Source organism: Zonotrichia leucophrys, chromosome 4 (genome assembly GCF_028769735.1).
Source record: "Zonotrichia leucophrys gambelii isolate GWCS_2022_RI chromosome 4, RI_Zleu_2.0, whole genome shotgun sequence".
Lineage (NCBI taxonomy): Eukaryota > Metazoa > Chordata > Aves > Passeriformes > Passerellidae > Zonotrichia > Zonotrichia leucophrys.
The window spans coordinates 2,134,883-2,357,923 of NC_088173.1; the positions used below are offsets into that span (position 1 = coordinate 2,134,883).

The 223,041-nt window shown below is 39.7% G+C and overlaps 4 protein-coding genes and 1 long non-coding RNA gene across 19 annotated transcripts; 3 read left to right on the forward strand and 2 right to left on the reverse strand.

The window, feature by feature from the left end:
- Positions 1-4,522: 4,522 nt before the first annotated feature.
- On the reverse strand, positions 4,523-28,854 carry NOP14 (NOP14 nucleolar protein). Of its 2 annotated transcripts, XM_064710235.1 has the most exons (19): positions 28,767-28,854; positions 28,312-28,584; positions 25,486-25,620; positions 24,559-24,700; positions 23,865-24,010; positions 23,303-23,440; positions 22,004-22,126; positions 20,763-20,894; positions 19,295-19,604; positions 17,895-18,025; positions 17,605-17,690; positions 15,854-15,989; positions 13,982-14,083; positions 13,046-13,199; positions 7,756-7,915; positions 7,275-7,422; positions 6,237-6,355; positions 5,159-5,314; positions 4,523-4,822 (listed from the first exon to the last, which is right to left on the reverse strand). In XM_064710235.1, the coding sequence occupies exons 2-19, from the start codon at positions 28,507-28,509 to the stop codon at positions 4,723-4,725; spliced, it is 2,616 nt and encodes an 871-aa protein (XP_064566305.1). In that variant the 5' UTR covers positions 28,510-28,584; positions 28,767-28,854; the 3' UTR covers positions 4,523-4,722. The 2 variants fall into 2 exon arrangements, with proteins under 2 accessions (XP_064566305.1, XP_064566304.1); XM_064710234.1 differs by lacking the exon at positions 28,767-28,854 and having other exon boundaries at positions 28,312-28,760.
- Positions 28,855-29,030: 176 nt separating this feature from the next.
- GRK4 (G protein-coupled receptor kinase 4) lies at positions 29,031-72,478 on the forward strand. Of its 2 annotated transcripts, XM_064710236.1 has the most exons (16): positions 29,031-29,320; positions 41,908-41,994; positions 42,667-42,779; positions 46,815-46,892; positions 47,924-48,024; positions 49,374-49,466; positions 51,976-52,039; positions 52,709-52,849; positions 55,133-55,323; positions 59,160-59,197; positions 62,058-62,147; positions 62,703-62,911; positions 63,712-63,849; positions 64,447-64,584; positions 67,317-67,439; positions 68,886-72,478. In XM_064710236.1, the coding sequence occupies exons 1-16, from the start codon at positions 29,269-29,271 to the stop codon at positions 68,937-68,939; spliced, it is 1,710 nt and encodes a 569-aa protein (XP_064566306.1). In that variant the 5' UTR covers positions 29,031-29,268; the 3' UTR covers positions 68,940-72,478. The 2 variants fall into 2 exon arrangements, 1 of the variants encoding a protein (XP_064566306.1); XR_010439817.1 differs by lacking the exon at positions 68,886-72,478 and having other exon boundaries at positions 63,712-63,857; positions 67,317-67,434.
- Positions 72,479-76,358: 3,880 nt separating this feature from the next.
- Positions 76,359-158,410, forward strand: HTT (huntingtin). Of its 4 annotated transcripts, none has more exons than XM_064710237.1 (67): positions 76,359-76,685; positions 82,316-82,399; positions 82,833-82,953; positions 86,455-86,514; positions 88,456-88,535; positions 88,949-89,087; positions 89,320-89,461; positions 90,844-91,022; positions 91,392-91,596; positions 92,425-92,472; positions 95,736-95,816; positions 96,173-96,537; positions 98,328-98,451; positions 98,729-98,847; positions 99,716-99,827; positions 100,350-100,490; positions 101,146-101,304; positions 101,396-101,493; positions 102,938-103,077; positions 103,887-103,950; positions 104,353-104,453; positions 106,010-106,156; positions 107,452-107,572; positions 107,802-107,878; positions 110,040-110,191; positions 110,584-110,786; positions 111,648-111,774; positions 113,069-113,196; positions 113,850-113,960; positions 114,520-114,597; positions 115,680-115,903; positions 116,411-116,489; positions 116,623-116,784; positions 117,689-117,744; positions 118,567-118,715; positions 119,364-119,500; positions 121,489-121,605; positions 122,995-123,117; positions 123,654-123,892; positions 125,197-125,339; positions 128,191-128,398; positions 129,894-130,035; positions 131,263-131,442; positions 132,880-133,056; positions 133,888-133,964; positions 135,192-135,330; positions 136,854-136,976; positions 137,829-138,042; positions 138,246-138,391; positions 138,936-139,113; positions 139,400-139,492; positions 139,914-140,101; positions 140,733-140,859; positions 141,716-141,816; positions 143,640-143,794; positions 144,162-144,301; positions 144,472-144,554; positions 144,829-144,959; positions 145,129-145,258; positions 146,035-146,190; positions 148,733-148,923; positions 149,364-149,478; positions 149,645-149,858; positions 150,002-150,107; positions 151,456-151,618; positions 152,256-152,416; positions 153,400-158,410. In XM_064710237.1, the coding sequence occupies exons 1-67, from the start codon at positions 76,585-76,587 to the stop codon at positions 153,611-153,613; spliced, it is 9,288 nt and encodes a 3,095-aa protein (XP_064566307.1). In that variant the 5' UTR covers positions 76,359-76,584; the 3' UTR covers positions 153,614-158,410. The 4 variants fall into 4 exon arrangements, with proteins under 4 accessions (XP_064566307.1, XP_064566310.1, XP_064566308.1 ...); XM_064710240.1 differs by having other exon boundaries at positions 138,327-138,391; XM_064710239.1 differs by lacking the exon at positions 76,359-76,685 and adding an exon at positions 82,103-82,168.
- A 9,913-nt stretch (positions 158,411-168,323) lies between these two features.
- On the reverse strand, positions 168,324-169,223 carry LOC135447236 (uncharacterized). Its single transcript, XR_010440028.1, has 3 exons — positions 169,082-169,223; positions 168,884-168,970; positions 168,324-168,518 (listed from the first exon to the last, which is right to left on the reverse strand). It is a non-coding gene; the product is annotated as an uncharacterized LOC135447236 (long non-coding RNA).
- Positions 169,224-170,568: 1,345 nt separating this feature from the next.
- On the forward strand, positions 170,569-215,818 carry MSANTD1 (Myb/SANT DNA binding domain containing 1). 10 transcript variants are annotated; one of them, XM_064712150.1, is made up of 5 exons: positions 170,569-170,621; positions 181,887-181,979; positions 196,204-196,468; positions 206,245-206,529; positions 214,526-215,818. In XM_064712150.1, the coding sequence occupies exons 1-5, from the start codon at positions 170,606-170,608 to the stop codon at positions 214,764-214,766; spliced, it is 900 nt and encodes a 299-aa protein (XP_064568220.1). In that variant the 5' UTR covers positions 170,569-170,605; the 3' UTR covers positions 214,767-215,818. The 10 variants fall into 10 exon arrangements, with proteins under 10 accessions (XP_064568220.1, XP_064568224.1, XP_064568223.1 ...); XM_064712154.1 differs by lacking the exon at positions 181,887-181,979 and adding an exon at positions 195,687-195,779 and having other exon boundaries at positions 170,594-170,621; positions 214,526-215,816; XM_064712160.1 differs by lacking the exon at positions 170,569-170,621 and adding an exon at positions 171,804-171,821.
- Positions 215,819-223,041: the final 7,223 nt, after the last annotated feature.

Below are 223,041 nucleotides of genomic sequence, written 5' to 3' on the forward strand. Positions count from 1 at the left end.
GTCTTTTAACTTAGACTGCACAGCCTATATATTTAGGACTGAAATATATACCTGTTTAGCTTAGGAGACACACCTGGAAGACCACAAGGAGCACATTCACAGAATGCTTTTGACCCCCTGAATACGTAACACCTCACAGTCTCAGTGTGATGACAAGCTGCCAAATGTTTTGTCAGAGCTTCTGTTTGACTATTCCAAATGCCCAGAAGGCCCATGAAGAGGGAAGAAGTCCCACAATTCCTGTAGCTGACACCAACTGTGCCCCTGTCAAGCTCCAGAGCAGCCTCAGTGCCCTGCTCAGCAGAAATCTGGTGGTCAGAGGGGAAGCCTCACACAGAGCAGGGACACACCATGGTAGATTGTGACTTCTGCAAGGCACAACTGAGAATATCAAACTGCTTACCAGCTTCCAGTTGACAACCAAAAGATCAAACTCCTGAGGAAGCTTTTCATGCTGTCATAAAAAAGGTAATTTATGCAGTTTCTAGCTGAACAGTTTTGTTCTCGCTCTATTCTTTACAACATTCATATTCAAGGTAGCTATTGTCTGGGACAGCTGATGTTGATAGATAAGCTACCTAAAACTAAAGGCAAAATGGTAATTTTCCTTTTTTATGTGTGATGACTTGATTCTAGTTACAGAACAGTTTCTTTTTTTGGCTAATTAAATACAGATTTACAATTGATAATCGATGTGTCAAAAGGCCTGTTATGACAATCCTGGGTTAAAAGAAACAGAGACAAGACAGTGCCTGCTAAGTGTGATGGTGTTCAAGAAGCTCTATGAGAAAGGATCTGCCAGCACTCAAACATGTTCAAGCCCTTGGTAGTCCAAATGACCAGAACCTTCTATCACATCAGAGCAGCAACACTGCTGTGGCACTGAGCAACGGCAAAACTGTCAGACCAGACTGACTGTTAAGCTGAGGCAGGATTACATAGTCTTGCTTTCCCACTGACGGAAAATACTGTGTGTTAAGCATCACAGTTAGTCCCAGGTTTGCAATATTAAATCTGGCTTTAAAAATTGACAGTATAATTTGTAAAAGTGCATACAGTGATTCTCATTCAACAAGATTTCAAACAGAATTACTTTCAGTCTGACATTCCAAACCAGTTGAGGAAATCTATCAGCTGAGGTTTCCTCATCCTTCATTTTTGTTTATTAGCATCACAAGACAATCCTGATCATTCTCTTGTTCCAGAACATGTGCTGTCCCAGGAACATTATCATTGTGTCTCTACCCTCTTTCTTCCCTTACTGAGGAATAAAAAGCAGCTGCAAGTGGTATCAAAAATCAGGATCACAGTGGCTCTGTCAGCTCCTCTGTGATTCTAATACCCTGCTGGACAAGTCCTCTGAAGCTACTGCTAAAGCCAGATAAATAAATAGTAGTACTTTTTAACAGTTTATTTGTGCTGTATACACTGTGACTAAAACTCCAAGCTGAAGGAACCAATTAATAGCATAAAATAGGAAATTAGCTCCTTCAGTACTTCACTCTCAAGTCCTTGACATAAAAATATTTTGTTTAAAAAAAAAAAATCCTACTGTGCCAAATAGAAATAAAACAGAAGGTATACTAATCTTCTGAGATTCCTTTGAAGTTTCAGAAGATAATTTTTCTAAAATCAGCAAAGCTAACTGAAAATGAATTTTTTAAGTGTGAGTGCATTTCAAGCATAGGAATCTTACAAATTTTTTGCATGAGACAAGTATCTTCCCCACAAGTACTTAGCATCTTGCCTATTTTAACACTTAATAGAAGTGCTTTTGCAAACCAAAAAAAGCTGATTATAATCACATATTACTTGCATTACTAGTTACACTGACAGTTTAAAAAAGCCTTCTCCTTCAATTAAGTGCTTTTCTCTTTTAAGGAACAAGACTTGCCTAACAAAAACAGTTTTGTCATTAGACACTAAATGTAAAGGCTGTGTTTCAACTCAGCCCTTCCTAGTTTTAGTCCTGCTTCCATTACAAGTTTAATTTGAAAACAACCCTCAAACCAACCGACCAACCACAAGAAAAAAACCCCAGCCCAAAAACCCACATCCCAAAAAAATGCCCCAAAAACATCAAACCAAAAGCCCCAGAGAACAGAACAAAGAAAACATTCAAAGCCAGTCCAAAACAACCAAGCCTAACTACTAAATCAAATTAACTGACAGCATGTAAGTTTTTCTTCATGAACAGTAGGTAGAGCATTACAATGTCTCAGGTACCCACTGGCCAAAACACAGATCAGATCTAGGAACAGCATTTGAAAATGGAGGGAACTTTGGGGGTTTGTTTTTGTAAAGAACCACAGCCCTTAGTTCATTCTTAATACAGGTCTTATTTTATTTGTCTTTCAGATTGAAATTGAAATGTTAATGTAAAAGGGAATTTTATTTTTCTAACAGTTTCCCATGGAAACATTACAAATTTGTTCGATGCATAACAACTATTACTGAATTTACCAAATATTAAGTGAATCCCTGACCAGTGAACCTAGTTCAGATTAGCACCCATTTGTCCCATTGCAATGGTTCTTTGCAAATACAGTATAAAAAGAAAGTGTTAGAAGTATTTACTGGCTCTCTTTCAAGAGCAGATGTTTTTCAAAGTCATGCTGGGCAGTTATCAGTGATTAGACATACATGATAAATTAAGTGGAAGAAAGTTAAGGATATCACTGTTCTCTTACGTCAGACAGTTCTGAATACAATGAGGAATTCTAATTAATCACCCTAGATTATTAAGAACTTCAGAGCTGTGCTCAATTCAAAACTTACCAAGAAGATGAATGTATGTACAGCTTTAACAAAGGACTTTTACTTAAGAATTGATGCCATTACTCAATACACAATTTAGTATGTCCTGGTACAGACTAATTAAAATGTTGCTGTTTAAATTATATTATCATTATGAGAGCTGCCTGCAACAATTCAACATTAAAAAAACATCATACAATGTCCTACCAGGACCAGCCCCAAGAGTCATACCATGTGCCCAAGAATTTCTTGAACTCTGTCAGGCTTGGTACTGCAGCCACTTCCTAGGGGAGATGTTTCAGATGAACCTTTTCCTATTATTCAAACTACCCCCGACAAAACTTCAGGCCATTCCCTGAGTCCTGTCACTGTCAACACAGAGAAAAGTGTCAGAAGTGCCTGCCCCTCCCTTCCCCTCACAAGGAAGGTGTAACTGCAGTGGGGTCTCTCCTTGTTCTCTTTTCCAGGCTAAACAGACCAAGTGCCCTCAGCCACTCCTCACATGGACTTCCCCTCAAGGCCCTCCATCTACCTTTGTTCACTCTCTTGTAGCTTTTATATCCAGCACTCGAGGTGAGGCTGCCCCAGCCCTGAGCAGAGCAGGACAATCCCTGCCTTGCCCAGCTGGCCGTGCTGTCCCTGATGTCCCCAGCACAGGGCTGTCCCTCCTGGCTGGTGGGCACTGCTGGCTCACGTTCCACTCTGCACTGCCCAGGAGCCCAGGTCCCTTTCCCTGGCACTGCTCTCCAGCCCCTCACTGCCCAGGCTGTCTGTACATCCAGGGCTGCTCCATCCCAGGTGCAGAATCCAGCACTTGCCCTTGTGAACTTCACATGGTTGGTGAATGTCAAATTCTCCCTGCAGGGTCTCTCTGCCTCTGAGGGGGTCAGCAGCTCCTCCCAGTTCAGCATTGTCGGGTTTTCGGCTGTTTGAAGGGCCTGGAAAGGCCCGGAGTGGCCTTGGGGCAGCCCGCGTATTGAAGGACGAGAAGAGGCTTCAGTTCTTCTTTCGGTCTTTATGTTTATTAATTGTTTATCTAAAAGATTTTCTTTCAGCCTGACAGAGATCTGCTCAGCAGCCAGCCATGAGCACACAGTCTGCCCTCCGGGCAGCCACCTATCTTTATACCCATTGTTACGTGTACAATATTTATCATTTTTCCCCAATACCATTTATTCTTATTGCCCGGTGCACTTTCAGTAAGACCAATCCAAAGTGCCACCATCATCACAGAAGATGGAGGAGAAGAAGGACAGGACAACACCCCCAATTCCTCCATCTTACTCCTCTAAATCCCCCTGTACAGAAATCCTAAACCCTGTGTCTCACTTCTAATTAACTCAAACCCTTCACCATTCACCCCGGTGAATCCTCCTTCCTCATACAGGTGTCGTCTCCTGTGTAGGATCAAAGTCCAGCCACCAGACACTTCTGGAACATTCCAGGACTCCCGAGCCCCCCAAGGTGGTCTCGGTGGCTCAGCACCTCAGGACTGAGATCCTGAGATCCAACACAGCATCTTCTGCAGAACTACTCAGTGTAGCTTCAAGTCCTGTGTCCAAGTCCTTGGTGAAGCTGTTGAAGAGAACTGACCCTGAAATGGAACCTCACTACTGACCTGTCACCAGCTTGAAGTAACAGAAGGTTTCTGACCTAGAATTTGTGTGTGTGTGTATAGTTCAAGTTGGGTGTGTGTGATCAGGTTTTAGGTTCAGAATTCTGATTATTTGTCCAAATGTTCTTGTTAAAATAAAACAGAAGCATGCCACATACAAAAGTGTTATTTTTATTTTCCTTATGAAAAGTTGTGGATTTTCCTAATAAGCAGGTTCATTTTTTCAAACAGATCCAATGATGTTTTCTCCTCAAAAGGAATGCATCCAAAAAATGCACTTAAAATCTGTTGAAAAGTCATGATTGGGGTGTTTTATATAGCAGTAAGCTTCCTGCTGTAGATAGTCCCAATTAATTATTCCATTTTTTCCTTTTCATTGCTTTCCATTCACCTTCCTGTGTAGCAAGGCTACCAAGAAGCTCTTTCACTTTTCTTTTCCTGGCTGCATCTCTGTAAAACAAACAACCAACATATAAAATATTTCAGAAATATTAGGGAAAATCAGTATACTTAGAGAATAATTATTAATTCATAAAAAGTCCCACAATTCTTTAATTTCACCAAAACACCATTTAAATAAAAACATTTTTCATCCTCTTAAACTAGAGAAATGAAACCACAAAGTTGAAAACACTTTAAATTATCTCAATTGAAAATGTTTGCTTTTCCTCAAATTGTCCCCTTTTATTTAAGTTTAGTATGGTTGATCATTTATGTCACACAGCAAAGAGATGAACACACAGCAGGACAAGCCCCAGAGTGGTGCTGAACCAAAGGCTACATTACCTCTCCATGATTTCTGACAGCTGCATCCTAGCCAGGTACTGGTTATCCTTCCGAATCTCACGGATGGCTCCTTTCAGTTCACGTTTGTGCCTCTGGATCAGCTGCTTCCTTTCTTGCTCCTTCTTGCTGCCTGCCTGCTTTCTTCCAAACTCTAAGCTGAAATAAGAATGTATGTATAAGCACAGGACACCTTAAACCCACAACATTTTCATATTTATAAGGAGAGGTTTGTACGAAAATTAACTCAGTATTTTAATTCCTGCATACTATATGGCTAAGTTGCAAAATAAGAAGCTGCCCAATGAACATACTGGAAAAACACTCACCAGACCTTCTAACTGCACTTCATCATCATGCCAGTGGCCACACTGCAATTCCCCATAGACTAAAAAATCTAGACTAGAAGAATGGAAGACATCTGGGAAAAGATGGGACCTCCCCATACATCTCACATTTTTGCAGACCTTCTCAGCAGATGCATTTTACAGAAGTCTGCATCAATTGCTTGGGGATAAGCGTGTATGGCAGAGCAAAGCTGTCCTCTTCAATTATTACAATGAATAAAAGTAGACACGTTGTGTCCATGTAGATAACCAATATGGGTAAATAAATCAGCAGTCAATATAAAGCAGATTTCCTAAATCAGAACACTGTTCTATTATCTACAAAACTAAATGAGTGTTTTTGACCATCCATCTTTGACCATCATATATTACATATACATTAGGAACTACTCACTCTTATTCTTCTGACTTGAGGGCCTGACAGAGCATTCAGTAAAGCACCTGACCAGATAATAACAATCTAATCATCTTGAAATTTGTTAATTTACAATTCATTAAATGGGCAAGAGTTGACTTAGTGCTATTTTTCCTACAAGATAATATTTGTTCTTAAAATTCCTTTTCTTTTTTTCTTTTCCTCCCTACCACACAAGTAGATGTCCCCTTGTGAATTATACACAAAATCTAGCAGAAAAACAGTTGTTTACTGTCCTGCTTTCCAAATCCATTCTAGCTTGCTAGAAATCTTAAGGTTTAAATGCACCTTTCCTTTGCATCCAGTCTTCTTTACTTACACTTTCACAATTTTAGGAGTATACTGTTTCAATGGCACTGGCTTCTTTTTCTCACATACCAGTGGGGTATAGTGTTTTACTTTGTTCTCCAGCTCTTTCAGAGCACTGTGATACCATTCCTGAAAATGCAGAACAAATTACAATTGTAAAAGCATATCAAAGCCACCATAAATCAAAAGCTATTGTAAACTGAATCAACAGTAATGCTCTCCCCATGTATTTTTTTCCTGGGTTAAGTCACAGCTACTCATTAGGACACTGCTAACACTGACATGCTGTAATCCAAGTTGGATGATTCTTAAAAGCCTTTGGAAATCTATTAAAGTGGTATAATGAACAATAAGAAAGGTCTGCCTGCTGGTAGTTTCACCTAACAGAGGAAGAAGCAAGACTAAAGGCAGTTTAACTCAGACTCTTCCTTTCATGGTAATTTTAACAATGACAGGTTTTTTTATTTTGATGGCAGAAAACATAGGCCATTTGGCTTCATCTAAGTAATAAAACTTTGTTCTCCAAAGTTTTATTTATCTCCATTTTACGATGCTTCTTTGAGGAAAAGATGATTTTGCTACATTCAGAAGAGACAGATTAAAATCTGAATCTCATTTCTAGAAAATCAGCAACTGTCCAAGGTTAAGGTACTGACCAGGCATATTTATGTTCATTTTACCTATATAGTTATAAGTTTTACCTCCCCAGTTTGGTACATGTATTTATTTTACCAAGGTCTTACAGATTCACTACAAAAGTACAAGAGCAACCAGATGTCCATATTACTCTTATAAATTATGTCACTCATGGAATGCTACATTATTACAAGCCAAGTGCTGTTCTCTTCATTTAGATAGGCAATACAATGGAAAAATACCTTTTCTAAATATTCTCTGTTCTTTTGTTTTTTCCACAGAATGCCTGAACTTCGAAAAAATTAATGCTTATACTTGTTTTTTGGGGTTTTTTGTTTATGCAGAGATGAAGATCACAGAATTTATTAATAAAAAAACCATATTGATTATTTAAATCCTGAGGAATACATACCTGCATTTTTTCAGGATATTCATTAACTGGCATATGTTTTGTAAGGAGTATTCTGACAGGATGCATTATTTCATGGAATGATGGTAAAGATTCATAGAGAGCTGCACATTTTTTAATAAGGTCAAAACATAGGGCTAGACATGATAACCTGTTAATGCACAAAAAATTAACAATTTCAGATGCAAAAACTGCAATGGATTTTCAAATAAAATCAACCGAATGAATTAAATTTGTACTGTTAGAAGAATCCATTAAGATTGCTTGGCAGAACCAGTTACAACTGGAAATAGTTGTTAATTAAGACTAAAAATTTCTCTCTCCTAAGCAAATACCAAAAGAATTCCATCAGCAACAAATCTTTATGTCAGTGCACTGAAGACAGAACTATCCTCTACTCTTGTTTTTACTTCTAAAGAGCACTGTCACTGACATGACACAACAGATGATTTGCTATTTTTTCTGTTCTGCACTTCTTACATACCTGGTATGATTTATCTCTGTTCTGCTGGCTTCCTTTAATCTAGTCACAATACTCAATGGCACACTTTGCTTCTCCCAGCTTTTCAGATCCTCCTTATCACACACCAACAGCAATTCTAGATTTTTCCCCACTGGTGTAAATGGATGCACTACAGTATAGCCTAAAAAACCAAGAACAGTCATTAAACAAGGTCACTTCCATGCATTCCTTCTGAAGAAAAACAGCCAACTCATTTTACATTTTACAACTCATTTTACATTTTTAATTGTACTACCTTTAAAAATATTTCTAAATTTTTCTAAAACAATGGAAAACACTGGAGCATGGGGACACAGGTCAGTGTGCAGTCACACTGCCAAGTCACAGAACCCAAAGGCAGGGACTGGGAGAACCAAGTACTGTCCACTGCAGAAGGCCAGGCTTGAGACTAAGGAACCTGAATGTGCTCAGCTCCCTGGGACCTTAGACATCTGAGGGTCCTGAGGGAACTGCAAGACAAAGCTCTTAAGCCACTTTGATATTTGAAAAGCTGTAGTTCCCAGTGGCTGGAAAAAGGGAGAAAAAAAATCCTCATTTTTAAAACAGGAAAGAGAAGAGATCCAGTGAACTACAAGTTGATCAGCCTCATCTCTGTGCCTAGCAAGGCTGTGGAGCAGATCCTCCAGGAAAGCACAGAGGTCCTCAGTGACAGTCACCATGCTTCAATGAGGGCAAGGTGTGCCTGACAGGTTTGGTGGCCTTCTATGACAGGATTACAGTGTTGATGGGTAAGGAAAGAGCAACTGACATCATACACCTGGATTTGTACAAAACATTTGAGACTGTCCTGAACAACATCCTTGTCTCTAAACTGGAGAGGCATGAATTTGACAGGTGTATGACTCAGTAATAAGCAATTATCTGGATGGTCTCAGCTACAATTGTGGCCAATGGCTCCATGTCTGGATGGAGATCAGTTATGAGGAGGGTCCATCAGGGGTCTGTCCTAGGACCAGTGTTACTGAACATCTTGGCTGGGGACACAGACAATGGGACTGAGTGCACCCTCAGCAAGCCTGCAGGGGACACCAGGGTGAGTGGTGAGCTTGATGTCCTTCCTGTCCCCCTCTACAGGAAGGGGATGCCACCCAGAGAGACCCTGGCTTCAGAGGTGGGGCCACGGGAGCCTCAGGCAGTTCAATAAGACAAACTGCGAGGTCCTGCATGTGAGCAGGGGCAATCCTACACATGGATACAGACTGGAGTGGACCAAGAGCAGCTTTGCAGAGGACTTGGGGTATTGGTGGATGGGAACCTGAATTCTGAGCTGACAATGTGCCCCTGCAGCCCAGAAAGCCAATGCATCCTCAGCAGGTCGAGGGAGGGGATTCTTCTCCTCTACTTCACTGCCATGAGATTCCACTTGAAGGAATGTGTTCAGCTCTGAGGTCCCCAGAGAAGGACACAGACCTGGCTCAAGAGCATCCAGAGGAAGGTCATGAAGATGACCAGAGCACTTGCCATTCGAGCTGGGGCTGTTCAGCCTAGAGAAGAGAAGGCCCTGATGAGACCTTACAGGAACCTTCCAGTATTTAAATGAGGCTTACAGGAAAGATATATCTTCTTTATCAGGAAGTGTAGTCATAAGATGAAGGGTAACAGTTTAAAACTGACAAAGGACAGATTTACACTAGATAAAAAGAAGAAACTCTTCACTATGAGAATGGTGAGACACTGGACTACAGGCCACCCAGAGAAGTTGTGGATGCCCCAGCCCTGGAATTGTTCAAGACCAGGTTGGATAAGGCTTTGAGCAACTTGGTCTAGTGAAAGGTATCCCTGCTCATGGCAGGAGGGGTAAGAATTAGATGATCTTTGAAGTCTCTTTCAACTCAAGTCATTCTGTGATTCTTTGACTCATTCAGTGGCTGGGGAAAGTTAGGACATGTAAGTTCACATCTGCCCTGTGGGAAAGAGGATGCACAGTTAAACTTCAGGTGTGATCCAGTGTGGGATCTCAGCACCTCAGGACTGAGGTGCCGAGCCACCGAGAGCACCCTTGGGGGGCTCGGGAGTCCTGGAATGTTCCAGAAGTGTCTGGTGGCTGGACTTTGACCCTACACAGGAGACGACACCTGTATGAGGACAGGAGGGTTTCACCGGGGTGAATGGTGAAGGGATCAGTTAATTAGAGGGTGAGACACAGGGTTTAGGATTTCTGTACAGGGGGGTTTAGAGAAGTAAGATGGAGGAATTGGGGCATGTCCTGTCCTTCTTCTTCTTCTTCTTCTCCTCCATCTTCTGTGGTGATGGTGGCACTTTCGGATGGGTCATTACTGAAAGTGCACCGGGCAATAAGAATAAATGGTATTGGGGAAAAATGATAAATATTGTACACGTAACAATGGGTATAAAGATAGGTGACTGTCCGGAGGGCAGCACAGTGTGCTCATGGCTGGCTGCTGAGCAGAGCTCTGTCGGGCCGAAAGAAAATCTTTTAGATAAACAATTAATAAACATAAAAACCGAAAGAAGAACTGAAGCCTCTTCTCGTCCTTCGATACGCGGGCTGTCCCAAGGCCACTCCGGGCCTTTCCAGGCCCTTCAAACAGCCGAAAACCGGACACTCCAGGATGGAGCACTGGATGTTTGTAAGAGGACTGGGCAGGTACAGGCTTTCCCATGGGGTCACAAGCAGAAGGCTTTGGCCAGAAGGTGGTCATGGGGCACAGAGAGCTGGAGCAGGGAGAGCTGCTCCACATCTGCCGCCACAGAGCCCCCCTCCCCTGAGAGCCCACAGCAGGGCCCTCAGACACACTGTGAGGGCCTCTCCACTCCAGCTGAGGGGTTTGAAACAGGAGCATGGAACACAGAATATACTGGAGCAGGGCACAGGGAAAACACTAAAGGTTCCCTATGCACACATCACAAGCTGATCTGTGAAACTACTTATACAGCAACATGAAAGAAGCATTTGAGGAATTTCTTGGCTAAGGGACAAAATAATTTGCATTCTCTGGGCTGGACCTTGGGGGTCTTTTTCCCCTGTTTGTTTTCCTTATGTCCTGCAAGCTTGCAGTGGAATTGACTTCAAAACTTTTTCAAACTTTAGGTTCAGATTATTTAAATGCTCTACAACCTGTACATGGCTCTTCATAGACAGGTCAGAAGACAGTATATTTAAAGAAAGATTTTTAAGGTTTGAGACCCAAAGTTGTAAGAGATCATGACACACACAGGCTTATGCAAGATCAGGAACTAAGAGATGTGAGCTTTATTATCTGCTTTACTTGTGAGAGGATAGCAGATCTCATTAACAATTCAATTAGCTAAAGCTATCAACCATGACAACTCCTTCCCACTCCCTCCACCTACAGCTTTTCTTTTTTAAGGTAATAGTTTTTACTCTAAATCAGACTGTATTTCAGTCTCTTATGAAGCTGCATTCCATATATCTTTCTCATGTGAGAAACTTATGGATGAAGAGAATAAAACTAAAACATTAAGAGTTTATTTGCTGACTCTACTCAATGTTAAAATTGAACCCTGAGAATTTTTTTGGTGTGACAGTGCATCAACATTCCAGAGCTCCATGTCTACTTATTTTAAAATATTCTCTGTTGATAGCTTAACCATCACAACTACCAGAAAAACTTCCACCATGAATATTTAAAACACAATTGGATACCTTGGGAACTTCAAAACATCAACACTGACTGGAAAGTTCTCAAAGAGAACACTGGACCTCTTATGTATCTTTTACTGAGGTTTTCCTCACTCCTAACAGAAATCAACACCATGCAAATTTAACCAGTGCAAAATCATGAACAGAAATACAAAGAAATATTTTAAACTAGGTAACAATTGATCAATGATTACCACTAAAAATTTTTTAAGTATCTTATCTAATTTTGCAGAGTCCTGTAATTTAACTTTACCAAAACTCTCTGCAGATCAAATATTCCTAATAGACACAAAGGAGAGAATACTTTCAGTACTATGTAACCCACCCACTCCATAACCTCTTCCCACCTCCTTCTAAGGGCTCAGCTGTTGGTGCTCTGAGAATCCAGGGCTCAGCTCTGATGCAGCCCAGCTGTGTAACCTTGGCTCACACTTCAGAGGAAACTGCTAAGCTGTGAGAAGCAGCTAGGGAAAGGTCTGTGGAGTACAGCCATGCCTGATAATAAAACTGCAGTGATAGGTTTGTTGAGAAAAGGCATCAGTAGTAGCTCAAAAATTCAAAATGGGGAAAAAAAAAAAAAAAGGCAGCATGAAAAGGCAAAAAAGTCCTGAAGGGAAAGGAAGGGAGCTGCCTACTAAAGCACTGGAATACTGAGAGAAGCTAAACCTTCCTCAGCAGACTGATGACTATTTAGAGAACAGACTCTTAAGGATCTTATCAAGAGGTATAAGCATACTAATAAATAGTGTGTAGTTCATTAATTCCCAGATATCTTGTGAGTTTATCAAATAATTCCAATTTTCACTTGCTAATATCCTGCCTGTGGAGTCTCCTCCTGCATGCTGTGCCCAGACAGAAATATTAACACATGAATTCGTTACTATGCTCTGACAAAACCCCTCAAAGTAAATTATTGTCACTGAACTGGTCAACAAAAAGAGCTCCAGAACCAGAACTTTAAAGATAGAAACTAATAAAAGAAAAAAAACTGAAGAGAGATTGGCAAAATAAAAGAAAAAAATTGCTGACATAGGGATCACACTGAAAACATAATTTTGTTATCCCTGTTGTCTGTGCAAATTGCCAAGTTTACACACTTATTTTACTAATCTTGCTTGTGGGGGCAGCTGCCCTCTATTACAGTACTGCAAATCCATGTTAAATAAGCAAAACCATGTTAGTTTTGTGATATACATCTCTCATTTAGGTGATATGGCTAGCAGCTGAAGATTCAGGGTATCTGCAGCATGAGGGGCTGCCTCACTGTGAGCTTACAGGGCACTCATCAGGAATCCATGAGGAACTCTGAATTTCAGAACACAGTCCAATCACAGAGTCTGTTTAGAATGACAACACTGCACAAATACTGCACGGTGGCCAACAGGAGTTCATCTCCTTTAATAACTTCAGTCCTTTCCTTCCTGCCAACAACACGAGAGGATCTAGTTCATAACAAGATGCCCAAGAATCAAGGTTGTGTTTGGCTGAATTTGCAGATTATTTTGGCCTTTTGTTCAAAACCAATGTAATCAGTGTGAAATATTTGTATTTAAAAAATTTAAAAGATGAACCCCAATACTAAAATGGACTCTAAATGAAATACTCATTTACTCTAAACAAACTCACCCTGGGCCTGGCTTTTGGGTAGAGAGATGTGAAGTACTCCAAGAAGGAAATTGATGAGTTCTGGTACAAATCTTCTGGAGAGAGATACATATTCCAGGAACAAGCAGCATATAAACAACCCTTTAATAACATCTTGCAATGTTGTAATGCGACACTAAAAGAAATAAAAAGAACAAAATATTCCTAATTAAAAGTTTACATATTGCAAATACAGAATCTCCCAAAAAGAGGAATTATTAACTACATTATAAGCATTTGAAATCTATAAAATTACAGCCTTTGATCTTTGATGGGAACCACACGGGCTTTCCCTGGTCCTTAACTGAAGAGTATCTGCAGAACTGAGTAACAGGTTTACCAGAACTCATTTAGCCACTAGAAGGTGCTAAACCACAACCAATAAATCCTTCAGAAATGAATCAGTGAAATAGAAGGCTCTGGGCAACTTGGCAGCTATTGAGCAATTAGCTCAAGACTTTTGAAACATAAACAGGATATGAGGATAGAAGAATAAGGATATATTTTAACTCAATGCACTGCATTAGGTACATTTTCAAGGAAAACAAATACTGCAAATTTTTAAGTAAAAAACCTCTCAAGTATGAAATGCAATATATGGAAAAGAAACCACTAATGAATGATTTCAGATTGTATTCAGTCTGTTCCATTAGCCCCATGTAATTTACCATAGAAGGAATTACTTTGTCACAGCTTGAAAAATTGAAGAGATATTGTTTTGTGAGTTGGACTATAGCCTGCAAGGGTGTTTTCCTCTTCAGCCCTTGTTCCAATTACTATCTGTGGCTATACCAAACACAAAGCTGCCTTTGCAATACACTTCCACTATATACATTAATACTAACACACATATTGGGAGTCTGAGGAAGAAATAATAGATGTATAATAGAATCCTGAGGTACAACATCACAGACATACCTTAGTAAGCAGCTGACTCATGTATATAAAAGCAGGTGTTACAACTGGGTGCCAGAAGTCAGAAGTTGGAAACAGCAGAGATACAATTTTCAAATAAATAAGCTGATTGCACATAAAACAGAATAAGGCAAAATATAGTTAAGACATGATTCCCAGGATCTTGACTTTATACATATGTAACTTTTGAATGAAGAACTACTACACTGTAGTAAAAAAAACTACTATAAACATAATTTTCAGAAATCTGGTATGATGTACATGACTCATTTATTGAGACAACTGTTGAAGCTAGATGAGAAAAATGAATATCCATTATGAGACATTCATTATAGGTCTAATATTGGATTGAGGCAGCTGAAAGAACAACTAAGAAGGAACTCTGCCTCCCAACCCCCTTTACTCCACGAGAACCCCATCTGATCCCCTACAGCTCACCACAGTCACCAACTCTCACACACAAACACTGCACCTGTGACACCTTTCAACCAGTCCTCAGGCACTGGCACATGCCAACCAACAGTTGCAGCCAAAAGAGCTAAGCAGTGATTAGGTGCACTTTTATTGAAGGGGATTTGAGTGACCTGTCAAGATCATATGGAAATTAAATATCAGCTGCAAGGTAATTATGAAAATTATTTAAGTGGATATTTACACAGTAAACCAGATGGAAGTAAAGTTTCATTGCTTCCTCTCTGTTGCTCCTCAGTTGTGAACAAATACTCTCCTGAAGTGTTTTGGTTACTAAATATTCTGAATTGCAGGCTAAAATAACAGCAGGCATATGAAAAGCCTACTAAGACAGCTGATCTATGGAATACTCATTCAAACAAGTGCTTTGGGAGTACAAAGTGATATAATTCCACTTTAAAAGATAATGATGGCCTGCAACCTGGCAAAGTCCAGTGAAGGGAATGAAAGCCAGAACTGTGACTGGTGCTCTAAGTGTGACAGTGACAAATTAAAAATAAAGTTAAAAGCTCTTGACAATACATTTCCTGCAAACCCCAAATATCCTGAACAAAGACTCTTCAAAACAACTCAATATATCTTCCAAGCTGTAAGAACCAAGGCTTCAGTCCATTTTCCTTCAATAGTCTAATTATTCCATTAGGCAGCAGCAATTCATCAACCTGATAGAAAACAAGTAGCTCCCTCTGAATTCGATTTATGGTTTGTCTTTGAAACTTTACTACAACTTAAAAATACTAATTTTCCTATGCTTGAATTCTCCAAGAGCCATTTACTTAGACACTGTAAAAGGAATCTGTTCACATTTAACATGGCAAGTGAAAATGGGCTACTACCAATACAATAAGGAAAGAAATTCTTTCCAAGTCACTAATTTGGCCATTATCATATATAAAGTACTAAAAAATGTTGCAACTTTATATCCATAATATTTTCTTAGATAGTTTATGTTTGGGGTTTGTTTGTTTTAGTTGGGTGTTTTTTTTTTAACCCAAGAGACATTGTACTTCTATGGAGCACATTTTTTAAACATTTGTACTCAACACAATTAAAGAAGTCACAATGTAACTGATATCATCACTTCTTTCTAAAACTACCAATTTAAGGTTCATCAGGAAAAGAAACAGTGTTCTGCTATGAAGGCTGGAGAGACAATTTTAATCCCCTTATTAATTCCACAGTCACACTTTTATTCTGATCAATACGTGTGTATTGTTTGTTTCTTGGGGGGGGGGGGGTTTTGGTGTTGTGGGGGCTTTTGTTACAACTTACCTCCAGAAAGGCAATTTAAAATAAAAGCCTAGAAAATCCCAGATGCTGATATTTCACTACATAATGTCATTCTGCACTTATTACCACTCTTACTAATGCAAAGAGATAATCCCAGCAATGTGGATTTGTTACCGTGTCTAAGGCTGGAAGTGTTGCACGGCCTTTGACTTCAATTATTTCTTCCAGATCGTGGGCAGCGTCTCGAAGGATAAACCTGACACTGTCACTGGCTGCCTCAGGAAACATCTGGCAAAGATTGTACAGTGGCCTATTAACAAGAAATTTAAGTCATAATCAAGTTATGCCACTGATGTTAATAAAAAATTGATTTTTAAGCACCCATAGGAAGATTTCTTGTGTTCCATCTGTATTGTAACAATGACAAATTGCCTGCAACAAATGTTCCTTTTTTAGAATATAAATTATTATTGTAATACTTTAGCTTACAGAGGCATGTATTTTTCATTTGGCCTTCTGAGAATCTCTGAGTTGTAGGTTTCTAAATCTTAGATGAAAAATAATTTTAAACTTTAAAAATACACTCTTAAATCATTTGCTATGGTTATGATGTATCCTTCTGAATCTCCTGACTTCAGATATTACTTCAGTGAAGTATGCTGGCTTACACTAGACAGCCCACTATTCTAAACACTCTTAGGCAATATTAAACAACATGTAAGGCAGCAATGTGGTTAGCAAAATTATTACTGCAAACAAGAAAAAAAAAAAAAACCCAAACACAAAGTTAGATCAGCTGCTGGCCTATGCTTAGTGCCTACAGGCATATGCAGTCTGGAGCCTGAATCTGTTTGGCCTCCCAGCATTTCTCAGAGAAATTGGTCTGCAGAGATATTAATGTATCCCAGCTCTAAAAAACAATCAAAACATATTTACTCTTTGGTACAAACCATGTGGGACAGTATCAATGGGTCAGAGCTCTTCCTGATGAATGCAACAGAGCAATGAATGCTAATATGGCATGGAACAGATTTTGAAAAACTTACTGACTTTAGCAGGAAATAAAAAAAATATGCCTAAAACTACATAAAAATAACTTGAAAGAAACCTGCCTATCCTGGAAAGTCAAGATAAGAACCACAGACCAATTTTGTTTGGAAGGGACCTTTGGAGATCATTTCTGATGCAGCCCCCTGGTCAAAGCATGGTTAACTTCAAAGCTGGATCAGGTTGCTCACAGCTTTGTTTTCTCCATCTTCACAGCTTCTCTGGGAAGCTTATTTTAATGTTCAGTACCTTTTCTGAGAAGATTTTTTTTCTTTCAATCTAATTGCCATTTCCCTTGCTGCAGCCCTTGCCCACTGACTCTGGTCCTTCGCTGTACACCTCAGACACACTTGGCTCTCTCCTCACAGCCTAACTGCCCGTCAGATACTTGAAGACAGCAATGCCAAACTGACAACTTCCTGCAAAGTGTTTAGCTGGAACTTCCATATGAGCTCACTGCAGCACTTTAATTCCATTTTCATCTAGCTCTCTCAGGGAATTCACAGAGCTAAAGCCCATGGAAAAGACACAGATTGCAACAGAAACTGCACAGCGTCTGCAAGGCTTAAAATCCTGTACCAGCTGTCTAAAGAGCCTCCTAGACAGGAGTTTCATGCATATGTGGTATCACTTATCCACTACCCACAAAAAGCACCTTGCAGATCAAAAAATACATTCTGAGGTTTTGAAAATCTCTTGGTACAATTAACAGATCAAGTAAGATGTGAAACAAAGTTAAAACATAAAGTCTAAGAGTTACCAGCTGCCAACAAGTTCTACAGGATATTTGAAACAAGCAACAAGCTAAATGCTTTACTCTAGGCAGCTTTTCTCTTTAAAACCTGAAGGAGCAAAAGTCCATAGGATTTAATACTCACAGGACCAGTTTGTCAATTGTTCTGAGCTCTGGTAAATCCAGAGTTGCCAACTCTCCAATATATTCCAAAAGGAAGCCAAACAATTTCTGCAAGAAATATGTTAAAATTATTAAGTTTCTCTTCATTGTACATATTCTTGAACAGTGATACAGACTTAGAAAATTAAGATTATCATGTTAATTCTACTGTTACTCACAACATAGAAGCATGTATATTTTATACTGCTCCCTAAATACTTACTAAAACTTACTCTGGAATTAGAAGTTATTTAAACATAAAACAAAACATACTTCCAACTTTGCTTTGTTTCCCACTGCAAGGCTTGGATGATTGCATTTCTGAATCCTCTCCAGTATAATAAGCTGTTGTTCTATTGTTCTTCCAGCCAATAAAGACTTAAATGTCTCGTAGGACTCAGGAACTAGAAAACAAAACCAGAAATTGACCACACAAAAATCTCAAACTTTACATCTTTAATTCAAGTGAATATGCAACAAATTTCCAATCTGAAAATTATATTGTTCAGAAAGAAAGACACCAGAAATGTTTTAAATAATTAACTTTTAAACACTAATACTCTATTAGCATATATGTAGAATTATTCCTATGAACACAAATCAGAAAATAACATGTTTTTCAATGCTTAAAACTCAAGTCATCTTCTACCATGTATGCTGAGCAACACAACTATGTTGACACAGAGCAGAATTAAACCTAAACACACATTCAACCAAAAATTTCCAATAATAGTTACCTTTATGATTAATTCACACCCAATTAGCTTTTGTGTGAAGAATATTAAGAAAAGTAAAAATATGGCCACAAATAGAAAATTATTTTAAAAAACCAAATACCCCAACAACCCTGGCATATAATTAGTTTTTTACAGAATTCAACATACTAGAAGACATCCTAACTAGCTGTGGTTTTTTGAGTTATTTTACTGTGACTTCTTTCTGGTTAAAGCAAATCCTGAATGCAATTCAAAGGCTTTGTGCAGCAAGTCATCTTCTTTGGATGGAAAAACACAAGCACTTAAGGAAGTTGTTTGAAAGGTTGTTTAATCTTGCAACAGATACTTTTGTTCAAGAAATCTACATAGGACAATAGTTAGATGAATTATGCACTTAATATGAATTAATGAATGTTTTGTGTACTACTTGAAACATGTCTCCTCCTTCCTGCTAGGCATGGACCCAAAGCCAGTCAAACTCTGAGTGTCTCCACAATAACTCAATGTCACATCACAGGGATTAAACTTCAGAATCTTGTCTCTCCAAGCATCTTCTGAGAAAAATGTCTGTCCTAACACCAGAGAAACTAAGTATAGATCACAGAATACTGTTCTGGCTTCTCTTAGGTAAAACAGTAGCACTGTGGATTGGATAAGCTGGCTGCCTTAAGAAAGGAACAGGTATTTTTATTTTACTGCCCTGTTTTTATCTTCTAATTCTGATGCTGCTCAGAGGCACAGAAAGTGCTCTGGGATGAAACAGATCTGGTTCCTACTTCTCCAAGCACAATTAGGTTTGCTCACTAAGAAGAGCAGTTACTGGCTGCTCTTTGAATAGTAGAAGACAACTAAGAAGCAAAATTTCATGAATGAAAGTAAGACCTACAGGGCTGACAAACTGACTGGTTGTTACAAACCCCTGACAACAAAGGATCCCTGCATCAGTCCTTTGCTTACCAGCAAATGTATAGGGAAGCTCTGATTTGGCAGCTTCTCTCTTTGGATCTAATTTCTCCACATTCTGTGATTCATTTCCATTTGCCTCATGTTTCTTCTCTTCTTTGCTCTCTGCAGCTTCTCCTTCACTCTCAAGATCAGATTCAAGATCAGAGTGGCCATCTGCAGCATCATCCTCCTCATCTTCACTTGCAGATTCTTCTTGACTTTCCTCTTCATCCTCATTATCTCCTTCCTCTCCTTCCTCCTCTTCTTCTTCCTCTCCCTCCTCCCCTTTCTCCTCCTCATTTTCAATATTAATTTTTCCATCCTGTCCATAGAGAAAACAAGCTAGTTAAAATAATGATAAAGGGGCAGCACCTCAACACAATCACCATGCAAAGTTATCTTAAATTTGCATCAAGAGAATTTGAGCCTTTCTACCCTGACCAGGCAGTGAATGCCAGCAGTGCCAGCCAATAAAGGACATTAGGGAGAGAACATACATACAGATATAAAAAAATGTAGGGTATTTCAAGGGGCTGGAAGAAATTGGAAGAAGAATAGAGAGTATATGAGGAATAAAAGAAACCACACAGAAGGAAAACTAGTAGATTATACAAACAAAGACTTCAACATCAATTACAGAAACATTCTTAGTATAAAAATATGTTCCTTCTATGTGTTAAAATAGCATATCAGATACATATTTGGTCTCATCCTGATTTTATTAATCATCAGTTTAAATTCACATTCCCAATGGGTATTGTCCCCTTCAGGGAGAACAGCAGTTCCCTTTTACTTGGGTATGAGAAGCCAGAATCAGCACACACGTGCACCACAGTCAGGGTGACTGGTGATATCAGCTTTAAGGTTATGTTGCTCTGCCATCTTAATCAAAGACATGTCAGAAATCTACTCATCTTCAGACTGAAATTCAATGGAAGCTCAATCCATACAGTGAAAATTAAAAAAAAAAAAACCAAAAACAAAACCAGAAATGCCATAGAGCCTCATCTTCAACCCAGCAGGACAGTGGCAGGGAGGCTACTCTAAACAGCAAGAATACAGTCAGGAGACTTGACACAGAGACTTGACACTTGCAATACCACACAGAACACAGCACTCAGTTTTGAGCCTTCAAATACAATAAAGGTTTTGATAAACTGCAGCAAATTCAGTAGAGTGCCACCAAGACTACAGGGAGGTGGGGTACCTGCTCTGTGAGGAGAGGCATACCTGGGGATATTTAGCCTGGATATTAAAAAATCCTCCTCACAGTAAGGGCAGTCAGTGCACATCTCTCTGAGCAGCCTCCATTCTTGGAGATTTTTCAAGAACAGACTGGATCTGAGCAAACTGGTGATTTCATAGTTGACCCTGCTCTGAGCAGGAGGTTAAATGAAATGTCTCCACAGAGTTCACTTGCCAACTGTTCTTCCTAATCTTCTTTACAGACCTCTGAAAATTCATACATTTTAAACCTTACCTTGTAAGACAATAAACGTCTGTCATCCTTGTCCAGGATGAAGCCATCAGCTAGATCATCAGCTGACATGTGGCTGGGTCTCTTCTGATTTGCCTCTTCATCGATGCCACGCATGCGACGTAATCGATCTGCCTGTGTTTCACAAGGAATACCACACCCAGATGTGAGACATTGACATCAATCAGGTAACCACATCAAAACAGAGCTCTCAAATACTACAGCTAGGAAAACACAAGGAAAAACCAGTTAATTTGGATTACTCAAAGAGTTGGTGTAAAGAAAAAACCCGGCACTTGAGAAATTATGGGCAAAAGCTGAGAATACCTTTTTTTTGCAGGGAGTAGAGTTTGAGAAGAGCACACAGTCAATTGCATTAGCTTATTTAAAAGGCTTTAAAACTGGATTAAGCAGAACCATTGTGTCCTCTTATTCTAAAATTTGTCTCTTTTGCTTATGAGAATCATTACTAGAAAATAAAAGCTTCTAAAGCATTTCAGGATTCTGCAGCGTTTACCTGTTTCATGTGTGTGTAACTAGCTTGTAGTGAACACAACCACATCCTAAGATTTTTGGGAAATGGACCAAACATCAGACTCTAAGATGTAAGAGTAGAAAATGAAGTATCTCTCTGTTCTACTATTAGATACTGAGCTGCTCTGATGTAATCTGCAGGTACTGAATGCCCTACAGTCATAAATGTGCTCCTAGTATACCAAAACAAAATGAAAGAGAAGAAGAGTGAAACATTTACCAAATTATTCCATCTTCCCGTAAGACTCAGCACTCCAGGTAACAGAAATAGCATGCAACATTTCCAAGACATTCACATCCCTCTGCAAAGCAAAGCTATGCTCATGCTACCACTGAAAGGCTCTGAGAGCAATAAATGACTTGCCCAGTGTACTAATTTAACTGCTGTGCAACATGATACTCCACTAACTTAGGAGCACCTCCCAACTCTGAATAATTTAAAACATTTAAAGGCAAATCAAAGGAACATTACATTTTTATTGAAGGAAGATTGACTCATTTCATAAACCTCTACAGTCACATACTGGGCCTATGGGGTTTTTTTGGTTGTTTTAATATCAGATTACAAACACAAACAGAAGATTTCCTGAATTCACCCTGTGACGAATTGCAGTTTAGTACAGCCACTTACAATCTAAGGTCAAGGAATGAATTTAAGCAGTCATTCCCAAAAGACAGGCCCCAAACAATCTCAGCCATAAATGGTATACCTCGAGCTTCTGGAGTCTGGCCTGCTCCTCTTTGGCCAATTCTTCTTCTGTCTTCAGCCTTTCTGAAGGTTTTGCTTTCATCTCAAATCCAAGTTCTCGAACAATCATATCGTATTCATCAGGCTAAAGAAATATTTATGCAATTGTTTATTATCTTAAGTTTCATTATTCTGCTTTGCAGCCATCCCTCTGCCAGACTAACAGCTAAGAAATCAGACTTTTAAGATAAAAGGAAAAGACTGCTTCCAAAGCAAGCTGCAAAAACACTCAGCTCAGAATTAAGATAAGGAATGGAAAGAATAGTTGAAGAGAAATTCTCCTGGAATTTCCCTTTTCCTTACTGAAGTTACTCACAACTGAAAAACCTAAAAAGAGTATCTTAAAAAATAAATAACTGGATTACTTTAAGAACCCTCAAAACACAGTCAGAATTAATAAATTAATAATTTACATTTCACTTTACACTGTCACATGAGATAAGCCTTTCCTAGTTCCACTACATAGAAGTCTAGCTTAAAGAAGATAAAAGGGATGCTGCTATTCAATGATCTTCAACATGTCATGGAGCAACTTAAACCCAAAAATCAATACACCAAAAAAGGAACTTTTGGCCCAGTATCTTCTGTTGTACTTTGAGATCAGTTTTAATGCAAGACTGTACTAGTTAACTGATGTTATAAAATCTGGATTCTACTGCAAAACAATAAATGGAAATTCATGATGTTCTGCAAGAAAATACACATCTCTAGAAGAAAAATAAAAAAGCCCAACAGAATGCCTATTCTTACACTTAAAAGTTTATTTCTCTTAGTACAGAATACAAATTATAGAAAAAGCATGACACCATATGATATCTATTCAAAGTAAATTATTTTCATTCCCTTTTTGAAAGAGACAGAGCCCAGTTTCAACAAGCAAATGTCTATTGTGAAGTACTAGTTGTTTCATCAAAGGAACACTCCAAAGGCACTCAAAATAAGTCAGGGTCCCCAACAATTTTAATTCTTCAAGAAAATTTATTTGTCCTACAAAGAAGCTGCAGTCAAGAGTATTGTCACAGCCTGCAATCTGTCTCTCACTTGATAATTAAAGAAAACCAAACTAATTAAAATCAGAGAAATCACACAAATCCCTATATTCCTCCAACTAATCAGATTGTTCTAGAACTGCTTCACTCCTTCAATGTGAATAGCAGCAAACATTTTGTTTTAAGTGATAACTTGGCCTTATAGTTCAGCCACTATAAGTCAAAACTCCAAGTTACTAGAGCCAAGGAAATCAGTGTAATTAAAACCTCACCTTGGGTTTTTCTACTTCCTTGTCCTTCCTCTCTGACTTTGGGGCTTTGCGGGCAATAAGGGTTTGGATTTCCTTCCAGTCTTTGTCAAGTTTTTCTGTCAGTTCTAAGGCACTTTCTCTCCGGGTTTGCCTCTCTTGCTAGAAAAATAAAACAAAAACAAATGCAGCAGTTATGTTCAGATGGACATGACATAGCATTTACGACTTAAAATCAAAACACATTTAACATTCATTTAACAAATGAATTATTTCAAATATTTAACATTTTGAAGCTGCAAACATTCTTTGTGGAGGAAGTATAGAGCCATGCTGGATGGTACAAGGGCTGCATTCAGAAAGCAGGTGTGAACACAAGGGGAGATTTGGGGAGATACCAAACACTGGCAGATACATAAGTTATATCTAAAATGCCTACAAAGTCAGACTTTATTCAAGGAGCTTGGACTGCTCTCAGACAGCTTCCTCATTTGTTTGCTATGCCACTATTCTTCTATTCTACAAATACAGGGATGGTGACAGCTTCTCAATCATGCTCATTTATACTTCAGGGCTAAAAACTCACCTTTTCTTGTTTAGATCTGGCTATCATCTCTTCAATGAGCTCTTTCCTAGACTTAGGCTTTTCCTCTTCTTCATCTTGCTGCTCACTTGATACTTTTTTACGAAGGAGGCCTCCACCCCCTCCAAAGTGAGCAGCAGTTAATTCAGCTAGGGGAAAAAAAAGCAGGATATGAATCATTTAAATCCACACATGACTGCAAAACTGCTGCTGGGACAGTATCTCCCTATTCTCTGAGAATGGGAGCAATTTTGACTATTGAACCAATCAATCATGCATTAGTCTCATCCCTATGAGAACGGCCATACCAAAAGAGATGATGTCAGACACATAATTTACACTGACAGACACTTGGGATGAGGTAGGATCATGGTTTTGCCCTGTATTTATCCAAAAGGGAGGTCTAAAGATGCAAGAAAGCACCCAGAAAACTCACACTTTAGATTCTGGCCAAAGGGCTCAAAATCCAGGTACCTGTTTATGCTGAAAAGCTCACAGAGTAAAGAAGCCTGCCAGTCCCACTTAACCCCTGCTAAAACCCAGAGAACTGGTCTGTGTGTGACTAAGAAGTAAACAAATCTGGTTTACACATTCCAACCAAGAACATTCTCTCTCACTGAGAGGCAGTACTGAACAAATGATGTACACATTTAGCAGTAATGAAATTACCAGTGGAACACCAGCTGGCACTTCTCACCTGAAAGTGTTCCTCTTTCTTCTGTGTCACTGTCACTATCAACAATATCATTCAGTTTTTCAATTTCTGCCAAAGATTGGCCATAGTGAGTCAATTCCTCATCTTCATTCAGATTATAGATATTCTTCTTTCCATAATTTTGCTAAGAACAGAAAAACAAACCAATGAAATATCAAAAGATCTTTAGTTCCCAAGCAACAAAATAACACAGCCTTTAGTTTCAGTGCTAGTTGAGGAGATTCTTATTCCAGTGTTTTGCTGGAATTTAACTGGAATAAGAGCACTGCCAGTATTTCCATTCAAATACATTTTAAGTGAGAGAGTGTCATGTCTCTCTCACACTAATGCACAAATGGACTAACCCAAAAAACCTAGAGAAGCTGAAGTTTTATCTGTGTATCAGTAACATCAATTTTTAGCTACTGCACTTCAGGCCTAATGAAGCAGATTTCAACCTATAAAAATGACACTGCTTAATTCTGGAGACTGAGTATGATGGGCCAGAGAGGACAGGACTGCACATTCAATTCACAGTACAGAATGACAGCAAGTCACAGAGTTCTGCCCAGCTACTGAATATACTTGATGGTGACCACCTTTTCCTAATCTAACTCCAAAAACAAAGCAGTCAAAAAAACCAACTAATCAATGAATCTGCTTATAACTAGCTTTTGTGCATGTCAGTGCTCAAAGAAACCTCTGCTTCAAACAGCTGTCTGGCAAAACCAAAAAGATTTAATTAAAAAATTTCTATTTCCACAAAAAATTCCTTTTTTGTAGGTTCTAAACCCATAAAATAAAAAATAAAGCATTACCCTGCAAAACCCTCTATTAAGGGGGCACTCCAAACCTAAAAATTCAAGTGTGCCTTGTGGCTTTGTGTTTGGCTTTCTTTTGTTTGTGTTTTCCTTCTTTAAAATCATTTACCTGTCTTTCCAGAGTGAATCGCCTGATCATCTTTTCCTCAGGAGTGATTTTGGTGTTATACTCACCAAAACGTTTATCTTTGAACACATTTGTCTTTTCTCTTTCTTTATATTCTTTCAGTAAGGTTTGATTGCGCTGGAAGGAAAAAGACAAAAGGAGATAAAATTCAAGGAACAGAGAGTAATTACTTCCAAAAGTAAAAGACTCCACAGTGAACATAATACTCTTTATATTGCCATCATATCATAAATAATCATTTACCAGAATGCAATGAAAGAGAAGGAAAAATTAACATGAAGATGGGAACCTCATGCAATACATTCAGATTAAGTTCTCTTATAAGCACCCAAGGGAAGATAAAATGTTACACCATATCTCACCTTTATTTTATCACATTCAAAACCTGTGCATTTACACTGCAGAATTCTGACATGTCTCAAGCTTAATAAACAAAGAATAACATATTAAAGAAAGCAAAAAAAGGCAGCAAAACTCAGCTGAACTTTTTTTGGTCATTTCATCTAAGACATAAAAGCCTCGAGTGGATCCACACATCTATCCCTGTGTCTCTGTTCAGTGTGGGGAAGTCAAGCATCAAGTCAGTAAAAATAAGCTTGTCACACACCTATACAAGGTACTTACTGTGTGCTCTAGTTTTGGGACAGGTAAGGAGACAGGTTTACTTTCCAATGCATAATTAATGAGAAATATCTGATTTATCTTATTATTAAATAAAACCCCAAATCCTAAAATGTTCATGCATTCATGAAGTTTTCTAAAATCTTGACTAATAGTAACAAAATCTGGAAGCTAATTTATAATTTCATGCTGAAGATATTAGACAGTTTCTAAAGAAAAAAAATGTTGGCTGTGTTTAGGCCAAGAAATATCCATTTTAATTTAAAACACATTAACTGATTCTTACAGAAAGATACCGTGCCATTCATATTACCAGAAGCTCACAAAGTGCTGCACTAAAGGAAAAGGCTGGGTTTCCTACTCCTGCTCCTTCCTACTCTGCAGCCTCATGAGCATTCACAATTTTCATATGCTGCTGTAAATGACACTAAAACTCAGATTCCATCTAATATTGTGCCAATTCTACCTTCTATTTACTTCTTACAGGGACCACTGTACATATTGTAATGTGTAATATGTACATATTTATAATGTATAATGTGTACATTATACATTAGTGTATAATGTTCATTTATCCTCTCTCTATAGCTGAGACACTGTATATGAGCATTAATATCTCTCAATAAGTTGGATATCAAAAAGCATTTCTGTGCTTTTTTTTTTTGTACTCAATTATTTGGTCTACATATCATATTTTGTACTCAATTATTTGGTCTATTTTGTACTCAATTATCCTGGTCTACATATCCAAAGGAGCTATGTGAGCTATTTGTAGGGTAGACAGTTTTTCTAATTATGTATTTCATTTGATTGAAGTCAAAGTCTCAGTGATTTGGTTTTTTTATGAAACTTTGTTCTTCAACAGCTTCATAGCATATTCCATTAACTTGTTAAATGGTTTTGGTTTCTGTGATTTTCAAGATCTGCTTATTTAATATTTTAGCAATGGGGAAGAAAACCATCAAAGCCAAAGTATTAAATGTAAATAAACTTAAGAAAAGAAGCCCTGAACTTCTTGTATTGGAAGAAATTCTATTTAAAATTTTAAGATTTCATAAGAATGAAGTAGTCTTCCTAACACTGATAAAATATGAAATCCTGAATTTGGCATTTCAGGACTTTGTGTTCTCTCATCTTTTTGTGATACTAAAAAATTTAAAAATTTAGTGACACTGTTTCAACTATTCATAGTTGAATAATCAATTATTTGATTACTTCTCCTATTGATAAAAAAGAAAACACTTAATGCATTACCTTTCACAGTACACATAACATGATAAAATATCTCTTTGTTTTCACTGCATTTGCCCTTCCAGTAAGTGCTTTAAATTCTGTTCAACAACAGCATGCATGTAACACGTCACAGAATCTCTGGGACATACTCTCAAACTGCCTCTTTTTCAGCTTTAACTTAACCTTCTCTGCCGGTTTGTGTGAGGTGACAGACCACTAAGAAGTCCTGTGTTTCACCCAAGAATAAGGCAGGCTGCTGGAATCCCAGATGCATTTTATGACACACTCTCCCTTATGCATCACAGATTTTGGTCAGGTAGCTACTGATGGCAATAGAGAAAGAAAAAGAGGCATTCTGAAAATGGTACAAGGGTTGAAGATAAAAAATTTACTCTTCTTATGTGGTATGGTCATTCTTATGACAGCAGGGAACAGATCATTACATCCCAACATAGTTCTACAACACGACTATTCAAGCTGTGCACAAAAAATGACATGCATTTATTTCCCCTATCAACAGTAGTTTCTTTGTAGCTACACATTTCTCACTGTATCCCGGCCTCAGTGCTCTTTCAATATTTCACTATGATACCACCATTACAACATTATCAAGAAGCTGAACATCCTAGAACGACCAGAACCGAGCAACGCCATGAACACTGACTCCGGTCCAGTACTTGCCGACAACACGTGCCACTGTACTGTGGACGTGGGTAACTTGAGAAGAGAACCATTCCCACCAAGCAATAAGGCAGAGCTGTACTCCTGAGCCCTGGGGTTTGCACTGGCCGGAGTCATCCCCGAGCTCGGCATCACCCCTGAGCACCGAGAAGGGACCGGCCACTCCTGCTGCGACAACAGCGCTGGGCGCTCATCCCACCTGGGAGGGCTGCAGCCTTATCATCTCCCACATCAATATACCATTCTTCCTCCGTGCTTTGCGTGTCCTCTTACCTTCTTGATGGCCTTGGACCGTGAGACACCCGGCAGCCCCACATCATTTTTGGTCTTCCTCCCCAGGATGTCAAACTTCTGCCTGTTGACTTTCACCTCAAAGGGGTTGCTCTTGACCACGGCCATGGCCGTCTTCACGGGGCCCTTTGCAGTGGAAGGCACTGACGCCTTTTTCTTCCGCTTCGTCGCCTTCCCCATCTCTGCTCCGGCTGCCCGTGGGGACGCGGGGGGAGGCAGCGGCTCTGCCCTCAGTATGCGGGGCCAAGACTGGAACTGCAGACAGGGAGAGCAAAATGGCGCCGAGGGGTCGCCGAACTCCCCGAATTTCCCCTTGGCCTGACCCCGGCCCTCAGCCACAGCTCCGTGAGAGCCGGAGGGGAGAGGAGCGGCGGAGAGGAAGGAGAAGGGAGAAGAGAGAGCAGCACGGCCCCAGCGCGGCCCTCACCCCGCCATACCCAGCACTACCACATGCGCACCGGCAGCTGCCCAACTCTCGCGAGAGCGCTGCCCTAGTACCGCGATATTTATCACCCTGCTCCCCGCCCGCTTTGGGCTGAGGCCGGGGAAGGTCTGACGCACTACATATCCCAGCAGGCCTATGAGGCATCGCGCGCGTGTGTCCCCAGCGCACACCGCGCTCTGCCCGCTGGGACTTGCAGTCCCGGTGGCTGTGAGGGGGTGGCAGGGCAGGGGCGGTGCTGCCTGCGGCGGGCGGAGGAGCCATGGCCGGGGCGGGAGGGCGCTGCCTGCTCTCCGTCTCCGCCCTCGGGGAGGGGGAGCGCGGTGCCGGGGCGAGCAGCGGGTGATGGGGAAGAGGCGAGCGCAGTGCTGAGGTCCTCTTGGGCCGGATGAGCCGAGGCTTGGCGCCGCGGCGGTGGCGGGGCTGGAGGAGGGGGCGAAGGAGGCTGTAGGGGCGGCCCCCGCTCCGGCTGCCCTGAGGGGAAGGAGCCCCCGACCATGGAAATCGAGAACATCGTGGCCAACACGGTGCTGCTGAAAGCCCGGGAGGGTGAGAGCCGCGGGGCGAGGCGAAGGAGGAGAAGCGGGAGTTCGAGGCGGGGCGGGCTGAGGACGTCTGGTGGGGGAGGAAAAGGGTCTGAGGTGAGGGGTAAAGGGGCCCGCGAGGAGGGGGAGAGGAAGTGATGGAGGAGAAGAGGCTGGGGGGGAGCAGAGGCTGCCGGGCAGGGGTCGGGGCGGGGCGGGGACCCCTCGGGGTGGCGGTGGGAGCCCTCCCGGGGCGGGCAGAGAGTCCCGGGCAGTGCCCCGAGGCACCTGCCCTGCTCCTCCCGCGGGATCTGCTCGGAGTTACCGGCTTGCGGCTTTGCTTCTGAAAAAACACCCCTTCCTCCTTCCCCCTTGGTTCTAATAGTGTTTTTACCGGATGTTTTAAAAAGGTCGTTAATCTGCATGTTCTCGGTTTGTTTATAAATATAAATGCTTATAGATATAAACGATAAAGTGACATAAATCTTCTCTGGAAAAACCTTGCGCTCCATCTTGCTGAAATTCCTGCCTGTGAAAAACGTAGCTCTTGAATGTGACCTGTACTCTGCAGTCGAATATTTTGTATTATCCTAATCCAAAAGTGTGCTGTTTCCCATTAGATTGACACTTACAGTTTGATTCCCCAGAACACCTTGAGCTGCAGATTCCTCCCCCCAGCTAACAAACGTTTTGGGTAGATAATTAGTTTTAGTATAGCACGTGGCTGCTGTTTGAAAAAACATCCTGACCTAAGATTGTCCTACTGCTTTTTCGTGTATATAACTGTCCATTAAATGGCCACTTGAATGTCTCCCTGGATTACCAATGTACTTTGTGCAGAGTATATTTTTTCAGCTTTGAAATGTGCATATTCTTTTTGGATTGGATCCTCCTTGTCTTAATTGTGTTGAGAAGTCCCATTAGTTAAGCTGGAGCTGTTTAAAGTGAGTAAGAGCAGCAGAATCTGCCTCTGTATGTTTTGCAAGTTCCTCCAACTCTAAATGGGTTTGGCACTTACGCCATATGTGTATCCAGTTAAATTTGCCTTAAGCAGCAAGAGAGGAAAATCAGCTTTTTGACTTTGAAGTGGGGTTTAAAAAGCAGAACAGTGATCACAATTTTGGGCCATTTTCCAGCCTTAGCTGAAGAGACCACCTCAAACTAGAGGACATGTTTTGGCTGGTTTCAGTGACGGTAACATGTCTGTGGTGGTGCTGCCTGAATTTGGAATTTGCATTGAAGTCATCTGAGAAATGAAGGGAAAGTGGAATCTGGCTCAAAAACTTCACTGTGCCCAAACCCTCACCACAAAGAGCGGAGTGGTAATCTGCAGAGGCTTTCAAGTGGATGCTTAATGTCAGGCTGCCTCTTTAGTTAAGGTTTCACTATGTTTAAAATAAATTATAGTGGTAGAACTGACCAAACAAGATATTTTAATGAACTAAATGAAAGTCTGAGAGCAGCTGATGTGAAGATCAGTTTTACCTGTCGTGAAACTTTAAAAAGTAATGGCAATAATCTGTTACTCTCTTTGTACCTTCAGTTGGCCTGGGCTCTGTTGTGTAAGCATGCACACAAAAAGTGAATTCTGGCTTTGAAACTCTAGAACTCCATTGATCAATTGGTAGAAAGTCTTTTACCTTTTCAGGTCTCAACCCCTGTGCATGGGGTACTTTTTATGTCACATTTTTCAAAACCCTCTTTGAAAAGGAAGTATTTTCTGTCTGTTGCATGCTCTGGCTGCTCTGGGAATGTCTGGTTTACTCCATTTCATAAAATCCCTGCCCCAGCTCTGTTCTTATGTGCCTTCCATTGCCAGGCAATGGGATTTGTGAAGTTAGTGTGTGAGATAGGTATTTTAATATATTCTTTGCTAAAAGGGCCTCACAACTGGGACAGAAGAGGAGACTTTCAGATTACTTTCCTTCCCACATTGCTATTATCACACTCTGTAGTGTATGGAGAGGTGGGATAGCATGGAAAAGGGCACAATTATTTCTTGTGGAAGAAAGTAAATTCTAAAGCTAATGTACAATAGCAGCTTCACTTATTTTCATGTGTAGGCTTTAGCCATGTCAGTAATCCTTCTCTGTGTAGGTGAGAGAAGGTGTTCACCTGGATAACAAATTAGTTGTACAAGCAAATAACATGTCAATGACTCTGCTCTTATTCTTTGTTTGTGGTGCATGTCTAAAGAAATCAGTGAGGCTTAGTTGTGGCATGGGTCAGTCCAACTTGAGACTCTTTGCTGATGAAGATGAGAGTACTAAAAGGTTGTACCCTTGAATACATCTTTCAAAGTCTTTTAACCCCAGAGAAATGTCATTTGCCTTTTGTAAATATAGAAACAATAAAAGATGTGTACCTGTCCACTTGTGGGTAAAGAGTATGACAGGTGCCTAATGGGAATGTAGAAATTCCCAATAAATAACCAAATCTTACCTGAGCACATAAACTGGATTTGTACACATCATTTTCCTCTAATTTTAGGTACTCTAATACTTCTGGATGTGACTGTCATTTGGGTTTTACATTTGTAGGTGTGCAGAATCAGCACACCTTGAACAGCGAGGTTCATGTCTACCATTGAAATCTGATTTGATACCCAGAAAGTAAATTTGTTGTCTCTATGTTATTAGAGAGCAAGGAACTCAGGTAAAATGAGTCTGTTCTTGTTCCTTTCTTCTCTTATACAATAAAAAAGAAAGTGCTCTTGCTTTGTGTTTCTAGACTATCTACCTGCTCACTCAGTCTTACTCTTGGCTTATTTCATTAGAGGTGTGAATCTTCTAATTCAATTTGTGTGAGGATAACATCTGTTTATAGGAGTTTACTAATTCCATTTCACAGGTCATACAAAAGCCCCAGCTTCCCCCCAGCTTCAAAAGTTTAAATTTTGTCTCTAAGAGGATGTTCAGAGCTTTTAATAACACCGTTTAATAGAAGAAGCCTATCTCTTTTCGTTAAAGATTTGTAATGTCTCTGTAGCAACTGCAGCATCTCTTTATGATAATAAGAGAAGCCATCAGGATTCCTTATCCTCTTTTCAAGCCACTTGGTAAATAATCAAATGCCAGTTCTTTGTACCTGTGGGTGTTAGTGATAACATAATGTATGATTCTTGAATGTGCCTACAACTAGAAGCTGCTATGATGGCACAAAGTACCCTTTGGCACTCCATGGATGAAAGATTTAGGAGTTGGGAGCTGTCCTGGGAGTTTTTCTTTCCTTGTTTGGTTTTTCAGTTGACCTGCTTCTGCCAAAACTGGCCTGTCCCTGGAGGGATTTGCCTTCAGACCAAAGCTGCAGTGCAAGGTGTTTTGGGATTCCCTGTCCCACTTGCCTGGGGGGTTGCCTGAGGGTTGTGGCCCTCTGTGTCAATCCTGCTCTTTCCTCTTGGGATACATTACTTTTTGAGGGAAACCTGGATGTGGGAAGGGAAAAGGGGAAAGCTTCCTCTGAAGGTGACCCCACTGGTGGAACAAGCACCTACTGCTGAGGTGACTCAGTAGGAAACCAAGAGATTCTAAAGCAAACTCAAACTCGATCTTATGAGTGCTGAAGTGCAGGGACTGAGGTACAAAACCACATAAGTATTTAGTGATAATGATGTATGAACTGAGATTGCAAGCTTTCACACCAGGCACTCCATGTTCTCCTTACTCAGGTTTGTGTGAGAGTAGTGTACAACAATATGTTTTCTAGTTGTGTATCAGAACAGAGAAATTAACACATTCGTTTTTTTCCCAGCAGAAAAATATTTGAAATTAGTTTCACTTGAAGGACATTGAAGAATTTGTCCCATAAATGGAGAGAAATAATAAATATAAACAAGGTTATTCTGAAAAACAACAGTTCCACCCCCAATTTTTATTTTATGTTCACTTTTCTCTTTATATTTATATCTTCTGTTTTTATTTCAATCACTCTCAGTGAATCCTTTGAGTAAGCCCTGAATTCATTTCAACATCCCACACATAGTCTGTGATGTTGGGAAGGAAAGAAATTAATCCCTGTATGTTTTAAACTCCTTAGGAGCCTTTCTTTTTTCATTGCCTAAAGTAATAGTCTCAAAAAAATACACCCAGAGGGTCGATGCATCGTTCCTTTGAAGTCAGTGGCAGCGTACTCCAGGTGAGGATCTCTGCCAAGAGTACATTTCAAACATACCTGCTCCATTTGCATCCCCTTTAAAATTCATGTGTATTACTGTGGCAGGAGCAGTTTGGGAGTGAGAATTGGGTCTGCTGTTAGGCACAGAAAACCTCTGATATTATCATTGATTTTGGCTAAATTAAGGTCATGCCTCAAATAAATTTCCCCCCAGCTCTTGGTTTGTATGGTTGTAGGCTGTGGTTGCAGAATGGCTGAGGCAGTTGCCAGCTGGATCCATGAACCAATCTAGGGTATGTGGGTTTTTCAGGTGGTTTTTTCCTTATGTCGCTGGGTTTTGGGTTTGGGGTTTTCTTCCCAAAGTTGGTTTTCAGATGAATCAGTAAGCTCCTGCAGATTTGATAATTGCTAGGTGCAGTCCAAGGATGGATTTAGAAGGAAGGAACTTTTCAGTAGCAGAATGTGGTCACAGTTTGTCTTATATGATTCCTGTAAGATGCTTGTTTCAGAATAATTATCTTAATGATGTAGTCTTCACAGAAAATGAGCAGTCCACTCAAATAGTGAGCTTTATCTGTCTGGGCTTGAAAGCAATTGAAATCATTCTGGAAGCAAAATAAATCCTAATTTTGCCTGCATTATAAGGCAATATTTCAGTACAGTGTTGATGATACAAGGAAGGTATCCTATTTTGTGTTTGTTTGTAACTAGGAAGGTAATTCTATGGAGATTGCTCAGATCAGTTTGGGTATTGAACTGAACTGAATTCTTTAATTATTTCAGGGGTAGGAGAAGTGGGAAAGCAAGGCACACTCATGCCCAGAAAGTCCACCAGCAGCAAATACAAATTTTAACATGAGAGTGCTGAGAGTTTTTGTAGTTGCCTTCAATTGTTGTCAGTTCTTCCCTCATTTGCCTCCTATGTTCTATTGCACTCTTATTGCATTGTGCTTTAAATTGCTGTAAACTCATTGTGGCAGGAAACATGTCTTCCTGTGTTTGTACAGAATTATGCACAATGCCTGCCTTTTTGTCCTTTATTTAATGAACTGTAAGGAGAATGCATGTGGGCAAGTTGGAATCTAAAATAATTACATTTGCTAAATAAACACAACACGAGATGTCTAGTAATTGATACACGCTGCTGCTTTGCTTATTTCAATTCACATTATTCAAACGTGGCAATTTGAAATAAGCAATAGAGGTTTCACAATCAGCTTAAAGGAATTTTATTTCTGCAATATCTGTTGCACTCTGAGTGTACTATCATGCTAAAAAATTCCTTGTTTGTTGACTGTAAAATTGCAGTGTTCTGGGTGGTTTTTCCCTGTGTAAGCCCTGTTCATTGGCTGGTTAGAGACATCTGGAGATGTATGCAGAGATGTTACAATGTCTCGCTGCAAGAACCTGTGGGGGCCTGAATACATGTTGTATTGTAAGATCTGTGTGTGTCTAGGTTACTCCAAACGAGCTGCAGCTGCAGGGTCCTTAGTTGGGCAACAGCTGTAGCTCGTGAGGGTAACTGAGATAAATAGGGGTGGGTCAAGAGCCCAAGAGGAACCCCTGAGAAGAGTGCTGCAGAGAAAGGAGAGGAGCTCCTGAGAGAGCTGGGACTGCAGCAAAAGATTACAACAATTGGTGACCCCGTGTGAAGACGAACATGCAGCCAAACATCGAGAGAGAGAAGGTATGGAATTCCCCCGGACAGCCGAGAGCTGTGGCAGCCTGAGAGCTGGGACTTTACGTGTATGGCAGCCAGAGAACTGGGACTATAAAAGATAGGACAGCCGAGAGCTGTGGCAGCCTGAGAGCTGGGACTGTAGAACATAATATGGCCTTTGAATTAAGGAGCTGTAGCAGCAGAAAGCTGCAAGAATATGGCCTTTAAGGAAAAGAGCCTTGGACCATCTAAGACAGCCGAGAGCTGTGGCAGCCTGAGAGCTGGAACTGTATGTGTAAAAGAGCCTTGGACCATCTAAGACAGCCGAGAGCTGTGGCAGCCTGAGAGCTGGAACTGTATGTGTATTGTAATTGCATAATTGTTAAAAGAAAAGGGGGAAATGTGGGGGCCTGAATACATGTTGTATTGTAAGATCTGTGTGTGTCTAGGTTACTCCAAACGAGCTGCAGCTGCAGGGTCCTTAGTTGGGCAACAGCTGTAGCTCGTGAGGGTAACTGAGATAAATAGGGGTGGGTCAAGAGCCCAAGAGGAACCCCTGAGAAGAGTGCTGCAGAGAAAGGAGAGGAGCTCCTGAGAGAGCTGGGACTGCAGCAAAAGATTACAGCAAGAACCGATTAATAAATGTTAAGCTCAGTTCCATTTACTCGGGCTGATCCAAGCTTTCCATTCCACCCCGAGCTGGTGAAGTGCAGAGGGTGTGCTCTGGCATTCCTACGTGTGCACATGATGGCTGGAGCTGCACGGAGAGCCCGTGTGAAGAACCAGTTGTTCGAGTGGTGTTAGCTTGGGAACAATAAATGATTGTGCGCGTAAACAAACGGCACAAATGTTCACGGGAGAGCTGGGTTTGACTGCCTGCTGGGTTACTGCCTTGGCAGTCAGATGGGCCACAGCACCCCAGTATTACCTTGCTGGAGCCCAGCTCCATGCACTTGAATCCAGGAATGTGAGGACTATCATCTTGTAAATGCCATAGAGATCTGTAATCTATAGATATCTTTTGTTTATTTATTGTACTACTTGCCTTTTTGCTTCTGTTTGCATGCAGAAGTACCTTGGCCTTTGTAATGCTGGTGAGTTAGGTGCTCAGGTTTCTGCCAAAACCTGAATTTTCAGCCAGGTGATTCTGAGAAGTTTACTGAGAACTGGCCAGATTGCATTTATCATATGTGGGGGGGAAAACAAAACCTGTGGGGGCCTGAATATATGCTGTATTGTAAGATCTGTGTGGGTCTGAGTTGCTCCAAACGAGCTGCAGCTGCAGGGTCCTTAGCTGGGCAGCAGCTGTAGCTCGTGAAGGTAACTGAGATAAATAGGGGTGGGTCAAGAGCCCAGGAGGAGCCCCTGAGAAGACAGGAAGGACTGTGCTGCAGAGAATGGAGAAGAGCCCCAGCAGAGAGGCGAGAACAACGCTGCAGCGAAGATTACAACAAAAACCAACAACAACAACAAAACAACAACAAAAAAACCCTTTCTCCATAAAAAAGCGTTGCCACTCTCCTTAACTTAGTTGTTAAGCTGTGACCAGGCTTGAGTTGATACAAGCTTGTATTTTGTCAAAATACAACTTGATACAAGTTGTATTTTGTAGAAAAGATACATCTGGCCTGCAGAATGGAGAAGGTTGTTGTGAACCCCCACAGCAGGGCCTGATGAGCTGTCTCCAGAAGCGTGACAGCCTTCCTCAAGTGATGGGATGTGTGAGCTGCTCTTCTAGTTTGAACTTGATGCTGTTCCAGTGTTATGGTTTGATCTGAGGAGCTGAGGTATTAATTCCACACTGGTTTGTGCCTTGAAGGTGGATCTTGCCCAATAAAGGCATAAAAGCAAAATTTGTTACTCAATGAGTAGTGTTTATAAATGCCTGTATAGCATAAGGTCATAGTTAAACAGGAATGGTTTGATTTTTTTTTTTTTTTTTTTTTGGTGAAAGGTTTTAATCCTTATTGTGAGTGGTTTGAAGAAAAATGTGTCTGGAACTAGGAGAAGATTTGAATTCATGTGAGTTTTAAATCTATTAGGAAACTTGCCTGGAACTGCCTTTGCTGTGGGAAAGACATATTTTAAGGCAGTGTCTGTACCCAGCTTATTTTCATGTGTCTCCGTGTAGATGATGTAGAGCTCCTGCATCAATTGTTTTGCATTTTCCCTTGAACCAATTGATTTGATTTATACACTAAAGGCCTGCTGTAGGTTGTCATCTTGTTGCAGTCTCAGGCTTTCTGAGTTTATCTGGGTGTGGTCTAGTATGAATTTCTCAGCTGGTATCTGCCAATCTGGTTTGTGGAATCAGTTTTGCAAGAATGCAGTTGTAGCAATGGTGCACCCCAGCGCTCCAGAGCTGTGTGCTGGCTCAGCCTCAGATTCAGGCACAAAAACTCCCTGCCACAATCTCAGTGCCAGTACAGAAGGATTCTGCATGACACAATCCAAAGTCATTGTCTCAAGGAAAACTGATTTAATGGTGTGCAGTGAACATGGTGCTCACTGAAATGGGAGTCAGTCTGCAAGGAGGATCTCTGTTCTGTGGCTCTCAGAAGTGCATCTGAGCACTTGAAACATATTCTTATTTCTTGACATAGGTTGTGGCCACAGCAGTTTCATTTTTTGAAACTAGTTGTGGTTTTACTGATGAGTAACCCAACTGCATTGCCTTACATACATTTTTCAAATATTTCTCTAGAGGTTAAAAAAAAAAAAAAAACAGAAATAAAATGTTTTGCCCATACCATATTCTAGTGCAGTGATCTAACTGAATTTAGTATGTATCTTTTAAAAAAGCAAAAATGGGAAAGAGTTAAATGTTGAAATTGTAACTCTAAGAAGTAATCTGGGGAGAAGCAAAAGGTTCTTGTGTACCTGAAAATGTAATTGAAGTTTCTCCTCACTCTAATGGTGTATTGCTGCACCCACCCTTCTCTTTCTGCAAGATGAGTTCACTTCAAGCAGGACATTGCTTTTAGCTATGATTCCTTCTGAAAGAGGCAAAAATCAGTAATTCATCTGAGCCACAGAGGTCACCCAGAAAGCACCTTAACCTAAGGGCTTTCTGGCTCTTCTGTTGGAAAGTGAGCTCCTGGTCTTTCTGGAAGAATTTTATCTGAAGTGTTTTAGAATGAGATTCAGAATAGAAGCTCTGAAATCAATATTAAGACACTTTCAAACCACAAGTGTTATAATTTGATTTGATACTTCTTTTAAACTGCCTCAGAAATGGAAAAGGATTTTGCAGTTAGGGAATAACGTGACAAACAAATTGGCCTCCTGCCATAACTTTTACCAGAAATGGCTCTTTACATTACTGGGACCTACAGACTTGTACAGTTGCATTTGCTGTAAATACAAGAACATTCAGTTCAGAGAGAAGTGAGAGCACATTGATTTAGTTGATACTGCTAAGCACTTGATTCTTGTGTATCATTAATAAATTATATGTAGCCTTTATAGACTTCTGTAGGATGGTGAATTCAGTTGCATTCTAGCATGTGTTCTCTTTTTGTAAAATGAAATTCATCATGGTCACATCGTAAGTAAGTGACCAAATATTTGGGCAAAATGCAGCCCTTTTTGTGTTGGACTGGAAGTAAAATACAATAGTCATCCTCTCCTTTTGGATGAGTTGGGTTTTTAATTTGACAGTGTCGGATCTCAAGATCTCAGTCCTGAGGTGCTGAGCCACCGAGACCACCTTGGGGGGCTCGGGAGTCCTGGAATGTTCCAGAAGTGTCTGGTGGCTGCACTTTGATCCTACACGGGAGACGACACCTGTATGAGGACAGGAGGGTTTCACCGGGGTGAATGGTGAAGGGATTGGTTAATTAGAGGGTGAGACACAGGGTTTAGGATTTCTGTACAGGGGGGTTTAGAGCAGTAAGATGGAGGAATTGGGGCGTGTCCTGTCCTTCTTCTTCTTCTTCTTCTCCTCCATCTTCTGTGGTGATGGTGGCACTCTTGGATTGGTTATTACTGAAAGTGCACCCAGCAATGAGAATAAATGGTATTGGGGAAAAATGATAAATATTGTACACGTAACCATGGGTATAAAGATAGGTGACCGCCCGGAGGGCAGCACAGTGTGCTCATGGCTGGCTGCTGAGCAGAGCTCTGTCGGGCCGAAAGGACATCTTTTAGATAAACAATTAATAAACATAAAGACCGAAAGAAGAACTGAAGCCTCTTCTCGTCCTTCGATACGCGGCTGCCCCAAGGCCACTCCGGGCCTTTTCAGGCCCCTCAAACAGCCGAGATAAACCGGACATGACAGTGCTTCAGAAAGTAGTACTCTTGATGTCCGGTTTTCGGCTGTTTGAAGGGCCTGGAAAGGCCCGGGGTGGCCTTGGGGCAGCCCGCGTATCGAAGGACGAGAAGAGGCTTCAGTTCTTCTTTCGGTTTTTATGTTTATTAATTGTTTATCTAAAAGATTTTCTTTCGGCCCGACAGAGCTCTGCTCAGCAGCCAGCCATGAGCACACTGTGCTGCCCTCCAGACACCTATCTTTATACCATGGTTATGTGTACAATATTTATCATTTTTCCCCAATACCATTTATTCTTATAACTCGGTGCACTCTCAGTAATGACCAATCCAAAGTGCCACCATCACCAAGAAGATGGAGGAGAAGAAGGAGGAGGCAGGACAGGACACGCCCCAATTCCTCCATCTTACTTCTCTAAACCCCCTGTACAGAAATCCTAAACCCTGTGTCTCACCCTCTAATTAACCAATCCCTTCACCATTCACCCCGGTGAAACCCTCCTGTCCTCATACAGGTGTCGTCTCCGTGTAGGATCAAAGTCCAGCCACCAGACACTTCTGGAACATTCCAGGACTCCCGAGCCCCCCAAGGGTGCTCTCGGTGACACCTCAGTCCTGAGGTGCTGAGATCCCACATCTTGATATAGATCCCATTTGACATTTTCCAAACAGCAGCGTGATATGAATTTGGGTTAGGTTTATCATCCTTGATCAGTGCTGATTGTTGGTGTCATGCACAATTGAGTTTTTCTGGGCTGTTTCTAACAGAAGCAGTTTAACCTCTGTGCCCCTTGCAGGTTAGTGGGACATGGCTGAACCTCTTCTAGCCATTGTTTTCATGATCACATCATCTATACCCAGGCCTTGTTATTCAATGTATGTGTATAGGCTACCTGGTAATATTCCTTGATTTTCTTTGTGTTCACTTCTGTTAGAAGGGGGTTATGTTTTGTTTTGATTTGATTTTCTTCAAGCATATATTCAACTTCTTTTTAAGTTCAAAAATATATTGTTGGAATAGTCACAGTTTGTTTTAATGATGCTGGTAAATACAGCCTCATTATTAGTTCTGGTACTGCTTGAAATATAGGATGAGAATAAATTCCATATTCTGTGTTTTAAGACTTTATGGAAGGCAAATGACCTGCAAAGTGATTATTAGAAAATGAAGTGCAGAAGAAGTTTGCATTTTTTTAGAGACTAGGTGTCAGTTCAAAGAATGTCCATAAGCCAACATTTATAGATGATTTATTCTTTATTTTTTTACCTTTCTAGGGATACTAGAGTTGAGAATGTTTTGTTGCAGCAGCACAGTAAGATGTCAATATTTCTGTTAGCAAGGATAAATTTGGTATGAACCAAAAAAATTTGGTGTGAATTTGGAATGAACCAAGGTCCACCAAGCTGGGACTGCTCTAACTGCATTGGTGGAATGGTTCAAGAAGCTGTATGTTTGAGTAAAGAGGGGCTTTAAAAAAATACATGTTTTGTTGTTCTGAAGATTTTAGTTCCTTTCACCCTAACAATTTACTTCTGAAAGAGTTGGGTACCCTTTGCTGCTTAGTTTCTATTCAGGTTACATTGGGTAACTCCCTTCCTTTTTCTCCTATTGTGGTTAGCAGTGTGTATTGCTTTGGTACAGTGAGAAAGCCTCTGTGCAGATTTGCTGCTGCTCTGTCATGTGGAAATGCATCTGATCATACAGCTTACTAAAATCTTCTAAGGTCTTTTGCAGCACTAAATTCCTCTTCCACAGAAATGTTTTGGGTCTGAAAGTGCTTTTTTGATAAGTATGCATATCTTCTGTAAAGGAAATTGGCCAGGGTAATGTGCTGAAACACAAATGTGTTTTTAATGTAACATGGCAAATGTAGCACAGATCTGTTTTTTTAGAAACTGAGAAAAACATTGTGGTAGTTTTAAAAAATCAATACTAATTCAACACCAGTGCTGTGAAATCTGAAGCATTGAAAATATCTAAATGTTACAACAGCTAAGTTCTTCCTGGTATCCTTGTATGGTCTAGAGTAAATAGTGTGTATTTGAGCTATGCCCTCACATTTATTACTGGGATCTACTCTTACTGCTATCACTGCCCTTAAACAGACAATATTTATGTACAACTTCATTATTGAAAAATGTGTTTAAGAACTTTGTTCTTGGTATTTTGTTACTCAACTTTATTTTCTTCTATTCTTTACCATGGTTGAGAGATAATTCTCAATGTTTTTTTTTGTTTCATCTTCGATGTTTCAGTTTTGTTTGTGATTTTCAAAATACCTAGCTATTTGTCTTTTCTCTGCAGAGATGTTCTACATAAACAGACAAAATGTGAAGGATTTGTCTTGGAAAAGACTTTGCATGAAACATGAAAAAAAGCATTAAAGTTCTTCTGTATCACATTTGTTATTGGTTTGGATATCCTTCTAGATGGATTTCTTTCTAGGCATGAAAAGTAGTCTGACACATCTGTGTAGAACTGACCTAATTTTATGCTGTTAATGGTATGTTCAATTTTACCCTGATTCTGTACTGTGTTTTATATTATTCATCTTTTCCTCTAGGCAAACGGAGTGGGCGTAGTAAAAAATGGAAAGAGATGCTGAAGTTGCCCCCTGTCAGTCACTGTGAGGGTATTCGGTGCTCCATTGGTGAGTGTCCTGCAAAATAAACCCTCTTCTGTGGGACAGAAGGATAAGAGTTTGCTGCTGGTAATGGAAAGGATTCTGGCTTGCTTCTAAATGCTAAATAGCAAAAAAAAAAAAAAAAAAAAAAAGCTATTAAACTTGTAATATGATGGAGAACTGAGGAAAAAATAAAATTTATGAGATGATAAAAAGTATATCACAGCTCCTTGTTTGTTAAAGGAAAATGTTCCTAAAGAATAGATTTTCAAAACCTTGAATTAGAAAAAGGAATCACATTATAAATTGATGGTAATATATTTTACCCTTTTCCTTAATGCCTTGTAATAGTTTTTTTAACCCTTGTGTTATAATCTTGTATTCCCTCTTTCCAAACAATCTTGTTTGCTTTGGTGTTGCTGTTTCACATTATGGTTGCTTTTTGCACCCTAATCTAAATGCACCTCAAGCATATAATTCAGTGTGCTTTTAGTAAATGGGGTATTCAGTAGAATGCAGATGTGACTGAAGAGTGTTTCACTATTCTTTGGAATAATTGCATATTTATGGTACCTTTGATCAACATGTTAATGTAAAATCTTCATGTTTGAGTGATGTTTTTCTGACCTCAAATGGGAGTAATGACTATTCTACTACAAAAATAAAAATAAATAAAGAGATTTATATTTTTTTTCCTAGAAAGAGACTATAACCAGCTTTGTGACAAGCAGCCAATAGGAAGACTTCTCTTCAGACAGTTCTGTGATTCTAGACCAGATTTGAAAAGATGCATTGAATTTCTGGATGCAGTGGTAAGTAGTGAGAAATGTATGATGGCTATCAGTAGGCAGAGTCTTATATATTCTTGTATGTAAATATTGGATTTTTGTGCTGGTTTTGCTGAGATAGAGTTAATTTTCTTCACTGTATCTCATTTAGTGCTCTATTTTGGATTTTAGACCAAGATAATAGCCCTGCCTTCCTGGGAATAGCCAATGGGAAGAAATAAATGAATTTCTTACTTTGCTTTGCTTGTACCTGCAGCTTTGCTTTATCAAACTGTCTTTATTTCAAGCTGCAAGATTTCTCACTTCTGCCCTTCTGGTTATGAGTGGGGGGAAGAGAGTGGGCACCTGTGGGGGGTTTAGCTGCCTGCCTCTTTAAGACACAACCATTTTGTTCATTTTCTCTATACACCTCTGTTTCCTTATGCTGTATACTTGAAAACATAGTCTTTGCTGACTGTAAAGCTGTAACTTCTGATGGATGTCAAAAAACCATCTCTGTTACTAAAGGAAAATGTTTGGTGTTTACTGTGGAGTCTCTGCCATCTTGATATGGCTCCAGCTACAGAAAAGGGCATGATGGGAAAGAGAGAAGCAATTTTAGGAAGATGTGCTGAAAGGGTGTCTGCATTATGAATATTGCTTGCTATACTCAGCCTTCAAAATGTTATTAACATAGACTTAAAAATGTTGCAACTTGCATGGAAGCCCTAGGCTACATAGCATGTGCTAATTAAAAACCATATAATGGAGATGAAAATTTAGAGAACCATCTAAGGAAGGAGAAAAAACAATTCTTTTGAGACTAAGGGAAAAGATTTTGATATATTTACATCTTGATACCTAATGCTGAAGAACAAGGGAGGAAGGAAGTGTGCCCACAGCTATATTTTGCAAAAAATCCTCAGCCCAAAACCCTCCTGGGGAGGGGGAAAGTAGTGAGGAGATTAGGCAGGCACAAAACAGCCCTTAAGAGAAGAACAGCTCAGAGCTTTTGATTCTTTGTCCCTCACAGTTAATCCCAGAGCAATAAGATACAGTCTCAAACTGAGATTGCTGACAAAAGAACAGGTTTTTTCAGTCCAGCCATTTTTGTTCTTACATGCAGAGAATAAATGACCAAAGAAGACAGAAGTAGGGTAATGCTGCTGCTTGCATGCATCCCAAACTACAGTACTGGAATGTGAGATGGCTCTGGAAGAGGCAGGGTGTAAGGAATGTCCATGGGATTGTTGCTGTGCCTCCTATTTCACTGTGTCTTCCTTCCCCTTTGGTAGTAAAAACTGAGGCACTAGATCAGCTAAAAAAGAGTTGAAGTGTCAAATAGGTGGAATTGTTTATATTTGTCAAAGAACCTGTGTGCAATTGGGCTTATTCCCCAGGTGTGTTTCACTTTTGTGACTCTCAGGAGCTGTTTGAGCACCAGATTGCAGAGACTGCATTGACAGTTGGAGACTGAATGGATTGAATGGAAATGCAGAACAGTGGAGCTTTCATTCCTGAAGTGAATATAAATATAAACCAGAGCCCTTAATGAGTGCCATGCACTGACAACTGTGGATTTACCCCTAATGGTTACAACTTCTGCACACATTTAAATCCTTGTATCTTAGATAAGGAGTAGCAAAATCTTTGGCAGCACAAAAGAGAATGAATCTTAGGCATGACTGTAAGGCAGGTGTGTCCTTGCTCTAGAGATGTAATTTTCAGGTAAAACTGTCTCTAAGAAGTAACTAACTGAAAAATCTGTACTGTTTTGAAATATGCAACCTATAATGTTTTGTGGATTGCAACATTTCTGTGAATGAACGAAGACTGGCATAGCTCAGATAATCTGATGTAAGGGATGGTTTCACAATTTACTTTTTTGTATTTGTTGTTTAACTTGCATTTGAAAAAAAAAATGTTTAACTTGCATTTGAAAAGGGGGAAGAATTATTCTTGGGAATCATTGAAACAAGATAGCCTTTGGTGACTCTCGTGATCTGAAACTAGCATCCCATCTGGATCAAGGATGTGAGATAAAATACCTGCTATCTCTTATAGATGGTTCCTGAGTCAGCCTGATTCCCTTTTGTGGACTTCAGCACCAGATTTCAGCAAGATTTGATCTTTTAGGGGTTGAGGGGTTTCTTTCATTGGTATTCTTTGTAAGGCAATACAGGAAGCAAAAGCTGAGGCTCTGTGCTTTTTACCTTGGCTTTTGCCAAGCTTAGCTTTTTGAGATGTTAAAAAAATTCTAGGCTTACTTTTTTGGGGAAAAAGAAATTCCCAAAAGGAAATATCATAGCCTTAAAAACCTTGCATCATAGTTAATGGAGTTTTCTGACTCTTTTACATGAAGCAATGTGATTTCAGCAATGTGATAATTTCTGGAGTCCAAAATCAACAATGCTGTGTTGTCTGCCTGTACTGAGTCTGGTAAGGTCCAGTTCTTGGGAAGGTGTGACCTAAAACTCTGGAGTCAGCTTGGCTTTACAGAAAGAAGAGTTGTGAAATCATTGAATGTAAGGGACAGAACTTCAAGTGAGGAGTGAGTTATCCAATCTAGTGACTCATTTCACCAGCTAGGGACAGGGTTACTCACATATGAAAAGGAATCAGTGACAGTTCAAACTTCCCTGTAAGTAACAGAAATATTTGGAAAGGCCACCTCTTAAACTTCCTTTTAAATTACACTCTCCACTTAAAACAGTATGCCTAATTAATTGTATTAAATTAGTGTTAAAGATGCTAAGCACACTGCTGAACTTTAGGTTGATAAACTTTTCTGATAAACTTGCTCAGGTTGCAGATGAATTCCTTACCATTTCCTTTCCACTTTTTGTTGTGGAATTGAACAGCAGAAATTATGGCTTGCATTTGGATTGGTGGATTTGGGTAGTGTGCTGAAGTGGGTGAAGTAGAAAAAGATGTTGAAGACTTGAGTCAGTGTTGATTAGTTGTCATTAATGGCAGAACTGGAAATCAGGAGTTCCATTATTTCCAGTGTTGTGTGTGTTTTGTTCTTGGACTGTCATTTTTTAGTGTTCTAGTTTTCTTTATAAAGGTAAATAACTTCTGATTACATCAATTACTTGTAATTTCCAATGAGGTTTCTAATGATTGTTGTCTCAATCAGCCCCACTGTTGTTTTGGTTGATACAGTTCTCCATCCTGGAAGTCTGCCTTGTATTCTTTGTTCCTAGGTGCATTTACATTCAGCATTTACATCCTGAAATATGAAATAAGCTTTGATTGAGTTGGCCCAGCTAACAAACCTAATACATCTTGCTGTTTGAGATTGCTCTTTTCTAATTTATCTTTCCCCAGATTTGGGGTTCTCTTGAAATCTTGTAACTTCTGATGTCTGCTTTTATTCTATAAAATTATTAATAGTAAGTAGTCCTTGGAGTTTTTCAGTAGTAGTATCTGTGTGGTGATTTGTTGGTTGTGGATTTTTTCCATAAGTAGCCACTCCTGGAGCTCTGTTCAGCTGCCAATTGTTTATCTGCAAAAAGCACTGTGTTACACAATTCTCTTTTTCTTCATCTCAGTACCAGATGTTACTAAGCTAAAAAACTTTCAAGATTTGTATCTAATCAATTTAATTTTTCAAAGAATGATGGAGGGTTTGGTTTAGATCTCATTTATAAGCTTGTAGAAAGTAGTTTTATCCTGGTTTTACCCAAAACTGAAGCAAAGAATAACACATGAAGGGAAAAAAGTACAGTGAAGAAAAAGCTGATTATTGTACTCCTGATTATTTTCCATCTGAGTCATTCTGTCCTACAACACTACATAAATACTATTTAATTGTAGTTGATCTAGTTTAACCTCTAGGATGCAGTTTCTGTAATTGCATTTAGATTAATTGTTAGATTTTGTATGTTTTCCAAAGATTAAATTCCATATGCTTTGTTTTTTTCCTTAGGACTGTTCTTCATACGTGTTTCACCTTATAGCCTTCTGTTTCTTTTATATGAGGAGTATTGTGTTATTCATGATAAAATTTACCTATCATCATGTAAAAGATGCCAAGTGACTGTAAACATAACAAAATTTTCAATTCCATTTCCCTAGGCAGAATATGAGGTATCTTCAGATGAAAAGCGCATAGACTGTGGCCTCAAAGTTTTGGAGACATACTTCACTAACGGGGTAAATATATTGCAAAAATGTCCTCAAGTGCTTTGCAAGTGTCAGATAAATAGAGAGATATAAGTGGTTGCATTGTGTTCAGTAAATTGACTTTCAAATTTCATTGATCCCATTTTTGTCTTTGTGAGAGGTGTGCTGCCTTCTAAAATTCTGCTCAATCAGCTTGAGTAGAAACCTTGACTGATCTCTGCTTTTAAATAACTACTACAATTACAATTTATTCTCCATTTAACACCTACAGAAAATTTAAAAACAACTTAACTCGGTGTATTGTCATCTGAAGTCTTTTAGACTCCTGTGTGGCCTTGGTTGTTTGCTGTAAATTTTCAGAATTGCTGCAGGTTTTCACAAAGTGAAATGCTGTTTTCTTCTGAAGCATTCTGTTACTTTGTTTTCCATGGTAATCATTAGTAGCTGATTTTTTAATTTATCAAATGTCTTTTCTTTGGTATCCAGTGGAAGCTTTTCTGTGGGTATATAATTCGGTATTTGCTTTTTATGAAGAGATGTTCCTTCTGCTTCTCTTGCTTTGGTCATCTTATACAAAAGGCCTTGAAGATGCCTCATAAGCAGATGGAATCTTAATTGGTACATATTTTTGAGAATTTCTTTGGGACTAACGTAATTCACATACATTTTTCAAAAAACTCCGGATTTCTTTGATCTGGTTTGAAATAGTTTCCCAGTCTGTGTTTGTGTTTCTTTCTCCTTTCCATCCTGCCAAGCCAAAGAGATGACTTGCTTTTTTGGTGGTAGACTTATGGAAAGAAAAAGAAATTTGACTTATTGCCAAGTTTATTCCCCCAGATACTGAAATAGTAAATAACTGAAATAACTTTCAGTGCATTGTTCTGTAACAGGAAAGAAATAAAAATTTTGCTCAAATACGACTTTCTTGATTTTCTCTTTAGTCAAACTGTTCCATTCCTTTAACTGTATTAAAAAATTTAATTTATCTTTGAATACAAAACTTTTAGTTTTTGTATTGATTTACGTGCTTTCATTGTTGCTTTCCTTTCTTTTTTATTAAGTCTGCAGCACACTTGCCAGAAATACCTCAGGAAACAGTAAATGAATGTAAAGCAAGACTGGAAAAGAACCCTTCTAAGGATCTTTTCATGGACTGTACTAGGTAAGTTCAAAATGCCTAGTGCTAAGTTTGGGAATTACAAGAGAAATTTCTGTGTTTCTAAGGAAAGTGAAATATGAAGTTGTTACACCCAGAAGTACTGAGTCCCTAAAATGAGTAAGTAAAGGAAGAAACTTGGAACAGATTTATTAGAGGATTGGGTTTCCTTCAGATGTGATTTCGATGTTTGACTTTTGCAGAGCTTTTTCTTTAATGCTGCTTTTGCATAAAATCACGCTGTTGTCTGACACCAAGAATTCTGTAAGACAAATGATATTCCTCTTTACTGTATTCTTACTTTTTGAGAGACTCTCTTCCATTATGGAGGTACTCAGAAAAATATGAAATGATAAGTTGAAGCTTGAAAGGTTTCTGAACAACTTTAGACATTTAAGGTTCTTGAAAACAGGTTTAACTGAGGCCAACACTTATGTGCCATTAAGATGGCTGATCAGAGGATCACTTGTAATAGTTAACCCAAAACAATAGAGCTTGGTTTTGTTCTGCAGTCATGCAGTGACATTTCACACAGTAGTAGCAGGGGAGGCTTGTCTTGGAGGGATGGTCCATGTTTATGAGTGTTACATGTCTTTCTAAAGCCTTTATGTTTCTGATATTTCTGGTTCTTCAAGGCATGCTTGATCATGTCTGAAGGATGACTGCAGGTTTTGTCACTGCTTGGGTCATCTCCCTGGCAACAGAAATAAGCATGCTTTGTAACAAGCTGAGATTATAAGATTGAAAGGGCTGTGTGAGAACAGCTCATAAAACATGTCTCAAATGGAGTGTCTCATGTGGATCATCCCCTTTCCCCTGGCCAATAAACACCTGACTACAGTTTGAATGACTTCTTTCCCTCCCCACCTCCATCTTGGTGTGGTTCTTTTAAGGTACTTGGTGTTCAAGGTTTGGAGATGGCTTTTAGAACTTCAATTTCAAATCCTAGAAAAAAAAAATGTGTTTACCAGTCTCCAAAGAATGCATGAAACCTTGCAGATACTTTCAGAGTTCATATTTGCAGGGTCATACATGCATAAAAAGCTGCTGAGAAGCTGATGTTTAAGAGGGTTTGAAGACAATGAAAATGCAGAGGTCAAAGTGTCTCGTTCTATAAGCAGCAGCAGTTTGGCCTTCACAAGTGTTTTGACAGGAACAATTCTCTGTTACAGTTTTCTGTCTCACTTTGTGAGACATTTAGGTCAAAACCATTGTAGAGCACAGTGGTGATGTTTTTCTGCCTACAGCTTCATTGATATGTTTAAATATATGTCTATAGATGGATAGCACCTCTTGCTTCAGCAGCCTTTTTCAGAATAAGATGGATTTTATTTTTCTGTTTATTTTCCTGCTAGAATTGTCCATGAATACCTAAGCAAAAGACCTTTTGAAGCTTACCAGGAGAGTGTGTATTTTTCCCGTTTCTTACAGTGGAAATGGCTGGAAAAGTAAGTTTATTTATAATGTTTGCATTATAATTTACCTTTGCTTTGTGGCAAATTTTGATTTTTATGCTGGAAATGCTATAGAGCTGAATGCTAAATGAGACTGCCTGTCTAAGAAATTATGATCTGAAAGACAAGATGTAAAGGATGGTGTTGATGGATAGCAGGAGAACCAATACTCCAATGGAACTGTGTCTGTAACCTTTAAGTGATAAATCTTAAGTCTTTAAGTTGTATTGGATGCAAATTCAGAAATATTTTGCTGTCAAGTGTGCAGTGGAATACCAATCATTCTTGGGAATACTCTCATCCTTTAGTTTCAAAATTGGTCTAATGAGTGGTTAATAAACAGATTAATCTAGTATTATAACCCACTGGGTAATTGGATTGGTACTAGGTTTTTTAGGGTGGTACAGATACAGATCTAGTAATTACAAGATAGCAAGATTTACATATTATATATGTATCAGAATGCAGTACATTCAAATCAATACTAGGTGAGTGTCCAGACTCTTTCAGAAGGCTGAAATTGTTACAAATTGACTCAAATTCAGCCCCCTGTGATCACACATTCAAACATTAAGGTGCTTGAGCACTGATTTTGTTGGAAATTCCAATTATCCAATGTCTTTATTTTACTGAATTGTTTGCAAAACCCAGTAAGAGAACTGGGGAAGTCACTCAAATTTTCTACTAAATGAACCTCCACTGTTGTCCTCAGAGCAAAGCTGCAGTAACAGTGAGTGCTCATTTAAAGCAAGCACAGGAAAAGCCAGTCCCTTGTGACAGCCCTGCTCTGACACATTCAGGAGTTTTAGCACAGAGGGATCAACAGCTCTCCTGCCTCCAGTTATCTGTTCCTCCTCCTCTGCATCAATACCCTAACAAATTGGCTCTTGAGCTGCTCTTGCATACCACAACTCTTTCTTTAGTAAAAAGCAAAGGGAAATCAGCGATGGTTTACCTTTGAGATGCCACATTGTCAGCATGACCACACTGAAATACAGTCTGCGTGTCTGTCGGATCTCAGGATCTCAGTCCTGAGGTGCTGAGCCACCGAGACCACCTTGGGGGGCTCGGGAGTCCTGGAATGTTCCAGAAGTGTCTGGTGGCTGGACTTTGGTCCTACACAGGAGACGACAAGGATGAGGGCTTCACCAGGGTGAATGGTGAAGGGATTGGTTAATTAGAGGGTGAGACACAGGGTTTAGGATTTCTGTACAGGGGGGTTTGGAGGAGTAAGATGGAGGAATTGGGGCGTGTCCTGTCCTTCTTCTTCTTCTTCTTCTCCTCCATCTTCTTTGGCCACGGTGGCACCTTTGGATTGGTTATTACTGAGAGTGCACCGAGTTATAAGAATAAATGGTATTGGGGAAAAATGATAAATATTGTACACGTAACAATGGGTATAAAGATAGGTGACTGTCCGGAGGGCAGCACAGTGTGCTCATGGCTGGCTGCTGAGCAGAGCTCTGTCGGGCCGAAAGAAAATCTTTTAGATAAACAATTAATAAACATAAAAACCGAAAGAAGAACTGAAGCCTCTTCTCGTCCTTCGATACGCGGGCTGCCCCAAGGCCACCCCGGGCCTTTCCAGGCCCCTCAAACAGCCGAGATAACCGGACACGTGTCAGCCGATAAGGAGGCGCAGGAGGTGCCAATGGCCTGTGCTCTGACTGAGGCAGCAAAGGGCCGACCTGGGCAGCTTCCCTTCCTGCTCTTGGCAGTGCCTGGTGACCTATTGGAATAAGAATCCCAATATAACCAGTTAGATTGTGCCTGGGTCAGTGTGACCCTCGCTGCTGAGCCAAAGGCAGCACTGTGGTGCTTTACCCCAGAGATACCTTGGCTGCTGGAGATTGCAGCAGGGCACTGGTGCAAGTCCAGGCTTGTCAGGACTCCGTTTACCTCAGGAGAGAGAGCTTCTGGTGATGGTGAAGAGAAAAAGGAGAGGATTCTGCTGGAGGGTTATATCCAGATGTTTATTCCATGGGTACAGAGGTCTGAACCGGGGCAACTGCTCCAACAGAATCCGGCCGCGTGGTCTGATTAACCTTTTAAGCTCCGGGCAGGGGAAGGGGAGGGGACAGGTGAGCCACCAACCAGGGTCTCAAGGGAGGATGACACTTAGACAGGCCAATGACCTCTGGGCATAGGGGCATCTTTTGAATTTGACCAACCACACGACGCCTTGCTGGAATCTTAAGCCTGATTGACAGGGCTCACTCAGCAAGGGGGCAGGGAGAGGGTATAGGCACACCTGGGAAGGGAGCCGGAAGTTTAAAACAGGACATTGCAACAGTGACCAGATGAGGGAGCCCACGTTTCTTAGCAGAGCACCCCTTCCGTTTGAAATTCAGCTCATTATAGTATTTCTACATGAGGTTAAGGCAGCATCTGTTCAGAAATATGTCAGAACACAAAGGAGAAAATGAAGACAGACCTCGGGGTGGGGAGGGATTGCTAACGTTTGTAATTCCTGTTGCAGTAATTGATTGTTTCTGTTAATCAGGCAGCCAGTAACCAAACACACGTTTAGGCATTACCGAGTACTGGGCAAAGGTGGATTTGGAGAGGTGAGTACAGAAGTATCTTTCTGCAAGGCACTTCTTAAGGAATCCGAGAAAAAGGGGAGTCTGTTTAACTCTTGTCTCTATCAATCTACATTTGACACATCACCTGGCAAGCTGTTGTCAATGCAAACTGTTTTAATGTGTTAAAGCATTGTAGGTCGTGCACAAAGCTGCAGAAAACTTGTAGTGACTGACAACAGTCGCTTCTATTTAGAAATTTCATTTGGAAATGAGAATTTAGTTGCAATTTGCTAATTATGTAGAATATTCATGAACCTAATTTAAAATCTATAGATTTTAATAATTCTGTTTATAATTTATTGAACTGCCTCTGTACATGGTTTATTGTGATGTGAATATTTGTCCTTGACACATCCTAGGACACTTTGCACTGTTACTGTAGTCACTTGTTTCACTAGCACAGGATCCACAGTTTTGCTAAACTATTCAACCCCCAAAGAAATGTACTTGCCTCTGTATAATCACTTTTTCTACTTCTGTTACAGTTTTTGTGAACCTTTAAAGTTTCATGAGTAAAGGCTCTGATACTTACAGACCATAATTTTCTGACAGCATTAAAGAGTTTAAAAAGAAAGTTAAATTTAATTTTCTTTAAAATAAAAATTCTAAAAAGCCTCAAGCATCTCTGACACACTATCCTTCTTTTTGTAGGTGTGTGCCTGTCAAGTACGGGCAACAGGAAAAATGTATGCTTGCAAAAAGCTAGAAAAAAAGAGAATAAAGAAGAGGAAAGGAGAATCAATGGCTCTAAATGAAAAAAGAATTCTAGAAAAAGTGAATAGTAGGTTTGTAGTAAGTATCTACTTTCTATTTTCAGAAATTTATCTTGTTTGCTTCATTTATCTCTTCCAGGAGCTTGTGGGCACAAAACTCTTTTTAAAATTGATTGAAGGAGTGCATGAGAGGAATGATTGATACAATGATAAATACATTTTGTATGTGATTGGGAATAGTTCAGTGCACAAGGATTATTTTTGGTCCACCTGCTTTATTTCTGACAGCCAGAACATTAAGGCAGTGTTTCAGCATGCTGATGCCACTGAATCTTTGTCCTTTTCTTAATTTTATATCCTGAGGTATTTTCATAGCATTTGTTACCCCGTTGCTGATATATTTTAAGACAAACATGACATTTTAATACTGTATTGATTCAGGTTATATTGCTTTGCTGTGTACCAAGGCTTAAAGCAGTATCTTGGATGTGAAACAATTAACTTTTTAATGGAATTTCCATGTAATGGAAATCTTAGTTTTAATACCTAAGCATTTGTAACTTGTGTAAATTATGCTCTGTTAGTAGCTCTAATTACTAAGCAGTATAAGAAGTTAAAATGTTCAAAGATACACCAAGTAAAACTTTCCCCAGGTAATGTTTACTTTTTAATTGTAATGTCATTTAAATGTTAATTTCAAATACACTTTGCTTTGGTTTGAAATCCATTTACTTATAAATTTTGTATTGCTGTTCAGAGGATTTTAAAGTACCTGTTTTAGAGGATAGTGAAAGTTATTTATAAATATATATGTATAAAATATGTATGTATGTATTTTCTGATAAGTTTTATGTATTAGAAAAACCACTGTAGAATACTGCCAGCTACAAGAAAAATTAAGAATTTGCTGGCCAGACACATTAATATTTTAAACTATTGTAAATTACAGTTTTGTATAAATATGCTAATGTTATTTTTGCACAAGGCTTCTGGGCTTAAATTGACTGAAACTGAATCCAGGGAGTACCTGGCTTGATCCATAAATTACTAAAACAGTGAAACTTCTATTTTTGAGTCACATTTTTTTCAGCATATGTAAACACTGTAAATCAATAATTGATCCAAGTTGAATTCGATTTTTGAATTTGATTTTTGAATTTGATTTTTTTGAAGTTGAATTGCTTTATAAAATTGAGGATGTTATTTTCTTCTTGCTATCCAATGGTGGTTTTTATGCAACAGTGAAGATGTAGGTTTAGCATTTGCAGTAATGCTGGTTTTGAAGTGGGCAGATAACTTGTCATGCCTCTCTCACAAGTACAGTCAGAAATAGCTGGACACAGCAGTTTAAACCACCAAATGGGAAGCTATGCCTTGAGTAGCTGATTTGAGTAGCTGATTTCTGTATTTATTTAGTTTTATCATTTAGTATTGTATTTATACTTCTGAAGGAAGAGTTTGGTTCTGTTACTGAATTAAAACAATTATTTACTTGTACACATTTAAAATAAATTCTTTGAGTTAAAAAAAAACCACACCTTACTTTTTTTTTTTTACCTAATGTAAGCTATGTTTGAATTCCATTGCTCTTAGTACAAGGTAGGTAATTTTGAAGATCCTACCAGATGATCATCTGCATAGCATAATTTAACTTTGTAACTTAAGCAGTTCAATTTTGTGGTATATGACGTTGTGTTAAGTGGGGAGGGTTTTGTTTTATTTCACAAGTTTCCTTTAAAACTTTAAATGCACTTTAAAATCTTTCATATAAAACCTGAAAAAAAAAAAGTGGTGCTTTGTCCTTGCCTATCAGCACCACATTTCAAGTACAGTGAGAAGAAAGATGGTAAGGAATTGTACTGAGTCTCTACTGTTGGCAATAGAGGGAAATATGCAGTTACCTGGGGGGAGGCAGGGGTAGGAATAGAAACTACACATTTGATTAAAAATAATTTGAGTTCCTCTAGGGCAGTTTTGAGTCTCGTAGTTCAGGAAGATGGTTTGGCAGTGCATAATTCATGAGATATGAATAAAATCAGGAATATGCTCATGCTGTCTGGACAAAGAGTGATACAGGTACCGTGCAGCTGAGGGGCATCATCAATAAATGTATTTTCTGGGTACCTGAACAGATCTGCCACTCAGCTTTTGTGTTGTGTGTCTGGTTTGTGTACACAGGCAAATTAGTCTGAATTCCTCTGTGTCTACCAGTACTCTGCAGGAATGATTTTCCACTTGTATGTTTTGTTCTTTTTGCCTTAAAAAAGGATTCATAAGTTGATTGTATTGGAAAAAAGATCTGTGAATTGTTTCAGGGTTTATGAATGATTAATGGTTGTGCTCTCACTCTGCCCATTTTTAGGTTAGTTTATCCTATACATATGAGACAAAAGATGCCCTGTGTTTAGTGTTAACCATAATGAATGGAGGGGATCTGAAGTTTCACATATATAACATGGGAAATCCTGGCTTTGATGAAGAAAGGGCTATTTTCTATGCTGCAGAACTGTGCTGTGGGCTGGAGGATTTGCAAAGGGAGAGAATTGTTTACAGGTGAGTGTCATCTACACTTACTTGTACTTTTTCACATCTCTTCAGTGTTGAACATATTCATTGTTTCCTACTAAAACAAGTTTGTGTTTTAATTTTGTAGGAAAAGAATAAAAAAAAACTTAGTTGTCCTTTTCATGGCATATCCCTAGGAATATATGTCTTATGTCTTCTTGCTGTTGATTTAGGTCTTGATGCTTGAAATATTTTAAAACAGTTAAACTGAAATTAAACTATGATTTACTAAGCAAATTAATTTATAATTTTAATGCATAAGTCCCTGGCTGCATTGCATCTTACACTCCCAAAGGTAACAGGATAGTCATAGCCCATGTGAAAAGCTCCTTCTTCTGTTTTAGTTTCAGATTCCTCCAATAAAATTATTATTGCCTTTGAATTAATGGAACTATCAGAAGCTTTATGCACTGCAGTTGAGATTGTATGATTTTAATGCTCTGTTTTGTCTCTGTACATACGTCATTTAACCCCTGGTATGCATTAATGTTACAGAACAAGCAAACAAACTTACATATTAACATATTAATTGTTTCCTACTAAAACAAGTTTGTGTTTTAATTTTGTAGGAAAAGAATAAAAAAAAACTTAGTTGTCCTTTTCATGGCATATCCCTAGGAATATATGTCTTATGTCTTGTTGCTGTTGATTTAGGTCTTGATGCTTGAAATATTTTAAAACAGTATAAACTGAAATTAAACTATGATTTACAAAGCAAATTAATTTATAATTTTAATGCATAAGTCCCTGGCTGCATTGCATCTTACACTCCCAAAGGTAACAGGATAGTCATAGCCCATGGGAAAAGCTCCTTCTTCTGTTTTAGTTTCAGATTCCTCCAATAAAATTATTATAGCCTTTGAATTAATGGAACTATCAGAAGCTTTATGCACTGCAATTGAGTGTAACAATCAATGCAATTGAGATTGTATGATTTTAATGCTCTGTTTTGTCTCTGTACATACGTCATTTAACCCCTGGTATGCATTAATGTTACAGAACAAGCAAACAAACTTACATATTAACATATTAATTGTTTCCTACTAAAACAAGTTTGTGTTTTAATTTTGTAGGAAAAGAATAAAAAAAAAAACTTAGTTGTCCTTTTCATGGCATATCCCTAGGAATATATGTCTTATGTCTTCTTGTTGTTGATTTAGGTCTTGATGCTTGAAATATTTTAAAACAGTATAAACTGAAATTAAACTATTATTTACAAAGCAAATTAATTTATAATTTTAATGCATAAGTCCCTGGCTGCATTGCATCTTACACTCCCAAAGGTAACAGGATAGTGAAAAGCTCCTTCTTCTGTTTTAGTTTCAGATTCCTCCAATAAAATTATTATAGCCTTTGAATTAATGGAACTATCAGAAGCTTTATGCACTGCAATTGAGTGTAACAATCAATGCAATTGAGATTGTATGATTTTAATGCTCTGTTTTGTCTCTGTACATACATCATTTAACCCTGGTATGCATTAATGTTACAGAACAAGCAAACAAACTTACATATTAACATATTAATTGTTTCCTACTAAAACAAGTTTGTGTTTTAATTTTGTAGGAAAAGAATAAAAAAAAAAAACTTAGTTGTCCTTTTCATGGCATATCCCTAGGAATATATGTCTTATGTCTTCTTGCTGTTGATTTAGGTCTTGATGCTTGAAATATTTTAAAACAGTATAAACTGAAATTGAACTATGATTTACAAAGCAAATTAATTTATAATTTTAATGCATAAGTCCCTGGCTGCATTGCATCTTACACTCCCAAAGGTAACAGGATAGTCATAGCCCATGTGAAAAGCTCCTTCTTCTGTTTTAGTTTCAGATTCCTCCAATAAAATTATTATTGCCTTTGAATTAATGGAACTATCAGAAGCTTTATGCACTGCAGTTGAGATTGTATGATTTTAATGCTCTGTTTTGTCTCTGTACATACATCATTTAACCCCTGGTATGCATTAATGTTACAGAACAAGCAAACAAACTTAGTGGTGGACCAAGAATGGTTTCTTTGTACTTGTGCTGTGTAACACCAAGTGTCACACACACAGACACACAGAGTGGCAAGTGGCAGAAGCAGAGGGAATCAGGTTTATGCTGGTGCTTGGATGTGGTTCCCTAGAGAATTTGGCCACTCTTGCAATATTACACACTGTGTTTTGGCATACACATAGGAGGGAAGCAGGGGTGAGACATTTCATCAGCTACAAGTAGGTCATTTTACATTCTTCAGATGAAAACAAAACTGATTGTTTAAAATACAAAATAACAAAAAAGCCTAAACAAAACAAAAGGGCCCAAACCACAGCCCCACCAACTTGTTAGCTGTTTCCCCACAAGGCAACCTTCAAACACTTCTGTCAAATCCCAGTGTTCTTCAGTGTTTTTACCTCTGATCTCTCCTGGTTTCTCTGCTATTGTAATCTTATATTTAATACCATTTATTAACATTATAAGGATTGTTGAGGCTTAAAACCATGAGAAGCAGAGCATCTTTATGACTTTTGTATATAGTTAATCTCATAAGATAATGAAACTTTACCATGAATACACTTAATACAGAACATGAATTAACCAATATGTGGGGGGAAAAGCCCTACTTAGATTTCTTGGTGAACAATTTTCTCTCATTTAGAATGGCAACTCTAGAGTTATTCTTCCTAAATTTTTTTCTTTTATGTTATTCAGATTCTTCTTCTTGTCACAACTGTATGTATATATGTATAGATACATATTGTTTTTAAGAATCTATTTCAATAGCTGATTCTTTAGCCAACTACTGGGTTTTATGTGTCTATTTCTGGCTTATATTTATGGTGGAAGAAATCTAAGAGACCATCTCAGTCCACATGCTTACTGATGCATACCACAAATACACACATATAAAAAATAACCATTAAAAATTAACAATATAGATTATAACAATCTATAGTGCACTATTATAAATAATAATGTACATTATACATTTTATACAAATTTTCATGCATATATATGTGTATGTGTATCCTCAGGAGAATCTGCTAGGGATAAATCCTAGCAAAACTTCTGATTCAGCTTGAATGACTCCCCAAATTTTCCTTGAGCAGGGAAAAATTCAAACATTCCATTCAATATTTTCCTTTGTTCTCAAAGTAAAAATGCACAAGATGCAAAATTGCAATGCTGAATTTATTGCCCTTTTAGTATTTCCTGAGTCTTGCTATCATTTAATAGTTAAAAAATGTTGTTTGGGAAACTTTGATGTTTACAGAAAAGTAATAGGAAACTTCTAGAAAGTTATTGCAAAGAATAACTTAACTAGGTGAATGTCTAGGAAGCTTGGAAGTTGCATGGCCAAATTAAAGAAATTGAGTTTGAATGAATGATATAAGCCTGTGCTTAGTCTTGGGATTATTACTCTTTGTTGATATTCTGATGCCCTGAGGTGAAATATAGCAAGGGGCCAGCATCAAACTGCAGCAAACACTTGTATTTTACCACTGTCAAGCTGATATTCCTCAGGAGAAATGCTTTTCACTAATGAACACAAATTTGGGTGTAAATACTGGTTCTTTATATCAGGACTTTGTTAATATAAATTAAATAGTTATGGTAATATCAATTAAAGAGGACTAAAGAGTTCAGGGACAGTGGATCTCGTTCTCTGGTTAAACTATTTGTATTATAGGTCATCAGCTTCACAGATTTTTTTTTTTAATAGGTGGAACTGGATAAATTGCTTCAGTCAGAACCAAGTTGTTTTCTGTTGAATCTGTTGCATTTCAGGGCTTATAGTTTTGTCTTTGCTTAATTCACATTTCTGTTGTTTAATTTGTAGAGACTTGAAGCCTGAGAATATACTTCTTGATGACTGTGGTAAGTAAAAATTAAAATTAATTTGAAATCAGGAATTATACCTCTAATACCAAGCCAGAAATGTAAGGGATTTCTTCATAATAAAAGAGACCTCATTGGTGAATCTTAATTTAGCAAAGGCAATACTGCCTTGCTTTTTAGAAAGGGGGGGAAAACTTTGGGAGTCAACCATTAATATTTATGAAGGGTCAATTTTCTACCTTCAAATGGCTAGTTTTTCCCTTTTGCTCCTCATTTTCCCCCTCATCTTGATTTAATATCACTAAAATTTTTACATGGATTTGTTTTGTTTGTCTTTTCTTCAATTATGGAAACATGATTTGTTAGATGAGGGGGGCAGACTTTTACTTAGTAAACCAGATTGTTTAGACAGCGGGAAGAAATCTGAAGTATTTCTGTTTTAAAATTTTGACTAAAAGAGGTCTGATGGTCTCTGATGCATATGAAGGAATCAAGGAAGTACAAACAACATGAACTGTTTGTAGTCCTTTGTCAAAAGCCAAATTAATTCTCTTTAATGTCTTTGTATGCAAGTCATTACCAGAATCTTTTGAATTGACTGTGGAACATGTGCAGGAATTCTCTTCTAAGCTGTGGATTAATATTACAAGTTTGTTCTTGTAACTGCTGAGCATTTTAGTTGAGGAAAAACTGTTTTTGAAGTCATTAGCACACTATTTTTTTAAAAGTCAGCATGTTCTGACTGATAATTTTCAAAAAAAGATGATGCTTGAGAGAAGTCACTTTCCAAGAGCTAAAGCTTTGCCAGACATCAAATGCATTCTTTAATTTTTCTCTCCAGCAATGTCTTAGAAAAGCTGAAGGGTTCTTTGAGGAAAAATGTGGCCTTGCAGGACTGCACTAGAATGCTTCCTCTCTGCCAGGGATATTTTGATCTAGTTCCAGAGAGCACAGGAGACTAATTAGAAAATCTCTTCAGGAGCTCAGATCTTGCACTTGAAAAGGAGTTCATCAGATGTCAGGAGCATCTGAATGTATTTAAAATAGCATTTGCTGCTCCAGAGCATTACCTTATTTCCAGCCAGTATATAAAATGGAACTTGACTTTCTCCTCCCTCTCTCTCCATCCCCTGATTATCTAACACATGTACATAAGAAGTTAATGTGCTGTTAACTAATATTGATGCTGTAGAGCTTTTTGAATGCCATAGCATATTACAGCGACTTTAGACGGTCACTGTGGTGAGAGAAGGACGAGAATCTTGTTTCTTGATCAGAAGGCTGATTTATTGACATAAGATATATAATACATTATAACTATACTAAAAGGAAGAAAAAGAGAGGTTGCAGAGAGCAGCTATGCTAAGAATAGAATAGAAAGAATGAATAACAAAGTTCTGTGTGCAGGGAATCCGTCCCTGAGCTGCTCCTGTGATTGGCCTTTAATGGTACACAAGGAAGATGAGCCAATCACAGGGACACCTGCTACATTTCACAGCAGCTGAGAACAATTGTTTACATTCTTCTTCTGGGGCCCTTTGCTTCTTAGAAGAAGGACAAATCTCAAAGAAAAGATTTCTATGAAGAAATGTCTGCGACAATAGCATATATGCACAAAGGTTAATGGGCATTGGAATGGGCTACCCAGAGAGGTGATGCAGTGTCCACTCTTGGAGGCTTTCTCATAAGTATTTTAAAAGCCTGGAACACTTTGGGCTGCCTGCTTACTCAGAAGGTTTTAGAGACCTTCTGAAATCCCTTCCAACCTGAATCATTCTGTGAGTCTGTGGTGTTTCTGTAAACAACACTATCCCTGTCCTTATAACCAGTATTAGAAATAAGTGTGAGTTTTGCTCTTTTTTTTTCGTTTTTGCCACAAATCTTTCTACAAAATTCTTTTAGAATTGAATTGGAAATGTAATTGTCCTTTCTTCTGTCTAGACTTTTACATTTTTATTGAGAAAGTACCTTATGTGTTTTTACATTAAAATGTCAGTACAGTTCATGCCTTGAAATGGCTTGAATGTGCTTGAAACAGTTCAGGAGTCTATCCAACAAAGAATGGGAATATCCATGGGAATGTGAGGGAGAGTGGGGTGGATTTATTCCCATTGCCCTGCTTGGACTGGTTCCCCACTGAGCAGTGCATGACAAACCAGTCCATTGCCAGATGATTTCTGTCAGAGGTACAGCTCTACAGGCCCTGTGTGATAGGGGAAGGTCAACTTGAGACATTTGGCTGATAAAGTGCAATAAAAGCTGTTTTCCACTTAGGAGTGATTCATGAGAAGAGGAAATCCCAGAATTGAACTGACATGTTACTATATAAATAATTCTGAGTGGATTATGGACTGGGCTGCTCTTGGTTTGGGGTGGGAGTGGGGATAGCAATTCCAAGTACTCATGTTTGGCATTATTGGGGTACTTCATTACATGAAAAAGAGCTCTCTCAGTACAGGCTACAGTTTTCTCACATTTGGAATAAATTAATTTTGAAGTTTTATTAAGAAGTCAGAAAGCTAAGGGCTTGTGGTGGGTATGCAGAAAACCACAAGTGTCTGATGCATAGATGCAGAATCTGAAATGAGCATTTCTCTTTGTCCAAGAACAGCAGCCTATGCCAAAGAGCTTTGCTTAAGAGCAAATTATTTTTGTCTGACCTTCAGAAAATCAGTTATATCTGTGCCTCTCTTTCTGCACATTTTTAAGGAGGGGCTGAATAAAACACTCTTTTCAAGTTAAGTTAAATAAACTTAGGGCTATATGAATCTTTTGATACTTTGCAGTGGGGTTTTTTATGAGATGTGCAATAGAAATTTTTTGTTTTAAAAGTGATAGTACTTCATTATTTTACTTCCTTAATTGGCTGACGATGTATAATTTATTTTAACATGAATAGGACATATCAGGATTTCAGATCTTGGATTAGCTGTGCAGATTCCAGAAGGTGAAACTGTCCGAGGACGTGTTGGGACTGTTGGTTACATGGGTATGTAAAGCATCCTTTGCTAGTTACATTTTACCAGAAAATTTGCTTCTGTGAATTTAAGAACTGTATTGGACCTGGATTAGTTACTAGACATGTTATGGGAAGAAGAAAGGTTATAATATGCATTTGTAGATGTTACTTAATTGTAAGCCTACTGATAAACTTGAAAACTTAACTGAAAATTCCAGCTTTAGGCAGAACTTGAACAAAGCACCTAATTTTTTTCTGGGATTCAAAGAGATTTATGGTCACAGGTAAAGAGAGAAATTACTGTGATACTACATTTCTTTCCATGCTTTGGAAAACTTCATTCTCAGGGTTTTTTTTTTTCATTCTCTAAAGAATACTGGTTTTAAGCATTCAAGAAATCAAGTTTTTCTCTTGAATATAAACAGAGTTCTCACTGTAGAAATTAAAGTTTTTTCAAAGTACAGAAGAGTCACACAAATATGTCTGCACAGGGCCCAGAGAGAGTACCTGAGAGTTTTTCCAATACACACAATTAGTCAATTTAAAGTGAAATGATGTGGGTGTGTGTTTGTTTTTGTTTTGCAGCTCCAGAAGTGCTCAAAAACGAGAAGTATACATTCAGTCCGGATTGGTGGGGCCTTGGCTGTTTGATTTATGAGATGATTGAAGGGCAGTCTCCGTTCAGGAAGCACAAGGAAAGAGTTAAACGCGATGAGATTGACCGCAGAGTAAAGGAAGACCAGGAAACATACTCAGACAAGTTTTCAGAGGAGGCAAAATCCATCTGCAGGATGGTGGGTGAAGAGACATAGAGGTTTGGAAATGAAATTTCTAATCCTTTTAAAGAGACCAACTACTTTATTTTAAAATCTTGAAAAAATTTCAGAATGGGATTTCCTAAACCTTCCTTTAGTTCATATGAAAATTTGTGATTGTTCATGAGCTGTTCAGTTATCAAACTTCAAGAATTCAGAACTTTTCTCAAGATGAAGGAAAGCTGCATAAATTGATTATTCATCACATGAATGAAATGGTCTAGTACTGCTTGGACCAGTTGTTATTGTAGATGGAGTGCAACAGCATGCTCACATAGGATACTGCATAGGAACAAGTGGCTGAGTAGTACACCAGTTTCTTCACATAAAGCATTATCTACAATTTTTTTTTCTATCTTGCCTCTTCTTAAATTTATACAGAAAGCTTCACAAGTTTTCTGTACTATTTAATGCAAGATATATGCATTACTTAAGCCCATAGGAAAAAATAGAAGTCTCTTTCCTGAAAGGAAAGCCTACTGCAAAGTCTGTACTGTCAAGTCTTCTTAATATGACATCAATTAAAATATTTTCATATAACTTTGGGCATAATCTTCAAATAATGTGCTTTCAGGGGTTCTTTTGTCTGTTGAAAATATATTTGTTCCCAGAATGTTGTTGTTTGGGTTTCCAGGTATAGTTCCAATTGATACATGATAAATTTACTTAATAGGAGCCCAAGTAGCAAAATAAACTGATTGAAAGACATTGTATGTAGATGATTTTTTTTTCAGTTGTGGGATTGTATCATGGATCAGCTTTTTTCCATGTATCTGCAGTTACTTGCTAAAAATCCAGGGGAACGACTGGGCTGCACTGAGGGAGGAGCTGCTGTTGTAAAGCAACATCCTATTTTCAAGAACATCAACTTCAAGAGGCTGGAAGCTAACATGTTAGAACCTCCATTCTTGCCAGATGTAAGTAGGTGAGACAGATTTGATTAGTATCTAAAAAGGGAAGAACTGTCATAATTCTGTTAGCAGTCATATGAACACCAGAGAAACCTTTAAAGTTAGTTACACTTCTAGGAGAATGCCACTGTGGCTATTGATGATAACTAATTGTTTTGTGGTGTTTCATCTGAGATCACAAAACAATTTACAATAGTGCTATTTCCCTAGGGAGCTTTGTAGCTGATTTCTTACCCCATAAAAGTCCCCTTCCATTGCTCAGATGCAGAAGAAATGAGGAATAGCTTTGAAGAAAATATTCCAGAGTTGAAAGAAAGGTGACAGAAGATGAGTGAATTATGATAATCACTGAGATCCAAACAAACTGTTTCTGGCTTTGATATTTCTTTTCTCTTACTTGCAGGATGGATAGAATTGCTCAGGTTACTTATGAAGAGCATCTTTGTATTTCTGTTCCATAGACTAATATAATTTGCTGATCAGCAGTGTGAAATGTAAAATTGCAGACATTTTGCTCTCTTTTGCTCATCTAGAGAAAATAAAACCAAACTAAAAGTCCCCAGATCCAAAACTTTAATGAAGTAATCTTGTCTTGTACTGCAGCCACGTGCAGTTTATTGTAAAGATGTCCTGGACATTGAGCAGTTCTCAACAGTGAAAGGAGTGAACCTGGATACCACAGATGATGACTTCTATTCCAAATTTGTGACGGGTTGTGTCTCAATCCCTTGGCAAAATGAGGTAATGCACATTTCATAAAAGATTATTTCTTTAGTACAGCAGTATAGAATATTTAATAAAATAAATAATTATAATTATTTTCTCTAGCAGATGTAAAGACATTTCTGCTTTAGACTTCTTTGCTGAGAGGCTTAAGAATTTTTTTTCCAAAAACATAAGAAACTTGCTAAAAACTGAGATTTATAGTAAATTTGCATAAACAAAGTCTGGCATCTTGTCATCATAGGCACAGCTTACAGAACAGTATTGGTATCTGTAAGACCACCCTTTCCTTGTTCTTCAGTCCCATGTTATTCAGTATTGCTGTTCACAGGAGAGGCATGGAATGCTATTCCAAGTGTTCAAAAGCAAAAAGTGCAGTGCAAGCTGTTTGTGTGATCAATAGAGTATCCAAGTGACAGCAATACAGAATTGCAGGCTCACCTTTTTCAAGGTTTCAAAACAAACAGTTCAATATCAGTTGAGTCAGACTTTCCCTTAAGAGTTTGTTTTGTGTGCCTAGTGAATGAATATTCTAGTAGCCTGCATAGAGTACTAGAATTCTGCTGCCTCTGCATGCAATTCAAATCTATTTACTGTTTCAGCAAGAGCACTCAGTAACAATTACTTCAAATTGTAGTTCTTGCTATCAATGCCTTGTCCCCATTCTAATTTATTCGTGACTTTCTGAAATTGCTATTGTCTTGAGTTCTCCCAATGTCATTTCTCTCCCCGTATATTGCATTTTATTTAAAGCTTGAACACAAAAGATGAGAAATTTCTGAATAATTTGGAGGAAAAAGTACATTCCCCTCTGTTTTCCTTTTGTTTTTTTGCATTACATTAAGGATGTTTGAAAAGGTGTAATTTGACATAGAGAGCTTTCACTGAGAAACAGTGAGTCTTGGAGAGAGAAATATTTCCTATACTATGTTGTAATTCTAAACTTCAGAATATGATCTAGACATTAAAAAATGCACTGCAGCTTAATAACTAACCCTGCAGAGAGGGTTAAAGTTGGAAGTAGTTGTAGAATTCTTGTGATGGCAATTCCTGTTCTTCAAGGCAGAACTGCAGATTTCATTGTACATTTGTGCTTATTTTTTCTTTTAATTCATGTTACTGAGCTTTCTCTCCAATTTTTGCCTCTCAAGACTTTCTCTCACCATTCCATAATTTACCCAATGTCCTGGTTTACAACAAAAGCAGGCTGCATTTCTTCTTATTCCTCTTTATGCCCTCTCTCCCTCTACAAGGTATATTCACAGTTTTAAGCTGCACCAAGGGAAATATAGGTTGGCTAATGTTGGATCTCAAGATCTCAGTCCTGAGATGCTGAGCCTCCGAGACCACCTTGGGGGGCTCGGGAGTCCTGGAATGTTCCAGAAGTGTCTGGTGGCTGCACTTTGGTCCTACACAGGAGACGACACTGTATGAGGACAGGAGGGCTTCACCAGGGTGAATGGTGAAGGGATTGGTTAATTAGAGGGTGAGACACAGGGTTTAGGATTTATGTACAGGGGGGTTTAGAGGAGTAAGATGGAGGAATTGGGGCGTGTCCTGTCCTTCTTCTTCTTCCTCTTCTCCTCCATCTTCTTTGGCCACGGTGGCACCTTTGGATTGGTTATTACTGAGAGTGCACCGAGTTATAAGAATAGATGGTATTGGGGAAAAATGATAAATATTGTACACGTAACCATGGGTATAAAGATAGGTGGCTGTCCGGAGGGCAGCACAGTGTGCTCATGGCTGGCTGCTGAGCAGAGCTCTGTTCGGCTGAAAGAAAATCTTTTAGATAAACAATTAATAAACATAAAAACCGAAAGAAGAACTGAAGCCTCTTCTCGTCCTTCGATACGCGGGCTGCCCCAAGGCCACCCCGGGCCTTTCCAGGCCCCTCAAACAGCCGAGATAAACCGGACAGGATAATAGGAAAAAGTTTTTTACAGAAAGAATGATAAATTACTGGAATGGTCTGCCCCAGGAGGTGGTGGAGTCACCATCCCTAAATGTGCTTAAAAAAGCCTGGATGTGACACTTGGTGCCAGGGTTAATTGAGGTGTTAGGGCTGGGTTGGACTCCATGATCTTGAAGGTCTCTTCCAACCCAGTGGCTCTGTGCCTGCTTTGGCTGCCAGCTGCTGTGACAGATGTGTACTGGTGCCACTTACTGGTAAATGCCAGCTGGGTTTGGCCATTAGCCACTCCCCCCCTTTCTGAGCCTGCCTGTTGGTTGTATTTTGGCATTCACTCTTCCTGCTGTCCTTTCTGTACCCACTAATTGTGGTTTTATTTCTTTTGTTTCTGTGCACACAGACAAAGATTATTTCAAAATCCCCATCTCTGTTATATCTTTTGTTTTCCTCCCATGTCATGTTTATTAATTAAGTTCAGTCCAGGGCATAGAGATATTTCTTTTTTTTTGGCTGGCCTGCTCTAAAATGAACAGAATACCTGAAAGGAAAATCTGTTTCTGGTTCTAAAAGCTTCTCTTTATTGCATCATGAGTATAAGAAAGGCAAGAATGCAAAAAAAGCAAGAGAGTACCTGACACCTGTGTGAGAGTGCTCTCATTGCTATTCTTTAGTTGGTTGAGTGCACAAGGTGAGTCAATGCCAGCTTTGTGCTTCCTTTTGGAGACAGTGGGATAGTTTGGCTGATGAATTTTTAAGTGTTAGGAGTACCCAACAACAACCTGGAACTTGTTTGAGAGGCTTTTATGGATATTTCATTTATATTTCATGTGTTTTCAAGATGATTGAAACGGGATGCTTTGAAGATATCAATGCATATGAAAGTGATGGTACTGTGTCACCAGACAGAGAGAAGTCTCCTAAGCCAAAGAGAGGCTTCTTTCACAGACTTTTTAGTGGAGAGGTAAGGGCATTTATTTTCTTCCATTAAATGAACTTCCATTCTTTTTTTATTTTTATTAATTTGTGATAGGAAAACCAAGTTGCTCACTGCATTGTGAAACTAATGAAATCTGGTTTGTTGTGGCTTTGCCTCTCCACCACATTTCAGAAATTATGGCAATCCCTATAACTACAGGAGGCTTTGCTGCCTCAGCATTCTGTCCTCCTCTGCTTACCTGGGTTCTGTTAAAAACTGTGCTTTAGACCTTTGCTAAAGAGGTTAATTTGCATCTTGCTTCTTATATATTTTGCCATTTTTAATGAAACCTGTGTACATGTCTTCAGAGATAATTGAGGCCCTGTGTAAAAACTAGTAATAAGTAAATTTATAAGCAAAAATAAATAAGTTTATAAGCAAAAATAAGTATCTATCCAATAAATAAGTAAATAAGTCAAAATATCCCCAAAATAAAATGAGAAGCACCATGAAACAAATGTTAAACTATCTTGGGCAGTTTAATGCTTTCACCAAAACAATGACATAATAGATCTTTACTTAGCTGATAATGCACAGCCTTTTCTTACACACAGACTTCTACTCTTTAGTAGAAGAATTTCCTGTTCAGAGAATTGAGTATTTACCACCTAGAAAACACATCATGTATTGTAATTATCTACAGGATATAAGAAATAGACTATTTGTAAAGGTTTGCAGTTGAAAATGTTATATAGAATTCTGCTTGCTCAGTGTGCCTGCACATAGAGAGGAAATATCTTGAGAAGCTTGAGTATATTCCAGTAGTGAAGAGGGTAGAAATTACTTTTGCTTTCAAGCAGAAATGGAATTTTTAAATTGCTAGGTGCATATTGTTAAGTAGCCGCAGCAAGGCCGTGTATTAAAATTGCATGAAGAAATTTTTTGTCTTCAGCTGGCAATTCACCTTTCTAAAATGGTACAATGCTAATGGAATGTATAATAGTACTGTCATTTTTAGTTCATCTTTTCAAAGACACTTTCCCCCCACTTTGACTAATGGAATAGAAGGGATGGTTGAGTGTACTAATATTCTCACATAGCTAAAGTTAAAGCTTGTGTCTTACTGTAGTCTTTTCCAACCAAAAATCAGCAGGATTTGTACTGTTCCAAGATAATGGTTCTATGTATTGAGAAGAAGTCCTAAAAAATGAATATGGTTTGACAGTTTTCAGTTGGTTTTGAACTAATAGGATTGCAGTTAATTGTCTTGTGAAGTTAGAAGAAGGAAAGAACTTTAATTCAGTTTTAACAATTTGAGATTTGGGCTTGAGATTATGGATTCCTTTGAGTTTCCCAAAGCATTTACTTCGCATGGAATAAAATGTGCTGGAAAAATACCCACCCCCCCAGCCTTTCTGTGTCCCATAAAACACACAAATGAGCAATAGTGTTAGTGCTGCAGCTGAGTTGTCTGTTTGTCTTCTCTTGCAGGTCTGCTTCAAGTCTGATTGCAGTGATGATGAGCAGGAGTCCTCCAGACTTTAAATCATTTTATGCTCATCAGAAAGGATGAGCAAGCATTAAATGTTTTATATCTCTGTAGCAAATTGTATTATATATATTTTTTATCTGAGTTTAAGGATTTTTGTACATTTGTACTTCATTTGTTTTAAGATGTATATTTTCACTAAAGCTTAATTGTACAAAAAGCAATGAGTGCCATTTGAGTGAGTGTGTTTCTGTATGTATTTGATTTATCTTGATTATTTTTTGCCCAGTGGAATGAATCTAGGAATACTAAAAGGATTTTAAAGCACAGAGATAGTATCTATGGCATCACTGTAACTTGACTCTGTATGCTCCTGGTAAAACTCTTCTTGATCATTAGGATCTTTATTAGCAATTTTCTTAACAGTAAAATTGATGTACTGATAAATTTAATAATTCTGGTATTATCCAGCAGCATGGCAGTGCTATTACCTAATGTATCTCTCAAGCAACTGCTAAGAGAAAAAAAGGAATTCAGTGCACTGTGGCCAGCTATTAGGAATTGCTCTTTATTATCAGGCTCTGTAGAATCTCTTTCTGTATTTCTGTATAAAGAGAACTTTGAACATTTAGCTTAGTCCTCAAACTGAAGTATCCCATCTTCTCTTTCCTACCCATCTTACACATCCTCTCCATAGAGTTTCTTGGCATGAACCATGCAAGTCAACCTATGCCAACATTTTATAACTATATTTTAAAAACTTTGTTGTCTTTACTGAAATTATTTCTTTTTACCTGTGGGGACACAGTTTTATTTTATTTTCTGTAAATGAAATTGTTTTTAACTCCATGTAGAATGTTATGTTTTTATAATGGGTTAAAAAACAAAGCCTGGCTCTTCTTACTAACATCCTCTCTGCTTATGTTGTGATATGCAATGTTCTAGGGTTGACAGTGATCACTGCCACTGGGGGAAGGGCAAGGTAGCATTGAGTATTGAATTTAATTATGTAAGTATTTTTTATAGCCTTTTAAAACAGAACCATTAAAATACGTTTTTAATGATTGCTTAATACAGATATGGAACTGGTATTGAAGTTTGTTATGTTTACCTGATGTCCATTAGTAAAACTGACAAAAGCTGCTTGAAAGCTAGGCAAACTTCCATTCTTCTGGACTCACTGTAGGTCAGACCCTTTGTTATGGAAACTTCTAGTAAAACTTCATCTGGGTATGAGAGTCAATTTAAAGAGCACATTTCATTAAGAGCCTCTTCTGTTTTCAAAATTGAGTTGGATACTTGAAATATAATGGAGTTGGAGACATGAGTTTAGTTTCGTATTTTGTTCTGTATTCTCAACTGTGCATGCATTCATTGGGGCACCAAGTGGGCCACACATGTATTGTACACACAGAGCAACTGAATAGCACCCCCACCTCACAAAGGTCCCTCTTGTGATCTGCAGACCCACTGGAAGAAACTTCAGCTGCTTCTGAGAAACTCACAAGATATATTTGATATTCAAGCCCATCATCAGATTTTAATTCATGGTATTTGGTCTATAAAGACAAAGTTTTAATGGATTAGAATTTGAAAAAATTGGAAAACCAGTGTGTTGCAGAACCCTACTGGGGCTCATCTGGTGTCTCTCTGAAATTGTTCCTCTTGGCTACTGTGCCACAGGAATGAGGAATGAGCCTATTTTCCTGTGTGTTCAGTGCATTTTTCCTCCAGTCTAAAACAGCACACAAGACAGCAAAATGACTCTTTTAGAGAGTACAAAGGGAGAAATTGGCAGAGGGAGAGAGAGTTTGAATGAATTACTGGAAGATGGTCTGATGTAATACTGAAGGGATGGGAGACTTGACAGAAATATCTGAAGTAAGGGTGTTGGCTAGAACCATTATGTGTGAGACAATGAGCTGGCAGTCTGACCTGACCCTCTTTATTTTGTACCACAGCAATAGAAGAACTCTAAAAAGAGGGGAATGGAAAAATGGAGAAGGAACAGAAGGCTTTTATAAATACCTACATGGTTGGAGAAGTCATTGTTTCCCTGATGAAGGGGTTTGAATTTTTAAGATCTTAGGTTTGCTGTTCTGAGGCAAAGGTGACTGTATAAACAGCAGACATGCAGGGTGACAGTCTGGATTTAATGTCTGTGTAGGGCAACTTGAAATTTGGGCAAGAATACCACGGACACAAGCTGAATATTTTTTATGAAGAAAAATTTTTGTGAAGTAAATTGGTTTTAACAGATTAAAAAATACATCTGAAAGTCTATTTATCATGTATTTCAAGTTTTCTTTCTGTATGGGATGGAGAGGAATCTTAAAAAAAACTAAAAATCACTTCTCTGTTTTGGAGTGTTGAGGGTTAACATATATTTTCCAGGAATCTGTGAAGAAAGAGGGTTAAAAGAAAAGGGAAATTGTTCCTAAGAAGTGGTTATTTACATGTCTGCTTCTTTGGAAAAAGGAATTCCTTGTAAAAAAGTGAGAATTTGTTTGTTTTTATAAAGTTTTACTTAAGAAAAAACTTTTGGAATTAAACTAAGTTCAGAATACTACTATTGAATTGTTTTGAGTGAGTACATGTTTGCAGGATTATGACCTAATTCCATTGGGTTTGGGGTTTGGTTTTTTTTTGGTTAGTTGATTGGTTCTTCCCCAATAGGCTCAAGATGGCATTATTGTGCTGTAAATTTGTCCCTTTTGGCTAGAAATACAAGCATGTAATAATGACTGCATCTTGTCTGATGTGAATCCCCTGGAAAATTAGCAAAAACAAGGAACTGGAAGGATCAGCAATCAGCATAAGTCTCCTTACACAGTACATGGAGGGGAAGATGTTATGCTGTTTAATCTAAGGTGACTCCATTGGTTAAAGGCCTTTTCTGTAGTATAAGGAGCTTGGAGGTGCATCTTGAAAGCAGGGAAAGGCTAAGGAGAGGGGAGAACACCTGAAAACAAAATATCACGGTGCAAGATATTTAATATGAACTTAGCTCTTGATTTTTTTAGTACAAAACTGGGACAACGAAGGGGGAAAATAGCAGGTTGTGCTGACAGATTATGTAGCCTTTTACTACATGAAACTGTTGGGGTGGGATGGGGGAAGCCAACATAACTTCTTGTAATTCAGCATTCTCTAGGCCCATATGTTAGAAGGCTCTAACAATCCAATGTTCTACTGGTGCAAGACTTGGAAAGACCTATGGAATTCCATGGAGTTATTTGCATGAGATCAACCCTCCTTTCCTGTGGTGTGTGTTTCCAAGCATTTGTGTATGTAAATCTTCATGTTTGCTTGTGAGTACCTCAAACCTCTCTATTTAGCTCAAAATTCAGAAACTGTGAAACAATGTACCAGTGTCTTATTGGTTTACTTAATGCTTTTCAATGTTGTGACCAGAAGAATAGAATCTTCATGCCTCAGGGTTGTTTTTTCTAGTAAGAAAGGTGTCAGCTTTTCCCTGCCCCCCGAGGTGTGTTCAAAATATAGAGATGGTGTTGTTTCTGGACTATAAAAACAACAAGACAGTCTCAGCTGAAAAAAGGAGCACTTAAAACTAATAGTAAATAGGGAAAAAACCCTGTGGTATGTCTGTAACAAGAGTGTTATTGACAAACCTTAGCCTTTAATATCTCATGTGTCTCTTTTTTTTTTCCCCAAATCATTCTTAAAACAGTAGTCCTGAATGGTTTTGAGTATGAAGGAGAATTCTCTCCAAATCAGAATAAAATCATCTGGTTTATAAATCAAATATATAAGCAAATATAATATAAATGCAATTAAAACCAACTAACAATCCATTCTTAGAATGCACTTCAATTATTTTTCAGACTACACTGATGTAAGAATTTCCTCATTGCCATTTGTATGAATGGAGAATACTTGTTTACAAGTTACTAAAATATGACAACAAAAGTTATATTTTCCTATGGTTTACACTTTATCATTATATGAATTTAACATTGGGATTATCATCTTCATTTTAGTGTAGGTTTTCAGAAAACACTTCTCTTTAGGAAGTGAAATTTGAATTATTGGAAAGCATCTTTAGGCTTTCCAAGTCGTATTTACTTTGATTTTAATTACTCACTTGGCTTATTCGGTGATGATGATGTATTTTCTGTTGAATGAAACATTCTTTTTTATTTCATAATTGTTCTTGTGGTGTAACTTAAATTTTGCACATGAGATGTAGGTAACTTTTTTCCATGATTCAGATATGTCCAAACCACCAGAATTCTTTCCAGGCATAGGAAGCTGACTGTTAAATGTGATGTGTTACTTCCAGCATCTCCAACCACTGACTGTTCTTGTGTGAGCTGTTTTCCTGGACGTTTTAGCATTGTAATTCCTGAAATAAAAGCAAAACACTGCCACATGTCTCAACCACATGTATTACTGTCTAATGTGATTTATTTACCATGTCTATTGTGGTAGCTGGGATAGAAAAAGAAAAAAAAATTGTAATGAAAATAAATTTCGAATTTATTGAAGCAGAAAATGTCTCCTGCATTGTAAGCTTTTTACCAATGTAAGATAGTTGAATCCAGGAAAAGATGCCCTAGTTCTGCTGCACTGGCTCAATTGATACCTTATCTCATGGTCTGGATCTAGATTTCTGCATAAATTTCCATGTGAAAAGACAGAATTATCGGCATGGGCTGTTTTTCATTTGCACATTTATTGTAATTTTATGACATGAGTTGAAGGACAAAGCCCCCAAATGCTCTCCAAAAGGGCTTGAAATTAAATGACCTTAAAAAGGCACAGCCAGGCTGTGGCATATTGCAGATTATCCGTGCATATGCCAAACCAGTGGGCCACTGAGACTCCTCCTGAAGTCTCATGGAGTAGGACCAAGTACCTGCTGAATTGTTCATGGAAATGCAGAAATGCTGGCCAAAGTGAGACCTCAGGATAAGGTGAAAAATACTCTTGACATGCTCATCTTAAAACATTAAATAAGGAGGTAATTTAAGAGACAAGGTAAGAGCATGTTTCTTTTTCTCCTGGAGGATGAGATTAATTAGTTATCATCCCTTAAATTTCCGATGATAATCTTTTAGCTATGCACTGTTAATTGGATCTTCATTTTTCTTGTGGCAACACCGACTTTACAAAAAATGCTTGTTCTCTAATCCTGCCTTGCTTTTTCTTGCCCCTTGCCTGGTTTACACCACTTTATTTTTGCCAGTGTGGGTGTTGTGGGGCAGATCAGTGACATGATCCAGGCAAAAACACCACGGATCAGTTTGGGCCAGGAGAACTTACCGATAAGGTATTGACCAAAGAAAAACCTGATACCCTGAGATAGCTCTCACTAATGAGCCACTCAGGCACGGAGAACAAAGAGCAGCGAGCTTGTGGGCAGGCACTGCCTGGGCTCCTGCCGTGAGTCAGCAGCCCACGGGGACTCGCACACTGACCAAAACTTCACAACAGCCTTGGCTGGTGCCTTGTTTAATCTTTGATAAGAGCTTGTGTGTCCGGTTATCTCGGCTGTTTGAGGGGCCTGGAAAGGCCCGGAGTGCCCTTGGGGCAGCCCGCGTATCGAAGGACGAGAAGAGGCTTCAGTTCTTCTTTCGGTTTTTATGTTTATTAATTGTTTATCTAAAAGATGTTCTTTCAGCCGAACAGAGCTCTGCTCAGCAGCCAGCCATGAGCACACTGTGCTGCCCTCCGGGCGGTCACCTATCTTTATACCCATTGTTACGTGTACAATATTTATCATTTTTCCCCAATACCATTTATTCTTATAACTCGGTGCACTCTCAGTAATAACCAATCCAAAGGTGCCACCATGGCCAAAGAAGATGGAGGAGAAGAGGAAGAAGAAGAAGGACAGGACACACCCCAATTCCTCCATCTTACTCCTCTAAACCCCCCTGTACAGAAATCCTAAACCCTGTGTCTCACCCTCTAATTAACTGATCCCTTCACCATTCACCCTGTGAAGCCCTCATCCTTGTCGTCTCCTGTGCAGGGTTAAAGTCCAGCCACCAGACACTTCTGGCAACATTCCAGGACTCCCGAGACCCCCAAGGTGGTCTCGGTGCCTCAGCACCTCAGGACTGAGATTTTGAGATCCGACACTTGTGCTCTTCTTACTGTGCTTCAATGTATTTCGAAGTGTGGAGTGGCACATGCACAGAGCGTTCCAACTCTGCTGTCATCTTTTATCATGTCTCGTTTGCTACATAAAAAATTCATGATTATCCACATGTTCCAGAGAAATGTTTCTGCAAGCTTTATCATAAAATAATCGGGAGAAATACAGGTTTTACCTTAAAAGTTCACATTTTGTAGCATTTCTATATTGAAATAAGGCTTTGCTTTAAGTTGAATTGCTTTCAGGACTAAGGATAGGTTTCTGTTCAAAGGACTTTTTCAAATGGTTTGTCTTTTATTAACACGCTAATAAAGTTAACTGGCAGAGAGAGCACTGGCCTAGTGAATATTTGGCAAGAAGGTTAGCTATGACTTCTGTGGCCTGAATATTCAGAGACATGAGCTTCATTCCTTCATGTTAATTCAACCAAGTTGAATTACTGGAAATTTATTTTCTTAGAATTTCTGAGAGCTGTTCTCCATTTTTATTGCTGGAACCAGTTTCATGTGTGTGAGATAAGTTGAATTGCCTGTTCTTATCAGCTGTCATTTAATGTCTGTATGAACAAGTAGATATATTAAAATCAGTGGTCGCAATTGAAAGCTTCACAGTACTGTTGATTTTTTCTAAGTGTTTACTAATGGAATCAATGATTTAAATATTCTATACTGTCTCTCTTGTATCCTGTATGTTTAATATGTGTGTGCAGAAATATTCTCTGATGAAGCAGGTCCCCGCTCAGGACAGGAGCGCTGAAAAGGCAGCACGTACGCTGCCAAGTTTCAAGTCCTGTTCCGGCAAGAGTCTCCGCAGCCTAAAATAAAACCGGAGCGCCGGCAGCGCCTTTGGCCGCCGCTTGTGCTGCGGGGGCTGCGGCGTTACCCGCTGTGCCCCGTGACGCGCGGCCCCGGAGCGGCTGCTCCCGCCTTGCCGGGAGGGGTCCGTGCGGTGCCTCTGAGAACGCGGCTCGCCGCGGGGCAGTGCCAGGGGCTCCCATGGGATCCCATGCGCTCCCAGGGCCGGCTTCCCACCCGCGGTTCTGCCCTGCCCTGCCCGGAGCCGCGCGCGGCCGCTGCCGACAGGGAGCGCCGCAGAGCAGCGCACGGCGGCTCGGGCACGCGGCGATGGGCGGAACCTCCTTCTGATTGGCCAAAATGCCTGTCGCTCTCGCCGCTGTCCCGCCCCCTTGGCTGCCCGCGTTCCCCTGTGTGTTCCTACGTAAAGGCGCACGTGACGCCAGGCCGGGGGTGCCGCGTGCGCATGCGCGCTCGAGCCCCGGGCCGCGGGGCAGCTCCAGGAGGGGCGGGGCAGCCCCGGGGGCGGGGCCCGCGCGCGGGGGCCGACGGGACGGATCAAGATGGCGGCGGGGCGGACGGGAAGCGCCCGCGGCCCCGAGCGGCGCCCGCCCCATTCATCGCGGCTGTGACGGGCCGGGGCTCACCAGAGCGCCGGCAGAGCGCCGGGAGCGAGCCCAGGGGCAGCGCCAGCGGTAGCGGGACAGCACTCGGACCCGCCAGGCGCCCGTGACAGGGCGGGTCGGAGCGCGGGCCGGTGCCGCCGGCGCGGGCGGAGCGGACATGGCCACCATGGAAAAGCTGACGAAGGCCTTCGAGTCGCTGCGCTCCTTCCAGCAGCAGCAGGGCCCCGCTGCCCTCCCCGAGGAGCCGCTCCAGAGACCGTGAGTGACCCGCGCCCGGAACTCGGGGGCTTCTCACACGCGCGTCCGGCACCCGCCCGGGCCGGTTCTGCTCCGGTTCTGCTCCCGCGCACCGCCCCGAGCCGGGCCCGGCGCTGCCCGGTCCCTGGCAGCTGGCGGCTCCCGCACACACACACCGCAGTGTCGCGGTGCTCTGCCTGCTCTCTGCCCAAGTTCACATCTGGAGTAACTTTTGGGGCGAGTGCGTTTGAAAAGTCCCCAGTGCGGGAGATGAGCGGGAGGCACAGCGATGCTGTGTGCGTTCACAGGCTGGTTCTAGGAAAGAAAACCTTTTTTTTCCCTAGTGCACTGCTGCAAAAAAGACAAAAACTTAGCATAATTTGAATGAAGCAGTACTTTCAGCATTTTCTCTTCTAATAACTGCTGAAGCGCTTTTTGTGAGACCTTGCTTTTCTGTGCTTGATGCTTTCTGCATGAGTGTCTTTTCTCTGAACTCTCCAGCTGACTGCAGCTTCCTTGAAATGAGAATTCAAGGCTGAGCAAGAGAAATTTCTTCCACTCTGTTATTCACTTTTCATATCTTTAAGTATTGGTTGTTTTTCAGTCGGATTTCTTCTTTCCTGTAAGAGCAGTGCTCTGAAAGTTCACGTTGAAGTTAAAAGCAAGTTTTGATATTTGTGAATCGAAAGTTTAGAGTAGAAGTCCGAGCTCTGATGCTTTCAGAAGGATGTCTGTTTGTGACAAAGTTCATTTCAAGTCTCGTGCTGAGATGTACTGCACAGACACCTAAGAGAAGTTCGTTTAAATATTCCTAATATCTTTTTTCTTTCTTAAATGTGAGGGATAAATGTGTTAGGTCCATGAGATAGCTTTCCCGTTGGGGGGCATGACTGGGTGGAGCAGGGCAAGGAGCTGTTCAGTGCCGCGGTGCTGCCCCTTGCGTTTGCACAAGCGCCTTTTACCGAGCCCGTGCGAGGGCAGGGAGCTTTTCAGGGATAAACACGCGAGTCGCACTAATACTTTTTCTCCTGCTGTTGGGAGAAGGGAGAAGCAGCAGGTAACTTCTCCCTTGGCACTTTGCTGTGGTGCTGGCAGAGGAGCAGAGCCGTGGCTCTGGGCTCTTGGCCACCTGCTCCCTCTGCACTTTCTGACACGGTTGCCAACTAAATTATCACGGTTGGTGCTGTTTGTCTCTGGAGAGTGTTGTCTCAAACAATCACGGTGCATTTCCACCTTTCTGATGCTTAATAGGTGAGAAAACGCATCTTCTTCATGAGCTAGTTGTTCTTAGGTGCCTTACTGGTCTACAGGGACTAATCGTTCTGTTTTGTGCTTTTTTTGCCTTTTTTTTTTTTTTTTTTTTTTGGATGAACATCTATTTCCAGTCTTTCCTAGGTGCTGTTCAAATTTCTGTCTTGAAAGTTACTGGTGAGAGAGGTCATGGTATTGCAAGAGAAAATCTTTAGAATAATTTGTGATGCTCATGATATTATGCTTGGTTTGGTGGTCTAAATTTAGGCATATTCTACTGTAAACATTAAAAAAAATATTGTTGGAGTTGTCCTCATTGACTTTGCTTTGGGTTTAAAAATAGGCTGTTTTCAGAAAGCTGATGGGACTGTATGCCCCCAGGAACTGGACAAACTCAGTGACAGCACTGAGCCTCAGAAAAGCCAGTGAAAAGCTGTTGTGGCAGCCTCTGCTGAGGCCTCCCAGACTTGTAGTGAAATAGCAGGTGACATATTGGATGTAATTCACAACATTATCTGCATTTATTTTTTCTTGTTTGTAGTAGAGTGGAAAGGAAAATTGTCTCTGTGTTTGGGGTGTTCATCTTTGTTGTGGTTCTCTGTAAATAAAGGGTAAATCTCTTGTAGTTCTGTGTAGTAAGTTCCTACCATCCTACTGAGGACTGTTCCTCCTATGAAATGTTTTAAGATCAGAGAGATTGGAGTTGAGAAGAATTAATTGTTTACCCAGCAGGTGTCTACGTCTTTCTTCACTTTATTGTAAGACAATGACTCCAGAACTTTTGATAATACTGATATCCTCTCCTTTTTAAATAAAATCGTAATTAAATCCAAGCTTTTACCAAGAAGATAGGACCTCTTTCTGTTTCAAGAGATTTTAATCAGCAATAATCATGTGGTTTGCTTACATTATGCCTTACAGTCAGATGTCAGTCTCTGGTCCCCTCTTTCTTATCTCTTGTTGGGATTTTTCCCTTCTATGTAAACTTAACTTGAGTTCTCTGTCATATTGCTTCTCTACACTTCTGCTGAGGCAACTAATTTTCTTCCTTAGATTTTTTCAGCTTTTTCAGACTCTGACATTTTGTTAGAAATTGGATGTTTTGTTTTGAATCACAAAGCTCCCATTAACTTAAAAGTTTACTAATATGGTGTAATTGATTTGTGAATCCAACAGTGGATTCTTTACATTTTCTCTTGTCAATTTATTCTGATAGTCACTTACTGTAATTGTTTTCAAATTTTTTTTTACATTTGATTCTAACCATTACCTTTACAGCAAAAGGTGCTGTAAAAGCCCAAGGAATATGCTTTTTTCTATACTTTTCAATTTTTCTGTGTCTTTTTTGTTTGACTGGAGCTGTGGTCGTGGATTGGTTTGGTCATTGCCATATGGAGGCTTAGCATGAATTTGTTGTTTTACTGAAGATCACATGAACTGCATGGGTATTACTTATTGCCCTGCTTGTCAGAAGTGGCTCCTTGATGGTTTTTTGGCATTACCATGTCTAGAGCAGTTCTGGTTAATTTGACAATCCATCACTATAATCCTGTATTACTGCACCTTGTTTCCAGTGTCTCCTATATTTGGACTGAGTTATTTCTTGAGCCACTCATATTTCTGTTTGTTATTGAAAAGCAGGTTTTAGTTTTTTTACTTTTGTCAAGATTAATGTCAAGCTATTTGGTTTGGCCCTTTTTTCTTATCACTGGCTATCACATACTCTTAATTTCAAGGTGTCATAAAAATGAGCATTGGAGCTGCAACTCCTTGTAGTCAGCTCATCTGAACTCAGGACAGAATTATCTGGGCTTGCTGGTTTTCTTACATTGTTTGCTGCTCTTTCTGGTGTGTAGAAGTGCACAGGAGATGAAACTCCTGTGTGAGATGGAGCTTTCCTGTAGATAACTGCTGCTTCCATATCTCCTGCCTTCTGTTACTCATCAGATGTGTGTGATTGATTCATCAAATGCGTGATGCTGTTGTTGGCCCCCTGGGTATGCTCATCAGCAGTTTGTCTGTGGACTTCATGATACTTCTGAATAGAACTTTATTTGTTTTTTTGAACTAAAAAATATCATGTGTTTTCTCTCTGGATACTGTTCTGTGCCTACAGAGGGAGAGGAGGTAATAGAAAATATGTGCACGTACATAATATGCATTAAGCATTTTCCTTCTGCCCTTCATTTCTTTAAATTGTCTTTTTGGAAGTTATATTTTCTCCAGCTGGGCCTTTTTAAGTTTTGAAGTTACTAATTTCAGCAAGATATCGATTTTGTGTTAGTGGTGCTCTCTGTTTACAGAAATTGGCCCAAGAGATTGATCTCTGCTGGTCTGAGCAGTACTGAACAGCACTGAGCTCAGACACTGCCTGCCTTGCTCAGGGCTGTGTTATGTGTAGATAATAGAGAACTTGATTTTGTCAGCAGGATTCTCAATGTGTCTTGTATCTGAAATACTGAGCTTATGGGCAAGTTCAGATGTGCCTGTTCTGGTTTTGGGTTGAATATGTACTGAAAATGGTGCTCATAAGAGATTGGGACTGCTGGGTAAAATTAGCATGAAAGTTGAAATTATTTAATCATTTTCTGAGGTGCCTGCTCACATCAGTGGTGCTGATGTTGCAAAATCAGTTGGACATCTTGGACAGTATTTGTTTTTTGTTAGAGATGATCTGAAATGCTCCTAAGGACTCTGACACTTTTTCAAGTTGGAGAGAAAGAAAGACATTGTGTATCTTGAGCAAATTCAGGTTCTGTGCTCATATTCTGCCAGTGTCTTAAGTCCAAGAAGAGATCCTCTTGGCTGTTTGGCTTGCCTAAATAAAATGCTGCCAAACTAAAACAGAACAAATGGCTTTGTTCAGAGCTATTCCTTAAACTTAAAAAAGTAGAAAGTATTTCTGGGATGAGATGAGATTTTCTTTGTGAGAAAAATTGAAATCTTGGGAACACAGACTTTTGAACCCCTCACTTCCAGCTTGGTGGAAGAAAAGGGACAGGGATACTGGTGTACTAATGAATTTTTTTGAAAACCTCTTCTATTATTTGAGCTGAAGTTCCTAAATAATGCAGTGTAGTTCTTTAAAAACACTTGTCTAACTCTGTATTTTGAGTTAGCTGAATTTAATGTGCTTATTGGCTACTTGCTGTTGGCCCTTGATGCTGTGTTACTGCTATTAATGTAACTCAAGGCTGTTCACATTGTTTTCCAACTTCTAGTTCAGCAACACTGTTTTGCTATTTCATGATTTTTGCTATTTTTACTGAGAGAATGAAATACTAAAAATTACCAGTTTTCATTTGGAAAGCAAAAGGGAGGATTCTCTGTGAATGTGAGTGAAAATCTGGTAATTCTTTATTGTGAAACACTCAGCAGAGGTATCTTTGGGTGGGTGGTTTTCTCCAGTATTGCTACTGGTTAATTATTTAAAAGTAACATCTGCTTTCCTAGAAGTGATTCTGTGTCAGTAAAGTCAGGAGTAGGAGAGACTGCAGACTTGAATAACATTTCCCAGTCAGAATTGGGAGTCTGTCTCACTCTCTTTTCAGTTCCTTCACTGGGGGTGGAGCAGGGAAGAGCTGCTATTCCAAGAGCTTGTATCATGTGGAAATGAATGTTAAACACATTTTGCAATGGAGAAATGTTTCATATTGTGCTCTCTATTGTTTGTAAATACACATTCTTTGTTTCTGTGCATTTTGTTCTCTTTATTGTGCACTCAGCTTGGCCTTTCCTGGGCTATACCAAGTGTTACTGGAGGGATTTTATTCTCAATGGGCAGATTGTGCCTTGAGCTTTGCTGGTTTTGTGGTTACCTTTGGAGGAATGCAGTGTGTGATGGCCTTCCTTTGTCATCCTTTGCACTTCAGATTCAAAGTGGTCCATTTAATACAACTTGAAGTTTCAAGACAGTGGCAGACAAAAAAGGCTAAGGTGATGCTATGTAGGAGGAGGGTCTTTTTAAAAGAGCTATTTTTTGTTATCATGGCTTATTTTCTCCAACCTTCTTCTATCAATTTCTTTTATTTTTGCTTTCTTCTAGGACTGCATCATTTTTTCTATCCTTTCCCTTTACTCTTCATTCTTCAATTTTCATTCCCAAGCATTTTCTCAGTGAAAGTTATGGAATTAGCGCGATATTCCCTGTTAAATGATTCATTCTTCATTTTTTTTCTAAGTTTATATTTCTCCTTTGCTTGTGTGCCCATGTGCTCTCAGCAGCAGCTGCAGATGAAGTCCTGGCTCTGCAGGTAATTGGTGCAGAGCAGTTTATGGAGTGACCAGAGAGTGCAAATGCAGCTTTTTCTTGAGCAATGATTAGACACTACTTTAGCAAGTGTTTGAATGGTCACTGTTGAACTCTTGTCTCACACACATTCATTGTGTTCTTCCTTTAGAAAGAAAGAGCTTGCAGCTACCAAGAAAGATCGGGTGAATCACTGTCTAACAATATGTGAAAACATAGTTGCTCAGTCATTAAGGTAAGGCAGTGTCTTTCATTTATTGATTATTTATTAATGTCTTTAATTCATTAGGATGAATAACAACTTTAGAGTGTTAGTTGTTGGGAGGATTCCTTGTAATTGCTTGGTTGAAATGGTGTGGGTTTTTTTTTAAACTAACTCAAAATCTAAGAAGGACTTTTGTTTACCTCTTGGTGGAGTGGGCACTTTCCTTCTACTGCAGACAGAAAAATTTAGGCACAGAGATCAAATACCTTACCAGGTTATGTAGGAAAGAGTTGGGAAATGATCTCCCAACTCATGATGAAGTGCTCTAGTACACTAAATGTCTTCTCCTCTTGCATATGTGTGTATAGTATATATGTAGTTGGATTATGAAACCCTTTCAAAAACATCATTGCTGTTCATTTTCATGGTGCACATTGTAATTTTCTAATGTTTGTTTATTTAGGAATTCCCCAGAATTTCAGAAGCTGCTGGGCATTGCTATGGAGCTCTTTCTGCTCTGCAGTGAGGATGCAGAATCTGATGTCCGGATGGTTGCAGATGAATGCCTTAATAAAGTTATTAAAGTAAGAGCTTTTACTGTCACATTTTGTCTCTTCTTGATGCAGTGTCCTGTATGAATTCCCACTGATGTTCCTTTAGTTGCCTTTCTTACTGTTGATAGCATCTCAATGTAAGAGGCTAAGTAAGTTTCTGTAGTAAATTTTGTGTGTGCTCTTTCTCTCTTAGCAGAGGTTTCTATGCCCGGATCAACATCTTGAACTTGTCTTATGTAATTCATTGTTCTGATCTATTCTTGTCTTCAGTTGTTCATTAACTTTGTTCTCTTCAAGTTAACCAAAACAGGAATGTGGGCTTTTCTAAAATCGTCCTGTCTGGGAGGAATACTCCTATTATTGTTCTGTAAACATAAAGACACTTAGCATGAGGAAAAGTAAAAATATTGTTTAAAAGCTGATTGAAAGGTAGTGTGGTTTGCTGAGACTTGGAGGAGATTTCAGGCAGAAATTAGAATAAATATAGTATTCTGGAGATTGTTTGTTCCCCTGCTGAGATCAAGAATGAAGAGCTTGTTGGAGAACAGCAGATGGGCGTTCGCAGGAGGTCATGCAAGGTCTAAATATTGATCCAAAGTATCTTAAAATGAACCTTATGAGTAATTTGTAGCTGCTGCTTCAAGGAGGGGCTCGTGTTCACTTCCCTTTTCTTGGGTTTGTTTTTTTTTCTGAAATACTTGAACTTTAAGACACTGTTATGTACCTACATAAATAATCTAGTTGATGCAAAGTGCTTTAGAAATATGCAAATAATAATTTTCTTTTATATGGAGAGGAGTGTAGAAGCAAGAAAACTGAACATTCATATCTGAATGAATGAAGTTTTGGGGATTGGAAGTTGTATGGAGAAGCTTACAGATTGTGTAGTGTGTTCCATAATGATGGGGAATGAGGAAGTGTGAGTTCCTTGCTTTTTTGTTCGGCCCACTTTGCTCTTTTCACTCTGATTTGACTGGTTTTCTGTTGGAGGGAGTGCACTCTATGAAATGCACGCATTATTATTTAACTCAATTTGCTTTAAAAGCTACTTTGAAACAGTCCCAAATAATATAAGCTTATTTCTTACTTTCCATGAAACACTTATGTAGACTTGTATAAAATTTACCTCATAAATTCTTTAATCTATTTAATATTTTTGCTTTCTGGCATGTTTCAGAGTAACTTGAAAAACCTACTTTTTTCCCAAATGTTTGTATGGTAGTTTGTTTTGTTTTCAAGATTAAAATGGTTTTAAATGCTGGCATTTTCTCGCAGCCATTAAGCTTGGCAGTTGGTCTCAGCTCTTAAGTGGTAACATTTGTGATATTCTAAACACATGGATGTATCAGGCTGTTATGGAGGCTGGGTATACTTTGTATTCTATTTCTGTGCTTTATCTTGTGTGGAAGCAATTTAAAAACTTGGGCAGACACTTGTGTATAAATGCAGAAACAAAAAGCTGTCCAGTTTTACTTTTTGGTTGTGCAAGTGCCAGTGATGCTTGTGGTAAGTAGAACAGAGCTGTTGGACTCCTAAGCTTGCATTTGAGTCAAAGTTCAGCCATTTTTTAGTATCTCAGGCATTTTTAGAGGCTAATTCTTTTGCTGGTTAGCAAAAGATACTTTGTAGCTTCTGTTAAAATGAAAGACTATAGATGCAAGCATTACTCGTGTAACCATGTGTCTGTCTGGAGTTTATGCTCATTACTGTAACTAGAAAATGAACTCTTCTGTGCAGACAAGGCTGAGCACATAACTTGAGATAAACACTGTAAGTCATCTTCAAGTATAACTACACCTACCTGTCAGTACCTCAAAGACAGAGTAAATGGCTCAAAATTTAAATAACTGTGGTGATACATTTAAAAGAAAAAACACCAAGTTGGGACTTTGTTGGTTTCTGTGGATAAGGTCAAGCTGCCTTGTTTCTAAAGCTGATGCATGATGTTGTAGTATTCTCTGTGCTAATGATACTGGTGGGACTGTTCACACAGATTGCAGTACAATTGGCCTCAGTAATTGGAGTTTATTCTTGTAGCAGTTTAGAGCTTACTATGCTTTTTTTTCTCCAGTGATGACATTATAGATTCTAGTCTGCTAAAAATACAGCTGTGCACTAACAAAAAGAGTTCCTGTAGTTGGGTGTGTTGTAAGGACAACTTAGCCTCAAGGCCAAATAATAGCTGGGGCCTTTTTGTGTTGCTTGATATCCTCATATATATGTATATATATATAGGCAGTGAACTTCTCATAAAAACAAAGTTTTGTGAAGTAAATCCTACCTGCTGTCATCCTGGCACCTTCCATCTATAGTTGGGGTGCTTATGTTAATGTAAAGATCCAACCCAGCCAAGATTTTTCTGGGGAAGGCAATGCCATTGTATTGTAACAGGTGTAATTGGGGTGAATGGAGTTTTGTAGCATACAAATTTAACTGGGGAGATCAGGCTCTGGAGGAGCCACAGGCACTGCACTCACTGTGGTGAAGCAGTTGTGGCTTCTAGCTCAGTGGGTACCATAAGATTTTGTAGTCATCATGAGTAATCCTGTGAAGATGGGAGTTTAATGGTGGTGGCCAGGCAGGCAGTTAGAAAATTAGAAATGGAGAAATTATTGGGCAAGGAATAAAAAATTAAATACTGCACAATATAGCATTGTATGAATTCACAGTGTAGGTACTTTCAGATTGTATGAGGGTCTCATCTCCTCAGAGGAAGAGCTGATGGAAATGTTCATAAATTGTAGTATGCACTAGGGAAAAAAGTGGAGGAAGGGTAACCATATATATACAAATTGTTCTCTATAAAAAGATTATATTTTCATATCTTCTTATTCTCTGATACTTTGAAGGTAGAGAATTGTTGGGGTGAACAGAAAATTTCTACTTCTATGTGCTTGCTTTCATGTCGTGTGCACTGGGTTTTAGCCAGGCTGCAGGTTTGAGCCCTGTTGCTGTATGCTTGATTGGATCCTGAGATGTGACACTCCTGGTGTGCAGAGCTCCTTGTGGTGTGTGTACTAACTGGATGCAGAAAATTGGCTGATTCATGAAACAAAGGGTTTTCAGGGGCTGTTAAAGGTAATGGTACAAATACAGCTTCAGTTTGAGAAATAGTAGAAGCCAGCTTGACAGTGGGGGCGTGTAGCAGGGAGTGCCTTTTTCCTGCTTGTGAATGCTGTTCTTGTGGTTTGATGTTCTGTTCATGAGTAGCTGTTTCTGGTGATTGCCAGAAAGCACAAGAGCTCAGCTCTGCTTGTAGGCTGATCCCATATGGCCTTTTGCAGGTAGAGTCAGTAAAACAGTCAATATTTACTGCAAATAACTGTTAGAGTTTGTGGAGTTTGTCCACATTTGTGTGAAGGATAAAGGTGTCTCCTCTCAATATTTATCGCTTCCTCAGTTATACATCGAATATAGGGACCATTAGATAGTTCTGTGCCTTGTTTGAAGCTGTTTCACTGCAAGTGTAACAGTTTTCCTCTAAAGCACCTCCCCTTTGATACAGTATGTTCTCAATGCATTTTATTGCAGGCTTTGATGGATTCCAATCTTCCCAGGTTACAGTTAGAACTCTATAAAGAGATTAAAAAGGTGAGTGATTTTTCCTTTGTGTTCTTTCTTCTAAAAATGTATTCAGTCTGTGTTCTAGTATATTGGAATGTAGTATTAGTGTAAATTAGTAGTTTGTCTTTTAAGATCAAGGTCAAATCTTCATTTTTAGAAGGATTTGTGACTGTTTTAAAGTATTATTCTACTGAATACCTCACTGCTGTCCCCATTGTTTGGATTTAACCACTCCTGAAAGTTTATCTGGCAGAAAATGTGAGCATTTGGTTTGAATGGCAGTTTGAGTTAGCCTTAGTGACTCCCCACCCAAAGGAATAATTCATGATGTTTGCTCCACTGACTAAGCTGGAAAGAATAACTCAAACCAAGAGGGTGATGGAAAGTAGACAGAGGACAGTGACATTCTTAATTGACACAACCTCATGGAGAACTAAGGCTTGAAGTAACCTGCTGCAAGTACTTTATGAATGTATAATTTGTACTTACAGTTTCTTACAGAGGCATAGGGAAAAATACTGAGGCATCTCTGTAGGTATCAAAAGCTACAATTCAGTTATGTCCACAGGAATGAATTTAGTAACAGCCTTTTTGAAGTTTGTGACTGCAGAAGAGAAATACCATGTTTAGAACAGTATCACTGAAATTGTGTCTCTTGCATCTGTAAACATGTGGTCAGGCTTGTACAGACTGAAAATAAAGGTGTTACTTGTCAGACTGTCATGATACTGGGTTTTTTTTTGTTTGTGGAGGGAATAGTAGAGCTCTAGAAGATAAGTCACAAAACCAATGTGCATGGCTTTTCTTGTGTTAGATGTAGGGCCATGTGTGGATATTTTACTGTATTGCTGTACCTTTGTGTCATGCAATATTTTTGAGAGTTTGGAAATGGACATTACTTAATTAACAGAAAGCAGCCAACATACAAATTGCTCCAAAGTTTCTGCATATTTTTAACTGGGTGTAGGAGGAAATATTTTGTTGTTCAGTTGGTGTGTACTTCTTGAAAGGTGCTCTTGGATTCATGACAGGTGAGAGAGAGGTAGCATATGCAACAGGAGCACCCAGCAGACTGAATTTTGTTTGTGCATCAGGATCACTTCAGAAACCATGCCAGAATCTGTTGTTTGGCTGTGAACCTGGGAAATGCTTGTCTTGTAATTCAGATGCAAGTATTTTTTACTTGTCATGCTAACAAGGCTGCAAGCCTTTGATATACCAGCTGAAGAAAGTAATAAAGAAATGACAGTTTTCAAACATCTCAGCTTTATCTTCAGGGGACTCAATTTGAGAAGCTTTTTGGTTGGGTTTGAAGTACATTAGGTAGACACCCTCCTAGGCATCCTGACTTCCACATTTCTCTGTATTTCCAACAACACTAAGGAATTGTGCTACATCCCTGGACACTAATGCAAGGGCATTCTGGTTCAAGTCAGGTGCACAATGGAAGATGTCAGTCCAGGTAAATAGATACTAAACTTCAGCAGTCAATCCATTATGAAGTGCTACAGATCAATATATTGATTTTTCCTTTGGTGCACTCAGAAAAGCTGAATGTTGTTTATTCGCATATCTTCTCTGCTGTCAATTTTGCGCTGTATTTATATCTCTGCAAGTGTTACAGTGATTTTCAGACTCTCATCAGTGTTTCTTTGTTGGCTGATGCCTTTCTCTGTGGTATTTTAAGTAGATTTCAGCAGAGCAGAGAACTCAGACACTTCCTTTTCTGTTGTGATGTTCCTTATTATTCCTTTTAGATTACTCAGAAAACTCCTAATGCGAGCTAGAAAAATGAAGGTAGTCATGGAACTGACTTGACTTCCTTTTGGCTAAAGGAAATTTATGATTTCCAGACACCTTATATTTTTATCTGTTTAAGTAAAATATACAGTATTGTATGTTGTAGGCAATTGTTTGTAGGAAATGGTTTTGCATGATGAAATGTGATAGTTTATATACTCTGTCTAGAATGGTGCTTCAAGAAGTCTGCGTGCTGCACTCTGGAGATTTGCTGAGCTTGCCCATCTAGTGCGGCCTCAGAAGTGCAGGTAAACACATTCTAATAATGAACTTTCCAAAGAACCTTTAAAGAAATGCAGATGTTAACAGAATGTTACTGTTTGGAAGTTTTAAGTATGTAATTAGGAGGTTGGAGGAATTGCTATTACCGTATTCTCTCTGAGTTTATTTCATCAGTGTGTTTATTTAATGGAGTTTTAGTTCTATGCTATACATTACTGTAGGGGGGGAAAACTTGTGAAGATAATGACTTGTATATTTTTTAAGTGTATTCTTCTCTTGCATTCAGAAGATTCTTCTTTTTTTCCTATGTTCTGTGTAGCTAACAGGTACATTTTTGTATGATTCAGTAGTACCACAGAACTGGAGTATGAATTAAAAATCCTTAGAAGGGTTCAGTAGTTCTGCTCTCAAATCAGTTTTTCTCCTGTGCCGTACTCAGGCCATACCTGGTGAACCTTTTGCCCTGTCTGACACGGATCAGTAAGAGACCCGAGGAATCGGTGCAGGAGACGCTGGCTGCAGCAATACCCAAAATCATGGCAGCCTTTGGCAATTTTGCAAATGACAATGAGATTAAGGTACCTTTCTTTACCCTATTAGTGCTCCCTGTTAAATCCCAAAGCATGGTGAGTTAGCAGCATTACCATCCCATGGTACAGAAAGCAGTGTTACAGCTGCACATCTGAATTAAGGCAGTAGTTGCCTTTGCTTGATGTGCATGAAGTAATGCTTTGAATAAATGAAAAATATATTTGCTGGCTTCTTAGTTCACTTCTGATTAAAAGTTAAGTAAGGTGTCTTTGTTTTTAGGTTTTGTTGAAGGCTTTCATAGCTAATCTTAAGTCCAGTTCCCCCACTATCCGTCGAACAGCAGCAGGATCAGCAGTGAGCATCTGCCAGCATTCACGAAGAACACAGTATTTTTATGCCTGGCTATTGAATGTGCTTTTAGGTAAGATTCAGGGCAAAAAAATTAATTGGCTTTTTGTGTAAGTAACATTACATGTAAGAATATGTAGCACTTTGAATATGTGAAAGGTTTTCAGGTAAAGGAAGGATACTTTGACTGAAAACTGCTGATACTTTATCTGGTGTTAAGTTAGAGGAAGATACTTCTAAAGCTATTTGTCTCTCTCTCTGTGCTGCAGTGCTAGTAAGTAATATTAAAAAGAAGTAGCTGAGGCTTGGGAAACAAGTAGCTTGCTGGAAAATGAGGTCTAAGGATTCTGGGTGAACTTTGGGAGTCTGAAGACTTGTGTGGTCCGTCAGCTTGTTGCTAGTGCAGCAGGTCTGAGGTGCAGAGTACCCTGCTGTGCTCTGGGCCACGATCACATACCCTGTGACATTTCTTAGAGGATCACTGCATAGATTCTGTTATAACTTAGAGCAGAAATTGAAGATTTTTTTATTTTAATTTAAAGTGCACAACTTTGTATCAGATATTGCTTCCTTATTTCTTCAGCTGGGAAGTTTGCATGATCTTCTGGTTGTTTTGCAAGTCATGGCAAGAGGCATCTCTGGCTTTCAGTGGAAACTTGCCTCAGTTTTGTCTTTGACAAGGGGTTCTTTACTATGTAGACTGTCTTGCAGAAGGAGAGATGAGGAAGACCAGCAGATACATAAAGTGTTATCATGTTAGCCTTGCTGCTTTCAAGAAGTGTGAAAAATTCAACAGTTACATTGTGACTTTCCTCCCTCTAAAGTGATATGTGATAATGTCCTTGGCAATGATGCAGAATTCAAACAGAAACATGAATGGGAACTCCAGGAATTGATTCTGAATTTTTTTCTCCTCCCTGGATAGAAGATTGTGTTTTCTTCCGTAACTTACATTAGTTTGTAATATGCTGTGGGATTGGTTGTGATTAGCAGGTAGGTATATGGAAGAAAGTTCCCAAAGCAGGGCAAAGTGCAAATATCTTCCATTAGGATAGCAGTGCATCTGTGAGCAAGGGAATTACACTTGGGTGCAAGCTGTCAGGTGGAGAGAGGAGCAAGAATCTCTAGATCATCTCACGACAGCATCAGCTATTACAAAAAAACCCCAAAACAACTTGTGCTGTTATGGAGTAAAAAGAGGTGGAAAACAGGGAAGGTGAGACAGGGCCCTCTGATCATTCTCCCATGCTGCTTAATTGATTGTTAGTGGTATAAAATACATATTTTCAAATGTTTCTACATTTGGAAAACACTCTTAAGTGGCTGCTAGGTTTCTGTTGTTGTTTTTTTTTTATTTTATTTTAAGAAACTATTATATGGACTACATGAAATAACATTTGTGTTGAAACTAGCCACTGTCATTAAGCTATTTGGCCACTTTGTTTCTCCCCTCAGGCTTGTTGGTTCCTGTAGAAGATGATCGTCCTACTCTTTTAATTCTGGGTGTTTTACTTACACTAAGGTATCTCATACCTTTGTTGCAACAACAAGTAAAAGATACCAGCCTGAAAGGCAGTTTTGGTGTAACAAGGAAAGAAACAGAGATTTCACCTTCACCAGAACAACTTGTACAGGTAAAATATGAATAATAACCCTTACCTGTAGAGTATTAATTGGGAGGGAGATAAATAAATACTGATCTAAATAAATATATTAGTTTGATACTGAACACTCTGACTTCTCAAATTCCTGTTTATCTTGAAGAATGATAGTTGGTCCAGTGAGTGGAATTATTGATAAGTAATGACCAGACTTCTACCAAAAAGGCATTTAAGTGGCTACAATTGATTGACATTTCCCCCTTGGAAGATTGTGGTGAAGATCATATATACCAAACATGTGTTATTCTTACTTCATTGCTGAAATTTGATGCTGTATAGGATAACACACGTAGTATGTTCTGTCTTCATAGAGACTTACTCCAGTACTCTGCTGGCTTTCAGGTTTATGAACTGACTCTGCACTATACCCAGCATCAGGACCACAATGTTGTGACTGGAGCTTTAGAATTGCTGCAGCAGCTGTTTAGAACTCCCCCCCCTGAACTGCTCCATGCCCTGACTGCCTGTGGGGGCATTGCTCAGGTCAGTGTATCCAAAGATGAACCTGCCAGCAGGAGCCGCAGCGGGAGCATTGTGGAACTTATAGGTGAGCTCTGCTCTTGGCAGTTGGAGTCCAGGGAAATGAGCATACATCATCAGCTCTAGTTCTCAATGTTAGTAAAGCAGGAGGGTTAAATGAAATTCCTTCCTTCCTTTTAAGTGGGTATACATTCATTGATTAATTACAAACTTCCGAGAGTTTTTTTACAGTTTGTGTTGATGATTTTTTTTTTGTTAGACAAAGCAAGTTTAATATGCTGACTTTTTTTAACCTCACAAAATGAATGTTCTTACCAATCATCTGACAACTGTGATTCATAAAAGCAGATCTAATCAGAGTTTGTATTAACTGAGAGCTCCTTGCTGAATACCAAAACCAGCATGAAATTAAAGCATGACTTAAGCTTATCCTTAACTATTAAAATCAGCTTTCTTGTCTGTGGAGTGCATGTTCTTGAAATTCTCTTTATCTGCTACATACCTGTTTCAAAAGAATCAGTCTCTGATTGGGTTTTTGTAAGGAGTCTGTATTGAACTAATGGGCCAGCCAATATTGCTGCTTCTGGAAGGTAAATTATTAGCTGGAAGCAATCATAGCATGGAAATTTAGAACACATTTTGAAAACAAACTACACACAAGTGGCACAGAATATTAAAAGTAATTTGGTGTCAAATGATCAAAAAACCTCAGACTTCAAAAGCAACAAGTTTGTTATTTCTTCCTGGCTTTGGTTTTTGTTTTTGTTTTGTGGGTTTTTTGTTTTGCTTTGTTGGGTTTTTTTTTGTTTTGTTTTCTACTTGTGGCTATTAGAATTCCTTCATGATTTCATTAGCTCTGTCTTTGCCCTGATGTGTTACTTTCTGTGATTTGCAGCTGGAGGGGGGTCTTCATGCAGCCCTGTTCTTGCAAGAAAGCATAAAGGTGATTATTTTTGAAAACCAATCTTTAATTGCATTCCTTCCTGATTTTTTTGGGGTTGTTTTTTTTCCCCCTCCCCACTTCATTGTCTTGCTGAACTTGGGTCTTCATTCACAATTGCCTGTGTTATCAGCTGAGCTTAATCATTATAAATAGTGAAAAGATTCCAGTGCAATATCTGATATTGCAATCAAGGTATTCTACAATAATTTAAAGCAGTATAATTTTATTTTTACTGTAGTTCACTGTCAAAGTTATGTTGATGATTATGATGCAGTTTTAACTTCTTAAGAGCACATGGAAAAATAATCTCTCTGAACAGGGCATTCTTCTTTTTCATGGTAATACTTAACCATTAATGTAACTTGCTAAACAGTTAACTTCCCTGGTTTTGTTAGGCCTGTTTTTTTCTCTGCAATTCACTAATGCATGTGTATGTTTGCATGCTTCAATATGATGGTTTTTTATTTCTTTTTCTGTTCTTGATTATACATTTTTGTCTTGCCTGTGTAGATTTTCTTTCTTCAATAGGTTGTTCATGTAGCAGGATTTTAAAGAATACACTTTGCTCTGAACTATTCTTTTCCCAGTTTGTGCATGACAGTACTTAATATTTAGTTGTGTGTTTTGATTTAAACCAGTCATATCACTATGACAGACTCAGTCTAGGTACAGCTGTGTAACACTGTCATCACCTGAGTTAGATGAGCAAAATGCTGCAGTGAAACTGCGTGAGTGTAGTGTAGTCACTGCAGGAATTCGTCAGCAAGAGATGTGCAATGCTGAAGAGAAAAACTGCAAGGAAAAGTAGATTAAAACTAAGTGAGATTATATAAACTGGAAGCACCACTACAGCTTATACTTTTTCCAAATATGTCCTGCAATGTTCGTGTGCAAGGAATCTCATTAACCACTCTTTAATCACTACTTTACATTTTGGTATACTCTTAAAGCATACAGATAAGATTATTTGAGCATTCCTAAATAACCTCATCTGTATGCTTTAAGAGTGTACAAAAATATAAATTAGTGGTTAAAGCTGAATGAAATAACTACATCTGTAAGCACCATCATTTCTAGTTTAGAAAGGTCATATTGAAAGAATGGGTATCTGAAGGTAGATATTGCTGCAGCATTCAAAGGTGAGACAGAATGCAACAAATCAGAATAACTACATATATCACATGTAAATAAAAAATAGTAAATTGTCCTTTAGGATCTTTGTCTTGTTGGTAGTCTTCAGTGTAATTTTGAAGTATTAATACTAGAGTAAATTCAATTAAAGTACTTATTAAAACACTAATCTTTCACTTGGTGAGAAAACATGTATGAGTCATCAGCTTTCATCCTTTTTCAAGATTATGGCATGAAGATTTTGAGGTCTAAACAATGGCATAAACAATTTGAAGAAATCCCTTCACAGTTTTGTGCTTTGTACAGGTTTATTTTCAAATTGTGAATTGTTCATTTCCTGTTGCTCTCCATTGTAGAAAAGAGGGAAAATCCAAGCCTATTCCCACTTCCTCCTTGAAGTCATTCTGCAGTCATACAGAGTAGTGGGCAATGGATGGGACTTCTCAAGCTGTAATGCTCCTTTGTGTGTAGAGGTGTGAAGTGAGGCTGATCTACAGAATTCTCTGTTTCACATCTTTGCAATCTTGCTGCATCAGAGCAGCTTCAGTTCTGAGCGGCTGGCCTGCATTGGTTCATTTTTGCTTCAACTTCAGAAGTTTATTTGCAAAAAAGGCTGAAAATTCCTTTTGAAATCAAAGCCTATGTTTTGAAAGCAACTTAACTGGATTTTTTTCTTGTCAAATAGAGGAAAAGTATCCTGCTGTGTGTGTTATATACTCATTAATACATTTAAGCATACAAAACCTAATGTGCCTAATGACTGTTTTTCAGTATTCTTATTCTTTCACTTACTTTTAGAGGTGGACAGCCATGGAAAGCAGAAGAACATCCTGGTTTGTTTCAGTGAAATGGATGTAAATGTGCAAAATAATAGAGAAGAATATATTATACTTTGTGCTTTTTGTTGGGAACTCCTAGCAGGATTTTACTCATTCATTCATAGGAGTGTGTAGTTCTCAATTACTGTCATTTTACATGGAAGGTATATGGAAATGCCATGTTTACTTTTCTGCCTTACTACAGTTTTGAGTGTCATAAATCATGCTTTTAGGAGAAAGGGAATTCTACAGTGGTACTGCTATGTGTGAAAGCAGTGGAGAAAAAGAAATTAATACAAAAAACCACAAAATACAAAAGTGTATTAATGCTTTTTTACCCCCAGGTGACTTGAATAAGGTACAAAGATATTCACCCAGAGTTTTCCAAACATTAGTATCTTGCATTATGAAACTTAGACTACCAGTGCAGCTTGGTAGTCTAAGCAAAATCCTTCTCAGAGCACTTGGTGTGAGTCCCTCCGTCTCAGCAAGGGACTTGCAACCTGGAGAAGGATGAGCTTAGCAGCTCCCTCTGCACTCCCTGTGTGTCCCAGGGACAGATTTGCAGTGCAGTTGTGTCCTTGGTTGCCTTCCAGGCACTGTGCATCTGCAGGTATCTTTCTCTTTCCACTGCCTGCAATATAAGTAGATAATGCTCTGTGAGTAAGAGAGCTCAGTGGTGGTTGGGGTTATGTTAGAAGTGGTTCTCAAGTTTCTTATGGCAAAAGCATCTCTGAAGATTTTTTGCCTTAGTAATCCTTAGCTCTCCATGGTTGTCCATGGTTCATCACCCTCTCCCACCTGTGTTGCCTTGTGCTTCTACTCTGCACTGCTCTTCCCCCTGGGCTTTTTCTGTACTGTCATCTTTGGGGTTCTGAGCAGCCTTTGATAATTTTTGTAGCCTTAGGGAGAAAGAGGTCATTTATTCTATTACTTGTGGTGCATTAATGCTCTTCAGAGTTGAGGGCAGACATCCAGATGCTAGATATCCAGTTCTTAGGAATAGCACATACTTGATGAAATTAGTGGGATCCTAAATGTTATCGACAAAAATAAGCTAGAAGTAATAAGATTGTAGGTTGTATCCTGAATGGTTGCACTGGTAAATAAAATTGCTTAACTCTGTTTTCTTGTCACTGCTGCCTCTTTCTTTCCTGATGAATTAGTGAGGGACTGGGTGTGCACTTTATTCATTCCTTTCATCAGTTACCCGTCATAGCTGTGAAAAATTATTTGGATAAACTTACTAAGAATAGGTTTCACAACTGACTGTAATTTTTGACAACTAAAGGTTTTTCTTGTATCACTTCTCAGGTAAAGTACTTCTTGGTGAAGAAGAGGGCTTGGATGATGATTCTGAAACCCGATCTGATGTCAGCTCTGCATCATTTGCAGGTACCTGCCTTTCTCTTTAGCAGTGCAGTCAGCAAATACATTCTGTTATTGCTCTGTGCAAAATGTCCAAGTGATGTGTTATGGTGGTAAGGAAGTTTTTGGGCATTCAAAAGACATGGTAAACAAAAACCATAAATACTGTGGAGTGTAAAACATAAGGAAATTGAGTGCAGTCTTTTTTTAAAGAGATGGGGTGGAATCTTTATAAGATGCCTGTTTTCCTACCTGTAGTTTAACTGTTCCATTACACACTTTCCTTAGCCTAGTTTAAGGTGTGCTTTAGCCTGCGTTTTCATGTCAAGAGTGAAACACAAATTCAAGCACTGGGCTGACTGATAAATGCCTGTGTTTTGCAGCTTCTGTGAAGGGTGAGATAACCAGTGAGCTGGCTTCTTCATCAGGAGTGTCGACAGCTGGCTCGGTGGGGAGCTCAGCTGCGGATGCCACGGGCCACGACATCATCACGGAGCAGCCGCGCTCGCAGCACACGCTGCAGTCGGAGCCCGTGGAGCTGCCCAGCTGTGAGCTGAGCAGTGCAGCTGCTGAAGGGGAGGAGGAGGAAATGCTCAGTCGAAGCTCCAGCCAGATCAGTGCTGTCCAGTCAGATGCCACTATGGATTTGAATGATGGCACGCAGGCTTCCTCACCTATTAGTGATAGCTCTCAGACCACTACAGAAGGTCCAGACTCTGCTGTAACCCCTTCAGACAGCTCTGAAATTGTAAGTGTGCAGCGGGCAGAGGGGGGATCTCCTTCTACTGAGGGGCCCGACATATCTCAGAGCTCTTCCATGGAGGGCCCAGACTTGGATTCGTCTCCTTACTCGTCTTCTACTTTTCAATCCTCAGCTAGTAACAGTGGAAAGGTCAGCAGCTCACACCTCTATTGGAGAGCTTGACCTCCTTTTAACACTTTCACTTCAGCAATAATGAAAAGCTACAGAGCTGGAATCAGTGTGTTCTCTGGGTAGGTCATGTGAAGGCATTACAGATGTCGCTCACTGGAAGAATGGCAATTGTCAAAGTCTTGCCATAAATATCTTCTCTTAGTAGTATATCCTTAATTTTGTATATATATATATTAATAATTGTTTTGGTGCAGGAGGGTTAATGGAAGTGTTAAAGGGTGAGCAGTTTTTTTGGAATGATAAAGAAATATTTTTGGAGCACAATGCTTCACACTGCCTTCTGCCTGTGCTTTTACACTTGGCGGCACAACTCGTTTGTTTTTTTGCCTTTTTATTCCATCTTAAGGATTTCTCCTATAATGGGCAAACGCTGCATGATTTACAAATGTAGCAGTTACATATCTAATAAACACCTGAAATGTGCATACACTATATCTATTTTAAGACATTTGTCTCTCTTGGGCAAGTGTATTGTGAGGTGATAATAAAAACACAAAAATACAATTACTGGGAACCAGAGCAGAAAATTCAAAAGGGCAAAAATTTAGAACAAGTTAAGAGCTTTTCAAACATATCAAACTTTTGGCTCTCATTTTCTGATAGTAATTTGGAAGACTAATAGTCTCTTAGCACTATAAAAAATAGTAAATTTATAATTATGCTAAGAAAATACTTCTGCAAGTGTGAGAATTCAAGAACCAAGGGAGTGATGATAATTGCTCTCTAAATTAAATGAAGGCAGTGCAGAGGCCAAAGTGAGCAGGCATTTATTGACAAGATGTGTTTATTGGCATGATGTGTTTATGCAAATTCTTGTCAGTTGGCATACTGTTTACAAGCAGTAATTATGTGTAAAATTATCCATTCATAATTGAGACTAAGTGATTGTCCAAATTACTGGCACACAAGCTTTTTAATGAACAATTTCCAGGTGCTTTTGAAGACAGGAAGTAACTGAAGAAGTGTACTGTTTTCTGATAAAATTAGTGAAATTGTTTATTTTACTTTACTGTAATTGATCATTATGATTAACTTTCATGGTTATTTTTTCATATACCTACTGCCTATATATTGCCTTGGTTCCAAGGGTCAAACTCTTTTCCAGATGAGTCCATTTTAGTAGTCTCTGGTTTTGAGTGAAGAAATTGAAATACTTTAAACTTCTTTGTCCTTTCTTGTCCTACACAGTGTGTTCTTAGTTTGATTTCACATATCCAGGACAAGTGAGGTTATGGGGGATTTTAACTGCAAGGGCTAACTTCAGTTTGTGGCAGTAAAGGTGTTGGTTGTGATTTGTAACTGCTGAGAGAGAAACATTTGTGATGAGGGAGCAAGGGGAGCAGTGGACTGAGTTTTACTTGGTTCCTGTTGGTAGCCAAGTTCATAGCTCAGCTGAGGGACTCTCAGAGGGAACTATGGCTCCAATAGCCCCAGAGCTGCAGGAGGAGGGGAAGTGCTGTGGGGCTTACATGCAGCTGGACACTAATATTTATCAGGCTCATGTTTGCTTTCAGGCTATTTGTAGATTACTAACACTGCATGTTTCAAATTTAATACTCTGTGTAAAGAGAAATTATTTTAAGCCCTGTCCTTGCGCTGTATAGGTTTTGGAGGGTGCTGAAGGACAGTATTCTGGAATGCATATTGGGCAGCTGCAGGATGAGGAAGATGAAGCTGCAAATATTCTCCAAGATGATTCGTCAGAGTCCTTCAGAAATTCTTCTCTTGGTATGTGGATAAATACAGGGGTGGGCCAGACTGGGGACACCATTGCCTCCAGGTGTTCAGGTGCATCTGCACTTCAGGGGAGTGAAGACTCATTTAATGGACATGAAAAACAAATAACTAGATGGATATGTGCAATAAGGAATATATTTCAACACTTGTGATCAATTACTTGTTTTGATCACTGCTAATTTGTTTTTCATGTTTGTATAATTAGTGTAATTAAAGTGCTTTTAGTTTGCATCTGAAATAGTATTTCATGAATTGCCTTTTTCTAAAGCTCTTCAACAGTCTCACCTGCTGAAAACCATGAGCCATAGCAGGCAGCCCTCTGATAGCAGCGTGGATCGATTTACATCCAAAGAGGATGCAGCAGATGCTGGTGAACACGAGAACAAGGTGAGAAGTCATCACAGTGGTCAGATTTAAAGTTCAAAACAATGAAATCCTAAAAAAACTAAATTACAGTTATGATGAAGTGGTAAATGTAGGAAACATGTATATATGATGTACCTTGTTATAGGTCAAAGTAACTCAGGTTGCATAGGGAATCTTGAGTTACAGCCTGAATTTCATTTAACATAAGGTGAATACATAAGAATTGATATCTTAAATGCAATCACCAGCAAAGCCATACTAGAACACCCTGCTGAGAACTCAAACCCTTTTTTTCTGTGCATTAGTAGGCTAGACTGATACTTTTACTTGAAATATCTTTGTGCTGATTGCTACCTGTGTAGGTAACTTCATGATCTCCTCAGAAGTTAGTCTTTGAGCCTGGTGCCATTCTAACTACAAGTTACTCATTTCCTCTTTACATTTTTTTGACTTTATCTTTGGACCTTGTTCTGAGCTGGGGTGAAAGTTTCATTTGTGGCAGGCAGAATTAGATCAGCTTGGACTGTTGGGGAATTCTAAATGTAAAACTGCAGAAAACAACTTAGAAATAATAAAGTTTCCAAAGTTTGATGGCAACAAATGCTTTAGCATGCTCTTCACATGCAAACAGTAAGTCTAGATAGTTTAGAAAAATCTACAATAAAATATTTCTGTAATAAAATTGAACCAGTTCTGATACAAGATGTAAGCTTCTCCAAAACATTGCACTTTGAGGCCTTTTTTTGAATATATATTAAACTACATATGAATGTTATATATTCATTTTATATTAAACCTTTAGTACAGTATTTCTAAATCTTGTGCTGATATTTTTTTCAAGTGAAGATAAATTTTTCTCTGTATAAACGCTGTGATTTGCCTTCAATAGCCCTCCAGGGTAAAGGGGGACATCGGGCACTACACTGACAGAGACTGTGCTCCTTTGGTGCACTGCGTCAGGCTGCTGTCGGCCTCCTTCCTGCTCACTGGGGACAAAGGAGGTATGCTTGTCTTTGAGCTCCATTGCTTCTCTGCACAGAGTTGGAAATGTGATCACTTTGCTCTGTCTTGGTTTTGATGTCGCTTTATTAGAAATATTGGATGTTTTTCTGTGGCGGTCCCTAAGCACCGCATTTCCGTTTTTTGAAAATACATCCAATACATACATTCCTGTCGTGGTATATGACTGATTTAAGGTGTTTGTTCATTTTTCCCTTTTGTAAACTCTTACTTGCCCACATGCCCATGTAATGTATTGTTTTTTGAAGGAGGTGAGCTGGAAGTATGTTATGGCTGGCTGTATTTGAGTATTTCAAGTATATTTCAAACACAGCTCATTTGAGAAAAGCAAACAGCTCATATATCACTGCTGCCGCTGACAAACTGCAACTGCTTGCTCTGCCTTCATATTTTTGTACAAGCTAAGCTATTTTATTTTATATAATGTTACTAATTAAATTTAAAATTAAATTCAGCAACCTTTAAATACCTTCCTTTTAATAATTTTTGTTTCTTCCCTGCAGCTTTAGTTCCTGATAGAGATGTGAGAGTCAGTGTCAAAGCCTTGGCAGTAAGTTGTGTTGGAGCAGCTGTTGCACTTCACCCTGAGTCTTTCTTTAGCAAACTGTATAAAACACCTCTGGAGGCAATGGGAGAAGAGTATGGTATGTTGCAGTTCACATATCCCATTTTAATAGTGTTGTTTGGGTTTTCAAATAAGTGAGGCAGCATCTACCCTGAAAACTCCAAACCCAACTTGGTATTTGTGGACAAATATTGCACAAATTGGATTGAATGTGCTGTGCATGTGATGAGGTGTATTTTTTGTAGCAAGATTTAAGTTTCAGTGGATGACCTTGTAGAGCTTCTGACAAGTTGAAGCTGTTTTGAAACAATGAGTATGTGGAAGGGGTTGTTTATTTTACAGATGTTTTCTTCTGATTTAATTTAGTCCATCTTACAGATTGTTTCTAAGTCATTAGGTTCACTTTTACAAATGAATCACAGGGACCTGGAGTGTGCTGCTGGTTTGATACATTGACCAAAATGCTTCTTCTTTTTCCCTGGAGCATTTTGTGTACAGTTGAAATAAATCACTAGTGTTTTTATATAGGTGATGATTGGTCTGAATGGTGTGATTGATCTGTAGATTGCATGCACAGAAAGGGATCTCAAGAGGGGAGAGCTATGGTGGGCATGTTTTGGATGTGCTGATGTTGATTGTCTAATAGTTGAGACCTCCACTGTAACATTTGTATGAATCAGTAAAGTCTAATACTAGTGTTTTTAAAATAAAGTAGTTGTAACTTATTTTCTTAGAGGAGCAATATGTGTCGGACGTTCTGAACTATATTGACCATGGGGATCCCCAGATCAGAGGAGCTACTGCCATTCTCTGTGGAACAATTGTCAACTCCATTCTAATTAAATCCCGCTTTGATGTGGAAAAATGGCTAATAAATGTCAGAAGCTCAACAGGTAACAATTTATTTTATGGGTATCTTTTTGTCTTTTAATCTAAGATTGCAATGTTTCATTGCTCAAAATTGGTTTTTTTCTTTTTTTTTAGGAAATCTCTTTTCCTTAATAGATTGCATACCTCTGTTACAGAAAACATTGAAAGATGAGTCCTCTGTTACATGCAAACTGGCTTGTACAGCTGTGAGGGTAAGCAGTAGGAATTTATTTGCACCACACAGATCACAAGGTTGTGACTCATTTCTGGGATGCTGCTATGTGCAGATGTCTAAACATCCAGCATAAACTGATTTCTTCCTGAAGAACTTTATTGGCACTGAAAATAATTATGTGGTTAGATCTTTGTAATCTAATAATTTTGTTTCTCATGAGAAATGTACTGATATGAGCTTTAATGTTGCATTAACCAAGAGTAGGATGAGTGCATTAAATAGAAAGGCTATCTAGGCTAAACAGGGGAGTGTGAACATATAACACCTGGCTGTAGCCTGTGTTTGGAGGATAAAAATTAAATGTGAGAAATGACAACTAAAATAGTGATTACTTTCTGAAACAGTAATTTTTAAAAGTGGAAAAGTGTCACGAAACAAGCAGTTAAAATTGGGTGAAAGATCCCTCAGGCAATTGTTAAAACAGAGATGACAGCTGAATTGGCGAGTGGAATTTAGAGGATATGAATTTTATTTCTTGAATAAAATCTGTGGAAAGTGTTTGATGAAAAAGCAGAGGGGTGAAGGAGTGAGCTTTCTTTGAGAGTTTTTCCAATAAAGTAGAACGCAGACAAGTCAGAGACTTAAGAACCTGTGAGGCAAAGCATAAATTTGAGTAAAACATGCATAGTTTGTGTATGGGAATTATGGTTTTATATGCAAAGAGGAGGGGCTTGTGATACAGCTGGGGGAAGGAAATCCAGGTAAATGCTGGCTTTTTTTTTTACCTTCTGTTCAGCAATCTTCATGTTTGTGTGTAGTGGTTTAATGTGTGACTACACTTGTCATAATGGCTTTTCAAAAGACCACTGGAATTGTTCAGTTCAGGCAACTTAGTACTACTTGTCAACTTTGTCTCTTGCTTTTTCTCAGTATACAGTATGGTCTGACATTTTGGCAGAAATGTTCTAAGCCTGTTTAGTTGTTAATCCTCAAACAAGAAGGTACATTTTGTGTAGTTAAATAAGACATGGAAATGTGGAGTTCTATAACTTTTTCTAAAGGTCACACATTATGCCTATAATTGAACATCCAGATATGGAGATATGACTTTATCCAAGACTTTGGAAACCAGAACCAGGTGTCTAAAAGTACCCTGTGGAAATTGGGAGACTGTTTTTGAACAGATGACAATATAGTGTTTGTGGTGTTTAAGCCTTGTGAGTCCTCCTTTAGAGGATTGCCCTCTGATCTGTGTGGCCTGGACTCCTCTCCAGAGGTTCATTTCATCAGCAGGTTTTAGCAGTTCACATGGAGATGGTTTTCTGGCCTTGTAGGGTACCTAGCTCTGGTGCTTGTCCTAGCTCTTATGAAATAATTTTTTCAAGTATTCTAAAGAAAACAGGGTTTTTTTTGATGACTTTCATTCTGCTTTTCAGAGAACCTCTTCTGTAATATAACTGAAAGTTGTTTTTTCTTCTCAGCATTGCATCATGAGCTTATGCAGTAGCAGTTACAGTGAGCTAGGTTTGCAATTGATTGTTGACCTCCTTGCTCTGAAGAACAGCTCATATTGGCTTGTAAGGACAGAACTTCTGGAAACACTTGCAGAGGTAGATTTTCGGTGAGTGTTCCTATTTTTCCTTGGGTGTGGTAGCTGAAGTGCAGGGAAGTACAGGAAACTGAAACTGTAATGGCACAATTTCTTCTGAAGCATTAATGAGTTTCATAAAACTAATTCAGGTCAGTCAATCCTGTATGAATTCCTTTGTAAAGTTACCACTGACTGCACAACCAAGCCCAATCCAAGTAACACTGTATTGGAGTTTATTGTTCATTAGTCTGTTGTATCAAGTCTTCTCTAAATGTGTGATCAGAGAGGGACCACATCATTTGGAATCCAACTTTAGTTTTTCTATCCAGTTTTGTGTGTTTTTTAAAGAGAAAATCCTGACATGTACTCTGTTATCAGCTCTCTGTAGTCACTCAGTTTCTTTTAATACTGAAATAAATGTGACTTGTTCTTTTTCTTGCATTCTCTCATCCTGTATTGATTCTTCCAAGCTGAAAGAAGATGTTTATATGAAAATTCTTAGTCGTACAAAAGTGGACTCCTTGCGAATAGTGATGTTTGGAATGTGTTACTGTCTGTTCAAACTAGTCTGATGATTCTGTGCATGGGAAAAAATACAATTAAAATAATGGTCTTTAAATAATGGGGTTTTTTAAATGGAAGGACTATTTTTCTTCAGTTACACTAGCCAGATAGTAGGCTAGCAAATAACTTACCTTTTCTAAAGCTTGCAAAAAGTGTTTACTATTTACATTTTCCCTATAGTGATTTAAAAAAAAAAAAAAAGAACCCTCAGAGCAGTGAAGGGAGGAATAACACACAATGTTCACTAATGTACTATAAATTCTATTTTGTCATAGGCTAGTCAACTTCTTGGAAGGAAAAACTGAGAGCTTGCACAGAGGTATTCATCATTATACTGGTGTAAGTAAATTATTTAATCAGTATATTGTGTTTCTGGATTAAGGTACCAGTGCAATGTCATCACTTTGTTTTTAAATTCTGTCAACACTGATGGCTGCTGTGTTTTTTGTGTAAATAATTCACATTCTAAAACTTAGCACAATTGGGAATACATTTACTATGGTGATTCAGATATCTTTGTTTTCTCTGCTATGTTTGTGTGCTTTGTAGCTTGTTCTCTTTTAACTTAAAAAAAATTGACATTTGTGTAGTCAGAGAATGTGGTTGACAATGTTAAGGTGAAGATGGTCTTGCAGGCTTGTATGACAGATGAAATCTCACTTGTGAACTCTCCTTTCACAATATGGTCAAATGATGAAAATGGTCAGTGAACTTTATTTACTGTGCTCATTTATTTTCTAGCTATTAAAGCTTCAGGAGAGAGTACTTGAAAATGTTGTAATAAGTCTGCTTGGAGATGAAGATCCAAGAGTGAGACATGTGGCTGCAGCTTCATTAACGAGGTACATGTAACATTTTCATTTATAGGAAAAGAAAAAGTAGTTTAGGAAGATACTTGCATGTTGATGTGTACCTATAACTAAAATAATCACTTGGGTATTTTTAAAATGCATGTATATATATCTATATGCATGTATATATATTTGTTCAAAAGAGAGATGGGAAACAAATGCATCTTTGTGGTACCTGGGACATGCATCATTCTGACTGATCAGGTATTGTACTTTGCTTTCTATTAGCAATCCATTTACATTAAATTACATTCTGAAGGTATTACATTGTATTGCATTCTGAGGGTCACTTTCAGTTTCAACTTCTTCAGAATATTTTTTTTTTCATGCTGAAGTGGTTTGTTCAGTATCCTGGCAGTGGCTGACTGACTTAAAGTGTTACAGTTCTACAGATTTGTCCCAGCTCCCAAGCACTGTAGTTTTCACATGGTCATACACAGTGTATCTTAAAACTTTTGTGCTCACTGATCACAGTGCAGCAGCTAATTTTGTTTGCAAAGCAGATGTTTGCTGTAACCTACTACAGTTATAGTTGCTGTACAGATAAATGCACCAAAGGGTAAGGAATAGTTGGTAGTTTATTTGCTGGAATTCTAAGACCTAAATTTTATATTTAAAGAAGTTGATAGCATGTAATACTGAATTCCTGGTATATTTTATTATCAGAGGAGTTTTCTTTCCTATTTTTTCATAGTGTTAATTGCCATCCATTCCTAATAACAAATAAAGGACAACTAAACTTTTAAAGTTCTGACATTTAAAAGTGTTTATATTGCCAAAGCAGCTCAGCAGAGGAGTCATGAACTGTTGCATCATAGAACTTATGGCTTTTATTAAGGGACTTGATTCTGAAATTGAGTTATTTTATTAACTGGGTGGTAACAAGTTGAAGTTTTTTCTGTCTTCATGCTGACATAGTGACAGGAGGTGTGTTAAGATTGGAAAAGACTTGACCTGCCCAAGAAAGCTACTACAGGCTGGTAGAAACCCCTTGAAACATCCAGGAAGGACATTCATTGGGAGTACCCTCACTGAGATTACAAAACATGTGTAAAATAGCTTTTCATTTTACATAGTTGAAAATATTGTTGTTCAAGAAGACTGGATTTGATTTTATATTTTGGTTTTGCTGCACAGAAATCAGATGGAAATTTTAATTTTTTTTTCAGTAAAAATGAGTTTTCAGTTGATACAGATGCTCATGGGGAAAATATCTGGGGAGATCAGGAAACGGCAAGAGAGAAGTAATCTTTGTGTTTGTTGTGGTATATATGGGGAGGTATCTCCAGAAAAGACTTTTTTTTTAAAATGACTGTATGTCTGGAGCAGTTGCTTTGTCCTGACTTGAGCTCCTTGATTGTAATGAAGAGAGTTTTTTTAATATAAAAATAAATTCAGCTTAATGAATTTAGGTAATAGCTGTTTACAATTTGATATGTGTAATTAACATATATAGCTTGCTGAACTGTATATTAAATGTATTTAAACTGGGTGTTAAATAATATCTGAATAATAACTTTTCTTTTTGACACTTTATTTTCTTTCAGGCTTGTTCCAAAGCTGTTTTATAACTGTGATCAAGGACAGGCTGACCCAGTGGTGGCAGTGGCACGAGACCAAAGCAGTGTCTACCTGAAACTCCTCATGCACGAAACACAGCCCCCATCTCACTTTGCAGTGAGCACTATCACCAGGTGTGTTTCCTGCCTGGCCTTGCTTCCAAAGGAATGGAGACCCAAATTTCACTTGGCAAGGTCTAGGACTGTAGTTAAATCCAAAGGAATGGAGACCCAAATTTCACTTGGCAAGGTCTAGGACTGTAGTTAAATCCAAAGGAATGGAGACCCAAATTTCACTTTGCAAGGTCTAGGACTGTAGTTAAATCCAAAGGAATGGAGACCCAAATTTCACTTTGCAAGGTCTAGGACTGTAGTTAAATCCAAAGGAATGGAGACCCAAATTTCACTTTGCAAGGTCTAGGACTGTAGTTAAATCCAAAGGAATGGAGACCCAAATTTCACTTTGCAAGGTCTAGGACTGTAGTTAAATCCTGCAAATCCATGTGCTTATGAATTCCTTGTCTAGTCTGTAGGAGCACCTGTAGTAGGTTTAAGCTCTACAGGAACTGACTCATGTTCAAAGAATATGTTGTGAGTGCTCACACACTGAGAGTCCTTGTTTTGAGGTAGTTTCTTCCCTCCATCCTGAAGTCACCCTACTTGCCCATTAAATTATAAAACCAGATCCAGCTTTTCAAGCTAATTGTATGTATGTTACTGTTCTTCGGGTGTGTTCATCCAGGTTTATAACTCTCCACATTCTGTTTAATGATTGTAGTTGCAGAAGGCTGTACTCCCTTTATAACTGAAAAATAAATTCTAGTTTTGATAGTGTGATGTTGTTGTATTTTTGCTGCCAGTTGTACTTTTTCAGTCTTAAGACAGTATGAGTTGTATATATTTGTAGGGGTTGTTGGATTCTATCAGTTTGTCATAAAAGTTTTTAATTATATATCTTTGGTATATGGTCTTGATCCTCTCACTTAAGATATATGCTATAGTATGGAAGCAATAGTACTTTGTGGATCTAGTGTTATTCTGCATAGAAAATGGAGTTTCTACAGCAATAATCCAAATTTTGTGAACGTGCAAAAATGTTGAATCCATTTGAGCTACAGCAAAGACCACAGCAAAGTTAATTGGGTGGTCATTTCTCAAGTATCTAGTTAGAAACTGACAGTTGATCTACTACTTCTGTTCGCTAACAAAGAGGATTTATTTATAAACCAAATAGCATTTAATACAACCCCAAAAATACAACAATATAAGGTGGTATTTAGACTGTTCTCTGATTTTGTGTGTTACAAGCAGTCTGTGAAATACATGCTAGTAATTTAAGCTAAAATATTAAGTTATAAAATTAATAATTTTTGATTGGGATGGGTTTTTTTAAGGACGTGTTTTAGTGGGTATAAATGTTTTTGTTTCAGAGCATACAGAGGTTACAATATGCTGCAAAGTCCAACAGATGTCACTATGGAAAACAACCTGTCAAGGGTTATTGCAGCAATTTCCCATGCACTGACAATATCCACTACAAGAGCACTTACAGTGAGTTTTTGTACATATGAGTTTCTTTGAGTTTTCTTGCTATGGTGGCTGACTTTTTCCTATTTCACATGCTTGTTTTTCTTTTGTGATCTCCTGACTGTATTTGTATTTGAGGCTTTTGTACTGTGACAATGGCAGTAGTGATAGATTTAATTCTCACTCTTAAGATACTGTGTTGCTAACTCTTCCTGTGGTGAAACCAATTTGATTCTTGGTGTCTGCTTTTCAGTTTGGCTGCTGTGAAGCTTTGTGTCTTCTCTCCACAACATTTCCAGTGTGCACTTGGAGTGTGGGATGGCACTGTGGGTATGTTCCCTCTTTTGTTAATCAAACTTCTGGAAGTCACATTTATGAAACAGAAGTGGACTTGCTTAGGTGTTGAAGTCCTGATTTATCTTAGCAGTTCTTTAAGAACTTTGTACAGAATACAGAAGATGGTAACTTCATGTTGTCAGGGTATTAAGTGCCAGCATTTGTCACCTCTGGAGCCAGGGATTCACAGGGATTAGCTGTAGCTGCTCTTACAGAAAGATAGATATGGTCAGCATCTATGAAATATTCCGTGCTTAAGAACTTTTGAAAGGATGTTTATCTTTGAGTTATTATATTTCGTAGTATCTCTCTAAAATTTGAACATTGAAATTTTCATCTTGATGTCATGTCTGTGTTGAAAAATGGTGGGTCAAGGAAGTTGGTTTATCTTAGCTGCTATAAAAGTGTCAGATGCATTTAAATTGTTCTGATTTGGCACACTGAGTGGGAACAGCAAATTTGGTATCTATAATACATCATTGTTAATATAGGTAATACATGACAGGCCCAAATTACTTACATTCTGAAGAGTTTCTTCAGATGAAAATGTACAGCTGGTGGCCTAAAAGTTCTGATTTTGCCTCTGATTATTAGTGCTGTGCCATGTGAGCAGCAAAAGTAGCTACTGGAGATATGCACCTGGAGACCTGTTGGGTTTTTAAATAGATTTAATATAATTTGTGTTGATTTTCTTTGTTGCTGACATTGTGTCTCTTACTCTGTTCAGTTGGAAAATTTTGTCTTATTTTAAAACCAAATCCCAAACACAAAAAATGAGCATCCCTCAGATGCTTTTTTTGTCAGCAGGCCCTTGCTTCCCTTGCTGGCCCTAACTGTGGTGTGCTCTGTATATGTAGAATAAAAAATGTGGTCCAGAGGTAACAAATGAAGTAATTTAGGATGTGAGCAGTACTTAGCTGAAAAATAAAATCAATATATCTTCTCTTCTACCTAGCTTAAAAGTGTTGTTTTAAAGATGCGTGTAATATTTATAAATGATCCAATGGCATAGACTTTGCCCTTTCCTCTCATTCCTTCTGCACAAATTTTTGGCCAGTGTTTATATGAATTTAGACTGTAATTTTATTTTTGTGGAATGATATGGACATTTCTTGTTCTGGATAATAAGAATATAATATCATGGATAGTAACATGAGAATTTTGCCAAAAATTCTTTCCTGTCTTAAGTGTTGTTGTTCTTATGATTAACAAGTTACTGGAACTGGTGCATTCCAACTCTGTACAGCTCAACATGGATTAAGTATTGGACTTCTGACTGGATGTGAAATAAATAACAGTTGCCTGTGAAAATACTTTACAGAAACCAAAGAAAGGCACTGTAATTACCTCTGAAGCTTTATCAAAATTATAGCTATACTTAGTGTCAGGTTAATTTTCTGAAATTCCTGTTGTGTGAGACTAGAGTAGCTGTATTAGAAGATTTGAATTATTTCAAATTTAAAAATATTTTGAACGATTTCCAGATTCCCTTTATTTGGAGATTATGTAAGATCTTCTCCTGAAAGAATCTGAAGTATTTAGGCCTTACAGCTTTGAAGTGATGTGTGTAATTCACAGAGTATCATCAAACATCTTACTGTGATCTCTGCCTGCCCTTTCTTAAACTTGACTTCCATGGGAAAATCTGATTTTATAATTATTGTCAAGGAAAATACAGAATGCAGCAGAAAACTACCATCTTGGATTGTGTTCACTCAAAAAATATAGAAGATTTGATGGAATGTAATTGTTTAATTAATTTCTTGTCACTTTAAAGCACTGTCTTGTTACATTAAAATACTACAGCTAATGTCTCCTGTCCTTACCTTGCATATGCACAAGACTTAACTGAAGATAGTTCAGGACTGTAGTGGGTAGCAAATAAATACAGAATTCTTCAGTTTATCAGTAGATGTCACTATAGCCTTGATATTTGCTACTAAAAGGAAGTTAATGGCTCTTCAAGAAACCAGAGTATTGTCAGGTCTCTGCTGCAAATTGCTTTTTCAAGTTGTATTTGAGTGTTAAATGTGTATTTCTGTAGCACAGATTTAATTTCATTAGATTAGCCATCTGCTTGACTTGGTTTTCTCAAGACTTCTAATTTGCCAAAAGGGAGATAAAAAGTCATGACATTCCAAAATTAAACTTGCAGTGTTTCCCAGCCAAGTTCTTCAGACGAAGCTCAGAAGGGCTGCACCATTGGTATGGCTGGCTTGGTCCTGTCTCTGCTTTCATCAGCTTGGTTCCCACTGGACCTCTCAGCACATCAGGATGCTTTGATTTTGACTGGAAACTTGCTTGCAGGTAAGGCAGGATAAGAAAAAGTAGGATTGTCCTAATATTTTTACCATTAGCATTAGAAGGTCCATATCTCACTCCATTCTGATTGTATGCCATGAAAAACTTCCAAGATTAAGCAGAAGAAATAAAGAAGGAACTTGCACCCAGGAGATTTGACAAGAAACTGCCTCTTTGTAGCTAAGTTGCAAATTTCCTCCAGTTGCCAAAGGGCATGCTTAGTACAAGCTGGGTACAAAGAGCTCAGATTTTGTTGGTTTTGTTTTAAACTGTGCAGCTACTCCTAGCTTTGAAATTCTGATTGAACTTCTGTTCATACAGAGATGATAACCATATCTGCCTTCAAAATTTTCTGGTGCTTAATTCCAACTTTTGTCTTTTCTTTCCTGAAATTGCAGCAAGTGCTCCCAAGTGCTTAAAGAATCCCTGGAGTGCTGAAGAAGATGCAAACCAAGGTGCTGCAAAGCAGGAGGAGCCCTGGCCAGCTCTGTCAGATCGAGCTCTGGTCACTTTAGTAGAACAGCTCTTTTCTCATCTGCTCAAGGTCATCAATATTTGTGCCCATGTGATGGATGATGTTGCTCCTGGCCCAGCAGTAAAGGTATATATTAAAAATAAAAAATAAAACGATGTGACTTAAATACTGTTGTGCTATAGACCTCTTCACATTTTAGACCTGATATAGGTAAGTATCTAATTCCTTGATGACTCCACTCTGTATAGTAAAACAAGTACCATGAAAAAAATGCATTTTTTTCTTCACATAAGAGGTTTTTCTTTAGTTCTGCAGTGTTTAAAATATTACCCTAAATTCTGAGTCTTTCATTCCTGCTGACTTCACTTTAAACATTAATTCACTGAGGAGTGTATAGAGTACATGATGTATTGGATGGCATACTCTGGGAAGTGTGTTGACTTTTGGGTTGGTTGGCTGGTTGTAATGCACTCAGCTCCTTTTGGGGCCAAAAATAACTTTTATCTTCTGAATATCCTGTACAATATTTTGACTTTTAAAGAGCTTATATCAGATACTTCCAGGCTCGGGGATTTTTGAGATTTTTTTGAGGCATATGCATTTAGAGACTGATTTAGAAACTGTAAGACAGTATTGTTAAGATCAGTAATTTCTTCATATTTTAAAAATGTTTGAATATAATTTTGACATTCCTTTATTTGGAATCAAAAGGAAGTGTAGTCATTGAGCTCTAATTTCATCTCATTGGCTTATGCTGAAGCTGAAAATTTAATCTCATTGGCCTATGCTGAAGTTGAAAATAAAGTGGAGAATATATTAAACTATTTCCTTTTCACACAGGAAATTCATGTCCTGAACCTGAAACATTTCAATTTAACTGACAGTCAAATGAAGGGGAGTTTAAACAAAAGAGGAAAATGCTTGCATTTTTATAGAAGAAAAAAAACTACTTGCTTACAAAACTAATCAAGGTTCTTTTAATTCTAGGCAGCATTACCGTCTCTCACAAACCCACCTTCTCTTAGTCCGATTCGGAGAAAGGGGAAGGAGAGGGAGTCTGTGGAGCAGGCATCTGTGCCCATGAGCCCTAAGAAGAGTGGTGAAGCAAGTCCAGGTAGGCACATCACTTCTGTTAACCCTTCCATCTGCCTGCCCCACACAATGTGGTTATGTGCGCGGGGGCAACCACGGCCCTGGAATCCGGCTATCTGGTGAGGGGCGAAGGCCAGGGCCCCTGCACATCCAAAGCCAGCCCCCCTCGGCGTCTTGGCCTTGGGCTGAGCTGGGGGATAGCTCGGAGCAGCGCGGTGAGAGACGAATTAGGAGGCGACCACTTGCTGGGGGTAAAACTGTCGGTTTATTACAGAAGGACCAACAAGGAGGGGAAACACCCAGCAAATGGCCCCGAACAGGGGGCAGGAGAGGGTTTTAAGGGAAAAGGGGGGAAGAAGGCAGGGAAACCCGGCTATCCAATAGAAATACATATTTGGAGGTACGAAACATAACTGATATACCAAAGTAACCAACTGTTATAAATCATAGGAGGGGCTCCGGGGCTACAGCCAACCATAACTCCCAGAGAAAAGAAAATTCTCGAAACCTGGGAGGAGAAAAGGGGTGATTGACTGACCCCAAGGAGGAAACAACTTTCACTTTATAAGAGAAACCAGGAGGAGCAGTTTCATTTCTATAGCAACCTGACTGACAGGGTCCTGGGAAAGGAAGAAACCATTTAATACAGAAAATGGGGGGAGCAAACTAACGAACTTAAGAACACACCACAGCAGTTATGGCAGAGAGAGAAGAGAGAAAACTGAGTAACTTTTCTGGAGTTTCAGTTCAAGAGGCTGGCAGGGTACTGCATTGATGGGAAGGCAGCTGTGGGTGGGGGCTTCTTTACTGTTTTGGTTTTTATTGACTGTAAGCTGAAAATTAATTGTACTTTTCAGAACCAAAGCAATGCTGAATGCTTTTTCTCACTTTTTATGAATCTCCTCAGCTATTGACTAAAATAATTTTTGCACATATGTGACTTAAAAGAAATTTGAAAGTTGCTTTCCAGCTTTTGGCAGGAGTGACTTATATTGCTTTTGGAAATGAGATTCTGAATCTTGAAACCTTTTCTTTCATTAGTAATGAATGAAGGAAACACATGTTAATTCTGTTTTGTTAATTGTACATGCACTTCAGTATTAAGCCCTCTGGGTTAATTTCTCTCTCCACAGCAGGCTGGATGGTTGGAGTGCTCATTTTCCAGTTGTGCACAGTTTGTGTCTGCAGTTTGGAATATACATATGGATTGAAAAACGCATGCTCTTTAATGATGCAGATGTAGGAAATTATATTGTGTACTTGTCATGAGCAGCCTAGAAAAGGCATATTGTGCTAATCTATGATATTCTTTTAAGCTTCTAGGCAAACTGATGCTACAGGACCTGTTCCAATAAGTAAATCATCTTCAGTAGGAAGCTTTTATCATCTTCCATCATACCTGAAGTTGTATGATGTCTTGAAAGCAACCCATGCTAATTATAAGGTACTGCATGATATTGTTTTATTGGACTGCAGTGGGGTTGGATAATCACTTTATTTCTTTCAAACAGGCTCTGTCTCTGTCAGCTCACTGGTTTACCTGTATAAACAGTTGGTATATACACACACACAAAAAAGTTATAGATCACAACTACCTCCAATAAAAACAAAGTGGCCAAATAACAACCCATGATAGGCACTGTCACCCTGTTGTTTCTCTGCTGTCATTATTGCTGGTACCAAATTATTCTTTGCTGGTTTGGCAGTCCCAAATAAATCCCCATGTCTGTTCTCTCTGCATTTTATTCCAAGATGGGGAAGCTTTTTTCTCATTAGTTCAGGTGACAGAAGATGCATTCCCTAGAGAGTTGGTCATCTGATATGTACACTTCAAGGACTGTGTTCTTATTACACCTGCTGTGTTTATCAGAAATGCATCATCCAGCTCCATGGCTTGTCAATGCCCTAGGCCATCCTCAAGCAAGAAGATCCCTTTTTTTTCCCTTAGTCAAAATGGAATCCTGCCTTTCCAGCAATGCATCAGCAAGTCTAAACTGTCAGTGAAATTTTATACAAAAGATCATTTTGTGTCAATACCCACTTCTTCCAGTAATTTGTCGCTTTCTCAAGTAATGTGGTTTTATTTTCTGGGAACAGGTTACTTTGGATCTCCAGAACACAAATGAGAAGTTTGGATGTTTCTTGCGGTCTGCCTTAGATGTTCTCTCTCAAATCTTGGAACTTGCTACTCTTCAGGACATTGGAAAGGTATAAGATTGGTTTGTTTTGTATTTTATAGTTAACTTGTCCAGTATCTATGGTCCTTACTGGGAGAAAACACGTATCACTGATTTCAAATTGCTGCTCTTCCAAGGGGCAGTAGTTTTGCAAATGTTGTGCTTCCACAAAGTTGAATAAAGGGCTGAAGCAGATTCTCCAGGTTAAATTGCTGCTGTTGAAAACTGGAATAATTTTTTGCTTTTTAAATTTTGCTTGGGGATTTTTCTTTCCAACCAAATCATTTGCCTTCAGTCATTCCCTGTATTCATATGTCTAAATATACAAAATGTCAGAAGACCTATTGCCCTCCTTCCTCTCCTGTGTTTTGCTATTTTTTTCTCCTTAACTGTGGTGTTAGACATTGTAGTATTTTAAGATTAGGAGGAAAATGTTGAATTCTTATTTCTTTCTGTAATTCCTTGATTTCCTTTAAATTAATGTAGTTTTACTTAGTACAAAAACCTATGCTACTGACAGTTTTTCACTGTAATGTTTTGTATAATGAAAAGAACATCAATTTAATGCACTTGTTTTTCTGATATTCTAGTGTGTAGAAGAAATTTTGGGATATCTAAAATCATGTTTCAACAGAGAGCCAACAATGGCAACAGTGTGTGTACAGCAGGTAAGGAGTTTTTTTATGTGTTGTGTGTGTTAATCATGATGTCCTTTTGTCAATTGGATGCTAAGGATGGCCGTGCTTGTAAGGGAAGTGGTATATAGAAACATTTGCCCAGGTGGAGCAAAGAGAGCATATTTTATTTCATTTTCACTGTTTGTTTGGTGACTTGATATTAGTTCCCTCTTGAACTGCTTCCAGTTCACAGAACTATTTTAGCTGATGTTCAGAAAACAAGCTTGTTTCCTACCTTACCAAAAGTGTTCTTCAGCCAGTTAACTGTATCAAAAAACCCTAGAAAGCAAAGCACTGACTGCCTTAGTGGTGGATTTTTTGCAGGCTTCCAATTAAATATTTAGGTTTAAGTCCTCCAAGGTTAATTACAGTGAGAGACAAGTCAAGGTTTTTTGTTCCTGGAATGTTACCTGTCGGAATTCAGGACATCCCTCTGGCTGTCCTGGATTGCAAGGACCCCTGCCAGCGGGCTCTGAGACCCTGGCACAGAGCCCAAGATGCCTGTGGTCTCGATTATGACCCATGGAGCAAGTTACCAACCTTATATGAAGATGTGCAAGCCACAAAAGTATAAGTAGAATAATAATCAGTTTGTCACGGGGTGAAAAATAGATATTTTTGGGGTTTTTAGAGTGGGGGTTCAGGGGGGCGAGATGGAGGGATCTGGGCGTGTCCAGCCTTTCTCCTTCTTCTTGGCCTCCATCTTCTGCTGTGATGGTGGCACTTTTAGATTGGTTTAGAGTAGAAGCTCACTGTCTAACATAGGTGATAGGTATTGAAATGTAATTGTAAATATTGTACATGTGGTTTTTAGTTTAAAAAGATAACACTGCCCCAGGGGCAGGCAGAGTGCCTGGAACTGTCCTGCTGAGCAGACCTCAGCTGGACAGGAGAAAGAATTTTATAGATAAGAAACAATAAACAACCTTGAGATTGAGAACTGAAGAGTTCTGACTCCTTCTTTGATTGTTGGGCTGGGAAAAGAGACTTTGTAATGCATCTCAGGGTCACTCTGAGCAGCTAAAGCCCCGAGAGTTAACCTTTCTTCTTTTCCTTCCAATTTTCTTCTCTAGTTATTGAAAACATTGTTTGGGACAAATCTGGCTTCTCAGTATGATGGCTCATCTTCAAACCCCAGCAAAGCTCAAGGCAAAGCTCAGCGCTTGGGTTCCTCCAACCTCAGGCCTGGCCTCTACCACTATTGCTTCATGGCACCCTACACACACTTCACACAGGCCCTTGCTGATGCCAGTCTGAGGAACATGGTGCAGGCTGAGCAGGAGCACGATGCTTCAGGGTAATTCCTTCCCTTACATCATAATGTTCACTTGAACTAGAGTCTGTTCTTAGTGCTTTTCATAAATGTATCATTGGGGTGCTGTGTAACTTGAAAATACAGAGTTAAGCAGAGGAATTTGTCTTGGTGAGCACATCCTGGATGCAGTTATCACTAAAGTGTTTTCCAAAGCAAAATTAAGTCATTAAAATGAATATCATTGAAGTTTTTAAAAGCATAATAATTTTAAATGCTTGTATTCAAAAGTATATTATTAATTTATAAACACAGCAAATAGTCAATGTGTTAAAGGAAAGGCAGAAGGATAACTAAGCAAAGACTAGAAAAATCTTTCTCTGATCAAAGTGTATTGTAGGTTGTCTCTGCCCTTTGTTTTTACTAAAATTCTTGAAGCAGTCAAGTAGATTAAGGGAAGTTGGCATTGGCGCAGTAAAATGCATCTAAGGACTGTGTATTTGTTGTATTTTTTTTAATGTGTGTGGGGTTTTTGTATTTTTTTTGTAACAGATGGTTTGATGTGCTGCAGAAAGTTTCTACACAGCTGAAAACTAGCATTTCCAGTGCAGCAAAACATCGTGCTGATAAGGTACTTGTATCTGTGTTCTCCTGAAAGAGCTGTACCTTAGATTTAAAACATTTTTCCTCCTTTCAAAACTAATTTGGCTTTGAATCAGAGACGTGTTCAGATGTTAGATTACTTTAAAATCTCTCTATTACAGAATGCTATTCACAATCACATTCGTTTATTTGAACCCCTTGTCATAAAAGCATTGAAACAATACACAACAACAACGTCGGTACAGCTGCAGAGACAAGTTCTAGACTTGCTTGCTCAACTGGTTCAGCTGCGAGTTAACTACTGTCTTCTGGATTCAGATCAGGTTGGTACCTCACCACGTTGGCAAATTGTCATACTCATCTCACCAGCAGGCTCAATTAACATCTGCAGCAAAAATATTTCCAGTGGTCCATTCATTGTACTAAAAGTGAAGACTTGCAGGAGGGTGAGACTCAATTTCCCAGCCCTCAGCCACAAATAGCTTCAGACCTCTGGGGTTTTTTTGCATGTAAATGACTTTTTGAGTTCTGCAACAACTGTTTAAGAACTGCTTGTGAGATGGACTTCAGGAATAAAATGATGTGGACAATACAGTCACTTTTATTAAATAAAACTTCATTTACAAATGGAAATACCTTCTTCCATACTAAGAGTATGGACTTCCTTATCACTGTAATGAGCATCGTGGCTGACAACTGTTGTTTGATGTTAATGGCAGTGAGGGGAGCTAGTGGCAAATACAGTAGTCTGTGTAGTTGTCCATAGAAGCAGGGAATTTCTAATATAAAATTTAAATGGTTTACTTAGAAGTGTTTTATTTAGTACAGTTGTTCATTTATAAACCTGAAAATGTGACTTGCAATACTTAAGTTTTCTGTAAATTCATGAAGAGATAATTCTTGTAAATGCATAAGTGGATTTTGGATTTTATCTCAGTTTAGATTTTTGGCTGATTCTTAATTTCTTGACTGTAATACCTCAAATATTGTATTTCATGAGTGAAAGATGAAGTTATACTTAAAAATATACAGACTACAGGTTAAATGTGGCTTAAGTTCGTGCAAGCTGTAATTAAGCTTCAACAGGTTTCTCCATCTTCTGTAACTGCAGAGGGAACATTTCATAACGTGGTGCAAATGATTTTCAGTGCCTGTCTATAACTGTCAAAATGGTTTCAAATGAAAATTAATGTCTCTGTTCTGATGCACACTTTTTTCTCTCTTTAGGTGTTTATTGGATTTGTGCTAAAGCAGTTTGAATACATTGAAGTAGGACAGTTCAGGTATGGAATTGGCAAAGAGTCTGTGAACAATGAGGGTTTGCAACTGTCTTGTTCTGAAAGACAGATCAGTGATGTGTTGCAAGTAGGGATTAGATCTGCTGGTTATTTCTGCCTTATGAGAAATGGGGGTTTTCTTCTGGGCGATGTGCTGGTTTATTCTCTGGCTCTAATGGTAACTCTTCCAGATATTTTAGGTTCCACGTGACTGAACAAGTCAGGAAGCAAAATGGAAAATAATAATAATAATAATAATAGTAGTAATAATCTACAACTGTGTTGTTTTGTTTCTCTGTTTTGGTATTGTAAACCCGTTCCTTTGGGCCCCCTTGCCAAAGCTATGCTTCCGAAATCAGCATTTCATTGCTAGCTGCAATTGCTTAAGGGAGAGCTGCTTTTTCCTATTGAGGATTCAGAGTGAATCCCTATGTTCTCTGGTCACCTGATACACATTGTATAGGATCTAATAGATCATAAAGAAATCAGTGAAATTTTTACGGTCAGTTATTTCTGTTTTTTCTCACACTTGAGTTTTAATGAAGAGAGAAGTTGTTCTTTTGCTCTGTGGATCTTCTACAGAAATAATCTAATGTGCATTAGACAGTATGTTATAATATTAGTAACTGTAATGGTCAAAGATTGAAAGAAATCCCTGGGGAAAAATCCTATTGTACAGAACAGGGCACAAAAATTACAGAAGTACTGTATGAAACCAGAGCAACATATTCTGCAAAGAAACCTGGACTGTAAAAAGATAGGTTTTCTTGAACAAAGCTGTGCAATTCAAACTTGACACTTGAATTTTTTGTTTTGTTTTGTTTTCAGGGAGTCTGAAGCAATTATTCCTAATATCTTCTTTTTCCTGGTGTTGCTGTCTTATGAGCGATATCATTCCAAACAAATAATTGGAATTCCCAAGATCATTCAGCTGTGTGATGGTATCATGGCCAGTGGGAGGAAAGCTGTTACACATGGTAATTCAAAAACAGAACAACAACAAAAAAAAGCTATCAGAAAAAAGGCATCAACACTTATTAGTTATAGTTCAGCAATAAATCCAATGCTGACTACTAGCTATAGAAAACTGTTATCATACTCAGTGTTCCAGAAGACACTAACTTTTAAGACATGCAATACTTTTCATTTAATTCCTTCAGGAAATTTATTATATCACATTAACACTGCTGCTGTATATTCTGCATTGTTCAAAATTGCAACAAAGCTTTTATTTGAAACTTTATTCAGTAATAAGTTCACAACTTAGCAGTATGTGCAAAGCTTTGATTTTAATTTTTTGTCCACTTCCCTTTCCTTCTACTTTCAGCCTTTAAGAAGAAGCCTCTCTCTCATACTTTCCAGTGATTCTGTAGAGGAATACTTTATAAAAATAACTTTTTTTTAGTTCTGTGAGAATGGACAAATGTGTCCATAATTTTTTAACAACAAGTAAAAAAACATCCATCATTATGCATGATAATTATAGGGTTTGTGGAGTTTTAGGTATGGGTAAAACCTTTAATGAACTAGAACCCAGCTTACTATTAGTAACTGACCTGTTAGTTCAAGAAATCACTGTTCAGGAGTGATTTGTCTCATACTAAACCAAATCCATCTCATTTCAGCAATACCAGCTCTGCAACCCATTGTTCATGATCTCTTTGTGTTAAGAGGAACAAATAAAGCTGATGCTGGAAAAGAGCTGGAAACTCAGAAGGAGGTTGTAGTGTCAATGCTGCTGAGACTTATCCAGTACCACCAGGTAGGGGAGGAGGATGAAGGGTCTCCCTTTGTGGTCTGTGAAAGGGTAACATTGCTGTGACTGCTAAAAGTGCTTCAGGCAGTATTAATCATTTTCTCTACAAAGCTGGAATAGCTGGACTCTGTGTGGTATCTTTCCTTATAGAGAGAATATGCAAAGATTTTTTAAGGGTATGGGAAAGGTTCTGCGCTACAAATTAGTATTTGAGGTCAAGTAACATACCTGTAGAATTTCCTAGTCAAGCCTAGAAAACAAAAAACTAAAAAGCTCCAGTTAGGATCATGATCTTGGCTGTCTTGCAGACAGAATAAACAGAAGGTTGGTGAAGAGAAGAAACTTAAAAGAATGGGAGTAAAATGGAGAAGGAGACAAGTTTAAAATTAGGAAAGATGCTGCATGGAGATGATTTAGGTATTGCTGTGCTATAACAGTATCTTGAATAACACTTACTTGAACAAGGTGATGACACTGGTAATTAGGTATTTATTATGACTTACTACTTTGACCCAGACTTGGAAAACATGTTTCTGCTTTGTAGGAGTGTAACAATGACTTTTGTCAATACACTTTGTTTTAAAGAAAAACATAAAAGTAATTTTGAGAGAAGTGTCATGATCAACATGGGATCTTACTGCTTATTCAGGTGCTTAACAAACCTAATGTGCCTTTCTTTCATAATGTGAAAATGCAGTTCTGGTGTATGCTAATGGAAGCACTGTATTTTCTGAAAAAAGTCAGTACATCTTGTCAAAATAATTTGTTAGAACTGCGTGTTCAGATTGGGGTAATTTTGTGTATCCACATTTTCTTTTGAATTTGTAGTTTTATAATCATAAAATGACTAATATAACTGGATGAAATGACACTCTGTAGACACATGATGTGAAATAGTGAATAACTTTGTTATATAAGGTACTGCAATTGCTGGCAGATCTCCTTCTGACACGCTTAACCTATTAAAGACCACCCATGCACTGCTCTTCCCACACCATCCCATTTGTAGTTCTTATTCTGCCCTGTTCTGCTGCTGCAATATGTCTAAACCAACCCTGGGCTATTTTGTTCCCTGCCTGTGGCTGGGATGGTCTGCACTGGTTTCCCTGGACATTTGAGAGGGTCCCAGAGCTGCAGCCTTCAGCTTTTTTCTGTTGCAACTGGAGCTGCCACCCATGGAGCTCCAGAGTTAAGTTTTGTAGCCTGGAATTGCTCCTGTCTCCTCTCCTGAGAAAATCTTTTGGGAAGAAAGTCACCTGGGAATCTCCCTCTCTCTAATCTGAACTACCTGAATTTGCTTTTACAAATGCTCTAACTTGTTTCCTGAAACAGATTCTTTTGTCCCCCTTGCCAGTGCATACATTGACATTCTTGCTTGCTGTGTCTGTTGTCTGTCTGTCCTTCAACGTGTGGTCTCTATTACCCCCAAACCTGTAACACATCCAGCTACCAGAAGTGCTCCTTGCTTGGTGTGCTCCATTTTGTTGTCTCTTAAAACTTTTTTATGAAACTGACCCGTCTCAGGTGAATGAGCCTCATAAAAATGTCTGTTTTGTTTCCTTGACCAAATTTAAATTTTATTGAAGCTGGAGTCAAGACAGAATATACACGTGTAAAATTGCTCTCTTTCTTCCTGCCCTTTTTGTTGAATAAGGGGTGTGGTATTTAGATTTATGATTTTTTTTTTTCCAGTTGTTTGAGTAGTCTTTGACAAATACCATTTTTAAAAGTACAAAGCAAACATTTTTCTAGTTTAAAAAAATAACTGGAAAATTCTTTAAAAACCACTACCAAGTCTGTTCTTGTTACTAAGAACTGACTTTTAATCTGAAAATGGGGTTTTAAAAATGTACAATTCTCTCATGTGGGGTTTTTTTTCCTCTTTTGTCTTTTTGGTAGGTGGTTGAAATGAATATTCTTTCCTACTATGATATTACTGGAATGTTTTCTGTTAGTATTGGTGTTTACTTACTTTTTTCTTTACTTTTCCTTAGGTGCTAGAAATGTTCATCTTGGTATTGCAGCAGTGTCATAAAGAAAATGAAGACAAATGGAAGAGATTGTCTCGGCAAATAGCTGACATCATTCTCCCAATGCTTGCAAAACAACAGGTGGTTCTATCATTGTTTTAATTCTACAAACACCTTAAATAATTGCTGTAATATATGTATCAATAGTGGCTTTGAGTATTTGATTTTTCCTTTTATTTTTGTATGAAGACAAATTTTATTGAAATTGTGGTTGCCATATATGGAAAAAACAACTGCTGCAAGGTAAACTTAAGTCTTTGGAGTGATGAAGTTCATATTGAAATGCATTAAGTATATGCAGTATGACTGTCTCTAGAGGAAGGTCATTCTGTTTCTCTTAGGTACACGATTATATCAGAACACTTACTAAGGGGTGGGAAGATGGTCCCATGTTCATACAATGTCAGAATGACTTTTTTTTATGGTTACAGTGGGTTCAACTGCAGACCAGATTACTCTAAGCCCCATCCAACCTGGCCTTGAGCACTTCCATGAACGGGAGAGCCATCCCTTCTCTGGGCAGCCTATTCCAGTCCCCCACCACCTTCACAGTAAAGAATTTCTTCCTGATATAAATCCACACGCTTTCAGTGTAAAGCCATTCCCCCTTGTCCTCTGTGCACCTTTGTCCACCTGCCTGTGCACAAAGTCCCTTTCCAGTTCTCTTGTAGCCCCTGTAGGTACTGGAAGAGCCTTCTCCAGACTGAACAACCCCAGCTCTCTCAGCTGCCTCCATAGCAGAGGTGCTCTAGCCCCAGATATTCTTTGCTCCATGATGGCAGTTCCCCAATCCTGGGAGATCTCATGTCTGGGGAGAGTGGGCAGGATGATCACACAACATTTTTAGAGCGAGCTGAAATGCTGACAAAGTGAAATTGCTGTTGTTTTGTGTGACTGCACATGATCATCTTCCAAATTATTTAAGCAAGGATAGGGTCATACAGATTCGTAGGCCAGTCCTTTGCTTTTTGCAGTTGATTACTTTATAATTTATCTAGAAAACTGTTCAAGTAAGCTGTCCTGCCACTGTAGCTGTTCACTTTTCTGATAATTAGGTTTCTTTTCTCCTAGTTGCCTGCCTAAGTTTAATCATGACCAGCATTGCAGTCTATAAATAAACCTGGTAGGATGTGCAGTGAGAGAAAAGTCTCTAAATTTTGTGACAAATCAGTCTTTTGGTCTCATTCTCTGAATAAGGCCTATTTCTCCAAATTAAATACATGTGGTATGCACACTGGATTTCATATGACAGATTTTTGTCCATGTTCTTAAAACTCATGTATAGGAAGGCCTGCAATGGAACTTAAATTTTATCTTTTATAGCTTTTGGTTGCTCTGAATTTTGTACTGTAAAGAACCGCTTTCTTACAGGTTGTTACAGAAATGTTTAAAACACAGAGTGTAAATTTTGTGTTGAAGTTACCTTTAGTGGATAGTTAGAAATGAGTTTTGTGTTTTTTTCTTTCACAGATGCATATAGACTCTCATGATGCTTTGGGAGTACTGAACACTTTGTTTGAAATTTTGGCCCCTTCATCCCTTCGCCCTGTGGACATGCTTTTAAGGAGCATGTTTGTTACTCCTAAAACAATGGTAAGCTACTGTTTTCAGAAAAGAGAAATCTTTTCTGATATCTTTCATGCAAAACTAAAGAGAATGTGTTTCTCTTTAATAATTTGCTAAGTGATGTTAAAGTACCAGCAGCAGAATTTGGGAACAAATTGGCCAGAACTAATGTGATATGCCAGCTGAGAGCACTTGATACTGAGGTGTTCTGCTTATGAATTACTTTCCTTCATTTTGTATGCTGAGGATCAGGAATGTAAAGGAAGGTACTGTTATAATAAAATAAAATGCAATTTTATAGGTAAATTACATTTTTCTTACACGAGTGTTAGTATTGCTTTTATAGCTGAGAGATTGTTTACCAGTGAATATGAGCTTGACCGTTACCACAGGAGTAGCATTTTGTAAGATCTGAACTTAAAATTTACTTCTGGTTTGCTCCATTCTTGAAAGGGTCTGATTTTTTACAAGTGAATGAAAATGCTAATTTTTTAATGCCTTTCTATGTTGTGTCATTTAACTTCAAAAGTATTCAGTCTTTTGTATTTCTGTGTTTGTGTTAGGCATCAGTGAGCACTGTCCAGCTGTGGATTTCTGGAATTTTAGCTATCCTTAGAGTTCTGATTTCACAGTCAACAGAAGACATTGTTCTGTCCCGCATACAAGAGCTTTCCTTCTCACCATACTTGATTTCATGTCAAGTAATCAACAGGCTGAGATGTGGAGAAAATAACATGTCCACACCAGAGGATCGCACTGAGGTCAAACAGGTGAAATACCCACCTGAAGAGACATTTTCCAGGTACGTTGTCTTCTGAGTAACTTGGGGAAATGTAAAGAGTTCTGAGAAATCACAACTACATTGGGCAATATTTAACATGTATAAAACTTCTGTGTAAATGGAATCAAGTTGACATGGGACAAGTGTGTGTGTAGGAAGGAATATTGAGATGGACAGAGATGGAGAAGTTGAGCAGATTTTAGTAGAACTTTGAATTGTTTTGGTACATCTTCTCAAGCCAAGTGAAAGACCTAATGGAGCTGATAAAATGAGTGAATCCTGGATTTAGGAAAACCAGGTCCAGAAACTTCGCTGCTTTCCTTCCTTTCTGTGTGGGGACTGAATGATGAAACATCCCTTTAAGTGGAAGCCCAGGTTCTGTATTAGAAACTTGGCCGCAGTGGGATTCAAATCTATTGAGTTAGTTCTGCTCTTTCTTTTTTAAGACCCAGCTTTGTCTAGTTGAGTCTTCCCATGTTGATGTCCTTGGACAGTGACAAACTTCAGGCAAAAGAAGTGTGGAGAGATGGCAGCAGTATTATGTTGACATAATATTTGTCATTAAGGCATTATGTTTTAATGCGGTGGGAAGCATTTGAAATAGCTGTTTGTTTAAGAAAACAATAACATTTTACTCAAGTAGGGAACTTCAGATAGGAATAGAATGCTGTTTTCATGTCATTCAGCTCACTCTGAGGGTTGTAGGTAGAGGGAAGAGGGTCTTCTGGACACCCATACTGTGACCTAATGTCCAACAGCAGTGATGTGAGTAATGGAGTCATGGTCATGGCCAGGAGCAAGGATGGCTTTCCTCAAATGTCCTCTTTTGGTGCTTCTTTTGACACCACATATTGTTCCAGCTGGAGGTTTGATAAAGAACCTGTGTAGTAGAATGTGGATGGGTGAGGTGAGGTAAACAGGAGAATTACTGTGCCTTGCTGAATTACCCCTGCTCAGCTGAGCTGTGGTCACTGTCACAGATTGGTTTCAGTTTGATTTAACTCAATCACTTTAAGCAAATCACTATAAAGACACCACAGCATTCTGAATATTTGCTTTGTAAGTGAATTGGGCCAATGCTACTGTGACTGTAGCTGATGAGAGATAATCTGGATTTAATATGTAATTATTGACATGTTTGTGATCATATAGCATGCTATTTGTTTTAGGTTAACCTGTTCTGTAGCATTTCATTTAGTATGTTATTCAGGATGGGTGGACAAGAGCTTTGTATTTTATTTTTCAATCCCAAGTTTCATTGGCTAACTTCATCTTTTTCTGAAAGATTGATAATTTTCCTATTGATTGTATGTGTTTCTTTCAAGATTCTTACTACAACTGGTTGGCATTCTACTGGAAGATATTGTCACCAAGCAATTAAAAGTGGACATGAATGAGCAGCAGCACACTTTCTACTGCCAGGAGCTGGGAACACTGCTTATGTGCTTAATACACATCTTCAAATCAGGTAATGTTGGAAATGTTGCCCAGGTCATAGCATGCAGTGGTTTTTAAGTTCCAAGACAACTCATAAATGCATTGAACTACTGAGAAGGAATATGTAAGTGCTGAAGAGGTTACATTTTACTCCATGTAGAGAACTGCACACAGGGCACATTTTGCACATTTCTTCTGTCTTTGTGGAACAAAATGTAAGTAGTGATTCTTCGTCTCTCCTTGTAACTGTCTAAAATTTTTCAGTCCAGAAAACACAAAGCAGTCCAAATTTGTAGCTGTAATTCTCATGTTTTATCTTAGTTTAGAGGTTGGTTGGTATATCTGGCTTAAAATACTGAGTCACTGACCATTAACTCAGGCTCATGACAAGGAAGGTTCCTGGCTTTTGCCATAATTAGTAAAAATATATAAAACAAACAAGCAAAAAAACCAACAAACCAAACAAAAAACTAACCAACCAAAACCAAAAAACCACCCCAGAAAACCAGGAAAGGTGGCACTTTTCTAGCTAGCCAGTCTTGAGTTCCTTGCTTCAGGTTTGGAAATTTTCCCTTAGGTTTCTTCTGCTGGATACCCAATGCCTTCCCCTTTGGTAATTCCTTAGTCCCTAGCTCGATTCCTTAGTCTTATTTTCTGAATAGTGAACTAGTGTGACTTTCTTTTTTCTTTATTCTTTCTTTGCTATGACTGCCCCTTTTGCTTCTGATTTTCAGCTTGCAGCTGAAATGCAGCCTTGGTTTACTCTTAGTTGTCTGCAATTTAAAAGGTCTTGGTACAAGTCCCTGCTTCTTCATAGGCTTCCTTGGCGACATGGGACAAGGAACTCTGTGTTCTGTTGCCTTGCATTGTGAAATGGGAGTCTTCCAAACTGAGGTTCTTGGTGCAAAGGCTCCAAGAGTGTGTGTGAAGAAACACAAAATTAATCTTCGTTTTAGGTGTGCTTTAGGGCCCAGAACTCTGGACGGAGTGACAGTTCTCTTCCCGTGTGTCTGTTACAGTAATAATTTTATTATGTTTTTATACTATTTTATTATATAAAATTATGTAATTATAATAGTGTATATTTTCATTATATATTAATTTATGTTTAGGAAAAATGTTTGAATCAAATATTTTACAAATAACTTACACCAGGGTGTTTTGGCATCGAGTGATTAAATGGTGTCAAGCCAGGAGCAATCAAGTCAGAAAGTGAAGCTGGTGATTGAAATTGGGGCAGTGGGTTCTTCCACAGTGGGAGCTGGGGATAATTGAAAGGAAGGTTCAGCTAGTTCTGCTGCTGTGACTGGCTGCCAGGCTGCTCTGGGAGTCTTGCCAGGAATTATGTAGAAATTTTCATGCAAAATTAAAATTAAATATTAAAATACTCATGCAGAACACTGGGATATGTGGATTAGATGATCTCTAGAAATTAATTTAATGTAAAACTACAAATAACTTCAGGTATATTACTACCACTAGTACCAGTATGGTGTAATAGGGTAAAAGAAAAGTTGTTCAGACATCTGGGCTGTATTTTCATGTCATAACATATTTATTTAGGTTGAGGATTAACTAACTGCCTGAATTTGTAATGCTTTTCTTTTGTTCAGTTAGAACCTCCACAATTATTTTCTCTTTAAGTTACATTCTCCCAACTATGGGTGTAGCTTACAGCAATTTGTGTGTGAAACACTGGCTGTATTCTGTAATTTCTAACCACTGTTCTACTTGGATGTTTTTTCTTCTCACCCATTGCAATTTTTTTTCAAAATGTGAGCATTGCTGACTCCTGTTTCCAGCTGTAGGAAGCTACTAGATAATAAATGAACGTTCTCAATCTGTTCCTCTGAAGTTAGAAATAAAAGGCATGAACAAAGTAAAAGGATGAGCATGCAATGTTTTTATGACTGTAGGAAGTCACTAGATGGTGTAGTTTCTGCAAATGCAGGGAGCTGGAATGGGGTTAGCACTGCTTTGCTAATAAGTGGAACCAGAGATTTGAGACTCAGCTATTTTTCCCATTCTTTGCTATTTACATTGTGTGTTTGTCACTCCTGGGGGCAGCTTAAATTGGTCCACATGGCTGTGGAATTTACAGCTTCATTCTTCTGTGTGTCTGGCAAAGAGAGCAACTAACACTGCAGATTTCCTTCATTATTCTCATTAGCTCTTGGTTCCTAACTGACTCTGAAGATTTTTTTTTCCCCCTGATCTTATCTTCTCATAGAAACTCAAAGTCCTATACCTTAGGACTACCTTGTAGCTTTTTAGACAACTTTCCTTGTTTTCCCACCATTTTCTAATTTCTTTTTTCCCAACTTTTGTTTTGGCATACAAATACAGAATCAGCCATTCAAAAAGCAAAATTCTGCTTTTTTGCAGAGTGTTCCGTTTTCAGGGTAATGGCAGAAATACCTAATTTTTGCACTTTAGAAATTGGATAATTGGATGAAAGAGAATAAATTTAGTTTCAGCTAAATATGTTTGGAAAACCATTCTCTGAAGGAGGATACTCATAGGTGTTCTTCCTTAACATGCAGAGTAGTAGTTACCTCATGGTTCTTAAGTAGAACATCTGTGTTTTAATTTACAAACAAACTAACCCTGGTCCACAGGTGACAGTTTTAAGTTTAATGAAGGTTTTCATGAATCAGATAAATGAGAATTGCCATGAAAGCTATGTAAACATGATTTATTGAGTCTGACAGCTGGTAATTACTGGTTTACACACTGCCCTTTGGCAAACTTCATCACTTACCTTAAATTTGTAAAACTGCTTAGAATTTGCCTTTCTTGCAGAAATTCTACCCTGAATAATTTTAAAACTTCAGAATTCAGACTACAGCTTTATTACTTTAACATGGTTTTATTGTTTTCAGGGATGTTTAGAAGAATCACAGCTGCAGCCACCAGACTTTTTACAGGAGATGGATCTGATGGTAGTTTCTACACACTCGAAAGTCTGAGTGACCTTGTTCAGTCCATGATTCCCACTCATCCTTCTTTAGTTCTCCTCTGGTGTCACATTTTGCTTCTTGTCAATTATACCAACTACAACTGGTGGTCAGAAGTGCATCAAACCCCAAAGTAAGTTTTGGTTTTGTTTTCTAGTAGTGTGTTTCATATAATTATATTTTCTAAAATGATATTAAAACAATCAAGCTGCTTTCTGCCGAGCCTGTCACCCCACTGAATGGTGCTGCTTGGATTATGAAATGTAGTTCTGCACTTACTTCATGTGTGTACATGTTGTCTGTTCTGATATTGGTGTGACTTCCAAACTCAGGAAATGTGTCCTGCACTCAGTTGCTCCTCAGAAGAACTGCCAGGTAATCTCTCCACTTCTACGGCAAGAAAACTTCATCTTTGTGCTACTTTTTATTGAAACTATGGAAATAACTATAGCAGAATACTCAGTGTTTCATGGGGAGCTGATATTTCACTTTCTAGGCAATAACCAGCCAGTGGAGATGATGGACACTGTTGTGTTTGTGATAATACACTCTGATCATATAACTGTAGCTACAGGATTATCTGTTCTCAGTGGGTCTCTTGCTAAATGCTGTCAAAACATGGTATTAGCACCCTGCTGGTTCATTAGCATTGAGACCTGTAACAACCTCACTTAACACTGGTTGTGTGAATTTTGGAGATTGGATCTAAAATGGGTATTCTCTTTGCCTGAAGTTAGTTTATTCCACCAGTCAGGCATTGGAATGATTTGTCCTCGGTGGATAAGGAAGGGACCTTCTGTGAGGGTGGGTGTTCCTCTGTGCTGATTGTAGAGGGAGGTGAACAAGTGACTTGAGGGACATTTCTGGTGCTTGTGCAGTGAGTGTTGGGCAGTCTCATCTTGCTCTACAACTGAAATGCATAAATACTTTCACAAATCTGAGATTCTTGCTTCAGTTCAACCTTATGTATTGAAAATATATTATTCTAATTTGTGGAAACATAGAATTACCAGGATTATGAGCAAAACAGGGCAGCTTCTCAGGCATTGGAAAAAGCTGTCTAGGGAAGGGTGGAATTACCATCCCTGGAAGTGTTGAAAAGGTGTGTGCATGTGGCACTTCAGTATATGGCTTGGTGGTGAGCCATGATGTGGTGCTAGGTTAAAGGTAGGATTTGATGATCTTACAGGCAACTTTGATGATTCTATGAGCTAAAAGAGTAGTACATTTTTTTTTTATTTACCAGTATCATCTCTTTTCTGGGTTGGGCATCAATTTTAATCTGACACTAGAATAAGTGCTTAAGAACACTAGTTTGGCTTGAGAAGAAAATACAGTGTTAGGTTCTGTTATCCTACCAGAGTTGCAAGAGCCTGTGTTTTTCTTTTAAATAGTTCATTTGGTTCTTTAGATTGTCTGAAAAAGTAATAAGCAATGCTGCAATTGTTGAAAAAATAAAAATATGATGGAAAGCAAAGTGTCTGCTTCAAGGACGTGTAATGTTTGAATGAAGTTTACAGGGAAAGACATGTCATGTAAGGGCATAGGTAGGATACTCCAAGCACTTTTTTCATGTTTCACTAGCCATACCAAGAAAATAATAACACCATATAATGTACTTTTTGCAGGAGACACAGCCTTTCTACTACAAAATTGCTGAGCCCTCATATATCTGGAGACAGTGATGAATCTGACCTGGAATCCAAGCGTGGCATGTGCAATCGTGAGATAGTGAGAAGAGGAGCACTCATTCTCTTCTGTGACTATGTTGTAAGTTTTGAATTATGACTTTTATAACTACAGTTTTGAGTTATTTCAGGATGCTGACAGTCCTTTATTACTGATATGTGTTAACTGAAGAGTGAAGTGTGTTAAGTGAAAAATGAAGATCTGTGAAACTAGTAATTTCATTTTCAGATGGTGCTTCTGTAAGCTTGGATATGACCTCATTTGGCATTGTCTTCTGTTCTGAGCTGAGAGTTCTCTTGCCTTGTAAAGTTTACCTGGTGGGCAATAGAATTACCTTCTGGGTATCACATCCCTTACCTGGGAGCTGCTTGGGGCACACTAAGTAGTTCAGACTTCCCAACATCAGTAGCAGTGCAGTGTCAGAGAGACAACAAATTTCCATCTCTACACCGTAAGAAAAGAGGTTTTACATTAACATTTTAACTTCCATTTTGGTTCTTCAGTAAAGCAAAAATTTCTGTGGCTTTGGCCTTTTGCTGCCTCAGTATTAGAGTTTTAGTTCACTGGGAACTTCTGAAGTGAATTTTCAGTAATAGGAGATATTGCACTCGGCTTTGCACCTCAGATCAGTTTTGAGGTAAGGAAACTGCATTCCTTCCAGGTTCAACTGAATAGAAAGCTTTGTTTAGGAAGCACTTCAAGTACTAATGGACAGTCCCTAGGGTCAGATTAGAGGTCATCCAATGTAAAATCCTCCAAAACCTCTTTACTGAGGTACTGTACAAGCTCTCAGCATTGCCTGGATAACTCTACAGATATTTTTGTGTTGCATTCCACTGCTTGTTGATATACACAAGCCTTTAGAGTTTTGACATTAATTATTGATAGATGTCTTTGGATTTACTTCCCAGAAATTCTTCATTTTGTGTTAAAGGCCAGTAGTGATAAGAAACTTTTAAGAAGCCTAAATGAAAATCACATTTTGCAAGACAGTTCTGTGTGTATGTTTATTTCAAACCCATTTCATCGAAAGCAGCATCTTTGAATCAGCCTTCTCAATTTACTTATTTCTAACCTGTTTTTTAGTGTTTTTAGAAAAATAAGCTGCATATTCATGGTAAATACCTTAATTTGCAACAAGAGCAAAACATATGGAAAATTTATCATGTAAAAATAATACCATCTTAATACCACTCTATTTCAAAGTAGCTACCAGAATCATATATGAGAAACTATGTTGTGTCATGTTTAGTAATTAAAATCTTAATTTTAATTTCTGCAATCAAATTTTAATTTTTTCCCCTTCAGTGTCAAAACCTACATGATTCAGAACACCTGACCTGGCTTATTGTGAATCATGTTCAAGACTTGATTCATCTGTCCCATGAGCCTCCAGTGCAAGATTTTATCAGTGCTGTTCACAGGAATTCAGCAGCCAGTGGTCTCTTCATCCAGGCCATTCAGTCACGCTGTGAGAATCTTGCAGCTGTAAGTTTCACTTTTTGACTTCTTGTAAAGAATAAAGTCACTTCATGTCAGCATAAGTTTAACTGATAAGTATGCAAAGTTTGACATTTCTGGGTCATTTATCAACTTGTAATTTTATTTTTAAAGTCACTTACTTAAAAATGCAAGCAGCAAACCTTATATTAGCAACTTCAGCATTAGATGTGTTCCAGTCCATCAAATCTATGAATTCAGGTGGAGATGGTTAAGCTGCTTTTCTTCCTTAATGGTTATTTTCCCACATAATCAATATTTGATGGGTAAATTAAAGCTGTAACTTTCAACTTTGACTTCAGTACCTTAGTAGTGTAAATAGCAAACTAACTATAGAGGCAGGAGTAGGAACCAGTTCATCTTCATAGGCCCTGGCAATATGAAAATGGTTTGTGAGCTCATGCCTTCCCCATTGATCTGTTCTGAAAGTTGTAGCCACTTGGTGAGGGAAAATCACCAAGAAATTCAGGCTATTATTTGTCTTGATTATTTTAGTTTACAAATTAAAAGGAGGAGATGATATTTTGTAGGGATATAAGGTTGTATGCATCTCTCTTAATCATGGGAAATTTCATTTGCTGGACTTTCTCTAGAGATAATTGTGATTAATGTGATAATAATCTAGAGATAATTGTGCCACCTGCACCCTGAGTAGCTTCAGTGCTGTTTCCTATCTCTTTCCATTGTCTCTGTGCAAATCTAGGGCAGCTTTAAAGTTATGTGATATTAGCCTGGGCTTCACTAGCTGGGAATCAGCAGAATGAATTAAACTGAATGTGTTTTAGTGGAAGAGGTAGTCACTATGTGAAATGTTTAGTGATTATCAGGAAAGACAGTAAAATTCAAATAGCTGGTATTAACACTGCTCTAAACCAAGATTGGTTTCATGAGTCAAACTGGTTTGTCTCTGTGTTTCTCCCTTTAGAATATTAATGCTGAATTGGTGTTTATATTTAACAAAAAAAGAAATTAAAAAAGTTATTTGCACGTCCTTTTGATCCTCAGTTGCTGCTGCAGGATCAAAACATATTCTTAACATAGGCTCAGAAAACCCCCCAAGGATTGTCTGGATTTCTGTGCTGTCACATGTCTTGACTATGCACATGTTCCTGCCTTCTTCCAGAAAGAGATGAATCTTTTCACTCTTATTTGAAGCTTTTTGCAGTTTCTTACTTAAATCTGTAACTTCTTTCCCCTAAAAGTTTTGCTCCCTATGTTTTGTTTACTTGTATAAGAGTGAGCTTTTACAGTTACACATCAAACAACTTACGGTTCATATTAATTAAATGGCCCAGTAACTCATTCACACAAAGACGATTATATTGATCAGGTAGTTTTTTCTGAGTGTCTTTCCCTCTAAGATCTTTGTATTCCGAACTGATTGTAATTTTTGGTGTGTTTCTCTGTTCCATGCTGAACATGAAGCCCACAACCCTGAAGAAGACCTTGCAGTGCTTGGAGGGAATCCACCTGAGCCAGTCGGGGGCGGTGCTGACGCTGTACGTGGACAAGCTGCTGTGCACGCCCTTCCGCGTGCTGGCGCGCATGGTGGACACCCTGGCCTGCCGCCGCGTGGAGATGCTGCTGGCAGCAACTCTGCAGGTACACTGCAATCCCTGCCTGACCAGGCTTGTCAGGAGCAATGGTTTAAAGGACATCAAAATATGGTTAAGTGATTTCATTTGAGCAAGTTCTTTATTTTCTATAGAGATGCATGAATTGTCGGAACCCAGGACATTCCTCTGACTGCCCTGGATGGCTTGAGACCCTGGCAAGGGGCTCAGAGACCTTGGCACAGAGTCAAAAACACCTGTGCCTTCGATTTTAGCCCATGGAAACAATTACCAACTTTGTGTGAAGAGTTACAAGGCACAAACAAGAGTTTGAGTAGAATAGTAGTTAATTTATCACAGACCGAAAAAGTAGAATTTTGGGGATTTAGAATGGGGCTTCAAGGGGCAAGGTGGAGGAATCTGGGCGTGTCCTGTCCTCCTTCTTCCTGTCCTCCATCTTTTGCTGTGATGGTGACACTTCTAGATTGGTTTAGAGTAGAGACAGACTGTTAGATGATAGGTATTGGAAAATTATTGTAAATGAAGTACATGTAATTCTTAGTATAAAAAGCTGCCACCACCCCAAGGGCGGTCAGTGTGCCACCAACTGACCTGCCAGACAGATCTCAGCAGGTCAGAGAAGGAATGTAGTAGATAAGAAAAAATAAACAACCTTGAAAAGCAGAACCGATGAATTTCGACTTCTTCAGTCATGGGGCTGGGAAAGAAGAGACTTTCTAATACCCTGGGAGCCATTTCAAGCACAGAAACCCGAGAATGAATATTTACTTTATTTCTCTTTATTGTTGATCTGGTAAAAGTATTTTTGGGGTTTTACCTCTATCTGTCCTGTGAAATTCTTGTGATTTTTTTCATATAGAATAGCATTGCTCAGTTACCAGTTGAAGAACTGGATAGGATTCAGGAGTACCTTCAAAACAGTGGATTAGCAGCAAGGTAAAAAATACCAACAATACCATTAAAATGTCAAACTAAGTAATGTTCTAATAGAAATTGTGTTAATTCTGTTTTCCCACATTTTGGCTTTTTTCCTAGAGGTCAGATAGTGGGTTGGTTTGGGGACTAAACTGGGATTAAAGCCTCTCATAAGATGCTGGCGTGTTCTGGCCCAAGGGGCAGTTGTGTGGCTGAGTTGAATTTGCAATAAGAACTACTTAAGAACTGAAGCAAGCTCTACAGGTTTGCTTCAAATTCTCTTTCCTGCATCCCACTCACTATTTAACTTTTGAGAGACAGCAGCTGCAAATTAATTTCTTGACAAAATGTGTTTTGCTAAAGCGAACTTTATTTTCCTCAAACTTGCAAAATATTGTCAGTTCAAGCTAAATGGGCTTGGGGTTTGTTTAGTTGTTTTTTTTTTCCTCCCAGAATACTGTGTTAAAAGTTTTAACTGTTTAGTCTTCTGGCTGTTTAAACTGCTTGTATAAAAAGGAGCAAATTACTAATTTTTTAAAAAACTTCTATTTGATGTTGGAAAGATTCTTATTTACTCTTCTTGTCATTGCTGTTTGAGGTTAATATCTGTTGACTGAAATAAGTAGGGGAAAGAAACTAAAATGCGAGACTGCAGTAGATCAATAGTAATGTGCCTACATAGGTAATATTCAATTTAATAAGAAAAAAAAATTTAAAAATTACTTTGTGCGAGTTCTTGATAGCAGTAGTGGAATTTGAAAAAAAACCCACAAAAAAAACCTGAACAAAAAAAAATTCTGACACTGATATAAATCCAGAAACTGGAGTTTTTAGTACAGTGAGGGATCATTTTTTAAAATAGAAGTATGGTTTTAGTGGGTTATTGGTTAGCATCTGTTAAAATGTATTTTCTTGTAGTCAAATAATCGGTACACTAACTTTGACTCTTCTTACTCATTAAAAGATGTGCTGGATAAAGAAAGCTGTATTTTAAGCTTAGGTATATCACTAATTTTTACACTAAATTAAATTTAAATCTTTATTTGTTGATAATGCTGAGTTAATTAATTTTGGCCTCTGATACCTGAAGAAAGTTTTCATCATGTGACTGCATGTATCTAAGAAAAAACTGAAGACCCTACTGCTTTTCTGTCCTAGGATTGGAATTGAGTCACTGAATGTCTTTCTATTTTTAAATTATTTACAAAGCTGAGGTAGCCCTGTGCTGATGTGTTCTTCTGTTTTCAGACACCAGAGACTCTACTCACTCCTGGATAGGTTTCGTCTCATGGTAGCTCCAGACACAACCAGTCCCTCACCTCTGGTCACCTCACACCCACTGGATGGAGAAGATCAACCACCTTTAGAGAATGTAGTTCTAGACAAAGTAAGATTATGTTTAGAAAGAGTCACTAGAACTGCCTTGGCTATAAAGAAGCTTTATTCTTTACAAAATATTTAAATGCAGCTTATTTTTACTGTGCAGTTAATGCTCTCAGGATTGTCCTATTGTATCTCAAATATAGATCAGTGATTAATTTCATGTGTATTGGCTGACTGTTGAACTTAGGATGGATGATTAGCACAAACATAGATGTTTGTTATATTGACAGTGCTGTGAAAAATTTACCAAGTTTAGTTTCTTTGTTCAACTTAAATAGAAAGATTTATATGCAGTTCAATAGAGACAGCTAAATCTTGTTTTCTTGATGTGTTTTACTACAGTTATTAGTTTTATTCATTTGCTGAAAGTTGTTGGCTGTCTCTTGGAAGTTAAACATTGCTTGTTCAGTTTGTCCTTCTCAGCTTTAAATTACTTTCAGAGAACAATCAAGAATACTGAAATGTTTCTGTCTTTCATGAACTTAGACATGTTTATTTCCAAGAGAATTGGAAGGCTAAGAGCAAGTCTTGGGGCCTTCTGTCTTCCTTTTCTCTAGTTTGTCCCATGGTACAAATAATTTCTCCTTTTCATCTCTCCATGTTCTATAGTGATACACAGTGATAGGAAACACGTGTAACTGAGATGGCAAAAATTATTTGATTAGCTGGAAGTTGGGATGAGTCTGAGCAGTCACTGGCTTAGGGGGGATGTTGAGACCTGCTTGGACAGCAGGAGAAAATGCTGTGCCCAGAAATCATTTACCCATAGCTTTGTCTTCAAATTACCCCAAAAATCTCCTTTGTCTGTCCCTGTAAATTCTAAACAAAAGTAGTTTTTGTGCTTCCCCTACAACTTGTGCATGTTTCACAGAATCATAGAATATCTTACATTGGAAGGGACTCATAAGGATCAATGAGTCCAACTCCCTACTTCTCACAGGGCTACATAAAAATAAATCCTATCACTAATAGCATTGTCCTGGTGCTCCTTGAACTCTGACAGGTTTAGTTGTGTTCTAATTAATTAGTGTCAGCAAATTGATTTGAATCTCTGAAAAAAAAATTACATTTATTATTTTTATTTATTATATGTATATATATATTTAATTTGAAGAGTTTTCTTCCTTCATTATAATATTGTTTTTTCTCTAATTAGTGTTATATTTGTGTGACTATTGAGTGTCCCATGCCTTTTTTCTAGATTGTGTGGTCAGGTTTAGGATCCTAATACAAGTACCTGCACTCTATATTAAGATCAGTTTTTCCTCATTTCCTGTCCAGACCTTATGGAAATAGACAGCTTGTCACTGAACATTCATTGGTCCAGTTTAAGATGTTCCATTTCCATTCACCACTTGTTTGTTTTGCCTTGCTTTTTAATTTAAGGGTTTTGGGTTTTTTTAAATAATGTAGCCTATGAATGTCTTAGACATGCGATGCTAATGAGCAGTTCTCCCTCTGCCCCCATGTCCTGTGTTATTTTCTGGAAACAAGTATGTAATAAATTTCCATTTTTGATCGTTGAAGGACTGGTATGTGTCCCTGGTGCGGTCACAGTGTTACATCAGGTCTGACTCAGCACTTCTGGAAGGAGCAGAGCTGGTAAATAGGATTCCTCAGCCTGACCTCAACTCCTTCATGACCAGCAAGGTAACTTGGTCAGAGGAAGATGATGAAATTAGTTCAAGTGTTCCTATTGGTAGTATTAATAGATTACATTCTGAAGTGTTTGGATTCTTAAATGTAAACATTTCAAATTTGTATAATGCTGATAATATATACTGATAATACTAATTCACTTAATTTTGGAAACTAAAATAGTATATATTTGTGTAAAACAGTGGATATCTGTCTAGCAATGTTGCTAATAGTAACTTACTAGTAGTACAGGTTGAGTAGATAGAGTGGAAGCAAAGGTTTATTTATGTATTGCAATCAGAAAAATCCGATTTTACAGTTTTACATAATCTTGATTTACCATACAGTCTCTTCCAAGGCCAGCTGTTTCTGTCACCTCTTCAATATCTGTGCTGGATGACTTGCAGTAAGCTAGTAACAGGCCACAGACAGTAAATCTGGCATAAAGGACAACTTGTATCTAAGGATGTCTTTTGTTCAAATTATCACCATGATATTTGCTGCTGGTATGCAGAAATAATAGTAAAAAGGCTGTTTCTAAAAAGATACTTGATTTGTTTGAAAAATTATTACTTGAAGATTCCTTCACATATGTCATCCTTAAGCTTCATTCACACATTGTTCTGAAAATTTGGAATAAGCATATTGATTATTCTTTCCAAAATGGTACTGGTTGGAATTGAAATTTGGAGCTAGTGTGGGCTAAACCATATTGTTACACCACAGCAGAGCAGAGGTGCTAATAATAAGTTAGTTAATCAATAAACTCTAAATTTACCTTCACATTAGTGTGTTAGAATAATACCACCAGTTACTTAGTTTCACTTTATAAGCAATTTTTAAAAATTTCCTCTTTGATTTCAGGAATTCAACCTAAGCTTGTTAGCACCTTGTTTAAGCCTTGGCATGAATGAGATCTCAAGGGAGCAGAAGAGCAGCCTCTTTGAAACAGCTCGGAGGGTAACTCTGGACCATGTGTCTTCTGCTGTACAAAACCTTCCAGCCAACCACCAGGTTTTTCAGCCACTATTGCCAACTGAGCCATCAGCCTACTGGAAAAAACTAAGCGACATCTTTGGTAATAGAAATAATGATCTTTTAAAGTTTGTTCTCTCCTCTGCAAAGATACTTTACAGATGTCTTGTGAATACATGAACTTACTATTAAAAAAAAAAAAATCAAGATACCTGGCATAAAAGTGCTTATGAAATAGTTCTGAAAAAGGTTTATTGAATGGAAAAAAATTCAAACTGCTAGATTTCATCCAGTCTTATTTTATAGGAGATGAGGTGATGTATCAGTCTATGATGACACTTTGTCGTGCACTGGCTCAGTATTTGTTGTTACTCTCAAAACTACCAGCTGGTCTCCGTGTTCCTCCTGACAAAGAGGGTGACATCCTGAAATTCGTAGTGATGTCAGTAGAGGTAAGAAACTACACCATAATTAAAGATGTGATGAAATGTTGGGAGAGGGAACAACTCTGATGTGACTGATGAGAAGGAAGGATGTGTTGCTGTTGCAGTCAGTGCTTTGTGTGCATTGTTTATGTCACATATATTTCAGGATGGGAAAAAGTCTTAAACTGATTGCCACTGAGTAATTTTGATTGGGGCAATTCTTTTGTCTTAACTGTAGAAATTTCTTCTTAGCATTTATGTCTGACTTTTGCTAGTAAATCAGGTTTGGGTTGTGGGACAAGGACAGCTTTATACAAGGAGAGGTTGATTGACTGATGGACTGCTGCTGGCATTTGGGAGAATGGGTCTTGCACTGATTTTTGGGACACTTAATGAACAGTGTATAGATAATTTTCTTGTACTTAAAATAAATAGTGTTTTCTCAGGGGAAAAAACCCAACATTATTTGCTACTAATACTTTACATTTTGCTGAGTTAAAAAAATTCACTCTTGGTTAGAAGTTCTGTTTTGAGAGTTTGCTGTTAAGGGGGAACTTCTCTTTTTGTACAGGCACTATCATGGCATTTAGCACATGACCAGATTCCATTAAGTGTAGATCTTCAAGCTGGTCTGGATTGTTGCTGTCTGACACTACAGCAGCCTAGTCTCTGGAATTTGCTGTCTTCTGCAGCTCATGTGACATATGCTTGCTCCTTAATTAACTGCATTAGATTCATCATAGAAGCAGGTGAGTGCCGTTTGATCAGCTAGGAGAAAAGTTTTGTTAATAGATTGCCAGTCATCATTGATCAAATGCTGTGTGTCTGGAATATTTCCTTGGAGTTCTTATTAATAATTAGTTTGACACATTTCGTTTTTACTACTTTAATTTTCTGTTTAAAATTTAGTGTTTACTTTTGAACTTGGCAAATGCCTTGGATGTGTCAAACGTTTGACTACTACGTGGTGTTGATTAAAAAATGGAATAAGAACTAGGTAATAGCTGTATCATTCAAATATGTTCTCCAATTCAGTTGCTGTGGAACCTGGTAATCAACTTCTGAGTCCTGAAAGAAAGAATACTTCAAAACCTTTAAGTGAGGGGGAAAGTGATTCAAATGTACAGAGTAAGTAAACACTGAATTTTGCTTCTACCCTGAACTTTCACTGAAGAAATATTTTTTGGTACCCTTTCCATTACTACTATTTTTAACAATGCAAGTTCATCTGAGACCTTATTTGTACTTGGTTAATGCCTATTAAATATAGGTTGCCATATTTTTACAGGTATAGTTGCTTTTTCTTGAAAGTGATACGTTAATGCAGATTTTTCTTTTGGGGGTTTCTGTTAACTGTGCAGTATGCTACAGACTGAGCTTTTTAAAGTGTGGGATTTTAAATTTTAAAAAATTGTTTGTGTCCTTATTGTGATTTTGTCCTTTTTAATTAACATACTCTTTTGTTAAGAATTTTTTGTGTTTCTGTCTTTTTAAATTATTTGTCTTTTGAGTGGTTTTGTAAAGCTGAATTTCTTTCTCTCCAACAAAGAAACAAAACACATAATTGCAGCATGTGAAATGATAGCTGAGATGGTGGAATGCTTGCAGACTGTCTTGTCACTGGGGCACAAAAGAAACAGCAGCATCCCTGCATTTCTCACTCCTGTCCTCAAGAACATCATCATCAGTTTAGCAAGGCTGCCTCTAGTGAACAGCTACACCAGAGTACCTCCCTTGGTATGTTTATTATGCTTTGCTTTCAGGATTTTAAAAGTTATGAAAAACTTTGAAAACCAAACATGGTGCTGCATCTGAAGTTCTACTACAGTAGGACTTCAACCTTCAGCTGGTTTGATCAATCTGTTTTCTTTTTGAACACTGAGTAACAAACATGTGCAAGGCCACTTCTCTGTTTCTCAGCACTCTGTTTCTGAAGGAATGTAAAAACATAAGTTTTTTGGTCGAAACTTTTTTGCCCCCTCTCTGATGTATCAGTGTGCTTTTTCAGGCATCAATGGTATGTGAACTGTCTTCCTTAAATTCCATTTCAGCATCATTTCTGCACAATTTCTAAACTGAAATACGTGACAGGAACTTACTTGCTTCTATATCTAAACTTGGACCATAAAACTGGATAATTAATTTACAGTGGGAAGTATGATGGAAAAAGCCCTAAAATAACAATTGTGGTGTCCACTGTATATAAGTTTTGTTAGATGTTCCATCTTCCTTTGAGTATTTTTCTGTTTGGAGAACTGCTTTTGTTTGCTGATGTCTTGTTGCCTTTGAAGGGTGCCTGTATATTTAGAGCTGTGCTATAAATACTAGATCTGGTTTGGGTAATTAAACTTTCATTATACTTCTTTAGGTCTGGAAATTAGGCTGGTCACCAAAGCCTTCAGGTGACTTTGGCACAGTTTTTCCTGAAATCCCAGTAGAATTTCTTCAAGAAAAGGAAATCTTTAAGGAGTTCATCTACCGCATTAATACACTTGGTATGTACAAAATTAAATGAATACACTTGGCTCTTATTGGGCATTTACCTGTGTTTTGAAATTACTGGATAACTGTATCTGAAACTGCTTGCTAACTTTTGTTGCTTATGTGGAAGACAGGTAATATTTCAGAGCAGGTTAGTAATTGTGTACATTTTGTTCAATGAAGAGAATAAAGTATAGAAATAAAGCCAAAAATTATTCCAGCTCATGGAGATTTCAGTGTGTTCTTGCAGAATGACCATTTGTTTTCTGGAGCATATGCTTGACAGTATGTTTGAGAATATTTTTCTCCCCCCCTGCTTTTTTCTATTAATGCACAGTATAAAGTCCTGGGATAAGATACCTCTGTAACCTACCTTCAGCTCAGACATCAAATATTTGGGTTGGACAAGAAGGTCCTGAAAAATACTTCCCACCCAAACCATTCTATGAGTGTCTTAGCACAGTGTTTCCAGTCCTCTCCATCATCTTGAGCTGAAGGAGAGAAACTGCAATGTTGTTCTCTGCCATTCCCATCCACACCTAGCAGATCACAGAATCACAGAATAAGCTGAATTTTAAGGGACCCACAAGGATCATTGAGTCCCAGCTCCTGGCCCTGCACAGCACCATCCCCAAGAGTCACACCATGGGCCTGAGAGTATTGTCCAAACATTTATTAAAATCCGTCAGGCTTGGTGCTGTGACCACTTCCCTGGGAAGCCTGTTCCATTACAAAAACCACCAAAATGAATAGGAAGTGGTATGAAACTAAACCTGTGGAAACAATGTACCTTTTTTTAGTGCTGTTCCCTGTTTAGCTTTGTATTGAGACATCAATGGCTATCTCTGAGATCTCTGAGTGTTTCCATAGGGTGGATCAGCCGTACTCAGTTTGAAGAGACTTGGGCTACTTTGCTTGGTGTGCTTGTAACTCAGCCCATTGTAATGGACCAGGAGGAAAACCAGCAAGAGGTAATGTATTCATTGTATTTTTAAAGGAAATTTTACTTAAACCAAGAAAAGTGTTTCTATTAATAAAACTGTAAAGCAGAAAAAAAAGTGATTAAGGAAATTTTTTTCTATTTTGTATTACCTTTTTCTCATATCCTGGTGAGATCAGACACATCCATCTTCTGGCTTAGAGCCTCTGCAAGCATGCAAATAGTGAGGAAAAAAATTGATGAAGCTGTTCCAACTCTTTATTAGTACATTACTCAACACAGTTTTTGGGGCTTTTTTGTAAGGTTCTTGACTAGAAATTAATTGACCTGAAGATGCATGTTCATGTGCCTTGCTCCCACTTTTAAATTGTGTTTTGGATATCTGGGCTTCTAGCTTAGGTAAATGTTCAAAATTCAGTGGAGAGCATTTGGGGATCACAGCTGAAGAAATTTAGAGCAGAATTTGTGTCTAATTTATATAACAAACTATATGCATTTATGTACCAATTCCTATACCAAATATTTCTGTCCAAAGAGCAGCAACAAAACTGAGGCTGGGGCTAAGGGAGCTGAAGGTGTTTAGTCTCAGGAAGGAGGCTCAGGGGGATCCTCATCACTCTCCACAACTACCTGAAAGGAGGGTGTAGCCAGGTGGGGATTGGGCTTGTCTGCCATCTCTCAAATGAACTCCTTAAGTTGCACCAGGGGAGGTTCAGATTGGATATTAGGAAAGGAATTTGCACTGAAAGAGGGGTTAGGCACTGGAATAAGTTTCCCAGGGAGGTGATGGAGTTACTGTCTTTGTAAGTGTTCAGTAGGGATGTGGCACTTAGAGACGTGGTCTAGGGGTGATTATGGTGGGAGTGGATTAATGATTGTACTGGATGGTCTCTGAAGGTCTCTTCCAACCTTGATGATTCTGTGAAAAGTCAAGATGAGAGTGAACTTGGCTATCATGAAAGAGAGTTTCCCTCTTCAGTTGTCTTAACCTACTAGCAAACTGATTTTAGTGGGTTCTAGTTCTTTGACCTGAAAGGTTCTTTCCATAGGCTTGTTCATGATCCTGATGGTAGGTGCAGAGCCTAAAGCAGTTTGAAGAATTTAGAGGACAAACTGTGGATCCTGAGTAGCAGACAGAGAGTTTTGCTTCTCTTGCTTCCTAGGTGTCAGACTGCCAAAAGGAATAGGAAATCATCATCCCTCTTCCCTGGGTTAGCATTTTCTGTTGGTTATACAGGCTTGGACACCTTGACTTAACTGCTTTCTGCTTAATGACCGTGTTGGGTTAGACTTAGGGTAATCTAGTCCTTGGTTTTTCTTTATTTGTCATGTAGAGAGTATTTGTTGAACAAGAATAATATTGCTCCCTTGCTTTCCAAGGCAGATCCATATGTTAAAAATTGCAGATATTTTAAGTGCTGTTGTAAATTTCAGTATGTTAATATTTTCTGAAATAAAAATAAAATTTTTTGGAAGTTGAACACTGGTTACCATCTTCTAAAGAACATCAGATGCATTTGTGATCTGATGCTTTGTTTCAACAAGTAACTAATGGGTAGCTGCAAAGAAAGAGGCTAAACACTTTAAAAAAAGTTCTGAAATGGACATCTTGAGGTTTTAATGCTGTTTGGACAAGAGAAGGGTGCATGCAGAGTGACTGATGAGAAGGAAGGATGTGCTGCTGCTGCAGTCAGTGCTTTGTGTGCATTTTTTATGTCACATATATTTCTGCATGGGAAAAAGAGCAGGTGTCAGGCTTATTAACGATAAGTTAGTGAAACCTGACAAACTGATATTCAGAGCTTTTGGGATTTTTTTTTTAACAATTCAAATTCCAGTGAGTTCATTTTACAGGAGGATACAGAGAGGACCCAGATCAATGTTCTGGCAGTGCAAGCCATAACCTCCCTGGTGCTGAGTGCCATGACCATCCCTGTTGCAGGCAATCCAGCTGTCAGCTGCTTGGAGCAGCAGCCCCGCAACAAAGCTTTAAAAGCTCTGGACACAAGGTATTTGTTTTCACTTGTTTTCAAATGCATTAAACTTGTGGTTAATACATAACAACAGCTGCTTAGTCTAGTTGTAGAAAAAAATATGTGTAGATTGTATTTTCTAAGTTAGAGTATGGATGGATGGATCTATTTACATACAAGTTGCATGGATTTAGCATTGTGAACCTGCTGACTTAAAAGATTATCTGAAAAAGATAACATCTTAATAAAATCTAGTAAACAGTGTGCAGAACATATTTTTCAACATTTTCATTTCCCTGATACTGAAAATAAGCATAGACACACAACATTACAGTGTGAGCCAGACTTGCAAAAAACTGTTAAAGGAAAAATCTGCTAAAATTGATTTCTCCTGGGCTTTTAGGTTTGGGAGGAAGCTAAGTGTTATCAGGGGAATTGTTGAACAGGAAATCCAGGCAATGGTGTCTAAGAGAGATAATATTGCTACTCATCACTTATACCAAGCTTGGGACCCTGTTCCATCACTTTCTCCTGCTACTACAGGTAAGTGCTTGTTTGTGGGGGGGAAGGGGAGACTGAATTTCTTTCACATTTAAAATGTGGGAAAGGTACTCTCAAAAGAATTTGAATTCCAGTTTGTGGAAAATTAAGCCATTTTCACATGTGCTTTATTATTCACTTTTAAAAAAAAATCATCCTGTGTTTCATTGCAGGTGCTCTTATCAGCCATGAAAAACTCTTACTGCAGATCAATACTGAACGAGAAATAGGAGATATGGATTATAAATTGGGACAGGTTTGTTAAAAGCTCAACTTTAAACTTGATTTTCATTACATTTCCTCCAGTTCTGAAAAATTAGTTAAGAAGCATTGCTTGACATCATATAGAAACTAAAAGCTCTGAATGATGCAGAGTAGGTCATAACTGGGTGTCTCCTCAGCTAGAGGCTGTGTTTTGCCTGTCATTTAAATGAAAATATGTTTGGCTTCTAAGATTCTTCTAGGCTGACTACTGGGGAGTTGAATGCACTTCTTTGCTATTTGTTTTTCTCTTTTGTGTATGTTGCAAGGTCTCTATACACTCTATATGGTTAGGAAATAATATCACTCCACTGAGAGAAGAAGAGTGGGGTGAGGATGAAGAAGATGAGAATGATGTACCTGCTCCTTCCTCACCACCTACCTCTCCTATCAACACTAGGTATCTTTTTTTTTTTTCCCTCACTTTTGAGTCAGGGATAAGGTTTTATTTCTTCATTGAGTTCAATAAGCTGGGTTTATAAATTGAGTGCTGTTAAATAACTGTATTATTTCAAATCAAGCATTTCAGCAGGGTTTAAGAATAGCTACTTGTTTATTGTTCCTTGCAGGAAACACCGAGCTGGTGTGGATATCCATTCTTGTTCTCAGTTCCTGCTTGAGCTGTACAGTCAGTGGATATTGCCATCCAACCCCAGCAAGAGAACACCAGTGATTCTCATCAGTGAAGTGGTGCGATCAGTAAGTCTCGGTTGTTATTCAGAGTCATAACTGAGCATCTGTTACAAGTGTTCAGAACTAAGTAGCATTTATAAAGCATCTTTTAATGTATGGAACACACAGAATTTTCTTGGCACTGCTATTCTGTGGGCAATACAGAAATACAGCTTGGGCAACTACAGCATTAGATTGATTGAAGCTCTATAAGCATCTGATTTTCATATTCTGCTGCTACATTGCAAATACTTTATTGCTACTTAATGGCAGTTTATATTTTACTTGACTACTTTCTAAAGCAAGACTTTCTTATCCTATCCTTTTGTAAGAAAATGAGGATGGAACAACAATATATTTGAGAATTAAGTTGATTATTAAGTGTAGAAGCAAAACTAAAGAACACAGGTGTGGCATGTGTCTTGACAGCCATTATTCACTATCATTCTTATGACTTAAAATGAAACTATCCCTGCAAGAGAAGTATGTGTTGTATATTTTGGGATGGTTTAGTACATTGTAAATAGCAATGTTCATGTCCCAGAGTTACTTCCTATAGTGGCTTTGATTTTGTAAACTTTTTGGTAAAAAGGACTTCTTGGAGGTCATTATTATCAGAGGTGAATGGTGGAATTAATTCTGGACAACAATAGTAATAGTTATTTCAGACCCTTGAGTAAATGTTTACACATTTAATAGATCAATTGAGGAATATTTTGCTCACAATTTTAACAGAAGGGAGAGTCAATTTTTGGCTGTCTCCTAATGGGAATTTTTTATATTCAATTTTAATTTCCTTACAGCTTCTGGCAGTGTCAGACTTATTTACAGAAAGGAATCAGTTTGAGATGATGTACACAACACTGACAGAGTTGAGAAAGGTGCATCCATCAGAAGATGAGATTCTTGTACAGTATTTGATACCAGCTACTTGTAAAGCTGCTGCTGTTCTTGGAATGGTAAGAAATTCTCAGAAAGTTTATTGCAAATTCATGAGTGTTGAGGTTAACCCAGCTTCTGCTGCAGAACTTGGTATACTTGTTAAGGGGGGTTTGTCTCTAAGAATATCCTTTAGCTGATCTGCATGGCTGTAAGAAGTAATAGGATATGTATTCTGGGCTTTCAGAGTTTGCAAACATTATCTCCAATTGCCCTGTATTCAAGCAGAAAGGTTGTTTGATTTGATTTTTTTTTTGAGGTTTGAGCATAATTTAATGTGCTTTTTGGTTTGTTGCATTGAGTTCAGAGTTGCCTTTGCCCTGGACTCCTCATTTGTTACACTTCAGGCCAGAAACAGCTTTTGCTAGATTTGTATTGCTGGGGAATGGCTGTACTCTCATGGGAGGCTGGGACAGTGCATGTGATGAAAATATAGTCCCAGATAGTCAGGTATCCCTTTTCTCTCCCTCACTCTTCCCTCCACTGCATCATTCTGTCTTGAGATGTGTAGACCAGAAGTACTTTCCAGTGAACATTTCAGAGTGTAGTTGTTTAGGAAAAAAATGACAAATAATTTTGGAAGGAGTTAGCACTTCTAGAAACTCTGAGACTAATATAAAGCTGTATGGGTAATAGTGGTAACAGAAATTCTGAAAGGCTTTTAGGGTGGGGCTTTCAGTAGCTATTGCAGCAGCAACTCTGCAAGGGAAGGCTGGGAATGTGATGGCAAACATACAGAAACAGTTTTAGAGATCAGCTTATTTTGACTAGGCTGTCATTTCCCACTCAGTGAGCTAATAACACCTTCTCACAAGCAAACAGCTGAATATAACAGCTTGGTGGGACTTAAAAAACAAGAAGCTGGTTCCATCAGGAGTTGCTTGTTGTTCTGTGCTCAGCTACATAGAAAATCTGCTTAAAAAGAGCAGCTAGAGAGCAGACACTGTCTCAAACTGGCCTGTATCTTAGATACTTCATGAGTAAGGGGACAAGATAAAGCAAGTAATTTCCACTAATTACTTAGATAGTAAGGAGAAGACTTTCCAAAACTAAAATTCAAAATAGATTTTGTACATTCCAGTAAGTTGTGGTATTTGGTAACTTTGGTAACAGGAAGTGAAGTATTTGATACCAGCTTGACCTTGAATACTGTACATAAAGTTGTGGAATGATTTAGGTTGGAAAAGACCCTTGATCATTGAGTTGAACCATTTCCCTAAGGATGGAGCCTAAGGAGGCTCAAGGGGGGATCTTATGACTCTTCAAGTTCCTGAAAGATTATAGCAAAGTAAGGGTCAGTCTCTTGTCTCAGGTGACAGGACAAGAGGAAATGGCTTCAGGTTGTGCCAGAGGAGGTTTGGGTTGGCTGTTAGGAAGAATTTCTTCACTAGAAGGGTGGTTAAGCACTGGAATGGACTGCCCAGGGAAGGGGTAGAGTCACCATCCCTGCAGGTGTTCCAGAAATGACTGGACGTGGCACTCAGTGCTGTGGTTGAGTTGATGGTGGTCAGCTTGGTCAAAGGCTGGACTCCATGATCTTGGAGGGCTTTTCCAACCTTAATGATTCTGTGAAGTACAGGGTGGCAGTCACTGCCCTCCCTGCTCCTGCTTGGCCACACCATTGCTGATCCAGCCCAGGTGCCATTGGCCTTCTTGGCCACCTGGGCACACCTGGTCATGTGCAGCCACTCTCTCCCAGCACCCCCAGGTCCCTTTCCAGGGCCCTTTCCAGCCACTCTGGCCCAGCTGTGGCCCTGGGGCAGGACCCAGCACTCGGCCTTGTTGAACCTCAGAGCCCTGGGCCCACTGATCCAGCCTGTCCAGATCCTTTTGCAGTCTCCCTCACTTCCAGCAGATCAACATTCCTGCCCAGCTGAAAGTACACTTAATTCCCTCATCCAGATCACAGAATTCGTGGAGGGAAAGATGTGCAGGTCTGAGTACCAGTGGTCTCAGAGAATAATAAATGAGTGATCTTCCCAGGGAGGTGGTAGAATCACCATCTCTGGATGTTTATAAAAGACTGGACATGGCACTTGGTGCTGTAGTCTAGTTGAGGTGTTAGGGCACAGGTTGGACTCGATCTTAGAGATCTCTTCCAGCCTCATTGTTCTGTGACTGTGAATGGAATGATGTGCTATGAGTTGAGTAGACATATAGTAGATGGCAGAGTATAGTTGTCTGGTGCCAGTCTGTTTCAGATGGAAGCATCCTTTGTGCAATTGAAGGCCACAAAATGTCAATCATTCAAGTCCTATATTCTTAACAGCACGTACTATTTACTGAGCTAATCCTTATCTTATTTGGGTTTTTTTAGATTTAAATCATGACATAACTTTGTACAAATAAAACAAAGTAGCATCAATTTCCTAGTTAATCTGCAACTCATCTCTTGTCTTATTGTGTTAGTCTTGTGACATCTATTCAAAGTAGTTTAAGCCAGGCTCTGGTTTGTTCCCTATTTTCTGCTCTTTAATTTGTTCCAGGTATTTCTGAATGACAGGACTTGCCAGTATTTAAACAGTGTTGATTTCTAATGAGTGCTCTTGTTGGGTGTATTAGGATAAAGCTGTGGCTGAACCAGTAAGTCGACTGCTGGAATCAACCCTGAGGAGCACCCACATGCCAAGTCGGATTGGAGCCCTGCATGGAATTCTTTATATCCTTGAGTGTGACTTGCTGGATGAGACAGCAAAGCAGCTCATTCCAATTATCAGCGAGTATCTGCTCTCCAATTTGAGAGGAGTAGCACAGTAAGACTCTTCTCCCTTTCCCCCTGGCTCCAAACTGTTGCATGTTTATGTCTGAACAAAAGGGCTCTCTGTTGTTGGCAGTTGCCAGTACATTTTAGAGCAGGCTGTTGTATCAAGCAGGTTTTGGCATTTTCATTGAAAATATCATCCAAACCAATTTTAGGTTTAATTTACAGAGTGAAATGGTATTTGAGAATGAGAAAACTGTTTGATAGTACAGGCTTTCGTGTCTTTGGTAAACTGTGTTACTTAAACCTCACTTTTCTGTCATTTTCATGATAATCAATGTTCTCTTATTGCACCTCAGCAATACTTTCAGTGATTTTAAAAAGGGCTTAGGTTTCATCTCAAAAATACTTAGAATTTCTAGAAATTGTTTATAGTGTCTCTGTGACCTAAACAACTTTGGTGTGACCACTAGTGTTTTTGCTCATTTGCAGTTGTGTGAATATCCATAACCAAGAGCACATTTTGGTCATGTGTGCAGCTGCTTTCTATTTGATTGAGAATTACCCACTTGATGTAGGGCCTGAATTCTCTGCAGGAATTATACAGGTATGTTGTGAGGGGTGGTTGTGTAACCTGAGACCACCACATGAGCTGTCTTTTTGTTAATATCTGATGCTGTTCACGCTGTTCTGGTGTGCTGCTAGAAGATGACCTAAATACACCTCAAAACCAAGTAGTTTTTGGTTTTTTTTTTTTTTTTGCTTTATTTCAGATGTGTGGAGTCATGGTGTCTGGAAGTGATGAATCAACACCATCCATTATTTATCACTGTGTCCTGAGAGGATTGGAACGACTCCTTCTTTCAGAGCAGCTTTCCAGGCTGGACAGTGAGTCCCTGGTTAAGCTGAGTGTTGACAGGGTGAATGTGCAGAGCCCCCACAGAGCAATGGCAGCCCTGGGATTGATGCTGACTTGCATGTACACAGGTATTCACTTTTTTATACTTCTGATGTGCTGGGAGACTGGCTTGCTAACAGTGCTAATTTTCTTAATTTATTTTTGTTACCAAGAGTAAAAGAAGTGTGTTTTAACATCCACGGTGAACTTGTAACAAATTATTTTGGTTTAGGAAAGGAAAAAATCAGCCCCAGCCGTATCCCAGATGCAAATCCTGGTGCTCCTGACAGTGAATCTGTGATTGTTGCTATGGAACGAGTATCTGTCCTTTTTGATAGGTAAGAGGACAAAGTGTGTAAATGGGGCTCTGAGAGGGAAAGGATTGTGTTTGCCACTGCTTGATCACTTCTCTATTTAACAGTTCTTACAGTTAATTAATGATGTTTCTCTGCTTATTGTTGCTTGAAAGTTACACTCCTGGTATACACAGTAACGCTGATGGAATTGCTGAAGGCAGCGCCAATGTGCAGGAATGTAAATGAAAACCAGACATGTCCAAACTGATACTGTGTGTTGCACAAACCATAATACTTCATAAATGTATTTCCAGCTCCCTTCAGGTCAAACTCTTAAGTGCTTTTCAGGATGTCTTCTACATAATCAAGGATATAAATCCAGTTTACAGGAAATAATCTTTCTAACCACCCTAAGAGTTGAAAACTTTTTCCCCCCTTCCCTCCTCACAAGAGTTGCTCTTTCTGAGGCTGTTAAGTAATTGCAGGCGAAGGATACAGTAAAACTTCTGTATTCACATGGAACTCATTAATGGGAACATTTCAAAACCCCTGTTTTGATCTGACAATCTCAAGCTGTCTTAAGTGAGTATAGCATGTTAGATTTTGTGTAGTAGTTTGTGGGTAATGGTTTACATTTTTTAAAGTGTTCAGTGGTTTTTCCATAAAACTGGAGGAGGGTTTCACTTCTGTACTTGGTGAGAACAGAACTAGAGCAGTGCTTGAGTGTTTTTGAATATATCACTCTGAAGAGCTAGCAAAACAAATGTGACTACTACAAGCAAAAAATAACTTTTGCAGGGAAGAATCACATGATGGTAACTTGATACATCAACAGATGCTGCCTTTATTAGCAAGACTTTCCAATTAGTGTTAAACAAGTTGTCTTTAGGTTGGAGTATCTTTTCCCCACTTTACACAGCAATACTGCTTGCTTTTCTCATTTGATATGTTGGTCATTCTGAACTTGAATAAAAAATGCCAAGATGTTATGAATGAAAACTAGTGTTCTGTTTATAAATGGTCTTTCCTCTGATAACTAGGAGTAGTGATCTCCCTGTCCTTTTTTGTTCTTGTTTAGTTTTTTCAGCATTCCTGTTGGTAAGTCTCATCTCTGATACAATTCCAGACCTTCAAAAAATATGATTATTCAAAACAGAAAAGGGGAGAGTGTGGGGTAAGGACACACCTGTAACAGCTTCTGACAGCTGTGATAGACCTCTCTGGGAAGTCTGTTATTAAGATTACATGAAGATTTGGATTCATCAGTGCTGAGAGCTTGCCTACCCAGAGATGAAAGGAAAATGTTCTTTCCATTGCCAATTAAATTGGAAAAGAACTAGATATGTGTTGACATTCAATCATAATGTATTTAATTTTTTATTATTTTCAGGATCAGGAAGGGATTTCCCTTTGAAGCTCGAGTAGTGGCTCGGATTCTTCCACAGTTCCTTGATGATTTTTTCCCCCCACAAGATGTAATGAACAAAGTCATTGGGGAATTTCTGTCCAATCAGCAGCCATACCCACAATTCATGGCAACAGTAGTTTATAAGGTAGTATTGATACATTTATTTTTCTTAAATGTTTCAGAAAATTTCTAAATAATTGACAGCTCAGCTGAAGGGCCATATACCACTTTTGTTAATTAGATCTAAAAACCTGCCATGATTGAGCTGTCCTGCTGTGAGCTTTGCCTTCCAGGCAGCATCAAGGGCTAGAATTGCCATGTCACCTAGAGGCCAAAGCTCACAGCAGGACAGTCCAGTCACTGATAATGAGAAATAAAGAGAAAGTTAGTGGTTGTGATCCTGGTGCTCAGATTCTAGATCTGAGAGAGCCATCACCTTGTGAGCCTAACAGGCAAGCCCCTGTGGCTTCAGCTGGGCCTCTGGGCTTTTGGCTCTTCAGCACCTGCTGGACTTATGCATCACTGGAGAGTGCATGTGCACAGCACATGTGATCTATAAAAAGCAAATACCCCACACAAGTTGTATATTTCTGTGTGATTACTTCAGCTTGGTACATTTGTCACAAGTCCAGTTCACTAATTCATTTGACTCAGAGTTGTCCCCAGGAATCCAGTTTGTGACCCTCAGAGCTTTGTAGCCAGAGAGAACCTTTACAAGAGAAACTGAACTTTTTCCCATATCCATGCCCCCTGTCTTTATTCCTGTGTACAATATTTTGCAGGTGTTCCAGACACTGCATAGCACTGGACAATCCTCCATGGTCCGTGACTGGGTGATGCTCTCTCTCTCCAATTTCACACAAAGAACACCTGTGGCAATGGCAATGTGGAGTCTTTCCTGTTTTTTTGTCAGTGCTTCCACCAGTCAATGGATTTCGGCAATGTATCCTAAAAAGATGGAATGTGTGGCATTTCTGGGTAATTATAGTGTAAAGCCTTGAAGGATAAGAGTACAAGTGTAAGACACAAAAAAAGCAGTTTTACTGCAGATAGTAATGGGTGTATATTGCTTTGTGCTGTTGGTACCTCAGGTTTGTAGGGAAAAAAGAGAACATCTAAACAGATTGTGAGAACAAAGTTATCTAAAACTACTGCTTTAAGATCAGTTCCTTTTGGCTATGCAAGATGATTGGGAAAGTCCTTACTTTGAAGGGCTTTTTAAAAGCTTCATCAAGATAGTATTGTTGTGACCTTTAAAAGCTTTGCTCTGTATTCCTTCTGCAAGATAAAATATATTGAAGAAAAATGTAAGAAGCCAACAAACTCAAAATCAAGAGAATTATCCTCTACATCCAAACTGTATTTTGCAGTTATCACCCTGGCTGTGCACTGCAGTAGCAGTGGGCTTTGGCAATGGAATTGTATTGGTCCAATAAATTGGAACAGACTTACTCCAATTTATCTATATATCTATCTTTATATATATATGTGTGTGAGGTATTGGTGCTGGGTTTATTTAAAAACAAATAAACAAACCCCTGAAACAAACAGAAAAATAACTAGTGCATCTTGTGTGCAGACACAAAAACGACCATTTGTCATGTTTGAGACATCCTAATGAGTCCCAACCTCAGCAGTGCTCTTTGGCCCTCAGCAGTTGCTGATTGCATCGTTCGCTCCAATGGATAAAGAAAACTACTGCTAGCTTGAAATTAATTTCTGAGGATAAGAAATTGTGGGATGTTAAGGAAGAAATAGGATTTATGTAGTAGCAGTTAATGGCCAGATGACAGCATTTGCACTTGAGCATTGTTGGTGAACTTAAGAATAAAGTGTTTTAATGGAGAACAGAGTTTAAACCAAACTCTTTGCTAAACCAAAAGAGAAACAATGTCTGTCGTTTTATAACCTTAACTTGTATTTCAGTCTTCCACATATTATCAGCAGAATGGGGAAATCAGAGCAGGTGGATGTTAACATCTTCTGTTTGGTGGCCATAGACTTCTACCGGCACCAGATCGATGAGGAGCTGGACCGGAGAGCCTTCCAGTCGGTGTTTGAGGTGGTGGCATCTCCTGGAACCCCATACCACCGCCTCCTGACCTGTTTGCAAAATGTCCACAAGGTCACAGCATGCTGAACATCCTGATGTGTAGTGGAACTGCATGACTAGTGTTGGAATATGAGTTATGAGGAATGCAAGATGAAGAAAATACCTGGGGTTGCATTTGTGATAAATACGGACCTGTCAGTTTTCCTTCCAGCATGCATGGACAAGTGCTCTGCAGCACTGGAAATCACCTGAGAAGTCAAGTGTAGTTGTTGTTGACACCAAACACCTCTTAAGTGGAATGAAGTAGGTCAGTGTTTTTCAAGTGATGGTGGGGACTAAAGAAGCCACACATCCAAGCTGTAAAATATGAGCTAGTACCACATGCAAGGTATTTGGTATTCCTCTTCTTCCCAATATGCAGCTGAAGCCACTGTGGTGCAGCAGTAAAGCACTGACAGACTGTTATTGCAACATGCAGTCATTAGCCAACTTCATAGTTTTATGTACCTGTATATACTGTTGTGTAGTACAGAATAGAATTTGTTTCCTAATGTCTCCCCAAACAAGGAAAAGAGAAAATGGCTTTTATGATTTACACTTCCAGCATGTAATTTCTCTCTCTGGATTTTCTGATATCCAGTGGTGTATGTGTTGGTGATACCAGAGATATAGTGCACATACGTAACCACACGTTTTTCTTTTTTCTTCTCAGGTTTTCAAATTTGAGTACAGTATATCAGTGAAAGAAATTTTAACTTAAATATTTCTATATTATGTACAGTATGTAAAATTGTAAGATGTGTGGTGCATGAGCTGTGCTGTAATTGGAGATGAACAAAAGCCATGCTACTGAATGTCTTGACATCTGTATTGTCCTCATTTTTTTTCCTCATTCTTGAATTCATGTTCCTTTTGGAAATCCATCTTAATGTACAGATTACATCTTGTTTTGCATCTCACTTTTTCTTAAAGTGCTTTAAAACTGGAATATGTTGATTAATTTGTCTTGAGAAACTGTACTAAGGAGGCATTCTTGTGATCCACTTTACTGTAGCTTCTTTGTAATTCCTTAATTTTGAGACATAATGGTAAGAAAGAGGACTAGTCACTCTGGATCAAACTTTAGATCCTTAAGAAACTGTTCTTATTTGCTGCACAGCATTTTAAGAGACAAAATGGTGCAAGCTCCCCAGTAGTCAACAACCATTTGACCTTTCCTAACTGAGACCATGGAGTCATCTGGACCACTCTCATGTGAACAAATGTGTGGTAGCAGTAAAGAATCGGAAGGCTGCTGTGGTCTACTTTGGGACTGGCTAAAGTGTTAGATTACACAACCTCTTTTATTACCTGTTGTATCCATAATGCTTTAGACACAAACACAAATATCCATGAATTTCAGGACACTACACAGGGCCAGATTTAGCTTTTACTCACCACCCAGGGAATGCCATTGATTCCTAAGCTTTACATGAGGAAATCTAGCACAGCATTTGTCTTTAGTTGTACTTAAGTCTTTCATTATAGAGAAATGATACCTTGGTTCTCAGTCAGATCCTACATTCAACCTCTCTTCATTTTCTTATCACACCTTTTGGTGACACTTGGAAAAATGAGATAGTGTTGTCAGGAGGAGCATGTACTGTATGTATTTCTGTATATAATGTATATGTTGAAATTATACACATGTGACAACATTTAATGTATACAGATGTGTATATTTGTATTTATTAAACCCATGTATTTAAACTAATTCCAATCTAGACCAAAAATTGTTACTTCTGCCCTTAAATTGATTACAAAGGATTTGTCCACTGCTGTCGCTTCCTTTTAGAAACTGGTAGGGGAAATTGATAGTATGGGCAGTAGAAACAACTGTAGATGTTGCTGTATTTAGCTCTCTACAGATCTTATTATCTAGAGCAATTATTTCAGTCCTAAGTTGGGTTACTCTTCTTCCTTGGGCCACAGCACTGTGGTGATTTTTAAAAGAAACTGAACAGGGTTTCAGAAAAAGGTTTAATAAAATAGATACTGTTTGAAAGTTTTTGTGTTATATTGGAAATTATCTTAATTCTGATAAAAGTCTAATTCCAGGCAGTGAAATATAATGCCCTGTGTTTGCATTAAGGGGTAGTATAGATCACTCTTCCCTTTTGTAATCACCAATAATCGTTTTGTACTGTAAACCCACACACCAGTCAGTTTTTGTATGATATATAGTTTAAGTGAAGATATTTTTGTAAGCTATTTTCCAGAATTTAAAAATAGATTTTAATATATTTTTTAAGCATCAGGTTAGTCAAATTCTCACCATATAACAGTATATGTTGTGTTATGAAACTGTTAAATTCTTCATAATTTTAAGCTCCTCATGATTAACACAGACCAGCTGATTACTTTACCTTGGGATCACGGGAGCTAGACCCTTTCTGAAACTTTCCAAACGAGCTTGGGACTTGCTATAGAATCTTTCAAGCCAGTGAAGAAATACATTGAATTAAGCAGTCAGCACGGCTGGGTTAAAACATTATAGATGTGACAGACTCCCATTTCTCAAATGCCTCTTGCCAGCCTTAGAGCAAGAATTTGCATTACCTCTTTCAAGACAAGCTCTAGAGCTGATGCACTCGGTTCTAACCTCACACAGATTCACTGGTAATGACTTCATCTGTTTTAACCTCTCCTGGAGGTTGTTGTAGTGTCTGTACCTCCTGTAATGTGTCCCAAGTGTCTAAAGAAGGGCACCTCCTCTTAGGAAATCCTCTGTGACCTGAAGGAGTTGGAGCTTAAGGCTCTTCCTAGTGTGGGAGCACACTGCAGTAGTGCTTCAGTTCAGACATTTCCCTGCAGCACACTTTCCTCTCTTCTTCCTGGACATTCTTTCCACACCCTCATTTCTTTGGGAATGAAATCATACTCAGAATCACTCCTGTCTGCTTTTAGTGACACAAGCCATGAGGTGTGCCATAGGGGTAGTAACAGCAGAACAGTGGCCATTAAGGGATTCTGATGTTCCATTTAAAGGAAATAAAAATACTGCTTGTCCTTTGAGACTGACTCTATGCAAGATTTTATTTCACAGAGTGTTTTTAACTTGCTGTAAACAGAAAGCTAATTCTGAAAACCAGGCTGTTCATATTTTCATTGAGATCAGGGTAGAAATATGTTTGGTCTTTAGACATACATTTGTTGTCCTGGCTAAACAAAGCAGAAGCATCTTTAATGTGCTTTGCAGTAAAAGTGGCTTCTTTGCAGCCTTACAAGATGAGAGGTGTGGCATGACAGGGAGCATACTTGAGACAGATTAATATTTAAAACTTCAGTTACAATTCAGTTGTCAAAGAAACTGCATTACCAAATCTATAATGTGGCCCTCCCCTGAGAACTCTGTATGCCAGCCAAGTTGTTATAAATGGATTTTGGACCAGCTACCCACTGACCTATTGAATAAAGTTTGCTTTGTGTTTCATTTCAGCCTGCCCCCTGCTTGTGCTGAGTGCAAGAATGAGGAGTTGCAAACAACAACTTATTGTAAACCTGTTCTTATTTGTGGGGTTCAAAGTATTTTCTTTACTCTTTATGTTGTTTTCCGGTTGCAATTGAATGTGAGCTTATTTAAATCTTCTCTGAAGTGTATACCCAGATGTCATTTCTTGCCTAAAGCACCTAGCAAATGACTGTGTGTTACTTTTGCTTTGGTAGGAATGCCTTCTTAGCACCAAGACATTGCTTGTTTTTTAACACCAGCAGCATTCCAAAAGCACTGAGTAATGACTGGACAAATTTTGGTCAAATGAAGGGAGGAACAAGTGGAACCTTTTGGGATAAAAGTCATTTGTTGATATCTAGTAGCTCGCCTTAAGAGCATTCTGTCTTGCCATTCTCCTTTTTTCAGTGGCTGTTAACTATATAGCAAATAAGGAGGTTGTGTCAAAAGCACTGCAAAGACAGTTCTCCAAGAGCAGCAGACCTGGTTTGTCTTAGCATTTTGTGGAGCTGTCAGGGCTGGGCATTTATGCTTCCATAATAAAAGAAATTTTAGGGTATAATGAGCAATAAATAATAGCAATAAGCAGTTTAATTAAATTCAGTCCTTCAGGATCTTACCCGGTCATTGAAAGGGATGGGAGAAGACGGGGAACTAAATGAGTACATTCATGGTGTAAATCAGATTTTTTCCAAGTACAATCTCAACTAAACTTTCTGCTAAAGGTAAAAATCAGCTGAGGGACAATGGTAGGTGCTTTGCTCTTAAAACAGTTTTGGTTATAAGGACACAATTGCTGAAAGTTACAAGAGGACAAAATACTTTGCTAGTTTTTAAGTAGTTCAAGTGTTTTAAAGTGAAAACAAGCTGCTGTAAAAACTAGAGTAAGCAATGTAGCAAAATTTGGGGGAAATTAATGATGTTAATTCAACCTAATACAGAGATTTTGGGTGAACTCATTGTGCGTGCTACCTAAGTATCCATTTAAAAATCTTGAGAATCCCACAGTCGTACCCAGGAGAGCTTCTACGGTATATCTTGATAAAGTTTTTAGCTGCATTCAGGTAACTGGGTATAAATGCTGCAGAGCATTTGTGAAGCATGTGCTGCTTTAGTCATGTGCATTTTGTGTGATTTTATCATTCCCATCAGTCCGTGTGTACACGCCATCCAGTTGGATAAACTTGACAAGGATAAGGTAACGCACCCTGTGGTGGGATAGAGTTTGAGGGCAATGATGAGCAAAAGCTTGGAGCCCCAACCTGAAAAGCAATTGTACTCAAGGGAAAAGAAAAGCATATAATTTTTAGATGTATGTTTAAGTTAAAAAAAAAATGCTGAAAATACTGCACATTGAAACAAAAAGAGAAAATAAAATGCAACTATTACTGTAAGTGATTTTTCTCTGGTTATTTAAAAAGAAGGGCTTGATGCGTTTTACTAGTTTTTCCCTAGTATCTCTTCTTTCCAGCAACTATCAAATACTGAGTATTATTAAGATATGCAAGAATACTTGAACTTTCTGCAAATGTAGCTATGCTGCACAATCACAGTGCTGTTTGCAATTAACCAAGAGCTATCACGGCTGAGCTTTTAATTGTATCTAACAGTCATGCTTGCCAAAACTTCTCTGGGATTCTAGATGAGATCAGAAAAGGCAAAATTCAAGTGTACAGCTGTATTTGTGAATGAGAGTGTATTTATCCACAGCAGTGCTGGGGAGGGATAATGTTACACAGGAGAAGAAATGGTTTAACTTGCTGAAGCTTGGTTTCCCAGCTGTTGGGCTTGCATCTTAAAAGAAATTTCTGGGTGGTCCTGCTGCTGAACACTGGAGGATCTCTCGCAGTACTCAACGGCTCAGAGACATCTTGTTTTGATTAACTTTGCAGCACTTGGCTGTTCCCTGGAAACTCTGGCATAAAGTTTGAAGTAGTAGCTTAATGTAGAAAGCACGTGCAGGTTTTGTCCTGAGTCAAAGTAACTTCTTGTACATTTGTTGTTCCCTGTCGGCGTTGGTGGCGGCTGATCGGCCGCTGTGCCACCTCTGAGTGCAGCCGTGGAGCTGGGGGACAGAGCTGGGCTCTGGTAAGTGCCTTTGTCTGCAGAGCTGGACACTCGCTGCAGTCATAAAGCCTTCATCGTTTTGTCACTCAGAGAAGAAAAAACATTTAATTTCTGGAGGTATTACCCCTAAAGATGAATTGCCAGGCACAGGCAGATGAAGCATTGCACTTAGCAGACTAGCGCTTTTTAATTTGCTAGAACTTTTTTGCTTTCCCCACTGCCTTTCCTGCCCTGTATAGGTATTGTGCTTTTTTTCCTGCTTTTTCACAGTGCAGCTGTAAAGAATATTGCAGCCATCATTTGGGAATTGGCAGGGCTCCACCCCAGTTACAAGACAAAAGGCTTTGATTGCCTGTAGAATTAAGCATAATTATACCATAAGTTTTGCATAACTGTTTGAAGAGATGAAAAGATTTGTAACTTGTAGGTTTGTTAAAAACTTGGAGTACGAACATGAAAAAGTTCATACAGTTTATATAGAATGTTATCTTCGGGGTGAGCCAAGCCTTCTGCTCTTCTATTGCAGCCATAATTCCACCTTAATTTTGTTTCTGATCTTTCCCATGCTGTACACATCCAAATATGGCAGAACAGTCCCTTACCCCAGGTGCTATTTTCTTACCCTTCAAGCTGCAAACGTCATGGGTAGATTTTGATCAAGTGCAACCTTATTGTTTTATCTCATTATTTACATTTTGGAGTTCTTACAGCCAGGCTGCAGTGTTTGGGCTCCAAGCTAAATGCATCCCTGAGGGCTGGCTTTGACCATGCACCAGATGCCCACAGAGCTGTGAGCCAGATTAAGTCAGACCATTTAAATACAAAAGTTTTGCTAATCTAGCTCGTCTTGAATTCTATGCACTGTAAAACTTCAAGTCAGTGTTGAAATAACATCTCCAAATTAGAATCTTAGTCTTTTCCACCCCCTTCTTCCCCTGAGGAAGAGGCACTGAATGTGTTTCCATCCCTGTCTTGCTGTTAAATGGCTCTAGGATTGAAGCATCTGTCTTGTCCAATGGAAAGGCAAGTGTAAAGCTTGCTCACTTAACTTTTCTTGGTGTGTCTTGTTAATGTTGACATTTCAAATATCATCTTTGGCATTTGATTTAACATCTATGAAAATAACACGATTCATTGTTTAACTTTTATTTCAGGCAAGTTTGGGCAGATACTCTTAATTACACTTTGTTCATAGTAATTTTTCTTTGCCTTCTTAACTGCCTCTGACTACCACTGTTTTAAATGAACACTGGATGCTGCAGATCTGGGAGGTATTTTTAAGTGCTTTCCAGGCTTCTGATCCTTCCATCTCTTGGTAATGTGGCTTAAGCTCATTCCTTCTCCTCCTGTCTTCTTTCCTCTGCCTTAGCTGCCAGAGTAAATATTTCACCTGTTGAATGCTTTAAAATAAAAGTTTGTATGTGATCAATAGATTGGTATGTGACTAACAGGATAAGGCTGAGTGATCCAAAGTACCTGGAGTTTATTAATTAATTGGAAGTCCCGAATAAGTGAACCTTTAGAAGGGGACCAAATAAACCTGCAAATTTTTACTACCTAATGTAGCAATCTAAGAATATTGTTCAGATGTTTACATTCATCAGTACCAAAATCAAATGCTTCCACAAATGTTTCAATCTATTCTTTTGCTGCTTTGCTGTTTTTGTGGTTGTCTTGGGGATGGCTCTATCTTGTGCTTACTGAAGCAACATATTTATATACTGCAGTTATTTAAATGTGAGCTTGTGGATAATACCTGTTCCCATTGCTGTGTGATCTGATAATATTAACAAAAAAAGTGAGAAACATGATCTGGCAGCTGGGACACTTGCAGGCAGCACTAACAGTAATGGTGAAAGGACCTGCTGCTTCAGAAAACATTATCTGGGACCAAGTCACATTCTCAGTGGTAAACAGAGGCTTGTGTTATGCTGACAGGTTAATTTTCCAGCTCTCCCACTGTGGGCTTGGAGAGTATCCCTGCATGGGAAACATACAGCAGACCTGGTCTGATTCCAGTTGAGTTGTCTCAGATGACAGGATGAAGCAAATCTATTTCTCTTAGATCCATAAAAATCCAAAGTGCACATTATACCTGTGAAAATAATGATGAGTCCGGGGTGATGCTGGAGCATTGCAAGAAGTCACGTTGAGTTATCGTGTTACACTTGAAAAGATTGCTGCCCCATGGGCACTGGGGAAAGCATGAGGTGCTCAGTTTGTTACAGTGAGACTTGGAGTGCCCAAAGTTCTTTTGTGTTTTTGCTGATGGGTTAAATATCATCAAAAGTGGTTATTAATTATTAACTTGGTGAGGTCTGCCTCTCCTTTGTCTGTGCTGCTTTTGTTCTCAGTTTGACTGCATTAACTCTGGATGAAATATAAATGCCAGTCCCAAACTAACAATGATTAAACTGTATTATTCTCTGTAGCTTAATTGCATGAAAAAAAATCAGGACAGGAGATCAAATTTATTATTTCATGTGTACTCAGTCATGTTTTATTGGCTATAAAATCTCATGTAGACAGGATAACTTTAGAAGTTGAGTAGCATAAACAAGAATTTAGCTCTAAATTACATATTTTGAAGAGATTTTCAAAGCCTGTCATGAGATGGGCATCCATTCAAAAGAAAATAATTAAAAGTTAACTTTTTAGCAGAGCCCAAAAAGGGGTAGTGATGAGGGTTGTCTGACATATGTTTATTCCCTTGTGCTTTTCTGCTCTAAAGCTCCAGGATGTGATGCAGGAAGAAAGGATAGGATTAGTGCAGCAGCCTGGTGTGTGCTTTTTGTGAGTAAAGGACCTTTTGTCCACTGAGGGCCAGTTATGGACAGGGAAAAGTATCCATGTTTGTTTAAAAAAATTCCCAACCACCCACAGTTGCATGGTTCATTGCTGCCTGTTGCAGGTCATTACTTTTTCTCTGTGCAAATATATGATACATCATCACTGGCTATATCATATAGAATATATCACAATCCAGGCAGTCTGGGGACCTCGAAGAGGTCTCCTTGGAGACCAAACAGCTGTGGTGCACCCAAGGACAGAGAAGCATTTGCAATACTTTTAAGGACATTGCAGGACAGAGCCAGCATGGTTCCTCCTGGGAAAGGGAGGCTTCATGTAATGTGATTGCAAAATTCAGCCCAGGGACCAAGGGATGGTAGGAAACAGCATCTTCTCATTCCTCACCTTCAATGGCTTTGTCCCCCTCACCATGTTATGCCTGAAGATGCCTGTTATTAAAGGTGTGAGGGCATTTTTGATTGTTGTGTTTAGCTTTCTCTTGCACTCTAGCTGTTTATAGAGCAGCAAGGGAAAGAAACCCATTTTCAGTAAGCTGTGGTAGTAAGTTTATTGAATTTTGAGTGGGTCTTGGGTCTGCAAAGAGACAGGAGCATTTGTTGTGAAGTTGTTTGTTGCATGAATACATCAGTCTTGAAGGCAAAGAGTTCAGAGTATTAAAGTGTGTGCTAAAAGCTTTTGGCATAGAGTCCTGATGTTCCCAGCAGCAGCAGAAGTTATTGCCACCTTTTTTGCACCCCAATATTGAGAGATTTTATTCATAAATCATCCAATCAGCTAAAACCACGATTCTAAAACATTCTTCCTACAGCCCTCTGAGCTTAATTCTAATGTGTGAAAGTAGTGTCAGTTCTTACACAAAATTTACCCATGTAGTTCTGTCTGTTCACACAAATAGTTCTCTCTGATCTATCTAGAAATGCAAGCAATGTTCTGCTGTGTTTTCATTATGTCTGGAGCTAAGTTAATTTTGTGAAAGATATCACTACTGAACTTTAAACTAGGCTCTAGGGCTTTTCACTGGCTAACACAGTGTCTTAAGGCACTTAAGATATATTTCTACTTAAAACTAAAACTTACAATCTTACTTTAATATATTATATTATATTATTATTTTATATAGCTATATTATATTAATATGTGCTTTAATATATTTCAGTTTCTCTAAAGGTTCTAAATCAATCCCTGCATTCCTTTCTCTCTCTGAGGGACTCAGAGAGGTTTTTATTTCATGCATTCCAACATAAGTTGAAAGAAGGTTGCAGAACTTGAAACTGCTTCTTAGTAGTGTTCTTTTTCCTCCGACTTAGACCTTGAGTGTTCCTTTGTATTTGATTATGAAAAGAATAAATACTTAATTTTTTCTTTGAACTACAATTTTCCCTGCAAATTACTATTCCAGAGTCAGCCAGAACTGTCTTTATTCTTTTTATACAGGTGCCTTTCATCCACCTGAGGAAAGCAAATATGCTTTTTTTTCTTCTCCTGAAAATCAAAAATACTAAAAGTTTTTCTCCTTTTTCTAGTTACAGTTGCATCTCCTCATATTGCTGCATTTTTCTCTAGTGAGAATCTGATGATTTGAATTTTCACAGGTATTATTCTTGCCTTATTTGGTTTCTTGATCACATTCCAGAGAGTTTCTTCTTTGAAAAGGTGTTACTTTTAAGTTACACAATTTTGATGTACCAGTGCTCATTGGAACATTCAGGCTTATCAGGCACATGTGATGGTGTTCATGGGGTCCCAGCATGAGGGGAGAGATGAGAATCTTGAAGGCTGATTGATTATTTTATTATATATATTGTATTAAAAGAAAATGATATATTAAAACTATACTAAAAGAATAGAAGAAAGGATTTCATCAGAAGGCTTGCAAGGAATAGAAAGGAATGATGATAAAATCTTGTGACTGACCAGAGAGTCCGAGCCAGCTGACCGTTATTGGCCATGAATTAAAAACAACCACATGAGACCAATCACAGATGCACCTGTTGCATTCCACAGCCGCAGATAATTATTGTTTACATTTCATTTCTGAGGCCTCTCAGCTTCTCAGGAGAAAAATCCTGGCAAAGGGATTTTTCAGAAAATATCATGGTGACAGGCACTGGTTTCCCAGATCCTCCTGCTGGGGGACAGAAATGATGCTTGTTTCCAGTCCTCAGGAACCTCCTCTGATGGCCACAGCCTGTGTGACATCAGCCAGCTTCCTCAGCCCCACGGATGCAGCCCACACCGTCCTGTGTTTGCCTCTCTTGTCTAAATGTTCCCTAGTTTCATTCTCCCCCACGGAGGGTCAGCCTTCCTGGCTCCAGACCTTCCCATGGGTGGAACGGGGATTCCTGGATCCTCCACCAAATTTGGTGCTCTTGGACATGAGCTTTGGTTTTCATTTTCCTTTCAAAAACATGCTTTAATTCTGCTTTTAGTACTGAAGAAGAATGCAGAGGCCAGGCTTTTCTCCGCCAGCCCAGCAGAGTGCAGGCACAGCCCCAGCCCCACGAGCCCCCATCCCTGCTCCACGCTGGGGCTCCTGCCAGCTGCCTTTGAGGGACAGCCTGCCAGGGACTGTTGGTGACAGATTAAAACCTGAATTCACAGCCAGGTGCTGAAGTGGCCTCTTCCTGAGCTAAAGGCTTTTGCAGCTTTTCCAGTTCACTTTGAGCACTCCTGCCTTTCCCGCTCGCACGGTTTAGCTTTGACTTTCTTCTCCTTATCTGTCACTAGAGAGTAATTGCCCCTTTCATAGGGACCTTGCTTTAACCTTGAGCAGCAGTTCCCGTGGCACCTGATGTGCATTAGGAACTATATATACTGATGAAAGAGTGAGGTACAGTCCTAATGTCTTCCTTGATGTTTGCTTTTTAAATCTGTTTCAAGGAGCCCTTTCAGATGGGACATGAAAGCTCCCCCATTATTATAAAATTCCTTATGAAATATTTTTGTTTTGAAAAAAGACATTTAGAATAGTAGGGTAAAAGCATAGTCTTATCAGGCTGAAGCTGGAATATCCAAGCTGTTTCCAGTTGCTCTTATCTGTGCTTTCATCTGGTTCTACACATCAAATGGGCATTTCATTATTAAATGCACACAGAGCCTTTCATTCTGGGGGATACTCCTGCACACACTTCAATGGGGATTTTTGCAGTATGTGGTAACTTACAAGCAAAAGGTAGATGTTTTTATGACAGGGAGTGCTGCAACAGGAGGCTGTGCTAAAGAGGGAGAACTTTCTTTTCAGGACATGGTTGAGGAGACCCCCTGAATCGCACTATGAGTGAGGTTGGAAGGGGCCACAGTGAGGGAGACTCCACACCCTCTCTGTGCAATCTGTTCCAGTGCTCAGACCAGTAAAGTTCTTCCTCATATCCAGGTGGAACTTCCTGTGCATCAGTTTCTGCTCATTGCCTCCTGTCCTGCTGCTGGCACCCCTGAGCAGAGCCCGATCCACCCTCTTGACACCCTCCCTGCAGGTACTGGCAGGCATTGATGGGGTCCCCTCTCAGTTTGAGGCTGATCAGGCTCAGCTCCCTCAGCCTTTCCTTACAAGAGAGACTCCCCAGTCCCTTCATCATCTTTGTCACTGGGCCCACTCCAGGATCTCCATGTCTCTCTTGTCCTGAGGAGCCCAGAACTGGACACAGCACTCCAGATGTGTCCCACCAGGGCTGAGCAGAGGGGCAGGATCCCCTCCCCTGACCTGCTGGCACCATTGCTCCTCCTAACCCACCCCAGGGCTCCATTGGCCCTGTCAGGCACAAGGACACGCTGCTGGCCCATGGACACCTTGTGTCCACCAGGCCCCCAGGCCCTTCTCTGCAGAGCTGCCCCCCAGCAGGTCAGCCCCAGCCTGGGCTGCTCCGTGGGCTTGTTCCTGCCCAGGAGCAGCACCCTGCATTTGCCCTGGCTGAACTTCAGAAGGTTCCTCTCTGCCCACCTCTCCAGCCTATTGAGATCCTTCTGAAGGGCTGCACAGCTCCCTGGGGCACTGGCCACTCCTCCCAGCTTTGTGTTGGCAGGGAACTTGCATGGGAGGCATCTGTTCCTTCATCCAGGCCATTGATAAACAAGTTAAACAACACAGGGCCCAGTGTAGCACCCTGGGGGACACCACTGGTGACAGGTCTCCAGCTGGACCCTGTGCCACTGATCATGATCCTCTGGGATCTGCCATTCAGGCAGTTCTCAATGCACCTCACTCCCCACTCACACTGCCCACAACTCCTGAATTTGCTTACAAGGATGTCATGAAGCCCTGCTGAAGTCAAGGTAGACAAAATCCATTTTTTGTCAAGGTAGACAAAAATCTCCCCTCAGCCACACAGGCAGTTGTTCCTTTGTAGGAGGCAGTCAGGTGGTCAAGGCTGATTTTCCTTTAGTGAATCCATGCTGGCCGCTGATCACCTTGTCTCCCATGTGGATACACTCACAGGAATAGAACTGAGTTGTTGTTCTGGAGCAGGTACCTTTTTGTGCTTGCACCCAGTGGCAAATGTGAGCTGTGGTATCTATCTGTGCATACAACCAGAAATTCAGAATTGCTTTGTGAGTGGAGGGCACAGTGAAGGCTCCTGGGCTTTCTGCCTCAGCTGGACTCGTAGGAAAAGAAATGGGTGCAGAAACTGAGCTTTATTCAACTTACAAGAGTAAAGCTGCAGAACTGCCTGACATGCAGAAAAAGGAAAAGCAAGAAAAAGAGTAGATGTGTTGTTGAGGGTAATGAGCAATGCACATTCTCTAGCAGGATTAGGATGGGAACAGGAATAGACTTGCCAAGCTAAGGGAAAATCCTATTTTTGAAAAATGTAGGGAAAAAAAATCCTTTAAAGAGTTTTGATAGGAAAATTGACAAGTATTAACAAGAATCAGGAAAAGTGGCAGTTAAATGGCCAAGCTATGCAGGATGTTCACAAATCTTCAAGATGAACTCAGCAGTGATTAAGGAGAATAAAAACTTGAGCAAAAATGTTGGAGAGTACTTGAACTTGGTGTTAGCTCACTAATGTCTGTGATTCTTGCTGCTGGTGTTTGCACCAGTATAAACGGGGCAGATGTGAGCCCAGTGATCCCGGCAGTGCTGCCCCTCTTGCACAACCAAGGCCAGGGTGAGCAGCCCCAGTGAGGAGCAGGGTGTGCTGGTTCTGCCCCAGCACTGCACTGATGCAGTTGTTTGGTAGGGCATGGGTACAATAAACTTCCTTCTGCCCAGAAAATCACACATGGATTCTCCTGCCCATCTCCCACAGCCTGCAGGGCCTATGGGGAACCTCTGGGAAGGAAGGGATGCAAGCAAAGGAAATTTGTGAGCTGAGAGACATAATGGAAAGTGCTTTGAGTAGTGCTCCTGTGCTTGTGCAAAGGAAAGACACAAAGACATCGAGGAGGTAAAATGCAATAAAATTAATAAAGTTAGAGAAGGGACACAAGTGGTGGCTTGGAGAATCAGACTGTGCAGGTAGCAGTGCAAAGCAGAAGAAGTGATCAGTGGAGAGCACAGCAGTGCCAGGGAAAAGGAAAAGGGAAAAGGAAATACTCAGGGAAAGCTGCACTGCTGCCATCAGCACGTGAGAGAAGAGAAACTTGCAGGAAGCTGAATGAAAATCAAGTGACAGTGTGACTGTTGTGTGGTAAGGACAGAATAAGTGGCATACAGGGAGTTTTGGAATTTCAGCATGCTGGGATTACAGTCATGCCAGAAATACAGAACTGCTTAACACATGTGAAAGTAGGAACCGGCCTATGTTAAACTGTGGCCAAATTGTTTTAGCAACACATAGCCAGACAAAACAGATACTAGTAATCCCTAGAATAGTGAAAGCAGCATCATGAATTCACTACTTTCTCTAGGCTGAAAGTTCCTTTAGTCACCTCCTGCGTGATGCAATAGCTGCACCTGATTAGCAAAAAATAAATGTGGAGGGAAGGAAGCAGCACAGGAAAACAGACACAGCCCTGCCTTTGGAGGGCACAGGGGTGAAGGCAGCAGCAGAGAATGGGGTTTTATGCAAGTTCTCCAGGGAAGGCAGGGCTTTCCCATGAAAAGCCTTCTTGACCTGAGGCCAAAGACTTCAACAAAGAAGAGACTTCTCCTGATACTGCCTTTTTTTCTCTCTCTTTTCTTCCCTGAAGAAAAAGAGGACTGGTGAGTGATCTAAGATTAAAGGTGCAGTGTTGCAATTTTGGGGCATTATGTCAGTTGTGAGAGATCAGACTGCGAATTAGGGGGAAAAAAGTCAATTCAGAGGCATTACTAGAAACCCCTTTATTAGAAAACCCAGACATAATCTTTGATAAACCCATGAATATTTGCCAAGCAAAAGAAATTCCCCAGTGCATATGAAAGCTTAAGAGACAGCAGGCAGTGCTCTGAGCATGATGAAAAATTAAAACCATTACAAGAGAGAGACCTGGGGTAGTATGTCCTGCAGAGCTAAAACACTGATCCCCAGGGAGCTGCAATGCAAGCCAAGCAGCAGCCCCGTTCTGGGGGAGAAAAAGAGGCAAAATCTGCCACAGATTGTGCAGTTTTGCTGCAGGTGTACAGCGTGGGCCAGGAGAGGAGGGCTGGCAGGGAGGGCTCCTTGGCAGGGGGAGCTGATGCTGCTGCAGCAGGAGATCATCAGCCTGAAAGGAAAATTGGGCTCTTGTGGAGCTGGATGCTGTGTGCAAGCCAGTGTGAAGTTAGCAATACTGAAAGGGATTCACAGTCAGGAGAAAGGAAATAGATGAAATTCAGGGTTAAAGCTGTACATTTATCTCTGCAGAGGGAAGATTGCAACAAGCACACATAACAAATGGGGAGAGTTACAGTTTGCTTGCTAGGATGTTAAGAGATGGTGCCATCCTCCTCAATCCATGGGGGAAAATTATTGCTGTGTTTGGGGAGTCTGTGGAACAAGGAGATTGCTTAGCAAGATAGCATAAGGTAACCAGAGAACTCAGTTTTCAGCTCTGATTCTGAGAAAAAGATTAGTCTTAGCTAAACTCACCTTTTAGTGGTCAGTTTATGGGTAAGTACTGCATACTGTCAGCTCAGGCACTGGAATTGCTGTCCAGCACTCTTGGAGACACACACCCTGTGGATGAAGCTGTGTCTGAGAGCAGTGTCCCAGCCTCCCCCTCCAGGCCCTGGGATGGCCACAAAGGGCAGACAGATGCCAACAAGGCTTTGGCCAAGCTCTGCCCACCTGTCCCTGCAGCTGTACCTTCTTGCTGTCAGCAGTACAAACCCTGGGAACACCCAGAGCCTCGCCCTGGTTTGCTTCCAAGCTGGGCTGCAGCTCTGGGAAGGCTCCTTTCACAGTCTTTCACACAGGGAAAATCCACCAGAAGCCCTGGGTGATGGGGGGTGGAGAGGACAGCAGCGGCCTTTCATCGTGTGCTGTGCTGGACTGTGTCCAGGCAGTTTGTCAGCACTGCCTACAGGTACCTCTATCCCTACCCTTAGTTACCCACCAGTAAATCTTCTCTGAAGCATTATTATGAGTTACTTAAATCTCTTCTGCTGCTTTTATTTAGCCTGGTTTGAGTTGCCAAGCAGCTTATTACACTTTGCACTAAACCCAGAGCAGCTGTGCAAGGCGACCCCCAGGCCATGCATCCAGCCCTGGGATGGCAGGCACAGCCTCTGGTGGGTTTGGAAAGGGTTTAGAAATGTTTTGTGAAACCCCCCATCATGTCCTGGTCACTGTGGGCTGCTCCTGCCTCTGGCTGGGGCTGGGATGATCTCCAGCCAGCTGCAGCGTGGTCAGACCCAGAGCTGCATCCCTCTGGTGTGGGGGAATTCTGCCTCTAGCTTCAGCCAGCATTTCCAAGTCCTGTTAAACCTGAATAACCACAATCCAGGACTCTTGCTTCAAATACATTGAGTGAAAATGAGGGCTCCCAAAGCTCTAGTGAAGTAAATTTGTCTCTTCAGGATACTGCTTATGCACCAGGATTTTTTTTTCCTTTATGAAAGAAATGGATGTATGGATTATAGTTGACAGTGTTAGTGTCTACTCTTCATTTTTATACTTTCACACTGACTACTGCAGACACTTAAAGGTTTGTGTGAAGGGTGTATTTACAGCTATTCACTCCCAGCACTCTCACAGGGAGGTTTCAGTATGCAAAGTTCCCTACTCTCCCATATTCCAACAGCCAGTGACTGCCAGCTCCCATCTGCATTAAAAGTCACATTTGTTTTAAGTTAAGCTTTTTAAAGTTTTTTTTAAGTTAAATTAGTTAAACTGAAGTTAAACTTTGAAATCTACTTAATTACACTGGTGTAAAACCGTTTGTGGATGCTCCTCTGTGCTTTAATTGAAATCTGATTTGCAGTGTTTTTTCTTTTGGAAAAGCTGAATCTGTTTAAGAGTACCCACATGGGTTTGCAATTGGTTTCAATAAATAGAATTAAAACCAGGTTTTGCTTAAATTGCTGCAAGTTTTAGTGCAAACAGGGCCTCTGCAAAACTGAAAATCCCCCAATTATTCTGGAGCACTTCTCTCCTCTGTGAGACTGAACGTTTTCATGTGTTTTCATGAGCGCAGTGTGGAGGTTCTCCAGTATCCAACCTTTTCCTGAAACAAGCAACCTACTTTGAGTTTAGTAGCCTCTCCCCTGCCCCTGACTGGCTCTTGTGCTTCCAATCAGGCTCAGAGGAAACATTTAAACACGCAGCCCCTTTGCTCAGCCTCCCTGGCTGTGCCCAGAGCAGGAATCAGCCATGCAACTCAGCCCAGGTAAGGCCACACTTCACCATCCCCATTGCAGCCACGTTACATTTAACAGGTTTTCCCCCTCTAAGTGCCCTGATTTACTCTTTGCCCCCTCTCTGCACAAAGAGAGGAGGAGAGTAAACCCCTCCTGTGCCCCAGGAAGGCAAAGGCATAGTGAGAGCACCTTGCACCCAGCTGCAGCTTCACCTGGTGCAGCTCTCAGCAGCAGCTGTCCTGGAGGAGAGCTGAGGGCTGGGGTGGGAGAGGCTGGGGATGGGATAGGAAAGCTGCCAGGTGCTCTTGAGCCAGCCCAGGTCCTTATCCCGCTCTGCACAAGGCTGGTGAGGATTCCCTGGGCATGTGGCAGCTGCCCTGCCCACCCTCTGTGCAGCTGGGTGCTGTTCCATCAGCTCTGTGTGGTACAGGGGCACGGCTGCCACCCACGGATGAGGATGAGCAGATCCTTTGAAAATCCAGGGGAGCACCTCCTAAAAACCTCCTCTCCTCCATCTCCACATGCTGTTAAATTGCCCTGATGCCTCAGTGTAATCTTCTGGCTGCCCATGAATTACTCAACGTGGCATGCTGGATCCTTAGCTGCAGGACAGTTTTTCCAGTTGTTTGTTTTGAAAGCTCTTAAGAGCAATATACCATCAGCTGAGGCTTCTAATTAACTCTGAATAGCTAGTCTGCTGCCACTCAAGTATAATTCTCATTAGCATCTCAGCTAACAAGCTTCAGTGTTTGCCCTCCTAATTAGCTTCTAGTTAGAAGTCTTTCCCTGTGCTAAGATGTGCTGTTGTTAATTGCAGTTCCAATTGCTTTTACAGCAAACTCCTGAGAGGCTGCTCAGGCTCTGGTTTGGGCAGCCTGATAGGGATCAGTGTCTGGGATGCAGCCACAGGTTCTGTGCTCTCCTCTAGGTGTGTGCAGGGAGAAGGGGGGACTGAGCCACAGCTTTTAAAAGGAATGAGGAAGTATTTTGCCTTTTAAACAGGTGGTAGAACTCGAAATGAGTCTGCTTAAAGCAGAGTGCATCTTTCACAGCTAATACTGCATAAATGGCTTTCCAGGGCTTTCTCCCCCCCCTGCAGCTGTCCATACAATGGCTAATTTTCTGTGCCCTGGGTTTCTAAGGTTCCTGAGCACCCGACAAAATGCCCTATTGCTGCTGCCCTCAAAAGCCAGTGGATTTGTGTGTTGCCCAGACACAGAGTCTGTCAGGTTGGCTATTCCTTCTGGGATGGTATTTCTGTGGAATGCTCTCAGCACGGTTTAATGCATGCCTGCGAGCCGGGTTAACCCCTTAGTCCCCACTCACAGCACTCACAGTTGTGTCAGCGGGCTGGAGCTGTGCACCACTGACAGCTGTGCCCTGCAGAGCAGGGAACTGTGCTCAGGGGAGCAGGGCAGGGCAGGGGGACCCCACTGGAGCAGGCACAGGAGAAAGGGGAGCCTTGAGTTGCACAGAGCACCTGAAGCTCCTAGGTGCTTGTTCTGTGGAAGTACTTTTCTAATCACACATGTGCTTCTCAAAGTGGGGAAAATATTGCTCAGCTTGGGGAGATTTACTGGTGGGCTGGTCACTGCAGACATGCCCAGAGCCCACCTGTTACCACCCCCTGCACTGAAACTCACTTTTTGCTGAGCCTTCTGAAATGGGTTTAACACATCCCATGCATCCTGCTGCACTGAAACCAAATACTGAATTTTATCATGGGGTGCCTGGATCCTTCTACCTGGGTAACTTTTTCCTTATCTTTTTCAAAACTGAGGGGTAAGGTTCAGGTGTTACCAAGACAAAGTTAGAAGGGTAAGCTGAGTCCTTGTCTTGGCAGAATGACTGTAATCCTGTGATAGTCCATCATGCTGTGCTGGAGGGTCTGGAGAACCCTTGCCTGCAAGCAGAGTCCCCTTGAAGCAACATGCAGGTGTAAGGATGTGTCCCATCAGTCCAATTATGGCATCCAATTATCTTCTAGAAAGAAACTCTGGTAATGAATGTGCTGCTGGTTCATAACTTCTTAAAAAATTTAATTTAAGTGTGGACTACTCACACTAATAGCAATAGATTTAATTAGTCATAGGTCTTTCAAATCTGCTTTAGAAAAAACATGTAAGAGCTTTAGATGGACCTGAGGTAAGTGGGCCAGTTGAAAGGGTGAGAGTGTGTTTACACAATGTCATGTCTGGTGCTGTTCATATCAGGTGTAATATTCTGGTGCCAAATGACTCATTATAATTTTTTCAGCTGTAAAAAAAAAAATCAGAATCTAAAACACAGTCCTTGATGAGAAGCTGAATTTCTTGATTTGACTTCCTATATCCAATTAATGTGTTGGAAAGTGGGAGTAATGATGGTGAGCAAATCTCAGTGTTTGAATCTATTTCAGTTATGTATCAAAAAGGCATATTTAAATGAGCTGCTTAACCTCTGTTATCTGTAAAACTGGATTCCAAATCACAAATATGTCATTTACTGTGCTGTACTTTAGTTACAGATGGCACCATAAAGTGAAGCACACGATATGATAAAACTGTTTTTAGAAGCTTTAAAGTAAAACCTGAGTTTGGATTTAGGGAAAGAAAAGAAATGTTTCCAATGAGGGATCTGTAGAGTAAGTAATAAATACAGATAAAGACAAGGGATTGATCAAAAGTAGCAGAAAGAAGAATTCAGAACAAAGGGTTATTTTGGTAAAGCAGAGAGAGGCATAAAGCATTAAAGTGAAAGTTTCTAGATGCACCATCTGTATCCAGCTACTGAAGGGCTTTACTTTTATAGGGAAAAAACCCCAAACCAATCAAAAGTGCTCTTTCAGATCAAAATTGAGCAGATTGCTACCACCATGTTAGGGTGAGCTGTCAGACATGGATTTGTATGTCCAGCATATTTTATCCATTTGTGATAATAAAGTAATTCCTTCTTGTAGTAATGTCCACTCTGTGAGGACTTTGATGCTCTTAATTTCTGTGAGAAAAACCACCAGAGACCACGAGAGCCTGGGCTGTAACAGATACTGCTCTCACAAACTGCTGAACAGATAAAGCCAAATGTGGAGGGCATCTCGTGATCTCTATCCTCTTTTACATGGTCTGCCCTAAGTATTTTTGTCAGCAAACCAGTTTGTAGTGCTGGATTATTGCCAGATTTGTCACATAAAATGTTTTTCTTGATGTGATTATAAGCTAAATTGGTGTCATGCTCTTTTTTCTTAAGGCAAGCAATAAATTAAATTGTGGGATAGAAAAATGGTGACAACGTACCATTTATGCTGACAGCATAGAAAGAATAATGTTGAAAAAATTCATAAAAACACTGATTGAGTAGGTCCCTCTACCTTGACTCCATTTGGTTCAGAAAACGTTCATGAGGTTGTTTGAGTCTGGAAATGGGAAGGATCTCATAATCCTAATAGTTCTTTCTTCTAACAAGGCTGATCCAGGCAGTTCCTTACATCAGAACAGCCTTTCTGCATAGATTGTTAGAGAGGGCATCCCCTTCATTATTTATGCTACACATACCAGGTGTGCTGATTATGAAACTTCCCTTGAGGCTCCATAAGGAAATGAAATCCTAAGAAATGCATGAGACAGTGGAACAATGCTGGAATCTCCCGGATGAAAATCAGTCATCCGTGTCAGTGATCCTCCTTACAGTGGTTTTTAGGAAGAATTACAAAAGCTAATCTTCTTAGGCTTGTCATCCAAACTATCCTGGAGGTGTGAAGAAACTGCCCTTCCAGGGAACTTCAGTTCTCTGGTGGGAAACAAAGGAAAAAATGGCTGGAGGAATAGCCATTTTCCCCTCTTGTCCTGGGGAGGTGTGGAGGTGGCAGTGTTGATGTTGACTGTGTTTGTAATTGGTGTCATTGCAGTGGTGACTGAAACATGGTCATGAAACTCTCTGGGAAATTCTCTATTAAAATGCTGCTGAGGAAATGTGAGGACTCCCTTTTGGAAATAGGGGCTGCCCTTGCCTTGGCAAGAGGGGCGATTTAATTTGGAGGAGAGTGGTGTTTGTTTGAGACACTTCTTATCCAGAGAAATCAGTGAAGTCCAAGGGAAGAAAGGGCCTTTCTCTGCAGAGGCGAATGGAGAAATACCAAAGTGAACTGAGGATCAGAAAAGGAGAGAGACCTTGATGTGAGAGACAGCAGGGAAAGCAATGCTGGAGTGTGAAACAACATAAAATTGTTCTATGATTCTGTGATTTACTGTAAGGGGGAAAGGACAATGTTGATTTTAACCCAGAGCAAACAAACTCAGTTCTCTTGTCCCTGTGCCAACAATACAATTTTTAAGAGGTGGAATAGGTAAATGTATGAATGATTATATGAATTTTGCTGTTCAAAGGAGCAGCTAAAAGGGTAAGATACTTGCAGAGAGTGGGCAGCTGGTGAGAAAACTTTATAATATGAGCTTGAAAAAACATGTATCCTCTTCCATCAAAAGGATTGAGGAGGACTCTGAAAAGCTGGTGGTGTTCAGTAGAAGAGCAGAATGATGTTAGGAGTGCAAAGACATCTTTCAGAAAGTGGAGGTTATGTTTGAGCAGAGAAAATAGAAAAGAGCATACAGGCAAGTTAAATAAGGCAAGTTAAACAAGGCAGGTAAAATCAATTTTGAGGAGCAACTTGCAAAACTCATAGAAGCAATGAGGAAACCCCTTCAAACACATGAAGGGTAGGGAGCCTGTCCATCAGCAGGCTTGATAGGCAATTGCAGGGTAATAAGAACACTCAAAGTACACAGGGCTGTTACAGCAAGGCTAAATAAATCTTTGCTTTGCTGTTCATTACAAAACATCTCAGGGAACTCTCCTTTCTGGAAAATTTTGGTATCTGGAAGCATTTAAAAGTGTGTTTTAAACTGAAGTGTCAGCAGAACGGGTTTAGAACAATTGAATAAATGCGTAATACTTTTGATAAAAATAGGTGGTAGCCATGGTAGCCACCCAAGAGTCCCAAATGTGGAGTTTTTAAATTAATGGTTTCCTTTGATATGAACTAAATAACTGATGTGGCAAGTGAAGGTGGCAAATGCAACTGATGTTTAAAGGGCTGGCTACACTGGTAAATCGAGCCTGCCCTGGTTGATTTTTATTTTATTTATGGAAAATAAAATGAAGACCTGTAAATATGACATATTGAGTCAATGTAAAAATGAATTTTGTAGAAGGAAGCTGTCACATATCTGTGTGTTTTGAAGCCCAGCAGGCCCTGTGCAGAGATGATTCAGCTCATAAGGCGTAGCTAGACTTCCAAGGTCCCTTAGCAATAGTCATCAACTCCCCTAAACAGTCAAGATATAAAAAGGAATGTGTTCCTGTAGTTTTGAACTGGTCATGGTTCTAATTAGGTAAAGGCAAAACAGAGGGTGAGGACTGAGTCATCCTTTTTCAAATTGCAGGACATCACCAGGTGGTGATGAATCTCTGTTGGTTTCTCTATTGCTAAATTACCCACTAAAGCTCTAGGGAAAAAGGAGTATTGACAAACTCACCAGTAAGAAATTTACAAGGTAGGATAAAATTAAAACTGGCTGTGAATATTCTCCATTTTCTCACCTAATCCAGACATCTGCAAAGTAATGCAGAAAGGGAACTGAAGCATACACATGCATCCACAGAGATGTCACCACTCAGGAAAATATCTTGTTGTCATTGTGAGTAGCCCTTGGAAGGTATCAGCTCAATCCTTAGAAGTGATCAGGATGGTAAATGGGATGGTAAAGACTTTAAATAGACCTAAAATAAAACCAAAAAAGGTTTGTGTGTAAATCCACAATGTACCCAAGTGTTGCACAAGTGTACCCAAGTGTGATAACTGTGTCTGGAATAAAGGAGAAGTAGAAATAAGACATATGAAAGCTGCAAGAATGGCCATAGGCACAGAAGGGTTCTCTGCCAAGAGATTTAAACACAGGTTGGAAAGGACCCCTGTGATCACTGTGTCCAGACTCTCCTCCTGCTGGCACCATGGCACTCAGCTTTTTCATGTGTTTCTCAAATGCTGCCAGAGAACTGTCTGGTCCCCGAATGCACAAAGCTTGTTCAGCTCTGCCTACATGTCAGGAGACAGCTGTCCTAGTCTTGTTACACCACCTATTGTGCCTTCCCCCCTTGTTCAGCAGTGTCACTCATCCTGAAAACTGAGCTAGATTCTAAAACAATTTTTTTTTTGGTTGCATCTGAATTATCTATCATATCCACTGAAAAGCTGCCCAATTTTCCCTTCCTTGTCTCTTTCATGTTTGTGAAAATCCTTTTTCATATTTATTTTGACATCAAGGAAAGGAAATTTTTGAGTTTTGGCATCTGTGGGACATATGGGGAGAGGTAAGCATGTAAAATGTCTGATTGTCTCTGCTGTTTCCCATAGCCCTCATTAAAGGAAGGAAGATACAGAGGAATTTTTTGCTCATATAGAGAGATGGTTGAGATAATCATTGGGAGAGAAGAGCTCATGGTTGTTTCTGTTGCAGAATAGTTAGGCTGACAAAATCCCCCATATAGCCATAGTTAAAGGAATTCTTCCCTTTTGTTATATCAGTTTTCCTTACTTTATCTGAGAAACAATTCCATACCAGTGAACCCCCTTTCCCCCCATACTAAAAATCAAGTCTGTGCAATAATGAATCAGTCACAAGAAGAGCACTACCTCATTGTAGTCAGATACAATTTTAATTGAGGATTTCTGTTTTAAGTGGGCCAAAATTATTTATATAATCCACATAGGAAAAAAAATTCCTTCATTTTCATTACTTGATGCATGTTGCTTTCTTGCTTGCAAAGTTCTTGAAATGCATCACAAATCAGTGGAAGATGCCTTTAGTGATCCACATAACCATTTTAGATCTATACTATTACAATACATCCTAGAGACTGTTCTGAGGGTCAGGGGAACTACTGGGAGGGCTCTGGCACTCTCTGGCTGTGTCAGAAGAGAAAAGGTGAGCTGCTGCCCTAGTCTATGGAAAATGTATTTGCAATCCTGGTGCTGCTTCTTGTTTGAAGCATGCAGGTGTATATTGGTTAGTGCCAGGCCCAATTAAAGGCATCAATCTGGATCAAATCAAGTAATATTTAGAATTTGATGCATTTGTTTCAGGGGCCAGACCAGTCTCCTGATGAACCACCCTTTCTGTCTAGGGGCATAGCTTGAATCTAAAAAGAAGCTGTCTTTTTAGCATTCTTTGGGAGTTTCTGCTTCTTAGGGCTACCGAGTGCTGCGCCAACACCCAATCTCTAGCTTATGTGGAGCATCCTTGGTGACTGACCTAGACAGAAGTGTGAACTAGAGGGGGTATTTTTTCAGATTTAGGCTGTGTTTTGCAACCACAGAAGCAACTGTGTCATTGACAAAGTTCTGCAGTGAATGTCCTTCTCACTGGAACATCTGCCCAGGAGCTGGGCTGAAGTTCTGGGAGGTGTTGCAGGCTGGCAGCAAGGACAGGCTGCTGAGGAAGGACAGGCTGCTGAGGGCTGTAGGACACCTCCACAGTGCTGTGTGGGAGCTTTGGATATTCACATGATCTTTGCTGCCTTCCATGTTTTGGGAGAATGATGGTGGTCAGTCTGAGAAAACAAACGCTGCCGAATCATGGGGAGTTAAATCAGTGCGGAGCTCCAGTGCCAAGCAGGAAAATTCTCAGCTGAGATGTGAAAGAGGAGGGATGCAGGGCAATCTTACCTCTGTAAGTAAGATTGCTTACCTCTGAATAAGGGGTGGTGGTGGTGCCAGCCTTGGGTTTGGGTGGCAGCCCATGCTGGGAGAGTGGCTCAGTGGGCACAGAGGCTTTCCTCACAGTGGGATTCAGAGGAAGGTGATGGTGTGTGCAGCACGGTTTTCTGCAGCCTGGATTCCTTTTCTACACTGACAGATAATACAGCAACTGCTGTGGATATCAGGCAAGCTCTGATCTGCACCTTGGTGTTCTGTGGGGGAAAATAAAAGCCTGAGCTCAGATATCCCCTGTGGGCTGGTGATCCATCCTGTGGGAAGTGCATGTGGGAAATCCTTCCCAACAGGCAGAGGGTACAGCTCATTCAAGCTGAGCATATTTAGAGAGAGTACTAGTTACAAAAGCACAACCCAGCCTTAATTTAGGGCCAGTAAAACTGCACTCTGTATTGGCATGTGGTGTAATTAATTTTTGGATGTTTGATTAAATAATGTGATAGTGCAAGGAGGATTGGCTGGCATTCCTCTCCAAAAGACAAAAGCAATATTAAACTTTGTAAGGCTCCCACACCACTGCAAAAGCTGAAAAAATAACTGTATCAAGCCACTGGAGACACAGCAGTGTGGAATTTCTTCTGTAGCCATCACGTGCTTGGCTGGATGGATCATAAGCTGTGTCTGTGTCCTTTTGTTCAGACTTAGCAAAATGCAGGATTCCCTCTTCTTTTTCCTTAGAATGAAAATTCAAAAAAAAAAGGACTTCCAAAGAACTTAATCTCTGTGTAACCATGTACTTTTTGCTAACACAAGTGTCCCCAGCACTTTGTGATGCTCTAGGTACAGGATATGAAATTCCAGCAGCAGGAGTGCTCAGAGCTGCGGGGGGCCAGTGAGGAGGTTGTGTTCCTTGGCACAGATTTTTTAATTATCACCTTGCTAAGGTGAGTGGGAAATTCTGTCTAAAAATCATCAGCGTGGAATGACAGAGAGCTTTACCTCTCACTTTCTTAGTGTGTGGGAGGAAGTTTAGGGCACTTGCTGTTCACTTTTAATGCTGCTGGATAAACTAATGACTGTGTCACCGAGATGAGTCTGAAATCTAAATCAAAGTCTTGTGTCAGATTTTATTTCTGAGTGGGCCTGAAACAAATTCTGGAGATCTTGTACACATCTACCTACAAAACTATCTTGCTAAATATCTAAAATTAATTGTAAATAATTCCATTTACTCAGCCTATTCATCTATCCTTATTTTGAGGGACACCTCCTCTGTTTTGTCAAAAAGTACCACTTTTCTACTTCATACCTCCTATTTTTAGGGTTAGTCTGTTTCTGTGAGATTAAAATATATTTATTTTCTAAAAATACTTATTTGCAACTTTCAAATAGTGCTGCCTGCCCTTCTCTTCTTTCAAATGTGTATCTAAAGAATTGGAAGAAACAACAAATTTGAAGAAAATCAGGCTCACACTATTTAAAACCACACGTGTAGACTTGCTCTTTAATTAAAGTCTTTTTCCTAACAATAAAATGTAGAGCTAGCTGATACTTTATTGTGTTGGGTTGTGATAAAAACACATTGGCTAACAATGTGTTTTTAACATCTACTCTCAAAGTTCCTTTAAGAAATGCCTTTAGTTAAACTTTTGCAGCTAAGCTCTTTTAGTTTGAGGATGAAGAAGGTGCAAGAAGCTAACCAGGCACTCAGTCACTGGGAAAACTTAGAAAACTTTCTATAGCCTATTGTACTCCAGAGGGCTTGATGATCTGCTTAGCAGTCAAGGAGCCCAGACTCTTTTTAACCTCAGCTTAAACAAATGCTTAAAATTTCAAGGTAAAAGCACTTTGGTGGAGATAAGAGAGAATTTAGTTTGACATTTTAACCCTAAAGTGAGGTGAGGACCTCAAATGGTGGGAGCAGATGATGTTTGTAGGATCTGGTTCCCTCCAGATCCTTGGTGTCTGCTGAGGCTCCTGGAGACCCTTTTCCCACCTGTATCCCCATGTATCCCCTTTTCCCACCTGTATCCCCACGCCAGCTCTCACGCTGTGTCCCATGAGCAGCTCCCACACTCTGTGAGCTCCAAACCCGGCCAGGTGAGTCAAACCTGCCCCTGCTGCTCAGGTCTGAGCTCACAGCCCTGCACTTGCTGCTTAAGATACAAATGATTGGTGTGGTGGTTTTCATATAATAACTTAATGGTTTTAATATTCATCTCAGAAGTGGTCGAACTTGGGTTTGGGTCCTCCTTCTCCCAAGGGATATTCAAATCCACCTGTCCCTTCCCAGGCTGTAGGCAACCTCTCAGCCCTTCCTATTGAAGTTGTGCCATGGTGCAGAGAAGGATTTGCAGACCCAGAGAGGAGAAGCAAGTGGGGGCCTGACTGTTGCCTACCTGAGGGAGGTGGGGAGCAGGTATCTGGCAGCATTCCCAAGGCTGCTTACTATATAATTTGCATTAAAACATCTCTGGATAAAAATCAAAACCAGCCCTAGAGGCAGAGTCCAAGCCCAGAGCCTCTATCCACAGGGAGAGGTTGCAACCACCTTGCCCTGGCTGCGGGTGCTGTTTGGTGCCACCCCAGCCACACCTTCTTGCCCCAGCCACATCTTTAAATGGAACTCGAGTGGCTGCTCCCTCACACGGACCCCAGAGCCAGCTGAGGAGAGCTGGCTGTGCCCAGGACTTCCCAGACCCGAGGGGGCTTCACAGGCATCAGTGCTGAGAGGTTCAGCTTAGCCGCAATGTCTGGATCTCAGCATGGAGGAAAGGAAACTTGAGGTACCCAAAAACCTTCTTTTGGTGAAAAAGTTGATTTTGTTGGGTTGGAGGAAGGGAGAAGTCATGGCTCATTTAGCTCTGCATTTTAGATTTGGAATTTCCTGTTGTGATACCCTTCAGGTCCCTGTGTGGCTTTGAGGACCTTGCCTGAAGTGAACTAAGGGTGTTTCATTGTGGGATGTGACTCAAGGACGTGCAAGGTTAACTTCAGCTCTGGAGAGTCCAATTCTCTTTTGAAAATTACTTCAGTTTCATAGTCATTTAGAAGCTTTAGAAATTTTTTCCCCTTTGCTTGTCTCTGCCTTCTCCTTGTGTAAAATAGCAACTACAGAACCTTGAGGACCCACCATATGTTAAAGAAAGATTTGTGATCCTCTAAAGATCAGCAAGCTGAGCATTGAGTGTTAACTTGCTAATGGAGGAGTTGGGCAGATGAGAAAAGTTGGGAAGAATTAAACCTGCTGGTGCCCTGGGTGAGACTGCAATGACTTTTAAGGAGACATCTTTGGTTGGCAGTGGTGAGATGTGCAGGTGAGAGTGTCTGTCATATTCTTTAGGCTTCAAGTAAGCAGCTTCCAGGACACAGGTATGAGTTTGTTGAAGGCTTATGGGCTGATTCAGGTCACTTATGATGGGAATGGGGAAGGCCTTTGTTGGTGCAGTTTGAAAGTCTAGAGTTTGAAAACTAAACCAAACCTACCTCTCTACACCTTTTCAAGATAGCCCTGGCAGAGTGTGGGTGACTCTCTGGGCTGGTAGGAAGGGTCCCCTCAGTCCCTTCCCCACACAGAGCCTTGTCCTGCCAAACTCTCTCCCCCCAGATGTGAAGCTCTGCTCTGGGTCTGTGATCTGCTGTGAGGAGTCCTGTGGTGGCTTTAAGGCTCATGGAGGATCTTCTGTTCCTAGGACAGCAGGTACTGAAGCTTTTCTTCCACACCATAAAATTCTTACAGTTATAAAAGGGCAGGTTTGGGGCTTGAGCCTGCGCTGCTCTGAAAAGCTGGGGAAGGGAATGGAGCCAAGTGGTTCAGGGCTGCAACTTGTGAGTGTGTAGAAGGTGCTGTGTTGTCTTCTCTTCATCCAGAGGAGGTCAAGATGGTCACTGTTTCAGTCCCTTGTGGGGAGTCACTTCACACGGGAGGTTGGTACCTCCTGGGCAGGGCAGCCCCTGATGTGACACCTGCTCTCTGTGATCACTGACCTGAGTTTTCCCAGGGTTTAACTGGCAAGGCTTTGTCCTTGAACCATTTGATTCCTTCTGATGCTCTGGGGGTGCTCTGTGGATGGACCATTTCAGAGATTTTAGCCAGTAGGATGAAGGGGTGTATTTTGAAATGTGTTGACCTTTTTCTTCATGGTTTATGAGTCCAGCATTTTTTTGTGCCTCATGAAGGACAGGCCTTCTTGCAGGTCCATATTGGACTTATTATTTCCCCAAGCTTTTACCTGCAGAATTCCCTGATGAAAATATTGCTTTAAAGACAGGCAAAGTAATTACTTTTTTAGGTGATGCTTATGTAATGCTACAGGACACAGAAAAACAACTTGTGGCATCCAAGCATGGTTTTGATTTTTAGTAGTCTTGGTTTTGTCCTGAGATGGTGCAGTCTGTAAGGACATACAATGCTTTTCTGAGTTTTTGGAGGGAAAATACAATGCTTTTCCACTTTGTGAGGTTTAACGTGCCTGTAGAGACCTTCCCCTGGGCTCTGTGGTGAGGCCATGGCCTGGTCTTGCTTCAGCTGTTCTTTCTTCTCCTGTTCCAAGACTTGCATAGGAATAGCTACTGTTAGAAAGCAACCAGGTTAAATAATGTGCATGTGTGTATATATATATATATATATATATATATATATAAGTATGAAAACTGCATGTATTTATATATGTGTGTGTAAATAAATAGCAACACAGATGTTGGCTCTCTGTCAAGTTCAAATGAAAACCTTATTCACAAGATTTGCTTACAGTTTTTCTGTGGTTGCATATTGAATTGAGCAATTGGGAATGAAAGAGAGTTGATTTTTTTACCATTTCTGACTGCACTGCAATCATATTATGTTAATAATCTAAACCAAAGCTGATCTTGCTTTCTCGCATTTTAGCAGTTTGAAAGTATTGAGAGGCATCTAAATTATCTTTAAAATGAGAATGATTCCAGAAACTTTGGCTGATTCCAGGAACTTTGGCTGATTCCAGAAACTCACACCGCCTGTAGTATTTTAAAGGCTTAGATGGAACGTGTATGTGATGCCTGCCTTAAGGAGTTCTTGCTTGTATGATAAAAACAACATAGGGAAGCAGAGTAGAATATAGCACAGAAATGTTTCTAAAACATTTACAGTAATGAGATGTATACAATACTCTCAAAATAATCCTGATAGTTCTGGTGACCAATATTCAGGGTTTTCTTCTGCTTTTAATGTAGAAGAGGCTTCAAAATGTGTATTTTTTTTCAAGCCAAACACTAGTAAGTCTAAGTCTGATCCTGCTTTTGGGACTATGAATCTTATTACTGAGTGAAGTGTCTGGTTCTGCCATTTCAAGGGGTGTTTTCTTTTGCTTCAAAACAAAAAAAAAAGCTTTTTGGACCTTTCTTTCAGCTTTCATGTCTGGATAAATGACTCCTTTAACCCTGCAAGGCACTGCAGAAAAAGTACATTAATTTTTTCATCTGGGGGTCTGCCATGCCCCAGTGGTTATGGCTTTTACCCTGAGGCTGGAGGAGGGCTGGATGTCAATTGTTGTTATCTGATAGCTGTGTACAATACCCAGAGAGGCGCTGGCTGGATCAGAGGTCAGGGATGAAGCTACAGATCTGTTGATGGAAGAATTTGGCTATTGTGGAAGCAGGTTAAAGTAGGGATCAACACAAGCTACAGTGGCTGGTAATTGGTGGCTGCTTGTGGTATTCTCCAGATTTCAGGCAGAGAAGATCAGAGAATTCTGCAGGAATATTTCGTGTAACATCAAGCAGCTCTTGTCAGCCTTGCTCCTTTGTTTTCAGGAAGGCAGGATGTTATTTTAGAAAACACTTATTGCTGTTTTGCTAGGCTGGTTTTTACAGCCAAAGAAATGGATAAAGGTTGGTCTTGCCTCATTTATAGAGAATGTCTGAAGCCTTCGTTTCTCACATGTTTGTTGGGTTGTCCAGTCACTCCAGCTTGTGTGCTCAGTGGTCCTGCCAGATCAGCACTTCACTTAAGTTCTCCTTAATGGATTTGCAAAAAGTGATAAAACACTCCAGAAGAGGCCTCAAGGAATGATTAGGTTAATCTTCAATTAGTTCCTGCTGAGACTTGATGAGAAATCATTTGACAGAGTAGGCATGAGCTTTAATATAATCTGCCTGTCCAGTTATCATGAAGTGCAGTGTGCAGAGAGGAAAGAAGCAGCAAATGGAGAAAACCATGACACGAGCCCTGAATGTTTTAGACTGCTGCCTGTGATGCATTTTTGGTCTGCTTGAGTGGCTTCAGCCCCTGGGATGTTGCTACTGGGCATTAAAGTCAGCATGGGGAATATTTTCATCTGTACAGCTGGTGAGATGCTGACAAGAGGCAGTTGTACTTTTTCAGCCCTCGCTTGGCAAGGTTTGTGGATCAGCCTGTTGAGCTCTTTTAAAACCACAGCAAAAGAGGAGCTAAAGCCAGTCCAAGTAGTTTTTACAAATGGGGGGAGGAGAAGAGGGGATGACTTTTTAAGTCTTTTGGAGTTGGCAATTGCCTCTAATAGCAGTTGCACGAGAGTGGCTCCCCTGGGAAACACACTGTGTCCTCCTGTTTGCACAGAGAATGGAAAACACTGGCCACTAAAAGAGAATGAGACACTGTGCTGTGAACTGGTTTGATTTTCTGTAAATTGTTTAGTCTTGTTTCTTCGCAATCAGATGGTGGTTCCTTGTTTCTTTGTTTAGGCCCCTTGTCCTACAGTCATTAAAGCTGCATTTTATAACAGAAGAATCCCAACCTTCTGAGCAATTGAAGACTTGCTAAGAAGATGGGGATCCTTCTGGCTGTGCAGAAATCTGTCAATTGAATATTCAGGGATGAAACAAAAATAGAATTCCCTGGTGCCATTCACATCTGCCACAGACTCCCTTCAGACAGCTTGTCTGTACTTGCATCTTCACGCTGCGTGTCTCCTGCATCTGGGTGGTTTTAGGCTCCATACACTTCAGGTCTGCACTTCCCCCCTCAAATATCCCACCTAGGTTTCTTATTTAAGCTGGTCCCCTATGAAGCTCAGCTGGAAACAGGTTCAGCTCTCGAGTACTGAAAATCTGGTCCGAAGCTCTTCAGTTTTGTTACTCTTCAGAAAAATCTTCGCTGACTTACTGAAGGCAGTTTTTCTGCCAAAAAGAAGTCATTTGAGTGCTTGCTAATTTGCCACAGGCGAACTGAGGCCAGTTAATCCATAATTTAAATTAATCCTTTTGATTGCATAATTGACTCAGCTGAGAAATGGATGATGGCAGGTACACTGTCACTCCTTTTGGTGTAGTCTTAGCTTTGCTTGCACCCACATCTGCATCAGGGGAAGTTCAGACTGGACATTAGAAAGGGATTCTTCACTGGGAGGGTAGTCAGTCACTGAATAGGCTCTAAGAAGGTGGCCATGGCACTAAGCCTGGCTGAGTTCAAGGAGTGTCTAAATGATGCTCTTGGTAGTATGGTTCAGTTTTTGGTAGTCCTGTGAGTAGCAGGGAGTTGAAGATCCTGATGGGTCCTTTCCCAATTGAGATAGTCTATGATTCTGTGAATAACCCCATTGCACTGGGTATTTATAGCCTAGCAAATTATGCTGTTTTCCCTGCACAGACCTGCACTTGGGGCATATCCTCCAGGCTACAACACTGAATGCCACCTTGAATGAAAAGCACCAAGCAGGATTTTAAAACCACTGGCGGTACTGGACAGCTGGTCTTGAATCTGGAGAAGTTTGCATCCAAATGTGGTTTGTGGGTGTGCATTAGTTCAGGAGAACTTATGAAAGGAGGCAGATGGGCTTCCTCAGGCAGGCCAGAATGCTCCTGTGCCAGCTGGGAATGGGCTGTGGGCTGATGGGTTTGCCGGCAGCATTGCAGCCATGAGAGGAAGCAAGGACACAATCCTTGATTTAGTTTTAGCCAGAACAATGGAAGATAATGCCTGGATCAGAGTGGCATGCTCAGGCTGGAATATAAACTGAACCCTGGTGGTGGAGGGTGACTGGAGCAGAGTAGTGTGTGATAAACAGCAGAGAGCCAATGTGAGGGGAAAGCAGCTGGGAGAAGCCAGGAGTCAATGAGGAACATAACAGCAATTGCAGTGCAGGCTTATTGTGAAGGCAGCAAGGGGACGTGTTGGGTCCTGGCTGGAGGGGCACACTTGGAGGTGAGAGGGGTGGATGATCCCTCCTGGCTGTCCATGGGATGACCAGGGAACAAGACTTGATCCTTTAATCAAGAGGGATTGATGCCTTAAGCTTTAGCTTTCATATTTTCCAGATTCTGTACTGCATTAATATATAACTCTGAACTTCATATAAAGTGTAAGCAAGTTCTCCTCACAGTTTAGTTAGACAAAACAATCCTTTTCCAAGGAGGACACCTTGAGAACCAAGGACACCATTGCAGCTTCAGGCCCAAAGAGTATAAACAACAGTGAATTGAGGAGAGCAATCTGGGAGAATGGCACTTCATAACCTGAAGCTGAAATTGGACAACGAATCCAATTTGGTAAATGGACCAAAACTTATAAAAGTGTGAAAACTCATGACCCAGGGCCCATATTGGATGGAGCCATGGCCCAGCTCTTGTACTGCCCAAGGTGTATCCTTTGAAGGCCTTTTAATAAATACCTATTTTATTCCTTTAACACCATCTAGCCTGTGTTCTAGGTAGCCTCTGAAGGCATCAGGATCACAGGACCCCAAATACTGCAAACCTCTGTGTTAAAAGGGACAATGTTAGACATGCATATTGCAATAAACCTTTCTACATTGAGATGGGTCATCTTCCCGACTCTTACAAGAGCTGAGGGTTGATGCTTAGGTTCCCAATCCTGTCTTTGTCTTGGAGATGCTGCCCAGTGTTGTGGTAGCTGAAGAATTTGTGTGGACCATGTGCACAAAGGCAGAAGTCATCCTTTTGGGGCAAAGATTTGCAAACACAGACCACAGAGGACTTCACGGGCGCCATCAGTAACTCTCAGGGAAACTTAATTCCCCTGAAAGAGTTTGAGCATGGCATTGGGAATAAAGTGTAGTTTGCTCAGAAGATGTATATGCTTCCAGTGTCAGGACATGGATGGTGTGGGATGGGTGATGTTGCTGTCAGCCCATCCCAGAACTGGCATCTCCCTCTTTTATGGTCTCAGCCTCCATCAGCAGCCACTGAAGTAGATATGCTCTATGCTTGTTTTCTATTACAGCATTAGGGTGCTGGTGAATTTGATTTTATTTATGTTTTCGGCAGCTCTCAGGTGGGACAGGCTTGTAAGAATACTTTTAAGAGTACTGTCTGAACTTTATAGGTTGCAACACTTTTCTTGAATTTCCATTCCTGAGGCTGCTTTGCAGCAATACCCAAAACACCATTTACATTTTAGTATTTAAATCTTTTATGAACTGATATGAAAATCTCCAGTGCCCTAAATATTTTATCTGAAATATTTTTTTAAAAATCTTTAAATTTTCCTCTGAGGGGCTCAAGAGCTGAATGAACCTTTTCAGGCAAAAGGGCTGCAGCTGGGGGTAGTCTTGGGTCCCCAAGCAGAAATGCAAGATAGGCAGGAGCTTTCTCCATTTGGCAGATGTCTTTAGATTTTAATGCTTTTTATTTTGAAAACTTGTGGGTGTTTAAAGTGCAGAGCAGCAGGAGCTGATCCCATGGTGCGAGGTGTTCCCGGGAGCTCACCTGGAGCGCGGCTGTGGCCTGAGGGCAGCGGTGACAAGGGACTGCTGCGGCCTTCCCGCGTCCATTGCCAGCCCTGGCAGGGAGTCAGGGGCACACACTGAGGGGATGCGCACAGCTGGAGGTGGATGCAGCCGGCTGCCAAGCCAGTAGCAGGCTGTGAGCAGCGAGGCCGGGCTTCTGGCAGCGAATTGCCAGCAACTTGCACTGCAGTCCTCTGAGGTGGCTGGAAAAGGGCCCACACGCTCTTCTTCGGGAAGAGCAACGAGCTGGAAGCCGCTTGGGGAAGGCAGCGCTGCCGCTCGCTCCAAACCCGCCGGGCCGGGGCCCCGGGTTGGAGCCCCTGGGCCGGAGCCCCGCGCTCCCGAACCCGCCGGGCTGGAGCTCCCGAACCCCCTGGGCCGGAGCCGGGCGCTCCCGAACCCGCCGGGCGGAACCCCGTGTTGGAGCCCCTGGGCCGGAGCCGGGCGCTCCCGAACCCGCTCGGCCGGAGCCCCGCGCTCCCGAATCCTCTGGGCCAGAGCTCCGCTCACTCCCGAACCCTCTGAGCCGGAGCCCCGCTCACTCCCGAACCCTCTGGGCCGGAGCCCCGCGCTCCCGAGCCCGCCGGGCCGGAGCGTTGCGCTCCTGGCGCTCGGCTCCCTCTGCCCGGTCCGGGGCTGACCCCTCGCTGGAGGATCGATCATCGATCACCTCCTCCCAGCGTTTATGTGATTACCACTGCCCCTCACAGTGCAGCGAGCACGGGGTGACACCGGCAGCGCTCGTTCGTTCCTGCCGGGGCACGGCGGCGCCAGCGGCAGCAGCCGATGGAACAGCAGCCGATGGAACAGCTGCCTCATCGCCGTGTTCTGACACGGCTTTTTCCCCCTGCCCTGCTGAGTCATGGGAACCGCACTCGGCACAAGGCACACTTGTGCACAACAGGGATTATTTTTTTTTTTCTTTTGTGATATATCTCAAATTCGAACTGGATTAACTCACGGATTATGTCTAAAGCGAAGTGTTTAGGGCAGGTTCTCAGAGGAATTTGCTACTGGAAGAGCAATATTTGCATAGCACTGTAGCAGCAGTTTTTAATGAATTAGACACTTTTCAGCATGTAATTTGCTCAAATGTGCTAAAAACCAAACCAGGTAGGAGGACTTATTGACTAACCCCTCTAAGTAAGCAGGGCCAAAATAATTTTTTTCAAGTGGGATTTGGGAAGCCATTCATTGGGAACTGAGCAATTTTCATTGTAATATGATTTGTTGCTTGCTTGCCAGAAAAGGAGTATGTCAGTACTACATTCTGCAGAGTTGTTCCATATGCTAACAACCTGCAAATTATTTCAAAAGAGTAAGGAAATCTAGGAATTCTCTGTTTGTTATAAATTGGGAGTATGACACATGTAGAACTGATGTACTTTGTTTTCAATATTATATAGCTAAATTTTTAATAATTTGGCTTGTCTATTCCTGTATGCTTGAAAATTTAGGAACATGTGTGACTCAAAGTCCATCTAGTTTGGCATCCTGCCTGCGTAATATTATAAGTGCCAGACGTTTGGGCAGTGATTACTTGGAGCTTCTGGACTTAAGGGAATTTTTTCCCCCTCTCCAGTATGCTAAACTAGGGTGTGTAACACGAGTGTCTGTGTTTCTGCTAAACTTGAAAAAAAAAAGTAATTAAGAAAATCTCAGTATTGTAATTTTTAATCTAATTACTATGAACATAGCAGTCTGTACCTGGTTTCTCCAAACAGTGGATTCTCTAGATTCCCTGCAGTCCATGAGCTCCTTCTTCTAAAGCCCCATGTAATTCCAGTTCTCCCCTTTGCCTGCTAATGCTTCCTGATCTGACCACAAAAACTGCTGAAGCCTCATTTCCCAGCTTGTCTGCATTCACCTCGCTGTCTCTCGCCATCCTCTCTCCAACTGAATGTCGGTGCAAAGCTGGCTTCCATGGTTACTACTAAAATAGGCAAAGCAGATATTTTTGGTCAGAATCTGCCAGTTCAGCAAGATCAAAATGCTTTTGGGAAATGCTCTGAATGCAGTGAAATTTAAGCAGGACGTTTCTTGCAAAATGAAATAGAAAACCCACTCCAGCTTCCTGCAGCTCACCTGCACCTTCCCAGAACACAGTCCTTGTGGGCTGCCCAGTGCCCTGCTCCACCATCAGGGAGACCTGTCACTCAGACAGCCCTGTGGCAGGGCTTTTGGGTGGAAACCTTTATTTTTCTTGCTTTTGTTCTAAGTGTTGTCAAAATCTTCTCTGCCCCACGTCAGCCTTCCCTTCAGCCAGCCTCCTGCACAGCACCCATTTCTGTTGTCAGAATTCTGTGCAGGTGTTATTTGTTTTAGATGTACATAAAAGCTATCTAGCCATGCAATGGCCTTTGCTCAGTGATGTGTTGCTGTCACTTGTCTCTTGTGGTCTCTCCTGTTTGTTTCCCTTGTGGCATGTCCCAATTAAGTTGCAGGCCCTCTGAGGAAAGGGACTGCCCTTTTTTATGTATCTCGAGACAGCTACTGTTTTTCCTCAGCCTGAATAATTTTTTTTTGTTCTGTATTTGTAATGCACTCTTCTGCAGTTTGGATACCTCTGGGCTTCCTTTGCTGCTGTATTGTTAAAATTCCCTCACAGGCAGTAGGATGCACGAGCTGTGTCTGTGCTCCACAGCATTGATCTGATGGTTCTGTGTTCACGGCCCTGTGGTTTTCTGTCACTTCTGAGCCTTTACAAACCCCCATGACCCCATCACCCAAGGACACTGGCAGTCTGAACAGTGCAGGGACCTTGCTGGAGTTCCTAAGCCAGGCACCACTGCCTGTAGGGTGCTTCCCTACCTCTGGGTGAGCTCCTCGTTCCCAGCTCCTCCTGAGCACAGCAGCTTCATTGTTGGTTTCATGGAGGAAAAAAAAGGCAACTTCTCCTCCTGATCATATGTCCTAGCCTAGCTTCTCTGGCCAAGCTTTTCAGAGGTATTGGAAGAATGTTTCCTCTCCCATAGTGTATTTCTTCTCTCATAGAGGATCAAAGTATCACAAAGGATCCTGAGTTGGAAGGGATCCACAAGGATGCACCCCAGGACATGGATGTCTCTCCTGTCCGCCAGGGCACTGCTGACTCATACTCAGCTTTTGCTATTGACTAAGACTCCCAGGTCCTTTTTCACAGTTGCTGCTCTCCACTGCCTCATTCCCCTGTTTGTCTGCACTGGCATTGCATTTAATCATCTTTGCAAATTGCAGTAGGCAGCAGTCAGAGATACTAAACCCATAATTCTCTGTAAGACTCTAGAAAGTGGGCCTTAGCCCAGTGGATAGCAAAATGTGGGGCAGGAGGAAGCCTCCCAACACATGCAACCTTTTTGCACTTACAAAATAGTATGCCCCCTGCAATGCAAACTCCAAATGCTTTTAGACAAACACGTACACAGTACTGCACCCTTTTAAGCAGTGATCAAGGTGTGTCTGCACTGAAATTTCCAGAGAATGCTCTGCAGTTACTATCCAGTTCCAAGATGTGTTATTATCCACACGTGTTAAGCTCCTGTTGGGCCAGACCACAGGATTGCAAAGGGCAGTGACCAGCCTGTGCTTTGGATAGCCTTGCTTTTAACAGCTGGCCCCAAACACAAAAGGTGAAAGCAGCTTTGGTTGATTGGTGAGTGGGATTGGTTTGTTGTTTTTTTTTTAAATTTTTAAAATGTAATCAAGACATTACAAAATAGTCTACTAAGGTACTCATGTGTTGTAGAGTTGGACCTGTGGCTTTGAGGGGTGATGCTCCTTCAGCAGGAAACTCCTCCTCCTGGTGTCACTGGTGTTTGCTGCCAGTTGGCATCAAGACTCTCCTGGACCAAAGCTGTTCTTCCATTTCTAAAAATCCCTATAGGCAGTGACCTGTGTGTCAGCATCCCTGTAGACAGCTCCCGTGGGGATTTCAGACACAGAAGCACATTTAGGAGAAGTTGGAGAAATCTCTTGTGTCCTTAGTGGAATAAATTCTGATTTGCACAGAAGTTTCTGCCTGACTTCTACCACAGTCCCCATCAGCAGGACGGGACATGCTCTGCTGTAATCACGGTGTAATGGCTCAGTTTGTGGGCTGGGCTCTGGTGCTTGAGTGACTGGAGCCGTTATTCCCCTGCAGGCACAGGGGAAAACACCATTCCCTAAAACTTGGCTGAAGGAAGTTTTATTTGGCATGCATTAGCCCACCCTTGCAAAGCTGAAGGCTGTATACACAGTCAGTTAGCAGAGATCACCTGAGGTTTAGTCAACAGATACGTAAGGATTAATGGAGTTGTCTAAACTCTGTGAGAGCAGCATTTATAGGGGAACTTCATTAGATCCACAGCTGCAAATTATAAACCCTTCTACCCTGTTTGAGGTTTGTTATCTTTAGAGATCACCATGAAAGGTGGAACAGCTGTGAGAGCTATTATTCAAGCTGATATATAATGATTGCAAAAAAGGTAGGGTGTTTAGACAGATGATATGAAGAACAGATTTGCAAGAAGATCTTTAAATTCATGTTCCTCTGAGCTGGTGTGCATTGGAAGGAAAAAGCACAAGTGAGATACTCGAGCAGAGTGCGGTGTTCACAAGAATATCTTCTGAACTTGTCACTGCCCATCAGAGGAGGGGCTGGGGTGAGCAGGAGAGTGGAGGAGAACAATTTTCCCCTACAGAGGGAAATCACGTACAAAGGTGAACTCAGTACCTCAGTTTTGTATTTCAGTAGTTTCCAAGACTTTAATAATAATTAAATAATAATTAAATATTATTATTTAATAATAATAAAGACTTTAAGACTTTAACAGTCGCAGCTTCAGTTGCTTGTGTGGTGCTTGGTGCCAGCTTGGTCCTTGATTTGGAGGAAGCTGGTGCTGGAGGACTCTGCCATCGGGTGGTAGAGGGGACAGCAGGAGGGGTGTCAGTGCCTTCAGTCTGGCAGAGCTGCAGCTTGCCATGTCAGCAGTTATTCTGGGTTTGGTGACCAGCCAGTCTTTGAGGTAAATGACAAATCTTGACTGGCCTGTAGCTGGAGAGGGACAAGAAGCAGCCAAATGCTAATAGAGCTTCTCCTGCCTGTGCCCTCCTCCTGGGCAGGGACTGCTCTTGCTGACACAGAGCTGCTCTTCCCCTGAAAGGTTTGCTGCTCCTGTCTTAGCTGTTTGTCCAGGACAAACAGATCCAGGGCTCAGGGACCAGGACAGTGGCTTAATGATGCCTAGGGACTGCACAGATCTGCAGAACATCTGCAGAGGCACAGCCTGGAGAGGTGTATCTTCCCTCCTCTGGCTCTGACAAAGACTGCAGGAATTACTTGGGGATTAAAAAAGTCCTCTTGCTTTCAGACCCACATAGGAAAACAGTCACTTTGTCAACCACTTGGCACATGGGCTTTGGCAAGGCAGAGGAGGCAATGTAGGCAATGTGGGGTGTCCATAATTATTATCAACAATTTTTTAAAGGAGGAGGGGGTAGAACCTGAGTCCTTGAAACTTAGATCCCCTTCAAGTGCTGAGAGGAGGGGAATAAGGGAGGTATTATTAGAAAGCATTTCTTTTATTTAACAGACGTTAAATAGCACTATACCACTATATCAATCTGTCAAGTACACTAATAGGAAACAGCATCTAGAAAAGTTGAGATGTGAATTTCACAGGGGAACAATCACCCCCCTTCTGCAGGATCCTGGGGTCTGGGGGCCAGCACAGAGCCCAAGGAGCAGCCACACATATGCCAGGCACATGTGGATGGAGAGGGGAAGGGAAACTTGTGGACTATGACAGGAAAAACTTGGTGCAGCTGGAAAGGTTTTCACCGACCCTGTCCTTGTTGTTGTACTTGTAACTGGATTAAAAATATCCTTAAAGCAGAGACCACACATACCTTTGGGTTTTGACAAGTTGTGTGTGCCATGCTATGGGTTTCCCTGGTGTTAATCGGCATTTTCACAACATAGGTGGTTTCAAGTCTGAGGGAGAAAAGCAAACCTCTAATGGATGATTAAAGGTTGAACAGCAAGCCTGGCTTTACATTAATGTGTGTTAGCCCCAAATCAGACCCAAAGCCATGGTGTTTTCCTCTTGCACTCTGCCCTGCTTCCTTAAACTTGTCCTGGTGATGTCCAGCAGTGGCTGTGACCACAGGCAGCCGAGGTTGGTTCGGTTTTATTAAAAGAGCTGCCTGAAGCCCAAGGTTAAGTGACAGGAATTTCAAAACAAAACAATAAATTAATAAAATGAATGTGTCATCAGCTGATCCTCTTCTGACCACCATCTGTCCCCTGATCATGTGACGTCTCCCAGCTGGCCACCCAAGAGACAAACCATGCAAGATCATCATCACAACATATGCTGCTATTTACACATTTTTAAAGGTAGTAGTTGCTAGGCTGTCATATTAGTAGTTAAAAGCAGTTATTTGGAAGCTAGAGGATTTTTTCTTTATTTCTCTCCTTTTCATTTTTTCCCTTAGGAAGGCAGTGACTCAGCAGGTATATTTCTGACAGAGACATGTTCAGGGTTGGATCAGTGGAAGTTCCTGTGTAAAGTACATGTAATTCTACCCCCTCATACCCCCACCTTGTTCTGTGGTATGCTGTTGTGCCTTTTGTAATATGCAGTAGAATAAATAAAACAGAAAGAAGGCAATGGTCCCACAAATGTCACTAGTGTACCTTTTAGGAACAGTATGCACTCTCTTTGCCATCTCCAGGATGCAAACCAAGCTCTGCATTTTTTAACTATTGTTAAGATCAAGGATGTGGTTATGAGAAGACTTACAATTTATAGGATACTTAAGCATTAAGGATTGAGGCACGGAACATTTCCTGGGGATTAACGACTGACTGGGTGAGCCTCGGGCCATTAACCCCTGCCTGCCATTAATCTTCAGGAAATGCCCTGCAGTGAGGTCGTTATTGCTGTTATATGCTGAAACACAAAAATAATAAGAAGAAATGTCCGTGGATTATTTATTTATATTTTACATAACACAATTCTATTGGGACTGTAGGAAATGAACATCTTTCTATTTAGCTGGTGGTAAGCTGGAATTAATGCAGTTCCTGCATCTCACTCTTTTGTGGAAGATTATTGTCAGACTGCAGGAGTGTAAGTGGGGCAGGATTTGGCCCACTGCTTGTATTGCAGTGTTTAATACAATGAATGTGCCCTGCTTCTCTGATATTACTGCTGGCACAATTTAGCCCTATATAAAAACCAGCTCAAAATGCTTGTTTTACAGCAAAGCAATTTATTCACAGTTCTAAGCATCTCGCAGCCTTTTTTTAACTCGTTGAATAATCCTTTTAGGTTGCCCATAAAGCAGGTGAAATGCTTCTGCTGCAGTCCTAAGGCAGAACACAGGCTGCATAAATAGCATCTAAATTACTAGGAATACAAAATACACATACAGTAATACATACCTACAAAGGCAAATTCATACTGACAGGACTGCAGTGTGTGCTTATCAGCAGCAAAACATCTCGGGGAAAAAAAAAAGTGGCTTTATATTGAAATTTTGTATATATTTCTCTCTATATAAACACTTAAATACTATTTTTTGCATGTTCTAAAGCCCAGATGCAGGCTCCTTTTTAATGAGCCTGCCTGCTTAAACATTTATTAGCTTAGAGATGTATAGTTTTCATAAAGCTGGCTGATTCTTTTTGCAGAATATCTTTGCAAAAAAAAAAGCTTTTTTTTTTGTGTACATGGCCTCAGTCCTTGCAACCTCCTAGAGAGTCTGTCAAGGCACAACTTAAAAGCTCGTTCAGGCGACCATGACCCCCTGCTAGCAGATTGTCTGCCTAAAAGGTAAGGGAAAGCTAAAAAAGAAGTAGAAACTTAAAAGTAGCTTCTCAAAGGCTGCATAGATCTTTTTTTTTTTTGTTAAACCTAAAGTGTTTAAAAGCTTTAATATTGATGGCCTGTCAACTTTGTCCTGATTCTTTGGCTTTCAGTTAAAAGGTTTTTGTTGTTGTAGCTTATGCAGTTGCTCTGTTGCTATGGAAACGTGACATCAAAATGACGTTTCTCTGTTTAAAAGCTTTTAACTAAATTCCTGCCTGTCAGATGTAGGCCCCATTTTGTGCACTCAAGCTTCAAGCTGTTGCAAAAAGGTTTCATATGTTCTGTTGTCATTCAAATTCTTTATCCACATATGCATGTCTTGCACTACAAAAAAACCTAAACTAAAAACTCAATCTATATTAAGTGTCCTCTTTTAAAACCCTTTTAGGTCAGTCAGCAATGGCTGCAGCAGAAATTCCCAGTTACATTGTCTCCTCTCAGACTGAGAAACACAGGAGGGCCAGGAACTGGACTGATGCAGAAATGAGAGGTTTAATGCTGGTTTGGGAAGAATTTTTTGATGAGCTGAAACAAACTAAAAGGAATGCCAAAGTTTATGAGAAAATGGCTAACAAACTCTTTGAAATGACTGGAGAAATTCGCCACGGAGAGGAAATAAAGATAAAAATTACAAATATGACATTCCAGTACAGGTAAGCTTCAGTTCATTCTTTTTATTTTAAGAGATTTTAGCAGGGATGGCGCAGTGATTTTTGCCTTTCAGAAAGAAGTCTCCTGGAGGAAATCTGTCGATAAAAGATTAAAGATTGTTCATATCGCTTTTAAAATTCTCTCTTGCCAATGCTGTTACGTCATTGTTAATTTGTTCCCCCCATTTCATGTCAAACTCTGGGACAACTTTGTTGCTTTAAAATTAGCTGGCACTGTTATGATGCAGAGGGATGGAAATGTATTTAATGGGGAAAAGAGATTTTGTTTTTTTTTTTGGTCTTTGCTGAGGGGACTGATTGTGTTAGCTTGGCAGCCAATTCCTTGCAGTGAAACTCCTGCAGTTTCAAGTGGCCACTGAGGATCGGAATTGCAAGGCAAAGTTAAAAAAAAAAAAGAAAACTAGAACAGAATAATGTTTCGGGGGGGCTGATGCTCCTCGATTTTGGTCTCGTGAGTTGAAGGGTTACACTTCACGGGGCCAAGAATAATTGAATGTCTTATTACTGAGTGACACACATTGCTATAATTATAAGCAGCAGCAGTGAAAGAACTATTATATCTGCAGAGAGAATCAATGTGCACCGTCAATACTGCTCCAAAGGAGTCGGGGGGAGGGCGGAGGTGTCTATGAGGGGATGATAAAGAACAGGCAAGCAGTCAGGAGGGGAAGTTGGCTTCAGAAAACGTGAGGCATTTGTGGATTTGTTGTTTGCAGGGAGAAAAATAATTAGAACTTAACAGAAATATTTCCTTTTTTTTTTTTCTTCTTTTTTTTTTTTTTTTTTAAATTCTTATCTCTGTGAAGCACAAACTGCCTCATACTGGAAATCCTGAGTGGTGATTTGAGCTAGGTGCTTGTAATGCAAGAAAATCAAATATGTGACTCTTTTATTTAATCTCTCCTCAAAGCTGATATTAATAATAAAAAAGGTTATTACAGCAGGCAACCATGTTAAAACTGCTCGCTTTTCTGTAAGGCACCCTCACTGTATTTAATGCAGAGACTGCTCATCAAATAGAAAACTAGGGAAAATCCTGTAAACCCCTTAACTTTGAATGTCCTTCCACATTTCTATGATCCACAAGCATAATGTTTAACATCATTTGCCATAATATTAAACCTGATGTTTTGTGGCAAATCCTAACGTCTCCAAAATGTTTTACCAACCCTGCTGTAATCCATCCAGTTTCCTTCACCCAGACTGTAGACGAGAAAGCTGGAAGTCAGATAAATTTTTGTCCAGCATCACCCAGCAATTCCCACTCAGCTGCAGATTTGGGAGTTGCAGGCTAGCAGGCTTTTGCTTAGTCTGCTGAATCTGCAGTCCTCCCTGCTGGGAATTGCATCTCGGCACTGAGATTTCACAGGTGTCTGTAGCAGCAACACTGCACGATAGTTAAGTGCCGTAATTGCCAAGTGGAATAGGTTATTTCTGTCAGCCTTTGTTCTAAATTTACAGTGTTGTCATCCATCAGAGAGTCTCATTTTTTTCCTAATTAATGTTTTTACTTTAAAGTTGCACTGGGGGAAGGGAAGAAATAAAATCACTCGCATGCATGCACAGTGTGTGTGAGAGAAACCACACTTTTAAGACATATCCTTCTATTTCTGTGAACTTCTAAGATTGCTTCTGTTGCATGTTGTCAATCTGCTTTTCTATTTTGCAGTGCATGGCAGCTCCCTGCTTATTGATTGAGATGCTAATTTAGGAGAGTTAAAAACTGCCTTGTGCTGTCACAGTGCTGTTTCATTTTGTGCTCTGGAATATAAAATGCATCTTCTTATTTTTTGTTCAGGTGCCTGTGTGCTTTGCTGTCAGGGTGAGGTGGCATGGAGAACAGGGGCAAGCAGAAGCTGTTACTCACAATTTCTAGTTTTCTGGGTACTTTTTGGTGGTGTGTGAGGATGGGGAAGGTTGTGGTGAAACTGTAAATGATGTGAGTGGCCACCGACTGCTGGCTTTGCTATGAGGTAGCCGAGTGTGAATTTATGTTTGGGTGCCTGCAGGACACTTGAGGAAGATGCTTTACATCACTGCATTTCTGAGCATCATTGCTGCCCTGTGGCACAAACTGGAGAGGAAGATCCTGAGAGTGGGATAATGCTCTATTTTGGGATAATACTTTGTTAAGATTACACTGGGTTAGTGAATGTGACATGGGAGAACGTAGCACCAGTAGCAGGAGTGAAGAGGGGTGTTCTGCACCTAGGAGCTTATTTCTGCACCCACTGCAGGATCCTGTACATCTTTAGGCAACTCTGAACAGTCCTGCAGAGGTGGAGTGGCCTCTACTCCTCCTTTAACAGAAATAAACTGCATTAAAATATTTAATCAGATCATATTATTTACCTAAGTGCCACAATTTCATAAAGGTACATGAAACCTCTGTCCTACAAATTACTACACACACACACACATATATATATATATATGAATGAATATATATATGTGTATTTTTTTCCATAAAAGGAAAAAGCAGTACTTGAATATTGAATATTTCTACTAGTCTTTTTAACCAAGTTCAGTTTTAAAAGTGCTATTACTGGTGTGGCTTATTCTGGGGCATCTGTTGAAATAGATATTGATGATCTGAATCATACAGGGTTCTGAAACAGAAAGCAGTGAACATGTTTATAATGGTGCTCTCCAGTTTGAGGATCCCATGGCATTCTAAGAGGCAGTTTAGTAAATGTTTTCTTTATTCTGCTTAGTGCAAGCCATTCATTGAGTAGAAGGTGTCCAAGTCAGGCAAACATATGCCTAAGTAGGGCAGGAGGGTTTCTTGGCCAGTAATTATTGCAGTTTCTGCAGCAAGTGCAGCCTGCATGGGTGTGCACAGTGCAGGGGGCTCAGAAGGGGCTCCCACCCCAGGGATTCACCCTGGATCTGGGTGTGTTTGGATCCCATGTGGGATTTGTGCTGCCAGGTAAAGTTACCTCAGGTGTAGCTCAGTGTGCATCTCTCACATAAGCAATTTTAGGGTGTTCATATCCCATTCCTCCACATCTGAGGTGAAAACATTATTCAGGGGTTAAAATGACAAACAGAAATTTATTTTATCTCATTATTACCTCCTTTCATTCTGCCCTATATTTCAGCAAGGTGACAAGAGAATGAAAAGATGTTTAGAGAGCAGTTTGTCTGAGCTGTGGAAAGCTTTCTTTATTAAGAGAAGTGTAAAAAAAAAGTTTGTGAATGCTAAAGGAATTTCAGAGGTGCATACAAATATGCACTATTTTTCAGAATGTAAAGCAGATTTTTTTGCCATAATACAAGAAGTTATTTATAAGAAGTGCAAGGCAAGAAATGCAAAACTAGCTGAAGTCATGTAAATCTGTACTGCACTGCATAATTAGCATGTGGAATTATAGCCACTGGAAATCATTGACACCAAGAGATCAGCAGGTTGTTTTATTATTACTATTTTTTTACTAAAGATTAGATTTATTAAATAAAAAACCAGATGTTGTTTATCTTCCAATTAGGTAGAGTTGTGAAAGGCAGCAGATTTCAGGATATTACTGGCTGTTGATGGAAAAATAATCATGTGTTTTTATGGGTGAATGTGCCCTCAAAAGCTGTCTGTCAAAATCATTCTTGAAGTATTCAGCACTGACCTTTGTCAGAAGAGTGAGAAAATGGACTGAGCTGGCAGTGATTCCTGTATTCTTCTGCATTACTGTAGTCCAAGTGCATTTGGAGGAAACTAATCAGGGAAAAATATACCGTGACCTGAAGTAATTCCTACTGGAGTCTCAGTGTATTAAGGGACCATTTCATCCACTGTGGAAATTGACTGGGTGGAAAATTCTCCTCAACACCATAGGTGGAAGGAAAATTCTTTCTGCAGGTGTATTTGAGTAAAGTTCTGCTTTTAGGGATTACTGTAAAATCTGAAATATCTGCTGTGGATAGACAGCCACCAGGTTTTTAATGTTCTGCTTCAAAGATACCTGTGTGGTGAGCTGCATGAAGGTCCCCATTTATCCATCCTGGAAGGAAGGGCTGAGTCAAGCTTCCTGGAATTCAAAGTTAATCTTTCACATGTGCTGGTCATCAAAAGTTTTCCTGAGATTAGTGTGCCAGCTCTTGAGGTTTAGCATCCCTTAGAGTCTGTGCCCAGTTCTTTGTGTTGTGCAGCTTACTTGGGGCTATCAGCTCATGTGAACCTGCAATTATTCCTTCTCAAAGAAAGCACTGTCCTGTCACTGCTAATGTGCTGATCTCACTGTGCCAGCGCTCTGTGACTGCTGTTCTCATGTTGCCACTGACACAATACTTATAAAAAGGAAGCACAGCTTGCACAGTGGTCCACAGTTTTGACTGATTCCTTCTGATGTTTAAAAATAAGAACTGTGTGAATGCAAATTTATTATTTTCAAAAACATCACCCTCCCCAAAGCCTAGAAAACAGGATGCAGCTGTTGCTCTTTGATTTGAATCGCAGTCAATTAATGTTAATGATTGGTAAATTTGAATCAGTCTCATGATTTGAATGAAAGAGTAGTCTAATTTTTTTATTTTCATGTGTACATGATAGCAATTAAACATTTTTGCTTGTGTAATCCATTGCTATACTCTATGACATTATGCAACTGGAAAATCTGACCTCTGTTACAGCAAATGATAAAATATGAGTGCAGCCAAATTACTGCAAAAAGTTGAACACTTTACTATCTTTGTCTTTAATTTCAATAATTTATAGCAGATGCACAACTTAGCATTGTACTTTCATCATCCTTCTTTTCCTCACCATTGATTGGTTCACAAACAGTTGCTATTTATTATTTATTTTGAAAGCTTTTCCTAGAAACCCCAGGAGATGGATCTTGTATCCATTCCTTAAGGCAAGTAGTAATATCAAATGCTGCAATAATAATAAAAAAGCAACCCTGCTTTGAGCAAAGTCTTAAAAAATGAAGCAAGTTATAGATTGCTTGCTTTTTGCAGACTAAATAATGATGATTTTCAAAAAAACCAAAACCTCTTTAGAACATAATATTGTGACAGTTTTTTTAAGAAGGTGGATTAATAGGTGCAGAGAATAAAGTCTGAAAAAAGGTCAATGGCAGCACAAATGACTCAACAGTTGTCTCAGTCTATTCAGTGGAGCATTTTGGCTGCGGGATCTCAAAAGTCCATTAATTTATTCACTTCTCTCGAATAAGACAGGCAATCACCTTTCAAATTAACTCAGTTGGCATGCTTTGGGTATTTGTCCACTGGAAATCTGACTTTGATCCCTGAGTTTTTTGGATAGAGTTCTCAGTTGCCTCTGCTCTCAGCTGGATTTTAATAGAGCCTCATGAAACAGCAACAGGTCCAGATAAACTCAGTGTGAATTTATTTTGCAAGCTCTGCTGACTTTCTCACTTACCTCTGTTTCTTACCTCATTTTTCCTGCATGGCTGCTCCCTCAGGCAGTGATGTGCCCAATTGCAAAATGTTAATATTTGGCTCATCTTGCTCTCTCGTTTCTGGACTATTGCGTTCCAGCCTTCCTATTGTCCTGTTTCTTTTAACATCCCCATGTTTCATTAAAACAAACAAAACCCCAGTTCTATCTCTTGGAAGCAGCTAAGGTTGCTGTGATGAGTTATGCTAATGACCGAGGGCAGTAAATTAATCTCTGCTTTAGACTCCAGTTTTTCCAGGGTTACATTTACCTCAATGCAGGCAAAAGCTCTCAGCTGTCTAACTAGGTTTTTTGGACTTCTGGCAGTTGTAGAAAAAATATTTCAAAGTCAGTAAATCCTGGAATTCAATATTAGTATTAGGAAGGTAGCTATTTGTTTTTACCAGAAAGCTAAACCATCAACACTATTGGAGTCAATGTTCTCCCTATTTACCTCCACCTGCAGCATTTCTATTTCTCTTCCAAAGGACTGACAGACACTCCCTTTTCCCTTATCTTCTCATCTCTTTCCCTGTTTCATCCTTTTTTTCTGTGTGTTTGAACCAGACTCCATACAGGTAGATGATTGCTGCTGGTGCTGCTTTTAAGCTAACACAGTTCTCTTGTCTACCTCCTGGTAGTGATCCCTTTTATTTAGCTCAGAGCTATGGTAAGCAGTCAGAAGTAGAATTAGTATCCATTCAATGCATTTAGAGCCAGAGAAATACCTGCATTTATATAAGTGCAACTCTACAGCTCTGTGAGCAGACAATAAACAACAGCCCTCCTTCCAAATTGTCATAGTTCTGTAAGAAAAGGGGGTCTGGGTACACAGCTGAGCTCGAACAGCAATAAAATCACAAACCTAGTCAGGCAAAATATCTACTCCTGGAAACCTTCTATTGAATTATAGAATGGCTCAGCTCGTAAGGGATCTTTAAAGACCATCTCTTTCCAACCCCTCCCATGGGCAGGGACAGCTTCCCTAAACCAGATTGCTCAAAGCCCCATCCAAACTGGCCTTGAACACTGCCAGGATGCAGCATCTGCAGCTTCCTGGGTGACCTGTTTCAGTGGTTCACCACTCTGATTAAAATTTCTTCCCTTATATCTAGTCTGAATCTACAATAAGTTCTTCCCAGAGCCTTCTCTTTCCCAGGCTGAGCAATCCTCTCTCTCTCAGCCTTTACCCGTGGCAGAGCAGCTCTGAGTATTTTTGTAGCCCTCCAGGTGGGGTCTCAGGAGAGCAGAGAGGCAGAATTCCCTCCCTCATCCTGCTGGCCTTGCTGCTTTTGCTGCAGTCCAGGATCATGCTTGGCTTTGTGGGCTACCAGCACATTGCCAGCTCATGTGCAGCCTCTCAGTGACCTGCACCCCCAACTCCTTCCCTATGGGACTGCCCTCAATCTCATCTTTCCCCAGGCTGTAGTTATACCTGGGTTGCCCCCAAAATCCCCACAGGGTGATTTAATGGAAGCAGATGCAGTAATGAGGCTGAGGGGAGTTGGTGTCTGTATTTCAGCCATCACTGCCCACATGTCCCAGTCGGGTGTGCCTGCAGCAGTTATCAGAAATACCAGCAGTAGGAAAGGACTGAGTCAGGAATCATCTCTGAAACTTTGTGAAGATTGAGGGAAGTCTCTAGGGACCAGAAAAAGGCTGTTGAATCTTCAGAAAGGCAGGAGGAACAAGAATTAAGAGTTCTTCCCTTCAACTCCTTAGGAGATCAAAGAACAAGAAGTTTTGGAAGCAATTTCCAGTCATGGAAAGGAGAAGGTGATGACTGCTGGTGACTGGGAATTACCAGCACTGAATCACACCTGACTGACCTGCTTGCTTTCTTTTTTAAAGGACTAGATCTGTGGATGAGGGTAGAGCAAAGTATTGTCTAGCTCACAGTACAAACCCTTTTGACTCAGTCTCCGAGAACATCCTTGCATCCGAGCTGGGATGTTACACTGCAAGGGAAGGACTACCAGCTGGCTGGAAAACTTTGGATCTCTGGGCACAGAGTAGCTGTTAATGGTTTGTATTCTGCCTAGAGACTCATTCCCAGTGGAGGACTGCAGGTGTTTTGTACTGGGATGTGCCCTGTTTAAAATCAGCAATCCAAAGGTGAAGGTGGAGGTCACAGGTTTGCAGATGATGCCAAACTGGGGCTGCAGTCTGCACCTGTGAGGGCAGGACTGGCACTCAGAGGGACCTGGGCAGGTCGAGGAATGGGCTGACAGGGACCCCATCAAACTCAACAAGGACAAATGCCAAGTCCTCCTGTGGGATGGCCAAATGCTGGAACAGGAGGGGATGACCTGGCAGAGCAGCAGCTCTGCTGGTGGGCACTTTGGTGACATTGGGCTCAGTACAAGCCTGTTCCCAGAGTATCAGCTCTAAGCTTGTCCTGCTCTTTTTGACACAATGCTTTGCAGTCCTAAGGGCTCGAACCATGTCCCACAAAGTCTTAATGCAGCTGCTGGACTTGGCAGTGGCCTGGCTGAGATGTGGTCACCCCTGGCTTTTGCCACCTCTCCCCTGGGAAGACTGACCACAGTGAATGCACCCCATAATTGCAATTCAGTTTTAAACCTCATAGCTTGAACACATTGAGAGTTTCAACACAGGCAAACGAATATGGCATGTAGGCTTGGCTACTAGCTTGTAGTGGCATAATTGATCTGTTTTTCATGCAAACAGCCTCAACAATTGAACTAAAAATAATCAATATTAATTGATGGTTGTTGTCAGGCCTGTGTTTAGCTGTTTTCTCTCTGTGCTGGATGGGTGTGCATGTATTTGTAGGCTGTGCTCGATATTCTCTGACTATGAAATTGCAGCAGTAGGTTGTGAAATATGTATGAAATTAAAATTTTGAATGCATAGAGGGCATAAAAGTATGGATGGCTGTGAGGCTCTGCTTTGCAGGACTATGATGTGCATTTCTAAATAGCTGGAAAAGCTCATCAGACATTGCAAGGACAAGGAGAAAAGAATCCTTAAATGGCTTTAAAATCTAACCAAATCTTACTGCCTTCTTTTCTCACTAGTGGATTTCCCCTTACTCTAGGCTGACAGTTTTTAAAAGGAAGAACTTCAAGTTCTCACTTTTAAGTTTGGCACCATTGTTTTCATGTTTACATGTTATTTAATTCTACCCCTTGCAAGACTGGTGTGGACAGGATGGATTCTGAGGAAAAACCTGAAAGGCTTTAAGAAAAAAAGGGTGAGCCAGGTGTCCAGGAATAGTGGTTTTTGGTTTTTTGTTGTTGTTTTTTTTTTTTTTTTTTTACCTGCAAATGCAAACCTCTAGCTGTGAGAATCAGATTTGGTTCAGCTTTTTGTTAATTTGAATGAAATCTGGTTTATGAAAATGGGGCATTTGTCATTGGTCTTGCCTTTCCTGTTGTGTTCCCTTCCTGCATTTTGATTTACAGTAACAAGATCCGAACTGGGAGAGGCAAATGAAAAGAAAGTTTGGGACTCTAGTTGGGCTGTGGAATTTCTTTGAGAACTATACTACATCTATATACCTCAGTTTCATATTTCTCAGTAAAAGAAAATAAAATAACACTGGGTAACTACTGGGATAGCAGTGAACTTGTCTGAGGACTGAATAATAAATCTCATAAGATACACGTGAAAGGGATATGGTTGATAGTCCACTGTAATGTAATGTTTTTGTGCATGCTGTTTCTAATGCATTATTAACTGTTCTCGGGGTGTTTTTCTGTTTGTGGTTTTTTTTTTGGTTTTTTTTTTTTTGGTAAATTAATGAAACTCTGTACTTTTCCCTACCCTGATCTTTATTCTGTAACAAATGAACAGATGTCTGTATCTCATGGTTGTTACAAGGATATTTACCAAGGCCTTTCAGGGCTTTTAAGCCATATTAGAAAAAGGATATGCATTATATTTATAGCCACTTGTATTCATTATAGAAAATAAATATTAATTCTTCAAAGCATGAAAGCACAGGGCTGCCCTCAGTTCTGTGAAGGCTGTGGTGTGTTGCTTAGTCCAGTTGTCAGGGACTGCTGTCAAATTGGTTAGTTGGGTATACTTTAAGGGGAAGAAAATTATCCAACCACCAACACAATCCTGTTTCCATTAGAAGTTGTAATGTTCTTTATCTGTATTGAATTTCATTTGGGTGTTACATGCAACTTTTTATAACAGGTCAAACCTAGGAAAAGAACCTGAAAGGCTTCACTGGAAGTTAAAGAAGAAAAGTGTCTAATTTTATTCTCATTAAAAGCATTCAGTTTGACTCCTAAATGTGACCAGAACGAATGGTTTGAGATAGATCTGTATGAAAAGTACTTTTTGTAGGAAAACAAGCTTTAATGTTGTGTGCCTTTTCTTACAGGAAATTAAAATGCATGACTGACAGTGAAACTGTGGCACCTGACTGGCCTTACTACAAAACCATTGATAGGATCTTATCCAAAGTGACAGACCACAGCGATGTGAAAATGCATGAAAATCAGCAGCCAGGTCCTTCTACATCTCAGACTGAGGCCTCGCAGTCTCCATCAGCCAAGTCTACACCCCTGTACTTGCCATATAACCAGTTTACATATGAAGGAAGGGAAGAATGCTTTGAAGATGAACATTCAGAGAGCTCATCAAGCTTGCTTTCTTACAAGCTGAGGTAGCATCTATTTTCCCCTCTTTTTAGGATTTTGCAGAATGAACCGAATTTGCTGTGTAAGGGGAACACCCTCACACATTTTTCTCTAACAGCTCTTGTATTTTTCCTGTAAATCACAAATGAGATCTGTTCCCCAGTCTCAGTCACTTTGCTGAATTAGGGCATTTTCTTTATTCCTTCATGAAAGACTGGGAGGGAGTAGGAGAACTGGGCAAAAAGTTGTATATTATTGCCAAAACTCAGCATGCATGTCACGGCTCACATCAGGGAGAGTGTTCATAAAAGGAGTACAGGCATGTTCAAGAGAGTCCTGCGGTGCAATCAGAGATATAACATACTGCTTAGATGATTTTTGGCTTGCTCTAGTTCTGCTTTTGATATGACTATGAAATTTCCCTGGCTTCAGTTATTATTAAAATGGTGAAAAGATGCAAAATAAATACTTCTGTGGACACTGAAAAGCTGCTCATGCAGTTTGAAAGCACATTGCATCATTTTAAATACAATTGAGAATGTAATTTTTTTCAAAGTAAATGCTAGTTTGAGATGCAAACATGTGATTCCTTTATTTTTTTTTTTTTTTTGGATATGATTGGAGTTCCCTGGAAGGCAACATTTTAACAAAAGGCAGGGCTGTACTCTCGATATAAATTTCAGACTTTACTGGTCTCATTTTTCACCCAGAGTGGTGTGAAATAAGAGCTGATTACAGTTTTCTGGCAGGAAAAAAGTTGATCCTAGAGATCCTTATCATGAGTGTGTGAGGCTTTAACTGTAACAGTAAAATTACCTGTCAGTCATGCAACTGTAAAGATGTTGAGCTGGAAGAAGAACCAACTGAGCAAGTTCGAATTATTGTTTCCAGACCCACTCTTGGATGAATAAACTAAGTTAAATTCATTCAATCATTCAAGCATATAGTTATTGAATAACTGATTAATTTTAATTTTTTTTTTTTTGGCAATGAATATTTACCAGGGTGTATAACTTTTGAACTATAGCAACCTTTTTGTTCACAGGCAACAATTTTTTTATCCTAGTCCATTTTAAGTAGTGGATATTACTGATACACAAACTTGCTTGACTTTAGGATTTGCAAACTCCACAGTCACATTTCAGATGCAATAACTTTATTCCCAATTGGATTTACAATAACATTATTTAATATTTCATTAGAAGGTCACATTTCCACAAACATTGTGGAGTTTATTCACTTGATGACTTGATAACACCAGGCTTTTTAAAAATATTGGATGTTAAATTTTTCAGCTTAGGGACAACTCCAGGCAAACACAGATTTTGTACCATAAGAGAGGACCGAGGTTGCTACACCAGGCTTCACTACAGAACATAGACATTCCTCACAGAGATCAAGTTAATCAACCCCAAACCAAATTCTGTTGTGCCAACAGTTTGCAGGTGGACTCTGTCATGTAGATGCTTTCATTTACAGCTAAAATGGAAGTCACTAAAATCAGTCACTAAATTATAAGCTCTGGAAAATTTAGGCTATGATGCATTTTAGTCAGCTTCAGGTTCACTGGTTTGTTAATTTATTTGTAACTTTATCCAAGGAAATACCCTAACCTGTTCTAGTAAAAAATATTTCAACTTGGCTGAATTTAGAAACTGCATCTCATTTAAATCTAGCCCCTAGTGGCACAGGCTGGCTTTCAGCTGGCTGCAAGTCTGGGGCAGGCAATGCCACTCAGTGCACTCAATGCCCTGCAATGCTGCTGCTGCCTGCTAGGAGTGGCTGTACTGGATGGCTCAGGAGGACCTGGAAGCTGCAGGGAAGGACAGGACAGCTCTCAGGATGGCAGGACCTCCATAACTTTTAGAAATTCAGCTATGGTCTCACAGTCTCCACTATGAAAGAATTTTGGGCAATAGAATATTGTGCATATCACTGAACAGCAAGAGTTACACAGTCACAAGTTAAAATAGTTCTCCTGTTTTAAAAGAAAAGGAGAAGTTGAGCAGTAGGTGCCACATGAGAGATCAGTGTAATATTCCAGGTGAGCATCGTGATTGGATTAAACATTAGAAACCACTTGTGATAATGGGGCTCATGTCTGGAAGGAGAAAAAGTGTTATTCCAATAGTCCTAGGGGGTTTGAAAAGCTTGTCCAGCTTTGACCTGTTTAATTTAGGCAGATGAATGAGAGCAGAGTAGGGAACCCTTTCTTGGCCAGAAGATAATACATTCCTTGCTAGTGATACCACATGGGTTAAAACCACTTAGAGCTGCCATGTTAGACAAGGAAGTTAATTATTTTACTAATGGAAAATTATGAACTGAGGAAGCAATTTATAGCTTAAGCAATTAGTGGCTCATCCTGTATTTGAAAAACACTTTGAAATAGCCAATGACAGAGAAAAGAATAGCATAAAAAATTTGGGTCTATCTTGGCCATTTTACCAATGCCTTTGCCTCTGAACAGCAGGCAATTGATCCAACAGATTCAAAAAAAGAACAAAAGACAATTCTGGGAATTGAAATCAAAAGAATGTTTTAGGTCCTGAATTTCCCTATTTTGAGAAACACACACTCATGTCTATATGAAAATACAGATGTGTTTTGCAGCTGTATATTTTACAATTGACATTACAGGGTTTTTTCTTCAGTAATAAAAATCCTAATGTTATGGCAACAATTGATAGGGAAAAAAACTTTCAAACAGTAGTTCTCTCTAAATAACGTTTTAACTTCTGAAAACTTTTCTGTTAGTCCTTTAAACTCTCCAACACAGCTTTAGAGTGTCAGCTTGTGTTTTTCACAGTATCTTTGAACATAGCAGGAGTCTACTTGGCTATATAAATTATAGCTTAAAAAAAAATTCAATTGAATGTTTAGCTTTCATGATAGCAAAAAATGTCAACTTTTGTACTTCAATCAGTACATATATATTGTCAAGATAAAAATAGTTGAAACTCGTTTTCTTTGCATTCTGTTTGAAAAACTTTGAGTTCAAGACCTTCTCACAAAACCCGAATTTTGCTGGTTAGTGATAATACAATTAATGTGAGATGAAATTAACTTGAATTTTTGTTTCAAGAGTGTAGATGAGGGAAACATTTGGAATCCCTTTAAAGGGGTGCCTGTAATTGCTTAGTATTGTTCTAACACTTCTCTGACACTGTTATACAGTACCAAACATCTGACAATAATAGAATTATTCTATTGTGGTCATAAAATATAATGCAATGTGGTGGAGTCTCGTACTGCAGCTTAAGCTTTTAAAATCCAAATTCCTACATTTAATTTTTAAATGTAGATGAATTAATTTGCTCCAGAAAGTTTACACAGGAAGAAAAAGTAAGAATTGGTAACATTAACTAGCCAAGACATGGATTAAAAGAAGTGCATTAAAACTTGGTGATGATGCTAATTTGGGAAACGACATATTTGGCAAAGACTTTACTATTTCTAAAATTATGCTATGGCTATTTAAATCTGAATGGGCATAATCTACAAAGAAGTTTGAGCTTTAGGCTATGTGCATTATGCAGTGCATCTTAACTCATTATGCAGACTTGTTATCCTAGCAAGGTGCTTTGCCCAGGCTCCAAGCCATTTGTGGTTCTTTTCTGTGCTTTACTTCAAGGATGAGTCTCATTAATCCCTGAATGCATTTGAATGATTGAATGAGCCTAGTTTACCAGAAGATCCAGGTTGCCTCATCCTCAGTCCTTATGTTCTGAATATCTTTATATAATCTCTAATATTAATATTGATTATATCCAGACCATTGTTAATTCTTTTACTAAAGACATGGATTATGGAGGTCTGCTCAGATTTATATGAAGCTAAAAAACCCCAAACCAGTGAGAAACAGCTTTTAGGCGCTAAAAGCCATAAATTCCAAGAACTGATGATACTGCAGACCTGTGTGCCATGAAGTAGTCAGAAATGAGGAATTGTTGCTAGGGTTTTGTGAAGATAATACATTTTGATAAACAGAGAACTCTTTGTATTCAACTCCTGCTTCATTAATTATTCACACAAGTCCCTGAAACAAGCTGTATTGGATAAGTGTAAGCAATCAATCAAGGAAATTTTAATTGAACAATGAATTAAATTGGTATTAGGTAGGCAGACAGCAAATGCATTTGAGACTTGCCTAATACATTGCCTGATTGTATCTGGAGGTTTTGCTTTGTTCCCCCTCATGTCCATTACACACAATCATTTCTGCTCAGTCTCCTAGGTGAGATGGAACAATTTCTTTCCCTTGGTTTGCTTCCTTGGAACCCTGCCTGCCTGTTTTAGAGCATAGCAGGGAAATAGCTTTGTGAAGTTCTGTTGGAATATGGTCCCAGTGCAGGAGCCCTTCCACACTTGGTTCATGTGGTCAGAGGAATACCAATGCCAATCTCTTGTATACTCTGCCATAGGCACTGGAAGCCCAGCAGAAGAGTACCAGCAGATTGTATTCGAGGTCCTTACTTGCCTAGACCCTTCTTTCCTGAGATTTCCCTCAAAATCTACCTTCAGAGACTAGGCTTGGCAAAGAGAGAGGTGCTCCTTCAGCAGCTGGTGGGTGCTGTCAGGATCTCCTGCACCCCTGTTGTCACAGAGGTGTTGGCTGCACAGGAACACACCATGGAGCACGGGCATCAGGAACTGATTGATGCCATCATCAGTAGATCCTTATTCTTGTGCCCATGCACTGGCAAAGGAGACATGCTCCTAGCTGGAACTCCTTGAGGATACTGGTGCTGCTTGGGTTACTTGGTGCAGAACCCATATTCCTGCTGCTCTCTTGAATTTGTTATAAAACATTACTGACAGAGAGGGATCTCTGACATGCTGCCCAGGACATCTAGAACTTCTCAAAAAAGATGGCTGAGAATCTGAGGAAATACTTCAATGTTCAAATAACTCATCACTGGATGGGCATCACTGGACATTTTACACTGTTTCATGTTGCAAGTGCTCTTTGCTTGTAAATTAGATTCTTTAGAGCCTTCTTTTGTAGGGCCCTTCTCAAGAGCTCCCTTTCAGCAGCAGTTCTGTAGAGGAGATGATTTTATGTGCCCATTCCTTACTGTGAACATGTGAGTGACCATAGAACCCTTTCAGTATCAGTCAGTGGAGAGAAAAGGAGATTGGGACCATCACCAAAGCTTGGGCTTTCTGAAATAAGTATTTCTTTTCAATGAAGGCTAATTATAAAGTTGTGTTTGTTACTGTAAACAAATGTAGGGAGTACTTGGGAGACCTTGAAGAATCCTTGGGCCATTGCTTTTGGGAGCACTTCTCTGTGCTGAAACGCAGTTCTGAGCCAGCACTCTTCAGTGAGTATTTTTTAGTTATTAGTAGATTGCAGATACTGCTGACACAGTAAAAATTTGCTGCTCCTTTCTCTCTGGAGCTGTGCAAGGCTGTCTTAGATGTATGGTTTCATGTCTTACAGTTCTTTGATGGATTTAACTGAAAACCAGGTAAAATCCTTCACAGACTCTAGGAAAACACGTCAAAGATTCTTTTCTCTTAAAAATAAGGCTTATTTTAGATCTTTCAATCTAAATCATTCCATCTTGGTTTATAATGGTTTTGTTGTTGTTGTCTCAGTGTAAATTGAAATCCAAATGGTGGCTGCTGTTACCAAGAAAGACACACAATGCTCAGTGCATCTCAGTACCATTGACAAGCCTCAGATTTTCTCGTTCCTTGTTAAGGACCAGTCTCACCAGAGCTTATGTTGGCCACACACAAGCCCTCTTGTGGAGTGAGCTCGTACTGGCTTCAAGACAAGAGGTTTTACCACAGCTATTTTCTAGCACTGTATGGTGAAGAGAACAGAGATTCATCAAGCTTCCAACATTTGAATCCTATGTGAAGACAAGTTTAAATTCAAAAGATGACTTTGGCTAAAATAATATCATCATTTCAGAAAGTTTCTTGCTCTGCCTATCAGAAAGCAAGCATTCTTTGTGAATGTTACTGCAGTGATGGGAAACTTGGAATAACAGATTCAGTGCTGTCCTTAGACAACAGATCTGCTGTGGATCTTTTCCACTTGCTTGACCTCTGTGAGAACCACATTTGAAGTAATTCTGGCCCTTAGAGTTAAAGGAGATAAACAGAATTTAGTGTTATCCAAGACCCATTCTCAGAGGATTGTGAGACTGATAATTTCAGTGACCTGCAGCAAGCTTGACTCACAGTTTGAGCAGACCCACAGTTTGAGCAGAGCAGCATGTATTTATTTTATTCACATTTATTTGATGCCCCAAATCAAATATGCTATATAGAACCTGCAAAGCTGAGATTATTGTATACCTTCCAAAGTAGATAGTATCTCACCCTTTTTGGGTCACTGCACTCTTAAATGTCAAGGGGCTTGTGTCTTTTTCTTATATTTGCATTAAGCCTTTCAGGTGCTAAGGATTGTTTATCTCTCCTGCTGACAGATCTGAATGTCACAGTGGCTGCTGCACAAAGCCTGTCAAGTAGGATAAGAACATGAATCAAATTATGATACAAATCTGTCACAGCTGAGTGACCTCACCCCCACTACCCTTCTTCACATTAATAAAAACACATTTCTCAAGAGTTCAAGTTATCCTTATTCAGGGATGTCTTAAAATCTGCAGCATGTTGACATGGCATTCTAGTCACAACTGTACTATCTCATTATTGCTTTTCACCTGGAAAGGATACTGCATTTGGCAGAACATGACTGAGATTGCTGTTTGTGTCAAGGGACTTCAAGACACATCATCAGATATCTTTGATGTTGGGGACTCCAGTCTGGAGTTACAAAAAGTGTAAATGAACACATGGTCTCTCACTTAAAGTTAGGAAAGGAGTTATCCAGCTCTAACTGGAGGTTTCTCAGATGTGTAGTGCACTTACACATATGCCTTTCTTCCTTTCTCACAGATTAGCATGGTTCCTTCTCAGGCTGCAGGTTAAGAGACCCAGATCTGTGTGTGTGCTCTCACTTGTATGCCACATGGGCTGGTTTTGACTGTGTGGCTCTGTCACCCCAAGTTAGAGCAGCCATGTGACCTTTACACCTTGAGAGCACTGTCTTTATTGCCCTGTTTATCTCTCTTCCAAAACAGAAACCCAGCATGGTAAAGCATAGAGCAAATTCTTAAAATGTTCCCCAAATTCCACATGGCAGCTCTGCATACTTCATATGAGGATGTCCATTGCCCTTCTCTGGACACACTCCAGCCCCTCAATGTTTTTCTTGTCATGAAGGGCCTAAAAATGAGCACAGGACTGGAGGTGTGGCCTCACCAGTGCTGAGTACAGGGTGACAGTCCCTGCCCAGGACCGGCTGGTCACAGCACTGCTGATCAAGGCCAGGTGCCATTGGCCTTCTTGGCCACCTGGGCACACCTGGCTCATGGTCAGCCACTCTCAACCAGAACCCCCAGGTATTCTTCTGTCTTTTCATGTTTATAATGTTTTGTGATGGAATATAAAAAAAAGAGGGTCAGTGCCACTGCTGTGTCTTGGCGCAAGGGCAAATTCTGAGGCACATATTCTGGAGTGGGACCAGCTTTACTGATGCAATGCTGTAAAAAACAAGCTGTAAGATACCACCACATGTAACCATGCAGCACTTTCTCTGGATTTGGATGATATTGCAGCTTTAAAATTGGAAGTTTCAATGGCCACATAAGCCAAATATCTCTCCCAGTACAGTGTATAAATCCAACGTGCAAGTCATGTCAAGATTAAAAAAAAAAAAAGAAAAAGCCTGGTATTCTCCAGGGAAATTTCTTATTAAAAACAAAGATATGTAAAACCTTTTCTTTATTCTTTTTTTTTTTTTTTTTAACAATCTGCAACACTTTCAATAATGCATTAAATACTTATGTTTTGGCACAAACTCGAGAGGGAATTTATTGGAGAACACAGGGGTTTAAAAATATGACTAGGTTGTAGCTTGGCCAAGAATATGCTATCAAATTTTGGGTTCTTTCTTTTTATAAATATGACTCTAATTTCTAACAAATATTCACATTTCAGAGCTGAAGAAAGACCAGTTAAGAAAAGAAAAATGCAAAACTGCAGTTTCCAAAAGAAGAAGCTAAAATTAATGGAAGCCATGTTGGAAGAACAAAAGAAGTTGAGTAGAGCTATGGAAGAAACCTGTAGGGAAGTGCGCAGGATCCTGGATCAGCAGAACATCATTCAAGTTCAAAGCTTACAGTTACAGGAGAGAATGATGAATCTACTGGAGAAAATGATCTCCAAGTCTAATGTGTAGTTTCCTTTGTGAATGCCTCTGAGATAACTATTGCTATTATAGATTACCATTTATTGCACACCATATGTGTGTCTGTTGCCCTATTCCCAGGTTTTCCATGGAAATTAAAACCCTAGTGTAATCCTAGTTCAGCAAAGAAAACATAATGCAGGGTGAGAGCTATCCAGTATGATAAAATTAGTGCAATATATGCCTAAGCTGAATTATTTTTATACAGAAAGGTTAAGGGATAAATAGCTCGGGGAACTGAAGTACTATTTATGCCTAAGTCAGGTATTGTTTTGCAAACAGTGGTGTTGTATATTGCTTCACATCAAGGACTGCAGCTTAATCTGTTTTAGGAGAATGAAATAGTGCATTTCTAAACATGGTTATTGCACCTTGACTTTGCTGATGATTAAACCCTGTTTTGAAACGTATGCCTGATTGTATAAGTGACCTATGGTTCTTGTGAAGAGCTAGTTAGGACCATGACATACATAATTTTAAACTCCATGCCTGATATGAATAGTACTCTAAAGTATGAGGGTAAAAATAGTCTATTCAAATACAATTTTTGATATAAAAACACCCCCAACCACCTTCCTATATACTGAATACTAAAATGTATAGAAGATACTTGAAGTTGCTTTTGATATTAAACATTTGAATTTTTTTCATTATTAACTGGAATCTGTTGACTTAACGAACAACCAGCAATGAAAACTTTCATTTATTCTCTATCACAAAAGAAAAGTATTGTACTGTGTGTATATACATATATTTAATGTCTATCAAATGAAATAAAGAAAAAGAAGCAACTTCCTGCTTATTGCTGGGCAGATAGGGTGCTTTGGGACAGCAAAGAGACTGGGAATGATGAGCACAGTGAGAGGTTCACAGTCACTGCTGGCCGGGCGAAGATCCGCGGTGCTGGTGCCCAGATGGACAGGGATGCACCACACGAGGGAGCCGCAGGCACGGAGGATGGTACCCAGCGAGCTGAGATGCAGCACCAGCTCGGGATGGCTCCTCCATAAAACGTGACATTTAAATAATCTTTCACTTGAATTCGAAAATTGGCCGGCAGAATTTCCTATATGCCTTTCCTTTTATGTTCTTAAAAAAACCCCATCTTTCTGCCTGTTTTACTGTGTTGGCCAAGGTTGGATTCCAATATAGAAACTAAAGAATTAGTACAAGGAACTCAGGCCATTTTCCATTTTCACTATTGAATAATGTCCCCTCTTAAAACTTTGTCTTTGAAAGTGTTTGCATTCTCCTATACAATTTAATGTGTTGTTGCCTAAAGGTGAGCTAAAAAGTTTTAAATCCCTGACACAACAAATTAATCGCTAATTATGCTTGCTGAACAGGATGAAGGTTATATTCACCAAGCAAATTAATAATATGTGGAAATATTTCTTAGAAAGACCTCCAGGTATGAAGATTAAAAGTTATTAAATATCTAAATGTGGCCCATTCCTACTGATTTTAATTAATGATAACACGATAAGGCAAATGTAGTAGAAGACTGAATTTGGAGAAAATGGTGGCTGCTGAAATATAAACAAAGTAACTGTCCCTCACCCCACCTTTACTACAGGGATTGCATGATTGGAAAAGTGCCAAGTTTCTTTTCTGATTCTGCCAAGATCGTTTTACACATTTCAAATGTAGATCTGTCATGCGTTCAGGTAAGCTACATGTTCAGTGCCTCCTGACACTTTAACTTGTTTACAGCAAGAGATAAAGAAATTCTCCCCTGACTCCACAGGAATTAATAGTATTTACTCTAACTATCTACTTAAATCATATAGCAATTAAATCCAATTAATGAGCAGTAACAATGGCAGCACAGCTGAACCTTGTACTGCAGAGTAGGTAGCCCCCTCCTTCCTGTTATTACAGCTCCAGATCTGTAGGAACACAAGCATGGAGAAAATCTGATTCCTTGCTTGCTACCACGAGGAACCATGCCATATAATCCCTTTTGTAAATGTGCGAACCTGTTTCTTAAAATGAATTAGGTGTTTTGTCTCCAAAATTATATGAAGACCTGCAATACAAACAGGTAAATGAAGATTGCTATTATTGTAAGATTCTAGGATGCTTCTAGGATTATTCCTGATTAATTTATACCAATTTTTCTTGTATCAATGCTAGTTTTGTTGCTTTATATACCATTTACTCTTGAGAGCTTCTATGCAGACTACCTGTGTTCTAGCCCTGTTTTTGCCTAGAGAGTGAACACAACAAAGCTTTAGACAAATATTACAAGTTTTATGCATGGCAGAACTTTTCTAATACTTTTTGACAAATTGAAAATTCCCCACCTACCCATAGTTTCCTTTTGCTGCTATTCCTTTTGTTTCTGTAGAGACTGGAGATTTACTTGAAAAAACAGGTTGAGTGTTTTTTGTGGGGATTTCTTTTTTTTTTTTTGTTTAAGGTAGTCACAGCTTTCTCATCTGTACAGGACAGTTAGCTGCAGGTACAGATATTTGAATGTTTGTGATATTCAGACAAATGATAACTTGAAAGACCTGCCTAGGATTAAAATTCTTGGTAGAATTCCTGGTTTTGCAAAACAGAGACAGACACTGCTTCTGTGTCTGTAAGAGTAGGGAGCTGAGTATAATAAGTATTCAAGGGGAGCACATGAGGAGTTACCCAAGTTTATCATTTTAACTATGACATTAAAGGAACTCCCTCATGGCTTCTAGAGGTGTGCTCAACAAAGAAACTGTAGCACAGGAAAACAAATTTCTTATTTTCAGGGCAGTAACGGGGCCAACTCAGTTTGATATCACTTTCACCAAATGAAGTGCTTGTATTACATGTACACACACAGATGGTGCAAATGGAAAAAATTAAATAGGGGAGGAAATACACTGCCTGGAGGCAGGTGACTTTGTAAGTGATGTGACAATAAAGGAAAAGGAACCTGAGGAGGCAGATGAGAAAATGAGACGTTGAGAAACATGCAAGCAACTGAGAAGCAGATTTTGATGAAAGATGGGGAAAAGTATGTTGGACAAAAGGGCAATGTAAATGCCTCCAAAAAAACCCCATAATGACAGAGATGAGGGAACACAACATTTTAGAAAGTGAAAATGAAAGAAAAAACATAAAGCTAAAGGAGAAAACTTTGAGTATGAAAAGCTAATGCTAGAGAAATTCTGTATGTTTTGAATAGAGAGCCCCTAGAGGTAACTTTAAGTCACAAACAGTGTAGAGCAAGGAGTGACAGTTTTTCCCACCAGAGAAAAATAAGGCACTGAGCAAACACTTGGAATCAAGAATATTTTTCACAGAGGAGAGAGATTAAGTAATTTGTAGGAGGATCTTGTAATAATTAAGCAAAATTTTCTCACACTGGTATTAAAAATTTGCAGGGTAAAAATGTTTGTAAATTTTTAAAAACGTATTTTTACTCCTTGACTTCAAACTGGAGAAGCATTTTAAGACTTCAGTTTATTGCAGGCCCTGCCAAGTTTAACAGTTATCCACCAGACCAGGAGTTTATGGATGGGGAATATCTTTTATCATATTCTCCATAAACTGCTCTCTCTTGCAAAGAAAAAAAAACAGAACAAAAAGATGTAAACAAGATTTTATTTTATTGTTTTCACAGACAGCCTGCCCAAATCGGTGTAGGCAAATAGTTTACAACTCTGTAGACTTACCCCAAGTTGACAGCCTGGTTCTGTGAACAGTGTCCTGTTCTAAAGTCAATGGGACTTCCCAAATGAATAAATATATTGAAATCTTTATGTATATGTTTGCAAGATCAGTTCCTATGCTGATAATGTAATGTGAAAGACAAATTTAAAAAAGAAATTTAGGAACATTTGGTGGTGTTATGTCAGCAAGTAAATACTAACCATCTGGTCTCTAGATTGCTAATCTATTTCCCCTGATTTTATGGTAGCATGCTTCCTGTGTCTGCAAGCTTGAGACTACATCATTAAACTTTTGTGTTGATCTTTTTTAATGTTTTAACAGAAACATTTGAAATACTTTGCCATTTTGGGTGCGAAATTTTCTTCCTATGCATATTTCTTCTGGCTGAAAATTTTTCATTCTGTTGCAGCTTATTTTAAAGTATTTATTGAACAACATTTCTAATAAGGATGAATAATTTCAGCTATGTTCTTTAAAAAGCAGACCGGTCATCCACAGTGAATAGCATCCAGTTATGTAGGGCTGACAAATTACAACCGGTAATTAGGCTGTAAGGTCTCAGTTTGATCCTAGCATCACATAGTACCAGGTTGAAGGGACCCTGTTCAGCCTTTCTTGGCTTTCTTTGCTGCAGCAGCAGCACCCTGGTCACTCATACTGAGCTTGCTGCCTACCAGGACCCTCAGGTCCCTCACCACAGGGCTGCTACCCAGCCAGCCAGGTCCCCACCTGTGCTGCACTCCTGGACTGTATTTTCCCAGGTGCAAAATCTTGTCCTTGTGCAACCTGTGTGCCAAGGAAAATATAGCTTGGATATTAGGAAAATCTTTTTCATTGAAAGAGTCATAAAGTTCTGGGATGATCTGCCTGGGGAGGTGGTGGAGTCACCAAACCTGGATGTGTTTAAAAAAAGACTGGATGTGGCACTTGGTGCCATGGTTTAGTTGAGGTGTTAGGGCTGGGTTGGACTCGATGATCTTTATGGTTTCTTCCTACCTCATGATTCAGTGTATTCTGTGAACTTCATATGGTTCTTGGCAGCCCTCTATTCCAGTCTCTCCAGGTCCTCCTGCAGGGTGGCTCTCCCTCCCAAAGTGTCCACTTTCCCCCTCAGCTTGGTATTATCAGCAAACTTCATCAGGATACACTTGATCCCATACAGATCAATTATGAAGATATTAAACAGATGTGAGCCCAATATCCATCCCTGGGTGACCCCACTTGTCACAGGCTGCCAGTTTGAAAAGGAGTTAGTTATTTACCACCACCCTCTAGCTGTGTCTGGCTAGCCAGTTCCCCATCCACTGCATGGACCAGTCCAGATCCTAATGCATCCAGCACTTTAGGAGAAGTCTCTGGGAGGACTCATTGAAAGCCTTGGAGACAATGGCCATTGCTCACCCCACATCAGCTGGGCAGGGCCTTGTGTTGTCAGAAGGTGATCAGGTTTGTCAAGCATGACTTGCCTTTGGTGAATCCCTGTTGGCTTTTCCCAATCATGTGCTTCATTTGACGTGTGAGAGCCCCCAGGAAAATTTGTTCTCCAGCTTTCCCAGGGAATGGAATAAAACTCACAGGCCTGTAATTTCCTGGATCCTCCTTTAGGCCCTTCTTGTAGATGGGCTGACATTAGCCTTCTTTCAGTTTTCTAGGACGTTCCCTGATATCCACAACTTCTCCAAGATTATGGAGAGCATCCTTGGAATGACATCAAACAGCTCTGTTAAAACCCTTGGATGCGTAACATCAGGACCCATCAATTTGTAGAGGTCAGGCTCCTGTGATAGTTCACAGACAAGCTCTTCTTTCACTGACAGTCTGTTGGTGTTTCATAATCCTGGATTTTTGATCCCAGGACCTGTTCCCAAGGTGAAAACAGAGGTGAAGAATGTGTTGGGAATCCCTGCCTTTTCAGCACTATGGGTGACCAGTTCACCTCTGCTGCTGAACAGTGGGCCAGTATTTCCTTCTCTTTGTTGTTCATGTACCTGAAGAACCCTTTTTTGTGTTTTTGACCTCTGCCCAATTTCAATTTGAGCTGAGCTTTTGCTTTTCTAACTGCATCTGCCCACCCTGGCAATGCCCTTGTAGTTCTCCATGGGTTTTCCATCTCTGGTATGCTTCTCTTCTGGTTTTGAGCAGACCCAAATACTCACATTTAAGCCAAGGGAGTCTCTTATTCCACCTACTTTCCTTACCCTTAGAGAGCATGAACTGGTTTTGTGCTTCCAGGAGTGTCCTTGAAAAACTGACAGCACTCACAAGCTCCTTCATCTTCCATGGAAACCTCCCAGGGAATCTGTCCCAACTGAGCTCAGAGCTAAATTTCTTGACTGCAAGCTGTTACCTTAGGGGTAAGCTCTGGATTGCTATGCACTGCAAGAAAAAAAAGAATTGGTGCATACCATTTAAAGGTATAAAATTTCCAACAGACTGAAATGTTGAGAAGCACTTATCACAGCTTGAGGAAGGCTTCTTTCACTGAGGGAAGCTATAGGAATATCAATTTTCTACAAACTGAAAAGTAAACATATTTTAAAAATTAATTAAAATTACTTTAAAAACTCTCCAGGATCCTCATTCTTCTCCCTAGATGTTTAACTGTAATTTATCTTTAATTCAATATAATCAGATCAAATGCAATCTCTTTTACGAATGCATAAAACCTTGTCCACATGAACTTATGTTAACTATAATGCCTATGCTTTCTTTAAACTTACATGAATAAGATTTTCTGTCTTTCCTTTTCATTTAACTTAACTTACAACTTCACTAAATGAAATATACCAGTGTTAAATCTTAAACAAAACTAACTGTCCACCCAGGGCTTAAATCTACAGCTCATCTATTCAATGATTTAAGCATATTTAGAGCTTGTTCACATTGGTTAACACTCAGTAAAAAATGAAACTGAATTTCACCACAGTTGAAATGGCCTAATACAGATTATACCAGAAATGATGCACTTGTTTTGTGTCTCCTTGCTGCCAAGTTCTTGTGATTTGGTATGTGCATTCTCATGAGAACAATCCATGGCCTTATTTTAGGAAGCTGGTTAAAAAAGGCATACTGTATGTTGGAGAACTTTATTCTTAAGCAGACTTTCCTTCTGTAAGATTGCCTGGATGTGTTCATTCATGCAATGACCTCCATGCAACATCCCACAGGCACTGTGGTTTGCTTGCAGAAGGCACCAGCACCTTCAGCTGACAGCCCTGTGCTGACACCAGGAACCAGCTACAGCTGTGCCTCTGAATCTCTTAGCTGGAGACACAGCAAATTCTTCTGATCTTGTCTTGCCCACTCCAAACAAAAAGGAATTACTTTTGACGTGTAAGGTATGTGGTTTAAGTCCACTACTAAGAAAGATGTATCTTATGAAAAAAAGCATAGGCTAATTTTCTCTTTCAGATGAAATTAGGATGTTGTGCTAGGCAATAACTTGGGGGGTGCCAGTTATAAGGGAAAGAATGTGAAAATGCTTATAGAATACCAGCCATGATCACCAGGACTTCAGCAGGAACTGCCTGGGTCACCTGGTTCATGTAAGTCACAGTTGTTATATACTTAAGAAGCTGAAAGAGGAAGTAGGCTGGCACAGGTTGAAATAAATAATCCATCAGCATTCAACTCTTACCATGGAACTGAAATTTTAATAGGAGGCGAGACCTTAACCTAGTTCTCAGAGGAACTTAAGAAGCGATGTTGAAGGTAGTCAGAAGAATTCCACACATGCTGTCAAGGCCAAAATGACTCTTAACAAATGAACTTTCATTTCAGAAGGTCATTTAGAATAACTGCAAGTCTATTCTTAGATGAAACTAAAGTTTTGGTGGAGCACAAAAAAAAAAATCCTCTTTTAGGTAAGTATATCTCAGCGCATTTTATATAAGTTTTAATTGCTGAAGTTAATCATGATGGGTTTTACCTGGAATGAGCAAGTATCTTCTAAATTCATTTAAAAACCATTCAGAATCTAGTTATGAGGTGGGGGAAGATGTGGTGGGTGTCCGGTTTTTGGCTGTTTGAAGGGCCTGGAAAGGCCCGGAGTGGCCTTGGGGCAGCCCGCGTATCGAAGGACGAGAAGAGGCTTCAGTTCTTCTTTCTGTCTTTATGTTTATTAATTGTTTATCTAAAAGATTTTCTTTCGGCCCGACAGAGCTCTGCTCAGCAGCCAGCCATGAGCACACTGTGCCGTCCTCCGGACAGCCACCTATCTTTATACCCATGGTTACGTGTACAATATTTATCATTTTTCCCCAATACCATTTATTCTTATTGCCCGGTGCACTTTCAGTAATGACCAATCCCAAAGTGCCACCATCATCAAAGAAGATGGAGGAGAAGAAGAAGAAGAAGAAGGACAGGACACGCCCCAATTCCTCCATCTTACTTCTCTAAACCCCCCTGTACAGAAATCCTAAACCCTGTGTTTCACCCTCTAATTAACCAATCCCTTCACCATTCACCCCGGTGAAACCCTCCTGTCCTCATACAGGTGTCGTCTCCTGTGTGGGATCAAAGCCCAGCCACCAGACACTTCTGGAACATTCCAGGACTCCCGAGCCCCCCAAGGGTGGTCTCGGTGGCCCGGCACCTCAGGACTGAG

Bases quoted from the DNA above. Each gene is read 5' to 3' on its own strand.
- NOP14 (XM_064710235.1), bottom strand. From the start codon at position 28,509: ATGGGGAAGGCGACGAAGCGGAAGAAAAAGGCGTCAGTGCCTTCCACT. The intron at 24,011-24,558 runs GTGAGAAGTGCC...TTTTTCCCCTAG, and splicing joins AGAAAGAGGAACACTTTCAG to CTGAATTAACTGCTGCTCAC. The intron at 14,084-15,853 runs GTAACAAATCCA...ATGTGCAATCAG, and splicing joins CACTTCCAGCCTTAGACACG to CTTATTTATTTGAAAATTGT.
- GRK4 (XM_064710236.1), top strand. From the start codon at position 29,269: ATGGAAATCGAGAACATCGTGGCCAACACGGTGCTGCTGAAAGCCCGG. The intron at 48,025-49,373 runs GTAAGTTCAAAA...TTTTCCTGCTAG, and splicing joins CTTTTCATGGACTGTACTAG to AATTGTCCATGAATACCTAA. The intron at 64,585-67,316 runs GTAATGCACATT...TGTGTTTTCAAG, and splicing joins CAATCCCTTGGCAAAATGAG to ATGATTGAAACGGGATGCTT.
- HTT (XM_064710237.1), top strand. From the start codon at position 76,585: ATGGCCACCATGGAAAAGCTGACGAAGGCCTTCGAGTCGCTGCGCTCC. The intron at 89,462-90,843 runs GTAAGATTCAGG...TTCTCCCCTCAG, and splicing joins GCTATTGAATGTGCTTTTAG to GCTTGTTGGTTCCTGTAGAA. The intron at 96,538-98,327 runs GTAAGTGTGCAG...TGCGCTGTATAG, and splicing joins CTTCAGACAGCTCTGAAATT to GTTTTGGAGGGTGCTGAAGG.
- MSANTD1 (XM_064712150.1), top strand. The intron at 181,980-196,203 runs GTACTGAAGCTT...AAACCCTTTTAG, and splicing joins TTCTGTTCCTAGGACAGCAG to GTCAGTCAGCAATGGCTGCA. The intron at 196,469-206,244 runs GTAAGCTTCAGT...CTTTTCTTACAG, and splicing joins AATATGACATTCCAGTACAG to GAAATTAAAATGCATGACTG.